Source organism: Mytilus californianus, unplaced genomic scaffold (genome assembly GCF_021869535.1).
Source record: "Mytilus californianus isolate M0D057914Y unplaced genomic scaffold, xbMytCali1.0.p SCAF_1, whole genome shotgun sequence".
Taxonomy (NCBI): Eukaryota; Metazoa; Mollusca; class Bivalvia; order Mytilida; family Mytilidae; genus Mytilus; species Mytilus californianus.
In genome coordinates, this window is record NW_026262581.1 from 113,725,273 (window position 1) to 113,997,185 (window position 271,913).

The window sequence follows — 271,913 nt, forward strand, 5'->3', positions numbered from 1 at the left end:
TTTTTCTCATGGAGCTATATTATTCACCTACTACTAGTGGTTCCCCTTGAACTGACCTAATCACTAACTAATACATGTAAACTAAGCAAAAGTTCGAAAGTCAATAGACCATGACTTAGGGGGCGGGGCAGAACAATCTCTATGGAAATGAGATGTGCCAATGATAATATAACTGCATACCAAATATCATTCACCCACCACTAGTGGTTCCCAATAAGCTGACCTAATCATAAACTAATACATTATTGTCACTGCCACCGATGCCTGAAACAGCATATACCTATGTCTCGCTTTTTGACTCCGTCAAGGCGAGACAAAAACGTTATGTGAATTGCAGTCAATTAAAATGAAGTAGAAAAGAAAATTTAATTTCAAACAGATAAATGGTAACCAATTAACAAACCAATTTTGAAGGCATAACTGACCTCTAACAGACATTATCAAGTACAACTCAGACTCTGTCAAAAACAGTTCAGAATATGTACATGAAATTAACACTGAAATAAATTTTGAAGATCAGTGTCTGATGAAGTGGTAGTAAACTTCAGATTGTCAAGTACATTTTAGATTTGGTCAAGTACAGACTTTAAAATGGGTGAAAATATTAGAACATGCTTTTAGTATTATTTAGGCTTACAAAGCCTACTCTTTTTCATAGTAAGTAAATGAGGTTTGTTAACGTGTGATCTACTGCAATCAATGTCCAGACTTTCTGCATTATACATATGACACCCTACGGCCACCCTTAATAAATTTATTTGTTTGATGTTGCCTTCCCATGCCTTATATCATAGGGTCCGGAAGGTAGGTAGGGATTCTTTTTTTTTTTGGCAATAACATAAGTAACATGTTTATATTTTTCAATTATGGGTTGTTTGCCTGTGAGAGAGCTTTCACATGTTTATTTTATCTTTGTATTATAAATTGTTACTTGGATGGAGAGTTGTCTCATTGGCACTCATACCACATCTTCCTATATCTATTTACTGCAGGGTTTGTTGCTCGTGCTGTGTGGATGCAGTAGAATGTGTCCCCGTGCTTGTGGTGTATGCCCTTATATTTTTCAATTATGGGTTGTTTGCCTGTGAGGGAGCTTTCACATGTTTATTTTATCTTTGTATTATAAATTGTTACTTGGATGGAGAGTTGTCTCATTGGCACTCATACCACAGCTTCCTATATCTATTTGGACAAGAAAACGACATTAGAGCAGGAAAAAAACTTTAAACAAAAAATCTGAAACTATTTGTGTTATAAAATTTTTCTGGGTAGGCTGCTTGAAATTTGGGTAGGTAGTCATCATCCAACAATCTAAATTTCATTTGTGGCCTAAAGACGAGGACACCTTTTTCATTCAGTCACATTGGGGTAGGCTAAGAACTTTGTGGGTTGAGCACCTGTAAATGTTACCTGAAAGATTTTATGTGAAACCTTGTCTTTATAAATAAATTTGTTAACAAATTGAAACATTCATAATTGTTTTACAGTCTTGCTTTGTGTTTTACATCTTTATCAAAGCAACATGTTAATACTTTCATAGATATTCAACTGGAAAGTTCAAACCTCTTTAGATGAAAGGATAAACCTTGTGCAAAAAATTAAGCACAATCCTGTCTTCTTTTACTCTCTTAAATCGTTCTTTTGGTTAAATCTTTTTTCACTTCCGATATTTTTTCTGGGAGATCATCACTTTGGGTAAATTATAATGAACCAGGTTCATGATTATGTACCATAGACCATAGATTTGACAGTTGAGTAAGGATCTGGTTCCATATGATCTTTTAAAGTATTGAAACATTCTTCAGCTAGCTTCTTTTGTTGTTTACAGCCTGATAAAACCATTTCTCCATATAAATAGACACCCATAGCCTTAAACAAAGTATCACTCCAATAAAATATTATCTCATAATTTAATGTATTAAAATTTGTGGACAATAGCTCACACTGGTCATGTAAGTAAGCTAAAAATTTACCAATCAGAATAAAATGTTTGTTGCTATTGGCTGCATTTTTCATCAGATTATAACAAGATATATAATTATTAGAGGATCTTTCATGCCTCATTCCTGCTAATTTTTCTTAAGAATAGACTTGTATTTTCAATGAATATGTTGATTTGGTATATCATTTGCTATCCACTTATCCAACTTTTTTAACTGATTTAATAACCTTTAAATAGATCAGTTCTAAAAAAAATGAAAACAACACATTATAAATTTCATGCGTCTGAAGCACTTTCCTGGATTCTCCTTCATCAGGAACGCTCATAGCTGAATATTTGAAAGCCAAGGATGTATAAGAACCGAAACAGTTGAAGAGCTATATTACCAAAAAGGTCCTAAAAAAATAGCCAAATCCATCTAAGGTTAACTTTTACTTTTAACATGTTCCAGCTTCAAAGAATAAGAAGATGAAGATTTAATTTTACAAAAGATTCATCAAGAATCTACAAAGCAACTATCCTCCATTAATGTTATCTGATAAGCATGAAATGAAGATTCTTTGTAATCTAAAAGAGGAAAAAATTTCAAAAGATTTACCAATCAGATCATGATTTGCTACTGATCAGGAGGAAATGTGGAGTTTTCATACCAGAACCAATATGACCCTTTATGCATATTTTGGCTAAAAGTGGCTCTACAAAATTGTGACAAATAAACAAATGGCATAATGGTGACAATAGCTCCAACTGGTCATGCAAGCTAAACATCAGAATAAAATGTTTGTCTCTATTGGCTGCATTTGTCATCAGATTACAGTTTCTTTAATAGAGTTCCCTTTCGTAATGCAAAATCAAAAGTTATTGTAGCTTCAGTAACAAAAGAATATAAAAGCAAGGGGGAAATATACTAACCTGATGATTTAGGAGAAATTCTCTCAGATCTTGATAAAATTTTTGTACTTTGTGTTTTATGACCAACTCACACCATCTATGTTGTACCTGTAAAAAACAAAATTAACCTTCGTAAAATATGATTGCCTCTCAACCTTAGCTTTTGTACAGTTAAATGACTAATAAACTCAAAATTTCTAATAAAATTTTGTCTCTGGAATAATCTTCAATCAGGTCTGAGACCAAATGTTTGAGAATCCAAGTATATAATACATTTAAGAACATCAAAATAAAAAAAGTAGCCAAAACCATCTCCGGTCACCTTGTGGAAATTACCTGTGTCCCTCTTATCATGGATGATTTCTTTACAAATATAAATTGTAGTTAAAGGAATAACATCATATACACCAAATGAAACACTACTTGAAAGAAATTTACATCAATATCTTCAGATATTTACATAACAAATTCTCTTCAAATAATCTGATTTTACCATAAACACCCACAAAGTGTATGCCATATTTTACAAGAGAGGTCCCTGTACTTTAGGATTTGGGTTTATTCAAGGTTACATTAAGGTAAGGCTTTGTTCTAAGATATGGTGAGATTTTAGGATAAGGGCTAGTGTTTGGGTTAGGATTGGGTAAGGATTGATTTAGTATAACTCTAAATTTGATAAGGGACTTTCTGTTTTGAATTTTCCTTGGAGTTTGCTATTTTTGTTATTTTACTTTTTTCTATAAAAATAAGGACCCCTAAGATAAAATAAGCCTAAAAGTTATCCAACTGTACATACTCTCACTACAGGTAGATTGATCAATTCATTCATGAGGGTGCACTGGTTTGTTTCATATTCATAAAAAATACATTAATTTATAAGAGTTGATCTGTTTTTATATGATATAATTTAAATAAAGTGGCTAATTAATTTACACTATGTTTAGCCACACCATAGTTTTAGAGCTTTACATATAGGTCAGACACTTACTTATTGCATAAAACATTATGTTCTGCTTTTTCTATAACATTTACCTACATTCTGTGACATGATGACTAGATTTGTCTGTCAAATCAGTATTTTTTTCCTAAGGTTGGTCAGTAAACAGCAGAAATTTTGTTTCCTCAGATTTATATTTATACATATGCATTTTTTTTACATAAAATGACCTGGATCTACAGTTGATCACTTCATTAAATTGGACAAAATTTAGTTCAATTAGAGAAGAGAGACGATGATAGAGACTTATACCTAAATTGCATATACATTTCAGTCAATTCAAATAACTTCATTCGTTAGGTAAGTCCCTATGTTTGGTTGACATAGTGTAAAAAATAACATAAGGACAGAGAAATAAGCTGCCAGCATGTACAACTATTGGCATTTTGATTGTACATAAAAATAGTAAGCGAGGTTCAACCTTCAAATCACTAACCCTAGTGCATGCATATATGAAGTCTCACACTTCACATGATTTGGTAGTTGCCTGGCAAAAATTAATTCCATATAGATTTCCACTTTTTAGATTAAATGACAAAAACAATATGACATTTGGCCCTCCTACCACAGGCTTAAACTTACATCTGCATTCTGTGACATCATATGATATCTGGTCCGAATGTTAACCAGTTGATTGGCTGGAATTTTCTCATCCTCCAGCAATATCTCAAGAAATAACACCAACTGTAAGGGAGCTAACTGAAAAAGCCAAGAAATTTTATATAAGCTATAGTAAAACTATTCTTAACAAGAGGCTCAAGAGAGCAGTGATCTGGAAGGATTTTTTCTCTATGGGCCCAGGGCCCCCCAAAAATAAATTCAATGAGCCATTTTTAGAATTAATGGGCCATGTTGTCAAATGAGTGGGCCATTCGTTTACAATAAAAAAAATAAATAAAAAAAGTGTATATTTCACTGTACTTACAAGTATGATTCTAATTAATATCATGGATATTGTTCCTGTGATTTTGTAATTTCAATTTCAATGAATATACAATAACTTCTTCCAAACCGGGCAATATTTACGATAACCTTTATTTACAATGTTAAAACTTGTACTGTTCCCTTGTTCATGTTCATGGTTTTTTTTACATTAAATTTGGGTCTTCGTCGATACCATACTTATTCCAGACGTTCCGTATTAGAGGACGTTTCTGACATTTCCTCTGCACTTGTATTATTATTACTTCATCACGATGACAAGAATAACAGTAGAGAGCAACGTTAATTGATAAGACACAACAACAATTCGCTGAAGGCATGTTTACAAAATGTCAAAACGAGCCAAAGACCAAAAAAATTGATAAGGACAGTTAAGCCCCTTTTATGGAGACAAATACTATGCTATTCATAAAAAGGCTTTTGGATTTTTCAATCGAAATAATAGCAAGCTTACTTAAAAGATTATAATTAGGTACTAGCCAATTTTCACAAATTTAAAGTTGTTTATAAAAAAATTATATCATGAATGATGGTTAATTACGTTTTTTGGGTTATCAGTCATACCGCATGTTGCTAATATTACCATAGGAAAACACCCGAGACGTCCCAAAAATATATAGGTGCTCCTATCATTGGAGTAAACACTACACAGTTGTGTACTCACACATGGCGGCACGAAATACGATCGGAAATCCATTAGACGATATCTCAACGTTTCAAAACGAAGTGAAAAATATCATGCGCCACGCGGGCGCTTACATTTGTCACTCTATGCGCCATTTCTGGTCGATAAGCGCAATTGGCGCAAGGCGCACGTCCTTCCCGATCACTGAGAGAGCCTGATATCGCACACCTGTAATTTCAGTTTCAGGCATTTGACTTATTTGTAGATCTTACTTTGCTGAACAATTTTGTCATTTACACTTTCTCTCTTTCTATAATAATATTAAAGATAATACATAACCCAAAACTGTAAAATTTCCTAAAAATTAACTATTTCTGGACAGTAACCCAACAATAAGTTGTCCTATTGGTCTGAAGATTACTTGACAGGTAGATCTAAACCTGTTTAACACTTTCACCTATGTCAGTTTTGCTCTTACTGCTTTAGTTTTTTGAGATGAAAGCCAAAAACTTCATTTGACCCCTATGTTCTATTTTTAGAAACTGCCGCCATGTTTTTGAATGGATCAAATCCCCGAATACAATCCATAAACTACATACCCTAAGGAACATTCAATTAAAGTTTTTAAGTACTTGGCCAAGTAGTTTCAGAGAAGAAGATTTTTGAAAAAGTAATTAGACTCACAAAAAATGTAAAAAAAAATACGTTATAAGGGCAATAACTCCTCAAGGGGTCAATTGACTATTTTGATCATATTGACTTATTTGTAGATCTTACTTAGCTGAACATTTATTGCCATTTATACTTTCTCTCTGTCTATTATAATATTAAAGAAAATAACCAAAAACAGTAAAATTTAATAAAAATAAACTATTTCCAACAGTAACCCAACAATGGGTTGTCGAACTTGTCTTAAAATTTCATAACAGATAGATCATGACCCATTTATCACTTCAACTACCTTTCACTTTTGCTCTAACTGCTGTAGTTTTTGAGATATAAGCCAAAAACTGCTTTTGTCCACTATGTTCTATTTTTAACAATGGCGGCCATGTTTGTAGATCAAAACTTCAGATACAATTTTTAAACTAGATACCCTAAGGAACATTCAGTTAGAGTTTGGAAGTATATTTGGCCCAGTAGTTTCAGAGAAGAAGATTTTTGATAAATAGACTTGCACGAAAAAATGTAAAAAATAAACGTTTCAAGGGCAATAACTCCTTCAGGAGACAAATTGACTATTTTGATCATTAGACTTATTTGTAGATCCTACGTATACTTAGCTGAACATTTTTGCCATTTACACTTTCACTCTATCTATTATAATATTAAAGATCATAACCAAAAACAGTAAAATTTCATAAAAATGAACTATTTCGGACAGCAACCCTACAATGGGTGGTCCAATTGATCTGAAAATTTCATAGCAGATAGATCTTGACTTATTCATCAAATTAACTCCTGTCACTTTTGCTCTAACTGCTATAGTTTTTGAGATAAAAGCCAACAAGAGTGCACACGCTGAAATGTCTCGCCTACTATACTGACCATTGATTTTATGTTGATAGTCCTACATATAAAGTTTTACTGCAAGTATCACATTAACATTTATGATCCAAGAAAATGAGGTCAAGGTCAGATGAACCAAGCCAGAAATACATGTACACCTTTAATACAATCGTTCCATACACAGAATATAGATGACCTATTGCTTATAGTATACAAGAAACAGACCAAACCATGGAAATTCTATACTGACCAATGAACCATGAAAATGAGGTCAAGGTCAGATGAACCCTGCCAGACAGACATGTACACCTTAAAATCATTCCATGCATCAAATATAGTTGACCTATTGCTTAAAGTATCTAAGAAACAAAGTTAACCAGGAAAACTGAACATTGACCAATCAACCATGAAAATGAGGTGAAGGTCAGATGATACCTGCCAGACAGACATATACACCTTACAATCATTCCATACACCAAAAATAGTTGACCTATTGGTTAAAGTTTAAGAAAAACAGACCAAAACACAAAAACTTAACATAAGCAATGAACCATGAAAATGAGGTCAAGGTCAAATAAAACCTGCCAGACTGACATGTACATCGTAAAATACTTCCATACGCCAAATATAGTTGACCTTTTGCATACAGTATTAGAAAAACAGACCAAAACACAAAAACTAAACTAAGACCACTGAACCATGAAAATGAGGTCAAGGTCAGATAACACCTGCCAGTTGGACATGTACACCTTACAATCATTACATACACCAAATATAGTAGACCTATTGCTTATAGTATCTGAGATATGGACTTGACCACGAAAACTTAACCTTGTTCACTGATCCATGAAATGAGGTCGAGGTCAAGTGAAAACTGTCTGACAGGCATGAGGACCTTGCAAGGTACGCACATACCAAATATAGTTATCCTATTACTCATAATAAGAGAGAAATTAACATTACAAAAAAATCTTAACTTTTTTTTCAAGTAGTCACTGAACCATGAAAATGAGGTCAAGGACAATGGACATATGACAGACGTAAACTTCATATCATAAGGCATCTATATACAATGTTTGAAGCATCCAGGTCTTCTACCTTCTGAAATATTAAGCTTTTAAGAAGTTAGTTAACGCCTCTGCCGCTGCCATTGGATCACTATCCCTATGTTGAGCTTTCTGCGACAAAAGTCGCAGGCTCCACAAAAACTGCATTTGACCCCTATGTTCTATTTTTAGCCATGGCGACCATGTTTGTTAATGGATCAAAACTTCGGATAAAATTAATAAACCAGTTACCCTAAGGAACATTCAGTTAAAGTTTAGAAGTATTAGGCCCAGTAGTTTCAGAGGAGAAGATTTTTAAATGTTAGCAAACATGATGAACAAATTGTGTAAAATTGTCTTTAAAGGGCAATAACTCCTTCAGGGGTCAATTGACAATTTTGGTCATATTAACTTTTTTGTAGATCTTACTTTGCTGAACATTTTTGCTGTTTACAGTTTATCTTTATCTTCAATAATATTCACGATAATAACCAAAAACTGCAAAATTTAGTGGTAATTTTAAGGAAATTTTGCAGTTTTTGGTTTTTATCTTGAATATTATTGAAGATAAAGATGGGTTGTTTGGATTGTCTGAAAATTGCAGGGCTGATAGATCTTGACCTATTAAACATTTTTACCCCTGTCAGATTTGCTCTAAATGCTTTAGTTTTTGAGATATAAGCCAAAAACTGCATTTGGCCCCTATGTTCTATTTTTAGCCATTGCGGCCATGTTTGTTGATGGATCAAAACTTTGGATACAATTTATGAACTAGATACCCTAAGGAACATTCAATTAAAGTTTGATGGTATTTGGCCCAGTCGTTTCAGAGGAGAAGATTTTTTAAATAGTTTACGACGACAACGACAACAACAGACGACGGCCGATGACAGACGTCAAGTGATGGCATAAGCTCATATGGGGCCCTTCGGGCCTGGTGAGCTAAAAATGACAAAAGTGATTATGGCCTAATTCTCCTAGTAAGTTTTTCACTCAAAATCAATATGCCTATTATTTGGGTTTAAAGTTTTATATATAAATCAATTGCATTTATAAGCTTCTGATTCATTAAAAAAAATATGTTCAAATCTGGATGATTTTCCAATAATCCTGACTGCCTAGATAGTCTTGTGTTTGCATTGAGAAGGGTGTTATTCGGTTGATCCCCAGCAGAATCAAACCAAATACTTCACAAATGGTATTTGTTGCCATGTGTTCAGCAAGGCAATTCAAGGAGAAGGAGAAAAGACTGGTCAGCTCATAGTCAGAATAACAGTTTCAAGTATGGTGACATGTCTTCCTGCAGAAAGTATCTATATTAGCTAGCATGTTTAAAAAAATCTGACTAAGTAGGTGCGTTTTGCACAAATAAGGTGAAATCTATGCAACATGTTATCATTTTGATTATATATGTATCATCATTTTTCTGTGAAATCATAACTCTTTTTGTTGAAAATCATGCGCTGCTAGGAAGTTTCAATGGACATGAATGGTCTTTGTGAAGGTTAAACTTATTCTTGAATAACTTACATCTTCTAATTTAGGTTTCATGTTTAGTTTCCTCTTCCTCTTTCTACTGCCTTCTGTTGGATAGGACATTCTTAATAAAGAAACCTGTCATAAAAAAAAAATGATGATGACATTTTATACTTTTTTGCTATTCTCCACATTTTATGTAATCCATCAGTATGACTTGTGCGCAATAATATGATCATTCATAATCTGGTTTACCCTTTTGTTAGATATAATTAAGAAAAAAAACCAAATATTTCTTCTACAGCAGTTGTTGGTTATGTCAATGAATTGTTACTAGGTAGAAAATGCTTTTTTTTTCTGATTTAACTAAAGTATCCCCTGTTTTGTTTGAAAATAGTTGTTTTGGGATATATAGATCAAAAAATATTTTGAAGAAAATTTCATGTAAAATTCTTGAGATAGATGTTTTTCCCCTCTAAAAAACTGAAACATCATATTTCATTAAATTTCATCCACCAAAAAAAGAAACTGATGACTACTGGAATAACTATTTTATCTTATAATATGCATACAAAAGACTGATATGTTATCGAAATTTTTCATTGAAAATGCATAATAATTTTTGGAAAATAATTTTATCAAAATTTCTGTTCAAACTATTCAAAAACATTAAACACATATACCTTGAACTCAAGTGGGAGACAACTATTTTCACAAAATGTTTAATATTTACTATAACAGAAAATTGTATATCCCTTCTTTTCATTAATATAAACATAAGTATACAAAACGTTACCAATACCTGTTTCTTTACTTGTTGTAGTTGAACATTTCCTTCACTAAGTCCATAAACTTTCAATGCCTGTTAAAAGAAAGGACAACCAAATTCCAGTTGGTATCGATTGGCTAACATTTGTCTTATTGTAAATGCATTTCACATTATAATGGTTGGTTTTTTATCAGAATTTTATGGTGGGCAGATGCGGCCATTTCACCTTTTCGCGTTTTCTCCTTTCACTTTCACGCGAAATCGAGAAATCGAGGAAATCAGGAAATCGAGAAATAGAGAAATAGAGAAATCAGGAAATCGAGAAATCAAGAAATCAAGAAAGTGAAAAAGAGAAGACGTGAAAGCGAAAATGGGAAATAGATTTCTCGATTTCCCGATTTCTGGATTTCTCAATTTCCAGATTTCTCGATTTCTCGATTTCCCGATTTCTCGATTTCCCGATTTCTCGATTTCGCTTTCTCGCTTATTCGATTTCCAGATTTCACGATTTCTCGATTTTGTGTTTGCAAAGTGAAAGGAGAAAACGCAATAACGCGAAAAGGCGAAATGGCCGCATCCGGCCACCATAGAATTTGGTAATTATTTAATATTTTGATTAGGATAGAATAACAGCACTTATGGAGAATCCAAAATCCATAGAAAGTCACCAGACCTTTTGGGCCAACTGACAAAGACACATGATGACTGGCAATAATTGATAATGAGACATGCCAATATATAAACAACAGACATTAAAGTATTGGCAAAATATCACTCAGCATAGCATAAAAGTGAGCATCCAACTGTACATCTAGTTAATTTGGTTGGCCAAAAAAAAATATTTGCAAATTTAAAGACAAAACAAAGAATTGAATACATCATCATACAGATGTACAACTTCAAACATCTAATTTTTTTTGAAGAAGCATATTAGAACTCCACTAAAAATATAAATCTAAATTTCTTCACAAATCAAATAATATTAGATTTTGCCATGGAAGCTAACTATTACAAAATTAGTTTCTTAAGGGTGATATCAACTGGATGTTACTGCAAACCAACCACATTATCTTCTATTTTGTTAAGGAGCAAGAAAACAAGATCAGGTGCTTCCATATATAAGAAATAAATAATACAGGTTATATACCTCTGGCATACCAGGTTTATCTAACCAGTCTGCCAATACCTTCTCTTCTGTTAAACCATTATCTCTGAAATAAATAGACAAAAAAACCTGAAGAAGTACCGAGACTACAAGTATATTTAAAGTGCAACAAAAACTTTTTGAAAAGCTATGAAATTGTCCCTCTTTTTCAAAAATGTCTTGGTTATCAATGTCATTTAGCTGATGTCTAGTTGAGGAATAATAACCCCCCTCCCCTTTAACCCCCCAATATGAAACTAAGGAGATGTGGTATGGTTGCCAATGAGACAACTATCCACCAAAATTCAAATTAATCACTGTTTGATTTAGTAATTTGTATCTTCCAGTGGTACTTTTTGGCCTGAAATGTGCCACTCATTAATAAACACAATCTAAGCTAAACTAATAGATGAATAGATACTTGTGAAAACCTGTTTATACTCACCTTAATTCTGGCAGAACATTAAAAATGAATGAGATCACATCCTGTAAAATATCATTAGTTGTGTAAGTGCTTAATTCAATATATCATGCAAAGAACAAGTACTCTTTTATCATAGGATTATTTAGAATTATGCTGTTCTATAGTAAAAAATTAAATACCAATAAGCTTTATTTTTCATTTATAAAATAACAACTTTTAAACACTAAATATGTATTAAATTCATGGAAAACTAAAAATATTTAAGCACATCATAGAAAATATTCACTTCTTTCTCTTCCCATATTTACATGTACAACCCAGCTACAAGAGTTATTGTTCTTTGGTGGGTTTTTTTCTGGCCTGCCTTGAATACAGCGTTTATGATTTATATAATATAGAAATATTTAAAGGTACAACATGATTGTTTCACTGTATTATCAAATCATAGTGAAAATCTGTGTAAATGGAATGCCATGTTGCCCATTAAGTGCCCCTACTTGGAATAATGAATATTCCTCCTTTTCTCTTATTAAATATCTGAAATAGTCCCAATCATGTTTCACTATTGGTCTTAAAACCTGGCAATACATTTTTTGTTTGCCTATATTTTGGCATTGCACAAGGTTAAGCTTTTAATGTCCTTAAATTAAATCCATTGGAGGTGTACTGATTGATAATTTGGCTGGAAGAAATTGGTCTATTTATTAGTTAAAATTGGTCTGTAAACTAGCTTTCAATAACTGCCAAGTACTCGTAGATCACCACTTTTAAGTCTTTTGTATTTGTCTTTTGTTTTTGTGGTAAGTACCAATCTGACCAACCTGTCAAGCCCTTTCTAACTGATCTTTACAGTTTGTTCTTATGTCATTTTGTTATACCAATGTCTTTGGTCAGGGGAGGGCTGAGTGCTCACAAAAATGTTTAAAATGTTTTTGTCTTTAATGGACTAAAATACATACGCTGAAAATGTTTTTGAATTTGTTAAGTTTTATCATTTCCTAAGTGCTCCTAGCACTAGTTATCACACAGTTATATATATAAGTACCTGACAGGACAGTTGTCATCAAACGCATATACTTATCTAGATTCACTCCAATTATATTTGAATAGCACCAGCCATCCAATGTTCTACATCATTAATTGTAAATGTGTTCACATTTTTAAATGTATGCATGAACATAAAGAGAAAAAAAATATGCATTGACGTTTTGGTATTAAAGCAAACATGTAGAATAAATTGCTTAGCCGACCGCAGCTGGACAGACTGGGTCCAACCCTGAACAGTTGGGGAAAAAATGGACACAAAAAAAATTCTTTCCCTCAAGATATGGTCATAATCTTAGTTAAAATTTCCAATGGAGTTTGCAACCATAATGACCCATTTAAATACATCATAAAAGTCTTAAAATAGAAAATGACATACATAATCATGGCTAAAATTAATATTCCTTAATAGTAACTTCTAATAATAAATTGACAGCTAATCATCTCAAGACAATACAACATTTCTTTATACATAATTTAAAAGCAGTGTAAGGGAGGTAATCAAAACGTTGTGTTTGGATTACCACCCTTACACTGCTTTTAAATTGTCTTAAGTAATTGTCCATTAACCAGGAAACCCGTTTTTTCCCCTTTTTTGCCCCTAATTCCTAAATAGTTTGAGCCATAACCCCCCAAAGCAAATCCTAACCATTCCTTTGTGGTATGGAAACTTGTGGTATAATTTCAGAGAGATCCATACACCGTTCCACAAGTAATTATCTGGAAACTAGAAAAATGCTTATTTGGGCCCCTTTTTGGCCCCTAATTCCTAAATTATTTGGACCATAACCCCCAAAATCAATCCCAACCTTCCTTTTGTGGTTATAAACCTTGTGTTTAAATTTCATAGATTTCTATTTAATTATACTAAAGTTATTGTCTGGAAACCAACTGTCTTCGGACAATGCTGACAACACTGACGACGACGTGATACCAATATACGACTGCAAAATTTTTGCGGTCGTATAAAAATAATTGGTCCATGGGTTTTTAATTTATGATTTCTGACTTTAAAGGAAACAAATCAACAGAAAAAGTTCATTTTATTGGATGTTAAAATTGAGGATTAGATTAACCATAGCAGATTTAAAAGGGACTTGCATTGGAGGATAATGGATGGGATGACATGCTTGGTCTGAATATCATCTACAAGGAAGATGAAAATGTGCCAAAGTACAAAAATCCAGAAATACAAGTTATTTCTCTACATATCATAAATTAATTAACCTGAACTTCTGGAAATTTGTTTTCTCCTAACTTTGATGATACAAGTTCTTTATAAAAGGTGATGATGTAGAAATGTAACATTCTTAGAAACTTGTCTAGTCCAACAAAAGATTCTCTCTTACCTTTGATGATACAAGTTCTTTATAAAAGGTGATGACGTAGAAATGTAACATTCTTAGAAACTTGTCTAGTCCAACAAAGGACTCTCTCTTACCTTTGATGATACAAGTTCTTTATAAAAGGTGATGACGTAGAAATGTAACATTCTTAGAAACTTGTCTAGTCCAACAAAGGACTCTCTCTTACCTTTGATGATACAAGTTCTTTATAAAAGGTGATGACGTAGAAATGTAACATTCTTAGAAACTTGTCTAGTCCAACAAAGGACTCTCTCTTACCTTTGATGATACAAGTTCTTTATAAAAGGTGATGACGTAGAAATGTAACATTCTTAGAAACTTGTCTAGTCCAACAAAGGATTCTCTCTTACCTTTGATGATACAAGTTCCTTATAAAAGGTGATGATGTAGAAATGTAACATTCTTAGAAACTTGTCTAGTCCAACAAAGGATTCTCTCTTACCTTTGATAATACAAGTTCTTTATAAAAGGTGATGACGTAGAAATGTAACATTCTTAGAAACTTGTCTAGTCCAACAAAGGATTCTCTCTTACCTTTGATGATACAAGTTCTTTATAAAAGGTAATGACGTAAGAATGTAACATTCTTAGAAACTTGTCTAGTCCAACAAAGGATTCTCTCTTACCTTTGATGATACAAGTTCTTTATAAAAGGTGATGATGTAGGAATGTAACATTCTTAGAAACTTGTCTATTCCAACAAAGGATTCTCTCTTACCTTTGATGATACAAGTTCTTTATAAAAGGTGATGATGTAGAAATGTAACATTCTTAGAAACTTGTCTATTCCAACAAAGGATTCTCTCTTACCTTTGATGATACAAGTTCTTTATAAAAGGTGATGATGTAGAAATGTAACATTCTTAGAAACTTGTCTAGTCCAACAAAGGATTCTCTCTTACCTTTGATGACACAAGTTCTTTATAAAAGGTGATGACGTAGGAATGTAACATTCTTAGAAACTTGTCTAGTCCAACAAAGGATTCTCTCTTACCTTTGATGATACAAGTTCTTTATAAAAGGTGATGACATAGGAATGTAACATTCTTAGAAACTTGTCTAGTCCAACAAAGGATTCTCTCTTACCTTTGATGATACAAGTTCTTTATAAAAGGTGATGATGTAGAAATGTAACATTCTTAGAAACTTATCTAGTCCAACAAAGGATTCTCTCTTACCTTTGATGATACAAGTTCTTTATAAAAGGTGATGATGTAGAAATGTAACATTCTTAGAAACTTATCTAGTCCAACAAAGGATTCTCTCTTACCTTTGATGACACAAGTTCTTTATAAAAGGTGATGACGTAAGAATGTAACATTCTTAGAAACTTGTCTAGTTCAACAAAGGATTCTCTCTTACCTTTGATGACACAAGTTCTTTATAAAAGGTGATGACGTAAGAATGTAACATTCTTAGAAACTTGTCTATTCCAACAAAGGATTCTCTCTTACCTTTGATGATACAAGTTCTTTATAAAAGGTGATGACGTAAGAATGTAACATTCTTAGAAACTTGTCTAGTCCAACAAAGGATTCTCTCTTACCTTTGATGATACAAGTTCTTTATAAAAGGTGATGACGTAAGAATGTAACAATCTTAGAAACTTGTCTAGTCCAACAAAGGATTCTCTCTTACCTTTGATAATACAAGTTCTTTATAAAAGGTGATGACATAGAAATGTAACACTCTTAGAAACTTGTCTAGTCCAACAAAGGATTCTCTCTTACCTTTGAAGATACAAGTTCTTTATAAAAGGTGATGACATAGAAATGTAACACTCTTAGAAACTTGTCTAGTCCAACAAAGGATTCTCTCTTACCTTTGAAGATACAAGTTCTTTATAAAAGGTGATGACATAGAAATGTAACACTCTTAGAAACTTGTCTAGTCCAACAAAGGATTCTCTCTTACCTTTGAAGATAGAAGTTCTTTATAAAAGGTGATGATGTAGAAATGTAACATTCTTAGAAACTTGTCTAGTCCAACAAAGGATTCTCTCTTACCTTTGATGATACAAGTTCTTTATAAAAGGTGATGATGTAGAAATGTAACATTCTTAGAAACTTGTCTAGTCCAACAAAGGATTCTCTCTTACCTTTGAAGATACAAGTTCTTTATAAAAGGTGATGACGTAGGAATGTAACACTCTTAGAAACTTGTCTAGTCCAACAAAGGATTCTCTCTTACCTTTGATAATACAAGTTCTTTATAAAAGGTGATGACATAGGAATGTAACATTCTTAGAAACTTGTCTAGTCCAACAAAGGATTCTCTCTTACCTTTGATGATACAAGTTCTTTATAAAAGGTGATGATGTAGAAATGTAACATTCGTAGAAACTTGTCTATTCCAACAAAGGATTCTCTCTTACCTTTGATGATACAAGTTCTTTATAAAAGGTGATGATGTAGAAATGTAACATTCTTAGAAACTTGTCTAGTTCAACAAAGGATTCTCTCTTACCTTTGATGATACAAGTTCTTTATAAAAGGTGATGACGTAGGAATGTAACACTCTTAGAAACTTGTCTAGTCCAACAAAGGATTCTCTCTTACCTTTGATGATACAAGTTCTTTATAAAAGGTGATGACGTAGGAATGTAACACCCTTAGAAACTTGTCTAGTCCAACAAAGGATTCTCTCTTACCTTTGATAATACAAGTTCTTTATAAAAGGTGATGACATAGGAATGTAACATTCTTAGAAACTTGTCTAGTCCAACAAAGGATTCTCTCTTACCTTTGATGATACAAGTTCTTTATAAAAGGTGATGATGTAGAAATGTAACATTCTTAGAAACTTGTCTAGTCCAACAAAGGATTCTCTCTTACCTTTGATGATACAAGTTCTTTATAAAAGGTGATGACGTAGGAATGTAACACTCTTAGAAACTTGTCTAGTCCAACAAAGGACTCTCTCTTACCTTTGATGATACAAGTTCTTTATAAAAGGTGATGACGTAAGAATGTAACACTCTTAGAAACTTGTCTAGTCCAACAAAGGATTCTCTCTTACCTTTGATGATACAAGTTCTTTATAAAAGGTGATGATGTAGGAATGTAACACTCTTAGAAACTTGTCTAGTCCAACAAAGGATTCTCTCTTACCTTTGATAATACAAGTTCTTTATAAAAGGTGATGACATAGGAATGTAACATTCTTAGAAACTTGTCTAGTCCAACAAAGGATTCTCTCTTACCTTTGATGATACAAGTTCTTTATAAAAGGTGATGACATAGGAATGTAACATTCTTAGAAACTTGTCTAGTCCAACAAAGGATTCTCTCTTACCTTTGATGATACAAGTTCTTTATAAAAGGTGATGACATAGGAATGTAACATTCTTAGAAACTTGTCTAGTCCAACAAAGGATTCTCTCTTACCTTTGATGATACAAGTTCTTTATAAAAGGTGATGACATAGGAATGTAACATTCTTAGAAACTTGTCTAGTCCAACAAAGGATTCTCTCTTACCTTTGAAGATACAAGTTCTTTATAAAAGGTGATGACATAGGAATGTAACATTCTTAGAAACTTGTCTAGTCCAACAAAGGATTCTCTCTTACCTTTGATAATACAAGTTCTTTATAAAAGGTGATGACATAGGAATGTAACATTCTTAGAAACTTGTCTAGTCCAACAAACGATTCTCTCTTACCTTTGATGATACAAGTTCTTTATAAAAGGTGATGATGTAGAAATGTAACATTCTTAGAAACTTATCTAGTTCAACAAACGATTCTCTCTTACCTTTGATGATACAAGTTCTTTATAAAAGGTGATGATGTAGAAATGTAACATTCTTAGAAACTTGTCTAGTCCAACAAAGGATTCTCTCTTACCTTTGATGATACAAGTTCTTTATAAAAGGTGATGACGTAGGAATGTAACATTCTTAGAAACTTGTCTAGTCCAACAAAGGATTCTCTCTTACCTTTGATGATACAAGTTCTTTATAAAAGGTGATGATGTAGAAATGTAACATTCTTAGAAACTTGTCTATTCCAACAAAGGATTCTCTCTTACCTTTGATGATACAAGTTCTTTATAAAAGGTGATGACATAGAAATGTAACACTCTTAGAAACTTGTCTAGTCCAACAAAGGATTCTCTCTTACCTTTGAAGATACAAGTTCTTTATAAAAGGTGATGATGTAGAAATGTAACATTCTTAGAAACTTGTCTAGTCCAACAAAGGATTCTCTCTGACCTTTGATGATACAAGTTCTTTATAAAAGGTGATGATGTAGAAATGTAACATTCTTAGAAACTTGTCTAGTCCAACAAAGGATTCTCTCTTACCTTTGATGATACAAGTTCTTTATAAAAGGTGATGACGTAGGAATGTAACACTCTTAGAAACTTGTCTAGTCCAACAAAGGATTCTCTCTTACCTTTGATGATACAAGTTCTTTATAAAAGGTGATGACGTAGGAATGTAACATTCTTAGAAACTTGTCTAGTCCAACAAAGGATTCTCTCTTACCTTTGATGATACAAGTTCTTTATAAAAGGTGATGACATGGAATATAACATTCTTAGAAACCTGTCTAGTCCAACAAAGGATTCTCTCTTACCTTTGATGACACAAGTTCTTTATAAAAGGTGATGATGTAGAAATGTAACATTCTTAGAAACTTGTCTAGTCCAACAAAGGACTCTCTCTTACCTTTGATAATACAAGTTCTTTATAAAAGGTGATGACGTAGGAATGTAACATTCTTAGAAACTTGTCTAGTCCAACAAAGGATTCTCTCTTACCTTTGATAATACAAGTTCTTTATAAAAGGTGATGACGTAGGAATGTAACATTCTTAGAAACTTGTCTAGTCCAACAAAGGATTCTCTCTTACCTTTGATAATACAAGTTCTTTATAAAAGGTGATGACGTAGGAATGTAACATTCTTAGAAACTTGTCTAGTCCAACAAAGGATTCTCTCTTACCTTTGATAATACAAGTTCTTTATAAAAGGTGATGACATTGGAATGTAACATTCTTAGAAACTTGTCTAGTCCAACAAACGATTCTCTCTTACCTTTGAAGATACAAGTTCTTTATAAAAGGTGATGATGTAGAAATGTAACATTCTTAGAAACTTGTCTAGTCCAACAAAGGATTCTCTCTTACCTTTGATGATACAAGTTCTTTATAAAAGGATTTGATGACGGAATGTAACATTCTTAGAAACTTGTCTAGTCCAACAAAGGATTCTCTCTTACCTTTGATAATACAAGTTCTTTATAAAAGGTGATGACATAGGAATGTAACATTCTAAGAAACTTGTCTAGTCCAACAAAGGATTCTCTCTTACCTTTGATGATACAAGTTCTTTATAAAAGGTGATGATGTAGAAATGTAACATTCTTAGAAACTTGTCTAGTCCAACAAACGATTCTCTCTTACCTTTGATAATACAAGTTCTTTATAAAAGGTGATGACATAGGAATGTAACATTCTTAGAAACTTGTCTAGTCCAACAAAGGATTCTCTCTTACCTTTGATAATACAAGTTCTTTATAAAAGGTGATGACATAGAAATGTAACATTCTTAGAAACTTGTCTAGTCCAACAAAGGATTCTCTCTTACCTTTGATGATACAAATTCTTTATAAAAGGTGATGACGTAGAAATGTAACATTCTTAGAAACTTGTCTAGTCCAACAAAGGATTCTCTCTTACCTTTGATAATACAAGTTCTTTATAAAAGGTGATGACATAGGAATGTAACATTCTTAGACACTTGTCTAGTCCAACAAACGATTCTCTCTTACCTTTGATGATACAAGTTCTTTATAAAAGGTGATGATGTAGAAATGTAACATTCTTAGAAACTTGTCTAGTCCAACAAACGATTCTCTCTTACCTTTGATAATACAAGTTCTTTATAAAAGGTGATGACATAGGAATGTAACATTCTAAGAAACTTGTCTAGTCCAACAAAGGATTCTCTCTTACCTTTGATGATACAAGTTCTTTATAAAAGGTGATGATGTAGAAATGTAACACTCTTAGAAACTTGTCTAGTCCAACAAAGGATTCTCTCTTACCTTCGACGATACAAGTTCTTTATAAAAGGTGATAACATAGGAATGTAACATTCTTAGAAACTTGTCTAGTCCAACAAAGGATTCTCTCTTACCTTTGATGATACAAGTTCTTTATAAAAGGTGATGACATAGGAATGTAACATTCTTAGAAACTTGTCTAGTCCAACAAAGGATTCTCTCTTACCTTTGATGATACAAGTTCTTTATAAAAGGTGATGATGTAGAAATGTAACACTCTTAGAAACTTGTCTAGTTCAACAAAGGATTCTCTCTTACCTTCGACGATAGAAGTTCTTTATAAAAGGTGATGACGTAGAAATGTAACATTCTTAGAAACTTGTCTAGTCCAACAAAGGATTCTCTCTTACCTTTGATAATACAAGTTCTTTATAAAAGGTGATGACATAGGAATGTAACATTCTTAGAAACTTGTCTAGTCCAACAAAGGAGTCTCTCTTACCTTTGATGATACAAGTTCTTTATAAAAGGTGATGATGTAGAAATGTAACATTCTTAGAAACTTGTCTAGTCCAACAAAGGATTCTCTCTTACCTTTGATGATACAAGTTCTTTATAAAAGGTGATGACATAGAAATGTAACATTCTTAGAAACTTATCTAGTCCAACAAAGGATTCCCTCTTACCTTTGATGATACAAGTTCTTTATAAAAGGTGATGACGTAGAAATGTAACATTCTTAGAAACTTGTCTAGTTCAACAAAGGATTCTCTCTTACCTTTGATGATACAAGTTCTTTATAAAAGGTGATGACGTAGAAATGTAACATTCTTAGAAACTTGTCTAGTTCAACAAAGGATTCTCTCTTACCTTTGATGATACAAGTTCTTTATAAAAGGTGATGACGTAGGAATGTAACATTCTTAGAAACTTATCTAGTCCAACACAGGATTCTCTCTTACCTTTGATAATACAAGTTCTTTATAAAAGGTGATGACGTAGAAATGTAACATTCTTAGAAACTTGTCTAGTTCAACAAAGGATTCTCTCTTACCTTTGATGATACAAGTTCTTTATAAAAGGTGATGATGTAGAAATGTAACATTCTTAGAACCTTGTCTATTCCAACAAAGGATTCTCTCTTACCTTTGATAATACAAGTTCTTTATAAAAGGTGATGATGTAGAAATATAACATTCTTAGAAACTTATCTAGTCCAACAAAGGATTCTCTCTTACCTTTGATAATACAAGTTCTTTATAAAAGGTGATGATGTAGAAATGTAACATTCTTAGAAACTTGTCTAGTCCAACAAAGGATTCTCTCTTACCTTTGATGATACAAGTTCTTTATAAAAGGTGATGACGTAGAAATGTAACATTCTTAGAAACTTGTCTATTCCAACAAAGGATTCTCTCTTACCTTTGATGATACAAGTTCTTTATAAAAGGTAATGACGTAAGAATGTAACATTCTTAGAAACTTGTCTAGTCCAACAAAGGATTCTCTCTTACCTTTGATGATACAAGTTCCTTATAAAAGGTGATGATGTAGAAATGTAACATTCTTAGAAACTTGTCTAGTCCAACAAAGGACTCTCTCTTACCTTTGATGATACAAGTTCTTTATAAAAGGTGATGACGTAGAAATGTAACATTCTTAGAAACTTGTCTATTCCAACAAAGGATTCTCTCTTACCTTTGATGATACAAGTTCTTTATAAAAGGTAATGACGTAAGAATGTAACATTCTTAGAAACTTGTCTAGTCCAACAAAGGATTCTAGATAACACAACAGGAAGTATCCCTGAAATAAAAATATATTGGTGCAAACAAATTTCTCTAAAACCAATTGGTAGTGACTAGTCTGACAGGAATAAAAGTTTTACTGTTCCTGAAAATAATTTGCAATTACCGGTAGAAGGATTGTATTCTATTATTTGTAATTCTCGATATTTTCTTGAATTTTGCTTTGATCTTTTCTTGTGATAATTTTTCATATCACGCTAATCCAGAGATATGGGTTTTTCTCAGTCAATTAGAAAAAGATTATATGGTGTCATGAGCCTACATCATTGACAATGCCTAGAAAAAACAGCGATAAACAGATTATCAATGGTCTTTCAAACTAGATGATGTTTTCGGCTACATCTCATCTCAGGGCTGTCGATCTTCGATGAGATTATAGCTAAGAAACATCCTCATGTTTGAAAAATAAAGATATTGTAGTTAAAATAAATATCCTAGCCACTGTCACGTTTGGAACATTATAACATACTTTTATGAACCTCACCCTTTGGTGTTCTGATAAGTAATCCAACTTAATTAATTGTAATTCCATAAAATAGTTATATAAAATACTTAAAAGCATGTTAAATCCTCTTCAGTTTGTTTATAGAACATAATGTTTCCCTCACCATTTTTATGTAAACCAAGATCTTGCCCCTCCACTCTTGTTTATGTTTATTTAAATTTCTTTTTTATTTTTTGTAAAAATATTTCTTGCTCTATCATCCTACTAACTGTATATCCTATGATCCAATACTGAAACGGCTGTTTCTGTATTGACCTTGGAATATATTCAATGTAAGCCGTATTGACACAGCGACTTGAAGAGTGGAAGGTCAACACCTATACTAATGCCAATACAAACCGTCAGTTCATGACACCTTTATTAAATGATTTTAAGTCTCCAAGTAACGAGTAAATTTACCACTATGCATGTGAGGAAATAATAAATGAACTCATCTTTTCCCAGACACATTGCATTTTCATGAATATTAATGGGATTTCTGATTTCCAGTCTAAGTACTTAATCTATGCTAGCATAAGACAATTCATTCTACCAACCAGAAATAGTGAATATCCCATATTAGCCCATGGGCAAATTAGACTTTTGTTCTGCATTGGTCCATGGTTCGCAAAGCTGTATAAAATCATCAGGGCAACACCATCAGTATTGCACATGCTGATTTATCCATGTTTTGGCTGATTTGATCATATCATCTAATAAGGATACATATGAGTCAAATGTGTGAAGTATATTTGCTAAAGGTGTGATCTTGGAGTTATTTCAATAATGTAGATTTACAGACATTTTTGGGATATTTTTATTAATGCAAAAAGTGTGACAGCTTCAAGTTTGTAATGTATTAAAAACTCACATTCATAATTTCATGAGTGATTTTCAGTTATAAACTTTTGGAATTGCATCATTTAGATTATGCATTTTTGCCAGAGGTCAAGGATTCGTAATAGTAAATGTAAACATTAATTTCTAGATTTACAGTATATATATCATACAGTTGCCATTAAAGTTCATCAGTATGAAGATAGGAATTATCAAATTTCTTGGGTTCTCAATCTACAAGTCTTTGTATGTTTGTGTTTTTACCTTTAAATAATGAACCTGTAGAAATCTTTTGTCTGGATTCATCCCATCTTTAACAAAATTGATGGTTGCTCCAGTATTATCTTTGTTAGGTCTGAAAATGAAACAGTTTTTTATTCATATATATATATATATAACCATATGGACATCCTTTGTAAAATGTTTTCTTTTGACATCTAATCACTTGATTATTGACAAGTGACAGTAACACCACTATAAATTAGATTTTCACCCAGAATTGCTACTTAGTGTTTGAAATTATAAAAAATATGCTAAAACAAACAACAGTTAGCCATTTTGGTACACTGTGTTACTTGATAAGTTTATTCTGGTGTAGAATGATCACCATGGATAGCAGTATCGTACTGAAAGAAATGAAAAGCTATCTCCAAAACAAAAGAATATTTTCAATATGAATGAATAGGCAGTTACTATGGCTGACCTTAGTTTCCCTTTTCTGGTGGTGCTGGAAATACTATCTACATGAAAATCGTATTGCATACATTCAAATCAATTATATTTGTGGACTGAGAAAAAATGAATTTTTTTGGGACACTTGATTACATGGTTTAAACTAGACAAAGTGATGTCCCCACACTCCATTCTGAAGTAACTGTATTATAACAAAGTCAATATAGAACTTTCTTTGAGATATTATTGTGTCTGGGAGACACAAATGATGCCCCCACAGATGCAGAGTGTTATCTTAAAATACACAAAATTGAGCATGGGAGCATATAGGTCTATGGTTCACTGTAGGAGGAGTTACCCGGAAACACTATGAACCTCTTATGCAAGTATATACTACAAAAATGTAAACTATCTCCCAAAAGAGCAAATATTAATAAAAATCAAATCCCACCTTCAATATATGTACAAACAGCCAGCAAAGTGAAAACTTCCTAGCATTCAAACTGTAGGAGGAGTTATTCGGAAACGCTATGCACCTCTTATGCAAGTATATACTCCAAAAATGACAAAGTTCAACTATCTCCCAAAAGAGCAAATATCCATAAAAATCAAAACCCTGCCCACATGCCCACCTTCAATATATGTACAAACAGCCAGCAAAGTGAAAACTTCCTAGCATTCAAACTGTAGGAGGAGTTATCTTGAATAACTGTATACCCATAATGGGATGGATGGACGGACAGGGGTAAAACAATATGCCCCCAACTTTAATTGCGGAGGCATAAAAATCTGCACACAAGTCAAATGAAATTTGTATTTTGTAAATTCCTGCTTAACCTCAACCCATGAAATCCCCATTAATTAGAACTCTATGAATCATGAATTCAAAGTGTAATTGGATTTTGCTAGAGACTTACATTAAAATGTAGATGATTTTGCTTATTTTTGTTGTGTATACCCACCTTAATGTTTGGAGGTCTGCACTGGTAGTTAGAAGTTCATTCTGTAATGTTTTATACTTCAGATACATTCTTAACTGTTTCTCTGCCATGGCTTCAGATGCATCACATATACCCTTTTCCTATGAAGATAATACATACTTTGATTATCACTTATTTCTTCACAGATTTCAGGCCAAACTTAAATAATACAAATACTCTTCAATTTGATTCTACTTTTAATAAGTGTAGACATTTTCTTTTATATCTATCCACATGAACTGTTTTTTTTTAGTTTAAATTTAGCCTTAGATTTTATTTGTTGCAATTAATTTTTGCTTCTGTTAGAAACTGTTACAGGCAATTTGACTACCGTATACAAAATAAATACCATCTTTGAAATTTTTTTGCATACTAATAATGCCTTGTCTTATGCATTATATCAAGTATTCTTATAATTTTGAAAATGAGGTGAAAGTATAATAGAACCTATCAGAGGCACATGCACCTCTGAATACCACATAACAAAATAGCAAAATTTTAAGTGATGATTGTAAAATTTCTTTTGATACAGAACTAAGTTAAACATGATCACAAGAAAAATGAATAAGGTCTAGGCCATATGATATATACCTGATACATATATTTTCTTCACGTCAAATTCAGAACTATATACTTTTAACTGTCAAGAATAGTTACTGTGCATAAAATGAGATCATTAACATTTAACACGACCCCTGGAATATGAACAGAACATGATGTCAAGACCATATAACACATCTTGAATCGTCAAGTTATCCTTGGTACTTGTGACAAATTCACATTTTGTGATTTATTTACAACTCAAATCATTTTCAAGGAGAGGACATTGAAAGGTGTAGAGCCAGTAAACCCAATAATCAGCTCTGTAAAGGTGTATTTTTTAAACTTAATTGTTTGAGGAAATCTATTGTGTATGTATTGCCAAATAAATCATTTTTGAAAGTATAACAAGAGAAATTGTATAGCTACTTCATCATATCTATAAACACATTAGCCTGAAATAAAAACGGATTTTATTTTCATTCATTTTTCTGAAATTTGTCACCTTTTGATTCGAGCGTCACTGATGAGTCTTTTGTAGACGAAATGCGCGTCTGGCGCAAATACAAAATTTCAATCCTGGTATCTATGATGAGTTTATTTACAACCACTGAGTCAACTTTTAGGAATTTTTGGTCCTCAATGCTATTCAACTTCGTACTTTATTTGGCCTTTTTAACTTTTTTTGATTCGAGCGTCACTGATGAGTCTTTTGTAGACGAAACGTGAGTCTGGCACAAATACAAAATTTCAATCCTGGTATCTATGATGAGTTTATTTCAACCTTTTTTTCTTGATTTCATATGTGGTACCACCCCTCGCCCATTGAAATTTGGTGGAAAAATAAAGAGTTTGGTTTTTAAAAAATATTTCAGCAATAATATTTGTGGGCACAGGATGGCGCCACTGTTTATTTTTCAGAAAACTGTCATAGATTTTGAAAATTTAGGAAAAAATCAGGTTTTAGCAAAATTCACCTATATTTATGACATTACAAATACATCACTAATGACACAATTGCAGAAAACCTTTTTCAGCTGAAACAGTAAGACATTTTATCATATGTTTTCATCAAGTTCTACCAACATTGTTGCAGTTAAAAATTTTCAGATTTTTAGGGCCAAATTATGAGTTAGTGAACCAACTTCTTTCTGCCAAAAATGGTCAGGGAAAAATTAAACCTGATGAAAAAATTAAGTGTTTTTGTTGCCAAGATTTTTTTCTTGTATACTGACTCCAATTGTTCTTTCAGCTACAAGACACATTGATCCATCTACAAGAAATATAAATTGGTCCATCTATGAAGAAAGTAGTATCTGCATAATAAAAAAAAAGTACACCAACCAAGGTCATTTGGATTGGTAGAGTTATCTTTATAGAATGTTAGAGGTAACTTATGGACTAATTTATAACAAAACAATTAACAGTAGCAAATATAACAGGCATGAACAAACAACATCCCCTGAACTACAGGCTTCTGACTTGGGACAGGCACATAAATAATATGGAGGGGTTAAACATGTTGGTGAGCGCTAAACCCTTCCCTAACCCGGGACAGTGGTGTAACAGCACAGCATAAGAACAAACTGTAAAAGTCAGTAGCAATTGGCTTCACTCAAAAGATTGTTATGAGGCATAAAAAACAACCAACAATAAAACAATAGAAAAAAAGTCCCAAAATAAGAGTACTAGCAGTTACTGAAAGCTAGTTCCAAGCTTATTACAACTTATAAATAAAATAATATATAATGCACTTTTATGTTTACTTTCTTACTGATGATCATTACCTGTTTAACATTAAGATGGAGGATATCCTCTACATAGGTACAGAATCCTTCAGTCAACCATTCTTCAGTCCAATCCTTAGGACCTATAACTAGTCCAAACCAAGAATGGCAGATCTCATGTGCTATTCTGACAAACATGGAACAGTCTCCTGCCAACAATGACTGGGCTATGTATATTACACAGGGACTACAGACAGAACAAAAGCATAAGTAAAGATCAGTAAGCAAAAATAAGTAAGCAAAAGGAATGCACCATATAAACCTTTCCATAATTATCATTTTATCAGAAATAAGTTCAATAACACTGAAAATAGTTTAACATATAATGCATATATTAGCAAAAGAAAAATTAATGGAAATGTATTCCTTTATGATTTTTTCCATTTCAAGATGAAATTTAAAGGTCCCATCAAATAAGCACCACAGAGAACAATAGCTATTGTATTTATACAAAAGGACAGTTGAACTTTCAAAAATCTTAAATGCCTTGACACAGAGGAACTGATTCTGTGGAAAGGTTTCATTTCATTTGCAATAATATGTTAAGTACCTCACCTTGCCATTCCAAGGCTGTCAAAGCATGGTGGGACTATCAACACATCAAGTCTTGGAAATGGGTATGGTCCTAATATGTTATTAACTTCTCCTAAACAGACAGGGATATAATCTCGTAGTTCTGTAATTGACTGGCACAGTATTGATTTTGGACCTACTACTCTACAAGGTTTCCTATACAACTCTCCTTTTTTATACCTAAAATAGAATTATACCAGCTGCATAAAATCTAATTAATGTTTAAAAGTAGCAGGCAAATTTTAACTAGAGGCTCTCAAGAGCCTGTGTCGCTCACCTGTATTTACTGATGCTTTGGAATTCATGTAAAATAAGGTTAAAATCATAATTAATAGTATTAGATATTAGATATTATAATGATATCTAAGATAATAACAAAAAACTGCAAAATTTTTGTAAAATTACTAACTCAGGGGCAGCAACCCAACAACGGGTTGTCGGATTCGTCTGAAAATTTCAGGGCAGATAAATCTAAATCTGATGAACATTTTTGCCACCTGTCAGATTTGCTCTAAATGCTTTAGTTTCAGAGATATAAACCAAAAACTGCATTTTACCCCTATGTTCTATTTTTAACCAAGTCAGCCATGATGGTTGGAAGGCAGGGTCATCGGACAAAATATTTAAACTAGATGCCCTAATAATGATTATGGCCAAGTATGGTTAAATTTGTCTCAGTAGTTTCAGAGAAGAAGATTTTTGTAAAAGACTACAAAAATTAACAAAAAATTGTTAAAAATTGACTATTAAGGGCAATAACTCCTAAAGGGGTCGACGGACAATTTTGGTCATGACAACTTATTTGTAGATATTACTTTGCTGAACATTATTGCTGTTTACAGTTTATCTCTATCTATAATAATATTCAAGATAATAACCAAAAACTGCAAAATTTCCTTAAAATTACCAATTCAGGGGCAGCAGCCCAACAACGGGTCGTCAGATTTGTCTGAAAATTTCAGGGCAGATAGATCTTGACCTGATAATCAGTTTTACCCTCGTCAGATTTACTCTAAATGCTTTGGTTTTAGAGATATAAGCCAAAATCTACATTTTACCCCTATGTCCTATTTTTAGCCATGGCGGCAATCTTGGTTGGTTGGCGGGGTCATCGGACACATTTTTTAAACTAGATACCCTAATGATGATTGTGGCCAAGTTTGGTTAAATTTGGACCAGTGGTTTCAGAGGAGAAGATTTTTGTAAAAAGCTAACGACGACGACGATGACGACGGACGCCAGGTGATGAGAAAAGCTCACTTGGCCCTTCGGGCCAGGTGAGCTAAAAAGTAGATGGTCAAGAAAAAGGCTGTTAAGCTTTCTAGGATCTTCAAAGGAAAACACTAAATCATATCATCTTTACAATGCAGATCAGATTTATAGTTTTATCATGATGATTTGATTGATTTTTGATTTTTGGTGTTGTAACGCCAATTTTAAGCACCGCTTTTGGGCTATTTCATGGCAGCCCGTTTTTATTGGTGGAGGAAGCCAGAGTGCCCGGAGAAAACCACCGACCTTCGATAGGAAAACTGACAATCCTTGTCAATTAAGATTGAAGTCGAGTGCACCCGCACGAGCGGGGTTCCAACTCACAACCTCAGTGTTGACTGGCTAGTGATTACAGTAGTAACTACTTAGACTACTCGGCCACCGAGGCCCCCCTAGTTTTATCATGACAATCTTGAAATGTTTTTGTTTAAAAAATATTAGTTTTGAAAGCATGAAAAATTATTATAAATGTACAAATAAATGTATTTAAAAATCAAAATATGAAAGAAATGTCACACTGATCTTTAAAATTTTGTTTGTGCCTTTTTTCTTTAAGGTGCAAATGAGTCTCAGTTGTCTACTATATGCTAATGGTTCATATGAGGTAGAGTTCTCTCAATATAATTCTCTTGCTGTTGATCATGAACTTCTATTGTTTGACTATGCAGGCATTATGATAATAATAAATTTTTACGGTTTGGGCCTGAGATGGGGCAGTTTAATATTTTGCTGTGTTCATTAATTTAGTTTCATGGCCTTGTACAATGCATTTAATTGTACAATCTAATATTTGCATAGAGTTAATTTTGCAGTCTAATGTCTAATAGCCAAAAATTTCCAGATGAATTACAGTAAGGTATCTAATTTTTCTTACCTCAAAGGTATAGTCACAAAACCCCAGTATCCAATGGCTAATGATAAAGTGGAACTTGGCATTTCCATTCTACTGTTAAAATATTCTTTCTTCCATCCTATCAACAGATTAAAAAAAGTCCTAAAAGGCTTCAATCTGAATCTAATTTTACTTAGAAAAGAGGTGGTTGGTCAAGAAAATTTTACCAAAAGACCACTCAAAGCATATTCAACTGTTATGATCCTACTGTAATTAAAGAGTACCGGTAAGTTTGATAAGGCAAAACTATGGCCCCTATATACATGTATAGCTAAATTTTCATTTTTTTAAACCAGAAGCATATACATATAGAATAATGGCATTTTTGTTTTTGATACTGACTTTATCAGCAAAAATATCATGCGAGCCCGTTAGGTCGAGCTGATTTTCGAGCTGATGAAGTCAGTATCAAATAATAAAATTCCATTATTCTTTTTATTGGCAATTTGTCTTAACTGTATGTTATTTTGGTTGAGAATATGAAGTAAAATTAAATAGTTAGTAAAACTACTTTTACGTATACAAAACGTTGAGATAGTTATTTGGTTGTATGAATGAAATTGCCTGCATTTCATTGATAAATTGATGTGGATGGACCTGAGCATGTGACGTTGCTGCACTGATACACGATGTCATTGCCTAATATTTTCGAGTATCAAGTCCTGTCCATGATCTTAAAAATATTAGGCAGTAAGATCAAAGGGAAAATGTACAAATTACTGATAAAATAACATAATAAGTGGAAAAAATATCTTTATTAAAATTAGGTTTGTCATAATAAATAAACTATCTAACTTGAATACTAAGTTAAACCATAAGATCTTTGTTTCCTAGGTTAATGTGGTTAAAAGTTATAAACTTCATTATGCATCATTTTAAGCTAAGTTGTGGTTTGAAAGAATTTTATTTAATTTGTTTTATTATTGTCAGTTGTCCTAGATGAGGGGGCGGACAGGGGGAACCTTTCTCCTTTCTCTCGCCCCTTTTCTCCTTTCTCCCACCCCCTTTCTCCTGTCTCCCGACCTCAAACATGAAAAACTAATGTATAGAAATCTCGTTTTAATAAAAATTGATCAAATTTGTTGCTTTTTTTGGTAGCTAGTCCCTGTCTTGTCCTTTTACAAGATAGAGGTGTTGTTTCTTCTGCTTGAAGAACCTCAAAATTATTTTCACTGACTGTTAAGCTGTCTGTTTGCATTGAATTTGCAACTGAGTTTGATGCACGCCGTTTCATGATGATTTATTTTTAAAGTTGAAATCCAAATGCTGCTAAATAAGAAAAAATATCTGTTATTGTGTTATTGGACTGTTTAGAAGAAATTCGATATAATTTCAGAAGAATACCTCATGAGGATACATGTAGGCCTACGTATACATGACCATAACCGAAACACCTCGTTTAGTAGAAGAAACACAGACCAGATCTGGATTTCTATTCTAAAAATACACACACACCATGAAAAATGCACCATTTCATAAAACGGTGAGTCAAAACGATTCATAAATGATTAACAAAGGTGTCTTTTTGGGGAGGGACACATTGCTGACATGACTCCATGAGCGTCGGAAAAAGTCAGAGGGTATTTACGATCTTTAAAAGAGATTTTATAACAAGTACATATACAAGTATGTATGTTAAATAAAAGTGTTGTAAATGGAGATATGGGAGATTCAATAAGACTGCAACTGGCCAATTAACGACACACAAAAGCCAAAGACATCTAGATAACACAGGAAAAATGCAGGATGGACGAGAATTTTTATACTGCTAATTTGTAGATTTAGAAAAGATAATTTGGTCCCTTGAATTTGAAAGTTAATAAGTATATTTACTATAGTAAGTATAAAATCTATCAAATGATAACATCACATGTTCACAAGATTAGTCATATTAATTATAATACAAACATATGTCAATCTCGTAAGGTACAAATTTGTTAGTCTTTAAACAACTCGTATTTCAGGAGAAAACTCAAACCATTATGAAATAAGGAGATGTAGTGCTTATGAGACATCTTTCTATCAAAGACAAAATTATGTTATGTCACAAAATGCCTTATAAAATAGACCATCATCAGATACGCTTAATATATATTTTGGTCCCGGAAGCATACTGTTTTACCCGTGTCCGTATGACCGCCCGTCCCGGACTTGGTATATAACTGAGGGTTTATTCAGTTTATTTCTTATTGCTAAGTTTTTAAGATTCAACTTTAAATTATGTACCAGGTGTTAGTATATATACCAAAAGTGTGCATATTGTCAGGATTTTTGTTTGTTTTTTGTTTTAAATGTCAGGTTGCTTAATTTGGCATTTTGATAATATATAAATGCACGCAGAATACATAGCCCTGCTTACTCCCTCTACGAGTACATGTACAATTTCAAGCTTGAACTTTTATATTGCGCCGAGTGTTTTACTTATAAACTGAGAGGGTGCATATATATTCTCAGGATTTTTTATAGATAATTTTTCATGAATGACAGAATATTGAACTTTGTCTTTTCAAGTGAAATTTTGAATACAATTCAAAAGGTGTCTTTATATATTATCAAAATGTAAAAAATGAGCAAACTCATTAAAAAAAATCACACGTTTACACCATACAGTATACTTGATTAAGAATATGTATTTCATCAAGATATTGTTTGTATCTATCATTTTTACAACTAACAGAATGTTTAACCTTTTTTGATGGTTGCATTAAATGTGTCTTTTAAACACAACTATTTCTAATTGTATTGAATCGTCCTAAACATGCATGAAATATTTGACACACGGAAGTTGCGGTGGCATCACCCTTGTCTTATTTGGCTAGTAGGGTTAAGTTGAAGATTTGAATTTCTTTATAAGCTAATTATGCACCCAGTTAGGACCAAATGTAAAAGGGGAAATGAAAACAAAATAACAAACACCATTCATATCCTGTTACATATTTTCATACCTCTCCGTAAAAATAACGTTATTTGATATGCAGAAGCATCATCCCTTTTCTGTCAAATTATTTGCATATCGGTCAACTTTGACGCAATTTTTCTAAAAAACAGGGATGGTAACATGTTTGTTTCTATAAATGCACGGATTCAGAATACAATCATTGATATTCTGTTAGTTTTCAGTCTTTCTCCGTATATAAGAGATCGTAATGATTGAATAAGTGACGACGCTTGGGATATTTATGAGGTCGTTTTCATTAAGCCTACTATGACATTTATTAACACTTTCTTCAAGCTTTGTATTATCTAATTTAATAAAATAATCAATTTCCGACTCACTTTTATTATTTTTTTATAAACATTTTTGTCTCCCTTATCTACCCCTTTTCTCCCTTCTCCGGCCCTTTTTCTCCTTTCTCCGGCCCTTTTTCTCCTTTCTACCGCCCCCTCTCTCCTTTCTCCCACCCCTTCTCTCCCTGTCTTCCTTTATCCTGTCCGCCCCTTCCTAGATATGCACTGATAAATTCACATATTAAATTCTGAATTAACTATCCTAAACCACATGTGGTGTAAACATTGTAACATACCATCCTCATCACTTTTGGAAACCATTTCATTATAATCACCACCCATTACAATTGTTAGATCTTTCTGAACCTCAATTTCAGCTTGCCAGGTAGCCATGGCTGCAGGTGAATCCTGGGAGGGGAAAAAGGACCTGTTGTTGATCCAGTGTCCATGTGTAAATACGCACCATCTATAAATATGCCAGATTAAATAATACATTTGTTATCTGTCCAAGTCTAAAAAAAAAGAAAAAAAAAAAAACAAAATCAGATTACTACTCTCTAGTGCCTAGCAGATTTTGTCTTTTCACACTAGAGTCCAAAGTCTGAGCTACACAGATTGTAGTGCTAGCTGTGTCAATATTGCCAAAGTAAGAAACCTTGTCATTGTTTGTCTTCCTTAATTTTTTTTTAAATATGTTTTGTCCTTTTGGTGTTTTGTATTTTTGGGTGGCTGACTCATTAACCTATACCTCCCATTCCCTCTATCATGTTTTTTCATTGCATATAACGTTATAAAGGGACATAACTCAAGTATGGTAAAAGTGATGCTAACCAAATTCGTATTTGATCTGAATTTCGTGGTAATAAGCATTGTGTATAATTTTCATAACATTTGGTTGAGGCAAACTGAAGTTTGGGAACGGAAATGAAAAATTCAGCAATTTTTCCATTTGTAAAGGGGCATAACTCTAGAACGGTAAAAGCGACGCCACCCAAATTCAAACTTGATCTGTGTTTTGTGGTAATAAGCATTGTGTATAAGTTTCATAACATTTGGTTGAGGCAAACTAAAGTTAGAGAACAGAAACCAATTTTGGGACTACTGCGGGGGCATAAAAAAGTCTTCAGATGCAGCAGTAAAATGATCTTTACCTTTCCTCCAGTCCACACTGTGTCCTACTATCTTACAAAAATGTATATCTTCTTATCCTGAATATGCATTAAAAATAAGCCATTGAAGATGAGACATTTATAAGCAACACTCAATTAATCTTTTATGTACATGTATCCTCAAACAGCATGAACAGTATACCGGGGGTAGATGTTCATATTCAGTTTGTCATATTGAAAGGTGGTTTACATGTATATGTTATTTAAACAGGTATTACATTTTCATACAAAACTTTTAAAAATGTCTAAAAATTAAACAAAACTCTGTATTTCATGTACATAATTTATATAGAATTAATGAACATTGTACATCATTGTACATGTAATTAACAATAAATCTTGCATGCGTTATGACAAGACATAAAGAGAAATAAACTATAAATCAGTTTCATTATCATGATTATCACAAAATCAGAAATTTGGAATTCTATCATTTCAATGATTTTCAGGCATACATATATGAGGGTCTGAATTGTGTTTACAAAATAGAGAATTCTATGTAAACACAGTAAAAAATAGAGAAAAATGGACCATAAAATAAAGAAAATAGAAAAATGAGTCACTAAATTAAATGGTAACAAGAATGTGTCCATAGTACACGGATGCCCGCCCCACTCGCACTATCATTTTCTATGTTCAGTGGACCGTGAAATTGGGGTCAAAACTCTAATTTGGCATTAAAATTAGAAAGATCATTTCATAGGGAACATGTGTACTAAGTTTCAATTTGATTGGACTTCAACTTCATCAAAACCTACCTTGACCAAAAACTTTAACCTGAAGCGGGACAGATGGATGAACGGACCAATGAACGAACGGATGCACAGACCGAAAAACATAATGCCCCTCTACTATCGTAGGTGGGGCATAAAAAAATTAATGATTTAAGAAAAATTGCCATAAAAATTAAAAAAATACATAAATGAATACCCCACCATCCAGACCCTTACATCAGCTGTTTGCACAGTTATGTTCTTTTATTCATCAATGACTTACTTTTCATCCTGGTCAAGAGTCCATTTCAATGACTGTCCAGTTGGCTTTGTCCTATAATGAATTCTAATGACACCAGGAAAATGGCTCTCGGTTTTCACACCCTCCTTCCACACTGATACTGAATGTTTTCCATACTCCCACTTCAATTTACCCAGGGTTCTAACTACCAATGTTAGATTTTCATACAGACTTTTATTATGATTATTCTCAACTAAATCCTTAAACATGTACAGAGGCATATCTAATTCTTCCACATAGTCTACTTCTATATCACAACAGTCTAAAATCATTTTAAAATCATTTGGAGAATTTTCCAAAGTGTCAGCCAATGAGATGCCTGTATCAGCATAATCAGTAACATTTACAGAATTTATTGATTGCATATTAGAAGTTTTGTTGCAGGATGCAGAACTGTGCTTAGCATTCAGCAATGAAGACTGTTGTGCACAAATCATGTCTGCACAATTATATGAATGATCTGATAAGGACTTACTAACTTGATCTGGTACCATAGTAGTTTCACTAAAAACATCAATATAGTTGTGCTCGGATTCTATTCTTTGAATATTAAATTTGTTTTTCTTCTCCTGACTTGCTCTAATTTTTGAACATTTAGAGTTAGCTGTTACCTTCTGGTTGAAAGTTCTATTTTTAGTACACTCTCTACATCTAGCTTGATCACAACATCTAAATAATGTCACATGACCGATCATTTCTCTTGTCTCCATCAGGCATTTTAATTGTAGAATGTAATGAGAAATGTGGATATCTTTTACATTTGACATCAGAGGAAGATCTTTCTCATTATCCATTTCCTCTCTTATGTTAACAATGTAAATCTTATCAACTGACTCATCAGCTGAACTTGGTATGCTCATATCAATACTGGCTGATTCAGCTGCCACACTTATGCTATTTTCACTCTTATTAACTGATCCATCTTTGTTGCTTTCATTAGCTGATGCATCTTCCATACTGTAATTTCTTTTATCAACTACCAGTAACTATTTTTTCAACAACTCGTATCAACGGATTAATCTATTTGTCAGAGTGGTTCATTCACTTGTTAGAGATAGAGGTCCCATCTCACCGTGCCTTTCTCTAATTCTGTTAAATTCAATAAGGGATATAAGTGTGACTTGTATAGGTAGCTCTTAACTGAAGTACAATAATCAACCAAACCACTGTTCTCCTCTTTTATGCAACTGCACATCTGTAATTAAAATATTTTAGAAAAACACATTTCATAGAGAAAAACTAAACATTCAGAGAGATGCTTTAACTCTTTTTAGCAAAACAAAAAACCAAAAACCCTGATTTAGTTAGATGAACTATCATATCATTCATGTCATTGGATGTATATGGGAGTAATTTTTATAATTTTTGACTCTAAGACAAATGCTTCAGACAAATAATTTACTGAAGTACAAACAACCAGAAAATCAATATTACCTTATGATTTCAGAGCGGTTTATAAATAGCAATAACAATTCAGTCAAATGTGCCAGAAAAAACTCTTTTGTTTATCTATTTTATCTTCTTATCCAAATTTTAATCCTTATATTGCACAAAGGTAATAATAAAATTTTGTTCCGATAATGGCCTAGGTAATGTATTTTAAAAAAAATTGAGAAAAACTAAACATTCAGAGTGATGCTTTAACTCTTAAATAGCAAAACAGAAAAGACGAAACATTCAGAGTGATGCTTTAACTCTTTCATAGCAAAACAGAAAAGACGAAACATTCAGAGTGATGCTTTAACTTTTTCATAGCAAAACAGAAAAAACCAGACACCAGTGACCAAAGGATGTGGATACAAGCAACTATAGGTAACTGTATGGCCTTCAACAATGAGCAAGACCCATACCCTATGATAAGCTATAAAATGCCACAGCATGACATCAAAAATATGAAACAATTCAAATAAGAAAAACAACTGAAACCAAACCAAACACATTGGCATCATATCACTCCTTATTTTATAAAACTATTCTACTACTTATTAGAACATGATAAAGAGAATAACATTGCAATAGTGCAATATATGGAACATTTGGAAAATACAACTTTTGTTCCTTAACTTTTATATGGTAACATATGGAAAATGTGATGATCAAATTTGAGAGAAGAAAGTGAATTGCATTTATAACTACCTGTGGCTGCGGTTTATAGATATCCTTTAAAATATAAGATTTATCAAAATTCATGATCGTTTTATTTGATCAAAGATGGTCCTCAGTAAAGGTTGTGCCAAACCTTGTTAATATTGATAGTTATTTGAAGCAAATGTTATTAATTTTAATTGAAAGCAGTAGCATTTATTGGTAGTCTTGGCCAATAATCTTTACAATCAAATGGTTGGTCGTATTGAATAAGCATGAAATACTTGCCACTGGATGTTGAGCAAGCACTAGTCAATCATTCATTAAATGGTTGGAACAGCAAGGTGGATAAATACTTGTGTAACCGCACTGTAAATATACATAGCTCTTTTTGTTCATGCTGCAATAAAAAAAGACTAAGATAACCAAAGAATTAAGGTTCATCATAACAAATGGACAAATATGGCCGTTTTTTCACCTCAAAAACTACTCAATGTACAGACTTACCTGTGCAGTTTGGAAAGTTTTAAGGCCTGGCATCCACTAGATATATAAAAGTTAAATCTATTTTGCATATCAGAAAGATAAAATCTTTTTTTGAATATGATGGGCATTTTTTTTCCTTCCTGCAGAAGGTGTAAAAATAAACAAACACCTGAATTGCATTTGATAATGTCCACTCAGTTACTACCTTTAACTCACCTATAGATGTGTAGATATCTATTGTCCATGCCAATCAAGGACAATCAATACAATACAAATCAGTTGTTACCTGAGATGGAGCATCTCAAAGTTATATCCCAACTTAGTTTATTTTTACACTTTCAGCAGGAACGGAAAAAAATGCCCACCATAATCCAAAAAAGATTTTATATTTCTGATATGCTAAATAAATTTAACTTTTATACATCTAGTGGATGCCAGGCCTTAAAACTTTCCAAACTGCACATGTAAGCCTGTACACAGAGTAGTTTTTGAGGTGAAAATACGGCCATATTTGTCCATTTGTTATGATGAACCTTAAAGATAGACTGATAGTGATAGACAAAGACGGGATTGAGTTGTTGATGTGATTTCGAAAAAAAAGATGAGCAATAGACCCGAAACATTCACCAAAATTTTAGAAACAGAACTAAAACCAATTATGATAACACAAAAAAAATGATGGAAATATGTTACAACAGAAAAGAGCCTCCAGAAAAATTAAATTTTGACTTACACAGGAAGTCTTCAAGATGTTATAAATAAAACCGTATTCGGAATGGATTCGTTTTGAAAAACGTAATTCGCCCGTTACTTCAGAACTAAATACCACATACAGACTTGTAAATAAACTGTATATACTTGTATGATATTCAGGATGGTGGAGGGTTTTAATATTGACTACAATCTTATATACACTCTACTAGAGGTTGTCATGAAGGACGAAAAACGATTCAGCGGTAAGGTAAGGTGGATCGAATTTAAATAAACGCGGACGATGTGACATTTCGTGAATTCCCAGATACACTCACATTCGGTATTGTACTTATTGTGCAATATATGTCTCTTGTATCACTTACGAATAAAAAAAAAATATTTTGTTTTGTAAATGTTTGTTTCAGACAAATTTCTCTGTGTTGTGTTTTCCGCTCCGTTTGGCCTCTTAATTAGAACGATGAAAACGCACTATATGATAATTCTTCTATAATCAACACACACACAAAAAAAAACTATACTGACTCCAGACCTCTCTGGTTGTAATTATTTGTCAAATACCTTAAAATCATTATAATGTATGTTTTTATTAGATATATAATAAATTATTCAGTATATGATAACAAGGAAGACTGGGCTGTGCATACGTATCAAAAAATTGGGTCACTGACACTTGACATTGTACATGATTACAAGTCTTTTATAGATCATGCATGATAAATGTTTTTTGTTTTTTGTTTTTTGTTTTTTCATCACTATAATCAACAAAATCAATATTGAAGATGGCACTGAAGCCTGTAGGGAAGTCTGGAACTCTCGCAGCACCATACACCCACCAACTGAATATTTAGTCCAGCTTCTTACTTTGGTATTGAAATTCAGTAATTTCACATTCAATGGTGAACATATAAGAGGCAACAGTAGTTTACAGAAGTTCAAATTTTGTGAATTTATTTTTTAAAATACTAGTAACGGAACGAAACGCAACGACACATGTTGTGTCGACATTAGTGTCTCCTGCTGTGCATGCAACACCTGCCACACGAGTTCCCGTTACGTCAAAATGTCACAATACGAAATAGGACAATCGATAAATTATTAGATCAAATATGGAATTTTGAATCTTAAAATAATGTCTAAACACAGACACATCGTATTCGCGATGGTGACCGTCAAGGTTGAGTAGTGTCAATATCAGTCGTTCTTTCTTTAACTCTGGAATATCATTTCATCATTTCAAGACCTTTTCACTTTTCAGTATGAAGAAAAAACCCTGTATACACACCAATATTAACTCTCCTGTCAACGTTACATATAGAATATTTTTAAATTATATAACATAAAGAAGGACAATTTATAGTTTCGTATAGTGTAAGGGAAATTAAGACTATGAAATGTCTGCAGTAATTATATGGAAAATCCATATTAGTAAAACCCCTGTGATATGTTTAGACTGGGAGATAAGTCGAATGTAAACATTGACGACGAATACTTTGTTATCTTTTCGTGTTGTGTTCAGAAGAACACATATCTTTTAACAAACAAGATTTTGCTGTTAGAAATACAAACGAACAAATCAGCAAGGTAAGACATTTAGTGCTTATATATTTTGTTTCAATCAATCGATATCAGATAAAAAAAAATATTTTAAAATCAAATCTTACCGAACTTGTATCGTCAATTCCTTTTGTTTATTTAAACCTTCATATACGGGTCATATTATTAAAATGGTCCTTTCTTACCTTCATGTCTTATTAAGACATTTTGAGGAATTAAGGCCTAGTATTTAAAAAAAAGATATATAATATAAATAAATATATTCAATCGATCAAAGAACAAAATTTGTCGTATTTGCTGCTATAAGTAATTGAAATTGAATTGTGACATACTCTCGAAACATCGAAATTGGAAGACTGACGGGGAAAATTACTCAACAATTTTAAATTCTCTTGAAAGAGACTGACTCTCCGGCCTTTCTAAGGTCAAAACTGCATTTAAAGAGGAAGGACAGTAGTTACTCGGTCGTTTCCAATTCAAGTTACATAATTTAAAAGCTTTTATAAAAAATACATTTTTAATGATATCGTTTTTATACGAGATTTATTGTCCTTTTATACAGCTAAAACAAAATATTGGAATAACTTTGTAGTGCAGTGCTTATATAAGGTATCAGGTGTAAATGCACTAGAAAAAGGACTGCTATCTCATCGTACTGACGATGAAGGTCAGTTCATATACATGTATACCTATACTGAAATGTTAAATATACCTTTGGTCTATTTTCAAATGTAGGAATGTAAGTCTAGTGGATTTTTTTTTAATAAAATTTGTCAACATCAACCTATATTATAATAGACTGTAAAAGGTGTATCCATATTACAAAATGGAAAAAAGAAAAGAAAAACAAAAACAAAGATAAAATTGTCACAGTAGTTATGATAGAGTTGGGTTTCTCACTTTTGTTATGGTTCTATATAAAACATAAGAAGATGTAGTATGATTTGCCATTGAGACAACTACCCATCAGATAAAAAGACGAGAATGTAAACAATTCGTTATCAAAAAGGATGTAAACGACGATGAAGGTCAGTTCATTATATATTACATGTATACTGAAAAGTTAAACATACTTTAGTGTATTTGTAAATGGTCGCGTGGGATTTTATAATTGAATTTGTCAACATCAAACTTTTAGCATTATGAAATACCAGAGCGAAATGTGTACTCATATTATCAAATGGAAAAAAATAAAGAAAAGAAAAAAAAAACCCCACTGACACACTCAAATCAAAGATGAAATTGTAAGACAAGACAGTATGTTATAACAGTGTTAGTGTTCACAACTGACAATTGGCATACATTCTTAAATAATCAGTGTAATGTACAACCTCTTTTTGTAGTAAGATTTTCTGTGAAAAGAACCTGTATAGTCAAGTAACACGCTTTTTGATAAATAAAAGAATTTGTTTGTTCGAACTTTGGATCGGAAAAATTCTACAAATATTGTTCCGTGTAAAAAAATTATGGCATTATGTAATGAAGGTCCCATGTTGTTTTGGTGGGGTTCATATCGATCAATTTTTAGTTTTTTTGTGTAATAATTTGTGTAGTATTTGGTGGTTTATTATTTGCCTTTCTTTATTTTCATTTTTTCTTCGGTCTTGTCTTTTTTTCTTTGGCTAATGGTTTTGATTGCAGTTGTATTGTATCTTCCACTTATCCAATTTACATACAGAAATAAGAAATAAGACAAAGTTGAAAACATACGAAAAAATGACAAGTTGGCAATGGCAATGATGTATGTTAATAAATCCTCGGAGGTCTATTATTTTTCCACATAAACGTTTGTTTTGACCATCAATAAAACTGACCATTTGACAATAAAAAGTACAACGAATTTTTCAAACATTGCATTTACAGTGATTTTTATACACATTTCTTTAGACACTAGTGTATATGTTTCAGCAAACTAATAAGAATGATTAAAATTGGCATTTGATTCACCAAGCTGATTAAGCTAAAAATAAAGATAATACACAGTGTAGAGCTTGATTTACCTTCGTCAATGTCTCTACATAGTAATGCTTAAAATGTTCTTTTAATATCTTAAAAAATTATTATAAATATAGAAATGGTTAAGATTTTCTTTTATAATCTTGAACATGAATTTTCTGCTTTCAGAAATCCAAAGAACTCATGGACCATATAAAACAGTGTCTGGTCCAACAGATGTCAAATGGATGATTTTATTCTATTTGTTATTATTGTAGCGATAGGTTTACATATTTTTCTGACATTTCTTATTATTGGGTACATATGTTATAAAGATTGTACATGTACCTTTCCTAAATGTAGAAAAACTACAAGAGAAGATGAAATTGAAAGTACTTCTGAAAGTGATGACACAGACCATGAGATGCACCTATCAGAATCATCAGTACAAAGTTCTACGCAGAGAGAAGCACCCCGTGTCAATGTTTATTTTACTAACAGATGGGTGTCATCTCTAGCCAATAGGATTCAGAACTATGTTCGCAGACACAGTACTGAGGACCCAGAAAGGACACCAACCATAATAGTTACTGGAATTGTTGACCCAGAGGACGATGATGACGATGCTTTACCTTCCTACAACGAGGCTTTATCTCTCGAAATTCATTCAACAAAACCTGTTGATTTTCCACCGTCTTATGAAGAAATCTTTTTAAAACTTCAGCAAACCAAACTTTAAAATACGAAGTAATATGATGAACAAACTGCTGTTAAAATATTCTTATGTTTGTTTGTTTGCTTTCAGCAAGATTATCGTTTTATTTTTGTTTAATTTTAATGTGTAATTTGATTAAGATCTGACTGTAACAATACACATACGATCAATTTATTTCAAATCTGCTTAAAAGAAGCAGTTAAGCATATATATTAAAATAATAGCAAAAACGCTTTAATATGTTTTCTCTGAAAAATCCAAAATCAAGCAGTCTTCATAGATTTTGCCGTCTTTCCTTATTAAATGAAAACAAAATTAGAAGGCCTGAAGATATGTGTATTTAACCACGATTCAAATATATCATTAGTAATGACTGAAAGACAAATGTCTTGTGACGATCTGATGCATTTTGTTTGTATGATACATTTACGGTGCAAAAAGTGTCCTTTCCATACATTTCGTTATTTAACATTTGTTACTACAAAACCAGTATGCCTACAATTAGAATTTTTAAAAGCTACTTCGTGTGTTCAACAAATTACAATAGTAAATGGAATTTATACACAATGACATATTTTTTTTATCATAAAAATGCTCAGGTATTGATTCAATATTTTAGCACATCTGCCAGTACAGTGAAAAGTGAAACTACAGTTTTAATCTAACTATGAAGAAAATTCTGTCTTGATAATATTTCTAATAAGTGACATTTGCATCGACACTGGACGCTGCTAGCATTGATTCATTGTTTACCTCGCCATTGTCTTATTTCTGGTGCAATTTTGTTAGTTTCCTATGTAGACTTATTTCTGTATAAATATTCATCATGAAACGTATTTTTTTTTTTATTTACATTCATTTATTTTCCTTCCAATGATAATGGGTTTATTTTTGTATTTGTTACCATTAATGGCATAACACATTATTGATGAAGAAAGCATGTCTTTTGGTTTTTATTGTCGTTGAATTGCAGTCTCATTGACGTATACCCCATATCTTTTTTTATTCATATAAAAAATACTCGAGAATAAAAAATGTAGAACACTGTTTACAACCAAAAGGACAATATACAATCGAGATGACCCAGGAAGGACAACGATTGACATCACAGACCACAAAGACAAATCTGTATCAATTAAAGAATAAATAACATTGAGAACCAAACATATTGCAATACATTCTACAATAATGACGAATCGAAATTGAAATTCGACAACTTTGTTCTAAAATTATACATATAATTATTTAAAGCATGTTTGATTTGTAAATTTGATGTTTTCTTTTCCCGCAAACATTTCTTGTACCTTTTCTGCAAGTAGAAGTACACCCAACAACAGTCACACCCATCCTGTTGCATTAGTCATGTTAAAAACTAAAAATAAGGCATAATACAGTAGTGGACAGATATATGTATTTTATCTTACCCTTAGACAATATCGAATTTATAATCATCAATACATGTTTATTCTCTAATCCTTATTCATGAATGTGAAAGTTTGAAACTAAATCAGTATGTAAGGATACAGGATAGACAGGACCATTATAAAAAGATATGGCACCGACAAAAGACAACTTGAAAGAGATCCGGAAGGGTAGTTGCTCTATAGTGGCACACTTCGGTTTGCACATGACAAGTAAAAATCGGGTTAATAGATATAAGAAGATGTGGTATGAGTGCCAATGAGACAACTCTCCATCCAAGTCACAATTTGTAAAAGTAAACCATTATAGGTCAAAGTACGGTCTTCAACACGGAGCCTTGGCTCACACCGAACAGCAAGCTATAAAGGGCCCCAACAATGACTAGTGTAAAACCCTTCAAACAGGAAAACCAACGGTCTAATCTATATAAAAACGAGAAACGAGAAACACATATGAACCACATCAACAAACGACAACTACTGAACATCAGGTTCCTGACGTAGGACAGGTGCAAACAAATGCAGCGGGTTTAAACGTTTTAATAGGCACCAACCTTCACCCTAACCTGAAACAATAGTGTAACATCACAACATAGAAAGACACAATATAAAATATCAATTGAAATGGCTTGACTCAATCAAAAGACATATTAAGTCTATTACCTTGTTTGTTGTGAAACACGCCTAAACACTACTTTTTACGGTTTTGGAGCGTAACGAAGTTGTGTTCATTTCTAAGTTTATGGTAGAAATGTATGTTTATTTGATTATGACTAAGCTGTAAAAAAAAACCCGTAAATTGTTCCGCCTTCGATTGCTGTATTCAATATATAAGTGCTACAATGTATGTTGATTGTAAAAAAAGGCCATTATAATGAAATTACAAATTTTTGTTTTAATTTACTTTTTTCTTCAGATGCTTTTTTTTTACCTTGAATATAAGCATCTGTCCAAGTTTCATAACAATCCATGAAGGTTTACAAATTTATCATGTTAAAAGCACTAATTCCAGACAGTCTGTAAATGTTAATTGCAAAAATCCAGCTATAAGTAAAATACTGTAAAACGAAACTAGAGGCTCTAAAGAGCATGTGTCGCTAACCTGCATCTTAAACTATGGTAACTTTTTAGTAAAAATCAACATTAAATGGGAACAACTCCATGAAGAGTTAACTGACAATTTCAGTCATGTTGACATATTTGTAAATCTTATCCTGCTGACAATTTTTCCTTTCTAAAGTTTCAATCAATCAATTATAGTTTTCAAGATTATAGGCAAAAAATGCATAAAAAACGTAAAAAATTATCATTAAAGGGTAATAACTCCAATGACAAGTCGACTAAAGACTTTGGCCATTTGTCTTATTTGTAGATCTTGTCTTGCTGATCAATTGTGCTATTTAGAGTTTCTATATATCTATCACAGTTTTCAAGATATTATGCAAACAACGCAAAAAAATAGTAAAAATCGTCATTGAAAGGCAGTAACTCCAATAAGGGGATCGTCTGACAATTTTGGTCTTGTTGGCTGTTTTGTAGATTATGTCTTGCTGATCATTTGTGTTATTTAAAGTTTCTTTCTATATCTATCACAGTTTTCCAGAAATTAGGCAAAAACGCAAAATTTGGTAAAATCGTCATTAAAGGGCAATAACTGAAACAAAGAGTCGTCTGACGATTTTTGGACTTGTTGACTGATTTGTAGATTTTGTCTTTCTGATCATTTTTGCTATTTAATGCTTCTGTCTATCTTTTATAATTTTCGAGGTAATAGGGGAAAACAACTAAAAATGGTAAAATTTGTCATTTAAGGGCAATAACTCCTATAAGAAATCGTCTGACAGTTTTGATCTATATGGACAATAGTTAGAGCTCATTATTTTGAACATTTTTGTCCAATGTCAGAATTTCTCTATTAATAGCAGTTTTCAAAATAATAGGCAAAACTTGCATTTTACCCCATGTTCTATTTTTAGCCATGCCCGCCTTCTTGGTTGGCAAGCGGGGTCATTGGACACATTTTTTAAAACTAATACCCAAACGATGGTTGTGTCCAAGTTTGGTTAAATTTGGCCCAGTGGTTTCAGAGGAGTAGATTTTTGTAAAAGTTAACGGACGACGACGCCGACGACGACGAACGATGGACGCCAAGTGATGAGAAAAGCTCATTTGGCTTTTGGCCAGGTAAGCTAAAAAAGGAGTACATGAAAAAAATCAGATATTACCTCTTTATCGTACAAAAGCTTCTGACAAAGTTTTCACAAAAGGTTGACAAATTGGTTGATGTATAATTACATTACATGTATGTTTCATTATAATACGTTATTTTGATTGGCTAACAGCAATCTCGCGTCATTGTGAAATTAACCTTCATTTCAAAATGAAATGTAACATTCATGATGACACGAGCTTCCACAATAAATAAAAGGTAAATAAAAGAAAAACTTGATAGAAATCGTGTTTTCATGATCCTAGCAAAAAAATGTAATTATAAGTATTGAATGCTTCTTTTAGTAATTTTATAGGGTTGTAAAAGCGTTGACCGTGCGCACATTTTTAGAATGAAGCGCTTCCGCGCTTCATACAAAATGTACTTCGGTCAACGCTTTTACACCCCAATAAATTTACAAAAAGAAGCATTCAATTCTAAAATGACGGCCTTAAACACCAGACTGTATCTTTAATGTTAACTGCAATAAAAGCTAAGTCGTTTATCAGTAAAATACGGAAAACAATGAAATTAAATATTTTCACATTTTTGATCTGGATATTTCCTTTTGGTCATAAAAAAGCCTCTGTCCTAATTTCATAAAATGTCATGAAGGTTTGACAACATTATTGATGTCTAAAAAACTTAACCACATACTGAACCTAAATGTTGACGCCGCCGACGACGACAACGGAATGGAGGATCACTATGTCTCGCTTCCGCGACATATATATCGCAGGCTCGACAAACCCGAATTCGGTGACAATATGATTATGAGTACATCATTAAAGTGATTCTCCGGATGATTATTCAAGCTGATTTATCAGTGAAATAAATTATTTTTTTGTGGATTTTCAGTAAGTGTTTAACATGCTCAGCATTCTATATGTGCCTGTCCTAGTAAGGCAGGAGCCTGGTGTTAGTGGTTGTCGTTAGTTCATGTCTGTCATATTTGTTTTTCGTAAATAGTTTTGTTATGAAAGAGAGCAGCGAAAGATACCAGAGGGACATTCAAACTCATAAGTTGAAAATAAATGGCTAAAAAAGAAAAAGACCAACAGACAAACAATAGTACACAAAACACAACATAGAAAACTAAAGACTGAGCAACACGAACCCCACCAAAAACTGGAGGTGATCTCAGGTGCTCCGGAAGGGTAAGTAGATCCAGCTCCACATGTGGCACCCGTCATGTTAGTACAAACCCGGTAATAAGTCTTATTCGAAAGTCACAATAAAGTTCGGGAAAAGGGGACGGAATTGTAGTTACGAAATTAGGAACATATCCGCTATCATCTGTGAAACGGATATTCCATAACGGTCAACCAACTTCACCACTTGGAACTCTTGGTTTAATAGCTTCCTTGTGAGTAGCAACCCTCTATCAAGGAATTGTTTCTTATTTTTCATGTCGGGACCTTTTATAGCCGATCATACGGTATGGGTTTTTCTCATTGTTGAAGACCGTACGTTTGCCTATAATTGCTTACATCCATTTCAATAAAACTTTGGTGGATAGTTGTCTCATTGGCAATCATATTATATCTCCTTATTTTTATATCAAGTTGTATACAAAATTTTACAAAATTCTATTACAGTGCCTATTGATTGTTCATTGACCTATGCATGCACCTGTATTATTTTTGGTTTTTATTCCATAGTCAGGAAACATTTCAGTTGTCTTAGCCATGTCTTCAGGTTTTTTTTTATCATATAGGGGCTTTTGGTATCTGATCGTTTATCTAAATTTATTTTTTAGACCCAAGGGCGGCGATAGAAAGGTTGGGAAATTATATTAACTCTGATAATATAATAAATGACCAAGACCGTTTATTGTATCTATATATGCCTCTCGACGCTACCATTTTATTAACATTGCCTCCATACACCATTTTATTCATAATCTTATAACATAACTTTTTATGCTCCTAACCATGAAACATATTTCAGAATCCTGTTGAAGACATTTTTTACACTTGTAAAATTTTTATTTCTTGTTTACATGGGTACATATTACGCAAGAAAACACATAAGTGCGAGTTCGGATGAACATTTCAGGATAAAGAAAAAATATACTTTGGGTCAAACGGCCAATTCGGTAAACCTTAATTATTTAATTGTACCAGCATTGTCAAGTTATGGTACAAAGTTCAATGTACTACTGGTAAAGAAGAATCTCATTAACACACATTCAAAACGTTCTGCAGTATTGGGACTTTAAGATTTTGAAGCGATAAAAGGTATAGAAAAATAAAACCGACTTAAAGACAACGTTTTCTTTAAAAGATTACGACAAATATGGGTCAAATATGTTCCAATTGTCGTAACCGTAATCCCGTCATCTTCTCTTTAAATTTGACATACCAGATTACGTGTTTACCGGGTTTGTACTTACATGAGCACCACGACGGGTGCCACATATGAAGCAGCAAATGATCACCTTCCAATTTTGAACGATCATTCCTATATATCCTGTGGTATTGACACTCACATTTTCAAGTGGTTGATTGTAAAAATTTAAATTAATTTAAAGACAACATTTTCTGAAAAAAGTCTTCATTGAACGACTTCATAAAACAGTTTGAACTACAAGAGCTATTGAAATCATTTAAAAATCTAATAATTGTTGCTGTAAAAATGTATTTAAAACTGTTAAATAAAATTAATGTTTCTTAAACACTGAACTACGGTAAACCATGTTATATCTTTCAGTTCATATTATAGAAGAATGAATTTTACTCCTTATTGAATTTCATTATCCGAATTACTCATTTCAGGATCGTAAATACGTCGCCTTTGGTCATCTGAGGGATTGTTTTCTGTTTTTGGCAGAAACTCAATTTTCACTGATGTGACAATATCACCGGTGTATGGATCAACATAAGTACCAATCATTTCCGTCCCTGCTATTTCAAAATCAATATACCCATAGACTTCTTTTGGCCATTCACCCTCAACTGGGGGTACTTGAAAAACGCAATGTTTTCTGCATCCTTGGTCAGTCACATATTTTGGATCACTCTTGTCAGATATGTAGACAGAGACTGACAATGGTTGTTTTCGTAGATGCTGTATCTCGGGATCAAAGAACGTCGTACTTACAGGTATCCTTTCTGTATGGCCTACATTGACTACAGTGTCTATTTTGTATGCGATCCTAAAAACATCTTCACAACATAATTTTCCATCGTGTATAACCTTCTTCTCTTGTGGCATGCCTCGTTGGAACGGTACTAAAATAGAGATACCGTAAGTGAAATTGCACACACGTGAAGATACAATTTTAGGTATGTGACCATAAATAACAGCACCTGTGAGAACTGACAAACTGCCTTCATGAGGCACAAATACATCTTTATCTGGAAAAGCTTGTTTCACTGCATTAAACAATAGTTCACAGTCAGCGAACCCTCCAACTAACATGATAGCTCTGACACCATGACATCTTTTATGTTGAAGGACTTCATTTATGTCTTTGACAAGTTTTGATAGTGAATGTTTGAAAAATTCAAGAAAAATTTTGACATCAATAAACAGTTTATCTCTTTTTACGTGGACTCCTCTTGCATATTGCGAATTGCTTGCAATATCTTCAAAGCTACTTTGACAATTTTCCTCGCTTATTTCCAACAATGTTGCTGCAATTCTGCTACAGACCTTGGTATCATTAGGTTTAAATGTCTTTTTCTTTTCTTCAAATGATCTCATCATATCCATATAATCAATTGGATGATTCTTCTTGAAAGCTATTATACACGGGCCAGAGAATAAACGGACCAACATCGACCTATACGCCATATTCACTGAATTTCCACCGTAATCCCCACCGCGTACTTTGTGGATGATGTTCAAACAATCATCAGGTAATATTTCCTGGGCAGAAATATCAACTGTTCCACCTAAAGATTGAAATGATTTAAAAATCAATTATGTGGCCTTATCGAGAAAATAAAATAAAATAAAATAGAGGCACTCCCAAAAAATGTATTTGAATCAATGTCCGTAAACATCAACTTAATATATCTAATATATTCCAAGCAAGTAGTAAATATTTACCAGTCATTTCTCTTGATTAATTAAGCATCAAACCTTTCTTTATATTTCATATAAACCCTCGGCATATGATTATCACATCATAGATGCTATTATCTAATAGTTATAAAAAAATGTCGATAAAACAGATGTTTGAATACTTCCTTTGAGTCTGTAGTCGTTTGGTAACAGTAGTAAAACACTATACTCTTTATACATCAGATTTGGATTGCACTATCTTATGTTATAGCTGATCAAATTGAATATTACACTACCAAGAATTTATAACATGTAAAAAAAAGTATAACAAAATACCGAACCCCATGTCAAATAAAAAAGGGGAAGTCCATAAAAACTGACAAAATCAAACAATATCAACCAACAGAACGACTGGAAAACAACTGCCATGTAACCTTATCTAAACAATTTAAATCACATAATCTCTCCAAAACATCCGATTTTTGAGTGATCCTTTACCCCCCCCCCCCCTAACTAAACTTACTTTAAAGACCATGTATCTATATATGTTGAATTGGTTTTTTTTGGGTCAACTCAAATATAATTTATATAAATAACACATAGATGAGAGGGTGATAGAGCAGATTGTTACCCCGAGAAAACATTGTCAACCGAGGCGAAGACAAGGTTGAAAAAGTTTTTTCGAGGGGTAACAATCTTGTCTATCACCCTATAAGGTATGTGTTATTTAATTTATTATACTGGCCGTTCTGTCATTACTGTATTTTCAAATTGTAAATTGAAAGTTACTAACTATGATGAAAAAGGTCTGAGGTTGAAACACTTTTAGCACTGTCTTAAATCATTGATGCAAATTAAAATCACTGTCCTATAAATTATCGATTTTTGATTGGTCTGCACGAGAGGGTGACATTCAAATAATTGTCTCCCGCTGAGCCATAGGATAGAGTAAATTGTCTCACTCGTATAAACCAATCAAAATCTGGTATTTTAACGTGAAGTATAATAAGATAAATTACCTCCAGCATCAACAACCAAAATCTTTGTTCCAGGCTGGAAGGTTTTAAGGATGATTGAGTGGTGCTTATTCTCAGTCTTATCCACCCGAAGAAATCGAGCACAGACAGAAGCTGCCTCTGGTTCAAACACAAGTGTAAACTGGTTTCCATGAATACCTGCCTAATTTGAGAAATCTGAACAATTAATCTCCTATAATAATGTCCTGCAAGCATATTTTATACCCTAAGTAGACTTCTGTAAATGTTAAAAATAATTGCTTTTTATGCCCTGTGTAATATTCGTATAATGGTGCATATAGAAGAAGACTTCAGAAGTTATTAAAACTTGTGTCTGATCTTTTTTGACCAATGATCAGAATAATCATAAACTAATGTAAAAAGTAAAATAACAAAAATAACAAAAATACCGAATAGCAATCATAGGAAATACATTTATTCTAAAACCAGTTGTTGGCATGATACGGGTTATGTTCTTATGTCATATATTTTATGATGATATGATACTAAACCCCTAACGGGAGGGATTGTGCTTGATTTTCATATGATGAAGATATAATCTTTCAATCAATTTAGTTGAGGTCTGGAGCTGGCATGTCAGTAACTCTAGTAGTCCTTTGTTAATTTATGTAAATTATTGTCATTTTGCTTTGTTTCTTCTGTTACCTATTCTAACATCGGACTCGGACTTCTTTTAAACTGAATTATATTGTGCGTATTGCTGTGTGTTTGTTTATTCCACATTGGCTAGTGGTATAGGAGGAGGGTTGAGATCTCATAAAACATGTTTAACCCCGCCGCATTTTTGCGCCTGTCCCAAGTCGGGAACCTCTGGCCTTTGTTAGTCTTTTATGTTTTTTTTAATTTTGGTTGATTTATTTGTTTCGGAGTTTAGTGTGACGTCAATTTTTGCTGAACTAGTATACATTATTGTTTAGGGGCCATCTGAAGCCCGCCTCAGGGTGCGGGATTTTCTCGCTGTGTTGAAGACCCATTGGTGGCATTGGGCTGTTTTCTGCTCTTTGGTCGGGTTGTTGTCTCTTTGACGCATTCCCCGTTTGAATTCTCAATTTCAACATTGTGTTATAATCTTAGTTACTATAAAACAAACAACTATGCCAAGAAAGAAAAAAAAATATCATATAGACACTCTATAGACATAGCATATAAGCAAAAATGAAAAACAAGAATAAAATAAGGTGTCATTGTTTATGCTATACGTTTATTAATAACTTAATTTGTAGCTTATGTTAAAGACTAACTACCAAAGTTCATAATATTTTTTTATTTTTTATCTTTCAGTGGTTGGTTGTTCATCTTTGGGATAAATTTTAACCTAGGGTTAAATATAAAAAATCAAACCCTATTTAGATTTTTATCTGTTGTTCATCCTGTGGTTAAATATAACCTTTTACAATCCTTGGTTTAATGTTTCATAACTTATCCAGCTCTCGGCCTCAATCCAAAATGTTACCAAAGGAATACATAAAGGCAACAGTAGTATACCGCTGTTCGAAACTCATAAATCGAGAGAGATAAAAACAAATCCGGGTTACAAACTAAAACTGAGGGAAACGCATCAAATATAAGAGGAGAACAACGACACAACAAAAACACAACATTAAAAATGTAACACACACAGAAACGAACTATAATATAACAATGGCCATTTTCCTGACTTGGTACAGGACATTTTAAGAAAAAAATGGTGGGTTGAACCTGGTTTTGTGGCATGCCAAACCTCCCGCTTTAATGGCAACGTCAAACACAACACCAAAACGACAACATCACATGACAGGACCACAATACAAATAAATGGGAGAACATATAGGACAAAGAAACACACGAATAATAGCTAACAAAAGGTATTAGGCTTAAAATTCAATACGCCAGACGTGCGTCTCGTCCACACAAGACCATCCAGTGACGCTCAGATGAAAAAAGCTTGAAAGCCAAAACAAGTACAAAGCCGAAGAGCACCGAGGACCAAAACTTCCAAAAAGTTGCGCCTAACACGGCCAGGGTTTTCTGCCTGGGACAAGAACATCCTTATTATTTAGAATAATTTATAATTTTGCAAACAGTAAATTTTATAAAATGACTATATAATAGATATACATGATAAAACCAAAGTGGGGACTAACTACAGAATAAAAACGGATACATTACATAAAACAACTTAATCCAGCATATAAAAATACACAGCCGGGTTAGCCAAAGCATCAACGCACAAAGTGACGTCACATTAGAAATTCTAAAAAAAACACACAAAGTGACGTCACATTTGAATTTGTAAAAATATTTCCCCAAAATAAGATAGAATTATGATTGATTCAAGATTAGATTTGTAATACTGACATTACATTTATCAATAACAATGAAAATTACAATACTTATTGATATCAAATTGTGGTAGTAATTAGATAATTAATTGTATTATCTAGCTATGTCTGTGTTTCTTCTGAATCAAACTGTAAACCAAATATATCGTATAAATTTCGTTGAACCAAACTAAAATCTAATAAATGAAGGGGGAGAATACATTTATTTCAAATATCTAATCCCGATTCATAAATGGTGTTAAAAAGACGGGAAAGGGAATTAGGAAATAGGTACTTGTCTCTGAAAAATATGATCTATATACATTAATATAACACAAAGTACTCAGCTCGCGAAATGATACTCGGTCGCAAACTTGCATTATAATTTCAATTCCGCGGTTGTCTATCTAAAATCGTATAGACACATTCAGTGAATTTCAGATGGGGACTCCCGCAAAGCCCTTGCCAAATATAAAAATTACTGACTGTATATATACCATATTAGGTCACCGATTGCCTGTGTAATAAATATATATTGCATTTGTAGCTGACTATCAATTAACATTTATTAATATTCAACCTGTCTTGGTTATGCACATAATTATACCTCTGTAGCAGACTCTCGCATGAACTGTTTACAAGAGTCCGTCCATATCGCAGGCACAGTTATAACCCACTTAATTTTGTCTTCCTGAATTCCTATCTGCCTGTCATCAATCGTCTTCCTGAAATGCTCTTTTAAATACTTGATGCAAGACGAAAATAAAAGTTTAGCTGATATTTCCTTGCCGCCTTTCTCTTTGATAAGGAAATCCATTCTTACATCCTACAATTAATTTATTAGAATTCAACAGATTTCCCAAACTTTTTCAAATATATTAATTTATAAGTTGATAGTAATAAGTTGCTTAAATTAGATGTTTAAAGTCACATGAAACTTCAAATTAAAAAAAAATGAACATGTTTAATATACTTGAAGTTTTAATATAAAACAAGTGTACATGGATTTTTTTTGTAAAAGAAAATCCTTTATCTTATCAAATTCGTCAGAAATATACTGCTATTGAATTATTGGCTTCCCGTACTTTAATACTTTAATTAGCCGATACCTTTCTCATATGCAGTGACCTTAACCATGAAACCTCTCGCTCGTTAGAACTTGGACAGCCACACAGAGCAAGTGCGAGGGAAAACTGCGATTGAAAAAAAATAAACATTCGTACACTGGAATGTAAAACGTTTTTATTGATTCTGAAAAGAACAATTTGATACACCAAATCATTTAACAACTGTAACTGTTCGGGTTCACTACATTATACCTTTATTTTTTTCGCGTTTCGGAGATAGCGGGAAAACGTTATCTAAAAGGAACGTTTTAAATAACGATATATTTTTGGCGGTTTGTCTGTAGTTGTGCACGTGGTTACATGAACCAATCATTTGTGATGCGTCAATAAGTAGTCTAATTTTAAAGAGGTGAAAGCGGGTTTATAATATATTATCTATATTTTCATGATTTGATTTATTGAATAAATATTGTTTAAACCAAAGCGGGTTTTTACTTTCTTTCTGTTTCAAAATACATCTAGCCGCAGACGTTCAACACTAAACTTCAATATTATATCATTTGATATTTGTTTTGGTGAGGTTTGGCATCAATATCCCTAGACGTGCATTGTACTTGCCCTGTAACAAAGGTTTCCATATCAATATCATAGCATGTTTACAAAGGCCCATATGTGACTTTGCGATGAATAACAACAACAAAAGCGGAGTTTAATTTCATTTTTTTTGCGCTTAGTGATTTTGTGTCCTATATACAACATGTCCTTTATTTTTCTTAACGTTTGCTATTTACACGTTTACGAGTATTTGATGTCATTTAATATGTTTTAAACTAGGAAGTAAGGGAGATATGGTGGATATGTCAGCATGACAACTGCACGACAAAAATAATCAAAAGACAACTAGAGGGCAACATAAAGTCTTCAACAAAAGACAACTGTCCAATTCTATTTATATAACAAAGTATTAACAATGCTGATTTAATCATCTAATTTATTGTAACAACTTTAATAGCATTAATAATATTGAAAGATATAAAAATGTTGGACACCAAAATTCCTTGAGAAAACAAATCATGTAACCCATTCCATTCAAATGTTTAAACTAGTTTTAAAGAGCTCATAGGGGTTTTAATGGACAATCATGGACACTTTGTTAATACGTGAAATGAATGCACAGGTACAGTGTATAATAAAAGACAAAATGTCTTCTTTACTATACTTCGACAGGACGAAAATAAAGTCGACTGCAGAAGCTAATGAATTTTTTTTTTAAATCAGAGCAAGCATGCAAATTGAAGATTATGGTATATACATTACATATATGACATAATTAGATGAACAAAATTATAAACATGTGATTCCGAGACAAAATAGAAAAAAGACATTTCTCAACTAAATTCCACGTATTTCTAAGTGACAGTAACAGTAAACTAGTAGTAGCCCACAATGCATTGCAGTTCATTGTGTGGATTTGTCAGTTTCTCAGGTGAATGTTTACATTTTTTATTTAGGAAATTACTATGCAATTGTTCAGTGACAAAATCATTCTAGTGGTCTCTACCTTTGTAACGGCAAAGTTTTATTAACAAATGGAAAGCATGGGAAATAGAAAAAAAAATGAACATCGCTCTATCAACGCACTGTTCCACTATTGGCTCACGTCATTAGGATAATATCTAAATTTTGTTCTTTCATGGTCACGTGTTGGGTCTCCTTACGACAAATATGTTGTTGTCCCAGCAGACAAAACCTTAAACAATGGTGTATTGACACACAAAAACGTCTGACTGAAGAACTTAGCACTCATAGTAAAACTGGGAATCCAACATATAACCCCCCACCATTCACGAATGAGGAGGTGTCGGATAATCACAAATCCGTCCTTCTATCCTTTTGGTATTAATATTAAAATGGACGGTAGAAATCTCACATCATTATACTTGATACCTAAACTTAACAAAACTTTTTCCAAAATTTTTATCAAGAACGATATATAGCCGAATCGTCTAGATATTCGACTAAACAAATTTCTTAAGTTCGTACAACCACTCTTCCTACAGTAAAAGATGGCTGTGAGAAATATTGTGATGAGGTATACACAAGCAGTGTCAATCAGATGTGGGTTCTGTACACTTTTAAGATCTAATTCTAAACCTTCAATTACAATCTTTACAATTTTGCAGTTATATCAACAACTTTCATTTTTCTACGCTTTATACTACTATTCCCCGTGCTCAATTGAAAGATCGACTACACAGTCTCATTAAACAGAAGCGTTTTCTACAAAAATGAGAAATGTATATAGATACACATTTCGCGTTTAAAGTAACGAAAAATCTTACTTTGTGAAAAACCCAATGATCCCCACAACAAATACACCGTAGATTATGTTGGACATATTCGCTGAATTTGGTGGATTAGTATTTCCGCAGACAGTGGGTATTCCAATGTGTATTAATTGAGCACTATTAATGATGGCTTGGTTATGTACTCATATGAATAGAACCTTATCAAAGACGAAAAAGCATCTTGCAAAGTTCTTTAATTCTATTTTAAGATAAATCAATGATGAGGTTCTTTCACTTAATAACCCAAATTTCAATAAATGTTATCCAAGTGAACTTGAAATTAAGGGATACTACCGAAAGTAGAAGGTCTGCTTCATATCTATATTTGCCTTGATATTGACACAGATGGACAACCTAAAACTAGAATCTATGACAAATGTTATGATTTCATCTTTTAATTTTCAACTTCGATTTTCACAGCAATAAAATACCCACTGTCCCTCGTATGGCGTATACATATCTCAGTTAATACATTACTCTCGTCGTGTTCACACTATTCAGACTCATTAACAGGGTATGCTCCTTACACAAAAACTGCCCTAACATGAGGATGAACGACTAAAATCGACATTACATAAGTTTCAAGGTCATCATCATGAATTGGTTGATCGATACAATATATCGGTGCCTCAACTCACTAGCGACATGTTTTTGTGGTCTTAGACTTTTCGATACCAGTAAAGTCGACTGATTTGTATTTTGTTTCCGATTGTGTCCTATTCCCGATTGTGACATTTTGACTGAGTGTGAATTCGCATGGCTGGTGATGCATGTATAGCAGGGGATGCACCCGGTCTCTCTCCTTTTGGAGTTTTTGTTTGATACTTTGATTTTTCATCCTTTTCGTTTGACGATATTTTAACAACGGTAAACTACTGTCACCTTAATTTGAATAAACAAACAAAATAGAAAAAACACGAGAGAATCACATGGGCTCAAAATGGAAAGACCGGCTGCGTCGACAGTGTAAACATCTCCTGCAATGTTACTATTTTACATGTGATTCAAGGAATAAAGACAAAAAAATATTGATTCAAACCAATTACACCAACGTGTGTTTATGTTTGTAACATGTATTCTTATTCAAATTGATGGATGCAGGAATTATTTAAAAAAAGACTCAGGTTCCAACTCCCTCAGGCAAAAAGTAAAATGACAAAAATACCAAACTTCAAGGAAAATTCAAAACGGAAAGTCGTTTATCAAATGGCAAAATCAAAAGCTCAAACACATCAAAAGAATGGAAATAACTGTCATTTGTACAGGCATTTCCTAACTTTGTTTGATAGCTAGCTAAACTTCTCACTTGTATGACATTCGCATAGAATTCCATTATATTGACAAAAATGTGTGAGCAAAAACAAACAGATATAATAGGTAAAAATATCAAAAATTGGGGTACAGCAGTCAACATTGTGTTATAATCTTAATCACTGTAAAACAAATAACTATTTCAACAAGGAAAAACATGATCTTTGATTAATTTTTCTGTTATTTTTAGGTCCCTTTTGTTCATATATCTCCAAACGTTTCAAGGAATTTATACATCCTTGGCGTTTAAATATTTAGGTTTGAGAGTTTCTGTTGGAGGTAAATCCAGAAAAGCACCTCGTCTGCACGACATTTATAAAGTTTTTCCTTTCTTGAATTATAATTGTGTTTTTGTATTGTGTCATTTTTTCCGAGTAAATAATTTTCTTGTCCATTTTCCTAAGACCCACTAATGAGTTTTTTTTTCCTGTGGTTTGTCATTACATATAACAAATAGGAAATATTTTCACCAAGTTCTTGCATCTCCCATATCCTAGTGAACTTGAAATAAAGGGAACCTCGAAACTAGAAGGCCTTTTCGAAACTTTTTCGTGACATTGACACAAACTTCAAACTAGTATCTGTGACTAATATGATTTCATTTTTTGCAATTGTCAACTTCAATCTTCTCGATTTTGACATAACCGAAAGCAACTTATTATCGGGTTTGTAATTACATGATCAATCCAACGGGTGAAACATGTGGAGGATTGACTGATTACACTTCCGGAGCACCGGGATTCACCTCGTTTCCTAGTAGGGTTCGTGTTGCTCAGTCTTAAGTTTTTCTATGTGATGTTTTGTTATTGTTGTTTGTCCTTTCATCTTTATATTTGGCCATGCTACTGTCTTTTTTATTGAACTTGTGATTTTTGAATGCCCCATTGGGATCTTCTCTCCCTTTTTGTCCAATTTCTCAGAAGTAATGTTACTTATGTCTTAGCGTACGACAGTAGCATATCTCCATTCAAACCTTTCACGCGTGCATTGTCACATTACATGAATGTCCTTTTTAGATAAGGGTATATTCCTAACACAAAACCTGACCCAGCAGCGTAATAAGAAAGAACGACTAAAATTGACATTACACACAAGTTTTACAGTCACCATCACATATTGGTTGACTGATACGCTGGGTATGTGTCTCATATCACGAGAAACATGTTTTTGCTGTCTTAGATCTTAAGAAACCATAAAATTACCCGGATTATGATTTTACCGGTACTGTTTTATTACTTTTAGTGATATTTTGTAAGAGTGTATTTTCGTTTTCTGGTGATGTTGCTCCCGTTGACGCAAAATGGATTTTCGAGTTTTTGACGTCGGCATAAAAGAGAGGCGAGGGATACTAAAGGGAAATTCAAACTTACAAGTCGAAAATAAACTGACAACGGCTAAAAAGAAAACGACAAACAAACAACAGTACACAAAACACAACATAGAAATCTAAAGACTGAGCAACACAAACCCAACCAAAAACTGGGGATGATATCAGGTGTTATGGAAGGATAAGCAGATCCTGCTCCACATGTGGCACCCGTCGTGTTTCTCATGTTAGTACAAACCCGGTGATAAGTCTTATTCGGTAGGTCCCATTCAGGAAAAAGGGGACGGGATTGTAGTTTTGACAATTGGAACATATCGGTTGTCATCTCAGAAACGGATATTCTATAACGGTCAACCAACTCGTGATGGCGTCCGTAAAATTTACGAAGGGACGATTTCAACTTCACCACTTGGAACTCTTGGTTTAATAGCTTCCTTGTGAGCAGCAACCCTCTATCAAGGAAACCGTGATAGGAAATATAATAGCATAAAACATGTTACTATTTATTTTAGACAGGTATATAAAGATGCTGCGGGGATAAACTTCTGTTTTAGATCTCAATTTCATTTCTTCTCGATTGGTGAACTAACAAAATGTAGTTAAAAGAACGAAAAATTAAAATCAGTATAGGAAATATATCAAATCCCATTATGCTCGTAGAATCGATAGAAACTTCTCTGACTTGAAAATGTCCAATTTCTTGACAAATTCTCATTTATCGAAATTTATTACTGGTGTATATATGACATTTCCGAGCCCCCCCTGTGTCTTTTCGGTATCATCTTCGTTGTCTACATGCAAAGAGCTAAAATAATCGTCAAAAACAAAAATTGTCGAACTGGCTAACACCCCATGAAACCACCAGGCAGTTATCTCATTGTGATTTTGAAGTCGCACCCAGTAATGGTTTTGAATGTTATGTCAAGATTTCCCTTTATTATTTTTGTCAAATGGTCGAAGTTTGTTTTTTTTATAGTGAGTTGTATCAGTTGTAGAAAAAAGTATCTTTCACATAACATTTGAAATCAGTTGCCGTTTGTTGATCAAGTTGGTTGAAGTCAAATCAAAATATAAGATATTGTACTTTGGACCTCCAAATATTTTGTATTTTTTATAGTGACGTCGATAAATTCAAATATTGAACGGACAACAGTGTGTCAAGGATAAGGAGGTACATATATCCTAAAATTCAGAAAATGAGAGCAAATTATGCATATCTGACGAGTCAAGAGAATGAGTTTTACAGTTTGTTCTTATGTTGTGCTGTTACACTAGTGTCTCTGGCTTGTGGAGGGTTGAGCGCCCACATGCATTATATATGTGTCTGTCCCAAGTAAGAAGCCTGTAATTCAGTGGTTGTAGTTGGTTGCTGTCTGGAGGCCGCACGATGACCTATAAGTAAATCCGCTTCATTTTGGACTCTGTTAGATAGTTGTCTCATTGGCGACCAAACCACATATCCTTATTCATATTAAGCAATGCGATACTCAGAAGAAAATAATCTCTACTGCGATGAACTAAACACATGAAGTGATTTCGGTACTGCTTGAACAGATGTACTTATAACTGGTTGGGTTACATTCAGATCAGGACCTGTGAAATGTAATATGATGGCCCTAAATGCTTCTTTTAATCATTGTTCATGAAATATGAAATGATCAAAAAACTTTTTCTTAAAAGATTAACGGCAACTTAATAGTACCAAGAGTCAGAGATTTGACAGATGTGTAACTGCTATCTCTGGCCATGATCTGGATCTGTTTTGGATTAATGTTTTGTTTCTTAAATCCTTGGTTGAAAACATAATTCAAAATTCGATCAAATCTAAATTGGTACCGAGATATAAAATATCAACCACTTAATATAGATATTTTTACTTTCTATACAGTACAGACAAAATTACAATAGCAATGCTGAAATAACCGGGCTTATCATTTGTAAAACACATGAGTTTCAAACCTGTTGAGGTAACATAAACGGTACCAATTTTACTGCACCAGATACGCATTTCGACAATTAGAAATTACATAAATATTCTGTTTTTTGTTTTCTAATCAATTCACGCTCGCTTAAGTAATCAGCCATTATGACTATTCCATGCAGTGTACAAGATAAGAATAAGGATATAAGGTATGATTTCCAATGAGAAAACTATCCACCAGAGTTCAAATAAGAGGATATAAGAAATAATAGGTCACCGTACGGCCTTCAACAATGAGAAAAAACCCATACCGTATAGGAAAATTGCAAAGGTACCCAGCTGAACTTTATAGAGATGGGTAAGATATTTTCCACAGTCATTTTTTATACTTTTGCACCCAATTGTTCTCTATTCTTTATTTTACCCCCTCATTTTTATACGACTATTTTCAGATAAAATGCTGGTTTTGATATAAATAACTAACCTCTCCTTCTTCTACTGCGGTATACAATGCCATTTTAAACCGTTCTACATAGTACCAATTATTTTGGTCGCCAGAATTAAGGATTTCGTCCATTCTATCTTCAGCATCATACCCAAATGCCGAAAAGTTCTTGTCCGAGTCAAACAGTATTGCTGAAGGAGCTTTCAATGATGTCATTGAACCAGTGTTTGGCGACCATCTAGGCACATGTACATCACACGGGTTTGTTTTGAATTGATAATCCATGGAAAAGGCATATCCACATCCATCACTTCCAATATCTATGGCGACTACACACTGCGGGGCAGAGCCTATGTGTGCCATCTAAAATGTATTCACTTTTTATGTCTTGATAAAATTAAACGAACACTTGATTAGAAAAAAATGTCTTTAGTTTTGTATCACAATGGCCTGTTTTTTGTGTATTGTAATGTGCATTTAAATTTGACCCAACTGATAATTTAAAAACTGTTATTGCTACACTTACCACATGTATTTGTAAAACGAAAATGAAATTATATTGTGCATATACACAATTTTGTTGTTATAAACTGCGTAATCGGAACAATCAGGCAAATATTTCCCAAACCCAAATATTCTGTCAGTTTCAAAAGCACACTACAAAATCAATGAGTCGTGGTAAAGTTGGTAAAATTTTTTAATTACATTCAATCTTTTTTATATTTTCTCTTGAACTCAACCACACAGTACACAATGAATGATAGCAAGAATACTTATAGATGATTCATATTAAGGACTACGAAAACTCAAGATACTAGGTATGCGACAATCTGAAAGCAAACCAGCTTCCCATTTACACCTAAAAATTAAAGAATAGTAGCGAGCATAATATGTAAACAAAGTTTGAAATAAATTATGAATGATATACATTACTTGTATAATCAAATCTTAATATCTTGTTCGATGTACAAAATTTTGAAAAGACATATCACTCAATTGATAGTCAATTCAAAATTAGTCTATGTCCGCCCACGGCACATACACGTTATCATTGGGCGTTGCAAATTCATAAAGTTATATTTGTATTTATGTATGAAGCATATATATTCGGTAGGTACGAACATAAAACATCCGATGACTTAATTACTTTAGAGTTTTGTGGATTTGGTCTATGATCCTACTCCTAAAGTACCATTATATTATTACTAATACAAATGAATAAGCTGCTACTATTTCATTTAGAATTTCTGATGGCGACACAAACTTAACTTGTCATACCGTACTGTGTGAATTATTAATGACGTGAAGATATTTCTACACAGACCGAAAGGTTGCCAATTTTTGATAAATGACAAACAAGCAGGGCATAATTAATATGTCTGAACATAGTATTAAACTAATTATTTGTTTAAGAAGTTTTTACGATCTTTGGCCTTAGATATACCAATAAAGGGAGAAAGTGCAAAACTGGTTTAACGGTATGTGTTGGTACCATGTCATAAGCTGTTTGTTGTTGTCGGTCTATCTTTATAAGTCTATTTTTAAGGAATCGGTGTTGGTAGTTGTTGTGGCCTGTTGTGCTGTCCAATATATGTATGGTTCGTGGTTCATTCTGTTAATTTTTTTATGTATTACTTATATAGCTTTTGCCTGTTATTTATATGAATTCATCAAGCAAATTGATTTTTGCAGCAGTATCCATACAATTAGTTTTTAAAATCTTATAATCAAACGAAAGCTTAACATACCAAAGCTACTTGAAAAAATGAAGAAAAGAATGTAATATATTTATATATGGTTATAGAAAATGTCGGAGAAACCGATTCATGCAAGCGAGAAATGCAATGTGAATATTCAGAACGTGAGATTTTGAATTGAAAATGTTACATGTATGGTAAACAAAATGTCTGTAATATGGAATTATTAGCACAGTAATTATATTTTTTTTAAAGAATGCAAGATATCAAATCTTTCTACAACACAAGGTAATACAAATTAGTGTATCTTTATTGCTGCTGTTGTACATCAGTTAATTGTTAATTTTGATTCACTCCATGTTCATGAAGTTTCAAATCGTTTACAAAACAATGTTATATGCATACTAACGCAACTAATTTAAAAAAAATTCTTTTACCATAATCTAATGCAAAATATAATCAAAATAAATAAAGCCTATCTGAAGTCAATAGTTTCAAACAAAGAAAAAAATACACCAAATTAAAATATTATTAAGTTTAAATCAATGTTCAATTGTAAGGTTTGAGTTAGATGAACGATCTGTTGAAGGTTGTATTACACAATGAATTCACATTCGTGCATATCATTCTACAGTAAATACGTATTATGATAATACGTTTGTTTCATAGTCGAATGTTTTTTCTAGCTATCTCTACTGGGTAAATAAACATTAACAAATTCACCCCATCAGATTAATAATTAACATAAATTTACTACGAACTTCTACAGTGTGAGTAAAAGTAGCTAAAGTTATTATTCTTCTACTAGAATAGAATTTTACTTTAGTACTTTTACGGTTTTCATGAAGAGTTACTAGACCGTTACTAGGTGCTGCTCTCCCTGATAGACATTAACTATTTCACAAAAACAATCTACGTCATTTACATAGGATACGATTCACTGCTGCCTTTATGACTGATAGGATATGCAAAATACGTTATGAGTATCCTTCCAAAACGTCCCCTATCTCTCACAGTTTAGTTTTCAGTGCCATTTTAACACCTGGTATTTTGTTTAAATCTCGTACGCACGTCTGGCGTACCAAAGTAATAGCCTTGTTTGAGTTTTTACAACCACTGAGTTGATGCCCACTCTCTTAGATGTTTCGTCTTCATGTAATCACCAGCCATGAAGACTTCTTTTCTTAAGGGTGTGTCGTATCACATTCTCTGTGCCACACTCATGTACACAAAATAACCCTTAATATAACACTTTGACGGGTGTTCATAAGGACTTTTAACAGTGAAAAATTCTGATGCTGATTCTCCCGAGCAACATCTAATTTAATATCACATTCTCTGTGCCACACTCATGAACACAAAATAACCCTTAATATAACACTTTGAAGGGTGTTCGTAAGGACTTATTACAGTGAACACTTCTGATGCTACCAGTAAATACCCTCTTTTTCCAGTTTACGTTACAAAAACTACCATTTGAATTTGTCATTAATATGTTCCTGGCCTGGAAAATGACGTTTTGTAATTCATAGATTTCATTTTATTGCATTTCATATATAATACTTACACATCGCAATACAGTTTTCAACGAATTCTGTTGCTGTCTGTTTACGTTCCATATTTCCGAATATATTCTGGGTGTTTTCGTACCTTTCTCTTGAAATGTATTGGTATTATCATTAGAACCATAATTTAAAAAAAAAATGATTCACATAATTGAATATTAACAAAGAAAACATCCTTACCTTTCAACATATATATTAACTAAGGAATCACAAACTAAAGAACTATGGTTTTCTGTAAGAGCTAGGATTATCATAGAGTGGATAATATCGACAAACTGCCAGTACTAAATTGTTTAAAATATTTAGAAACACCATGATATACCTGAATAAACACTTGCAATACAAATTTGTATCGTCTCTTTAAAAAACAACATATTAGTTAAACAATGCAAGAAGACACCAGGAGCTTCGATCGAAAAATGACCGTTAAGGTGGTGATTAAAGTTAGAAACATAAGAAAATATAATTTTATTAAAGCATCGTTTACATTATTCCTACCGGTTTCACTCCTAACGGAAGATATTCATGGTAACCATCCATAGTACAAAATAACGATATATATGTTACAGGCATTATCTAAATTCAGGCATTTTGTAAAATACCTGAAAACTTTAGGCATTTTTAAAAATGCATATAAGATTTAGGCATTTTATATATTGACTACTTTTTTCAGGCATTTTACAAAATGCCTAGAAAAATTGAAAGGTTTTTCAAAAAATGCCTGAATTATTCTATAAAATGGAATGTTCACAAAAGCTAAGCCATAGAAGTATAGAACAACACAACAGTTTTATCTATGATAACTACTGAATTTTAGCGCTTCTATTTTATGCAATTTACTTGTCAAAAATTTTACAGAATTATTTGAAATTCCCACAAGTACTGAACTCGACAATTATTTGTTATTTTATAAAATATTTGGATGGCAGGTTCTGTTGCACATTTGTCCTGATTTCTTTTGGGCAAATACACCGTTTGATGGTAAATCTGGTCTTAGCACTACAACCTAATTTGGTGAAACCCAGACCATGACACTTTCAGCTCTGTCAAAACTTAATCGTTTGAAAAACATGGGGTTTCGCAAACACCACGCACATGACTATCTTCTTTTTGATGTGTTTCAAAAAGATTCAAAGTATTATTAGCGTGATTAGGTTGACTAACATCTTTTGGCTTATCAGAGCATTCACCAGGCTGAATAAGATATTCGCTTAGTGGGTGATGCATGAATAGCAGGAGACACTTACCCTTTTGACGCACATTGAGTTGTCTCTTCTTGATTTAAATTTTTTTTAACATCAGTAAACTACTATCGCCGTTATTCATCATATTGTAAAGAGCCAACAATGTCCTTGACTCAGTGACGATGAAGATACTCATATCTTTACTTCAAACCCAAACACGACCTTGCATGGTGCCACGTTTTCTAAACATTTTTAAAAGCACTCTTCCTGAAAGGAGACCTGTTGGAGGTAACATATGTCCCTATCCAACATACCTTCTTTTCAAGTGGCAGTAAACATACTTGTCCTTAATCCGATTAATCCATTGCAGAACTTACCTATTTGATGTACATGTATTATCAATTCATTCTCGTCCTAAATAAACATGAAATATATGCTACTGAACACAACCATACAGCAATCAGTAAGACAACATCCTTTTTTTCTTTGCTTCATTTTTCACACTTTTGTTTTGAATATGGATTTTCTAAAAATTCGTTTGTAAATCTTGTTTTATTGTAAGAACAGTTTTCTGTCATCATGGCAAGAAAATCATGAAATAACTATCGGAAATACAAAGTAAGTACAAACGTTACGTAGTTTCAATGAAAAGGAATTATTACAGACATACAAACTTTCCCGGCTTGAATTTGAAAAATAAACTTAATCTAATTTACTGTACCATTAGGTATTTCCTGTGCAAAATATTGTGATTTTGGTCATATTTCAATAATATTCTTTTTCTACAAATAACCTGAAACTGTACAGGCTATTTGTTGAATTTTGTTTCAAAATTCCAGTCATTTTACAAAATGACCGAGTATTTTTAGTCACTTTATATAATGCCTATCAAGGTTTTACAAAATGTCTAAATTCAGAAAATCCTGCAACATATATATAGTTTAACCATCCTCTTTGTGCATTCTTGCATATTGTAAAATTGTAAATGTAAAATTCATACATGTACCTAATGCATATTATCAAAATTAATCAATTGATTTCCAGTAGTTGATGTTGTAAAATATCATTTCTTTTTATGTCTGTATCCATTGTAATTATTGCATTTATTTTTAAAAATATTATATAAAAAAAAGTTGTCATTTCAATCAAAGGATTCCTATTCTATTTCCGTAAAACATCACATTTTCTGCATTCAAATGAAATTATTTCTAGACATACAGATATAGAAATACGGACTGTCAACCTTCTATGTCATTTGGTCTCTGTTGGAGACTTTTCTCATTAGCAATCATACCATATCTTATTAAGTTTATATTGTCAAACTGATACAACTAAGCCTTACAACACACATTAAAATATTTTTCAATGCCAGTTGTTTTCCATTCGTCCCTTTTGTTAATATAGTCGAGCGTTTGGTTTTGTCAGGGTTTATAGACTTCTCCCTTTATGAATTTACCTTGGAGTTCGTTAGTTTTGTTTAATATGTTTTTAGTATAATATAAAAAATAGAAGATATAAACTCATTGTAAGACTAAAGGATTCTTAATAACATAAAAAGGTATCAGTTTAAGGCAACTTCACTGCTGCGCCAGACACGAATTTCGACAATTGCTGTCCTTTCAGTGATGGTCGAGGCCAAAATAATATATTTTGAAACTTTAAAGAGCACGATTGGAAAACCACACGTTAAAAAATTATAACTGTATTTAGCAAGCAGACAATAACAGATATTTTTTTTACTTAATTTGAAAAGAAATGGTAGTGTTATTCTTCAGTATAGCGTCTTATACGTTCTTCGTTATCTTTCACAGATGACATCTGTCTCGTGTTACAATCAATAATCATGAGGACTTATATTAAAATGTATATGCATTCAAAACAACATTTAAAGATCATATTCAAATATTTAGTATTCAACATTAAAACAATGGGTACATTAATGTGTAATTATTGATTTAATCATACATTAATTGTTATAGCGTACAAGGAATTTTGAATATTTATATGGAACTGAAAAAATATAAAACCGAGCATAATAACGATATATCTACTGCAATGAATGAGCCTCCACAATGCGTGGTTGCCATAGATATAGGAAGTGCCAGCTGTGGATATGCATTTTCTGCGGACTACACTTTTTGTAACAATCCGTGTGATGTGGCAACTTACAGATGGTTTGCAGAATTTGGTAAATTTACATCTCAGAAAACCCCATCGGCCATTCTATTCGACTCACACCAACAGTTTGTTTCCTTTGGATACAATGCTCAGGAAAAATATATCACCATACTGGAATCCAATGATCACAACAATTGGTATTACATAGAAGGTTTCAAAATGGCGTTGTATTCTGCAGTTGAAGCCGAAGAAGTAAGTTTTTATTGAAGAAAATAGTGAAATGGAAAGATGAACAAAACTTAACACAATCACATCCAACAAGTTTTGTTTTTCACATATTCATTATGAAACATATACCTTACACATTGCTAAATAAATGAATTGCAGTAAATGACAGACCTTTAAATGTACGCGGCTTAACTGTGTAACTACTTACAGTTACACAAACATTATGTATCCCGCATTTAAGGTTATAATAGTAGAGGTTTTTTTTAAAAAGGAAGAACTGTTTTCATCAGAAACTACAGCTATAACTAACACTTTCTTAGTTTGATTCTGATTGAATAGTTATGTCTTTGAGGCATGATACATCGAGGTTGGAGGCTTTCAGAGAGAAACAGTACATTGGATTATATCCTTACCTGCTATATGGACAGATTCTTGTAGACAGTTCATGCGAGAATCGGCGATAATGGTCAGTAACATATTGCATTTGCTTATGCCATATTATGTACTACCACCGGTTATACCACTAAAGTAAAACTAGTACTTAAACTAAATGAAATAAACAACCTTTTCCCCAAATTGCTGTAATAATTACTGCGCTTGCTCTGTTTCAGTGTTCTAAATAAATCTGACACACACAAACACTGCGTTTCTTTGAAAACCAAATTATTCAATTATAAAAGTGAATCTCTCTGATTTGACTTTTCATTTAAATTACTAATTTGTCCCTGGGAGTAACACAACCATTTTGACTAAAATCTGTACAAGCAAATCAAAATTCTCGAATATAAATACAACCAAACAATATAAAAGGGGTAATATAAATATATACCTACGGATAGGTTTGTTTTCTTAATGCAATGAAAGAAAAGTACACATTTTTACATGGTTATCAGAAGTAACAGCAATCAAAAATGGCAATTGTGAATTTATAAGGGGTAAAGCTTACAAAAATGTAACTGGCAAATATAAATTTGATTTTGAAAATCTAATCATTTACAAACAATAATTGGTAAAACTGTTTGATGGGATATTACATTCGTACTACCACTGTCGAAAGAAAGCGATAACAGTTATCTTTCTTAATGCGTTATTGCCTTTTTTGTTATGCATTTGTAACAAAACTTGAAGTTTTGTCTGTAAATAGCTGATTTATACAAAAATATTGTATTAATACTTTTTTTTATCTGGAAAACATTATTACGATCATACAACATCTCTTTTGAAGTGACCGGATTCTTCTACCACATGTGCTTCTTTTTATTTTATACCTCAACTAGTGATTGTTTTGTGTATTTATCCAAATTATTTCAGAAAAGCCATTTTAAAATACTCCTGTGACAAAAAGTATTCAAAATTCCACCTTCTTGATTATTTAAATTGGTTTACCAACAAGGGTATTTTCATTTAGCTTTGACCCATATTTAGATTAAGACAACAGCAGGTAACCGATGTTTAAATCTCAAAAATAGTTTAAAGTAGATAAATCAAGGTAACGAACAAAAAACTGGGGGAATCGCATGAACTCTAAAAGAAGAGAGTACAGGGTAAGTATCTCCTGTCATGCATTTATCACCCGCCATATGTCAAAATGACACAATCAGGAATAGGACACAATCAGTTAAATTACAAGTTAAGACTAAAAACATGTCGCTAGTGAGTTGAGACATAGACACTTCGTGTCGGTCAACTGATTTGTAATGGTGACGGTAAAACTTATGTAATATCGATTTCAGAGAAAAAGATAAAGATACAGACTTCCTAGTTTCCATAGTACCCTTAATCTCAATTTCACTGTGATTCACTGAAATTTAATGTTATTGGATGATTGAACTTCATCAAAATATTTGAAAGTGAAATTTAACAATTTTGCAAAACGTAGAATAATAAAAAAATTCGATATTAATGCAAAATTGTAAAGATGTGGATTCTACTGGCACAAATTGATAAGTCTTTTTTGGCAAAAAGTATGACAATTGAAAATATATTAAATACATATTTTGGATATAAAAAGAATTAGAAATTAGAAAAAAAAAAGTTGAGGCATGTCTGTAATTTCTCAGGTGCGCAACTATTGTATTTAATTTTAATTTTTCTTGTTCACGATTTATAATTGTTATTTTCATTAATCCTGCGGCTAATATATGATTCGCTAAAAGGCCCGTTCGGGATCGAACACTTATATGTATTTTTTGGCGCATTTTGTTCAATTTAAATCATATTCAAATCGTTTAATCACATTTCTTTGATGTCAAACACTTATTAATCAAGAAAGTTCGGTTTTTAAATGTTTTGTGTAAGTCATAAAAATTTTAGAACTTCCTGTCATACTTTGATCAAATTAGATAAATAAAATGATAATCTGTTCTTACTATATTAATTATAGCATGGTTTATTATTACATTATAAAAAAAGCATAGTCAATATTACTGAAAGATAATTTAAAGCATTCCGCTTTATTTTGTTACTTTCTTGAGGTTTTAGATAAATTTCGCTTCGTACGAGTACAAACACAAAAAGCCCACTAGCAAGCACCAGAAATCGTAATGCCAAACCGACTCCACAAATATGTTTCAATCTAGAAGTCCACTTTCTTTCTCGTAAATTTCTACATAAGTGGCATTTGCATCGACACTGGCGCTGGTAGCATTGATTCATTGTTTACCTCGCCATTGTCTTATTTCTGGTGCAATTTTGTTAGTTTCCTATGTAGACTTATTTCTGTATAAATATTCATCATGAAACGTAATGCATTTATTTATTTTCCTTCCAATGATAATGGGTTTATTTTTGTATTTGTTACCATTAATGGCATAACACATTATTGATGAAGAAAGCATGTCTTTTGGTTTTTATTGTCGTTGAATTGCAGTCTCATTGACGGATACCCCATATCTTTTTTTATTCATATAAAAAATACTCGAGAATAAAAAATGTAGAACACTGTTGACAACCAAAAGGACAATATACAATCGAGAAGACCCAGGAAGGACAACGATTGACACCACAGTAGATCACAAAGACAACTCTGTATTGATTAAAGAATAAATAAAATTGAGAACCAAAGATATTGCAATACATTCTACCATAATTCTAAAACTGGAGAACTATTCTTGTGCATTTTTGATAAATGTTTTGTGTTGTTGTTGAAGACTCATTGGTTGCCATCGGCTGTTTTCTGCTCTTTGGTCGGGTTGTTGTCTCTTTGACACATTCCCCATTTCCATTCTCAATTTTATTTTAAAAATTCATGTGTATGCTCCTCGTCACATTGGTGTGATAATGACATAAGGAAATTGAAAACTCTACAACTTTGTTCTAAAATTATTAATATGATTATGTAAAGCAGGTCTGACTTGTTAAAATGATATAAAAAGAAATTTCTATATTTGACATTCTTTTTCAAAAAAAATCTGATATCTATTCTGCAAGTAAAAGTACACACACGTACTGCAAGAAATAACATAGGCGAACCGAGGTCTTTACTTTCTGATAGCACCTGTGCTAATTTTTCCGTTCATATAATTCAGTTAGCCCAATGAATACTTTCTAGGTCTTGTCAACCGTTAACTTATTATTTATTATTATTTTCTTGTGTAACTACAACTTGGTTTCCGTGCAATATCGTATTGCTGTCAGCCGCGATAATTACATTAAAAGACAGTGTGACGGCTGTCTGCTCGTTGGTTCGTCTGTTCCCCCGAATTTATTTTTATCAAAACACCAAACAGAAGCCTAAAGGTTGAAGACAAGGACACCGACAAAAACCGGGACGGATTCCGGAGGAATAAGCGTAATGTTTGCTCGAACAATCATACTTATCCTGTTGTGTAAGTCATGTTAAATTCTTTCGAGGAGTCACAACCAAAGATAAGGCGTTATGCCGTAGTGTCCACATGCATGCATTTTGTCTAAACCTAATACAATATCGAAATTATCATTATTCATGACTGAATATGAAAGTTTGAAATAAAATCAATATGTTAGGAAATAGGAAAGACAAGACCATTATACATAGAAAAAGCACTGTAATTGAAAACAAAAATATTCTAGAATCGCAAAATCTTAAGATAAAACCATAAAAGCAGTACGTTTAACTACTTAAAACAGTAGGTGTGGGCGCAGTTGACCCGGAAATAGTGGCACATGTGTTGCTCATCACTAGAAAAATTCCGGTGATAAGTCGCATATACCGAAGTCGAAGAAGGTTTTCGACTGATGGAATCTTGATTCATTTGTTAGTCTGTTTTTTTTTAAATCTCCAATAATAAATATGCTAAAAATTTGTAGAAAATTACGAAACTCATTTTCATTCTGATCGAATATATCTAGTGGATGGTATGGGTATTTTTAAAGTTATTTATACTAGGCCAAGACTTTAATAATATTGAACACATAAACAGAGAACAATTAAATTTAATTCTAAAGTTTCTTTATGTGCTAAAGTAGCCCATTTTTCTTCTCTCCGTCTTAAACACACAATCTTGTAGTTTTATTATACCCCCGCTTTAAAAAGTGGGGATATACTGTTTTACCTCTGTCTGTCCATCCGTCCATCCGTCAGTCCGTCAGTCCGTCAGTCCGTCCGTCTGTCCCATGAATATTTTTCGTCGCATCTTTCTCAGGAACTACATTACAAGGAATTCTGAAATTTGGTTTCAGGGTTTATATGAGTCAGCTATACCGTGTGATGCGTTTTCAGATTCATCACTCAACAACTTCCTGTTTACCTTATACTTTTAGCGGGCGGTGGTATCATTAATGAGCAGTAGCTCACAGATTCACTTGTTTTACCTATATAAATCCTTTCCCCCTTGTAGATAAGTTTATTAATGATCATAGAAAAATTCACAAAACTGTGGTTACTATACGTGTAAAGGTCAGTATATTCCTTAAAAAATAGATCTAAATATTAAGATTTAATTCACTTCAAAGTGTTTTTAATGCACTAGATGCGGATTTCGACAATTAATGTCTCTTAAGCGATCCTCGAGGCTAGAATATATCAAAGGTTCATCATAACACTTTAGAAAAATTGCCATGTTTCTGTTTCAATACGAGTGGAGTTGGAATACAGTTGGATCCAATCTTCTCAGTACAAATTGAAATTTCAATATCTGCTAATTCTGATTTATACTTATTATAAACAAGTACAAATCAGAATTCTATTATCTACTAGTAGAATTGTGATATTCAAATTTCCTGTCTTTTTGTACTAAGTTTCTAGTAGGTTCAATGATATTACTAAAACCTATAGGTTGTATGATTCTAGATTGTACTGGTTTTGCTTTGATTGCTTATTTCATTGATTTTACATAATAAGTTGGAAAACTAAATAAATGACAACATAAACAAGCAACTTTCAATATTTCATTCCAAAACAGTAAAATACGTAAACTTTGTTAAATTCGTGAGATATGGTTTATTAACACATAACAGTGCCTATGTTCCGTTTATGGCATTATGTTAAGCAAATAATTTTGGTATGACAACATGAATAACAAATGTGTTTACATTTTCCTTCAAAGTCGTAGACAGAAACCAATGTTATAATGTATTGTGTCTTTTTAAGAATATATCTTGTATGATACAGGAGCATCCCAATATAAATCCTGATATCCCAATTTCTACTATCAGATATTGGAATTCTCATTGGTACTGGATTTATAACAATATAATTCAGAAATCCAATTACTACAAGTAGATATTAGAATTCCAATTTGTAATTGGGAGATACTGGTTCATACTAAATTACAATTTGTATATTAGTATTTATGAATTTACCCAGACAAACCTGTAAATCTGGGAACGTTTTAAAGCCTGGCTAGACCTAGATATATAAATTTGTGTTTTAGAAAAGTTAAATCTTTCCTGGATTTTGAAGTGCATTTTTTATTTCTGCTGATGATGTTAAAATAAAGTCACCCGAATTTCGTTTGATATTGTTTACTCAGCAACAATGTTTAAATCAATACAATATAATACAAGTGTTACCTAAGAGGGAAAATATCAAAGATTTTACACTTAGTACAATAATGCATTTAAAATCCAGGAAAGTTTGAAAAGTTGAACACAAAATACATTTAATTGTATATGTCTGGGTCCTGCCAGGCTTAAAAACGTTTCAAATTTCACAGGTATGTTGTGAGTATACATAGCCGTTTTTGACAAGTGTTATGATATCACTAACATTAGCGACATCTCTAAATCACGTACATACGTCTAGGTTAGTCTATGGAAAGGTATATACTATGAAATTAAGAGCTCGGGGCAAGCCCCTCGCTCTAAATTTCATAGTATATACCTTTCCATACACTAACCGACACTTAGTACGTTCATTTTAGTCAAACTAAAACAAATCACTACCATTACCTTCAATTTTTATTATGATTTTATTTGTATCTAATAATTGTTAGATAATGCACATATGCCATCATTGTATATGTTACAATGTAGTTTCGCGTTTGAATTGAACAGCTTACACTTTGATGTTTTTGACAGTTGGCAGGTACACCCGTAAGTCGATGTTGATTATACTTTACGTTGCCCTTTATCAAACATGACGACTGTTCATTATTGTTAATTTTACCTTCGCCGGATTCTCTTTGAAGTGTTTCATATGTTTTATTCTTGTCTTATTAATGGAATGGCTAAATCTGTGATCATAACCGAACTAGATACAGTGATCAAGCATATATTTCTGTAAATGCTGTCATTAAAGTATACCTTTTGTGTTTTCTTCGCATGCTTTAAACAAACCATTGAAAGTTTGATCATGTTTAATTCTCATATATATCTGCACGAGAGATTAAAGAGGGTGTGGATGGGGGTTTACAAAAAAGAGAATAATGGGAAAAAAATATAAAGATAAATGGACCAAAAAATTAAGAATAGAGAACAACGAGGAGCTAAAATATAATGAATAGAGAATAATGGACAAAATTCTGTAAAGGCTATCATTAAAGTAAATCTTTTGTGTTTTCTTCGCATGTTTTAAACAAACCATTGAAAGTTTGATCATGTTTAATTCTCATATATCTGCACGAAAGATTAAAGAGGGTGTGGGTGGGGGTTTACAGAAAAGAGAATAATGAGCAAAAAATAAAAAGAGAAATGAATCAAAAAATTAAGAATAGAGAACAATGATGTGCTAAAATATAAAGAATTGAGAATAATGGACAAAAAGTATAAAGAATAGAGAAAACTGCCATAAAAAATTATAGAATACAGAAATGAAGAACCCCAATCCAGACCCTCATAAAAGGTTGCATCTTATAATAATGTTGGATATTTTAAACAGAGACTGGTCGGCTAGGGTCTGAATACTCTGTCTATATATTTTAACATGTCTTTCTGCGGACAATTACCGGCTAGCAAGATAGAGATCCTGTCATATTCGCACAATGCCTGGTGAATCTATCATGTATCATTAAAATATTTCTATTTTGTATTTGTATATTACATGTTATGTTTACATATAGATGTTTCCTATCTATTAATATATCACCAAAAATGGCATATTTTTTTTTTCGAACTTAAATTTTAATTAAGGTTTACATTTATAAAATTGAGAATGGAAACGGGGAATGTGTCAAAGAGACAACAACCCGACCAAAAGCAGAAAGCAGCCGAAGGCCACCAATGAGTCTTCAACACAGCGAGAAAATCCCGCACTCGGAGGCGGGCTTCAGCTGGCCCCTAAACAAAAAACGGTACTAGTTCAGCGAAAATGGACGTCACACTAAACTCCGAAACATATAAATGAACCAAAATTAAAAAAAACCATACAAGGCTTACAAAGTCCAGAGGCATCTGACTTGGGACAGGTGCAAAAATGCGGCGGGATTTTGTGAGATCTCACCCCCCCTCCCATACCTCACATCTAGACAATGTAGAATAAATAAACACACAGCAATTGGCACAGTAAATAAACTCGTCTACAAAAGATTCATCAGTGACGCTCGAATAAAAAAAGTTAAAAAGGCCAAATAAAGTACGAAGTCGAAGAGCATTGAGGACCAAAAATTCCTAAAAGTTTTGCCAAATACATCTAAGGTAATCTATTCCTGAGGTAGAAAAGCCTTAGTATTTCAAAAATTCAAAGTTTTGTAAACAGTTAATTTACAATTATGACCATATCAATGATAAAACTCAGTTCAAAAGTCCGAGTCCGATGTTAGAACAGGTAACAGAAAAAACTAAGCAAAATGACAATGATACATAAATTAACAAAGGACTACTAGCAGTTACTGACATGCCAGCTTCAGACCTCAATTAAACTGATTGAAAGATTATGTCTTCAGCATATGAAAATCAAGGGTTTAGTATCATACTATCATGAAATATACGAAAAGAACATAACCCGTATCATGCCAACACCTGGTTTTAAAATAAATGTGTTTATTTCCGATGCAAAGACCCTAAAAGTAAATCAATGTTAATTCCAAAAAATGCCATTTTAATGACCTGACAACAGTATCGTAACTATATCCCTTCTGAATAAGTCTGTTAAAAGGTTTGGTTAGCTTTTGAGGTGAATGACGACATTTTTTTGCTTTGAATAGAATATTACCATAAAAGATTGGATGTGAAATACCTGAACGTATATGTCTATTATAAAGTTGATGTAATACAAAACTAAAAACTATAGTTTTCGATCCATGATGTTACTCTATATACACACAGTTCTGACGTCATAGAAAAGGTACACCTAGGCATAAATACATTTTGGTCAGTTTTCATATAGCTTTTTGACCAACAAATATAGAGGACATGCAAGTGCTATCTAAATCATTTACAATGATTTTCTATATCGACAACTCCTTTCATCTAAATATTTCTGTGAAACTTGCATATGCTCAATATTTCCTACAATTAAGTCATTTTTTGAGAAAAAATACAACATTTATATTTAATAATACCGTATAATCTCCGTAAATATTCATAATTAAAAGATTTTACAGGCTTGCACAAACTTTTCAATTATCTTTGCGCCAAATCACCCGATTTTTTCGTATAACTTCAATTAACCTAAGTATTAAGAGCGGTCCTTCAAATAGTTCCTTCTGGCTGAATAAACTTACCAAATTCACAGGCCGTTAGTTTTCTCTTTTGAGTTGTTTCTTGTTTAAATTATCATGGGACATTCTATAGCTTAATATACGATATGGGCTTTTCTCATTGTAAAATGTTACAAAAGAGAGGCGAAAGATATAAAAGGGACATTCAAACTCATAAGTCGAAAATAAACTGACAACACCATGGCTAAAAAAGAAAAAAGACAAACAGACAAACAACAGCACTCAAAACACAACATAGAAAACTAAAAACTGAGCAACACGAACCCCTTCAAAAACTGGGGTTGATCTCAGGTGCTCCGGAAGGGTAAGCAGATCCTGCTCCACATGTGGCACCCGTCGTGTTACTCATGCAAGTACAAACCCGGTGATAAGTCTAATTCGGCAGGTCACATTTAGTCCTTTGGTCTTTGGTGGACAGTTATCTCATTGGCAATGTTACCATATCTAATTTTTCGTATATTAATTGATAGAAGTCACGATTATAATGATGATATTGACGTTTTTCGACCATTGCGTCTGTATTTTTTGGAACTAAAATCAATTCACTCATTTATAGTTTGAAGCATGATCAAATACGTTTTAATTCTACGGAACGAACTTCTTTACACATTTATTTTGAGCATTGTACAGGATATTGTTTTCTCTCCGTTCATGAAATCTTTTCCGTACTTTAGCCAACGATTGTACCATATGATTTCTTATCAGCAGGTTAAGATTCAAACAAAAAATTCGCTGAAACTGACATTATCAAGATGCTTAATTTCTTGGTTGACAACATATTTGTTACGCTTGGAGGACATCTTTGTCAAAAACAATTGACATTCCCATGGGAACCACTTATGCTCTTCTTTTTGGCGACTTGTCCCGTAATTGATATGAGGCTGACTCCATACAGGAGCTTCTTTAGAAGAATGAAAAGAAGTTAGCATTATCATTTAACTTCACATTCCGCTATATAGATGATGTCCTTTCACTAACTTTCAATAAATAATTCAAAGTTTGGAGACTATGTTGAACGGATATATCCCATTGAACTTGAAATAAAGGATACAAAATATACAGTTTAGTCAGCCTCATACCTTGACTTAATCTATTATTTGCAAGCGTTGCAGGAATTTTGCTACATAGGAATGAAAAGCTCTCAATTTGGAAGCTGTTTTGTCGTAACGTTTTGTTTTCAGCCAACCCTCATTGTCAATTACTAGTGGTTGAAGTTGAAATCATCCCTTAGAAAACTTTACGGACACCATCACTAGTTGATTGATCTAAACGGGTTTTTGGGATGTATAAATACAACTCCACGTTCATGTTCTATATAGAGATTACTCTATGTATATATTACATTATACATATGTATTAACAGGTTAACTCCTAACTATCCTACTGCCTGTCGATACTTTTATTTTGGCATTGCACAAGTCATGTCTTCTTTGACTGTCCATGACGTTAAAACACTAAATTCCTGGGATGTGTTTTAGTTGATTTTAGCCTCTGATGCATGATTTTTTATAATTAATTGTTTTTGGCTTTTAACTAGCTTTCAGTAACTGCAAGTACTCTCTAATCGTACTTTCGTGTTAATTTGACCTGTTGATACAATTTGTAATGTATTTTTGTTATCTAATGTTTACTTATTCAGTGTTATATTCTAGTCTCACTATTTTTAATATATACCACCTTTGATAAGTGTTTAGTATGACGATAAATTTTCACTTTTGTTCTCGTACTAGGAACTACAAAATTATTTATTTTGTAAAAATTATTTCCGTACTCCATGTATACCTTACAACAAAATTATTTTTATTAACCTGTGTACGTTATTTTATTTGGCGGCATTTTGTTCAAGGTTATGGTTGTCTTTCTGATATTGTTTTACATCTAACCCCCTTGTTTTATTAATTTTGTATTTACATTGTGTCATAGATCAAATTTATTCGTTCAGTGTATGTTCACTTGTTTTTGTTAATATGTCTTTTGATTGAGTTAAGCCATTTCAATTGATATTTTATAGTGTGTTTTTCTATGTTGTGATGTTACACTATTGTTTCAGGTAGGATGAAGGTTGGCGCCTATTAAAACGTTTAAACCCGCTGCATTTGTTTGCACCTGTCCTAAGTCAGGAACCTGATGTTCAGTGGTTGTCGTTTGTTGATGTGGTTCATAAGTGTTTCTTTTTTCACGATTTTTATAAAGATTAGACCGTTGGTTTTCCTGTTTGAATGGTTTTACAATAGTAATTTTTGGGGCCCTTTATAGCTTGCTGTTCGGTGTGAGCCAAGGCTCCGTGTTGAAGGCCGTACTTTGACCTATAATGGTTTACTTTTACAAATTGTGACTTGGATGGAGAGTTGTCTCATTGGCACTCAAACCACATCTTCTTATATCTATTTACTGCGCGGTTTGTTGCTCGTGCTGTGTGGATGCAGTAGAATGTGTCCCCGTGCTTGTGGTGTATGCCCTTATATTTTACAATAATGGGTTGTTTGCCTCTGAGAGAGCTTTCACATGTTTATTATATCTTTGTTCTTTATTGTTAATTAAATATTATGGTGTTTAGATGTATAAATACTCATCCACGCTTGCTATTTTTATTATTGCCCCCTGCTATGGTTTTACTTAGATTTCTTACAATCTCTGTTTTTGCCCTGTGTTTGTTATATGTCTGTTTTGTATTACGTAAGTCTTTACGTCGGGCTTTTTATAACAGTTTTTGTAAGAGTTCTTTTACTGCTTTGCCTATTATTTCTTATTCCGTAAGTGTGATCCTTATTCTATGTTGCAACCTCCGGTCTTTTTTATTTTGCCTATACCCCTATTTAAATTATCATGATGGAAAGAAATTAAATAACAACCCAACTTCTAGGATATCCACGTGCTTAAACAAACGTATTTGTAATGCCTCTGCAGCCAGATTGTTAAAACAAAAACGCACTTGGACATCCACAAATTTTCCCGTGCAATGCCAAAAAATGACTTACCTGTTTTAGATTAACTTCACAAAATACTGTTAGGTCAACAGTGAACGGGAGAGCTTTTTCACTCTCCTTTTCCTGTGACATTATCTGAAAAACTCAAAACCTTATATATGTGGTAACTTGAACCCAGCCTAAGTGTGGTATTCAATATGTGGGACAGACGGGACGAGAATATTACAGAAGAAATCGAGAGCACCTTTACCGCTTTCGAAGACCTAAACAATTCAAAAGTTTGATATACCAACATTTAGATAAGCATAATCATAATCTAAAATTTATTAAATTCCAATCACTTGAAACCGTTCAGAAACAACCAGGACAATCACACAAGCAATTTGAAAAATCCCGTGAAGTTCGCGAACTATTTAGGATAAAAAGACTTCAAACAGCTTATCCTCTTGGTCTCAATGACAAAATATTGGGACAGGGGGAACATATCTAAAACTTCTATCGGTGGCATTAATATTGTCGATAAACGACTAAGAAATAATAGGTCTCATGGTAAACGCAAAAACCGTAATCAACGTATTAAACATCGTATAAATTATACACTTGCTGATCTGTTATCTATATTAAAAATTAATGGTAGACATCAAGTATTATGTAAACTGGGTCATATACCAATAAGTAAATTATATGCTATTTTTCAGGAGTGTGATAAAATTTCATTTTTTAGCCCATTGTATGAATACACCCGTATTATTACAGCCTTTTGTCATCACAGGCTGTTTCTTAGTATCGATAAACCTGAAAATCATAAACGGCATTTTCTTAAATTACTTAGTAAAATATATAAATAGAGGTATTGATTTTATTAACTTATCTAGTATATTCAATGACTCTACCATCCATAGTCAAATACCTCCATATTTTGATAATACAGAACCACCTATTATTTCGTATTCTTATAAAAAAAAACCTGCAGAAGTTTGATTTTTAATTATACGTCAGCTACAGCAGACGTCAATATAGAAAATAATGCTCCTTCCACATGAGACTGTGAAACATCTAGTTTTAGATATGTTCCCTATGGTCATGTCAGGAGACCTCAACATCGTCGAAGACCGTGAGGTCAAAACTTTTCTTAAGAAAGGACCTAAATATCGTTCTCCATCTATGATAGATTGGAAACAGTGTCGTCAGGTCATTAAAGACGCTTTGTCTGCCTACTGCAAAAATTTGTGTAAACGTGAAAAATCTGATAAAAAATCTCTAGACAATTATTTGAATAAAATTATGAATGAAGTTGATATTCGTATATCTCATTTTGAAAACAATTCTGAAATTAATAATAGGGTCCATGATATACCAATTTCTAGAATAAAAAATAGACTCCAAGTACTCGCAAAGCATTTGTGTTCGTACCGGCAGACAAAGCAGCCAATAATGTAGTGGTGGTGTGACGCATATACTACACGGAAGTTCTCCAAAACGAAATTATCAATTCGTCTACATTCAGGTCCGTACGCTCTACAGAGAGTCAAATTGTAAACAAGCATATCACTGCCACTAATCAGCTTAAAGCCTCTTCCGAACATTTGAAAGTCCCGACTTTGTACTTGTTACATAAATTACACAAACAACCATTTAAATTCCGTTTCATCTCCGCATCTAGTAAGTGTTCTACTACTAATCTGTCAGTGCTTCTAACTACCTCCCTTACTACTATCAAAGAACTTGTTATTAACTTTTGTAATAAAGCTTACGAAAATAATGGTATTAATTATTTTTGGAGTGTTAAAAATTCATTAGAGGTTTTAGATAAAATACGTGCTTTTGATGGGCCTTTTAATTCTGTTGACAGTTATGATTTTTCTACTCTACACTACACTTCCACACAATCTTATCAAGAAAAAGTTTTCATATTTAATTAAATAGTCTTTTGAAAAATCTCAAATATCGATTTTGTCATCAGCAAATTAAAACATAACTAAATTTGTATTCTTTTCAAACGGTTTTTGGGATGTATAAATACACATCCACGTTCATTTTCTATATAGAGATTACTCTATCTTTATATTACATTATACATATTTATTAACAGGTTAACTCCTAACTATCATACTGCCTGTCGATACTTTTGTTTTGGCATTGCACAAGTCATGTCTTCTTTGACTGTCCATGACGTTAAAACACTAAATCCCTGGGATGTGTTTTAGTTGATTTTAGTCTCTGATGCATGATTTTTTATTATCAATTGTTTATGGCTTTTAACTAGCTTTCAGTAACTGCGAGTACTCTCAAATCGTAATTTCGTGTTAAATTGACCTGTTGATACAATTTGTAATGTATTTTTGTTATTTGATATTTACTTATTCAGTGCATGTTATATCTAGCCTCAATATTTTTTTTTAATATATACCACCTTTGATAAGTGTTTAGTATGACGATAAATTTTCACTTTTGTTCTCGTACTAGGAACAACAAAATTATTTATTTTGTAAAAAATATTTCCGTACTCCATGTATACCTTACAACAAAATTATTTTTATTTACCTGTGAACGTTATTTTATTTTGCGGCATTTTGTTCAAGGTTATGGTTGTCTTTCTGATATTGTTTTACATCTAACCGCCTTGTTTTATTCATTTTGTATTTACATTGTGTCATAGATCAAATTTATTCGTTCAATGTATGTTCACTTGTTTTTGTTAATATGTCTTTTGATTGAGTTAAGCCATTTCAATTGATATTTTATAGTGTGTTTTTCTATGTTGTGATGTTACACTATTGTTTCAGGTAGGGTGAAGGTTGGCGCCTATTTAAACGTTTAAACTCGCTGCATTTGTTTGCACCTGTCCTAAGTCAGGAACCTGATGTTCAGTGGTTGTCGTTTGTTGATGTGGTTCATAAGTGTTTCTCGTTTCTCGTTTTTTATATAGATTAGACCGTTGGTTTTCCTGTTTGAATGGTTTTACACTAGTAATTTTTGGAGCCCTTCATAGCTTGCTGTTCGGTGTGAGCCAAGGCTCCGTGTTGAAGGCCATACTTTGACCTATAATGGTTTACTTTTACAAATTGTGACTTGGATGGAGAGTTGTCTAATTGGCACTCATACCACATCTTCATATATCTACTTAAGTTTATCTTCATAGAATCCAGGTATATCCTGAATTGTACATGTATCGTCTTTCTTTGTGTCAATTTTCAACCAATGTTAGTCAAGTAGTGAAACACGACCGTTCGGAAGTCAACAGCTACTTAAAATAACTCCTTATTTTCGTGAAATCTTAAGCAAGTAAAATATGGAGCGCACTTTCCCCAATTTTTAATTAAAACCATGGACAATTAGGTTCAAAATGGTTTAAATGTATATCTTTCACCAAAAGTTTCATTTCTGCAAATATGTTTGTTAGTTTAGGTGAACAATGACGTCAAAAGCACTATTTTTTGTCAGGGAAGGGCTACTTTTACATATGCTCTAAATTGGAGTGGGTGGATTGGTGATCTGACACCTAATAGATCAAGTTACAGTAATTTGTTCATGTCACAAATTTGTGCGAGATTTTGCATAAAACTGTGGCTTGTTAAAGTTCAAGGACTACGAATTAAAAAAAATCGATTATGTCATTTATCTTCTGAATTATTATTGAATTGATATTTAAAAACACGATTATTCGGTTTAATGCATGTACAATCAAGTAAAAGCTTTTCTAAAGTCCCTACCCATTCAAAACTTATCTAAAGATTTTTCTTCAAAAGTGATTCATTTTGCTATTTAATTTGCTGCTGAGAAATAGGATGTTGACAATTTAAAAGGTGAAACTATCACGTTTGTTATAGATTCTAGTTTGAAGTCGTCCATCACGGTAGTATACGTCACCTTAGGTTCACTGGAATGTATTAGATGCACGCTCTCTATTAAATAAATATGGGATATTGAGTAACAGGACACCATCAATCAATATATCTGAAGGTGACATTGAAGAACCTTTGCAAGATGCTTTGATGCTTTATCCTTTTGTCTCTGAGAAGGTTCTGTATGAATTCTGCCTGATATGAGTACCAAAAGATAAAAAACCAAACAAGTCGGTGGAAGGGATGAATAAAAAGTATCCATTGGAATACCGGCTGTCTGTTGAAATATTAATTCTATAAACTCAACAAAAGTGTTGTCGATAAAAAAAAAGGGTAGCATTTTTATGACGTCATCTTTGGGGTTTAGTTGTTGGAATCAGTGTGATTCTTCACAAAATAAGATTTTTGATGACGATGACCTAAACAATGTGAAATTGACAATAGCATGGGATAGAAACAAAATTCGACAAATAGAATAACAATCTTCACAACACTACATATTAAACAAAAGTCTGAGCAACACGACCCCCTTAAAAACCGGCGATGGTCTTAAGTGCTCCGGAAGGGTAAGCAGATCCTGTTCCGCGTGTGGCAGCATGGTTAGTACAAATTCGGTAATAAGGCTTATTTGGTAAAATCACACTCGATGAAAAGACGACAGGATCGTGACTAGGACAATAAGAACATATCCTGATATTCCACAAGTATCAACAAATTTACGATTGCGTCCGTAATACTTTCGAAAAGGAATCGTTCGTTTAATAGCTTCCTTGTAAGCAGCAACCCTCTATATAGGAAATTATGGTAGGAAACGCCATCTCTGGAATGGAATATCATATGAACTGAGAGATATATATTCCATCTTGAATGTTGCTACATGGAAATAGACAGCTGCAATCAACTCTATTGCCGTAAAATTTTGTTCTGACCCTAATTGTCAATTTTTAGGCAAAGATGAACTTCGATTAATTTTACTAATATTTTTAATATTCTTTTGGTCATATGGTTGTTAAAGTTTCTACGTATTTATACATCATAGTTTTAAATATTTATTTTTTTAAGTTTGAGCGTTCCCCTTGAAAATAACCCAGCAAGGCGCTTGTTATTTTCACTTTCTGAATGTAAGTCATAGATACGATGCAAACTTAACTGTTTCCATGGTATCTTTTATTTCAAGTTCGATGTGATAATATCGCCGGTGTCTTTATCTACAAAAGTTCCAATCATTTCCGTCCCAGCTATTTCAAAATAATTCGTCGAACATGAAGTTTACATTTAATCAGAGGAAAACGTCTATATAGAAAAACGTGAAGTTAAAGGATAATGCTAGGTTCTTTTCATTCTTTCTGAGAAGCACATGTATAAAGTTTGCCTCATATAAATGAAAGAAACAAGCCGACAAGAAAAGGAGAACAGTTGGTTCTTATAGGAATGTTGATTGTCTGACAATCTGTATGCTAAATCATACAAAAATCTGTGACAGCCTATTGACCCTTGACCTTAACATGCATTTGTTTTTGTTGTTTATTAACCACATGAATGTCCCTAGTCAGTTGTTTTACTTTTGTCCCTGAGAAACATTGTTATGTATTTTGTCAAATTATACAATAAGTAAGATTGCATGACAAACAGTAGTCGATGGAGAATTAACACACTTCAGTTTTCATACACTTTTTAAGAAAAGGAAAGCATATACTCGGGTCAAATAGCTAATTCGATAGCCATAAAAAAAACCTTTGCCAAGTTATGATATAAGGTAAGAACAATCTATTCAACTTACGTTATAAAATATTCTGCAGTTTATCAAATTCTTCATTACTTTGGGTCTTTCAGATTTGTAGGGGTTAAACTATATGATTTTTTCATTGTTTTAAAGACTTATTTTTCTGTAAAAAGTCTGGCTATTGACGTCATGAAATAGTTTTTACTACAAGTATTATTGAAATCATTTGAAAATGTTCAATAATTGCAGTCTAAAACTTTTATTCAAAACTATAAAATAAAAGGAATGTTCCTAAAACATTGTACTACGGTAAAGCAGGCGACATCTTTGTGTTCTTGTTATAGAAGAACGAATGTTATACTTTACTGGATATCATAATCCGAATGACCCATCTCCGGATCATAAATACGTCGCCTATGGTCATCTGAGGGGTTATTTTCTGTTTTTGGCAGAAATTCAATTTTCACCGATGTGATAATATCGCCGGTGTCTTTATCTACAAAAGTTCCAATCATTTCCGTCCCAGCTATTTCAAAATCGATATGTCCCTCGAGTACCTCTGGCCATTCACCCTTTACAGGGGGTATTTTAAAAACGCAATGTTTGATGCATCCTTGATCTGTCACATATTTTGGATTTTCCTTGTCAGATATGTAAACAGGGATTGTTAATGGTTCTTTACGTAAATGCTGAACCTCTGGAGTCAAGAACGTCTTACCCACATTTATCCTTTTTGTATCGCCTACATTTACTACAGTGTCTATTTTGTAGCTAATCATAAAAACGTCATTACACCATAATTGTCCGTCGTATCTAAACATCTTATGTTGTGGCATGCCAGGCTCAAATGGTATGTAAAGGGCAATACCGTAAGTAAAATTACACACACGTGAAGATACAATTTTAGGTATATGACCATAAATAACAGCCCCTGTGAGAACTGACAAACTGCCTTCGTGAGGCACAAACACATTTTTATCTGGAAAAGCTTGTTTTACTGCATTAAACAATAATTCACAGTCAGCATAGCCTCCAACTAACATGATAGCTCTGACATCTTGACATCTTTCATGTTGAAGGATTTCATTTATATCTTTTACAAGTTTTGATAGTGAATGTTTGAAAAATGCAAGAAAAATGTTAACATCAATAAACAGTTTATCTCTTTTTACATGGACTCCTCCTGTATATTGCGAATTGCTTGCAATATCTTCAAAGCTACTTTGGCAATTGTCCTCGCTAATTTCCAACAATGTTGCTGCAATTCTGCTACTAACCTTGGTATCACTAGGCTTAAAAGTTTTTTTCTTTCCTTCAAATGATCTCATCATATCCATATAATCAATTGGATGATTCTTTTTGAAAGCCAATATACACGGGCCAGAGAATAAACGGACCAACATCGACCTATACGCCATATTGACTGAATTTCCACCGTAATCCCCACCACGGACCTTGTGGATTATGTTCAAACAATTATCAGGTAATACCTCCTGGGCAGAAATATCAACTGTTCCACCTAAAAATGGAAATGATTAAGAAATGAAGTAATTGGCCTTATCCAGAAAACAAAATAAGAGATAAAAGAGCCAATACCCGTAAAATGGTATTTTGAATCAATGTCCGAATTTTAATGCAGCCAACCTCAACCTAAGATATTTAATATGTTCCAGGCAAGTAGTTTACAGTAAATATTTGCCAGTCATTTCTAGATTAATTAAGCATAAAAACTTTTTATAATATTAAAAAAAAAACGTCTACATAATATGATTATTACATCATAGTTGCTATTAAAGGTTCAAAAATGTTAGAAACCATAGATTTGAATACTTCCTTTGAGTGTCTAGTTATTTGGTAATCATTTTGGGAATTATATCTACCTTTTGATGGTAACAAATTCTGCTCTTTATATATATTATATTTGTCTCTGAACTATCGTAAGTTATTGCTGATCAAATTGAATATAGAACCACCAAGAATATATTAGTTGTAACACTTTCTAAATAAATTAAGTCACATCATCTCTCTAAAATATCCAGTTATTTAGTGATCCTTAAAGCCTACTCCAAACTTACTACATAACCATGTATATATATATATATATATATACAAGTCTAAATTGAAAACAACGTTCAAACCTATGATTGCGTTGGATAAAAACCGAAATTTTTATACGTGTGCATGCAAAACAAATTTCTTATTAGAGGGGTCTAAATACAGCACAAACAACATTTTCCAAAAGACCAAAAAGGTGAAAAAGTATATTTTAACAAAACGCATTTGACTAACAGGTCGAACAACAAATGTTCTTAAATCCTGCTGACTGCCATTGGCGATTGCCAAATAAACGGATCACAAGGTGTAATAAATGGATCTTAACTATAAATTTAATACCAAAAAGAAAGCAATAAACTTGCGGCGAAGATGGTATACCGCAAACAAAGGTGCAAAGATTTTTTGTACACCATATCCGGATTTCGACAATTAATGTCTCTTCAGTGATGTTAGGAATCGAAACGGTTGTTGGAAGGCCACATAATTTACCTCAATTTAGGATAGACTCTTATATATATATATATATATATATATCAATTCCATCTTCATGCCTAATATATCATGTACTGTGTTACAACTCTAGATTCTACTGACGAGGAAAGGTAACACTAAGGCCACCGAAAGCTGAATATTTTGTTCAGTCTAGGTGGCCGAGTGTTCTAGAGCGCATGAGTTCGAATCCCGGCGAGGGAAGAACAAAAATTTGATTAAACATTGTTGTGCTGATATTTAGAGTAATTATGAATATAATATGTGTTTTCAGCCGTGTATCACCTTCACTGGTGATCCAATGGATGGATCTGTCGTAGAGTTGTCACTTGTTTAGACGTGTCACTTGTTTAGAAGTACTTATATATGGTGAATAGGTATGGTTGGGTCAACTGAAATATAATACAATAAATTACCTCCAGCATCAACAACCAATATCTTAGTTCCCGGTTGGAAGGTTTTAAGGATGATCGTGTGTTGTTCATTCTCAGTCTTTTCCACCTGAAGAAATCGAGCACAGACAGAGGCTGCCTCGGGTTCAAACACAAGTGTACACTGGTCTCCTGGAATACCTGCCTATTTTGAAAAAAATTAAAACCTAATCTACTATTAGTATAAAAATGTCCTGTTAGCATATTTTATGATCTGGTGTATATTCTGAAAAAGTTTATTTTCTTTTTTTTCTTTTGCATATCCAGTGTAATATTGGTATCATTGTGCATATACAAGGAGACTTTAGAAATTGGTAAAAGGTTTTGTCTGATTCGATTTGTACCAATGATCAACTAAAATAATCATAAATCAATGTAAATTGAGTGATCATGGTGATATAGTTTATGTAATACGTTTACTTAGACCTTATATTGAAGACTAATTACCAAAGTTCATAATATTTTTATTTCTCTTTGTTGTTCATCTTTCAAATTGGGTTAAATTTTAACTTAGTGTTAAATGTAAAAAAAAAAATGAAACACGATTTTCAATCTAGCGTTAGTTTTTTTTTCTGTTGCTCATCCTTTGATTGAATTTAAACCTTTAAAATCGTTAAGTAAATGATTCATATTTAATCTAGCCCTCGATCCTAATTAAAATGTTAACCAAAGAATGCTGTTATATTAAAAAAAAGGTGTTAAAAAGATAGGAAAGGGAAAAAGTAGTCGAAAACCATCCGTTTTTCATTTTCTGTCACAATCAACAATCATAAACTGAATAGACTTTATATTTTACGGTCCAACCCTCTTTTTTTGTCTATGTTTACCTTCATTTATTCGTACCTTCTTGAGCTACAGGATCAACATCTTTTTGTACCTTGTTAATTTCTTTGTCTATTAAAACATTCTCCCGCTAATTTTTAGCACGTTTTTTGAGATTAGCATAGTTATGTCAATATTCAGCATAATTTGGATTCAACGATCAACGCTTCCTTTCAAAACAAAAGGTGTTTTATGTCACGTCCGCGTTGTAGATGTACATAGTTAATGAATTTAGACACTAAAATATGTTCGGTTTATACAAGTAATTATATTTATTATATACTTAGTAGTGAATACAGATAAATTGTATGTGTAATACAATCATTGGCAAGCGTGCTGTATCAGCCACCCGTGATGATATCGATATCAGCACGGTTGCAAAGGCTTTATCACACCTTTAATCTGTATGACGTCACGTCATCGATTGCAGTCACTGTTGCAAAGGCTTTATCAAACCCCTAATCTGTATGACGTCATGTCAAACCTATAATCTGTATGACGTCATTTCAAACCTCCTTATCTGTATGACGTCATGTCACATAAAAAAAATCTACGTGAGGTAAGACCGTATATGTATATAATAAAGTGTATATGATATGGCTTATTCAATATCACACACCGTATCAACCCTCAACCAATAATATGAGGCAGGCATTACCTGTGAAAGGGGACGAAGTCTATATAAATTATTTTTTTTTAATTTAAACATATTTTAAGTTCTAAATCTGTTAAAAAAGAAACGGAAATACCGTTACGTTTCCGATTTTGGTTCTGTTGTTAGGGATTTTAGTTGTGACGTTATTTTAGTTATGACGTCATATTCAATGTAAACAAAGAAACGCTATCATCAGGTAACGTTTTTTCATATCAAAGAATAATTACAAATGAAATTGTTATTGTGTTCCTTCCTATATTTTACTGGACTGATAAATATACATTTCACTCAAAATCTCATGACAAACGAGACCGGAAGAAGGAAGTAGATTTCTGTGCAAATGCGGGAATTAAAAAAAAGTTACAAAAAAAAAGTTAACGATTTTGAGTTCATTAGTACAATGAAAATTTCGGGAAATTTTCCAGATTTTTTTTTTTTTTTTTTTTTTTTTTATTGATTTTTCTACTGTATTAGGGGACTTCGTCCCCTTATAATCCCTCGAGCAGAGCTCTTGGGATTATATTGGTGTCTCGGGTTGATACGGATGTGATATTGAAAAAGCCATATGATATTCTCTATGTATCAAACCAGTTTTCTTAGGTTGTAAAGAAAGTGTGGATAATTAGAGAAGTATTAAGACTTGAATGCACATGCTACATCGATTTTTAAAGACCCAAATGATGTTAAGCACCTGCCCTACCTCCATGATAAATATGTTGTTATCCCTGCAGATAAAATCCAAAACAACATCGATTTTGTGTGCAAATCACATTACATAAACTGCTTGATAAAGGATTAAGGTATTGACAATTTACTTGGAGACTCGGAATATACTCCCACGGCACTTACCAAGGAGGAAATCCTGAATACAAACAACGTTTTATTGCTGGGTCGTCCAAGTGCTCTACGAAATCTCTTTCTAAATTATTAACATCAATTTTATCAATAATCAAAACCGGGCTTCAAAGTAATTGTGAAACTACCTACTCTATGGGCTGTGTGAATCCGAGATCTGTCGGAGTACATACAATCTAAATATATTTCCTCTAGCAATAGTATTATTACTTTCGACGTTTCTACCCTGTACACAAGTATTCCCCTTACCAAACTGAAAGACAAATTGAAAGAACTGGTCCTGTTTTGTTTAATAAATAATGACCAAAGTAGTTACAAGTATCTTGTTTTTGTGATGGATGTATCGTATATTGTAATAAAAGACTCGGATAATAAGCAAAATTCTCTGAAACTGCCAGATGCTTGGTTTCTTGATTGACAACAAACATATTTGTTAAGTTTGGAAGACGTGTTTTACAACAGACAATCCGCATTACCATGGGAACTAACTGTGTTCCTCTTCTTTCTTTCCGACTTGTTCTTTTATTCATATGAGGCAGAATTCATACAAGAGTTTCTTTGGAAGAATGAACATCAGCTAGCGTTATCTTGTAAATTTACGCTTCGCAATACTCACTAAATAATTTAAAGTGTGGTGACTATGTTGAACGCATCTATTCTATCGAAATTGAAATAATGGAATACATCAGGTACAGTTAAGTCTGCCTCATGCCGTGACTTAAATCTAGAAATATGACAATGAGGGTCAGTTGAGAACAAAACTTTACGACAAGAGAGATGATTTCAGCTTCCCAATTGTGAATTTTCCATTTCGAAGTAGCAACATTCCAGCAGCGCCTGCATATGGAGTTTATATCTCCAAGTTGATACGATATTTATAAGCATGCAATTCCTATGATGATTTCCTTGATAAAAGGTTGCTGTTCACTCTGAAGCTTTCAAACTAAGAGTTCCAAGTGGTGAAGTTGAAATCATCCATTCGAAAATTTTACGGACGCTATCATTTATTGGTTGACAGTTATGGCATATCTATTTCACAGATGACGACGGATATGTTCTAATTGTCGTAACCACAATCCCGTCCTTTTCTCCTCGAATTTGACCTATCGAATTAAACTAATCACTGGGTATGTACTCAAATGAGCAATACGACGGGTGACACATGGGGAACAGGATCTGCTTTTCCCTCCGGAGCACATGAGATCGCCATCGGTTTTTGGTGGGGTTCATGTAGCTTAGTCTTTAGTTTGTTTTCTATGCTGTGTTTTCTATATGTTACAGGCATTTTCTAAATTTAGGCATTTTGCAAAATGACTGAATTTTCAGGCGATTTATAAAATGCCTAACCTTGACAGGCATTATATAAAATGACTAAAAATACCTAGTCATTTTGTAAAATGACTGAAAGTTTGAAACAAAATTCAACAAATTGCCTGTTAAGTTTCAGGCAATTTGCAGAAAAAGGATATCATTGACAAAAAGTGGACAAAAACACAACATCTTGTAAAGAAAATAACTAATGGTTCGGTAGAATTAATGTATTCTTCAAAAACCAGCTGGAAAAGTTTGTATGTCATATAATATGTTCTTTTTAGTGAAACTACGTTAAGTATGTACGCACTCTGTATTTTAGATAGTAAATTTATGATTATTTTGTCAAAATGGCAGAAGGGCAATTTGTTCTTTTAATAGAACAAAATTTACAAACGAATCTTAAGAAAATCCATATTCAAAACAGTGAAGTGAAACATATGAAGCAGAGAAAAAGAAGTTTGTTTTAATTGACCGATTGGTTTGTTTGCTTTCAGTAGCAAATATTTCATGCATTTTTAAGACGAGAAATTTGGTTATAATTCATATGGGTTATTTCTGCAGTGGATTAACCTGGATAAAGGACAGGAATTTCGACTGCCGCTTGAAATGAAGGTGTTTTATATAGGGATAGAAAATTCCACCTGAAGAACGGTCAAAGAGTTCTTAACGTGCAGAGAGTGTTGCACTTTACACAATACACAATGGTTACTGCTGTACCCCTATTTTTGACATTTTTACCTATTGTGTCTGTTTGTTTTGTTCACGCATCGTTGTCAATATAATGGAATTTGATGCGACTGTCATACAAGTGATAGGTTAAGCTAGCTATAAAACCAGGTTCAATCCACCATTTTCTACATAAGAAAGTGCCTGTACCAAGTCAGGAATATGACAGTTGTTATCCATTCGTTTGGTGTGTTTGTTTTTTTGATTTTGCCATTTGATTGGGGACTTTCCTTTTTGAATTTTCCTCGGAGTTCAGTATTTTTGTGATTTTACTTTTTACTAACATGCGGCAATATATTTAATGTCCCCATTCAGAAAGAATGAGAATGTTTACATCCACATCCAAACAAATTCCCCTCTATAGCATGGGTTTCGCCATACAAGGCCGTATTTGGTTGTGATGCAAATATATGAGTATCTTCATCTTCACTGCCTCAAGGAAATTCACGGGTCTTTGCAATCTAATGAATTAATAAGACAGTAGTTAACTGTGGTTAAAATCTCGAAAATCGACCAAGAAGAGACAAATAACGGTGCATTGACAGGATAAGCGTCTCCTGCTATAGATGCATCACCCGTCATGGGCAGATCTGCTTCAGTCCGTTAAAAGCTATAAGCCAAAAGATGCATGTCAAACTAATCATGATAATGTTCTTTGAATCTTTTGGGAACATGACAAAAAAAGAAGATATTCATGTGTGACGTGTGTGCTTATTGCGAAACCCAATGTTATCGAACGGTAAGTGTTTTATTAGAAAAGGTAATGAAAGAGCTAAATGTGTCATGATCCAGGTTTCTCCATTTAGTCATTATGTAAAATGCATGAATCTTGCAGGCATTTTAGAAATTGCCTAAATTTAGAAAATGCCTGTAACATATACAGATGTTTGTCTTTGGGTCGTTTTTCGTTTTTTGCCATGACATTGTCAGAGCGTTTTCGACCTATGAGTTTGATTATCCCTTCGGTATCTTTTCGTTTGCACTTGGTAACATTACATATGTTAAAAGATTAAACTCTAGGCAAGAGTTATATTTAGTCCAAACATTAGCAATTGGGTCACGACTATCTCTCGAAAAAATAATGACCAAATTTGTACTGCTGGTGCAAATAGAAACATATATACTCCCTTCTATATATTTTAGAGAACTAAATTGGTCCAAAACGTGTATAGTCGAAACAGGGTTAGTACAAGAGTTATCGTTCTCATATTGCCCAATATAAGACGGCATCTGTTAAATATTCAAAGTAAGTAATAGATACTAATGTTTTTTTCCTCCAAGTATCAGAAAGCCGGTAGGCTATAAATATTTCACAGTCCATCGGTGACCTAATACTATATATTCACGTTCAGTGAATTTCAGAGGGGGACCCCATTACATTATGTATAAAATTTAAAATTTAATGACTGTGTATGTACCCTATTAGGTCACCGATGACCTGTGTAATAAATATATATTTCATTTGTAGGTGACTATCAATTAACATTTATTAATATTCAACCGGTCTTGTTTATACATATATAACCATACCTCAGTAGCAGACTCTCGCATAAACTGTTTACAAGAGTCATTCCATATCGCAGGTACAGTTATAATCCACTTTATCTTGTCTTCCCGAACTCCTATCTGCCTTTCATCAATTGTTTTCCTGAAATGCTCTTTTAAATACTTGATGCAAGATGAAAACAAAAGTTTAGCTGATATTTCTTTGCTACCCTTCTCTTGTATAAGAAAATCCATTCTAACATCCTACAATTAATATGAAGAATTCAACAGATTTTCCAAACCTATTCGGATATACATGTATTCACTCATAAAATGATGGTAGTTAGTTGCTATTGATGTTTAAGATGTCCACTAGTCGGAGTTAAAATTATTCTTCTTGTAAGGGTTTTTGGAGCAAACTGTAAGTAAGAATCATCTGATTCCGAATATACAATGCTAAAATAGACATTGTTTCCTCTTTATTGATATCAATTTCGATACATATAAGTGTGATCGAAATGAAATACACGTTTTAAGAAGGCCTTTAGCGGATATGTGGTAAATATATGATTGTCTACTATTTTACTCTCCGTTGTGCGCATGACCTTGCATATTGAATTTATAATTTCAATCAATAGAATCTTGTTGGCTGCTTTGTCGGTCGGTACGAACATAAAACAATTTCCGGGTACTTGATTATCATTTCTAGTCCCAGAAAAGAATGATTTTTTTTTCTCATTTTTTCAAAATGTGGTATGCGAATATCTGCAATATCCATACATTAATTAAAATAATCAAGTGATTTTTCACCCGATTTCTCCCGTTTACATTAAGACTTTGAATGAACCCCTCAAAAATGGGGCGGGGGGGGGGGGGGGGGGGGGATCTTTGGTGTTCTGAAATGGTAAACAGATCCTGGCACTCGTCATTAGGATTATATCTACATTTGATGTTTCACAGTCTCATGTTAACGGAGAATTATTGTCTATACCGGGGTCTGAAGTAACTCACGTAAAGCACTAAAGTCTGTACGAATATGAAGCAATAGGTAGTTCTTTGTTATTAAAATAAGGATATTTACGGGTTTGACGTTTAAGTCGTTAAACATATAAGATAAAGTCATAATATCAATTAGTTTGCTGATATATTTTATTTTGAAAAATGCATTCAAATTTATCAATACGAAGGAATTGCAGTGTTCTGAAAAGGTAAACAGATCCTGGCAGTCGTCATTAGGATTATACCTAAATTTTGATGTTTCACAGTCTCATGTTAACGGATAATTATTGTCTATACCGGGGTCTGAAGTAACTCACGTTAAGCACTGATTTTTTTCTCTGTACGAATACGAAGTAATAGGTAGTTCTATGTTATTAAAATAAGGATATTTACGGGTTTGACGGTTAAGTCGTTAAATATATAAGATAAAGTCATAATATCAATTAGTTAATATATTTTATTTTGAAAAATGCATTCAAATTTATCAATACCTACGGTAACAAAAAAAAAATGTAATGATACGCGTACACTCATAGAGATGACTGAAAAACGATATCATATCACGGTATTCTAAAATGTAATGTTATTTACTATTTTGTATTTCACCCAGTTTGCATATTCATTAATTCCTACCATTATTCTCGAATATAAATGTAAGAGATCATCAAGTGTAAAACTAGTAAGATATCGACTTTATTAATCAGGGTTGATACGTTTACTATGAGACTTATGATAACGTCTTTAGCAACATGATATCAGCAGCGGAATAATACGATGGGTTTCCCTATCAAATGATATTGTCATTTACGCAAATACGGTTAGTAGTCGTGTTAAGTACCCTTATAAAAACAACATGGCGTTGAGGAAAAATCTGAAACGTTTCAGATGAAGATTGATGATGAACGATTGAAATAAATGCAGAAAACACATTAAAAGCTAACAAGTTGTTTTTGTTGGCATTTGTTTTTGTATGGACCAATGGAAGTAGGTCTTTATGTTATATATTTAGATCCAACGCATAACTTGAACATTGTTTTCAATTTAGACTTGTTTATATTTCTTTCGTTTGGGCTTGTATTATATTTGCCTTCGGTTTATCCGTTCATCCTATTTTGACTCCTCAAAATTCAAGAGTCTATCCTAAATTGAGGTAAATTGTATGGCTTTCCAAATACCGTTTCGATTCCTAACATCACTGAAGAGACATTAATTGTCGAAATCCGGATATGGTGTACAAAAACCTTTGCACCTTTTGTTTGCGGTATACCATCTTTTCCGCAAGTTAATTGTTTTCTGTTTAGTATTAAATTTATAATTAAGATCCATTTATTACATCGGTGATCCGTTTATTTGGCAATCGCCAATGGCAGTCAGCAGGGTTTAAGAACATTTGTTGTTCGACCTGTTAGTCAAATGCGTTTTGTTAAAATATACTTTTTCACTTTTTTGGTCTTTTGGAAAATGTTGTGTGTGCTGTATTTAGACCCCTCTAACAATAAATTTGTTTTGCATGCACACGTATAAAAATTTCGGTTTTTATCCAACGCAATCATAGGTTTTAACGTTGTTTTCAATTTAGACTTGTAGATATATATATATATATATATTATAAATGTGTAATTCAGTTTCATATGTTTATACGGAATTGTACAAGTGATGTCCGGAAATGCCTTTTGTTTGCTCTCTCTCTGTTAGTGAATGTCTTTCATGTGAGACGTGTATGTATGAGCCAGTTTCCAAACCAAAAACTAAAGTTAAAAGACGAGGCCCATATCGTCACATGGTAGAGAGACCCTAAAAAGCTTTGAAGAAGACATTTACAAAAGTTTTGAGAAATACCTGTGCAGGTTTCAAGACACAATTAATTTTATTTCTGAAAATGTGACTCCCATGCATGTAGACACCGTACACAAGTTCTGGACACGTGGTTGTTATTCGTCAATGTGGTCAGGACAAATTTGATAAATTATGACAGCATTTTGACTAGTGACTTATACGAACAAATATTCATTTTATAACACAATTTTCCACACAAACATAGACATTTATTTTTACACTAATCGCCATTTATACATAAATGAGTCTTGTCCGTGTGGGTAAACAAGTGCGTAGTTTAGACCAGAGACTTCACCAAGCGCCTCTTTTGCGCACAATACCTGTTGTATTGTCTGATAGCAAGGCCAAATATTTATCTTACATTCTTGACTGGTCATCACATCCTGAAAATAAAATATTTTGGTGGTGAAAAAGTGGTGCGGACACTGAAACTCAGTTTACTTGGCTTAAAGAAAATTTAGTAACTAAAATTCATGAACTTTCCTCACGACATCTTACAAAATACATTTTTCTAGGTACTTGTGACCTGACAGAACAATCTGGAAAATTTATTCAGTTACGATCGGACAATAATGATCTTGTAAAACACATATGTGATACATACAAACAAATTTACAAGTTCCTCTCAGATTACCCGACAATCAAACCAGTTTTTCTGGAGCTATCCTACCATTCAATTTAATTGTGGATTTTATTTCAACAACACCCTGAACCGGAGCAATTTCGTGTGCAGGATAGATTATTAAAATGCCAGAATGCCGAGGTCAATAGATTTATTAGGGAAAAAAATATTTTGCTTCGTGCTCATTCACCAGATTTTGGTTTGGACTTGCTTAAAGTCAGAAAACATCATGGCCGTCCGTATGCATATTGAAATAACCTTGGTCTATATATAGACGGAATTCACCCACATCCATATATGGCACGTTTGTGATTGATTCGAATTTTACTTAGGATAATTGAAGATTGCAAAAATAAAGATTTATTTTAATATGCATTGCCTGTATTTATTTTCATGTATGTAGAAGAATGTAAGATTTATCTCATTCCTACTCGTGTACTTACAGTATTTAAGATTGTTCTCATTACTGATTTTTCGGTGTTGGATATATATATATATATATATAACATTGTATTTTTATTGAGTAAATGTCCTCATCAGACAACGATTCTGTATTATCAGACGACTTTCTACTGTTTAATCAAATAACAGACCACTTAGAACCAGATATCGGATATTTATTGCAACCTTCTCCAGAAAATTTTAATGATACATTTATTTTGCCAAATATACAGACACCAGCTACCCCTGCCTGGACACCATTTAATAAATTTCAAACATCAAATTTTACCAATTCTACTACGCCAAATACCATAGTTTTTTCAAGACTTGAAAGGGCCTCGGTGGCCGAGTGGTCTAAGTAGTCGAACTACTGTATCACTAGCCTGTCAACACAGGTTGTGAGTTCGAATCCCAATCGACTCCAATCTTAATTGGACTAGTTTTCCTACCAAAGGTCGGTGGTTCTCTCCGGGCACACCAGCTTCCTCCACCATTAAAAACTGACCGCCACGAAATAGCACAATATTGTTGAAAGTGGCGTTCAACATCAATCAATCAATCAATGTATCAAGACTTGAATACGAAATTCAATCTCTCATATCTGATTTAAAACATAATTCTGTTCACAAAATGGAAAAGTTAGCCAATTGTCGGTTGGGGATACCCACATGAAAATTTATTTCAGTTTTTGAGTGAGTTCGAGTCTTATGCCGTGTTGCATCATATATTACCGGAAGAGAATGCTGGAAAATTGCCGCTTTTCATTTGCACCTTTGTAGCCCAGTTCTGACTTGGTTTAATACTCTTCCAGCCGACAGTAAACAAGTATGGCAAATTTTTGAACAGGTTTACAAGAAGCAATATCTCGATGTTGATTTTCGAAGTCTAGCTATACTTCTTGAAGGTGAAATATTCGAAATATTGAAACTTGAAAAGGGCAATCAATTGACGATTTTATGCTCAACTACTCGAAAAAACAACAATTTTCCGCAGAAATGATCACGAAATACTGATTAAATTTATAAAGGGGTTGCCTGATCAACTCGCCTTTTTTGTTCGGGCAGGTCACCATAGTGATAGCGCAAGTTGCCTAGCAACTGCCAAAATGTGCGAAGCTTACGGCTACCGAAAGGATGATGCACCGCTTATAGCTGCTGCTACTAAAACTGACGATAACACACACGTTGCGGTGAAAGATTTAAACAATTTTAAAACTGATGTGGTTGGTGAATTACAAGGACAAATAAACAGTCTAACCCAAGCCGTGTCAAAACTTGCCACTGATTTTTCTCAGCAACTAGACTGTACTCGTGATGTAAAAGGAAATTGTCATTTTCCTCGTCCACGAAATCGAGATCGTCAGGTATCTCAATCTGACCGTGGATTGTGCCGTTAATGTCAAGCGCCTGGACACTTTGCACGTGCCTGCAATTTGAATGAACGGGGCTATATAGATTCTTCTTTTATTTGTCATTTTTATGGACAAACGGGCCATAAGAGTCCGCAGTATTCGGGAAACCGGAGGAACCCGGGGTTCACAGGGCAGGACCCCCCGGGGCGGCAACTAAAGGAAATATCTGTACACCAGTCTGCCCATGTTAACATTTCTAATAATACTGTGACTGATTCTGACCACGAACACAATAAATTTCATTACAATCATTATTCATCATCAACTGAATGTACAAGTGACGACGATTCGGCATTTGTTGGAAAATTTTTGTATATGCCTGTGCGAATTGCAAATCTGGAAATTTTAGCATTAATTGATACAGGTGGCTCAATGAATGTGATGTCTTTGCAATTTTTTAACTCGAATACCCGATTCAATGAAGTCCGAGTTTAGTGCTACACATGACAAAATTTCTTTAGCGAATAATCAAACAGTGCAAATTTATGGAACTGCTATGGTTAAGATTTCTGTGCCTTGGGGAAAGCACTGGATTCCTGTATATATTTTAGTCCAAACATCGCATCCTTTAATTTTAGGAACGCATTATTTATTTTCCAAGAATATCGTTCTTGACTTAGTGATTGTTGCATAAAATCCACAGTTCAAGGTTTTAACTCAACGTCCCGCTTCTATACCTCCGAATTCAGAAGAACTTATTTGGGGACAAGTTAATGGAAAAGTGCAATACGGAATGCAAGGTATATGTACTTCTAAAATATCTAAAGACCGAGGTGAATCGACAGAAACAAGTCCCGATTGAAATATTGAATTTTACTAATGAAACTGTACATTTGAATAATGGACAGATTTCAGCGGAGCTTGAACCATTTTCTTAGGATCATGTATGTATGCCTTTGAGTGAAAATAATGACACTCATTTGGTTCAAAGTATTCAATTGTCGACTGCACCGATGAATAAAGGTACTGAGATCGACTCTAAATTTATTTCTTACTAGTATTTTAAGATTCCCGAATACTTAACTGAAGTACAGAAAACGACTTTGATTGAATTTTTTCCATTCTCAAAGGATTATTGTTAACAGGGGAAAGCCCTGAATTATGCTTTACTAATGTTGTCCAACACCAAATGTGTTTGAAGCCCGACTTTAAACCGAAACACCAACGGTCATATCGTTTAACTCCTGAAAAGAAGGTATTTTAAGACATCATTTGGATGAACTTTTGCGACAAGAAGTAATTGCACCTGTAGACGAAACAGGAAATGTCCCTATTACAAGTCCGGTTGTACTTGTGTCGAAAAGAACGAACCAAAAAGGCAAAGGAAATACTTCATCGAAAGAGACTAGTTTGTCAAAGTTTTGTTTCTGCTGCGACTTGAGTATTTAAATTTCATGACTCAGTACTTTTCTTATTCAATTCCTGATTTACAAGATCTCACTGAATCGTCTTCAAATAGAACACCGAATTTTCTTACTTCAATAGACTTATCATCTGGGTTTTTCCAGTTACCGATCTCAAAAGAAAGTCAACGTTACACAGCCTTTAATATATGATTTGGTACTTTCAAATTCTTAAGATTACCGATGGGACTTTCCTGTTCATCTCCAGCATCTTTTCAACTTTTGATGGACAAAGTTCTTAAAGGATTGACTTTTAAATCATGTTTGTGCTATCTTGATGATATCCTTGTTGCGTCAGAAACATTCGATCAGCATATTGAAGATTTACGGAACGTTTTTCAAAGATTTACGAATGCAGGTTTAAGGACCCAAAAAGTGCACCTTTGCTCAGAACTCTTCTTTATACTTAGGTCATAAAATTTCAAATAAAGGAATTGTGCTGCAACCGGACCGTGTTCAAGCCATCGTTGATTACCCTATACCAAAAAGTGTTAAAGAGTTACGTCGCCTTGTTGGTTTATTTAATTGGTTTAGAAAATACATTAAAAATTTCAGTGCTGAAATGGAACCTCTAACTAGGATTTTAAAGGAGTATGAACGTTTAAGCTGGACCGATGAACAACAATGTGCATTTCAGAATGTTTTAAATTACTCCTGCTGAATTCTCCTATTCTGGCCTTTCCAGACTTCAATTTACCATTTAGACTTGCTGTAGACTCTTGTTGTAAGGGCATTGGTTACGTGCTACATCAGAAAATGAATAAAGTTGATGAAATTCGTGTTGTACGATTCGGATCTAAGGCTCTTAGTAAATAGTAGAAATCATATGGACCAACAAAACTAGAATTACTTGGCATGGTTACAGCCGTTCTAGAATGTTCATCATACCTACGAACAAAGCCGTTTGTTATAGAATGCGACCACCAAGCGCTGAAATCGCTGTTTAGCAACCAACTGAAAGGCGCCATTTATGAGCGATGGATTGCTATTTTACAGCAGTATAACTTTGAAATTCAGTACAAGCCTGCGAGGGAAATGGAAATTCCGGATGCTTTGTCGCGATGCATGCAAGAAACCAATAACGAACCGGAAAATACAGGACAAATTATTGTTCCAGGAGTTATACAATTGACCACTTTATTACGTGATTCCGATTCTAGTGACAGTAAAAATTTACAACTGAACAATATCTGTCTGCCTGCGCCAGTTCCGATGTACACCGTCGTTAATAGTCTTCCACGTAATAATGTAATGTTACAGACAAAATGACTATGATGCCGACACCGAAGACATTGATCAACATTATATACATGTATCAATGAAACGCAAACCGCGAAAGAAATAAAACTTAGTGAAAGAAACGGAACCTTTGTATATCCATAGTAAAGATAAACTGACCGATTGTGATTCAAAACATACTCAAATGTCGATTTCGGATCAGTTTAACCAGTCAGACAACGTTTATCAACAAATCACTCAAACGTCTAAATTACATAAATTGGATCAAATATTTGATCAAAGTACTGATAGTGCTACTTCTCAATGTGATGCACATTTTTAAATCAAAACACTGAAAATTCTCATATTTAAGATCCAGACAAAATATTTAATTAAAGCACTGCAAGTGATAATATACAGGATTCGGACAAAATATTTGAACAAAGTACTGACATTAATGATACGCAGGTTACTTATACTAGTTATAATGATATGAGTGAAAATGAAACCACGAACAATTATACTAAAAACGAGACTCTGTTACTGGTATTGATAGTGATTCAAATGTAAATATTTTGACATCGATTGACATTTTTCGGGAAAAGAGATTTAATGTCGATTCGATACATGAATTGCAGCGCAATAACGCAAACTGCAGACTGTTGATTCAGTATCTTGAAAGAAACGAACTACCAAAGCTGCAGAAAGAAGCGCACAGACTTCGTTTATTAATATCAAAGCAGGAAAAATACCACACTAAAGACAAAAACTGCAATTACGTCATTTCCTACGCCGTGTGCACCATTTGAAGTTTTGGAAATGGACCTTCAATATGGACCCGTCCCTGTGTCTCGCAGTGGCAATTTTTATATTTTTACTGCAATTGACTTATCTAGTAAATACTTTTTTGCAGAACCAATACCCAACACTGATCCGTTAACAGTCAGAAATGCTCTTTTTAAGTTGGTCAATGTGAAAAGTTAAACGTTATACGTACTGAAGTCGAGAAAAATTCTATTAATTCAAAAGTTAAAATGATAGACCGAGTTAATAAAGACGAAATACCAAATATTTCGTTTCACGAAAACGACTTTGTTTGCTGAAAGAGCCAACCGGATCAGGACAAAAACTTAAGAATAAATTTGCCGGTCCATATGTGATCTCTACAGTAAATAGTCATAAATAGTCATCATATGTATACTTTGAAGGACCAAAACACGAACAAAATATTATCAAAGCCAGTGCACATAAAGGTTGAAATCTGCTCATGTAAGAAAACCAAATCCTTCAAAATATTTTATGGACCCTGTTCTTACGAAACTCGACGATGTTGAAGTGCAAGATCATACATTTTTGGATGAGGATAGTACGCATGTTAAGGACACCAATTACGAAAATGTATCTGATAATATTTCCGACGCTGATAATACACGCAAATCAGATAATATTTTATTTGTTCAAAATAACAAAGCCATGTCTCGCCCAAAGCGAGCTAAGAAATTACCAGCTAGGTTCAAAGATCAGAATTTTATGAATTTTAGTGAAGTTGACGTGTCTAGCGAATCAACGTCTACAAGTCAGTTAAAAGTTAAAAGATTCCTAGCACAGAAAATTATAAACGGAAATAGACCCTATCTTGCTCATGTAGTTGGTGAACCAGCCCTACACGCTATTTGGCTTCAGGAAAATCAGCTTGGACCGAAAGCAAAGGCCAAATTGAATTGTCGACCTCCGCCACAAATTTAAACATTTTATTTTCTTTATTCAGTAGATTGTTTTATGTCAACATATAATCATGGAAATAGTGTCAAAACATCATCTTCATTAGATTAGCGTCCACTTTTTATACTTTTTTTCTGTGAGATTTTTCTCATGACTATTTTATAAAGTAGCTATGTACAACGTAAAATTCCTCTTGATTTGGAATTTCTACTCATAAATAAGGAATTCGTCATGATCTGTGTGATTGATATCATGATATTGTTAGTGCCGTCTGTATCTTATTCTTCAATTAGAAGCTCATAGTGTTCATGAAGATTTATTTGTGAGATTTATCTCATATTAAGATATTCGGCAAACTGAAATTTCTGTTATAGACAGTCTTAAATGTACATGTTATTGGCAGTGTCAGTAAATGAAGACCATAGAAAAAAAAAAACCAAAGACTCATATGGACATTTATGATGTGTTGCCTGAGTATATTTTGTATTATTATTCATTGATGTTTTTAGGATATCATTCCGGCATCATTTACATTTTGACTACTTAAATAATGTTATTGAAATATCATATTTTGTATTGATTATTGATAACATGGACAATTTTGTTTGATTAACATGTTTTAATTAGTCTAAGAGTTTAAAAGTAGTTAGCCTGATTTGTTTTTGAAAGGCAAATTTATTGAATATAGAACAGGTAGTTAGATTATTTACGTGGTAATATTAACGTTTTGTTTCTTCTCCATTTTGAATTTAAGATGTATGTATATCGTATTTGAATGTAATTTGTAACAAGGTATGTTCGAAAGTTGCAAGGATTAGTTAAAAAAATGAATCGTATTGTCAAGACTTTATAATGAAAACTACACTTTATTTTAAGAACTGAACATTGTTTTTCTATAGTGTTGATTGTTAATGAAATAAGTTTTATTACATTAAATACCTCACCTTCATAAATTTAGATATTAGTCCACTCGCTGCATTATTCAACCGGAAACCAGCCAGAAAAAAAGAAGCATACCCCTTTGACAACCTCTCCAACCTGACGCATGCGCGCCATAAACCTTCCTCATTTTTTCGGTTCCATGGTGTTTGCTGCACACTTTCTCTGAGAAGGAAAAAAGTTATTCAAAACCACGTTTTCTAAATAGAAAATTATTGTTATTAATTATTTTGTAATATTAATTTGTTTAATTCAGGTAATACATTGAATTTAATTTATCTGAATTATAGATGGTAGAACACTAATTTCGTCAACTCAAGAGGTGAGTGACACACACACATGTGGTTTGTTGTCCCCTTGGCGTTTGGTCACTCATTCTGATGAGTTTTGGAATAGAGGTATGGACTCTCAGTTTATCCCGGGTGTTTGTAGTGTGAGTCTGGAATAGGACTCAGACCCTGTTAGGACTTTGCCCTTCACTTCTGGTACTGGTCAGGTTATCTCGGTCTAGCAGGGTATCTCTTACCGTAACTAGGCCTCTTGAGATACCAATGTCTCCTGTTTCTTGCACAACAAGTATGCAGGAGACTTCCAGCTGGTATCAGGAGTGACCCTTTTTCAGGACTAGGTGGCTTATGAACTTTGCCTACCTTTCCATGCCTATGAGTATGCCCAACTTGCCTCCTTATCCTCAGCCCTTTGATCCGTATTCGTCTCAGTCAGGCTGGTCTGGTCAGGGGTTTCGTGGAAAGCCGTCTTCAGAATCATCCTCTTTTAAGAATGAGATGAAGACTCTTACCACTTCTATCCATCAGATACAAGCGTCTGCTAATGCCAATTTCATGGAATTTAATAACCGGCTTGTCCTTATGGAGTCTAGGGGTCTGTCTCGGGATCCTTCACAGGATCCTCCCAGACCTCCTAGACATCTGGTTGAAGATGATACTTTTTTTTGGCTCCCAGAAGCCAAAAAGATAACTTTCTTCTGCCTCTTCAGATTTTATGGCTTCCTCTGGTTTGGTCAAGCCAGATTTGAAAGGGTATAATTCTCTTCCAGAGTCGGGTCATTTCACAACAGCTTTGGCTTTGTTAACTCGTCTTTGGCTGAGAACCATGCTAACACTAGCAAAACTGGTGGTAGTTAGTTCTCTGGTTTCGAACCTGCCTCTAACCCAGGGAAATCTAGATCCAAGGACTTTGAGATTCATGGATCTTCCTTCGGTAATTAGTCTGCTCCAGTCTATGTTAAGGCTTTTTCTGTTTTACTGGGTTCGAAACCTTGGAGGGCATCAGACTTTCTCAGTCTTCATATGCCAAGTCGGAGAATAATCTGAGTTTTCTAGCTTATGTTCTTGAGACAGCTGAACACTTTTTGGAGGCAGCTGGGTCTTTTTTAAAGGACAAAGGGGAGGAATTTTCAGACTTGGAAGTCTATGCTTCTACAGGTAAACAAGAGTCTTGGAACTTCTTCTTTGCACCTTGGCCAATTTCACTCTTGCTAAGAGACAGGAGATTCTTGCGACATCGACTGTCTCTGAAGTTTTCCAGGATAGACTTCTATGTTCTCCTCTGTCTAAGGACAAGTTGTTCTCTGTTTCCTTGGATCAGCTACTCCTCCTGTTGTCAATGTGGATGTTAAGGTCACGGAAAACGATTTGTCAAGATCTCTCAGTCTAACAAATCTTCTTCCTCTCATCAACCCAAGGCTCCTTCTTCTTCCTCTTTTTCTTCACATTCTATGATGAGATCAGCTTTATCTCGTCCAAACCTTTCAGGTGGCATGAACGCCAAAATTGTAAAGGGTAAGAAGCAGGGTAAGGGATTGGAGCTTCAGTTTTTTGAACAGCCTCCTCTTTCTCCTGTTCCAATCAATCTGTCTCTGACAAAGGATTATCAAAAGAATCAGTTGTTGCAAGACGAAGTGAACATTCTAGTTCAGAAGGGTGTGTTGGTGGAGGTAAATCCTCCTTTTCATCTTGGGTTTTATTCCCGGCTTTTCTTGGTTCACAAGAAGAACGGGAAAATGAGACCGGTTCTAAACCTTTCTGTTCTGAATCAGTATCTGGTAGTCCCACATTTCAAAATGGAAACCAACAGGTCAATCAGGTCGACGCTTCTTTTAGGAATTTGCACGACCTCTCTAGATTTGATGGATGCTTATTTCACATACAGATTTCTCCCAAGTTTCGTTATTTCCTGAGACTGGTTTGGGCAGACAAAGTGTCCAGCTTCAAGGCTATGCCTTTTGGCTTTTTTACTGCTCCCCTTGTTCTTACCAGGATGTGTCAGATTGTAGTGTCTTATCTTCATACTCAGGCGGTATTCATTCATTCCTAACTAGACGATTCTCTAATCAAGAATCATTGCTGATCTCTTCTGAAGGAACACACCGATTTGGCTATCTAATTGCTCTTGAGACTGGGTTTATTGATTTCATGAGAAAAATCAGAGATAATTCCCAGTCAGTTTTTCATTTTCCTGTGCGAATATTTCGGACAGATATTGGTCTAGTTCTTCCTCCAGAAGAAAAGTTAATCAAGGTACATCAGTTAGTCAGTGCTCTGAAGTAGTTTTCAACTGTCCCAGCCCGTCAATTTCTTCAGCTGGTGGGTTTCTTGATTTCAATCATGGACGTCTTTCCACTAGGGCGTCTACACATTCATCCAATCCAGTGGTATCTGTCGGAGTTTTGGCACCCAATTACTTAGCCGTGGAAGGCACTTGTTCCAATTCTTCCTCGGTTGTTACCACCTCTGCAGTGGTCGCTTCAGGAGAAACATCTTCTGAAGGGAGTATCGTTGGATCCTCTAAACCCCTTTCTATCTCTGTTCACAGATGCGAGATTGATGGGTTGGGGAGCTTATCTAGAGGGCAGAACAGCTTCAGGTCTTTTGGTCAGGTGCTCAGTTTGAGGAACACATCAATCTCCTAGAGATGAGAGCTGTGTTCTTTCTCTACTTCCTTTTCAGGCTATGATTCAGGGTCATTCACTTCTGGCTGCCACAGACAACTCCACATTAGTAGCTTATTTTCAGAATCAAGGGAAACTCAATCCTTTTCTCTGTATCTTCTGAGCAAGGAAATTCTTCTTCAGTCTCGATATTATTCTGTCAGTGAGACATGTTCCAGGCAGTCAAAATCTTCTGGCGGATGCTCTATCTCATTCATGTGTTCCAGTTAACCCATTGCCGTGACGTCAGCCTATTCATTTACCGTGGATTCTTTTCTATAATCAAGACATCCTAAATTTGTCGCTGAAATGGACTCATCAAATCATATTCAATTGTTTCCTTTGTGTGCTTAATTTGCTAATTTACTGATTTCTGTTCACTAATGGAATTAATTTAAAAAACTTACCATTAACTTTTGTAATTTGTATATGCCTTCACTGGGAATCGAACCCCTCCTTGAAATTTGGTATGTGTGACTGACATCAACACATCGATGAAACCTCTCGGCTACCAATGGGATGCAATCTAGATGTCTAAGTTATATATATAAATGAACATATGATACACATCGGTACAAAGGACACACAGGGTTTGTACCTTTATATATACTTAATAGACAATCGTATAGTATAAGTTGGTAGCCGCGAGGTTAAGATCCATGAGTTAAAGAGTAGAGACTTCTCGGTTTAGGTTCGAATCCCTGTTTTCTCTTTGTTGTCCCTATTCTTTAGTATTTCCGTTTTTCTTATTTTGTATGTTATTGTTGATATTTTTGTAATAGAAGCGGTTTTTCCTGTTTATTTTTGAATTATTATTGGCCAATTCATGTACTTGAAAAAAAGTTTTTACATTCAATTTGTGCATTTTTGTTTTATATATATAGTATGATTTCATCTGTTTTACTACATATCTTTACAAAATGTTTATTCGCAAATACCTATGTGAGTAAATTGTGATGTGTCTAGAATTAGGTTTCTTGCTAGAAATATAGAAATATTGGTAATATGCTTATTATATATACTTAAAAATAAGTTCGAATATGTCTTTTTTTTTTGTAAATTACGGATAATATTCAGATGCATAATAATTTAAAGACAGACGTGTTATGTTATATTTGTATTTCTCTAACCAATTAATTGTGAACTTTAATGCATCGTTGAATATGATAACAGGGTTATTTATACGCACTTACAATACCTTCTTATTAAGAAAAGGCTTTAATTTTGAAAAGACATCAACACAATAGTTTAAGTTATAGATACAATGATAAGCTTTCATTCACGAAAAACAAACCATTCGACCTCCCGTTTCATGAATCAACGCTTATTCATTGTATCTATAATACTGAACACAGAATGGGCACTTCATCCATCAGTGTTTTTGACTCCAAATGGGGGATGTTATATATTTAGAGATATATATATATATATATATTATATATGTGTAATTCAGTTTCTCATGTTGATACGGAATTGTACAATTGAAGTCCGGAAACGCCTCTTTGTTAAAAAATTGAAAACAACACGTTTAATAATTTCATGCGCCCGAAGCGCTTTTCTGGATTTACCTTCATCAGGAACGCTCAAAGCCAAACATTTGAAATCCGAGGATGTATAAGTACCGAAACCGTTGAAGAGCTATATGACAAAAATACCTAAAATAAATAGCCAAATTCATCTAAAGTCAACTTTGCCTGAGGGAGTTGAAACTTAAGTTTCTTAAAAATTTAAAAATTTAAAAACGGACAATTTTAGAAAAGTTTGTTAAATCATGTCAGTACCGAAGTACTGACTACTGAGCTGATGATACCCTCAGAGACTGATAGTCCACCAGCAGAGGTATCGACCCAGTGATGTAAAAAATTGAAAACAACACGTTTAACTCTCTCTCTCTGTTAGTGAATGTCGTTCATGTAAGACGTGTATTTATGAGCTAGTTCCAAAACCAAAAACTAAAGTTAAAAGACGAGGCCTATATTGTCACATTTATATGGAAGACTTGATCACTTTGATAGGCCACTAGTCTAAATGCCACATTTTAAGATAGTCGATAAGATAAATTCGTTATACAGTCTGCTAGTGGCCTAATACGATATATATGGGGTCAGCCTAAATTCACTATGCGGTTCGAGCTTCGAGCTTCGCTCTCACCCCATATTGAATTTACTGACCCCATATATATCGTATTAGCTCACTAGCACACTGTGTAATATAAGTTATATAGTGTGGTAGTGACCTAATACGATATATATGGGTCAGTAAATTCCATATGGGATGAGAGCCTATCGTATTAGGTCACTAGCACACTGTGTAACGAATTTATCTTACCGACTATCTTAACATTATTGACCTATTGGTCTATACAAAAACAAATGCCAACTATAACAACTTATTAGCTTTTAATGTTTTTCTGCATTCATTTCAATCGTTCACCATCAATTTCTTTGTTTGTTGAAACGTTTCAGATTTTTCATCAACGCCGTATTGTTTTTATAAAGGCACGTAACACCACTACTAGCAGTGTATTAGAATAAGCCCCGCCTACTAACCCCATATGAAGTATACACGGTCTCCTCGCGGTAGCTTTTAACCAATGATATTCCTAGAAATGTATAGGAGGTAAGATAACTTATAATATTGGTAAGTATTTTATAACAAGAATGGCATTACAAATCACATTGATTTGATTTAAGTTTACAAAATATCTCATATATGTTTTAACCGATGTTTAAAAGTCGTTAACCCTATTTGAATAAACAAACAAACCAAAAGAGAAACCTATGGAACGCCACAGCTGTCTTATGGGGAACTCTGATATTACTTTATGTTGTTTTATTATTACTTGATGATAATATGTCTTTACTTAATATGGTTTTGACATTACGTAATGATGTTTTGATATAACTCAATATGGAATAGTCATTACTTAATGATATTTCGATATTACACGATATGGTTTCGTATTGACTTGATATAGTTTTGTCATTACTCAATATGGTTTTGTCATTACTCGATGTGGTTTCACCATTATTTAATGTGGTTGTGTCATTAGTCAAAGTGGTTTTAACATTACTTGATGTGAATGTGACTTAACGTTATGTAGTTGTTTCATTACATGATGTGGTTTTGTTATTTCGTAATGATGATTTGCCTATTCTTTATATGGTTTTAACATTACGCAATGATGTTTCAAAATTTGACGATTTTACACTACATGATGTGTTTGTTTCATTATTTGATGTGGTCCTGTCATTCTTTGATGTGGTTATCCCATTACTTGATGATGTAAAACCACGTGACCAATTCGGAAAAAAATATGTTCTATTTTTAAACAGATTTCAATATATCATTTGCTTAATGTGCTTTGGATGGGTATCGCTATCCATTGAGTTAAAGTTCAAATTAAAGTTCGAGTGGTTGTTCAGAGTTATTTGGTATGAAAAAGGGGAACGGCAGACAATGATAAGAAAAAAAGTATTAAAAAGTTTACAGTGTTTCGGACATAATTGGGATATCCCCAAACCACTTGGTCCTGTTGTTTTTATCCTAAGTTCTCAAACGGAAGCAGTATTTTTGTAATAAATTTGTAAAATATTCCACGGAACCATGTGTCTCGCCTGATATTGCTGCTGTAAGTGTAAAAGCGTCATGTTGATCGTCTGTACATTTATCTATACATTTATCGGTAAAAACAAAATTAAAAAAAGTTTTTCTGTAGATGCTTTTTCTTGAAATTGAGGAATAACTCCTATACAAGTTTTAAAACACTTCATGGAGGTTTACAAATTTATCATGTCAAAACAGTTTAATTCGGTTTTATTTAACTAAAACAAAACTGTATGGTTTTCAACAATGAGCAAAATCCATACCCTATAGTAAGCTATAAAAGGTCCCGAACTGAAAAATGTAAAAAACTAGAAACCTAACGATCTATAGATAGAAACATAGATACTTTATTCTCTAAAAAACTAAATACAAGTTTACAGAGAAACATACAATATAAATACAGGTACAATAGTCGAGGTAAACAAATACAGTATGATATTCTAAAAGTACAAAATTATGATGGCATACATGTTTAGTAACATGTATAATGAAAGGTTAAACTCAATAGAAATAAAAAAAATGGAGATGGAGACGCCGACGCCACTATCGACGACGAAATATAGGTTTGTTGTGTCTCACTGCCGCTACATTGATGCCGCAGGCTCGACACAAATCAAAAGACTTGAACTTTATTGTTAACAAATGAAACATTTCAAATCAACTCACACTAAAGTTACAGGAAAACGGGGGGAGGGGGCTCGGACTAAGCGAAAAAGCATCAATACTATAAAATAAGAATTTTCCGAATTTTTTTTAGCGTAAATGATCATTTGAACTTATACGAATATCAATCTTTTATTTGTAATCAATTGAATTCCCTGATCTACCTCGCACTTATTGAAAAATAAACTTTTTGGAATATCTGTTTCACATGTGACGACGGACATGTTCCAGTGGTCGTAACCATAATACCGTCATCTTATCCTTGAATGTAAACTACCAAATAAAACCAAATCACTGGGTTTGTACTTTCTCGAATAACACGACGGGTGCCTTTCTGGAGCATCCGAGATCACCCCGATGGATTTATATTACCAAGTCATACCGATCTATTGAATCAGCCAAATGAAACTGTTTTGTATGCCACCGCAACTGAAAGTTGGGGGGCATATTGTTTTACCCCTGTTCGTCCGTCCGTCCGTCTGTTCGTCCCATTATGGGTATATAGTTATTCCGCATAACTCCTCCTACAGTTTGAATCCTAGGAAGTTTTCTCTTTACTGTCTGTTTGTACATATAGTGAAGGTGTGCATGTGGTCAGGGTTTAATGTTTATTAATATTTGCTGTTTTGTGAGATAGTTGAACTTTGTAATTTTTTTGGAAATTTACTTGCATAAGAAGAGCGTTTCCAGATAACTCCTCCTACAGTTTGAATGCTAGGAAGTTTTCACTCTGCTGGCTGTTTGTACATATGTTGAAGGTGTGCATGTGGTCAGGGTTTTTATTATTATTATCTTTTGCTCTTTTGGGAGATAATTGAACTTTTTTTGTCATTTTTGGGGTATAAGCGGTTAAATGAGTTGAGTGCGGGGGCATCACTTTGTCTAGTTTACATTTTTTTCTCGTGTTGTGCTGTTACACAACTGTAACAGTCCGATGTAAGGTTAGGATTTAGCGCTCACATACATGTTAAACTCCGCCACGTGCACTTTCTTTATGTACCTGCCCCAAGTCAGGAGCATGAAGTTCAATTGTTGTCGTTGTATAAATGTGTGTCATTTATTTTTGTAAATCGTTTATTTATAAATAAGACCATTTGTTTTTTCGTTTGAATTTTTTCACATGGTGGATGGTGGCTTTTTGTAGCTGACTATACGGTGTGTTGAAGGATGTACGGTTGCCTATATATGATTTCTTACATCCACTGCATTTAAACTCTGGTGAATAGTTGTCCCATTGTCAATCACACCACATCTAGCTTTATTTCAACTTCTATGTTGCGTTTTGTATACTGTAACATTGTTTATCTTTTGTACGCATACCCCGAAGCCCTCTTTTCGGAAGCCCGAGCAAAAGTCCTTGTTCCGCGATAGAAAATTTAATTACGAACTCATATAAAATAGCTCGAATTTCAACTCATAATCTTAATTAATCTAAATGAGACTTAAATTCGAATCTTACTCAAACTCTACCATAAAAAAGTGACTCAAATTTAATGTTGTAACTAAAACTCTACCTTTAAATGTGACTCAAACTCGAAGTCCAACTCGAAACTCAATGCTAACTAAAACTTTAATTCTTATAATGACTTGAATTCGAAATCGAAGACTAACTCAAAGTTTAACTCAAACAGTAACCCGAACTCTAATTCGATGGGTGGCCACACTCATCCAAGGCAAATACAACATGGAAATCTATCTAAAAATAGAACAGGTATTTCCGAATTGGTCACGTGATTTTACCTCATCAAGTAATGGGATAACCACATCAAAGAATGACAGGACCACATCAAATAATGAAACAAACACATCATGTAGTGTAAAATTGTCAAATTTTGAAACATCATTACGTAATGTTAAAATCATATAAAGAATAGGCAAATCATCATTACAAAATAACAAAACCACATCATGTAATGAAACAACTACATAACGTTAAGTCACATTCACATCAAGTAATGTTAAAACCACATTGATTAATGACACAACCACATTAAATAATGGTGAAACCACATCGAGTAATGACAATACCATATTGAGTAATGACAAAACTATATCAAGTCAATACGAAACCATATCGTGTAATATCGAAATATCATTAAGTAATGACTATTCCATATTGAGTTATATCAAAACATCATTACGTAATGTCAAAACCATATTAAGTAAAGACAAAATATCATCAAGTAATAATAAAACAACATAAAGTAATATCAGTGTTCCACATAAGACAGCTGTGGCGTTCCATAGAAACCCGAGAAAATCACATGAGCTCTAACTGGACTGAGACCGGATGCAACGACGAGCTATGTGATTATTTTACCAGTTTACGTGTGATTCAAGGAATAAAGACAAAGTGTACCAAGTCAGGAATATGACAGTTGTAGTCCATTCGTTTGATGTCTTTTGTCATTTGATTTTGCCATGTAATAAGGGACTTTCCGATTGAATTTTCCTCGGAGTTCAGTATTTTTGTGATTTTACTTTTTATGATTTATAACATACAGTTTTATTCAAACTATCCTTTGATAAATTAAGAAATTGTAATAAAAAGAAAGTTTCCAACTCCCTCAGACAAAGTTGGCCTTAGATTAATTTTGCTATTCTTTTTGTGGTCCCGTTTGTTTTATATATTTCCAAACGTTTCTACGTATTTATACATCAATGGCTTTCAAACAAGAAAGCGAATCGGACGCAAGACGTTCATACAGTTTTATTTTCATCGAACTATAATTGTTTTGTCATATGGTTGTTGCGTTTTTCGGAGTAAATCTTTTTCCTGTCCATCTTCACCTGTGTGTTGTCATTTACATATAGCCTGACAGAAATAAGGGGTATAAGTAACAAGACATCAACCCAACAATGCATATTACCAACTAAAAGTTCGGGGTCAACAGAAAGTTATCACGATACACAATACATGTATGTCAAGTTCTACAAATGTTCAGAATAAATTTAACTGATCTATTAAAGATCTGAGATAAAAACCAAATTGTCAAATTTAAACAACCACCAAGATATTATACGAGACAACTACTGACTGAATAACGAAGCGAGTGCTTGCATCTCGCACATCATAGTGAACTTGATATAAAGGGAAACATTGAAACTAGAAGGCTTTCAAGCGTCTATGTTTGAGCATTTCTGTTGAAGGTAAATCTAGAAAAAGTGTGATTAAATTCCCTTCAATAACATAAATGGTACCAATTTTAATGCACTAGATGCGCATTTTGACAATTAATGTCTCTTCAGTGATGCTCGAGGCCAAAATATTTGAATAATAAAATCTAATACAAATGTCGAAGAGCGGATCAAAACCAAAAAGGACCTTAAGTATAGCCAAATCCGGACACGGACTCAAAGCTTTGCAAGAGGGTGATATATTCCTTAATTTAAAATTATTTCCAAAATTTTATAACAGCATTTTTTAACCAAACAATATCCGTATTTTCATACCAGTACCGAAGTACTGGCTACTTGGCTGGTGATACCCTCGCGGACTAACAGTCCACCAGCAGTGGTAGTAATAACATGAACGGTATTAATTTTAATGCACATTTCGACAGTTAATGTCCCTTCAGTGATGCTTTTGCGGGTGATTTTGATTCTGTCTACGCAAAATGAATGTACGAGATTTTGACGAGTAAAAAAAACTGTTGCCTATTCACCGTTTGTATTAGGTTTTCTTTCAAATATTTTGGCCTCGAGCATCTGGTGCAATAAAAATTGGTACCGTTTATGTTATTGCAATGGTCAACTTTTCGATTTTGACATTACCGAAGGCGACTTATTACCGAATTGTTACTTGCTTGTTCAACACAACGGATAAAAAATGTGGGACAGGAACTGTATTCCCTTCCGGAGCACCTTGGTTCTCCCCCGTTTTTTGGGTGGTTCATGTTACTCAGTCTTTAGTTTTCTATTTGATGTTTTGTTATTGTTGTTTGTCATTTGTTTGGTTTTATCTTGGCCATGGTATTGTTTGTTTTTAAATGAACTAATGATTTTTGAATGCCTCCTTATTATCTTCTCTCTCTTTTTTCAAGTTTCGTGAAGGTAATATAATTCCTGTCCCTTCGTATGAAGATATCATATCTCAGTTCAAACATTAAACGCGTGCGTGTTTGTATTATATGAAGGTTCTAAAACAGGGGTATGCTCCTAACGCAAAAACGACTGAAACGACACTACACCAGTTTTACAGTGAACCACACATATTGGTTGACCGGTATGCGGTGTTTTTGAGGCTGTGTTAAATATGACATTCCCGAGCCTCCTTTCAAGGGTCTTGATACTGCGTCCAGTGTTGGTGTTGGTATGAAACATTTTTGTCAAAATGACGTATGCTTTTTTTTAAGATAAAAACTAACCGTTGTATCATATCAGTCGTAGAAAAAAGTAGTCGTTCACAAAAAATTTGTAATCAGTTGTCGTTTGAAAACAGTTGGTTGAAATCGAATCGGTATATTAACCTGGATTATACAATATAGTTGTTGTATTTTGGACATCTAAATATTTTTTTCATTTTGCCTTCTAAGCATCTTTCATTTGAAAATAATCAAAATTTATTACAAGATCAACAACAGTTACTTCGATAAAACTAAATATTGTACAGACATCAGCGTGTCAAGGCTATGGAGGTAGACCTTATAGTATCATTAAAATTCAGAAAATTAGAGCAAATTGTGCCGATCTAATGAGCCAAGCAAATCAAGCTGACTTTTACAATCTTGTGCTGTGATTTTACAACTACTGTTCATGGTTAGGGGAAGGTTAAGCGTCCACAAACATGTTTAGCTCCGCCACATTCTATATGTGCCTGTCCCAATTCAAGAGCCTGTAACTCAATGGTTGTCTTTGGTTGCTGTCCGTCTTATTTGTTTTGTCATAAATCATGCCTTTTTGGTTTTTTCGTCTGAATTTTCTGATATTTCGTTATGTCCGGGCATTTTATAGCTGACTATACGGTATTGGTCTTGCTCATTGTTAGAGGCCGTATTGTGACCTTTACTTCCTCAAATCTGCTTCATGTGGACTATGTTACATAAGTTTTTCATTGGCAATCATACCTCATTTCCTTATGTTATATTAAGCAATTCAATACTCAGAAGAAAGCAATATCAATACTGCGGTGAACTAAATTAGATGTTCTTACAACTGCTTGTTTTCATTGAGATCAGGATCGATAGCTGTGATTTACTCGCAATTTTGATTCTGGTTGTTTGATACAAATATATTAGAATATAAACATCGACTGTTTTCCTGTTGAACCTGTGATATTACGAATTGCACTGTTGTATGAAATGTGACTGGTGCCAAATGCGTTTTTCAATCATTGTTGATGAATTATGATATGAACAAAACCTTTTTCTTGTAACCTCTTAAATTCTTAATAGTACCATTATTAGTACCAAAAGTCATGTGATTTCACAGATGTATAACTGTGATCTCTGCCCATGATGTCGATCTATTTGGGATTATTTTTTTTGTTTTTCAAATATGTGGTGGAAAACATATTCCTACCGTTTTATTCCAGAGTTGGATCAACATTAATACGAACTGACAACGGAATGTAAAATCTCAGCCACTGCATCTAGGTATTCTTTATTACTGAATAGTAAAAAGAAACTCACAATAGGAAGGCTGAAGTAAACGGGTTTATCATATGTAAAAAATTATCCTAGGTCTTTCCACTTTTCTGTGGAAAGACCTATTGTATTTGTTCTGATTATTATTAGGTCTTTCCACTTTTCTGTGGAAAGACCTATTGTATTTGTTCTGATTATTATTAGGTCTTTCCACTTTTCTGTGGAAAGACCTATTGTATTTGTTCTGATTATTAGGTCTTTCCACTTTTCTGTGGAAAGACCTATTGTATTTGTTCTGATTATTATTATTATACATATATATATATATATACATAGAAACCATATAGTTTTGAATGGTCATACATTAACCTATCATTTGAGACTAAAAGTGATATTTTATAAACCGGAAGTAGCAGATTATCTCCTTTATTACAGGCATAAGTATATACAAACTACATATTTTTGGAATCAGTGTGAATAAAGCTATCATATGAGACCGGAAGTTACATTTTCTAAATCGGAAGTAGCCAATAATTCCCCTTTTTACAGGCAAAAGTATATATAATCCATATATTTTTGGAATCAGTGTAAATACAGCTATCATATGAAACCGGAAGTGATATTTTCTAAACCGGAAATTGGCAATTATCTCCCTTATTTCAGGCAAAAGTCTATAGAAACCATATATTTATTGAATCAGTATGAAGAAACCTATGATTGGACGCCTATAGTAGCTTTGAGTAAATCAGAAGTAGCTTCATAGATATAAGAAGATGTGGTATGAGTGCCAATGAGACAACTCTCCATCCAAGTTAAAATTTATAAAAGTAAACCGTTATAGGTCACAGTACAGTCTTTAACACGGAGCCTTGGCTCACACCGAACAGTAAGCTATAAAGGGCCCCAAAAAATTACTAGTGTAAAACCATTCAAACAGGAATTGATCATGTCAATTATTTAGAAAATTGATGTGGAAAGACTTTCAATTGTTCTTTGAACAATTGGTTTTTAATTTTAATTTTTTTTCTTCTTCCGCCAAAGCCTTTTCTTGCGGTATAAAGTTGTTTCGCAAGATGTCGCTTAGATATTATATCGAACAGTTATTGCGCTTTTAAATCATGCCTTTTTGGTTTTTTCGTCTGAATTTTCTGATATTTCGTTATGTCCGGGCATTTTATAGCTGACTTTACGGTATTGGTCGGTTAGAGGCCGTATTGTGACCTTTAGTTCCTCAAATCTGCTTCATGTGGACTATGTTACATAAGTTTTTCATTGGCAATCATACCACATTCCCTTATATTATATTAAGCAATTTAATACTCAGAAGAAAACAATCTCAATACTGCGGTGAACTAAATTAGATGTTCTTATAACTGCTTGTTTTCATTGAGATCAGGATCGATAGCTGTGATTTACTCGCAATTTTGATTCTGGTTGTTTGATACAAATATATTAGAACATAAACATCGACTGTTTTCCTGTTGAACCTGTGATATTACGAATTGCTCGGTTGTATGAAATGTGACTGGTGCCAAATGCGTTTTTCAATCGTTGTTGATGAATTATGATATGAACAAAACCTTTTTCTTGTCACCTTTTAAATTCTTAATAGTACCATTATTAGTACCAAAAGTCATGTGATTTTTCAGATGTACAACTGTGATCTCTGCCCATGATGTTGATCTATTTGGGATTATTTTTTTTGTTTCTCAAATATGTGGTGGAAAATATATTCCTACCGTTTTATTCAAGAGTTGGATCAACATAAATACGAACTGACAACGGAATGTAACGACAAAATTCTTTTTCCTATTTGTTCGTTACATCTTCAGGAATATTTGGCTGATTTGGATCGAAGCGATTCGATGAAATCTTATAATGGTTATCTACATTTACCAAATAAATTTGTCGTTATGTTTTTGTAACTCATAAACCGTTAGCCGTATAAACCTAGTCTTTTTATTTGAGGTCCTTGGACCCTAACTAAGAAAATAAGGTCAAGGTCAAAGGTCAAGGTCATGTTCTCAATTTTGACATTTACTTGTTTTTGTATTTTTCTCTGACACTTTTTAAGAACATTAGGTCTGAAACAATCCAATGACATCTTATAGGAGTTATTGCCCCTGAAATGTTTTATTTTAGGGTAAATTGATTATTACTTCAAATTGGTACATGATAAATCCATAAGATCTTTGGAAAAATGTTGGATGACATATGACCTTGAAAAATGTCAACCGGAAGTGACCTTGAGTGAACCGGAAGTAGTCATTTTTGCACTTTTTATGGAAAAGTACCTAAAAACTATATTTATTTTAAATACGCATACAAAAACCTATCATTTGAGACCGGAAGTGTCCTTCAATAAACCGGAAGTACCTACTATCTCCCTTATTACAGGCAAAAGTATATAGAAACCATATATTTTTGGAATCAGTGTGAATAAAGCTATCATGTGAGACTGGAAGTGACATTTTTTTAATCGGAAGTTGACAAATTTTGCCCGAAGCGACACAAAGACTCCATATGAGAGTTATTTCCCCTTCTGTATTTGACATAAGGGATATAGAAATGTATAGCCTGAATGGTACATTGTAAGTGATAGAGACCTAAGGTATTTTGATTTGAGGTCCTTGGTTCACTAAAATGAAATTGATGTCAAGGTCAAAGGTCAAGGTCATATTCTAAATTTTGAATTGAAATGACAGGACCACATCAAATAATGAAACAAACACATCATGTAGTGTAAAATTGTCAAATTTTGAAACATCATTACGTAATGTTAAAATCATATAAAGAATAGGCAAATCATCATTACAAAATAACAAAACCACATCATGTAATGAAACAACTACATAACGTTAAGTCACATTCACATCAAGTAATGTTAAAACCACATTGATTAATGACACAACCACATTAAATAATGGTGAAACCACATCGAGTAATGACAATACCATATTGAGTAATGACAAAACTATATCAAGTCAATACGAAACCATATCGTGTAATATCGAAATATCATTAAGTAATGACTATTCCATATTGAGTTATATCAAAACATCATTACGTAATGTCAAAACCATATTAAGTAAAGACAAAATATCATCAAGTAATAATAAAACAACATAAAGTAATATCAGTGTTCCACATAAGACAGCTGTGGCGTTCCATAGAAACCCGAGAAAATCACATGAGCTCTAACTGGACTGAGACCGGATGCAACGACGAGCTATGTGATTATTTTACCAGTTTACGTGTGATTCAAGGAATAAAGACAAAGTGTACCAAGTCAGGAATATGACAGTTGTAGTCCATTCGTTTGATGTCTTTTGTCATTTGATTTTGCCATGTAATAAGAGACTTTCCGATTGAATTTTCCTCGGAGTTCAGTATTTTTGTGATTTTACTTTTTATGATTTATAACATACAGTCTTATTCAAACTATCCTTTGATAAATTAAGAAATTGTAATAAAAAGAAAGTTTCCAACTCCCTCAGACAAAGTTGGCCTTAGATTAATTTTGCTATTCTTTTTGTGGTCCCGTTTGTTTTATATATTTCCAAACGTTTCTACGTATTTATACATCAATGGCTTTCAAACAAGAAAGCGAATCGGACGCAAGACGTTCATACAGTTTTATTTTCATCGAACTATAATTGTTTTGTCATATGGTTGTTGCGTTTTTCGGAGTAAATCTTTTTCCTGTCCATCTTCACCTGTGTGTTGTCATTTACATATAGCCTGACAGAAATAAGGGGTATAAGTAACAAGACATCAACCCAACAATGCATATTACAAACTAAAAGTTCGGGGTCAACAGAAAGTTATCACGATACACAATACATGTATGTCAAGTTCTACAAATGTTCAGAATAAATTTAACTGATCTATTAAAGATCTGAGATAAAAATCAAATTGTCAAATTTAAACAACCACCAAGATATTATACGAGACAACTACTGACTGAATAACGAACATTTCAGCGAGTGCTTGCATCTCGCACATCATAGTGAATTTGATATAAAGGGAAACATTGAAACTAGAAGGCTTTCAAGCGTCTATGTTTGAGCGTTTCTGTTGAAGGTAAATCTAGAAAAAGTGTGATTAAATTCCCTTCAATAACATAAATGGTACCAATTTTAATGCACTAGATGCGCATTTTGACAATTAATGTCTCTTCAGTGATGCTCGAGGCCAAAATATTTGAATAATAAAATCTAATACAAATGTCGAAGAGCGGATCAAAACCAAAAAGGACCTTAAGTATAGCCAAATCCGGACACGGACTCAAAGCTTTGCAAGAGGGTGATATATTCCTTAATTTAAAATTATTTCCAAAATTTTATAACAGCATTTTTTAACCAAACAATATCCGTATTTTCATACCAGTACCGAAGTACTGGCTACTTGGCTGGTGATACCCTCGCGGACTAACAGTCCACCAGCAGTGGTAGTAATAACATGAACGGTATTAATTTTAATGCACATTTCGACAGTTAATGTCCCTTCAGTGATGCTTTTGCGGGTGATTTTGATTCTGTCTACGCAAAATGAATGTACGAGATTTTGACGATTAAAAAAAACTGTTGCCTATTCACCGTTTGTATTAGGTTTTCTTTCAAATATTTTGGCCTCGAGCATCTGGTGCAATAAAAATTGGTACCGTTTATGTTATTGCAATGGTCAACTTTTCGATTTTGACATTACCGAAGGCGACTTATTACCGAATTGTTACTTGCTTGTTCAACACAACGGGTAAAAAATGTGGGACAGGAACTGTATTCCCTTCCGGAGCACCTTGGTTCTCCCCCGTTTTTTGGGTGGTTCATGTTACTCAGTCTTTAGTTTTCTATTTGATGTTTTGTTATTGTTGTTTGTCTTTTGTTTGGTTTTATCTTGGCCATGGTATTGTTTGTTTTTAAATGAACTCATGATTTTTGAATGCCTCCTTATTATCTTCTCTCTCTTTTTTCAAGTTTCGTGAAGGTAATATAATTCCTGTCCCTTCGTATGAAGATATCATATCTCAGTTCAAACATTAAACGCGTGCGTGTTTGTATTATATGAAGGTTCTAAAACAGGGGTATGCTCCTAACGCAAAAACGACTGAAACGACACTACACCAGTTTTACAGTGAACCACACATATTGGTTGACCGGTATGCGGTGTTTTTGAGGCTGTGTTAAATATGACATTCCCGAGCCTCCTTTCAAGGGTCTTGATACTGCGTCCAGTGTTGGTGTTGGTATGAAACATTTTTGTCAAAATGACGTATGCTTTTTTTTAAGATAAAAACTAACCGTTGTATCATATCAGTCGTAGAAAAAAGTAGTCGTTCACAAAAAATTTGTAATCAGTTGTCGTTTGAAAACAGTTGGTTGAAATCGAATCGGTATATTAACCTGGATTATACAATATAGTTGTTGTATTTTGGACATCTAAATATTTTTTTCATTTTGCCTTCTAAGCATCTTTCATTTGAAAATAATCAAAATTTATTACAAGATCAACAACAGTTACTTCGATAAAACTAAATATTGTACAGACATCAGCGTGTCAAGGCTATGGAGGTAGACCTTATAGTATCATTAAAATTCAGAAAATTAGAGCAAATTGTGCCGATCTAATGAGCCAAGCAAATCAAGCTGACTTTTACAATCTTGTGCTGTGATTTTACAACTACTGTTCATGGTTAGGGGAAGGTTAAGCGTCCACAAACATGTTTAGCTCCGCCACATTCTATATGTGCCTGTCCCAATTCAAGAGCCTGTAACTCAATGGTTGTCTTTGGTTGCTGTCCGTCTTATTTGTTTTGTCATAAATCATGCCTTTTTGGTTTTTTCGTCTGAATTTTCTGATATTTCGTTATGTCCGGGCATTTTATAGCTGACTTTACGGTATTGGTCGGTTAGAGGCCGTATTGTGACCTTTAGTTCCTCAAATCTGCTTCATGTGGACTATGTTACATAAGTTTTTCATTGGCAATCATACCACATTTCCTTATATTATATTAAGCAATTTAATACTCAGAAGAAAACAATCTCAATACTGCGGTGAACTAAATTAGATGTTCTTATAACTGCTTGTTTTCATTGAGATCAGGATCGATAGCTGTGATTTACTCGCAATTTTGATTCTGGTCTTTGATACAAATATATTAGAACATAAACATCGACTGTTTTCCTGTTGAACCTGTGATATTACGAATTGCTCGGTTGTATGAAATGTGACTGGTGCCAAATGCGTTTTTCAATCGTTGTTGATGAATTATGATATGAACAAAACCTTTTTCTTGTCACCTTTTAAATTCTTAATAGTACCATTATTAGTACCAAAAGTCATGTGATTTCACAGATGTACAACTGTGATCTCTGCCCATGATGTTGATCTATTTGGGATTATTTTTTTTGTTTCTCAAATATGTGGTGGAAAATATATTCCTACCGTTTTATTCAAGAGTTGGATCAACATAAATACGAACTGACAACGGAATGTAACGACAAAATTCTTTTTCCTATTTGTTCGTTACATCTTCAGGAATATTTGGCTGATTTGGATCGAAGCGATTCGATGAAATCTTATAAGGGTTATCTACATTTACCAAATAAATTTGTCGTTATGTTTTTGTAACTCATAAACCGTTAGCCGTATAAACCTAGTCTTTTTATTTGAGGTCCTTGGACCCTAACTAAGAAAATAAGGTCAAGGTCAAAGGTCAAGGTCATGTTCTCAATTTTGACATTTACTTGTTTTTGTATTTTCTCTGACACTTTTTAAGAACATTAGGTCTGAAACAATCCAATGACATCTTATAGGAGTTATTGCCCCTTAAATGTTTTATTTTAGGGTAAATTGATTATTACTTCAAATTGGTACATGATAAATCCATAAGATCTTTGGAAAAATGTTGGATGACATATGACCTTGAAAAATGTCAACCGGAAGTGACCTTGAGTGAACCGGAAGTAGTCATTTTTGCACTTTTTATGGAAAAGTACCTAAAAACTATATTTATTTTAAATACGCATACAAAAACCTATCATTTGAGACCGGAAGTGTCCTTCAATAAACCGGAAGTACCTACTATCTCCCTTATTACAGGCAAAAGTATATAGAAACCATATATTTTTGGAATCAGTGTGAATAAAGCTATCATGTGAGACTGGAAGTGACATTTTTTTAATCGGAAGTTGACAAATTTTGCCCGAAGCGACACAAAGACTCCATATGAGAGTTATTTCCCCTTCTGTATTTGACATAAGGGATATAGAAATGTATAGCCTGAATGGTACATTGTAAGTGATAGAGACCTAAGGTATTTTGATTTGAGGTCCTTGGTTCACTAAAATGAAATTGATGTCAAGGTCAAAGGTCAAGGTCATATTCTAAATTTTGAATTATCCTTGTTTTATTATCTCCTCTGACACTTTTAAAGATATATAAAAAAGAACTAGTGCAAAATGTTTGCTTCATTGTGATGAAGATATGATACATTCGTTCTGAAACAATCCAATGACACAATATAGGAGTTATTGTCCCTGATTTGGTTAAATTTAAGGTAAATTGATTATAACTACAACTTGGGACATGATAAAGCCTTAGGGTCTTTTGAAAAATGTTGGGTGACATGTGACCTTGAAAAAATGTCAACCGGAAATGGCCTTGAGTTTACCAGAAGTAGCTATTTTTGCACTAATTTCATGGAAAAATACCAAGAAACCATATATTTTTTGAATAGGCATGCATAAACCTATCATTTGAGACCGGAAGTGACCTTCAATAAACTGGAAGTAGCAAATTATTTCCTAATTACAGGCATAAGTATATACAAACTATATATTTTTGGAATCAGTGTACATACAGCTATCAATGGAGACCGGAAGTGACATTTTCTTAACAGGAAGTCGGCAATTATCATCCTTATTTCAGGCAAAAGTATATAGAAACTATATATTTAATGAATCATTATGAAAAAACCTATGACTGGACGCCAAAAGTAACTTAAAGTAAACCAGAAGTAGCACCTTATCAATTATTTAAAAAATTGAAGTGGAAAGACCTTCAATTGTTCTCTGAACAATTGGTTTTAATTTTATATTATCTTTTTTTTGTTTTTGACTGAATTCACGTTTACTTAAGAAATCAGCCATTTGCATGACTATCAGATGCAAAGTGAGTACACATTAATTGTAGGGGAAACAGCAAATGCATCCAACTGAACTTTGTAGAGATTGGTTGATAGAAATTTGGATAACACAATTTTAGATATAATGTTGGTTTTGATATAAACAACTTACCTCTCCCTCTTCTACTGCGGTATACAATGCCATTTTAAACCGTTCTACATAGTACCAATTATTTTGGTCTCCAGAATTAAGGATTTCGTCCATTCTATCTTGAGCATCATACCCAAATGCAGAAAATGTCTTGTCCGAGTCAAACAGTATAGCAGAAGGAGCTTTCAATGATGTCATTGAACCAGTGCTTGGCGACCATCTAGGTACATGAACATCAGACGGGTTTGTCTTGAATTGATAATCCATGGAGAAAGCATATCCACATCCATCACTTCCTATATCTATGGCGACTACACACTGCGGGGCAGAGTTCATATGTGCCATCTGAAAAGAAAGTAATGTTTGATTTTTTCACTTTCTGATTCTTGATAACTAAACGAAGTCTTGGTGAACAAAATGTCTTTGTATTGTCACGTGAATCTAAACAAACTGAACATTTAAAAACTAATATAACTACACTTACCACAGGTATTTCTTAAACGAAAATGTAATTATAATATACATATACATAATTGTGTTGTAATAAACCGCGTAATCGGAACAATCAGGCAAGTATATTCCAATGCCAATTATTTTGTCAGTTTCAAAATCACACTACAAAATCAATGAGTCGTGGTAAAATTGATAGAACTTTTTAATTACATTTAAAGTTTTTACATTTTCTTTTGAACTCAACCACAAAGTACACAATGAATGATGGCAAGAATACTTATAATTTTTTCATAATAAGGACTACGAAAACTCAAGTGAATTTGAACAAAAAGAGATACTAGGTATACGTCAATGTTATAGCAAACTATTTACACATGTACACCTAAGAATTAACATATGTATAAAACATTTGAAATAAATTATAAATGAAATACATTACTTCTATAATCATCTTTTAATATCTTGTTCGATGTACAACATTTGGAAAAGATATATCAATTAGTTGAATTATTAAAGACAATTTAAAATAAGTCTATGCTCGCTCTTGGAATATACACGTTGTAATTGGGCGTTGCATATTCATAAAGCAACATTTATAATTGTGGACGAAGCATATATATTCAGTAGACACGAACAGAACACATCCGATGACTTATTTACTTTAAAGTATTGTGGATTTAACACAAGTCAATGATCCTCAACCTAAAGTACCACTGTATTAGTACTAAAACAAATGAATAATCAGCTACTATTTCATTTAGAATTGCTGGTGGTGACACAAACTTCACGTTTCCTATCTTATTGTATGATTTATTTATGACGTAAAGATATTTCTTGACAATAATCGATAACCACACAGATCGAAATGTTGCCAAATTTTTCATTCATCTTGGAGTTTATTATCGTCGGATTTAAAAAATTGAGTTTGAAATCATAAAAATATTCTTTATGATAACATTTCAATCGTATATTTTTTTTTCGTAAAAGATCAAACTTTTTAACGAATTCTATGGACAGCCATGATGATCGTTCTATGAATGTGTCATAGAAAGGTCACTTCAAATCTTGAAAGTACATGTACAGCCAAGCATGAAAACAAAAACTGTTTGAATCAAATGAAAACCAATTGGAGAGAGATCAGTGCATCTACTAGCATACCTATATAAATCATGAGACGAATGGAAACTCATATCCTTTAACATTAGGCAAGACTAGGTACATGCCAGTTATAAAGTCGGACAGACGATAACAGTGGAGTCATCTATCATGAATAATCAAAACACAAGACACTGTATCGATCAATAACCAGTGCATGACTTGAACCAGTGGATTGTAGGAGTACATTTTGTCAGTCCTGAGTTCGCAAGTATTCTTCTTTAAAAATGGAATCATATGTACATATATATGTCCCTATGTACATTGTATGGAAATGCCAAAGGATATGACAAAGGGTATATTACCTTAAAGGAATGGAGTGTATGATATGAGAACTAACATTATTGTGTTTGTTATAAATTCAAGTTGTGAATGACTCTTGTCAAATTCAGTTTTGGAATGAAGATTAAGATCTGATATCGATCGACCTTCCATTGTATATTGTATTTTAATTGTATTTTAATTTTTCAATGTGATAAATGACAAGCAAGCAGGGTACGGTTAATATGTCTAAATGTATAGTTAAAGTATTTTCTTACCTTAGGAGTTTTTTTACGACCTATGCCGTGTCTTGGATATGCAAACAAAGGGGGAAGTGCAAAAACTGGTTTAAAGGCACCACATTATGTGTGGTACCATGTCAAGTTAATTGGACCATGTGTTTTGTGTTGCTGTATGCCTATCTTTTAGGAGTTGGGTGGTGGTAGTAGGTGTGGTCTGTTGTGATGTCCAATATATGTGTGGTTCGTGGTTCTTTCTGTTAAAATTTTTATGTATTACTTTTATAGCTTCTGCCTGATATGAAAATGAATGCATAAAGTAAATTAATGTTTGTTGCAGTATCCATACAATTAGTTTTAAAAATCTTATAATTAACCGAAACTTCATATACCAAAACTACTAGAAAAATGAAGAAAAGAATATATAACATATATATATGGTTATAGACAATTTCAGAGAAACCGATTTAAGCAGGTGAGCAGAGTTACGTAAATATTCAGAATGTGATATTTTGAATTGACAATATTATGGTAAACATAATGTCTATAATATGGAATTATTTGCACAGTTATTATATATATATTTTTTTATAGAATGCAAGATACCAAAACTTGCTACAACAAAACATGGTAATACAATTTAGAATATCTTTATTGCTGCTGTTTTACATCAGTAAATTGTTAATTTTGATCCACTCCATATTCATGGAGTTTTAAAATCTTTTACAAAATAATGTTATATGCATACTACTGCAAATTAATTTTTTTAATTCTTTTAACACAATTTAATGCAAAATATAATAAAAAAGAACAAAAACCTATCAGAAGTCAATAGTTTCGAACAAAGAAAAAATCACACCAAATTAAAATATCATTAAGTTTAAATCAATGTTCAATTGTACAATTGAGTTAGATGAACGATATGTTGAAGGTTGTATTACACAATGAATTCACATTCATGCACTTCTTTCTACAGTAAATACTCATTATGATAATACATTTGTTTCATATCCGAATGTTGTATTCTAGCTTCCTTTACCGAGTAAATAAACAATAACAAATTCACCCCATCAAGCCAATAATTAACATAGATTTACTAAGAACTTCTTCAATGTGAGCAAAAGTAACTAAAGTTATCATACTTCTGATCTACTAAAATAGAATTTTACTTTAGCACTTTAACGGTTTTCATGACGAGTTACTAGACCATTACTTAAGTGCTGCTCTCCCTGATAGACATAACTATTTCACAAAAACAATCTACGCCATTTATATCGGATACGATTCATTGCTGGGTTTTGCCCCTGGTTAATAAGACTATTAAGATATGAGAAATACGTTATGCGATCCTTCCAAAACATCCAATATCTTTTAGCGCAATTTACACCTGTCTGGTCGTTTGTTTACAACTCGTACGCGCGTCTGGCGTACTTCAGTAATAGCCTGGTTTGAGTTTTTATAACCACTGAGTAGATGCCCACTCTCTTGGATGTTTCGTCCTGAGGTAATCACCAGCCAAGAAGTCTTCATTTCTGAAGGTTTTGCTGGTGAACAAAAATATGATCAACCGGATTTTCTCAAGCCGAACATCTAATTTAATATCACATTCTCTGTGCTACACTCAAGTACATAATATAACCCTTAATTTAACACTTTGAAGGGTGTTCGTAAGGACTTTTTGCGAGGATAACTTCTTATGCTACCAGTAAATACCCTCTTCTTCCAGTTAACGTTATAGAAACAACCATTTGAATTTGTCCTTGTTCTTAATATGTAAGAAATATTTCCTCTTGAACCTCAAATTACGCCAATCATTAGTATTATGATGAACTCATAATTCATTACAAAATGTATTTAAAAAAGTGCCGATTTTTTAGATATCATTTTGACCTGGAAAATGACGTTTTGAAATTCATAGATTTCTCTTTATTGCATTTCATATATAATATAAGGGGAATAGGAATACAGTTTTCAACAAATTCTTGGTCGAAAAAGAACGAAAGAACAAAAACCTCCAGATTTTTAAAGTTGTGCTGCTGTTTACAAGACGAATCTTTGGTCTAGTAGCTCCATACTTCCGGATAAATCCTTGGTGTTTTCTTACCTTTCCCTTGAAATGTATTGGTTTCATCATGAGAACTATAATTTTGAAATATGCTTCACATAACTGAAAATTAAATAAAGAAAACAGCCTTACCTTTCCACATATATATTTGCTAAGGAATCACAAATTAAAGGACCAAGGTTTTTTGTAAGAGTCAGGATTATCATAGTATGGTCCCAGGGATATTATCGACAATCTGCCAATATTTTAAGATTAATTGTTTAAAAATATTTAGAAACACTATGATACACCTGAATAAACATTTGCAATATAACGTTGTATCTTCTCTTTTTTTTTTTTAAACATATATGCTTAACAATGCAACTAAATACCGGGAGCTTCAATCGAAAAATTACCATTGAGGTAGCGCTTAAAAGTTAGAAACCGAAGTATATGTAGAAAATAAAAAAGAAAAAAATGCAATATATATGGTTGCATTAAAACATCGTTTACATTATTCCTACCGGTTTCACTCCTCACGGATGATATTCATGGTAAACATCCATAGTACACAATAACGATATATATATATAGTTTTAGTATCCTCTTTATGTATTCTTGCATATTGAGCTTAACTGTAAAAGTCGTACATGTACCTAATGCATATTACCAAAATTAATCCATTGCTTTCCAGTAGTTAATGTTGTAAAATATCATTTTATGTGTGTATCCTTTGTAATTATTGCATTTATGAAATATTGAAAAAAAAGTGCGGGAAAAAGTGACTTTTGAGACTACATTTTCATTTCATTTGAAAGGTTCCTTTTCTGAAAAAACGATATTAACTTTGAAGATATATATTTTCTAATTTATGTGTTTTTCGCTTCATTTCATTAAAACTACTTCACATATTCTGCATTCAAATGAAATTATTTCTAGACATACATATATGAAAATACGGACTGGCAACCTTCTACGTCATTTTGTCTCTGTTGGAGAGTTTTCTCATTGGCAATCATACCATATCTTATTAAGATAATATTGTCAAACTGATACAAATAAGCCTTAAAACACACATTAAAATAATTTTCATGACGGTTCCATTAGTTTGCCGTTTGTTGATATAATCGAGCGTTTGGTTTTGTCAGGTTTTATGGACTTCTCCCTTATGAATTTACCTTGGAGTTCGGTATTTTTGTTTAATATGTTTTTCGTATAATATAAAAATAGAAGATATAAACTCATTGTAAGGCTAAAAGATTCTTAATAACATAAAAGGTATCAGTTTAAGGCAACTTCACTGCTGCGCCAGACACGGATTTCGGCAAATGCTGTCCTTTCAGTGATGGTCGAGGCCAAAATAATATATTTGAAACTTCAAAGAGCACATTTGGGAAACCACACGTTTAAAAAATTATACCTTTATTTAGCATCCTTAAGCAAGCAGATAATAACAGTTGTCCATAAAACAATTTCTATAAAATAACGATTTTGTAGCACTATTGAAATAGTCGATTTGTGTTAGAAAGGAAAAAATATCTTAATTTTTGGAACCCGATGAATTTAAATATAATGAGTGATGTAATCCTAAACGAGGAGAAAAATGCTGTATTTAAACAAACCGTTGAAAACAAAAACCAAACTTACTGTATTAATTATGGTTTCATACAAAAACTCTTTTTACTCCAAAAGAAACACATTTTTGGTTTGAAAACTGCATAAATATCTACCTTGTCTGAAAAATTATTTAAGTATCCAGCAAGTGTAACGGATCAAGTTAATAAGATTCATATTTCTACAATGCATTATATAAATATGACAATATACAAAGAAAGAGATGTGGTATGATTGCCAATTAGTTTAACTATCCACAGAGTTCAAATGACTTGGATGAAGGCGATTATAGGTCACCATACACCCTTCAACAATGAGAAAAACCTATACCGTATAGTCAGCTTCAAAAGACCCGATATGAAAAATGTGAAACAATTCAAACGAGAAAACTAACAGCCTAATTTATATCAAAACAATATACGAAAAACATTTATGCCAAAAGTGAGTAACAACAACCACTGGCATACAGGCTCCTGCCTTGGGACAGGCATATATATAGCATGTGGCGGGTTTTAACTTGTTTGTGAGCGCTTAACCCTCTCCTGACCTGGCACAGTGAATGGACTTTACATTCAAGAAAATTTGAAAACACCTCCCAAGGTATACAACACGTATTCAACAAACAGGTGGGACTACCTACTTAGCTTCCTGTCACAGCGAGTACAGTGTGACCATGATTTCCAAATTATGTCACATCTTTTATTTCCTTTTTAAAAGTATTGGTAATCATGCTGCTAGCTGGATGTGCAAGTATTATTGTGTTGACGTTTTACGTCAAATGGTCTCAATAGGAACTGTGCAACATTTTGGGTGAGTCTGCTATCAATTTTTATGCATTATCTAAACCCCTTGTTCACGTTTACATGTTAATAACAATTCGTATCATACTTAAGTTTTGAAACTATACTATACCACAGATCTGACTGTTTAAAACCAATAACCCCTATCTTAAACACTAATGACAAGCACAACAATATATTATAGCAAAATAGTAGGTAAATATAACTCTTCTCATGTATCTTTTGACCATTATGGTCATGTTGACTTAATTGTAGATCTTGATTTTCCGATTAATTTTGCTGTTTAAAGAAATACTCATAAAAGATAGAAGGCTTTATATTTGATATGTCAGACACGCGTTTCGTCTACATAAGACTCAACAGTGGTGATCGAATCAAAACAGCTAGAAGGCCAAATCAATTACGAAGTTGAAGGGCTTAAAACTTAACATTCGAAAAAGTTATGACAAATACGGCTAGGGTAATCTGTTTTAGTTATTCTTTATCTAGAAAAAAGAAGATGTGGTATGATCGCCAATGAGACAACTCCATAAGAGACGACATGACACAGAAATTAACAGCTATAGGTCACCGTACGGCCTCCAACAATGAGCAAAGCCCATACCGCATAGTCAGCTATAAAAGGCCCCGAAATCACAAATGTAAAATAATTCAATTGAGAAAACTAACGGCCTAATTAATGTACCAAAAAAATGAACGAAAAACAAAAACAGCAAAAAACGCACAGTTTTCAAGATAATTGCCAAAAACAAAAAAAAGTGGACCAAAATCGTCATTTAAGGTAATAACTCCTATAAGGAGCCGATTCATGATTTCGGACCAATGGGAAGAAATTGTAGATCATGACAAGTTGATCGTTTTGAGGTGAAAGTTTTCTTTTCTATACCTGTTATGATTTTAGAGAAAACAGTCAGACCCATGATATCACCACTGTGTTCTGTTTTTAGTAACGGTGGCCAAGTTTGATCCGAAGGTTTCAATAATGTTTGTTAAAGGCTTATTACGACGCACGACGACAGATATCTAGTGATGGCATTAAATACCTCACATAAACTTACTGTGCAAGGTGAGATAATTTAATAAGTGTAATGATAAAGCTCTGTAATCAATTATCAATATTTGCCTTTGCAAAGCTTGGCGGCTTTTGATGTTATATTTACAGCCTTATTTCGTTTTGTAAAATATATTGTTGTATGTCTGAAATTACAGTTAACAATTTTCATTATTATACTTCATGAAAAAATGCCAGATTTTGATTGGTTAATACGAGGGTGACAATTTACTCTGTCCCATGGTAAATACTCTATTACCCTTCACAGAGACGCTTGCTCGATTGTGCGCTTTAATTAATACGGATGATTGTTATGTACAAGACGACATAGTTTATTACTTTGAATTTGAAATTTAATAGACAGTAACAACAGAACATTCAGTATAATAAATTAAATAACACAAATCTGAGAGGGTGATAGAGCAGATTGTTACCCCTCGAAAAGACATTGTCAACCTTGCCTTCGCCTCAGTTGACAATGTTTTCTCGGGGTAACAATCTGCTCTACCACCCTCTCAGCTATGTGTTATTTATATATTGCTCTTGTGAGTCTTTGGTCAAATAAAAGGATTCATTGCAGTGTAATGTATTGTATTCGCATTATTGAATTGTATTGCATTGAGTTATATTGTTATGTATTTAAGTATTTAAGTATTTTAATTCTATATTATTGTATTGTATTGTATTATAGTGTATTGTTTTTGCATTGTATTGTATTGTATCCTCTCAGTTAATAATTTAAAGTTTAGTAAAAAATACATTGAACGCATCTATCCCTTCGAACTTGAAATAGTGAATATAACAGATACAGTTTTAGGCTACCTCATATCTTGATCGTTATCCAGAAATTGACATTGAGTGTCGGTTTCGTTCTATACTTAACGACAAAACAGATGATTTGCCTTTCAAATTGTGAGTTTCAATTTCTAATATATGATAATATGATATATTGGTAAGTTTATCCTTCCGGATCATTTCTGTTAATGATGGTGTTTGTGTTGCCAAGTCTAATTTTAAGGTAGTGATTGTGGACTGTTGTTTGCCTTTGCGTCTTTTTTTGTTTTTACTGTTTATTTTCATACAACGACTTGCTGTAGAACTTGGACATTATATGTATTTGATACAATCAGACGATACTATTTGAATAATATTTTGTGAAATGTCATTACATCATGTACACATAATACGATTTGTTTTTTATTACTCAATTTGAAAAGAAATGGAAGTGTTATTTATCTCCACCAAACCACACAGAGATAGATTATAAATTAACATGAGGTGATATCACCAAGTAATCGAGAACAAAAACGTTATGTGTTTTCTTGCACAAAAATTCTGTGGCTCCTTAAAAAAAAGAAAATATTTATTCGTACGAGTTTATGTAGAGTAACCTACGATCAACTTCCATAGTCAGATTATTTTTGTTGGTAATAAGAACCCCGGACCTTTATAAAAATCATTTTAGTCCTCTGGGCTGCATGATTTTTATAAATTCATTCTATATACTGCTTGTTTGTTTTTATTGCTTGTTTGTATGTACTATATCATGTTTGTACTTACTTTATGAGTGCCCCATGTAAGATTAGTGAAAACTATAATTGAACGGTTACCCTCTTTAAATAAAATATTATTATAGCGTCTTATATGTATACTTCGTTCTCTTTCACAGATAACATCTGTGTCATGTTACAATCAACGACCATGAGGACTTATATTAAAATGTATATGTATTCAAAACAACGTTTAAAGATCACGTTAAAATATTAAATATTCAACATTCAAAACAATGGGTACATTAAAGTGTAATTACCGATTTAATCATACGTTGTTATAGCGTACAAGGAAGACATCCTAGTACATAAAATTGCATCAACGTGGGCATTTTCTCTGACTTTGAATATTTAAACGGAACTGAAAAAATAAAAACGAACATAATAACGATATATCTACTACAATGAATGAGCCTCCACAGTGCGTGGTTGCCATTGATATTGGAAGTGCCGGCTGTGGATATGCATTTTCTGCGGACTACACTTTTTGTAACAATCCGTGTGATGTGGCAACTTATAGATGGTTTGCAGAAGTTGGTAAATTTGCATCTCTGAAAACCCCAGCGGCCATTCTATTCGACTCACACCAACAGTTTGTTTCCTTTGGATACAATGCTCAGGAAAAATATATCACCATACTGGAATCCAATGATCAGAATAATTGGTATTACATAGAAGGTTACAAAATGGCGTTGTATTCTGCAGTTGAAGCCGGAGAGGTAAGATTTTATTGAAGAAAATAGTGAAATGAGTGATGAACAAAAACCTTGAAGGCAAATCAACACCCAACAAGTTTTGTTTTTAATATATTCCATATAAAAAATGAAAACAATACATTATTCGTCCGAAGCACTTTTCTGGATTAACCTTCTCAGGAACACTCAAAGACAAATATTTGAAAGCCAAGGATGTATAAAAACCGAAACAGTTGAAGAGCTATATGACCAAAAAGGACCTAAAAAAATTGCTAAATCCATCTAAGGTCACATACATGAATTACAGTACACTGACTCAACTTTCTCTCCGCGGTTACAAAGCTCGTTGTCGAAATCAACATTATTTTGAATCAGTAGTCCACAACTCCGACAATAAAGTACATGGCTCTTTGATGTTGATGTTGATACAGATACATATACAGATAACAACAATGTCCTAAAACTATGACATTGTCATTTTATAAATTACATTGTTTCAAGCATCACCGTTCGTCATCCTGACGTTATTTACGATAGAACAGTTGATAGGATACTAGCAGAAGTCCTACTTCTGATACTAGTGACAGTTTGACACGCCTTCATAAAATGATGAATTGTCATGCAGCGGCTATCGACGTACTCTTAATATGCTTATTGTAATATATTGTAATGTAGGACTTCCTTCGAAAAAAAACCAAAATTTCAAATAATTTCGTAAAGATATTACAAAGAATCAGTTCATTGTTTGTCCATCGATAAACGAAGAGGTCCCAGTAAAAGATGATAAAATTAGTCCATTACATAATGCGATATCGGATGCAATTATCTTTCTCTATATATGAACAAAATATGTAGATATATGTAAATGAGACAGTAGACCATCAATACAAATAAAAAAAGACTATTTAATAAATTACACAATTTTCTTTTAAAATGTAATCAAAGTTCCTAAAAAACGATCATAAATGAAAAAAATGACTGTTTCAATCTTAAATTCTCTATTGTTGAAAATAAAACAACGACTAGAAAAATGACCGCTAGTACAAAATAGCTTGCGCCGAAAAAAGACACAGTTAAAGGTTTTTCAGTTTCTTGGAAATCTTTTTTTCATTCTTTTCTCTCCACTTGAAAGTTCAAAAAATTTGTTCGCCCGGAGTTATGAAATTGTTCAAATCTTGAAATTTGATTAATTTTTAAAATTTTGTTCTATAGACGACAGAAAGAAATACGAGCAAGTGAAACCTTAGATTTTCTTTCTGAAGACAATTTCGATTAGAACGAATTACTTTATTTTGCAGTAAAACAACTTATCAAAAGACGGACCCATGTCCATTCTTCTTGGAATCGAATGAAAATATGTATGTTTAACAGGCTAACTTAATCAATAACATATGGCCCAAACAGCTCCCATAGCACATGCATTATTAGATGTCAAACAAAACGAACAAACTTCAATTTACATGTATCTTATTCCTCAAATCTGAATAATTATCGACTGGAAAAGAAGGAACATGGTGTATAAATAATTTATCCACAACACAAAATCCCTACATGCAATTGGCAATACCAAAGGAAAAGAAACCGTGCTTTTATTGCTGTTCTTCATCTGAAAGAGACACATTGAGGCCTGCTTAATTTGTATTTCCAACTTTCATACGCAAAAAGATGAGCCTCTGAAAGTCGATAGCTAAAATTGTAAATGAAGTTTTGGTTCTTGAAAACTCTGAAGTTTTTGACATTCTGAAATGGAAAATTTAATTTGCTTTTCGAATTACAAGAATGTATTCATTTATACTCTGGATAGAATTATTCTAAGTCTTAAGTAAACCTAAACTTTTAGATATAAATCAGAATTTACATAAAATTAAGCCTTATAAAAAACAAAATGTTAACATTATGCAATTCATTTTTGTTTTCTTCCATTTTCGATGATTCTAAAGCTCATGTATAAACGTATATATTAATTGTATATTGTGAAGTGTTTTAATTTTCAACAGGGAATACCACTTGTTGAAAGTCACAAATGATGGCCAAAATTATATCATGAAACAATTACCATATTTCATTTTACTTTCCGGGTCGGTGTACCATGAAATAATGTATTACAGTTTTCACAAAGAAGTAATTCGGGATAAGAAATGTCTAAATTGATAAGTTTTACATTGCATTTAAAAAATCCATTGCAAGAGTATTATATGATTAGAAATCATCTCAACCTGAGAACGAGTGGCTCATTTTCTTCTAGCAATGTTTATCTTTAAGTTTGTTAGATGTTGTACTTTCAATGGTATTTGTAAACGCAGAGTAAAATTTTAAATGTTTGGAATAAATATGTCAAATCATTCATCTTCAAAACAAAATTTCAGAAGATAACGGGAAATATCAGAGAATAATCATTATGATATGAATTGAAAAAAAAGAAAAAAAAGAAGAAAACCAACACATCTTTGATTAAAATTGAACTGATTAAAAGTCAAATTGACCTATAAAATTCTTTACACACAAAACAAGTACATCACTGAAACATCTCAAAATGTTCGAATAGAGCCCGTTTTTTAAACGCGTACTGGACATAATTTTTACATTTCTATTCAGACTTTCGACATTTTATCAACCGTTAGTGAACCATTTTTTAGGGTAATGAATCCGTTGTTTCATTAATTTTTCAATGTAAAATAAATTGAATAAATATTTTTGTTTTGTTTAGAAAATACAGTTACTTGTGTATGAAATAATTTTAATGAAAGCTTACTGAACACGCCCACTAATGTCCAATCAGCTTTTCTGTTGTACAAAGTTTGACGTGCGGTGATGCTTGAACAGTGTATATTACATTGTAATAGTTTTATGACATTGTCTTAGAACACCAAAAGACTACTTACTATACTATTGTGACTGTGTCATCTTGATTCAAAACTAAATTGATTTATTAAAAGTGCTTTGCAAGCGCTGAGAAAACATTGAGTGTAAATGACATACCTCTAAATGTACGCGGCTTAACTGACCTTAAAACGTACAATTACTCAAAAATTAAGTATCTTTATATTAAAATAATAATAGTAGAGGGTTTTGTTTAAAAAAGAAGAATTGTTTTTTTATCAGATACTACAGCTATAACCAACTTTCTTAGTTTGATTCTGATTGAATAGTTGTGTCTTTGATGCATGATATATCGTGGTTAGGAGAAATATTCAAAAATAAGTGGTCTTTTTAACATGTATTCGGTCATATTTTTTGCAGGATGTCAGAGATGACTTCAGTATAAAAGAGATGGGTGGTAAGGCAGTGTCAGCTAAAACGGTATTTTCCTCTACTATCAAATACTTCTATGGCCATTTTTTGAAAGAAGTGCAGGAACAAAATCATAGCTTTCAGAGAGAAAAAGTACATTGGATTATATCCGTACCTGCTATTTGGACAGATCCTTGTAAACAGTTCATGCGGGAATCGGCGATAATGGTCAGTAACATAATGTGTTTGCTTGTGCCATTTTATGTACTACGACGGGTTATACCACTGAAGCAAAACTAGTACTTGAACTAAATAAAACAAACAACCCTTTCCCCAAATTGCTGTAATAATTACTACGCTTGCACTGTTTCAGTGTTCTAAATAAATCTGACATACACAAATGCTGCGTTTTTTTGAAAACCATATTATTCAATTAAAAGTGAACCACTCTGATTTGACTTTTTATTACCATCAATAACTTGTCCCTTGAAGTAACCCGACCATTTGACTCAAATCTGTACAAGCAAATCAAATTTCTCGAATATAAATACAACTAAACAAGTTAAAGAGGGTAATAAAAATATATATCTCCGGGTAGGCTTGTTTTCTTAATGTAATGAAAGAAAAGTAGAAATTTTTACATGGTTATCAGAAGTAACAGCAATCCAAAAATGACAATTGTGATTTTATTAGAGGTGAAGCTTAACTGGTAAATACAAATTTGATTTTGAAAATCCAATCATTTACAAACACATAAGGTGTAACACCACTAATTCGGGCCCGGCAAGAAAGCACATATCAGAAAGTAATACATATTTAGTACAAAATAGTTCCTACGCATGGGTGTAACCTTCAAAATATGTAGAATATTTAGGTATTTTTGGTATCAAATGAAAGCTGAATGACTGGTGATAATTGTAGAACACCTTTAATTTGACTTATAGTTTTGAATAATAAAAAAATTACATAAAATTTAAAAAAGAGGGTACATTTTGCCTGTTTGTCAGATCTGAAATACCTGTTTTGGTACATCCGGAGTTCCGGGAACCAGTTCTTTATTGTATGCCATTAAAGATATGTTGATTTTTTCAGTACAAGGCACCATAAAGTGTTGCTTTGACATGCAATGATTGTCACTTTATTTGAACTTAAAACAAAAGAGCTGTGCCTGCTTGAAATTGAGGAATTTAACATAGAAAGCAATGGGGCCATGAATAAGTGGTGTACTTCCATAAATTGATAATTGGTAAAACCCTTTGATAGGAGGAGGAGGATATTACACACACTCGTATTACAACTGCCGAAAGAAAAAAGGATACGATAACAGTTATCTTTCTTAATCCGTTATTGCTTTTTTTGTTATGCATTTGTAACAAAACTTGAAGTTTTGTCTGTAAATAGCTGATTAATATAAGAATATCGTATTTTAACAATAAACTTTTTTTATCTGGTAACGATAAAATTTATGTATAATCGATTTCAGAGGAAAAAGATAAAGATATGAAACAGACTTTCTAGTTTCCGTAGTACCCTTTACCTCAATTTCACTGTGATATATGAGATGAAAGCATTCACTGAAATGTATGTTATTGAGTGCTTGAACATCATCAATTTATTTGAAAGTGAAATTAAACAAATCTGCAAAACGTAGAATAATCAAAAGTTTTAATATTACTGCAAAATTGTAAAGATGTGGATTCTATTGGAAAAAATTAAAAAGTCTTTGCTGGCAAAAAGAATTACAACTGAAAATATTTTAAATATATTTTTGATGTAAAAGGAATAAAAAATATAAAATGAAATAGTAACATGCCTGTCATTCATAATGTGCGCAACTATTGTACTTTTAGGGCATACGATACAGTTACAGGGGAGGTAATGACGTTACTAACGTAAACTGTTATTTCCAGCGACGTCAAACTGTGATATATCGGTAAAAGATGCATTTTCGACTGATTTTTATCATTCAGACTGATTTCACTTGAAAACGAGTTCATGGACCCGTCTTTTTAAAAATGACATTTGGCTTGATTATGTATGAAGAATATTTGTGCCAATGTTTATGAACAAATCACCGATGATTTTTTTTTAATTATATAAATATACAGCAAAAAATGACGTTCTTTGACTAAAATCATGAAAATATGATAAAAATGAATAATTTCCAAAGAATTGTTTCATAAATTTAAAGCAAACTTATGTAGAGAAGATATATCAGATGCTTTTACAAAAATCCGCTTGCGTTTATCTTTTAAAACAAAAAAGTTAGGTATGTCTTTCCAAAGGATAGAAATGTCAAAGAAACCGAAATTTCCAGGAAATGTCTAAAATTTCGACCATATTTATCTCTAAAAGTAGCATATAAAGGTATATTTTTTATTACATATTTGAATTGACTAGGTGAAAAATAGCTTGTATGAAAACTTTCGTCAAAAAATCACAGTGGGATCAAAACTGTATCGTATGCCCTTAATCTTAAGTGGCTTGTGCGCGATTTATAATTGTTATTTCCATTTATCAAGCAGCTAATATATGATTCGCAAAAAACAGAACACTCATATGTATTTTTTTTTTTGCATTTTGCATTTTGTTCAGTTCAAATCAAATTTAAATCGTTTCATCACATTTCTTGTATGTCGAACAATTATTAATCAAGAAAGTTCGGTTTTTAAATGTTTTGTGTCAGTCATTAAACTTAAAATTCCGGTCATACTTTAATCAAATTAAATAAATAAACTGATAATCAGTTCCTACTATTAATTATAGCATGGTTATTTTTGCACTATAAAATGCATAGTCAATATTACTATAAACGATAAATCAAAGCATTCCGCAATATTTTGTTACTTTCTTGAGGTTTTGGATAAATATGGCTTATTAAAGAGTACAATAAACACAAGACCAGCAAGGAAGATAAATCGTAATGCCCAACCAACTCAACAAATGAATATTCAATCTAGTGATCTTTCTCGTAAATTTCTACTTAGTTGGAAATGTTGTATTTGTTATTTGAATCAGTATGGTTCTAATCAAAAGAGGATTCTCCTCAGTAGGAACAAGAACAAAATAAAGGCAACTAATATATTCACTCCTTTTTAAACTCTGTCAGTAATTTTACTTGCCGTTGACAAGCAGTTATACCAATTTTCATGCTTTTATTATAACCCAAGTGTTATAAATCTTCTTTTCTTCATGTTTTAAGATTATATCGTTTTCCTTCTTTAAATCACCATTTTCTACATAAGAAAATGCCTGTTTCAAGTCAGAAATATGACAGTTGTTTTCCATTCGTTTGATGTGTTTGAGCTTTTGATTTTGCCATTTTGAATTTTCCTCGGAGTTCGGTATTTTTGTTATTTTACTTTTTGTTTTACTGTTTTACACAAATCTTTTCTGTTTTTGCGTATTTAGGCTGGTATACCGGGAAAACAATTTTCACTTGTCTATGAACCAGAAGCAGCTTCTATCTACGCTAGGTTTCTACAGATTGATAAAGTTGACGCTGGACAAAATAAAACTATTCTAAAGACATTCCAACCAGGAACCAAGTTACTTGTAGTAGATGCTGGTGGTATGTAAGCCCATCAATATTGAAAGTAAAAATTTGCTGTAAAAAGCGGTCATGATAGTTGTCATGACATTTAAACTGTATGTGCATACATCATCATCAAGGGATGAATAAAGAATGGGAAACTAAATGTCTTCCGTTGTCAACTAGAAAACAAACCATTCACTGCATATTTGCCTGCAAAACGTTCTGGACTCACGTATTTAGTAAATAAAAATAAAGATATAAATTTTCAACTATATCTTCGGGAAAAGTTGGAAAATCGAAAGAAAACAATCCGCTTTATCTATCCTTATTTTCACAGGATAGGCACGGTGATATCCATAAGTTTATCCGTGCAAATCCTCAAAATAACATTGGAATTCAAGAGATTTGTTTAAACTCTCCTAAATATCTTTCAACATGTGCACATCGTTTAGCTAATTAATAACATTATGGGACAGTGACACATTTCAGAGCACAAAGCATAAAAACCACTAGATTGAGACACTACAATTTTCACTATCTTTTTTATAAGAATATCTTTTTAAAAACTTAAAAGGCATAATCTAGTTTTTAAACTCTGTTGCATTCACATATGAATTTCATATGATCAAATTGAAATGATGTATCTTATATATGCCCGCTTTACGGAAAAACTAATAAACTAACAAAGTTTTACCCCTCACATAAACGACAGAAAATTCCAAACGTCAATTTGAAACTTGTGTTTGTTAATGTAGAATATAGTTTTATCATTTTAACCTTTATTTTCAATATAGAATAAAAGAACAGAGTTCATATGTCCCCCGTATGCACATATTTTATATTTCCAAGGGCCATAACTCTTTTTAAAAAAGTCGATCGTCCACCATTAAAGAACTTGTCCGCGATATTGCTGATATTAACCTATAGTATAAGTTTTATAAAAATCTGGCAAGATTTGTACCCGTGAGAGCGCTAACGAGACCATTTTCCAAAAATTTAATATTGCCAAGGGGCATAACTCTTTTAAAAGAAGTCGATCGGCCACCATTATAGAAATTGTCCGAGATATTGCTGATATTAACCTATTGTATAAGTTTTATAAAAATCTGGCAAGAATAGTACCTGTGAGAGCGCTAACAAGATCGAACGGACGGACGGACGGACGGACGCACGGTATTTCCATGTCCCCCGCAACGCATTACGCGGGGGACAATAATGTTCACACCAGCTTCGAGGGCGACATAGAATAGCGTACTGAAGTTATCTATTGGGCTTGGTAATCGCGATTGTCATTAGATAAGGAAAACAGTGATCTTACATGTGAGAAGATTAAATTAAGGCCCCCAAAGGGGTTGGCCCCAAAGTTAAGACAACCTTCAAGTAATTGTTTTATTTTTTGCCTTTGGACTGTAGAATGTCAAAATATACTTTGCTTTAAATAGAAATGTTCCAAAATACTCAGACAACATTTTTATGAGTTATATATTTTATTTATAAACTTAAACGTGTATTTACGCATTTTTGAATTTAACTTCACATGTTTATTGAAGCTGTTGAAATAAATTATCTGATTTATTTATCTGATTTATTTATCTAAAATGCAAATAAATTAAATCATACCTAAAATATTTATAAGTTTAAGATTAATCATCATTCAGCGTTAAAAATACACCCTTTGTAGGTTCATCACTATAACTCGCGCCGGTTGTAAAAATAACCAAATCGGTGACTACAAAACAAAGTGCGGGGACCAGACATAAATAAACTAGTGACTAAGCTGTTTAAGTTCGATTATATTTACAAATACGTGTGCTGCTATAAGTTGATAATTATGTTGTATTAAAATTTGTCTTTGACAATTCATAATTTTACTATAACAACTTTCCCAATGACAAAATTTTAATGTAACAATTATATTACATTTTCTACCGTGACGCAAAAAGCCTAGATATATTATTTTAAATATTACTTTATCAGTTGATATTGAAAAATACTTCTACATCATTATATCATGTTCATACGTGATACTGTTACATTATCAAAGACTTTTACTCCCCGACATAACGAACTGCGAAACAATTCAAACAAGAAAACCAACGGCCTGATTTAAGTTTGATGACAACAAACCTGCCACTACAAAGCGTGTTTCTCTTTGAAATAATAGCTACTTTTGATTGGTTGGTTAGTCCTATAATATTGTTGACTGGATGTAGACCAGTTCAGCTTAAAATGATACGGATATGAATTTTTCCATATGGTCGAATGGAAATCTGTGTGACATCATCGCTGTTATTAATTACAACTTAAAAGTAACAATAACTGAACGTTTGAATGAATACTCATTTAATCTATCTCAAAGACCCAAATGTTGCCTCTCTTATCTGCATTACAAATATGGTGTGGACCCAATATTAGACAAACACATAACAATATATTTTGTGTGTGTTAAATCAGAGATAGACTTGGAAACCCAACTATAAAGCCTTCTATGAATCTTCCAAACCCCGGAACGTTTCTATAAAACAGATAAGAATTGGGAAAACTTTGGATATTATACTGACAAAAACAGTTGATGTTCTAATGGAAACCAACTCAGCTCGTCTTCAAACGATTTTATTGAGACTGCATACCTGCGCTTGTAAAATAAACTTTAAATAAGCTACACCATAGATGTATGGGTTTATACATCTATGGCCACATCTATGGCCACTCTCATCCTTTAACTCCACTTTCTGCTTTATAACATTTCCTTATTAGAATTTCCTGAATAAAAGGTTGATACTGACAAGGAAGGGATTGAATGGTAAGGGTGACGTCATCTCTAAGAACGTTTTACGAATGCCATCATGATTTGTTAACCTGTCATAAAATTTGTGTAACTGATGACAACCTTTGCATTAACAATAGTCATAATTCATCATTTCAACGTTAAAAAAATTCCTTGAATGTGACTTATTACTAGCTTTTACTTTCACATGAGTAATATGACCGTAGCTCTCAGTGGAGGAGAAAGCAACTACGTAATTAACTCCGTTATGTAAAGAAAGATCGACAAATCCAGGGTCAAAAGACAAACAAGAGACAAGAAAACACTACATTGAAAAGTACAGTAATATTGACCAGCATGAACTTATTCAGACTACGGGATTTACCTTATATGCTCTGAATTGGTTAGCAGTTGTTTCTCCATACTTTCTCATCTTATTTTTTCTAGGTCTCCCAATAATAATATACGTAAAGAATGGTAACCTGCAGACTTAAGTTTCAGTGGAGGTGAATTCATGTCAGGATATCCAATCTTTTATAACGGATATTTTAATCATAATACACATTGTATGCACCCTTGAATTAAATAATTGATTAATTCAGTTGTATATGTTTTCTATTTTTATTATTTATTCATATTTGTTGTTGAAAAATACAATTAATTTCATAATCAAACAAACATACCAACTTGAACCTATACATTTTAAGGTGGAACAGTTGACATATCTGCGCAAGAGGTGCTGGATGAATATGGTCTGAAAATAATACACAAAGTCAGAGGTGGAGACTACGGCGGTAACTCGGTCAATATGGCGTACAGACAAATGTTATTTCGACTGTTCTCAGGCCCAAGTCTATTAAGATTTAAGAAAGAATATCCAATGGATTATATGGAAATGATGAGGTCTTTTGAGAGAACAAAAATCAGACCTACAAAACCCGACGATAAAACTGTTTCTACAATGATAGCAGCTCCACTGCTAGAAATCAGCGAGGAGGAAAGTGAATGCAATATTCATGAAATCATAAAAAGTTCACAATACGCTAATCAACTTCGCGTCAAGAGGGATAAACTTTTAATAAATCTTGCACTTTTTAAAGAATTTTTCGAACATTCACTAAATGAATTAGTGATTGACATGAAGGCGGTTCTTGAGCACAAACGATGTGCTGATGTATCGGCAGTGATGTTAGTTGGTGGTTATGCAGAATGTGAATTACTAAGAAATATCGTAACACAAACATTCCCGCAAAAAGAGGTTTTTGTACCGCATGAAGGTGGTCTATCGGTTCTTCGGGGAGCGGTTATTTACGGGCATACACCAAAAATCGTATCATCTCGTATCTGTAATTATACATATGGTATTGCAGTCAGTAAACCATTTAAAGCCGACGTCATGCCTATAGACAAATGTTATGAACATGATGGAGAACTCTGGTGTCGCGATATCTTTGAAATCAGTTATAAAATTGACACCGTTGTCAATATCGGCGATAAAAAACAAATAGAACTGAATGATACTTTTCTTTTACCTGAAGTCCAACATAGAAGGGAGGAGCCACTCAGAGTTGACATCGTTATATCAGACAAAGAGGATCCTAAATTTATAACAGATGAAGGTTGTAGGAAGCATGCAATGATAATTGTTCAGCCACCTAAAGGCCAGTGGCCACAGGAAGTCCATGGTTATGTCGAATTTGAAATAGCAGGAACAGAAATGATAGGATCTTACATTAATAGTGAAACCAATGATAGAACCTCGATAATAATTGAATTTCTTCCACGAAAAGAGCAGAGAGTTGGTAATGACAGTGAAAGACGACGCATATTTGATCCGGATCGAATTGACACGGACAACGAATAGAAAAGAATATGCTTATTTTTGCTTAAAATCTATATTTCCTAGTCTACATGTTAAATGTTGTAATAATATTTAAAACGTTGCATTAAAATACACACATTTTTTCAAGTCTAAAAAACTGTTTACCAATATGTTCACATCATTCTGTAATGAATGCAACCTAACATCATTGTAACCGATAACTTTAAAATATCCAATATTTATAAAACAGGCTCTGCAGAATAGATTTGATTTTGTTTTTAAGCAAAGTTAAAAGTGTGAATGTATATTTTTCGTGTCGGTTTGGTTTGCTGTCTCGTTGTTGTATATACCCCATCTCCTTTACTCATTAACATTGAGACTTTTGTTTTGTGATATGTTATAACCACGTATGCCACCTTCTGTTCTACCAATTATTTATACCACAAAAATATAGCAAGAAGTACAAAAACATATTAGACATGAGAGGCGAAAGATACCAATGGGATATTCAAACTCATAAATCAAAAACAAACTGAAAATGCCATGGCAAAAAAACGAAAATCGACGAAAAGACAAACAACAGTACACAAAACACAGTCAACATCGAAAACTAAAGACTGAGCAACACGAACCCCACCAAAAATCGGGGGTGATCTCAGCTGCTTCGGAAGGGTAAGCAGATCCTGCTCCACTGTTGCACCCGTCAAACAGCACTGCACATGGTTGTAACCAATAACAACCAATTCGTGGAATGATGAAAACGAGACCAAGAAAAATAAAAATAACATTGAATAATCATTAATTTTAGATAATAATATTATATGAAAAAAAATCAAATTTAGTGTATCGTTGATAAGACAACAATCCAAAACCACAATATACTAAACATACTTTGAGGGAAACATAGGTCTTCAACACTAAACAAGTATTAACAAAAGAGAAAAAACAATGAGTCATCATGAGCCATACTTTATATGTAACTGTTGTTTAATGTTTAGTGTCTTCAATAACAGTCAATACATTTTTTCGTCTTTTTCGTCTATATTTTCTAACTTGACAATGCTTCTTCTGTAATAATGGCAAGCGTGGATCAGTTTAAAGTTTGTGAGTGTTACAGTAAAATCAAATAAAATACGGTTGTATTCTTATAGATATAAGAAGATGTGGTATGAGTGCCAATGAGACAACTCTCCATCCAAGTCAAAATTTATAAAAGTAAACCATTATAGGTCAAAGTACGGTCTTCAACATGGAGCCTTGGCTCACAACGAACAGCAAGCTATAAAGGGCCCCAAAAATTACTAGTGTAAGACCATTCAAACAGGAAACCCAACGGTCTAATCTATATAAAAAAACGAGAAACGAGAAACACTTATGAACCACATCGACAAACGACAACTACTGAACATCAGATTCCTGACTTAGGACAGGTGAAAACAATTGCAGCGGGTTTAAACGTTTTAATGGTACCAAACATTCACCCTAATCTGAACCAATAGTGTAACATCACAACATAGAAAGACACACTATAAAATATCAATTGAAATGGCTTAACTCAATCAAAAGACATATTAACACCAGTTAACATACACTGAACAAATAAATTTGATCTATGATACAATATAAATACAAAATAAATAAACTAAGGGAAGAATAATTAAAGTAACATGTTATACCGCTGTGAAATGTTAAACAATATAAGAAAAACAATATGCTAGAACAAAAATATCAATCATTTGCAATTACTTTAAACACAAGTGAATGAAAATAATTTTGTTGTTAGGTATATGTGTACAGTTAGAATAGAGAAAGGAAATATTTTTACAAAATAAATAATTTTGATGTTCATAGTACGAAAAAGTGAAAATTTACAGTAATACCAAACACTTATCAAAGCTGGTATATATACCAGATATAACCCTGAATAACATTAAATAACAAAAAAGCGTTACAATTAGTATCAACAGGTCAAATAAACAAGAAAGTACGATTTGAGAGTACTCAAAGTTACTGACAGCAAGTTAAAAGCCAAAAACAATTAATAATAAAAAATCATGCATCAGAGACTAAAATCAACTAAAACACATCCCAGGGATTTAGTATTTTAACGTCATGGACAATCAAAGAAGACATGACTTGTGCAATGCCAAAAAAAAAATGTATCGACAGGCAGTAGGATAGTTAGAAATTAAAAGTTAGAAGTTAACCTCTTTATAGATCAAAATGAATGTGGGTCTGTCTTTATACATCCCGTTTGAAAAGAATACAAATTATGTCTAAACATGTGACATATCTTTCAATCTTCACGCTTAAAAACAACTGAAAAATCTATATACATGTCGTTTTTGTATTCCAAACAGTGTCAGGAGATACATTCTGGTCCATTGGCCTTTGGTGGATTGTTGTCTTATTGGCAATCATTTCACATCAACTAGTATTTATTTTTGAATTAGATACCGGTACATTTTACGAATACATCTTTTCGTTACACAAAAAACTGTATATAACATCACAAAAAGAATACATAGATTAAATGCTCGTCTAAAAAGTAAACAATATTCAAAATAAATAATGAATAGTTCAATACAATATTATGATATATAGATATAAGAAGATGTAGTATGAGTGCCAATGAGACAACTCTCCGTCCAAGTCACAATTTGTAAAAGTAAACCATTATAGGTCAAAGTAAGGCCTTCAACACAGAGTCAGAGCCTTGGCTCATACAGAACAGCAAGCTATAAAGGCCTCCCAAAATGACTAGTGTAAAACCATTCAAACAGGAAAACCAACGGTTTAATCTATATAAAATTACGAGAAACGAGAAGAACTTATAAACCACATCAACAAACGACAACCACTGAACATCAGATTCCTGACTTAGGACAGGTGCAAACAAATGCAGCGGGTTTAAACGTTTTAATAGGCGCCAACCTTCACTCTACCTGAAACAATAGTGTAACATCACAACATAGAAAGACACACTATAAAGTATCAATTGAAATGGCTAAACTCAATCAAAAGACATATTAACAAAAACAAGTGAACATACACTGAACGAATAAATTTGATCTATGACCATGATGACACAATGTAAATACAAAATAGTTTACATACTTACGATGTTTTTTTCTTATTGCAACTTTCAGATACACTCTAACAAGTAGTTGTTGAGCGGAAGGGGGTTGTGGTGATAGAGAACGTTTTGCTGATACTATTATTCTAATGGAGGCGTAAATAATAAAAAAAGTACGATATATATATAGAATGAATATTATCCAGAAAGTAAATACAACCCATGAAACTGAAAAAGGAAGACAAAATAAATTTGTTAAACGATTTTTGATAGTAACAAAAAGAGAGAGACAGAAGATACCAAAGCGAGAATCAAAAGTCATCAATTAATTTCATGGTAAATCAAGAAAAATACGAACAGACAAGCAACATTCTTCAAAACACTACACAGAAAACAAAAGACTGAGCAACTTTGAACATGTTTTTCTCTTGCCTTATCTTGACTTATGAGTTTAGAATGTGAAACCCTTACAGAGTACCTGATATCACTTCCGGTTTTTGGGGGTTTCCTGTTGCTCATACTAGTTTTTAAAGTAGTGTTTTGTAGTCTTGTTTATCTTTTCGTCGTTTTTCGTTGCTTTTGTTTGCCATGGTGTTGACAGTTTCTCATCGACTTTTGAGTTTTTAATGTCCCCTTCGTATCTTCCGCCTCTTTCTTAAACAACGAAGCATTATATCAGTAATAAACCTACACAAAATGTCTGACTTAATTCACAAAGGACAGTTCATCAACGATAGTGTCAAAAAACAATAGCCTTATTACTTTGTTAGTTTTGATGTATTTCTCAATCAGCAGTTGTAAAATATCATTATTATGACTGTTAGAATAAGACTCGTTCGTGTTGAGTTCTGTTAATAGTAAAGATTACGATATCGTTGTGTTAAACTATTTTAGCACCTGTTTGGTAAAGCGTGAAATAAAATTATATTGCAGATTATGTTACAGCACTAGGGAGATGATAGATAGTGTAATCTAATGTTTTATTATGGACATAGTACTATAAATCACAAGAAAAGTGCAGCTCATGCAACCTGAAATATTCATACTTGCATGGAATTATCATTTTCTACACTTCCCATGAATGACAGTGGCTAATAATTCGAAACACTATTCTTCCCATTTTTTTATTGTCTATATTTCATTTCATTGAGGGCCTATCCCAGAGTAATTAGTTAATGGATAAAAACAAATAATCGAGAAAGTAACAAACATGTGTGTCGACACGATAAGCCTTTCCAGTCAATCTACGTGTAGTGTACGAGATATAAAAGGTCTCGAATACCATGCATTTCGATAGAATGAAAACATTTAAATCAAAGGACATGAAGTTTTACTAATTTCCATTTTAACTGTAATGGAAATGTTTTACTCTTAAAAATAAGTAAATTTTATGTAAAGTCAGGTCATGTCGTAGAGTATCACTATGAAAATACATCCCTTAGGTACCCTCGAGACTAAAAGTTGGGGAGGACAAATATTTGAAAAGATAGGAAGCATCACACATATGTAGGCATACACCGAACGCAGTGTCTAAAAGGGCAATATTTACTTTTATTATTAGCTATATTAATCGGAAGTTCTTCTCAATAAATACATTTAACACATTTCATAAACTCGGGATTACCACATCAACAAAGTCTCTACTGTTATTGTTAAAAATGTCGATTAGTTGTCAAAATATTAAGTTTTCATTCTGAAGTTCTTCCAAGAAATAAGATTCTTAACAGTAAAGAAAAATATATACAATTAGAGATGTGTAGTAAGTTCCCATAGGAATTCCGATAAGTTGACGACCTAAAATTTGGGAGAGCGAAAAAAAAATTAAAACCCGTAACTATGTTTCCGCATGCATGTCCATGAACAATGATTATTATATCGTTTATACATAAAAAAATCTTTTATTAACACAACAGATGATTTATCAAAAACAAGTTCAATTATTTTTCCAAGTTTAGTTGCATAAGGTTGAAAATCATAAAATTCTGTCACAGAAATAATTGTATGATCGTATATTCACTTTAGTTTTTCTGCGACTTCACCGGAACTGTTTACACTCCGAAAATAATTGACGCCTATGTTTTTATAGAATTAATTGCAGTATTGAATAAAAAGATTTTTCATGGTAGAAAATGCACTGGTCAGAAGGATAAATAATTTAGTAGAAGTCTACCTACTAGAAACTAAGAAAAGTGGGTTTAATAAGGTATTTTGTGTGATTTCTTATTCTGTCGTGAGATCTACGTTGGCGTAGTTTATTTCCAGACAGATTTGGTTCAATGAATCATTTTTGTCTGTAAATCATAATTACGGGGTAGCGTACCTTGTTTTATTATTAAGTAATAAAAATTTTCATTGTTTGGAAATGGAGATTTTTATCACTCAAAGAAGCACACACCACAAAGGACTCTTCGGTGTTCGCTGAATTGTGATAAAATCTCATATGGTAACCCGAAATCGTACCAAATATGCAGTAGCTATAGTGTCTTAGCTTTGAAATGAGCAATAAAGCATATCCAAGTTTGCAATATGAACAAAAGAATTAAAAGGAATTATGTATTATACATCTGATATGAATTAGCATATCGATGCATATTAAATAACAGATTGTGTAATACATTGCTTTCATTGGCCACACTCTCTTGTTTTGGTTTTCTGCGTAATAACTTGAATTCTATTGAACTTATAGCATAGGCTGATATAGTACTCCCATTCATGTGTGAAAAAACTAGAGACTGGGAGCTTTTATTACTGTCAGACAGGTCTTCTAAAATATTCTCAAGATTGATCCAGGTTTTTTTTATATTATAAGGTAAAAAACAAACGAATAACGTTTTACTTTTTTTTACTATTTCTTGTGAAGACTTTTCAAAGAAGATTTCTATGGGAACCTTCTAACTACAACTTTCGCAACTATTGGGCCACGAACTGCAACAAAATTTACAGAAACAGCTGAGTGTACCTCTGAAGGATTCGTTTTTATGAATCTTTAGTTTTCTCTGTAGTGTTTTGTGAACGGATCTTTTTGTTTTTTTCTTTTGGCCATTTGTCTATATTCGGTATTTTGTATTTATGTTTCTGATTGCCTCTTTTGGATAAATTTTAATTCTATTTACCACCTGTATTTCAACATGGGGAATGTATCGCCCGAATTTCTTTTATTAGGTGTTGTGTACCTTAAATCGTTTTCAATTCAATGTAAAAAGGGTTTAAAACTGCGAAAAAAATGTGTTTTATTTATTATTTTGATGTTATAAAAGAGAGGCGGAAGATACCAAAGTGATATTCAAGCCCATAAATCCAAAATGAACTGACAATGCCATGGCAAAATCAATCAAAAGACAAACAACTGTTTACAAAACCCAATATAGAAAACTAAAAACCGAGCAACACGATCCCCATCAAAAACCGGGGAGGATGTCATGTTCTCCGGAAGGGTTATGCGATCCTGAACCCTGAAGCATTTTGAAATTAAATCGAAACACTGTTTTTATGACAGAGGATAGATAAGAATGTTGCCGATATACACAACACATACATTGAAAATTAAAAAGCACAAAGAACAACACTAAAAACTAAAGTAAGAGTAACACAAGTCCCTTTTAAACAAAACTAGGGGTGATCTCAGGTGCTCCGGAAGGGTATGCAGATCCTACTCTACAGATTATGTTCGTAATGAAAGTCTGTGGCTGAACAATTGAATTGTATATATTGTAATTGGTGTATATGTTATGCTCACAAGACTACAGCCAACGAAACAAATAAACAAGTTAATGTGTTTATGTGTTCTCCCACTCTTGTCACCTGTTTGATATTGAGTCTAAATTTTTGAATTTTAAATTGTCTTGAAATAGTGTTTTTATATTTCTTGTCAATATAAAAGCATGTTGATATAGCACACAGACATAGAAAACGGATCCGTTGATTTATTTCCTGCAGTCTCGACATAAATATGATTTAGTAGACGCGCAGAACTGAAGGTTATACCTTTGATTCTTTATAAAATTAATTAAAAGAATGGATATGAAACGAGTCAATACATTAATCATCTGTTTTGTGAAAACCAAATCTATCATATGTCAAATATAGCGACGAAAATAAATTGTGAAATTGACATTTTACTATTGGCGTTCTGTATGGATTTTGGAAGGATACAGATGTTATTAGGTGTTGTGTACTTTCTCCGAAATAGTGGTGGATAACATTTAACCAAAACGAAATATCGTGTTCTATGCCAGTTTGGCCTTTCTTGTTTGGTACAATAGATCACAGGCGCTTGGGTTTATGATACAGATTTTTTTTTTAAATTTTTTTGTTGTTGATTAAAATATTCAATTTTCTATATTTATACTACATATCTATCACTACTGCGCATGTCTCACCTAGTTTCGAGTGATTTTACCAACTTTGAGACAAACCCGCATTTTACTATCCACACTAAGAAACAAAAAGGCAACTAACTCGACGCCATCTTGCGTGCTATAAATAAATAATAAAACTGACCTACCTGGATTCCCCATCCAATTTTATGGAAAACATGCCTTTCTCGCAGTCCGATCGCAGACGTCGTTTCTATTTATCAAATTGGTACTGTTCGTAACATTTTTAGTCCATCTCAAGCATATAATAAAAAGATTTTCACTATTTTCACTAAATTCAAATTTACGTGCCCGGAAGTTTACTATTCAGGGGAAGTTACTTTTTCCCGAACTTTTCTTAAAAGGAAGTAATTTTCCCGGACTTTTTCGGAACAAATCTGCAAGTACACATGGAACTAATAAAGAGATACGATGATTTCCGAACTATTATAAAAAAGGCGCAACTTTTTCGTTGCTGAAAAAAGAAAAGATCTGTTTTAGAAATAATGGCAAGTCAACCAAAATAAGAAATTACGAAGGAAAACATAGTTTCATGGTAATTTATGAATATACAAATACTCACACAAAATTGTCTTATGAAAAGAATTAAAAAAATAATCCGTGGACCATTTGATCTCATAATTTTTTTATTTTATTTTTTTTTTTTGTGGGGGGGGGGGGGGGGGGGTTGCACTTACAATCTAATTAAAGGCTTGATCTTGTTCTTCGTCCATCATATCTGTTTGTTTACATTCAGTATTAGTTCGGAAATCATCGTATCCATTTATTTGTTTCATGTGTACTTGCAGAGATGTTCCGAAAAAGTCCGGGAAAATATTACTTTCCTTTACGAAAAGTTCTGGAAAAAGTAACTTCCCCTGAATATTAACAGTAAACTTCCGGGCACGTAAATTTGAATTTAGTGAAAATAGTGAAAATCTTTTTATTATATGCTTGAGATGGACTAAAAATGTTACGAACAGTACCGATTTGATAAATAGAAACGACGTCTGCGATCGGACTGCGAGAAAGGCATGTTTTCCATAAAATTCGATGGGGAATCCAGGTAGGTCAATTTTATTATTTATTTATAGCACGCAAGATGGCGTCGAGTTAGTTGCCTTTTTGTTTCTTAGTGTGGATAGTAAAATGGGGGTTTGTCTCAAAGTTGGTAAAATCACTCGAAACTAGGTGAGACATGCGCAGTAGTGATAGATATGTAGTATAAATATAGAAAATTGAATATTTTAATCAGCAAAATAAAAAAAAAAAAAATTCTGTATCATAAACCCAAGCGCCTGTGCAATAGATGTACATTTTGATATTCGCCCTTTGCTTCTATTAACGTTATGTGTTTAATATAAGTAAATGAATGTGTACACATTATAAGTTATATGGTTCGCTAATGACCCCTACGGATCCATAGAGGGTAAGTAAAACCCATAGGGGGTGAGGCCGAAGGCCGAATCTCCAATGGATTTTACTAACCCTCTATGGATCCGTAGGGGTCAGTAGCGAACCGTATAACGAATTTATCGCCCGCGGGACTTTTTCTGCCGCGTTTTGTAGAACAATTAAGAATGAAATACAACATCAATAGATGACGTTACCATTAACAGTACACGTGACGTCATGAACCCCTATGAAATTAACTAACCCCCTACGGATCCATAGGGGGTCACCACGTGACGGCGTTTAACCAATCTCAACGTCATAATTTACCCGTGATGCGATAAAATTTGATATTTGCGCATAATTAAATGTGAATATGATAATAAGTAAGCTTGCAATATTTTTAATCTTATATCAATTTCCATGACATTGAACTCGTACATGTATGAATAAGCCTAATGATTAATTGCTTTGTCTAGACCAACTAAAAGTGCCAAACCTAGTTTTGACTCAGTCCAAACTAAAAACGAAAGTCTCGACCAATGTTGTATATACGTTTTACCTCGCAGAATTTTTGCGCAACATCATGCTACTAAGTTAGCACATCTATAAATTTTCGTTATTCTTTGCTTTTGTCTTTCTATTTTTTTTACAGTAATTCAACCGGAAACTGGTTAAAGTTTCATGAGTTATCGCCATAATTCTAACAACAAAGCTTTAATAGATAAAGTATATCATATTACCTAGTCTAGTAAACAATGAAGAATGTAAACAATGAAGAATTGCATTCAAACTATTTGGTATAAAATGATTAAGATGGATACCATCTGCTATACAATCAATATGAATCCTACATGCCTCGTAAAATGACAATTGATAAGTTGCTAATTAATAAGTTGTCTTTGCTAAGTTGACATTAATGGTTTGAAATCGTGTTTTCCAATCATTTGTTTCATGTTGCAGTAGTTTCGACTTTGTTACATATTGCAATAGTTTGGAATGTTATTTCATACTGCAGTAGTTTCCAATAGGTAACCTACTGTAGTAGTTTTGATGTTATTACTTACTGCAATAGTAACTTATTCTGTTTGGTAGTACAGGAATTTAACTTGTCCGAAATTAGATTTTTATTGCAATACTTCCAATTGGATTATCTCTACAGATTTAATGGTAAATTTGGTACTAATAAACAATCGTAATCCCCGTACATGTAAAGGATTTGTTGAACATTACCTCTTTATGTCGTAATGAAAAAAAAAAACGAAGGATAACTAGAAACGCCAAAGCAGCAAAATTTGAACACCAAACATTACAATTAGGTACAATTGTGAAGGACAAACAACCATGACCATTATCTTATATATTGCTACAAACGCAAGTAAGAATGGGTTAACATGAAATAAAAACATACCATAAATACCGCCATATCACAACTAGCAACAAGATCGGCAAACTGGAATAACTAAATAACTGTAAGCTTTTAGGCATAAATCAAGCTCTATGCTTTCTCGCTTTTAATGATTTTTGTATTTCACAAGGCTCCATAACCAGAGCCTTTTCCGTTTTTTAGCTCCCGCAACTTTTTCGTGAATATTAGTATTAAGGGTTACATGAGGTAAGTTTTATTTAATAGCTAAGTGTTTCTGGTCGATATATTCTAAGTTTATTTGAAATTAGTGATGCTTTAGCCGAATATATACTTTGAGGGAGGTACGTTTGCAAATTTAGAAATAAAGCAATATCTTAGAGGTTCTTAAAAGCATTTATAATTTGTAGGTCGAAAAATAATCCAGTCATCCTTTTATTATGTACTATAATCTATTGCATCCTTTAACACAAATCATTTTGAACCCAGGCAATGGCTGTTTAAGTACACACATTAACAATTCCCTAAGTACAATTTAGAACTAATCTTATAGTGTTGTTTATGAATGTTTTAGTTTCATAGTTTATTAAAGAAAACCCAGCCGCAGAAGACTGCGTAACAGGAGCATATTATATACAATATTAATTACAACATAGTTCATAATACAAACAGTATACATTGTTGAATTATACATCTTCAGAAATAAGTCTTTTTTATTACAGTTTTAAATTAGAAAAGCATCTTTTCTACCTTTTGAACAAAACTTGACAGCTTAGACAGCACATTACTATTACAATATTTAAGCATGCCTAGTACTTTTTTTACATTTGGATATTTTAAATAATATGGAGGTATGAACTTCCTCCTTAAATCCTTAACTTAACAATTGGTACATTTACATATATAGTGGTATACATCCACAAGACCCGCTTGACAAAGTGGACAAATTCTCTCATTTCGCGGTACATTTCTCCATCTTCCTGTTTCGATGGGAAATTGTGTATTACATACCCTTAATTTACATATATTTACTCTATGACCCCGCTTTTATTTTAACAGATATGGTTCTAAGCAAAACTCTTCTTTAAAGTGTAAATAAAATCCCCGCTTGATGAGTTGTTTATATCAGAGAACCATTTTTTAATAAACTGGTCTTGGAGACGCTGCCTTACATTACATTTAATATAATTATAATCAACTTGCCCCGGATTATTATATAGTTCACAAAAGCCACAATCATTTAACACAGATTTTACATAGTTAAACCACTTGAAATTATAACCTTCATGCTTATGCATGTACCAAAGTAACTTATACAGTTTACCCGATAGTTTTTTATCATTTGTTGCTAGCTTGTGCCAAAAACATACCATTTTTAACTTGATCTGCAGTTCAAGCGGAAATCTTCCAAGTTCCCCACACACCATAAAATTTGGCGTAAATGATCGCACCCCCAAACTGCGCTTACAAAACTGTAATTTTTCAGTATTATTTTTATTTTCAAACCCCCATATTTCCGAGGAATAGGTCAAAATAGGAACCACCAATGCATCAAATAATTTTAACTGTAAATTAATCGGAAGTGAGATATTTTGTATCTTCTTGTAAAGAGCATAAAGTGCTTTTTGATCTTGGTCTACCAATTTTTTCCGAGCTTGAAAGAAATTTCCGTTGTAATTAAACAGCAGACCAAGATGAACATATGAATCTTTAATTTCAATAATTTCATTACGTAGTTTAAAAGTAACATTCTTATTAAACTTTCTCTTTGAAAAAATCATAATCTTTGTTTTTGATACATTAACAGTGATTTTCCACTCAAAACAATATTGCTCAAACACATCAAGAGCCTTTTGTAACCCTTCTGCCGACTCCGCAAAAATAATTGTGTCATCGGCGTACAGAAGAATAAATAACTTGATATGCAAATCAAGATTTTCTGTAATTTTTTCATTCATAAATTTTAGACCATCCACAGAGTGTTCATCCAGATATTCCTCCAAATCATTCAGGTATAAGGCAAAGAGAAAGGGTGACATTTTTTCTCCCTGTCTTACACCTACCTCACACGGGAAAAAATCTGTTTTTAGTTCTCCATTTTTAACACAATACTTTATATCTGTATACATGCTCAATATAACTTAAAACATTTTCCCACCAATGTTATACTTTAATAGTTTTTGCCATAGTCCCTCCCTCCACACTGTGTCAAAAGCTTTTCTAAAATCTACAAAAGCGCAAAATAATTTCTTTCCCGAACTCAAATGTAATGAAATTAATGCATGCATGACAAACATACTATGTGTCGGTTAGTGTATGGAAAGGTATATACTATGAAATTTAGAGCGAGGGGCTTGCCCCGAGCTCTTAATTTCATAGTATATACCTTTCCATACACTATCCAATTTAGCACATATTTACAACTTGAGTAATTCTGTAATTAGTCTATTGATATGTTTTGGCTGACTAAGTGTAGCTCATTTACGTAGTTTTGTAAATCTACTCACTGGTATCATTGTAAAATATTGAATCCAGAATGAAAAGATGGTAGCTGCTGGTGTAAGTATGTTTATTGACATAAAGCGGGTTTTTTTTATACATGTACTTCTTCACATGGTAAGATGACAAAATAAATTGACTAAAAGCAGGCAATAATTAAATTGCAATGGAAGCTTTACATTCTTGAAAACATTTTTTTCAATTTCACATAAAAACTAAAACTATAATAAATTTTACACATATAGATAGTTTGCAGTGGCGGATCCAAAAAGGGGGAGGGGGAGTTCAGGAGGGGGATGGAAAACGCCCTTTTTGTGATGATCAATGCTTTTGAATGAGAACATACAGTTGGACCCCCCCTCCCTTTATTTCGGGTTGGAACCCCTTTTAAAAATGACTGGATTTGCCCTGGTATGTACCCATAGGTAGTCTAGTGGATAGTTTTCATGCATGAAATATTTGTCACTGGACATTTAGCAACCAATAATCAATCAATTCATATCGAAATAGATCAAATTGCTTTAATTTCCCTTCACAAGGTTTCGTGGTTCACTCTTTTTTGTGTACAAAGTAATTGCATGGAAGATAAATGATTACAATTTTCAGATGGCGTTGTACTCTAATCAAGGTATAAAAAATCATATTTGTTACTCTTTATTTAAATGAAAGAAACTTTTAAACGTCAAAAACATTTTTAGATCCTAAGATTAAATAGTAGGATGTTAAAAAATCAATTTGAAAACTAATTACAAACTATTTAGTTTAATTTGGAACACAGCGTTTATTTCAAAATAGCCAGTAGCAATTTTTTTTTAATATCTTGATTACGATACAATGAAATCTTACCCTTGTGGTCATTCATGCGTAGTTACTTAGTACATGGAAAAAGTATGTACTATGAAAATTAGAAGGCAAATATAAGCAATTTGATTGGACGAGAAGTTGTAAGTATGTGCTAACTTGGACAGAATACCCCTTTCGAAAACCACCCTGGGCATCAGTTATAATCCCGATCTCGTCTGACAGAGCATTAAGTCTTGAATTAAGTATAGAGGTGAACACTTTTCCTAAATTCGATGTAAGACAAATAGCTCGGTAATTATCCAAATTATTTGGACCCCCCTAGTTTTTAAATAACGGCTTAATGATATCAGATGCAAATTTTAGTTATTGTTTGTTTTTTCTTTTTTGCCATGGCGTTGTCAGTTTCTCTTCCACTTATGAATTTCTATTGTCCCTTTGGTATCTTACGCTTCTAAAATTGATGGTTGGGGATATTTCTACAACAATAACTTAAACTGGCATCCGATAACATTCATAAAAAATACTATAACTATAAAAATAAGAAGATATGGTATTATTGACAATGAGACAACTCTTCAACAGAGACCAAAAAATAAAAAAAAAAACACTAAGATTAGTTCTAAGTTGTGCTTATGAAAAACAACAATCTACAAAACATAGAAGACTAAAGACTCAGCAACACGAACCACACCAAAAACCGGTAATGATCTACGGTGATCCGGAAGGGTATGCAAATCCTTTTCCACACGTGTTGCTTATGTAAGTTCAAATTCGTTCTGACATACAAAAGGATCTAGTTCAAGCCTTTTAAAACCTTTAGTAATTTCTTCTAGGTTACTTTTACTTTCACGCATATTTTGTCTTTTTCTAACTGTGAAGTTTGTTTTAACTATATTCTGTAAAAGATTTTCTGCACCATATATGTCCTACCTCTTAGATGTAAATATTTTTTTTAATAAAAAATCTTTGTTATTTCTAATAAAAAAAAGATACATATTTATCATTCGAGTTTGATGTGAATTAGTAATACCCATCAGTTGGATTAACGGTGGCTTCTTCCTGGTTTTATTTATCGTTATCTTTTATTTCGTTCAATTTTAGTAATTTGGTTTTCTTAATTTACATAATTTTCGTAAATATCAAGCCTTTTCCATTGATTCGTTTTTAGCTCACCTGACCCAAAGGGTCAAGTGAGCTTTTCTCATCCCTTGGCGTCTGTCGTCCGTCGTCCTTGCCCTTTAAAGTAAATTTTTCACAATTTTTCGTTAATTTTTGTAATCTTCTCCTATGAAACTACTCGACCAAATTAAACCAAACTTGACCTAAATCATCATTAGGGTATCTAGTTTAAAAAAAATGTATCCAATGATTCCGCCCACAAACTAAGATGGCCGCCATGGCTAAAAATAGAACATGGGGTTAAAATGCAGTTTTTGGCTTATATCTCTGAAACTAAAGCATTTAAAGCAAATCTGACATGGGGGTTAATTTGTAAAGGTCAAAATCTATCTGCCCTGAAATTTTCAGACGAATCAGACAACCCCTTGTTGGGTTGCTGTCCCTGAATTGGTAATTTTAAGGAAATTTTGCAGTTTTTGGTTCTTATTGAATATCATTATAGATTGAGATATACTGTAAACAGCAAAAATATCAAGGAAAGAAAGATCTACAAATAAGTCAACATGACCAAAATTGGCAATTGACATCTTTTGGAGTTATTGTCCTTTAAAGTCATTTTCTGCAATTTATTGGCAATTTTTGTAATTTTTTTCAAGAATCTTCTGCTTTTGAATTAACTGCTGGGCCAAATTAAACCAAACATGGCCTCAATCATTATAAAGGTATCCATTATGATTTTAACCGTATTCTAATGATTTCCAAAACAACAGTAGATACAGGTGAGCGATACATGCTCTTTAGAGCCTCTAGTTTGTTTTTCTGGTCTGTCAAAACTTTTATAATATTTTCTGTGCAATAAGGAGTTCATCTTCCAAGTTCAACGACCACGTTGAGGTTCTTAAAAAAATCGTCTCACATTGAACTCGCTAAACTGGAGTTATATTAACTGACTTGTTTCCAACGCTAGACTGAAAAAATGGACGAAGTAAAAAAAAATAAAACGTTTGGGGTTATCAAAACCAAAGGATCGAAGATCATTTTTGCCTGATGAAACTATCATCTTAGTTTTTAAATAAACACAATTACAAAATTTTCAAACTGAATGTTCCATCTACATCTATCATTTATTTTAAGCATGCTAATACAATTGCTTCTATATAGTATCCTTGGAGAAGTTCAAATGATGTACCGATCTAATGGTAGTAAACCGTGTAACTGTAGTCCTATTATATTTATTGATCTAAGGTATTTCTGGTCATATTTCACTTAATGACAAAACATGACTCATTATGTTGTATTTTTAGTATTAAACATTTCGTTGAAATTCAATAAATTAAATTTTCTCCTTTCCGTAACATTTCTCAATGACAGAAACTTTGAGAGGTTAATCTGTGTGACAACCTTCAGAATACGTCAGACTTCCATTTTATATTTTTTGTTTGAACTAAGCACATATTCTAAAACAGGCCTACAAAACAGAAAATGCAGAAAAAGTCCCCCATCCAAGTCCTTTGAGAAGAAATATATCGCCATCTTTTATAAGCCTTACATTTGTGTGCAAGTCCCTTGTCCATGCATTGTTAATTAAAAAAGGGAAACAACTGAGACATTTTCGTCTTGCGTTTTAGTGTCATTATAAGCAGCCGATAAATAGATATAAAGTGGGGAAAGGAGAAAAATCTATTGTGAAATTTTGGTTAAATAGGTTAGATGCTTTACTGTTTAAGTCTATAATTGGTATAAGTATGTCGAATCAATTACCATTTAGATAATATAAATTCCTTGTTGCATTATTAAAGAAAAAATTGAAATTGTCTCGTTTGTTATAGTTTTGTTATTCTCAACCAATAAAGTGATGTCCAAAAATGGACATTATTGGTAATTTTATTTTATTTTACGCCACTTTTCTTAATCTCTTCAAGAAAAAGTTAAAAAAATATCAAAATAATCTGTGGTATCAAGTATAAGGAAGACATAGTGACGTATATATAGTTTTGTAGAAATACTTCGTCAAATGCAATTTTCATAATAAGTAAATTTAGACTTGATATTGAATTTAAAAAAAAAAATAGCATTCAAACTGCATGATGGAACTTTAGCATCGTTGATGTAGCGTAAAGCGATATTGTGAACAACTCTTTGCGTAATAAAATATATGAAGTTGAAATAATTTATCGAAAGTAATTTTATAGGCTTTATTACTGTTGATAACGTTTTAAGAAAGATTGTGCGCCGTTTAGTCGATATTGTGCACATGCGAACATTGTTTTGACTTGCACACTTTCCCATATCTGACCTTTGTCCCATACATATCTGACATTTGAAAATCCTCGTGGAATGTCCTCTTTGCAGGGTGATTTGGATAAATAATGTATAATAAATTAACTAAAGTAATTTGGTCTGTTCATGTGTCACACTAACAGACAGACAAGCGGACATACAAACACACGGATTTAATATGAAAATGATCTGTGTTATGATTGCCAATGAGACATTTATCCAGCAAAGACTAAATGACGTAAATATTAGCAACTGCATTTCACCGTTCGGCCTTCAACAATGTGCAAAACCAATACCGTATATCTAGCTTTAAAAGGCCCCGATATGACAAGATATAAAACAGTTCAAACGAGAAAACCAACGACCTGATTTCTGTACAAACCAATAAACGAAGGACAGCAACCGACAATAAATACCGAATAATAGGCACATTCAATTTGTGGCGGGGTTAAACATAATTGCGAGCGCTCAAATTAACCTTGACACAGGACAGTTGTATAGCAGCACAACTACTTCAAAAAATACTAACACAAAAAGTAAAGACACGAAGCACAAAAAATACTAACACAGAGACTAAATAGATATAAGAAGATGTGGTATGAGTGCCAATTAGACACCTCCCCATCCAAGTCACAATTTGTAAAAGTAAACCATTATAGGTCAAAGTACGGCCTTCAAAACGGAGCCTTACAGCAAGCTATAAAGGGCCCCAACAATGACTAGTGTAAAACCATTCAAAAAGGAAAACCAACGGTCTAATCTATATAAAAAACGAGAAACTAGAAGAACTAAAGAACCACATCAACAAACGATAACCACTGAACATCAGATTCCTGACTTAGGACAGGTGCAAACAAATGCAGCGGGTTTAAACGTTTTAATAGGCGCCAACCTTCACCCTACCTGAAACAATAGTGTAACATCACAACATAGAAAGACACACTATAAAGTATCAATTGAAATGGCTTAACTCAATCAAAAGACATATAATTAACAAAAACAAGTGAACATACACTGAACGAATAAATTTGATCTATGACACAATGAAATACAAAATTAATAAAACAAGGGGGTTAGATGTAAAACAATATCAAAAAGACAACCATAACCTTGGACAAAATGCCGCCAAATAAAATAACGTACACAGGTAAATAAAAATAATTTTGTTGTAAGGTATACATGGAGTATGCAAAAACATTTTACATAAATAAATAATTTTGTTGTTACTAGTACGAGAAAAAAAGTGAAAATTTATCGTCATACTAAACACTTATCAAAGGTGGTATATATTAAAAATAGTATGACTAGATATAACACTGAATAAGTAAACATTAAATAACAAAAATACATTACAAATTGTATCAACAGGTCAAATTAAGACGAAAGTACGATTTGAGAGTACTCGCAGTTACTGAAAGCTAGTTAAAAGCCAAAAACAATTAATAATAAAAAAAAATCATGCATCAGAGACTAAAGTCAATAAAAGTATCGACAGGCAGTAGGATAGTTAGGAGTTAACCTGTTAATAAATATGTATAATTTAATATATAGATAGAGTAATCTCTATATAGAAAATGAACGTGGATGTGTATTTATACATCCCAAAAAACCGTTTGAAAAGAATACAAATTTAGTTATGTTTTTATTTGCTGATGACAAAATTGATATTCGTGCCAATGTAAACTATATTTAAAGATTTAATTACAACATAGGTTAGATAACCTTTACTAATAAGTTTGTATAAATGTTCGATGAGTAAGACTAAAGACACAAAGCACAAACAATACTAGAATCATGTGCAAGACAGTGTAGACGAGACCATTGATTGGCGCGCTAAAATATCCAATTGACTGGGTCAGATTAGGTGAACGTTCGTCTGTAACGCCCACAACTCACGACGTATTTATTATAAACATTTAAACTGTGGGGTTGTCAAAGGGTCTCAGTATATATACGAACTACAGTGCACAGTATATTATATACATATTTTATTTGCGATCATAAAATGTACGAAGTCGTCCATTACTATGTAAATTGCGTCGATTAAAAAAAAAGCTGAATATGTTACTGTTGCCAAGGGTTTTTCACAAGTATAGTAGTTAGCAGAAAAGTTCACCAAACTATACATTTTACCTATTCAAAAACGTAAATGCAAATTTCACAAGGCTTGCTTGATCCAAATAGCCTTTTTACTGTCTAATAACTTGCAAGTACGAAAAAGACAGGAAAGAAGTATATTTTGTCTATATGTTTTGTGTTTGCACACTTTTTAAAGTTGATCATGCATTCGTTCTAAAATAAAATTTTGACCAGATAAAAGTTAAAAGATGACATAATTGGACAACCGCAATTGTTAAATCGCTTTGACGTCCGATAAAAGATAATAATCACACACATCCATTGTAACTAAATCCTTTTTTGCTGAAAGAACCTGCGATATCATAAAAATTGATTATCAAAACATAACAAAACACAAGTAAAGAACGTTTAAGTATTCAATATAAATCAAAACACAAAGGTTATTCCTGATTAGTTTTTCGAATTATTTTATTTAGGCACTGAGACCCTTTGGCAACCCCACAGTTTAAATGTCTATATTAAATACGTGAGTTGTGGGCGTTACAGACGAACGTTCACCTAATCTGACCCAGTCAATGGGATATTTTAGAGCGCTAATCAATGGTCTCGTCTACACTGTTTTGCACATGATTCTAACACAAAGATTAAAGACTAAGGAAACAAAGACCAAACAATACTAACACAAAGACTAAAGACTAAGGACACAAAGCACAAAAAAAAACTAACACAAAGACTAAAGACCAAAGACACAAAGCACAAAGAATATACTAACACAAAGATTTAAGACTAAAGACACAAAGTACAAAAAATACTAACACAAAGATTAAAGACTAAAGACACAAAGCACAAAAAATAATAACACAAAGACTAGAGACCAAAGACACAAAGCACAAAAAATATTAACACAAAGATTAAAGACTAAAGACACAAAGCACAAAAATACTAACACAAAGACTAAAGACTAAGGACACAAAGCACAAAATACTAACATAAAGACTAAAGACCAAAGAAACAAAGCACAAAGAATATTAACACAAAGATTTAAGACCAAAGACACAAAGCACAAAAAATATTAACACAAAGACTAAAGACACAAAGCACAAAAAATATTAACACACAGACTAAAGACACAAAGCACAAAAAATACTACCACAAAATCCAAAGACTAAAGACACAAAGCACAAAAAATACTAACACAGACTAAAGACCAAAGACACAAAGCACAAAAAAATATTAACACAAAGATTAAAGACACAAAGCACAAAAAATATTAACACACAGACTAAAGACACAAAGCACAAAAAATACCACCACAAAATCCAAATACTAAAGACACAAAGCACAAAAAATACTAACACAGACTAAAGACCAAAGACACAAAGCAAAAAAAATATAAACACAAAAACTAAAGACACAAAGCAAAAAAATATTAACACACAGACTAAAGACACAAAGCACACAAAAATACTACCACAAAATCCAAAGACTGAAGACACAAAGCACAAAATAATACTAACACAGACTAAAGACCAAAGACACTAAGCACAAAAAACACTAACACAAAGACTACGTTCTCTTTATATAAATGTAAGTAACAAGGTCATTTTGGGAAATTAAGAATCAGACTGGTTTGATCAAGAATTTGGCCTAAAACAAGGATGTATTTTATCTCCTACATTATTTTCTATTCTAATGTCTGATCTTGTTTCATTGATTAAAGAAAAGAATCTCAGTATTATTGTAGCGACAGAAGTTATAAGTAGTCTAATCTTCGCAGACGATATTGTTTTACTAGGGAAAACCGAAGAAGAATTACAAACCCATTGAATGTTGCCAATGAATTTGTTTCAAAATGGAACCTAAAGTTTAATGCCAAAAAAACGGAAGTTCTAGTGGTAGGAAAAATACTTAACGCAAATAAAAACTGGTTTCTAGGGGATGTTTTAATTGATGAAGAAAACGAATATAAATTCTTGGGATTTTATTTCTCAAGAACGTTAAAATTTGATCATCATATATATCAAGAAATACCTAAAGGAAAACCTTGAAAAGAAACTATATAAGTATACTATTCGCGTCTTAGGAGAACACGGTGATTTTAATCGGTTTAATTTTGGCTGTGCTTTGTGGATTTCGGTTATACGTCCTTTCATTGCTCATGCTTGTGGCGTATGGTACCCCACGTCAAAATCCGGAAACGAAATGCTAGACAGCTGGCAGTACAAAGTCGCAAAAGTTATAATTAACTCTAAAAGGAACTTTCCAAAATGCTCTGTTTTATTGGAGTCAGGATGTGAATCTTTAACAAATTAGGGAGCTGCCATTTGATTTTTATGGGGAGCTAGGATGAAAAATTTTGTCCTGCATTTTTTTTTAGTTGTAATCTCTGTCCTGCCTTTTTATTTTTCACTCTATTTAGTTTATCCTGACTTTTTTTTACATAAATTGTCATCCTGCCTTTTTTTTTTTGTAAAGTGTCTCATCCTGCTTTTTTTTTTACTCAAAACTCCTGTCCTGCCTATTTTTTTCAAATTTCATCCTAGCCCCCCCCCCCCCTCCCTCCAAAAAAATCAAATGGTAGCTCCCTTATATGGACCGTCAAATGATCACATATTTTGCTAGGATATTCTTTACCTGGTACAAGATATTTTAAAATGATTTTTAACGAACTTAAATTATCAAAAAATGAATATTTCAATCATATTAACGGCATATTCCAGTCCACTGGACTAGACCATTAAATACATGGAAACGTTAATATAAAAACGTTTAATAAGTTTCTTAGTATAGAAGCTTGTAATAAGCTTAAGTCCGAAATCCTTGAAAAGCGAAGCCTTGATAATTACCGTTCATTTTACATTACACAAGCACGACAATCTTATTTAACAAAAGTAGATGATTTTTCGGCCGCTCGTCTGAAGTTTTTGGCTAGAACAAACTGTCTTCCATTGAATGCTGAGTTATTCTGCATGAAATTGAAAGACAGTGATGCATGTCAAACATGTTGTATTGAAGAATCTGTTTTGCATGTATTGTTGGAATGCCAGGCATATAATAATAATCGAGAATGTTTCTTTTCTGATTTGCACGATTTCCTTCTCAATGCAGGAACCTCAATCTCAGAGTAACCTCGCTTTAATAAATTCAATTAATCATCGGCGACATAGCTTTTTGTTCGGTGATGATATCTGAAAAAAGGTTGAAGAAATGGGCAAAAAATATCTGACCTCCGTCATTAAAGCTCGCAATGAGTTGTTGCATGTTAATGTCTAAATTGATTTATATGTATGAAAGTTTGAAAGTGTACCAGATTTATGTGATTATGTATTTTAAGAAAAAGTCTGAATATATGTGTAATCTTTTAATAATATTCAAGATATCGCAATGCACTTTTACGGTTTCTTTTATTCATTTTTATAAATGTTTATTGTCAAAGGTTGAATTTTAAAAGAAATACTTTTACGATTATATTGACATTTTTAATTGTATAGTGATGTGATCTGTTACGTACACTGTATATGTTGTATAGTTTGTATGACGCAAACACTAATACCCCGTTGGTGTTTGCCCCCTATGTAAAGGGGTTATTTCTCAATAAATAAATATATATATATATATAAAGACCAAAGACACAAAGCACAAATATACTAACACAAAAGACTAAAGACACAAAGCACAAAAAATACTAACACAAAGATTAAAGACACAAAGCACCGATCTCAGAGTACTCGCATTTTTCTGTAAGGTAGTAAAAGCCTATTACAACTAATTAATAAATAATGTTTCCCAGACTAAAATATCGATCAAAACCTATCCAACGTTTAGTGTAGATACATTATAAAAAGTCTGCGAAAAACATGGCCCAATGCAATACCAAAATATAAATATCAACAGGATATGTCAATGATTACATAATCAGTTTCGTTTTAATTTATTTATAACAAAATTAATGTTAGTACCGTTATAAACAATATTCAAATATCTGAATACACTGTTAGATTGATAAACTTTTAGAATAAGTTTATTTAAAGGATCGATAAGTTTACATGGATCGTTTCTGATTTAAGGGCTCTACCAGTCAATATTGTATCTTAATTACAATAAAATTAGATGTGGTATGTTTGCCAATGAGACAACTATCCACCAAAGTTCAAATGACATGGAAGTAAGCAATTATAAGTCACAGTAAGCTAGATGAGATTTTCTCCGTCACAATATCCTTTCCGAGTTGAAAGCTTGAATCTAAAGCATCGTTTACCACAATCTGGGTATAGACATAGGTATATCTATGATAAAAAAAAACTAAAGAGTATTACCAAATGCCACCTATAGACAATCAAGCACATTGCATTGGATGCTTATGAATGAAGAGAATATTTACTACGTATACTGTTTAATAGTTACCCTTAAGGATTGGTCGTTTCAAGGTTGATTAGGGTATTTCATGCCCATTATGTGGACTTTTCTTCTATTGTGAGCAGAAATGCAGAAAAAAATCAATTCAATGTTATCAAGCGTTAGAAGTTTCTTGTAAAAGTAATTTTTAATCATTGCATTGTGATGCTTTCGTTTGTTTTGTTTATAAGAATGCACTTCTTCTTGGTCATTCAGGTCAGGATACACTAGTTACAGATCCCTAAAGTATTGTCATAGATCGACACCCTTCAGTCAGGATTCTACTTCGTCAAAATTATCTCCCCATTACGCCACCCAATTTTTATAATCGTAAAAATGGAAGACATTGTAGTGATGACGCGCTGTCAATTTAGCTCTTGAAACCCGATCCGTTTATCCACATAGCATCATTACGATCCTTATGTACCAGTTGTATCTTAAAAGACAAATGTATCTACTTTCTATTGAGCATCACTTAATGTACTTTTATGCATTTGGTCAACTTAAAACTATTGTCTGATCGGTTGTCAGGGGGAATTAATTATTTTTGAAAGTTCAAAAATATTTAAAAAAATTAATTCTTATATTTCGTGGAGGGGCTGACTTAAAATTTTCAAAGGTTAGGGACTTATTACCCAAGATAACACACACACAAAATGAATTATTTTTTAAGTTTTGCATTTTTAAGATCCACTTGTAAAGTCTGTCATCAAGTACTTTTAGTAAAAATTTGTAATTCAAACACACCTACTCTGTTGTTGTTATGACTCATTAGAGTGATATTTCACTTGACCCATATATTTCATTTCTTAGTACTGTAAGTTTTTAATTTTTTTATGTCAACCTATAGCCTAAATATATAAAAATAATAAAATCTGAAACGAGATGATGTATCAAATATTTTTCCTTTTGTACGTTTTCAAGGCAGAGTAGTCAATTCAAACACGCCTGAACATAAAAATGTGTACTCGACTTTCTCTTTTCGGTGAACTTATTGCCCATTTTTTGGATTTTTTCCCAAAATACTGTCGCCGGGGTCAGAGATGCAAATTAATGCTTTAAAAAAATCAATCTATTATCTTTCTTTGGATTTTTTTCGGCGGAATTTATGCTTCTGCACAAAAAAGATCCACATGTATTTGCACCTACCCAATCGGCTGTTTTGTGAAAATTTAAAAGTTTACAAATATCTCGAAGCCAGGGGCGGATCCAGCCATTTTTAAAAGGGGGGGTTCCCAACCCAGGATAAAGGGAGGGGGTTCCAACTATATGTCCCCATTCAAATGCATTGATCGTCAAAAAAAGGGGGTTCCAACCCCTGGATCCGCCACTGGAAGCTCTATACCAAAATTTAATTAAGTAAAAACACATATATAAGATCATAAAATCTATTAAATTATGCACATTCATTAAACTTTTAAAGCCCATAGAAACAGATGTAAACAATTCAAATTTACCAACTTCGCCTTTTTTACCTTCTCTAACAAAGAGTTCCATTTCTTTTGTTTAATTTCTACTGGGTTTCCGCCTGCCTTATCAATTATACTCGCATGCTTGTTTCGTATGCCGTTTTACTATAATTTATGAGGGATTCCGCCTTGATTGACCGATTTATAACCAAATGAACGGTTGAGAACCATAAGATATAAAGTGTACTATTTATGGGGAAATATTGATCAGTAAATACAACATTGATGATTATTGAGGTTGATGATGAACAAATACAGCGTTGTTCGTTAGAGCTAAAGTGATGCATTTTGTGATAGAATTTTTTCACCACTTGATCATAAACTCCAAACAAAATACGTTATGATTTAATGTGTAATATTAGTACTAACTACTCAGCTGTATAGTAAAGCATTGTCGATGAGACATATACAATTATTTTAAATATTTAGTTCATTCTTGACAAATTTACATTCCGGAATCAAAAATAGTATTGTTTAATAAAAGGAACAAAATAAAATCAACGTGCTATCTGGTAGGGAAAAACTCGATTCCCTGGGTCCCTGTGAATCTGTATTCCCTTATCAGTTTATCAGCCGTATAATGTTATAGAAGAATGCTAAATTTCAAAGATAAAATTTCGAGTCATTTTGTGAACAGTTTGTCGTTAAATAGTGTTTGAACTTTTATCATCATAAAAATTAACAACACCAAACCGTATATTTTAGTTATTGAATTCAAGCAAAAACAAAAGCACCAATTTCTTATAATCTGCAATTAAAAAAGACCAGATTGGAAATAAAATCAAATTTGTTTTTGTTACTACTGAAAGGACCAACCAATATTAAAATGTAAGAATCTATGAAGGTGAATTTATATAGAAGTAGAAAGGAAAGTTATACAGTATAGGTATGACCAAGTACATTAAAGATCATTGTGAGTATAAATGATAAAAATCGTCGCTTTTTTTTTTGCTATTTCAAAATATGATAGGGGATATTCAATAATTCTGTTAAAGAGATAGCTTAAGAACGTGCTTTCTGCTTCGCTTTACAATCATGATAGACACGTGTTTTCTAGATTTCAAAATTGAATTGGCAATGAAAAGCAGTCGGAGCGTGAATTTCTGTTTAAAATTTTCTAGGGTTTTATGGCTTTCACTTACAAGCCAGTCATCACATATATATAATATGGTAATAAATATGTTAATCTCTCTTCCTGACATTATATTAACTATAAATAGTAATTCGTTTAACTGCTAGTTTGCAATTCCCAATGGTGTCATAATACTCCGTGAATCTCTTTTTATCTCCCATAAAATAACTAAAATAACACATTTCAAAGTGCCATATCAAAATTGAGTCTGACAATTTCCTTGTTTACTAAAAGAGTAAACAAAGATTATATTACAGGAGTGATTACAAAGTTAGTGGTGATAATGACTATCTGCACTGGATCTGCAGTGAACATTATATATATCATTGCTACAATGGAGCCAAATGTCCCCTGTCGACCGCTAAAAGTTGTAGAGAGATGAAAAACGATCAAATATATATACTTGTTTGTATTATGAATTATAGAGATTTGGAATATACGACACTATGATGAGACAGTAACAAAACAAAAAACATCATTAATTAAAGGGGAACATATAGTCTATAAATTGTTCAGCGTTTTTAAATTTGTGGGGAAAATAAACAGAAACTATCAAAGACCTTAGCTTTCATCAATACCACATTCTTCAAAAAAAAAAAAAAACAAAAAAAAAAAAAAAAAAACCATATGATGGTTTAAGACAGGTACCTGAATATATGGCTGTGTCAAAATATATCTCAACAAAGACACCAGACGTACAAAAGACTTGTCAGTTGCACTCGAATTAAAACATTTGCAAGATTAAACTAGTTTTTGTGAGATCTCATATAGAGAAATAAGTTATACAATCCAAGTTAAAGCCAACGAGGAAAACATCATTAAAATAGAACAGAATAAATTATGGGGACATCAAAGACTATTAGTCTAATAAAAACCACACAACACCAAGAAAAAGCGACAAACATCCCAATAACAGAACACAAAACACTGCCCAGAAACCTGAGATTGAGTTAAAACGAATGAAAATCGGGGTGAATGCAGGTGTTCCGCGTAATTTAGCAGTTCCTGATCAAATCATCAAATCATCAAATGTTAAGGCTAATAAAATATGTTAATGAGTCATATCCTGTGAAGTGACATCAACCGTTAATTAAAACTGTATGTTGTTGCTATGTTGGAAATGTATATGTACTGTTGAACACAGTACAGGCTATGTTGTTAAAATGTATTTACAGATTGAGTTTGATTGGTTGATTGATTGTTTGCTTTGCAAAACGTCCAGTGACAGATATTTCATTCGTATTTAGGAAGAGAACAATTTTTTAACAAATAATACATTATGTAGGTTGTGAAAAGTAGATCGACCGGGATGAAGGACGGAAAATTGGACTGCCATTTGAAAATGATAGGGGCAGAAATATTGCCTTCGGATCTCCAAAAGAGTCGTTGTAAGGAACCTTTGAAGTGTAGAGAGCATGGCTCTCTCACTACACGAGACATCGCGTAGTTAACGTTCCCATATCGACCGGACGTGTCTGCGTACTTATACGTCCCGCACAGCCAGAACTGACGCACCTGTATAGCAAGGGTTTTATTTATTGTAGGACAGGAGAAGTACAAGATGACCACATTTCTATAACTCAGGCAACCCTTACGGTAGCTAGAGTTTAAAGCAGAATTAAAGAATGATAAAATAATTTGCAAGTGTAAATTGCAGTTCTAGCATCGTTGATTAGAACTCAAGACTATACCAAATATAAATAAAATATATTTGATATTGTTTATCACTAATAAAGAGGTATACATGTAATACTGGTATCCAATTGTCATCAAAATTGTTATTAAAAGTATATAAATTGGTGCAAAGATACTGATAAAGATATACACGAATATAAGAAGATATCGTATTGAACGACAACTATTTTGTGACAACACACATATATATACTTTACAAAGGCAATATTGTGCAAACAGGTACCTGGTAAGCATTGGGACAAAAAATTGTAACTGGTTTTTATGCCCTTTATGGGCCCTGTAATTTGTTAAATAAACTATTCTATTCTATATTCTATTCTATTCTATAATCCATGGATGTGTATCAAGAATGAACACACATATAACTATTTTTTGAACTTCTGTATAATCTGAATGGATTTATTTTCTTTTGATTCCGGTAATACATATAATGTAAAACTCCCGTATATTTCGAATGTCAGGGATAATGGAAAGCAAAGCTTAACGTTTGTACGTTTGTAGTTTGTACGTTGGTAGTTTGTACGTTTGTAGTTTGTACGTTGGTAGTTTGTACGTTTGTAGTTTGTACGTTGGTAGTTTGTACGTTGGTAGTTTGTACGTTGGTAGTTTGTACGTTTGTGGTTTGTACGTTGGTAGTAGTTATTTAAAAGGGACAATGCATGTTTTTTGTTGGCATGATACGGGTTATTTTCTTCTCATATATTTTATGATGGTATGATACTAAATCCCTAACGGGAGGGATTGTGCTTGATTTTCATATGATGAAGACATAATCTTTCAATCAGTTTAATTGAGGTCTGGAGCTGGCATGTCAGTAACTGCTAGTAGTCCGTTATTAATTTATGTATCATTGTCATTTTGCTTAGTTTCTTTTGTTACCTATTCTGACATCGGACTCGGACTTCTTTTAAACTGAGTTTTACTGTGCGTGTTGCTGTGTGTTTGTTTATTCTACATTGGCTAGATGTATAGGGGGAGGGTTGAGATCTCACAAAACATGTTTAACCCCGTCGCATTTTTGCGCCTGTCCCAAGTCAGGAGCCTCTGGCCTTTGTTAGTCTTGTATGTTTTTTTAAATCTTAGTTCATTTATATGTTTCGGAGTTTAGTGTGACGTTCATTTTCTCTGAACTAGTACACATTTTTGTTTAGGTGCCAGCTGAAGCCCGCCTCCGGGTGTAAAGACCCATTAGTGGCCTTGGGCTGTTTTATGCTCTTTGGTCGGGTTGTTGTCTCTTTGACACATTCCCCATTTCCATTCTAAATTTTATTTCAATGTTTTCCCCAACTGCCCAACTATAATATAGAATGTAAATGCAACTTATTTTCTTATTTGTCGTAGGTGACTTTTTTTTAATTTTATGTTAATAACAACCCAGGAGTGTTTTTCTCTACTTTATTTTTTTGGTATGTTTTTATTGTTTTACTCTTTGTTGTTGATATTGATAATTCGAATAAGAATATTCTAAGATAAACATTAATGCAACAGCAACCGGTCAATGACATTCAAATTAAATATATAACATCTTCATTGTTTTATATATAAATACAGACCAAGCAATAAGCTTCAGCAAGCTGAATACAGCTCCAGGGAAATTTCTATAAAACTGATAAGTTGTGAAATATGAAAAAAAGATGTAAAAAATATATTTACATTGCATTGGAATATAAAGACAATGAACGAAACAACGTACAGTTTCTAAGAAGATATCCTGCGGTTAGTAGTGAAACATATATGATCATTGAAGTTAGAGATGTTACTGTCTTCGCGATCACGAAAACCTTTTCTCCAGGTATTTTAACTTCATTAGGTGGATCTATTTAAAAGTCGTCATCAGAGAAAAGAAATAAACTCAAAAAGATAAAGTCATCTTGTTTGTTATAATAAAAACAACATTGACCAGAGTATATCATACATGAAAGACGATAAAACAAACCCTTTAGGAATTATCCTTAGAATCTTAATTTCAATAGACTTATTGTTAGAGGTTAATGGCTGTACTGTTGATGTAATATCATCGAGTCTGTTATTTTGTTGGGATACTATTAATTAACTTTTTATAGTCAGCCACAAGATTGAAATGATTCACTATTTTTCTTGTACAAAATTTATTTGGGGATTTCACAAGATTGTGCATTGTTGCATTCTTTTTGTCATTGCTGTTTGATATTACTCTGAATTACAGTCGCTGATATTAGAGTGTAGGACGGGATTGTTTTTATCAGCATTAATATACAAATAAGAAATTGTGGTATGATTGCCAATGAAGCTTGCTTTTAGTAATTGTGAATATTAATAAGCACTTGTTTACTTATATCCGTGTTTTTGTCTATTATACCGTTATATAGCTAGACTTTGTTCATATTACCGCCTTTTGACTCTGGAGTATATAATTTTTCGAAAGGGTACCTACATTGTCATAGGACATTATGGTACTCGGTCAAGTAAGAGCAACTCAGTAAATGAAGTAAAATCAAGCTACAGTCGGTGCAATTTAAGACAAAAAATAACTGTTTTCCGATGATTTGTAGTGTTAAGAAAATATAAAACAGTTAATTTTTCATCTCAATTGCACCGATTGTAAGCTTGATTTTACTTATCTTAGTATCTCTACCTTTACCGATTACCAGAATGTCCTCCCACAGAGTATGAAACATGTCGAAAAATTGAATACTCCGGAGTCAAAAGTAGGTTGTATGAAAATAGTCTGGTGAATTAAGTCATTTTAATAGTTCGTTCTTCTGTGTACCTTTCGTTGTTCCACTGATAGAGACAAAAATTGAAGGTCAAAAACTAGTTTAACCCTGCCACATGTTTATGTACCTGTCCGAAATCAGAATCCTCATCAATTATGGTTGTCTGTAGTCGTAATATAATGTTTTAGCTCTTTAGAAAATTTCATGTTGATGACAGATCTTGAATGTCTCTACTAAAAATCAAAATTATAAAAATAAGCAGATATGGTATGATTGCTAACGAGACAACTATCCACCAGAGTTCAAATGTCTGTCTATTGTTGATGACCCTATGTGGACCTACAGATATCCTTAGATTTTGTCCTGTTGCTGAATGGCTGTCGCATTGGGTTTTACCCTACATCTCCTGTTATTCTTATTTACTTTGAATTAATGAAAAAGAAGTTCAACATAATAAATTTCTTTCGTATATTCCGGAAAGTCTTGATTTGTTTTGTGAAAAAAATTGTAGGTTATCTGATAAGATTAACGAAATTGTATTGAGTTGAGTCTATTTAAGTTTCATCGTAAATTTCTTTTCGTGTTAGTATAAACATTTGTATGCTATATGAAGGGCACAGTTCTCTCACTTAAAGGTATATTCACTGTATACCGCCATCTTGGATTGTAAAATAGTAGTACACAATCAGTTTAATTTTTTGCTTAAATTTGCAAATTATTGGACGAATTGGCAATTAATGTTTAAGACTGTTTATTTTTATCGAGAAAAATAAATAGTTTATTGCATGATTTATTTTGTTTTAAAAAAATACCAAATATTTGATCTTGTTCGAATCCATTTTTTAACGTAGCCATTTAAGGGGAGATAACTCTTATTGTTAAAAATTTATAAAGGGATGATAGAGAAATTTTTGTTTTTTTATTTGTAGCAAAACAAAAAGTTCTGTGACACCGTTTTTATTTTTATTTTCTTAAATCATTTTATTTTCTTAAAGCATTTTATAAAACCTATCTCCTCATATTTTATTTCAAAATTCTATCTCATAGATTTCTTTTCATTCACAAAATAATGTTTTTTCATGAATAATCTATGCAAAATTGCCCAATTTTGCGAACTTATAACTTGTAAAATAGCACGGTGACCCGTACTTTTTATTATATTTTTGAAAAAAAGCATGTTCAAATCTACATTTAGTATAAGAAAATTCTATCTGAGGAAACATATACCGAGGATCCACCTTAAAAATTCCAACAAGACTGTAAAAAAAGAAAAACGATCAAGCAGTAGTAGTGGAATATATCATTTTTAGATATGTTTGACAGTTTTATAATTGAAAATGGAAATGTCAAATGTCAGGAGTCTGTAATTCAATGGTTTACGTGGTTGTTTTCTGTCATATTTGTTTTTCATTTTTTTCATTTTTGTTTTGTTTGAATCGCTTTAAATGTGGTCTCTGAGGTGCCTTTAATAGCTGTATAGGTTTCCTCATTGTTGAAGGCCGCAATGTGACCTATAGTTGCTTACATCCACGCCATTTGGACTCTGGTGGATCGTTGTTTCATTGGCAAGCATACCACATCTCCTTATTTTTATATTCAACAGTTACACAAAATATATGCTTATGAAATATAAACTTCACGTTTACTCAGTGTATTAGGTATAAAAGAGACATCATAACTAGCAACTGAGTTACTGCCCCCTCCCCCCCCCAAACCTAAAAATTATATCAAATGAATTTCGGCAATTTATTTGTAAAATTTAGTACGTTTTATTGCTAATGTCACATATTGCTGTGTTTTGTTAAGTTTTTTAATATCATGTTTTCCTATATTTGTTTCCTAATGTTTCTAATTGTTTTTTTTTTAATATTTTCAATGACAATAAAGTAAGTTAAATAAAAGTGACACATTGAAGCTTGATTTTAAACATTTATAATTCATACCTCAAAATAAACCTCCTCCCCATATCAGCATATAATATATAGAGGAAGAATTAGATTGTGTTTAACTATCTGTTTAACAATCAATTCATTCATCAACTGCTCGAAAACATCAAAATTAATTAGACTTCTATAACACTAAATTTTCAGGTTAACAATCTGTCGGAAAGTATCATTCTTCCAGGAATAAAAGGTGCTTTCAAAGTATATATATGTATCAAATACTCCTCAATAATGAACAGTCTTTCTTGGGTATTTCATTTAGTTTGCCTATTTTTGCGGTTTTCTTGTATTTCACTATTTTTCTACAATATAACTGGCACATTATGTCATATCATTATCTAGGTTTAAATCAGTATTTCTGCAATGTAAATATATACACAGAAAGACAGTAAATATTAATGGAAAATAAACCAAGAAAACTAGAGGAATTATCACCATAGGTGCCATGCCGGTTAGTAAAAATCCAAAATCTATGGAAAAACATGGCTAAACACAAAATATGTAATACAAAATGATTCCGAAAGCATTTATGATATTAAAATTCCAACAGTCCTGTAATAAACAGTTCCGTTAAATATTGATATAACTTCCTCCTTTAACATCTCCGGTTATTGATATCATATCTGCTGCAATGCATTACTCCAACTTAATTTGTGTATTGTTATCAGAATGACATAACATATCAGAAAACCTTTTACATAGAAATTTCAATGTTTAATCCAATATAGAACTTGCCTTGATAATAACATTTAATTATTAGTGATAATCCATTGTTTTATCGTGACGGGAACCAGTTATGTATTCCCGATGGAATGCTCTGCATTATTATCAGATTTCAATTTCACTTTGCCTTAAACCATATTTCCATATAACTATAAACAAGCACCTAGCTGCTAGTGATGATGCTTTTTCTATTTGTTCATTAGCCTACTCTGATTTAAATGTCCATTATATATATTTATGAATAAAAAAAAGGTTTGAACATATTGTCATCGCAGAAAAATCAATCTGTTCTAATCGGAACAAATACTTGACTTTGATGTCTATTTAGGAAGGAAATATAATAAATTGATTCATCTGGAAACTAGTGATAGGCCAATCAGGCTTGATGGTATAAAATCCAACCACTAGCTTATTCACAATATACTTAACCGGACATGACAGGGGTCCTGGAGCTTTAATCAACATTTTATAAATTAGAACCGAATAAAGTATATTTCGTGTTATTAAGAAATTATTAAGAAACTATGGTTCCAAATAATTATGTTGGTCCTATAGCTACAATAGTTTCTAGGTATTTGTATATCCCTGGATTTCAAATGTCTTGATTTGAGTGTTCCTCATTTTTACTTGTTTATCTGTATATATTTCCATATCTACGGGCTTGTGCATAATAAAACTGACATAACACTTTAATATAATAGTTGAATAAATAAATAAATAAGTATAATCTACCTGTATTTACCTGAGTTTACCTGTTAAATGAATACGCGCAAATGTAATCAAAAGCTGCGCGCAAACGTAATGATTTTTGCGCGCAAATGTAAAGGTAATGCGCGCAAACGTAATGCACCACTACATCTTTATCAAACCTGCTGGTCGCCAACACTTTTATTTTCCTATCGCTTAATGTCTTATATGAGCTTTGCTTTTAAATATATTTATTCTGTCCTCTTTCTCACATCTTCTTCTACTACATGTACCTTATTTCTCTCACCTCCTTTTTTTGCTGACAAACTTTCAAAAATTTCTGATCAATTTGAATTTTTTATACTAATTCAAAAACAAAATTGCAGGCTTTATTAATCTTCATTACACTTTTAAGATCACCAGGCTCATTTTCTCATCACTTGTCGTTCGTCGTAGTCCGTTTACTTTTATTGAAATCTGGGCCAAATTTAATCAAATTTAGCCACAATAATCATTAGGGTATCTAGTTTTAAAAAAAATGTGTCCGATGACCCCGCCTGTTAAACAACATGGCCAACATGGCAAAAAATAGAACATATGAATAAAATGCTAGCTTTGTCTATTCTCTTGAAAACGGCTACAATAAGGGAAAATCTGATGGAGCAGAAATGTTTAGAATGATGAGATCTACCTTTTGTCTATTTACACCAAAACTGTCAGACGATATCTTATAAGAGTTATTTACCAATTTAGTTCATTTTTGCCTATCATCTCGAAAATTATAATAGATAGAGTGAAACCTTAAGGGAGCTACCATTTGATTTTTATGGAGGGGGGGGGGGGGGCTAGGATGAAATTTGAAAAAAATAGGCAGGACAGGAGTTTGGGGTAAAAAAAAAAAGGCAGGATGAAGAACTTGGCAAAAAAAAAAGGCAGGATGAAGAACTTGGCAAAAAAAAAAGGCAGGATAAACTAATAAAAAAAAGGCAGGACCGAATAGAGTGAAAAATAAAAAGACAGGACAGAGATTACAACTAAAAAAAATGCAAGACAAAATTTTTCATCCTAGCCCCCCCCCCCCCCCCCCCCCCCCATAAAAATCAAATGGTAGCTCCCTAAAGAGCCAAAACGATCATTCGAACAATTAAGATCTACAATAATTCAAATGATGGAAATCGTCAGACGACTCCTCATTGGAGTTATTGCCCTTTAATGACGACTTTTATCCTTTTTTTTGCGTTTTTGCCATATATCTGAAAATAAACCTACGTTAAACAGATAAATAGAAACTTGGATAAGCAAAAATGATCAACAAGGCAAGATCTACAAATAAGTCTACTTTTTAAAAAAAAATCGTTTGACAACCCTTAATGGAGTTATTACCCTAAAATGAATATTTAACGATTTTATCGTTTTTACTTAATATCAGAAAAAACTATAAAAGATAAAATTAAAAAACTTAAATAAGCAAAAAAGACCAGCAAGACCAATTCTACAAAGACATCTACTGATCGAAATCGTCAGTTTACCCTTTATTGGGGTTTTTGCTCTTTGATGACTATTTTTACTCATTTTTAGTGTTCTGCTTCTTATCTTAAAAGCTATTATAGATATAGGGCCATTTTATACAGCATAAATGATCAGCAAGACAAGAACAACAAACAGTCAAATTTTGCTGAAATAGTTAGACTTTTTATTGGAGTGATTGCTCTAAAAAGACAATTTGTTTACCCTTTTGTGTTTTTTGGGCAGAAACTAAAGAAAATAGAAAGACACTGTAGATCTAAACAAAAAAAATTATTAGCAATACAAGATCAACAAAAAGAGATTTTTGTCATGAATTATATTCTAGTCCACAATTTTGGAGAGTGTCCATTGTTGAAGATGCACATAGACCTTAGTGAGCGCCACCGGCTTTTTAGAGCCTCCAGTTATTTTTCCTAACGCCTCGCATACTCTATAAAGGCCGATTCATATACAGCATCTTTATCATCTGTATTTTAAGACTATTTCAGAAAAGAACAGTTTGTATTTCTACATTTTGTATAAAGTAATACATTTTATTTTATCTAATAGTATTCAAAATACCAAACTTAGAGTCTTTTGCAGATAAACTACTTAAACTTCAAGAAAATATAACTGGCTATGGTACATGCACTGTTCATGCTTGAAAGTTTTTTTATACTTCGAACACTGTTAGAAAGCACATTTTTATTAAGTAACATTTTCTTAGATCATACTCTGTATAATAAGGATTATGTTACTTGTAATGTGTAGATGAAACAATTAAAAAAAAAATCGAGAGTCACCTTGATCATGAAAAAGAAAACATGCGACAAATTGAAAATATACCAACCTGAATGCATTTAAAACGTTACAGAAATATGAGCTGTTATGCATGATATATGTACAATTAGTTTGAAAATTTCAAGATAGCTACCGTTACCATGGAAACTGCAAATTTGGGGTGACATTCGCTATCGCTTGCAATTGTTATTCTAGTTTTTGTTCGTTTTCTAATCATGAAATCGTGTCTGATTCATTTTTAAAGGATAATTGACATTATTGAAGGGGAGACACGTTGTTAAGTCATCTTAAAACGATTCTGTCTATATCTACGAAAAAGAAGCTTGTATATGCCTTTCATTAAATAGTGGTAAAATATAACCCAGACAACTGATATATTCCATGTATTGAATACTTGAGATGATTCATAGTTCATACACACGATTTGTTTACATGATATCTTTGTAGTATCATTGTTAAGTTTCATAATTATTCATTACATGACTCTCAAAACCTTACGAACACCAATCTACATACTCATTACTGTTGAAAACCCTACAACAGCTGCTCACAACACAAATAATTCAATTGCGCTGATAGAAAATACGTGTAACTGATAATAAAAGGTTTCTTTGTTCCTTGCTTACATTTAACAAATAACGTTCAGCAAAATAATGACACAAAATTATCGAGAGGAATAGGAACAAGCCTATTTTTAAACAAACAAACAAACACAAATTAAAAGAAACTTATTAAAGACTTATCAATAATTATTGTTGCCTATGTCGATTCTTCTAAAATATCAATATCATATAATTGTAATATTTTCATTGAAATTTGTCTACTGTTGAAGACCATGGGATTACATCTACATGAATTACGAGTTTTATGTGTACAGTAACTGTTGAAGACCGTGGGATTACATCTACATGGATTCCGAGTTTTATGTGTACAGTAACTGTTGAAGACCGTGGGATAACATCTACATGAATTCCGAGTTTTATGTGTACAGTAACTGTTGAAGACCGTGGGATTGCATCTACATGAATTCCGAGTTTTTTGTGTACAGTAACTGTTGAAGACCGTGGGATTACATCTACATGAATTCCGAGTTTTTTGTGTACAGTAACTGTTGAAGACAGTGGGATTACATCTACATGGATTCCGAGTTTTATGTGTACAGTAACTGTTGAAGACCGTGGGATTACATCTACATGGATTCCGAGTTTTATGTGTACAGTAACTGTTGAAGACCGTGGTATTACATCTACGTGGATTCCGAGTTTTATGTGTACAGTAACTGTTGAAGACCGTGGGATTACATCTACATGGATTCCGAGTTTTATGTGTACAGTAACTGTTAAAAACCGTGGGATTACATCTACATGGATTCCGAGTTTTATGTGTACAGTAACTGTTGAAAACCGTGGGATTACATCTACGTGGATTCCGAGTTTTTTGTGTACAGTAACTGTTGAAGACCGTGGGATTACATCTACATGAATTCCCAGTTTTATGTGTACAGTAACTGTTGAAGACCGTGGGATTACATCTACCTGAATTCCGAGTTTTTTGTGTACAGTAACTGTTGAAGACCGTGGGATTACATCTACATGTATTCCGAGTTTTATGTGTACAGTAACTGTTGAAGACCGTGGGATTACATCTACATGGATTCCGAGTTTTATGTGTACAGTAACTGTTGAAGACCGTGGGATTACATCTACATGGATTCCGAGTTTTATGTGTACAGTAACTGTTGAAGACCGTGGGATTGCATCTACATGGATTCCGAGTTTTTTGTGTACAGTAACTGTTGAAGACCGTGATATTACATCTACATGAATTCCGAGTTTTTTGTGCACAGTAACTGTTGAAGACCGTGGGATTACATCTACATGGATTCCGAGTTTTATGTGTACAGTAACTGTTGAAGACCGTGGGATTACATCTACGTGGATTCCGAGTTTTTTGTGTACAGTAACTGTTGAAGACCATGGGATTACATCTACGTGGATTCCGAGTTTTATGTGTACAGTAACTGTTGAAGACCGTGGGATTACATCTACATGGATTCCGAGTTTTATGTGTACAGTAACTGTTGAAAACCGTGGGATTACATCTACATGGATTCCGAGTTTTTTGTGTACAGTAACTGTTGAAGACCGTGGGATTACATCTACATGAATTCCGAGTTTTATGTGTACAGTAACTGTTGAAGACCATGGGATTACATCCACATGAATTCCGAGTTTTATGTGTACAGTAACTGTTGAAGACCGTGGGATTACATCTACATGGATTCCGAGTTTTTTGTGTCATTTGGTTGCTGTCCTATTTTTTCAACATTTCCAGTTATTCATATTGTATTCTGGTGACCTTCAAAACAAATCTGAAGTCAAAGACTCCTCTATGATTTAAAAAAAAATACCGCTATTATACAACAATCGAATAAACTCGTACGTTAAATAAAAATTGTTCCATATGTGTAGTAACAGTGTTTAAAATGTCTGTTGCAGCTTTCATACACTTCTTGTTTGCCCTGTAGTGGTAAAGCACAATTAGCCCTGCATAGGTACATTGGTTAATTTTATAAACGATTAATGATATCGTTACGTACAAGGCGATCTTTAATTCGCTATTCGTTAGAATACATTCGATTAATCTAAAATAACAAAATAACATGATGTATTACGATTTTTTCTTGCTAAAAAAAAACTTTCCCTGTTTTTTTCAAATCATTACTAAGTGTCCTATCTTCAGAAAAATATGTATTTTCATTACATTGCATTTCAGAGCAACAAAGTGTAGTTGAGTGTTAACATCATGCTAAAAAAGGCTACGATATCAAGCATGATGACATTATCTCACATTGTTGGGGGATTTTGACTACTTCGTTTTCATAACTGAAACACACTAATTTTCTACATCATGAAATGCCTGTACCAAGTTAGGAATATGACAGTTGTTTTCCATTCATTTAATGTTTTTTGGCTTTTGATTTTGCCATTTTATAAAGGACTTTCCGTTTTGAATTTCCCTTGGAGTTCGGTATTTTTGTTATTTGACTTTTTACAAAATTTTGATGGATTTTTGTTTGTTAAACGATTAGTGGCAAATATTTCATGCACGTTCAGATACAATAGGTATATCCTGCAATTGCGGTCGACCAGGATGAGGGGCGGAAAATTTGGAATGTCAGTGGAAAATAAGAGTATATTGGATATAGACAGAACTTTTAGCCTTGCAACAGTCCACCTACAAAGTCATCAAAGATTTGTTGAAATATATCTTTAAGTGTAGAAAGCGTGATATACTCTACATGAGGCATCGGATTTAACGCCCCCATCCTGACCGGACGTGGCTGCGAATTTATACATCCCGCACACGCAAACGAACGCTCCACTTAGGCAAGGGTTTTTACTGCTGGTCAGAAGAAGACAAAGGGGTGGCCATATTTTTATACCCCAGTCAACCCTTTTTGCTATCATAATTTTGTAGATTAATGATAAGAACAACTACAGGATAGTCCTATTTTATCATTGGAGGGGAATTAAAGATAAAGTAAAAAAGCCTGTAGTTATCACATACATGTAGCACACGATATCTTAGAATCTATTTTGTTCGATAAAAAATCCTTAGAATTATTTACAACTTATTTGTACTTAATAATGATCTGGAAGGTAATCCAATCTGAGTCTCTGAAACTGTTTGAAAGTACTATAGATTGATAAAAAAATGTGTTATTATATATGGAGACCATAGTAAAAGCCTTATACGTAATTGACCGACAAACCAAAAAAGAATGTTCTATGGGTTTTCCAACGTTATCTTCAAGGCTACGAATTTTAATGTCCACTGAGATTCGATTCTATATTTTAAATTAGTAACGGAATGGCTTACAAGCCGTAACACAGTTCAGTTTGAAAGATCGTAATGGCAAAGTTGTATCTCATTAGAATCGGGATTTGCAAGCAAAAGTTTTTCAAACGGAACATTTAGAACAAAACGATTAACATATTTAATTAAGAAAAAAATCATTTATTCTGCTATTGGATAGAATAAATTTACAATCAAGCCGATGTTGTAACCTTTACAGACCACAGTATTATTAACAATTTATACATATACTTTTCACTTACACATGCATACCTGTAAAATCAGGTGACAAGGTTTTAATTCAGATCTGCGTCATCTTATACGAAAAACTGCTAATTTCCTAAAGCTAGGAAACCGGATAATGGCTATGTTACTGTAAAATATCATCATTCAACTAAATTAAAACTTTCTGATGCTAGCTAATGATAGTCTTATAGGACTTCAAAATACGAATTCACTCCATTTATAGCTCATTTCCCAAATGTCAACTTCCAATTTCTCAGCAGTTACATTCCCTCTGTTTTCATCGTATGACGTTTACATATCTCAATCGTCATATTCACATCATACAGAGATCTTTAACAGGGGCTTTCTCGTGATGGAAAACAGTTCAAAAGGGGTCATGAGGCCCAAAACGACTGAAATTGGCACTACACAGGTTTTACTGTCACTATCAAGAATTGGTTGGCCGGTACGGTGTGCTTGTGTTTCAACTCACAATAGACGTGTTTTCTCGGGTGTCTTAGAACTTTAGATACCAGAATAGTCACGTGATCTGTTAAACCTATTGTGTCTCGACTCGGAAGAGACGTGTTATCTCGGGGTCTTATATCTTTAGATACCAGAATAGTCGCCTGATCTGTTAAACCTATTGTTCTATTCCCTATTTTATCATTTAGACTAGGTGTAGATTCGTACGAAGTTCATGCTATTCTGCCAGGTTTTGAGTTACATCTTGATGTTTATGTTCTAGATGGATTTTCGAGATTTTCACATCGATAAACAACTGTCACCTCTAATTAATAAGGTGTTTCGAGTCTACATGTGAAGAAATTTGATAAAATAATGCCTCATTTTTACTACAGATGTATTTTGGAATATAGAACAGAAAAAAAAACAGGTACGTTCATTGATATTAAAAGGGTTCTCACAGAAATAAGTATAAAATGATTCAGTAAGTTACATATATATATATAAATACTGACGAATGATGCCTAAATATTGACAGTAAGTGTGTTTAAAAGGTTTGTAGATCAAGTGATGAATTACCAGTACCAAACGTTTTCTTATGGAAAGGAAAAGATGTGGTGTATTTATTCATGACCCAAAACCAAGACACGCAATTGAAAATCCTAAAAGCATTTATTGCTGATCTGCATTTCAAAGTCACAATGTTTGTTCCTTCAACTTGCTAAACATCATGAACATGTTCAACAAAGCTAACACCGGACTGTTTTCAAAACTGTCGCAAGCACCAGTTTTTGTAGATTTTTTTGTTCTAGACAACGATTACGCTACAACTGTACATAGCTGCTCGGTGAAATTAACAAATTATAAAATATTTGGGCAAGGAAATCGAACAAATACTGTCATAAACTGTTCGACAATCTGAACAATAGAGAATAATTTAAACAACCATTGAAAACTTTCTAAAACTAAACAACATAGCCTTGATTAACCCTAAATATAAGCTCCCTTAATTGATGTCTCAAGAGAAAATATTTTAAAGTTTAATATGCAACCGCTGTTTTGTTTAATATTCAACCTTTAATTGTCATTTATTAATTTGAGAATAAAGGTGCAACAGCTGTTTATCGATTACATCTATTTTATTGGGTTTCAAATCTAGAACGAACAGAGATTGCAAATGATAAACTGACCAACAATCATGAACAAGGAACAGTCCGAATCTCAAACTTCAGATATCTAATCTCGAATTTTGAAAAACAAAAGGTTGATTTGGGCAATCTGTACTTTTAAATCAATTTTTCTTCATTGCTTTCATGAGTCATATTTTACTTTATTTACTAGAGCAAAACTGTAGATCCAATTCGACAATTTTGAATTTAAAACAGGACGTAAAAAATATGGGATAATAATTATCTTATATAACTATGTATAAATACTGTCGTTTCCCAGGACGACTGACTTCTTTTCAGGTTATAATCTGATAAGCTTTATGTCTTCATTAAAAGTCATATTAAAACTTGTATGATAAGGTGAAATCTCTCTAATAAGCCAACAAAGTCTACTATTTAAATTCAATAATATTGATTAATATCTGGTATTTCTGTGTTTAGCTTGATATTTTATTTCATGTGATTGAACAAAGAAAAGAAGACTTTGAAGTATGATTTACCAGTAGGTGATGGTTGTTACCTCTCATCAGTTTTTCCTCGTTAAGGAAAAGTACGTACAGAGATAATTTATTACATTCGTTTTAATTTCATTATACAGTACTAGTTCAAATCCATGAGATGAATGACTCATATAAGCATATTTGAATAAATTCCAAAGCTTTTTTCAAAGTATTATTGAATAAAATGAATATTTCCATTTTTATCTAAATAACAAAAAGACATCTAGAGGTCAACATACAGTCTTCAACAATACAATGTTGTTTCTAGAATATTCCAAACTCTAAATCGTTAGTTTTTGACTAGTTTATAAAAGTTGTGGACAAATTTAACAAAAACACAGATATGCCTTTAACATGAAAAAAAAACCGAAAATCTTAAAGATATGACATACAATAACTATTGACGAGGTTCCTGGATGGGTACATATACATGAAAATAAAATGTGATGACTGTTTTCCATAATCTAGAATCAACGTCATTATTGGATTGAAAATCGGGTACATTTTTATCTTCTATTCATAAGGTAACATTCCAAGTTTAATGAAAGAGAAGCAAAATATACCAAAGGGAGATTCTATTCTATTCGAACTCAAAAAACTATAAACTGACAACGCCGTAGCAAAAAACGAAAAAAAAAATCAAAAAGACAAACACCAGTATACAGAAGAAAACATACAAAAACTAAAGACTGAGTAACACGAACCCCACCAAAAACCGGGGGTGATCTCAGCTGCTCCGGAAGGGTAAACAAATCCTACTCCACTAGTGGCTCCCATCTTGTTGCTGATGTAAGTACTACAATCCTTAGTGAAAGGCCTAATTCGGTAGGTCACATTCGGAGAATTCGACATTTGAAACATATCCGTCGTCATCTTTGAAACAGATATTCCATAAAGGTCAACCAAATCGTGATGGCGTCCGTAAAATTTTCGAATGAATGATTTCAACTTCACCACGTGGAACTCTTGGTTGAATAGCTTCCTAGTGAGCAGCAACCCTCTATCCAGGAAGTCATGATAGGAAATGCAAGCTCTGGAATACCGTAACAACTGGGAGATATATTCCTCCATATGCTGACGCTGCTGGATTGTTGGTACATAGAAACGGAAAGTTCACAATTGGGAAGCTGAAATCATCCCTTTTGTCGTAACGTTTTGTTTTCAACCGACTCTCGTTGTCAATTTCTAGATGTAAGATGTCAAGATATGAGGCAGACTTAACTGCATCTGTTATAATCTTTATTTCAAGTTCGATGGGATAGATGCGTTCAACATCGTCACTAAACTTTGAATTATTATTTAGTTAGAAGACATCATTTATATAGCGGAAAGTGAAGTTAAAGGATAATGCTAGCTTCTTTTCATTCTTTCGAAGAAGCTCCTGTATGAATAAAGGAACAAGTCGGCAAGAAAATGAGCACAGTTGGCTCCCATGGGAATTCTGATTATTTTGTTAAAAACACGTCCTCCAAACGTAACAAGTATGTTGTCAATCAAGAAATCAAGCATCTTGATAATGTCAGTTTCAGAGATTTTTTATTTGAATAAGAGTGATTTTTTACAAAGTACGAATTATCCCTCCCTAAGACAAGATACTTGTATCTACGTTGTCCATTCATTTTTTTTTTAAAGTGCAGTCAAAAATCATACGTCGAATAAAGACAGACACAAACATGGTCAAAGATGAATAATGTTTTCTAACTACTACACAGAAAACTTTGTTGAAAGAATATTCCTTAATTGAAGCTAACATTTAATTTGCACCAATAATAACCGAACATTCTCTATATAAAATCCTCCACCTTTATGTTTTGGAGAATGTGTAAGCCTTAGGGAACAATAAAGACTTGAATACTTTGAGTTTAATTGGATAAATGCCAGTATATCCCGGGAAAGTGTCTAAGATATAAACGTCAAGAGATGAACTGGACAATACAAACTGCCTAAACTAAAACAATAACAGACATAAGAACAGTTAAAGAACGCTGGTCCATTGATATATAATTGGTTATTTCTGTTTTAATCTTATCAACATCAACTAATTATATACCTAGCATCTTAAATCGAAAACAAACACAAAAAAGTGTGTTGTTCGATAATAGACAGTGTATGATGTTTTATATTTTCAATCGAGAACAGCGAAAACTTGAAAACAACCGAAAAAAACTTGAAAACACCCGATAAAACTTGAAAACACCAAATAAATGGATAGAAATTAACTAAAAATATGCTCAAAATTTTTTTTAAGTGAGAAATAAGTTTATGATAATAATTCAGTGTGTTAAAGTCTATAAAAGTGGCGAAAGATACTTTCAAAAGTTAAGTTTTCATGTTAATGGACAAAAAAGCTAAATCGTCATCGAATAGTAAAAACTCCTTTGAGCAACCAACTGACGATTTCGGTCGATTGTGACATTTTTGCAGATCTTGCCTTGTTGATCATCTTTTCTGATTTAAGCTTTTCTCTCTCTATTATAGTTTTCGGGAAAACAATTACAAAAGATGATAACAATGGTCAATGAAGGCAAACAACCATACGCCACGCGTTAACTCCATGCAGCCTCCACTTGTAAATCAGATACAAAAATTATGGTACGTTTAAGAATACAACAAATAATACTTACAAGGAGTAAACTGTTGGTTTCGGTCATTTAAATTATTTGTACATCTTATTTGGGAGATCATTTAATCAGTTTAAGGTTTCTATTTATCTGCTATAGTTTTGTCCCAAAACGCAAAGAAAAAAGGGTTAGAGCAATAACAACTAACAGTAGTCGACTAATTTTCCCCATTAAAACATATCCCCGTCCCTAAAATTGGCATCACTATTTTTTTTTATAATCGATCCCATCCCAGAGTATTAATGATATTAAAGGGGCATTAGCTAAGAATTCGTTGCAAATATTTATAAAAGCGGATTAAAGAAATGATATTTCGCTATTAGTAGTCAGGTTGGATCAATTTCGTCAAAATAAGCTAAACAATATCACTGATCACTGGTGGTCAGCATGGTCATTCAATAAGAAGAAACATATCATTGAATAATGAAACGAGGGAAACACAATGAATAACCATTTCGTTGACTGATCCTGCCCACAAGAAATCATTTTTATACAGGTAAAACGATGATTTACATATATTTTAAACTTATAAAATGAAATCAAACAGACTTAGAAAAATCTCATTTCACGTGCTTGCTATCTATTTATATTTATATTCATGTTTATATCGGGTTATATGATCGTCAGCAGTCTTCGGAGGTCATCTTGATTGATAATATAAGATGACGTCTGGTCTAAAATACGCTCGAAATGCTGATACATTATAGCGAGCCCATGCATTGCTAATTGTTTCTTTTTGACTTGTAATTTGGATATGCGTTTTAGTATGTTATAAATCAAATATGGCTAATGCCCCTTTCACAAAATTCCACGAAAAGAAATTGATTAACAAGTGTAGAGACAAGACAATGAAGTGCTATCGGAACAAAAAGACATTTACAAACATTTCTTGAACTATTCACATCCTCATACAAACGAGTAAAAAAATACATACTTTAACCTCGACTATGTTGCAGTTTAAATAAAATGATCGAATGATTACTGAACGTCCAGTGGCATATATTACATGCACGGCAGTTCTTTTAACATTCTGACGCACTTCCTACAAGAGGCATGGAGTTTAACGTCTCCATTTCTACAAGACGTGGCTGCGTATTTCTACATCCCATACAGCCAAACGGTCACAAACACTTCAGCAAAGATTTACTGTCGGACGGGAGAAGTTCAGCAATTAGTATATTCAAGTTAACCATTGGGGTTTAAATTAAAGGAAACACGGGGTATACTTTAATTATACAGCAACCCAACGACGGAGAAAAACAAGACATCTATAGGTTAACATTCTTTTAACAACAGACAAATGCCTATACAAGATGTCAAGCTCTATATGTCGTCCTTCGTCTATAAAGTTAATCATTGTAATATTTCTATGCATATTTCCCGACTTAAAAAAAGTTATTTCTTAGAAAAAGATCATTTTTAAGGGGATATCTGATGAGGTTAGACATGTAAAGTGATCGAATGAAAGATGCTTCACATAATTTGTTTAAGCAATACATGTACATTGTTTTTCTATTTACGAATGATCAAGCTTGCCACGATATCTCGTCGATAAATGTTTGATTGCTTTTTCTGTACTTGTCTTATATTTCCGGTGGTTTGTAAGACAGTAAAAGTTATATGATATATCAAAAAATGACTTAAAAGTCCTCCGAACAAAAAGGAATGTTAAAATTCCGCTTTGTTCTGAGTTCTTTTAATGTCAATATTAACTTATCACTGAACTTTCATTATCACTTGCTACATGAGGGTAACTTATTTCCCAAACTTTTTTAGTTGATTTTTGCAACTTCTGGAGGAGCGAAGAAATGCACATAAAAATCCAGGAAAGCTTTTTATTTTCAAGAACATTAAATGCATTTAAATTTTTAAAAAATGTATCTAGGTATAGTAATGCCTTAAAACTTTTCCAGATGCGCAAATCTATATTTTAAAAGATTTAAGCGAAAGTCTTTTAAGATACTCTGGAAAAAGTTAATACCAGTTTAAAAACTTCGTTGTATTCTGATGTTATCACATTATGTACATTATACGATTACGAAAGTTTGATAATATTGAAAATCGGTAAATATTTGAACTCATTTTGAAAAAAAAGTAACATAACTTATTACATATTCCAGAAGACAAAGACATGGAAAAAAAATAGGGACATGAGATAGTATCAGGAGTGATGTTGCTTATATTGTTTGTCTATTGTGGAAAGATTCTATTGATGGGAATTGGTACATGTACTTTTGATTTTAATGTTTTCGAAATGTATATGCTAAAATACGTTCTCTTCTATACATTAGCAAGATAGAAATGTGTTTGTGTATGTGTGTTTGTCTGTTTGGTTTCGCTTTTCCGTAACCTTTTGTTTTACTTTGTAGTTCGATTTTCATTTATAGATCTTTTTAAATCTTGACGGAAATGATCAGTAATATTTTGAGAATTGAATATCTACGGAAGCCCATTTAGGACCTCCTAAAAATACATATTTGAATTCGAAATCACAAATTTAAATCGTTATCACGAATTGAAGAATTCGTTATAACAAATTAAATTCATGATAACGAATTTCCGGAATTAGTTATAACAGTTTTTGTAATTCGTAATAACGAATTTAATTCGTTATCACATTTTTTTTGTAATTCGAGATAACGGATTAAAATCGTAAAAACGAATTTTATAAATCGTGATAACGAATTGTTTAAATCGTTATAACGGATTAAATTCGTTATCACGAATTTGTAGAATTTGTTATCACATTTTTTTGGTAATTCGTGATAACGGATTAAAATCGTTATAATGAATTTCATCAATAGTTATAACGGGTTAAATTCGTTATCACAAATTCGTAGAAATAGTTATAACGAATTTAATCCGTTATCACAAATTATACAATTTGTTATAACGATTTTAAACCGTTATCACGAATTTAATTTACATTAATCTGTGGTAACGAATTCATTCAGTAATCACGAATTACAAAAAAAAACTGTGATAACAAATTACACAAATTCGTGAGAACGATTTTTATCCATAATAACGAATTATAAAGTTCGTTATCACGTTTTTAATCCGTTATCACGAATTACAAAAAAATGTGATAACGAATTTAATTCGTTATTACGAATAACAAAAACTGTTATAACTAATTCTATAAATTCGTGATAACGAATTTAATCTGCGATAACGAATTCTAGAATTCGTGATAATAATTTAAATTCGTGATATCGAATTCAAATCATATTTTCTGGAGGTCCTAAATGGACTTCCGTAAAATCTGTGATTTTCAATCTAATTAAAATATAGTTCTCTGATTTCGCTATACTTCATACGAGTTTAATCTGTAAAGACGAATTCTACAATTCGTGATAACGAATTTAATCTGTGAAAACGAACTACAATTCGTGATAACGAATTTAATCTGTGAAAACGAATTCTACAATTCGCGATTTTAATTCTTGATATCGAATTCAATTAATATTTTGGGAGGTCCTAAATGGGTTTCCGCAAATCTGTAATTTTACCGATTTCGCCCTCTTCCCTATTGTGACATCACTGGGAGACGCTTACCCTGTAGACGCACCCAGTATCGCTCATTTGAAATTCACAAGATTCCCTCAACTTTTGTTTGTTACCCTGATTTGTCTTCTTAATCGATTTATGAGATTTTGTCATCTGTAAACTACTGTTGCCTTAATAATATTCATTATATTTTACTGTATTCTTTATCAAGTCAATAACCCCTTAAAGGTATCAGCCAATTTTTAAGGCAATAACTCATAAAGGGTATCAGACACAACAGAATATAGAAAGTCAACCTTTCAATTTTGTTATAACGAATTAAACCTTAACTACGAATTAAAAAAAATTGGGATAACGAGTTTAATCCGTGATCATGAATTACAAAAATCTGCAATAACGAATTTTACACACACATACATGTACAATTCGTGATAACGATTTTTTAATGCATGATCATGATTAATAAATTCGTGATCGCGAATTTAGTAGGACCTAAATGGGCTGCTGTGGGATATCAAACAATTCTCCGTTTTAGAATAAAATAATATCGTATACGGAAGCAAAACACCGCCATATCTACATTTGAACACAAATAGCGTTAGGTTACAGATACCATTGGCCGACAGATCCGTAATATAAATATCTGCCTTTTAAGTCTTAATCTCTAAATGTTTAATAATGATTTCCTACGAAGTCATTAAAACTTTTGATCGATTAACATTAGTTGCAGATGGTAGAAAATTGTCATGTAAAGTGGAAAACAATGTTTATAGAACGATCTTTATTAGTTCAATTTTAAAGGTCCGCAGGTTGATAACTATTTAAATTAAAAACTATCTCATATTATAGAACATTTAATTTGTAGCTTTTTAATCATTAAACCTTTCTTTCGAAATTATTATGAAACTAAGGATCCAACTCTAGGGCAACGTAAACCTAAGATGTATTTGGCTATTATTTTTAGGATCTTTTTTATCATATAGTTCTATACAAGATTCGGGTCTTAAACGTCCTTGATTTTCAAATTTTCGGTTTTGAGCGTTCCGGATGAAGGTTAATCCAGAAAAGCGATTCGGACGCATAAAATTTATGAAGTGTTGTTTTACAGTGTTTTTAACTTGAAAAAAATTCTTCATGGCGGGAAGCAACCATAGAATTATCTGATTTTTATTCACATTTGAAGAAAAAAAATCTAGAAGAAAAAATATCTGTTGATCGTATTAATTATTCCGGTAAGAAGGCTTCAAAAGCAGTCTTTTCCCATCATACAATAAAAAAAACCCTTATAAATCTTTCTGATTTTGTATAAAGCCATGACTAATAGAACTATAATTTTGCAATGAAACTTAATTGTACTTAGTCTACAGAAATAGAAAAAAAGCTTGGTCGTTATGAGTGAAATTAAAACTTTTAGTCTGGGGAAACAAGGTTGTTAGATGAAATGTCATTGAACTAGCGAGTACTCTTGGATAGGTACTTTGTGTCTTCTGAATATGTTTATATATAAAAAAGAAGATGTGGTATGATTGCCAATGAGACAACTCTCAACAAGAGACCAAATGACACAGAAATTAAAAACTATAGGTCACCGTACGGCCTTCAACAATGAGCAAAGCCCATACCGCACAGTCAGCTAAAAAAGGCCCCGAAATGACAATGTAAAACAATTCAAAAGAGAAAACTAACGGCCTAATGTATGGTCAAAAAATGAACGAAAAACAAATATGTAACACATAAACAAACGACAACCACTAAATTACAGGCTCCTGACTTGGACAGGCTCATACAAACAGAATGTGGCGGTGTTAAACATGTTAACAGGATCCCAACCCTCCCCCTAACCTGGGACAGTGGTGTAACAGTACAACATAAGAACGAGCTATAATTGTTTGTTTGTTTGTTTGTTTGTTTATTTTGCTTCGTGTCGATCTTATCAGTCTTGCTCTTTCCAACTGATTTTTACAATTTGTTCTTATGTTGTGCTGTTACATCGGTATGTGCGTGTCCTGAGTCAAAAGCCTGCAATTGAATTGATGTCGTTGGTTGTCGTAGTCCTAATTGTTTTTCGTTTACCGTTTGAGCATAAATCAGGCCTTTGGTTATGCTTTTGAACTGTTTCAGATTTGTCATTACGGGACCTTTTATAGTTTACTTTCTGGTATGGGTTTTGCTCATTGTTGAATGCCGTACTGTCACCGTTAGTTGTTTACATCCTCGTCCTTTGGTCTCATTGACATTTATACCACATCTTATTTTTACATCTCTTTGGAAAACGTCAATACCAAAACCGTATGGTAACATGATTTGCTGAAACTAAGCGAAGATGATTTGTACTATAGCAACACATTTTGAACAAGAATTCGACCCAATGATTACAGACAGGAAATTTAGCAGGAAATGCCACTTTATGTTCATTATGTTTATTGAAAATCGTCATGAAAATTGCTTACATCCACTTCATTTGAACTTTGGTTGATAGTTGTCTTATTGGAAATCATACCACATCTCCTTATTTAGTCTAAGGACTATTTGACTTAAAAAAGTTAAATGTGTTTTCAAAATGTTTTGTGAGTTTTGCTGACGAAGGTTATATGAGAAGCAATATTTGTTCGGAAGACAATCGGTATCATACGTTTTATTACCACTGACTCGTTCCCTGCTGTAAATACGGATGTACTACTCACCAAGTAGTCAGTGCTTTGGTGATAGTATGATTGACATACTACATTTTGCTTGTAAATATCCCATTTATAAGTCATGCATTTTTTCTAAAAACTAATGTTTCCTCTTCTACAAACAAAGTTGACCTTAAACGGTATTGTCTTATTTGTTTTGGATCGTTTGGTTTTTATGCTCTCCAACGTTTAGGTCTCGAGCGTACATAGAACAGATGAATGGTTATTTCAGAAACACATTTGCGCACGAAAATCAGTTTCAAACGATTTATGGCTATCACTGGAGCGGTACCGCTTCTGATGACTTATCTGTACTTAAGGGTAAAATGCGACCAGTTGTAAGTGCTTCATAACTGACACGATTTAAATGGTGAATGTCGCTTAAAAGGAGGAGGAATGACAAGAGCAATTATCTGGTCCCCTGAAATTCCCCAAAAAAGTAAAATTCTTCAATCCTCCCAAATTACGTTAGTTCAGTTCTTCAAGCTAGACTGATTAAGATAAAACAAATATGAGGTACTCAAGTACTAAAACAAATATCAGAACTCAAGAAGTGAAAAGATATCAGATATCAGAACTTCCACATTGGTTCCTCAATGCTCTTAAACTTCGTACATTATTTGGCCTTTTTAACTTGTTTGATTCGAGCGTCACTGACGAGTCTTTTGTAGACGAAACACGCGTCTGGCGTATACAATTTCAATCCTGGTATCTATGATGAGTTTATTGTAATTCAAATAGGACTACCCTCAGACGTATTTTGGTCGAAGGCGAGACTTGTACCTGCAATAAATAGTTTTATTCAGATATCAATAGCATATAATTGTATGCAATGAAGCAATCTGCAATAAACTACTATTAATGAACACGTCAATAAGTTCCAGTTGCTACTTCAAAATACAGCATTAATGGGATTAACCGTGTAAAGTTTTCCAACAGTAAAATCACACAAGTAGGGACAAGAGAGTACTTAAACAAAATGTTTCATTTGATGCTATTATGAAATATTTGAAGGTTACATTTCCCATCTCCGTAAAGCCGTTTGTTGGTTTAATCAAAGAAATTTATGTGATGTCGTAATTTGTTAATGCTTTATTACGTTCAATTTATTGCTAGATATTTCGTCGATTGGAAGCGTATGGTATGAAGACTTCTATAAAACGCCGTAATTTCCAATCAAACTCACATAAAAGTTACATAAAGGCTTTATCATTTGATTAGCTAGTGTCCAGACAGGACTGGAAAGACTAATGACCACATAACCAAAACAAACAATATTAGAATTTGATTTCTATGCACATTTTTATGGACAGTATTCAGTCGTCCCCCTCATCTTCCCGAAGTATAATAGTTTTGTACAGAATCAATATAACATCTTTATACTGACTTGGATCTTTACATTTGACTTTTGACAAATGGCATAGTTATACGTTTGTGAAATCTTTATTCATTAGTCTGGTGAAGATGGTTTGATTATAAGCAATGATCGAATCCTCAATACAAACGTTTAACATAATTATTTTCCTGTCCCAATTCAACAGTCTTGATGTCTCTACACTTAATATATATAATTTGGGTTTGATGTCAGATTAGTTGTAACTTTTCACAATGTTTTCCTTAATCGGGACATTTCAATAAAATGTTATGATGTTGTCACTTGTCTTTCGTCCAAAACCTCATATTCTGTAGAATTGTGTTATTGTGTTGTAATATATATATCATTGCCTTATATTAAAAAAAAATATGAATTACTTCAACTACGTAAACGTTGAAACATACAATACGTGCTCGTACAACAGGAACTGTAAAACAGAGTATTTAAGATACACTATGCATACGTTGAAACATACAGTACATGCTCGTACAACAGGAAATGTAAAACAGAGTATTTAAGATACACTATGCATACGTTGAAACATACAATACATGCTCGTACAACAGGAAATGTAAAACAGAGTATCTAAGATACACTATGCACACGTTGAAACATACAATACATGCTCGTACAACAGGAAATGTAAAACAGAGTATTTAAGATACACTATGCACACGTTGAAACATACAATACATGCTCGTACAACAGGAACTGTAAAACAGAGTATTTAAGATACACAATACACATTATTTCCCTAGAAGAAAAGAATTTGAGAATTTAAATATAAGGAATTTGATATACCTTTTCACTAGACCTGGTTGGTCTACAACTTCAAAGTTATCACTGAAAAAAATGGCTGGTATTTTCTACCTTCATTTTGCATTGTTATAATCAAATGAAACTGATTCGTGCATCCTCTCCGGTGGATCCAAATTACCTACCAAAATAGAAACCAGGGAGCAAAATACATTAAAACAAAGCGATGAAAAGTTAGCGTGCCAGTGGTCCAACTTATTAAACGCATCTGTTTTTTCTTAAATCATGGAAATAATACGCCAGTTGTCTCTCCCTTTCAAATTCACACTTCGATTGAAGGAAGGAATAAATGGTGAACATTTCGTTCAATGATACAAATGCGATGGTACAAGTGAATGGAAAGGTTACAAGACGCAGTACACATCTTCTGTTGAGGCAAATGAATGGGATAAAGGGAGCACAGTGGGTTTCCAGTAGCTTGTAGAGGCTTAACAGCAGACTACAAAACAGCCGACTACAAAACTGACTATGATAGTTTAGCCAACATAAAGCACAAAAAGAAAAAAACGTTTGCCAACTGGACCAAATTGAGTTGAATAAAATGCAAGAATCCCAATCAGCTGATAAATTATCCTAACCTGGAACAGTTATATGACATCGCAACAGTAGAACTAACTGTAAAAATCAGTTGGAAAGGGTTTGACTCGGCAAGATGACACAAAGAAAAAATAAAAGACATAAAGTGCCTTTTTTGAGTTATTGACGACGGACGGTCAACGGTATACAATAATAATCCCGTAAACGGATGTATAAAAACCGAGGGAATCACATGCACCCGAAAAGGAGAGTTACCAGATGCGCCAGGATGAAACAAGGTAGTTGTATCCTACTATACATGCATCCCCCGCCATGGACTGGGAATCCAAAATCAGTCAAAATGTCAAATTAAGAAGGTAGTAGTTAATAGATGTTCAAATCTCGTAAATCGATTAGGAAGACACGACAAATCAAGGTCACAAAAAACAAACCCCAAGTGAATCGTATAAACTCCAAAATGAGCGTGACCGGATGCGACAGAATAAGACAGGGTTGGTGTATCCTGCTATGCATGCATCGCCGGCCTTGTATTGGGAATCTTAACTTGTTCAAAATGTCAAATTTAGTCGACAGTAAATTACCGATGTTCAAATCGGAAATAGGACGCAATCGGAAAAATAAGAATTAAACGACTATTCTGGTACCTAAAGATCTAAGACTGCGAAATCATGTCGGTAGTGATTTGAGATACAGAGATATCGTATCCGTCAAAACTTACGTAGGGTTGATTTCACTCTTTTTTCTTTATACCTCTGATGAAGAAGTTTTTTTTTGTATAAGGAGCACCCCTTGTTAATGAAGTCCGTAAAATGAGATTTGATTTGATTTTTTGTGTTTTAACGCCACTTTTAAGCACCGCTTTTGGGCTATTTCGTGGCGGCCAGTTTTTATTGGTGGAGGAAGCCGGAGTGCCCGGAGAAAACCACCGACCTTCGATAGGAAATCTGACAATCCTAGTCAATTAAGATTGGAGGCGAGTGCACCCGCACGAGCGGGGTTCGAACTCACAACCTCAGTGTTGCCGTAAAATGAGACGACAACAAACCAATAAAGTTAACCAAAATTGACACTTTGTCGTTGATTATGTATAGCTTTTACTTGTGATGGTGTTGTTCGCTGGTATCTTATAATCTATTACCTCGACCACTACAGTTTATTTTTAGATAGTATTTTTTGTGAAATATATCAAGTGAAATGTGCAGAGATTTAAAAAATCCAACAAACCAATATTTCAAAACATTTTCTTTTTAAGACTTTCTATGCCAACAATATAATTTTATTTCAATTGAAAAAAATGGATTTGCCTATTTGGATGTATGACACTTGTTCATGGTTGTGATAAATCGGAAAGCGAATTTAGTAAGCGTCAGTTTCTTTTCCTGTGGTAAAATAAACTAGAGATATGGAATTTTAATAGTGTTAGCACTTGGAAACATGGTATTTCAAACGGGTCTTCAAAAATACTTTTTAATGTTAATTGAATGTGCTTGAAACATATTTTGATAAACAGTTTTCATTTTTCTTGGCGTCCTCTGCTTTTGACACTATATAATTGATTTGTGTCCAGTACTTTTATATAAATGCATCACACTAATCCATGTAATGAGAATATGTTGTTTTATTGAAGAAATTAACCACTGTGATATTACTGTTCCACAGAGATATGGACCACAATGTCGATATCATCAGAACAATCTAATGTGCTTTTCTACAAACAATCATACAGCATTCATTGTAATAAGGGATTGAACATAACGAGTACTTTATTTCTTTATTTTGCTCATCAAACATTATTGTTTTAAATTGGTTTCCCGAACCTGTCATGGAATTTCATCATTTCCACCGAAGAATGCTTTGTTATTAAGACATAAATGAAAATTACAAGAAACGTTTCAAGACATTAGAGATGCAGATAAACTCGGTATATTTTTTCTGGAAAAGAAGACAGAAACTTAACAATTTTTCACGAAATAAGTATAGGTTCGACGTTTGAAGAAATATGAGAAATCTAAAAAAAAAAAAAAAAGCCTTTAGCATCCCAAATATAACCGATACCACCTCCATTATACAAAACATCTGCACGGCAGACCATTCCCTTAATTAGGAACATAACATGCTTGGCCATTTCAGGTGTCAATCTTGATCTATGAGTTGAATTTTAAAATGAGAATTGTTATATCCATTCGCCATTCATTTGATTTATTAGGATATATTTTTGGCGATGAAAAATCCTAATATAGCAGGAAATCCAATTTGTTTACCGATACGTATAAAAACAGTGGGTGTCGTTAAAGGAACCCGTCTTATATATGAACTATTTCTGTTAAATGTGACAAATAAATATACGTGTAGCACGTAGCGAAATCGACGAAGAGAATTATCTGGTTATTTTTTATGTGATTTCCCTTTCCTTTCCTTGGCTGATATATATATATATATATGGCTAATTATTCTACCATCAACTTTTCCCTATAATCAGGTCTTTCCACTTTTCCGTGGAAAGACCTATTGGTTTTCTTCTGATTATTATTTTTTTTCTTCCGCCTAATTTTTTTTCCTTCGCTGTTTTTTTGTTTGTTTCGCAAGATGTCGCTTAGACATATGGTATATGATATCGAACAGTTAATACGCTTTTGAAACTGACACCGCGAAACCAAAGGGGAGGAACACTGTTTTTCTTGTTATTACTTCTACGTCGCAACCGCATAAGAAACCGACTAATTTATTTTACCAAATTGCTCGTTATATCCTCAGGATGATTTGATTAATTTTGACCGAAGCTATCCGGAGATTCCATATGAGAGTTATTTCCCCTTATGCATTTGATATAAGTGATGTGCATTTGTAACTGAAAAACCATAACTTATAGAGACCTGAGGTCTTTTGATTTGAGGTCCTCGGTCCAAAAAAAAAGAAAATAAGGTCAAGGTCAAAGGTCAAGGTCATATTCTAAATTTTGATTTTGGCTTGTTATCACTTATTTTCAGAGATTGTATAAGATATCGACAAAATATTTTTACAGCATTGTTAGTTGCGACATGTCATAACACGTAAATTTTAGTTGAAAGGGTACGTAGACATTTAATGGGAGTTTTCGCCCCTTTTATATCTAATATTAGCTGTATGGTAATATAACTCATTAACAATATATAGTAGAGACCTAAAATGTTTTGATTTGAGGCCATTTAATATTTTTCACATCAAAATATATCGTTTCGGGTGGAAAGACCTTCAATTATTCTCTGACAATTTGTTTTTAATATTGTATTTACATCTCTTCTGAAAAAAAAAAATCCACATGCTTGTTATCTGATCAACTCTGAAACTACATGTCCAATTGACCTCAAAATTTGCAGTCAGCAGGGTATACATGTATTGCATCTTCATAGAACAACGTTGTGCAGCTACCTCCCAAGAATTTCCGTAGAGAAAAGAAATTGCAATGCCGTAAAAATCGCTTGCTAGCTCCGTAAATCTCCGTGAAATCCTACAATAAAATGTCTGCTCCTAGATTAAAATACAAATCTGTGTTACAAACTGGTGCTGAAAAATGTAAATTGTATGAAAATAATCGATAAACGTGTTTTAAAGTTACACAGGATCAATTAAATCCAAAGCATGCACTGCTCGTGAACTGTGATCAAAACATCAAATACCTACAATGACAAAAGAAATACATTGTGTGTATTCCGTCGCTATACATGTTGTCTGTCCAACGTCTCCACCTAAAAAGAAATAAAAATAAAAGTTTTCGTTATTATAAAACTTCGTCACGTGACGCCACAATCTGGCGCGAGACAAATACGCGCGCGGGACCTTAAATAGAATAAAAACTTTCCAACTAACTAAATACAGAAACTTAACCAACACACTAATATGAACCATTTAAAGAAAGAAAGAAACAAACAAACAAACAAAAAAACAAACACACACATATCAATCAATCATGTTTCAGAAGGGGAAAGACCGTTTACAATTGCTTTTTTAAAGCAAATGATTTATATTTGTCTAAATATTTGTTTTCAATTTCATCTAATATAAAATCACGGGAAGACGATTATGGTTCAGGATATTATTTACAGACATTACCATTGACTTATTGACAATGAATCATCTTACAACGCTAACGAATAGATAATTTGTAGCTTTCTAAAGACGATATAGAATAATCATACATACATTTATCTACAATTGTACTACCGAAATGACAAATTGATATATTTACATAATATAACGATGAACAAGTGAAAACCTAACAAGTCGTTTAACTGCTGAAACTTAATTGTCAAGAAAATGACCAATCATTAGTTTTCTGTGTAGTGTTATGTAGACTGTTATTTGTCTTTACTTCGTTTTTTGTTAGTTGTTTTTACGATGTTGTTGTATATTTTTCGTAAAGAATTTTGTTTTCCCCCTTTCTTGTCTTCTTTTGGCATTTTTTTTATTTCAATGCTCTTCAAATTCATATTTACTTGGCCTTTTAACTGTCTTGATTCGAGCGCTACGAGTCTTATATAAGTATAAAGCTTGGAATCTTTGTTGAGTTCTTCCTCTGTTTTTGTTGATATTTCTAACATTGAGCTATATTTCATCTTTGCATAGTTTATCTAAAGTAACTATAAATGACACGTTGTTAAGTTTAACTTTTTTCAGTTGCATATACATTTTGTATTTTTAACGCAATGTTTCACACATTATTTATGTTTTACAATCAACGAGATTGCTAACACATTTGAGATCATTTGAGACATTATCAGAAATAATGCTTTTGTATTATTTATATAAAAATTGATATCTTGATAACAAAACGTTAAAATGAATTGAGGAAACAAGTTACTGTATAAATATGTCATATTCTAACTTGGAAGGGACCTGACTGACGTACAGTGATTATATCAGGACTATCAATTTTGTTTAAATTACAGCTCCATCTATCATTGAATATTGCAATCATATATAAAGGGCATTTTCATTCAAAGAGAATAATGTTGTATAATATTTTGGAGTATTATTCGTTAGTGGAAAGACTTAGAAATAATTGACGATAGTTATTATAACTAGAACAAAAAAGTATTTATAAAAGTCTTCAGTTTCATACATGACATATGAACTTGACATTGAAGATACTATCCTCACTAGAGGATCTACTACTTTCTGGATCTCTTTTTTTAAATTGATTCAGATTAAATAAAATCAAACGAGGATCATTCCCAGCTGTTTCAACTTCAACGAAATCTGTTTCAAATTGACCAAACCCGGGCTTCAGATTTACTATAAACTATACGATCTAAGGACGATTTGAATTAGATGTGGACACTACAAATTTTGCCTATTTAGTATATCTCCCAGTGTTTACGCTAATACTACGTTTCCAATGACAAGCTTCTTGATAATGTGTTGTTGGTAACACAAAAAAAAACATTCCATCAACGGTTTCAAATGGTTAAGTTGAAGTCATCCTTCTGAACAGACGCAAACATGATTTGGTGGCCCGTGATGGAATATCTGTACCACCGATGATCATCGGTATGTTTTACTTGTAGTAGCCACAATCACCGATTGCGACTTATCACCCTGCTATTTGCATGTGCAAAACACCTTAATATTGACGTTGTAAAACGGAACTTTTTGAAATGGAATAAGAAATCGTACTAAAATACTGAAGGATTTCCGGAAAACTGAGGAATTGTACAAAAAGTGTTGCAGCAGATTTTTCACTGCGGTTTTGAAAACTTATTTCATTGATAAAACCGTGGGCATAAATTGCAAGGGTCATCAGTTATTACTTTTAATTATACTTTTTTTTATTAAAGAATATCCGGGTTATCTAGATTTTCGATTTAAAATCTTTCTGAAGTTCTTAATGCCAACTTTTTTACGGTAACACATGGCCTTCACAAATATTATAATGATGTATATTCAAGCATTCTTTAATTTCTAACGATCTATCCAAAATATTGTGGATTTAATTGTTACAAATTAATCAGTGGAGGATTCTTGCTTTCAAGAGAATGACGAATAATAAAACAAAAGATTGACTGTTGTTATATTTACTTGTTTATATATTGCTGCTAAACGCCACTTTCAGCTACCTTGGCTATATCATGGCAATCAGTGTTTATCGGTGGACAAAACCGAAGTGCATGAAGAGAACCACCGACCTTCGATGAAAACTGGCATTCCTTGTTAAGAAAGATCAGAGACCAAACATACCCAGGCGCAAGCGGGGTTCGAACTCACAACTTTTGAGTTGACAGGATTGTGATCGTCGTGGATGAACAACTTAGACGACTAGGCCACCGAGGCCTGACTATTAGTATGGCTACGGCAATCAACTTATCATACTTGTATTAACCGGAGAAAGCACTAGACACTATGATGCGAGATTTTGATGGCTGTCACTATGATACTGCATTTTGACAAAAAAATTTCAGAGGAAATTTTATTAAATCTTGCTCACATTAAATATTAAAGAGAAAATAATACCTTTTAATTGAAATTAAAACATTACATATATGCATAGATACACCGATCTGGAAACAACAGCAACTACTTTAGTAGTTGTGATATATCATTACAAAACAACAAAGTACTGAATTGTCTGAAAAAAGTACTGATAAGTACTGGATTGACTGCAAGCCAACAGTCTGATAATAAACTCATCATAGATACCATGCTTAAAAGTTTGTACACCATCGTCTACAAAAGACTCATCAGTGACGCTCGAATCAAAAATGTTAAAAAGGCCAAATAAAGTACGGGATTGCAGAGTATTGTGAACCCAAACACTCTTAAATGTTTTTTCTAAATACAGCTTAGATAATCTATTCCTTGGGTAAAAAAATTCAAAGTTATAACTAAGATAATTCATGTCAACACAGAAGTCTGAACGGCACTTAATTTACAAAAAGAAAAATAACTGAACATAACTTAACCTCTTAACAAGACTTGGCGTTTTTAGGTTCCGACTTTTCATATGTTGTTAAGATCAAAACGACCGTTCAAGACTAAATTACGTTTCCGAATGAACTACTGAACAATTTAAAAATACATAGACTGAATAGTGAATAGTCTGAACATAGACTGAACAGATCATGATTAACTGCAATCGAACTTCTTTATATTATTACATAATGATTTATTTTTCAGTCTTTTAGGAGCTGTTCAGATCAGAATTTGATCGCAGTGGATAAGTTTAAAAATTTACCAAAAGACTGAAATTATTTAACATATTTATTTTTCAGTCTTTTAAGAGCTGGTCAACTCAAAATTTGTTTCCTTAAAAAAACATGAAAAAATGGTGGTACTTATAATTTCCCTTTAAATAGTTTTTGTCACTAGAAATCAAGATAATATGCAAAATAATCTAGTAAAGTTTCAGTACAAGACCTTTTTGATAAGCAGAGTTTTGTTCCCCCTTTGAAATTGTGAATGATAGATAACACAAAGTGAAGTAAAACAATTTGTATATTTGACAAGGAGTATTTGTTCTATGATTGATTCAGCATTTGTTTTCAATTTCCCGATAACGTAAATCCAATAAATAACATGTAGTTCGTTAAACTTTATCTGTTTTCTGTTAACTCATACACAGCAACGGTTATATTTAATATTTTTATAGTTAATCTTAAATCATACATGGCATAAATCTGTTTCTCTTATGGTTGTGGCCTGTTATCTACTTCTTGCATGAAGAGAAGTATCTCGTATCACACTGCACGGAGTGTGATACGAAAAAGTGATACGAAAACTGCGTTAATTTGATTGGCTTATCCAGCATCATGTGACGATATTACAACATTTCCATTGGCTATTCATTAGGTCATTGATGACTTTAAAAGGTTAAGACGATGTACATTTCGTCCATGGCAACGGACATATGTGATTTTTCAATAATATACAAAACACTCGTTATTTAAGTTGAATAGCAATAATAAAAAAGGCTCGTTTATTATCATATTGAAATTAAATAACTCGAGTCAAGTTGATATCAAGCAATATCCAATTCTCACTTGTTCTGAAACCTATAATTACAAATAGTTTTTGTCCTGTACTTGATATATGTCTGTTCTGTTTAACCCACCCTAAACGTCGGGAACTTATTCAGTTGTTAATTAAAGAATCAAGTTTAAGGCAAAGCATAACTAACAACCAATTTATGTGGAAATAACGGCCACAGTTCACTTCGAATGACGAGATCTGACATGATAGCAGAATGCCGACGTAATTGATTTAATTGACAAGTCTGTGCACCTTTGGTGACAAAGGATGCTCAAGTTCATCAAGGTTAAATACTAAAGAGAACGAGGACCATGATCCCCAAATACGTCGACTCATATTCGCATCACCCACTGGTTGTCAGGGGAGTGAAGATTAACAATTTCTAGATCATAAAACAGTTAAGCTTGAACAGGTACCAATTCAGAACCGGTCACTCATGGTATACATGAGATTGTCTCAACAGAACTTCCTGCGGTATCATAACCCCTTAATCTTGCCACGTAAGTGGGTCTATAAACACTCATTTAAAAGCCCCCCTTAAAAATCCCCAAGAAATTCCATTCCCAATTATACTTCGGGGAAACAGCAAATTTTGTACGATGATAGGAAAGTTTCAATTCATCCTTGAATGTTGTTTAAGTATATATCATACCCTATATCGGATAAGTGAGTTCCGTCAAACCTATACAATAAAATTGAGAATGGAAATGGGGAATGTGTCAAAGAGACAACAACCCGACCATAGAGCAGACAACAGCCGAAGGCCACCAACGGGTCCTCAATGCAGCGAGAAAATCCCGCACCCGGAGGCGTCCTTCAGCTGGCCCCTAAATAAATATGTATACTAGTTCAGTGATAATGGACGTCATACTAAACTCCAAATTATACACAAGAAACTAAAATAAAAAATGATACAAGACTAACAAAGGCCAGAGGCTCCTGACTTGGGACAGGCGCAAAAATGCGGCGGGGTTAAACATGTTTTTTGAGATCTCAACCCTCCCCCTATACCTCTAGCCAATGTAGAAAAAACAAACGTACAACAGTACGCACAGTAAAACTCAGTTTAAGAGAAGTCAGAGTCCGATGTCAGAATAAGAAACAAAAGAAAATAAACAAAATGACAATAATACATAAATAACAACAGACTACTAGCAGTTACTGACATGCCAGATCCAGACCTCAATTAAACTGATTGAAAGATTATGTCTTCATCATATGAATATCAGGCACAATCCCTCCTGTTAGGGGGTTAGTATTATACCATCATAAAATATATGAGAAGAACATAACCCGTGTCATGTCAACAACTGGTTTTAGAATAAATATGTTTAATTCCGATGCAAAGACCCTATAAGTGAATCAATATTAAAGCCAAAATATGCAATCTTTAATGACCTGACAACAGTATCGTAACTATATCCCTTCTTAATAAGTCTGTTTATAGGTTTTGTTAGCTTTTGAGGTGAATACTGACATTTTTGTGCTTTGTAAAGAATATTACCATAAAAGATTGGATGTGAAATACCCGAACGTATATGATGTCTGCATGTTGAGTTATATTTACGAATGATGTCCTTATACCGATGATAAAATTTAGTAAATGTTTTGACTAGTTTATGATATCGAAAACCCTGGTGTAATAATTTTTCAGTAATACATAAATTTCTCTCGCTATAATCTGATACGGTGTAACATACACGAGCGAATCGTGCAAGTTGAGATATATAAACACCATAAGATGGTGACAAGGGAACGTCACCATCTAGAAATGGATAATTAACGATAGGAAATGAAAAATCATCTCTTTTATCATAAATTTTTGTATTAAGCTTCCCGTTAATGATATAGATATCAAGATCGAGGAAAGGACAGTGTTCATTTCTCGAGCTCGGATATTAGATGATGAATATTACAGTGTCCGACCTTCAACACATAATTGTTTATAGTAGAGTTTACTCGTTTTCGAGATCTTTCGATAGCTTGTCCATCTTTTGCACCATGTCAATACATTCGCATTAACATTTCGCTCCACACGATGCGAGTGTTAGGTAATAGTAGGTGCAGCCGCAGAATATCACTTTCAATATTTTGAATTAGTTCAATGATTTTAACTTTTGTCAGATCGTTGGAACCAAGTTGAATAACTATCATGACGGGAGGAGAAAAATTGTTAACTGCATGCGAGACTGTGGCATTAAGTTCATTCCACAACATACGCCTTTTTCCAAACCAGCGTATGGACGCCCCTCTGCTTTGAAGACCAATGTTTGGGCCCCATATTTTTCTGTGCCCAATATACAAATGAAGATCCAACGAACCAAATAGCTTTTGAACCAAGGTTATTGTTTGATGAACTCTGCAAACCGCTTGGATCAGGTTGTGAAGTCATTGGATCCGAAATTCCCCTTGAACTGTCAAGTATGTTTTCCTCGTTGCGTCGTGGACTTTCTTGAGATGTCTCTTCCAGGATCCTAAATGGCATGAATGGGGACTCCTGATCATTTGCGTCCGCCACGATGTTGATCACCGGTCCATGAGCCATTGACAAATAAGAAGCTGTCACTGTTCTAGAAACTGGTACATTGTCTACAGTTCTTTGCGTGTTCTGTGATCTTCGCACACCCATGTCTGATGAAGATGGAAGTGCTCCTTGTGTTGATGGCACCGGATCAAGTGGTCTCTGTTTGCCTTTTCTAAGTTTCTTGGCTGGACCTGGCTGATGTATAACCTTTCTTGGAGCATTACGAGGTCTCTTTGGTGGTTTCATATCTAAATAAAAGAATATGAAATGCGGATGTCGTAGATTTTTGACGATTGTCTTTTTGAAACTTTCACTAATCTTCAAGAGCGGCTAGTTTGATGTGGGGCTGAAGAGTCACGTGATGTTAATTAGCCAGAAACAAGATACGGATCCGAATGATGCAATAATTCTTTTATTGAAAATAAATAAATTAATCAAATCTCTTTCATTAAATTGGTTTATCTTATAAATGAGTACAATGCGACAGCTGCATTTCATTTTGATTACATCTAATAAAAGTATCCTGGATTTTAATTGGTTGTTTGCTAGGTTTTTTTATCATGTGCTTTTTTTATTCAGATGAATTTCATTCAATATTTCAGCATCGCCGGTGTATAAACACAATGGCGTCTCTGTCGTTGCATGTGCCGAAGCGTACAATTATGCTTCTTTTTACCTTTACGAAAACATTTGATAATTTTTGCGACTAGCCTTCGCTAACGTATTATTTTAAATAGCGACAAGAGCAATGATAAATGAATTTCGAATCATTACTTCACCATTTTTATTTATATTTCGGGCTACTTAGAAAATAAAAGCATGTTCAGAAGGGGTATTTGACAAAAAATATACTAATCGGCTCAGGAAATTTTAACTTCTATTGCTTGGTTTATTTTTTCCCAAATACCATTCCTGATCAATTATATCTGTTCAAAAGTCGTTTAAAAACATGCAGTCATTTCTAATTAAAACTAATCGTCTCAAGTTTACAGCAGTGAGACGAAGCTTCACTAATGCTTGAAACTTTATTTCATTTCTGGAGGATTCTCCCACTGAATATTGCAATTTGTTATCAAGTGAACTGTGCATTTAGTATAAACTCATAAATCATAAAAGATAAATTAAAATTAATGATTTTATAGTGTACTTACATCCATACGGATAATTTTATTGAAACATTATATAACTGATAAGGTTTTTAAATCTTTAAGGAAATAAATGCAAATGCATGAAAAACTAATTTCCTACAAATGCCTGTAGCAATTTAGATAAATCGACATCTGCAAAGAGAAGTTGTCCCTAATATGTCTGAAAGAGATATTATTGAGTCATGAATATAAAAACTAATTGAGCATCGAATCGAATAGTGTTGAAAATGCTATGCATGCTTTTTGACATTTCGGTTATGACAGGGCAAGTTAATGAATGTAAAGAAAACCAAAATGTTAAAAGCAAAAATTTTTTAAACTTTGATTGAAAGCATTGATTTCATGGAGTATAAATTGTTATCTGTATGGTGATCACTATAATATCAATTCAACGCCAAACAACATCCTGATGAGAATTGCCGATTTTGAAAAGCGTAATATATATTCTATTTTCTTCTTTTTCGCTTAATCGAAAATACTGTATATCTTCTTATTTTTGTTTTGCCAACACTTTCTAGGATATATGACATAATTTTGCAATTACCACAGAGATCAATCGTCTCCCTCAAGTATAAATAACATTGAAACCCTTTGTAACTTTGCAATTGTAAGAGACTTTAGCTGCCTATAACTCCTGTCCGTATACTTAACAATCGACATGACCTTTGAAAATTGCAGTTTGGCATATGACCCCGGTATAAATATAAATAAGATCTCCAATATCATAACGACGATTTTTCTGTTTAATATTAGAGATTAAGAAAAACATTATACATCATCGTTTTACATGTAACTAGTATAATCTATTTTTGGCGGGTATACGAATTATAATTATTGTAAATGCATTAAGGGTTCACCTTTTCAGCTAACATTCTTTTCAATAAATGAATGAAGTTATTGAGTACATGCGCAGAGATCAACATCAAGGTTGCATACATATGGATATAAATGAGGTCGAAGTAGATTCTCGCAAGTCAAATTTTATGATGTATCGGCGATGTTTTAGGGTTTATCTTGACGAAATTTAACATAACTAAATGCTTATAACCAATAACTATTTAATATTCCGTTTGTGTAAATGTTCGAAGCCAAGAAAAACATATTTTGATTATTTCAACTTAATCTTATTGCCAGTCCCTTTAATACTATAGTTTTAAGATTTGACTGCGAAACAGATATAATGACATAAATATATATATTTTACCCTGAAATGCATAATGAAAAAGTTTCCATTACAGGAATATAAATCATCATAATAATAGAAAAATTTTCGCATCATTTGTGAAGTCATTGAATTATAACAGTCAAAGTCACTAAAATATTTTCCTTCAATAATTATATTTGATGACTGACAATCCTAGTACTACAAATAGTGAATATGATAAAATGTCTCAAAGTGTCGTTAAACAACAACGAGCATAACATGTCAACTTCACACATCTCATGCAAAGATTGCTAAATAAAATGGAAGTTTCGTATTGTCTACTACACATAATGACAATCAATCTAATGAAAGCTTTTGAATATTGGTCTCCGAAAATTTCCATTCACAAGGCGCTAGTGTGCTTTAACATGCCAACAAAGACGAATAACAGCCTCTTTACTTATCAAATTAACTTGGTGGTATACAAGGACATCATTCGTAAATATAAATTAACATGCAGACATCTTATACGTTCAGGTATTTCACATCCAATCTTTTATGGTAATATTCTTTAAAAAGCTCAAAAATGTCGGCATTCACCTCAAAAGCTAACCAAACCTTTAAACAGACTTATTGGGAAGGGATATAGTTACGATACTGTTGTCAAGTCATTAAGGATTGCATATTTTGGTATTAATATTGATTCACTCATAGGGTCTTTGCATCGGAAATAAACATATTTATTCTAAAACCAGTTGTTGGCATGATACGGGTTATGTCCTTCTCATATATTTTATGATGGTATGATACTAAACCCCTAACGGGAGGGATTGTACTTGATTTTCATATGATGAAGACATAATCTTTCAATCAGTTTAATTGAGGTCTGGAGCTGGCATGTCAGTAACTGCTAGTAGTCCTTTGTTAATTTATGTATCATTGTCATTTTGCTTAGTTTCTTTTGTTACCTATTCTGACATCGGACTCGGACTTCTTTTAAACGGAGTTTTACTGTGCGTATTGCTGTGTGTTTCTTTATTCTACATTGGCTAGAGGTATTAGGGGAGGGTTTAGATCTCACAAAACATGTTTAACCCCGCCGCTTTTTTGCGCCTGTCCCAAGTCAGGAGCCTCTGGCCTTTGTTAGTCTTGTATGTTTATTTAATTTTAGTTCATTTATATGTTTTGGAGATTAGTATGACGTCCATTTTCACTGAACTAGTACACATTTTTATTTAGGGACCAGCTGAGGACCACCTCCGGGTGCGGGATTTTCTCGCTGCGTTGAAGACCCTTTGGTGGCCTTCGGCTGTTGTCTGCTCTATGGCCGGGTTGTTGTCTCTTTGACATATTCCCCATTTCCATTCTCAATTTTAGTATTGTCAACTATAAATAATGGCAAAATCTCCCAACAAGTACGAAAGCTTTCGGGCAAACGATCTGAAAGAAGTAGCATTTATATAGCGTTATTCTATAGGCCAAATGTGTTCCCTCATTCCCCGCAAAACCAGTCAAATTAAAATTGCGATGAAGTTTGGCAAGTCACACATAATGGCAAGCAATCTCTATAAAAGGTTAGCTTTCGCACATATGATTTCGGATTGAAAACGGTTCGAAAGGTATCATAATACTATGACCCTCACTCGCAGTTAGATACGCGAATCTTTACATTGTGCAAGACAAATTTAATACAATTGTTTGTAGAAAAAGTCTGTAAAACCGAAAATTTACATTTCATTACCTTAAAACAATTTTACTTTGATATCGAAAATAAATTTTAAAAACTAAAATTCATAAAACTCTAACACAAATACTTCGAAACCACAAATAATAATAAAAAAAGAAGCATACATTCAGAAAACATGCCTAGTTTAGTATTTGGTAACCTGCTCAACATGTCACTCTGGTTTGTAAAGGATAGGTATGTTGCACTAAGCATTAAATTTGGTAAACAAGGCAACAAGTGCCTCGGTTTGTAACAGTACCAGTATCAGTATGTTGCACTCATTAGTGAATCTGGTAAACAGTGCAAAATGTCCCTCGGCTTGTTAAGGGATAAGTATGTTGCACTCAGCAGTGAATCTGGTACAATGCAGATGATGTTTTTGTCTTCTTTAAAAGAATATGGTTGTGCAGACATTCACAATGCAGTAGATTTTCATTTTTTCAAGTCTTATCAAAATTAGTTCGTTTTCAGTTCAGTTGAAAATAAAAATAAGTTTGTTTTGCTAAGTCTTGTAATGTGTAATTGCTCTATTTTTTTTGCAAACATAGCACGTACGTATACGGAGTAAATTTATATTTTTCGATGATGATGATGATGATGATGATGATGATGATGATGATGATGATGATGATGATGATGATGATGACGATGATGATGACGATGATGATGATGACGATGACGATGACGATGACGATGACGATGATGATGATGATGATGATGATGATGATGATGATGATGATGCATATTCAGGACGAGAACATGTTTATGTAATATGAATATTAACCCTGCTTTGTACTAGACCGACACGCTGAGTCGGATTTTTAACGTGCTTGTTTACAAGGTAACATTCCGCAGGAAGACATGTCACCTTACCCGGTGTCATATGGTATTTTGAACCCCATGGAAAATTGACCCAGGGGTCAAAATACCGCTATGGTAAAATGAACCACCCATGGTAAATTGAACCCCCCTGTATGGAAAATTGATCCCCCATGGTAAATTGAACCCCCTGCTTTTTCATTTTAGATAGTTATTAGAACATTATACATTATTTTAAAGATTATTATAGATTTAAAATCAGACATACCAAAAGGGGAGGTAAATTTTCCATGGTAGGAAAAAAAAATACCATGGCTTGGTATAAGTGCTCTGAACATGCTGAAGTCTTTACTAACAAAATTTCATTCAAAATACTTATTGAAGCATTATGACTAGACCATGTATCTTGAATGCTTTGGTTATTTGAAATCCTAACATATAAAGGGAGTTAAATTTCCCATGGTAATAATTATGATGATATATGGTTGTGCAGACATTCACAATGCAGTAGATTTTCATTTTTTCAAGTCTTATCAAAATTAGTTCGTTTTCAGTTCAGTTGAAAATAAAAATAAGTTTGTTTTGCTAAGTCTTGTAATGTATTGAAAATTTTACTAAGCCATGGTATTTTGACCCCCCTGCCATGGTATATTGAACCCCTTACTATAGACCTCTAATTAAAAAAAATCTAGCTATTCTAACTCCTTTATATAGTTATAATAGTCCAATAAGTAGTTAGTATGTATTTAACATGTTGGAAGAGATGTTTTGTAAATTTTACTTAGCCATGGTATTTTACCCCCCCCCCCCCCTACCATGGTATACTGAACCCCTTACTTTAGACCTCTAATTTCAAAAATTCTAGCTATTCTAACTCCTTTACATAGTTATAATACTCCAATAAGTAGTTTGTATGTATTTAACATGCTGGAAAAGATGTTTTGAAAATTTTACTTAGCCGTGGTATTTTGTCCCCCATGCCATGGTATATTGAACCCCCTACTATAGACCTCTAATTAAAAAAAATCTAGCTATTCTAACTCCTTTACATAGTAATAATACTCCACTTAGTAGTGTGTATGTATTTAACAAGCTTGTTGGTTTGTGATGTTAGACATTTTGACGATTTTCATTCAAAGGATTGATAGATTAATACACATTTTACGATAGTTCGTCTGCGAAAGAAATGCTTAGTGGTGCTTTAATTCTAAAACGTTCAATTATCGCTGCCTCAATAACATTCCTGAATGTCGGTAAATTCAATTAGTCTATTTCGTGCCATTCGAAATTATATCTGAAATTAACTATTTTCATATTTGTCTGTCTGATTCCATATAAAAACTGCTAACCTCAAAACTAACTGTATAGCGATTTCTGATATTCATTGAGACAAAACAGCAAAGAGATAAACAAAAACAAAAAACAGTATGTAGATTTTCGATAATCGGAAGCTACTGTGTAACATAGCATCAATTGTTAAAAAGTATTGTTATTAATATGGAATTAAATTTCGATTGTCGATTTGGGAATTTTGTGTTGTTGGGAGATGTTTGAAAGTTTTTTTTTTTTGTGTATTCACAACTTTGTTAAAACTCGGTACGATTAAAAGGAGGGTTTCATCCCTAATTCACACAAATATAAAGGCCCAACTCGACGTCCCGAAAAGATCTGTTCTAGAGTTCAGATTATTTAAATTTTCAGGAATTAAGATTATACAAAAATATTTTACACAAATTTGTCTTTGGAAGCGGAAATATGATATAGGTTGCTAGCTGGTCTGGATTTTGATAGAAAAAAACTAATCAGATGCATAAAATACCTTATGTCATGGGTCATGCACGGACTGTCTTACTTTACAGGGATGCTTATGCGGCACATTAAAGATAAGATAAATTTTAACCCGACATTTACCCATTGTACATTTGAATGTACCACAGAACTTAAATTTACTTGAATACATTGACCTCTTATCTTGTCGACGTTGAAGCCCGTCAGACAACAGAAGAATCCTTGATGAAATTTGAAATTTAAACAACTCTTAATTTTCACTAGAACGAATATTGTAAAAATAAGACGCCAAGGTCTAAACTAGCTCTAGCTTAATAACGTGTTATAGTATTCTTTTACTTATCTTTATTAATATAACTTTTACTGTTAAGTCTGTTTTTTGAGATATCCATTTGACGTGACTCTGTATTTATGTATCCCGTCATACTTTGAACGACAAAATTATTTTATGTCTACCTGTGCGAATTTCAGACGCGCGATTTTACGCCAGTACTTAAAACCTTCCATCCTTTATGGGTGGATTTTACATAGATAAATAAAATCGTATAATATAAGCAAAATGAGGATGTTGTTGTGCCGATATGGTACAAATAAGTAAGGTGTGTGTGTAATAAACAGAATACCTTTAATATCTGTAAATATCTGTAAATCTGATGAATATATCAGTCAGCAGACAGCAATTGAATATATATAACATGTGGTGATTACAGTAAAACGGAAGTCGAAGGGAATCTCTCTATTACGTCACGCAACACAGGGAATACTACAGCATGCTGTAGAATGTGGACTGGTTCTTCCTATACAAACTAACGGCACCACATCCGCCCCATTCCTGTAGAACCAGACACATTCTCAAACTATAAAAGAAACTCAAAAACAAAACAAAATAAACGTTGTAAACACGTTGGTGTCAATTAGCTTGGTAACTTGAACGATCCTTGTGCAAGTCATAAAATAACGCAATAAATTGATGTATATATTTACACATATGAATGTCAACACCTTCTTGTTAGCAATTAAATATGTACAAAATCTAAGGATGTCCGGCGGAACCAACTAACAGATGCCAACTACGGTACCAAACATAATAGGTATTGTGTGGGATAATTTCAAATGTATATATGTATATATTTATTTTTGCATGTTCTTACTTAATAATATATGTGCATCATTTTCGCTAATTGTGCTTCTAATCATGTTATGTTTTGATTTCCTCTCATTCCAGGATGGAACAGGGGTCTCGTTCAGACCAGGATGTCTTGTCACTAAGTCCGCACAGCGAGTGGCATGAGACTAAATCAGATTGTACCGATCTTGACGTGGCGGACCTAATGGTACTCGACGAAGTTGGTCCGGATGACAGTGATGCAACTGCTGATGCTTCTCCTGGGGCCCTAGGCCCTGCTGAAGGATACAGCAATATGGCAACAGGTATGTTACCAATGAGTTCCTCCTATCATGATGAACCAGGAACAGGTGAGACAATTGAAGGCCAATCAGAAGACTGCACAGCCATAGTGCCATCTAAGAGTCGGTTGCGTAAGTGTCCTGTATGTGGACTGATGTCCAGGGAAAGTACGCGTAGCATTTGATGAAGATACATCTGCCATGGTTTTGGTCTGGCTCAACTGCATGCTGGGAATGTGGCCAGCGGGAAGTACAGGCGTCTTCCTTGGCTCTACGTCACACCGAGGAACATAGACTCGGATGTCTCTTTGACGAAGAGCATCTACACCTATGGTGCCAAATGGTAACCGCCTGTCTCCATCGAGTCAAGTCCTGGTTTGATTGTTACGATCATGATAGTCTCCTGCAATATGTCATTGACAGGAGGTTGTATGAAAATGTAAACAGTGGATTCAATGACCAGGAACAGCAACTCCTGGTGTACTACGCCCAGAACTATAGCCCTGATCGGCTATCTTACATCACCGCCAACCCTCCAAACCACGTCATTAGCCTTACAAATTGGGAGATCATGGCGAGTCTACTACGACGAGTGGGCCCAGCACAACAGCAATCCCTGATGACACCTGGAGGCTACCTTACATATGAGGGCAGTCTCATTTTAGACCCGGTACCATTCACCATCAGAGCCATTTTTATTCGTGGATAGCCATTTTCATTTGGATTTGGTGTTGAAGCGGCTTCATTTTAAAACATTTCTACATATGAGTTCTGAAATCTCCCCAGCAGAGAACAACAACTCTTTTTACTATGGGGTCGCAAACTATGTTTTTCCCAACCACTGGAATGACTGGGCTGTACAAGTTGGAGTCGCTCACTCTGTTTACGTATCCTTTGGGATTCACCCGCATATTGCTGCAAAGGGAGTCACGACAAAGCAACTATAAGATCTTGAGTACCTACTGGGAAGTTACAAATGTGTTGCTGTTGGTGAGATTGGACCTGATTTTACCACCCGCTGTGACTGTAGAAGATGCAATACACAAGAACAGTGCAAGAAGCGAATGAGGGAATGCCAAGAGCAGGCACTTATACAAATGTTGGAAATTGCACAGCGCCGACAAATGCCAGTCATACTGCATTGTCGCGATGGGGGAAGTGGAGAGGCAGCAGCCCGTGTGCTTACTATAATCCGCGGGGGCTTCGCCAACTTGAAGTACCACCGCCATTGTTTCGACGGAGGTGTTGAGGAGTTGAGACAGTGGCAACGCCTTCCAAATGTAGTATTTGGGATCACTGGCAAGTTTTTGAAAGATGCAAGAGCTACATACAACACAGATGCGATATCACGAATCTTGCCTCACCAGCTGGTACTTGAAACAGATGCTCCGTTTCTATCGACATGGTCCTGTTGTGCAGTAAACCATCCATGGAATCTTAAAGAGGTTGCGATAGCAGTAAGTGAGAGGCGTAATGTCCCACTAAACATTTTGAACTGGACAACCAATGACAACGCCCTAAAATTGTATGGTATGCCAAAGCCGAAACCAGAGTCAGCTATCTGGGGCCCTAGGCCCTGTTGATCTACCATACCTAGATGTGTGCTCAGAAGACGGAAAGGCCGAGGGCCTCGTCTCGTCATCTGTGCTGCTGAGTTTGGCATTTACAATGTCCCCACTGTAACCTTTATCCGAACTTAAAATTTCACCCAGGTCTAAATTTGGAGGTTCATCATTGCTATTAGCATCTAAAGCGGTAACTGTATCACACCGGGGCCCCTGTTCCAGTTCTTGTGTCAATGGAGTATGGGTATAGGACGGGTCACCTAATGACTGGGGTAAAAAAAGTGGGCTGATTTGAGTCGAACATGCCCTGAACATTAAAGTGAACACCATAGGGTATTGTATCATCAAGATAATCCCAGCTCTCATCCATTTCACTTTCAGCTTGGAATAACGCATGTCTAAGTCTTTTGATCCAAGTCGGGATATCCCTATCGTTGCAAAGTTTCAACTTGTCATGGTGCACTACTGAGTCTCCTTTTCATCCTCGGATAGTGTACAATGGGGGGTCTACTAAACACGACAAGAAATGGTCCACACCATGGTGATTTCAGCTTCTTGCTCTGCCCGACTTTTGTAGTTGAGTCTGCCTTGAACACCAAATCGCCTGGTTGATATTTATGTTCAACAACTCTGAGGTCATAATCCCGTTTTTGTCTTAGTTGCGAGGTGTGAAGACTGTGCCTTGCAAATTCGTGAATCTTTTGTATCCTACCGACTAAATGTTGTACCCAAACGTTAGGGTCATTCTGTTCTGACCGTATTGTGGTATGCCGAGGAGAAGATTAACAGGTTGGATATTCTCTCTGCCCAACATCATTTGATTCGGCGTAAATCCAGTTTGCCTATTCACCATTGAGTGCATTGCCATAGACAAGAAAGGCAAGTCTCTGTCCCAGTTACGACAATTTTTCTCAATAAAACATCTAATCATGGCCAATACAATGGTATTGTACCTCTCTACCTGGCCATTTGATAACGGATGATACGGGGTTGTTCTGGTTTTGGCAATTTCCAAGGCATCACATAGTGTTTTGAATAAGTCACTGTCGAAGTTTCGTCCTTGGTCAGTGTGGATTTCCAAGGGACACCCAAATGTCACCACGAAATGCACAATAAATTTCTCAGCGATCAACTTTGCAGTCTGTTCAGGTAACGCCGCCATCTCAACCCATTTTGTGAACTGATCCACCATCATCAAGACATAATTATTGCCGCTATTACTTGTATTAAAAGGTCCGAGAATATCAAGATGTACTCTCTCCATCGGATACCCGGCGTGGAACTGCCCAAGTGGTGCTCTAGGTTGCACATGCGCCTTTTTATTTAGACTACAGGTGGCGCAAGAACTAACATAATCGTCACAATCTTTGCGCATGTTATACCACAGGAGAGCCTGCTTTAACTTATCGAGCGTTTTTTTCTGACCCAAATGTCCTGATGTTTTAGTGTCATGACAATTTTTAAGCACCTCTCCTTTTAACTCTGATGGAACAACTAAGCAAAGGCCTTGGCGTGCTGGACAACCTATGAATCTGTAGTATAGAACATTGTTAAACATGACAAAGCAAGGTCTACACAACCAAAGCGACCTGGTTGCCCTACTTTGCAAACGTAGTTCAGCCTGTGTTGGCTCGACGTCTTCCTCCATCCATTTTAATATGGGAGCCAAATCAGGGTCTTCTTGCTGAAATATCTTGAACTGTTCAGATGGGTATTCAGGTGCCCAGTTGCTACATGGGTCGCCATCAGCATATGGTAAAGTATCGTCTAAATTTGGTGATGGATCTGAGTGACAATCCTCTGCCAGAGCCGGGGGCTCTTGGTCAGTGGACATGTCCTTGTCATTTTCAGCGATTACTGAAACAGTGCGTATTGATGCTATCACTGACTTAGTAGCCAATGGAATCACATCGTCTACGTCATTTCCGAATCTGCTCCACTGTTCGTGAGCTCGTAGGCAATATTTGCAACCATGACATGGCAGTGTTGTGGGATCAAGTCCGGCCCGATAGCAGTCACATTCAGGAACATCGTCTGGGATGCGACTAAGACCATCAGCGTTACAATGCTTCTTTCCTGGACGATGTATGATCTCCATGTCGAATGATGACAATTCTTCCAACCATCGCGCTAGTTGCCCTCCAATATGCTTGAAACGCATCAGCCATACCAAACTGTTATGATCAGTGCGTAAAATAAAACGTCTACCAAGCAAATAGTGACGGAAAAGTCGACAAAACTTAACAACGGCCAGTAACTCTTTCCGTGTTGTACAATAACGACGCTGAGGCTTCAAGAGGACATGGCTTGCAAAGCATATAACCCTTTCTTCGCCATTTTGTAATTGTGATAAAACTGCACCTATGGTGGTGTCAGATGCATCGGTATCTAATATAAATTTATCATTGGCATTAGGATATGTCAGGCAAGGTGCACTTATTAACGCCGTTTTTGACTGTTGGAACGCCTTTTCGTGACACTGTTGCCATTCAACTTCTCCTGTTTGGTGGGCAAGGTCGTATAGACATGCAGTCATTTCTGCATAGTTGTGCAGGTGATCCCGGTGGTAATTGACAAACCCTAGGTATGACATGAGTTCTTTTTTTGACTTGGGAGTTTGCCACTTTTTCACTGCTTCTATCTTAGATGGAGAAACAGAGATGCCATTAGCACTCACCAGTTTTCCTAAAAATTCAACTTCGGGCTGAAACAGTTGGCACTTCTTCGGTTTCAGCTTCAGGGTATACTGTCTAAATCTTTCAAACGCAGCCCTCAAATTAATGAGACCATCCTCGAAGTTGCGACCGAGAACCACGACATCATCAAGATAAACTAACACCTGTGTCCAAGTAAGTCCTCTTAAAACGAGTTGCATTGCTCGCTGAAATGTTGCTGGGGCGTTACAAAGGCCCATTCCCATTATGGTGTGCTCGAACAACCCATATCTTGTAATGAACGCTGTTTTCTTTCGGTCTTCTGGCTCAAGCTCAATCTGATAATAACCACTGGCAAGGTCCAATGTACAGAACGTGGTGGTGCCTTGAAGTGAGTCCAAGCAATCCTCAATAATAGGAATAGGAAAACAGTCTATTATTGTTCTGTCATTTAAAGCTCTGTAGTATATGCACCAGCGCACGGTTCCATCTTTCTTTATTACTAGCACTGGAGCGGAGGCCCATTCAGAAGATGATGGCTCAATGACACCTGCTTGTAACATCTTGTCAAGGTGTTACTGTTCGAGATCTTGGAATCCAAGAGGTGTTCTTCGCATCCGGTGTTTAACTGGAGCGTGGTCTTTTGTATCTATCTTATGCCTGACAGCTGTAAGGCAACCAAGATCTAGGTCGTGCTGTGCAAATACATCCTGGTATTCGATTAATAACTTCTTGAGTTTTAACTTATCTTCTTGACTAACCACATGCTTTATAGAACGTTCATACAGGTCTGTTAAATGTGATGGCAACGTAGACGATTCTTCTTGGCTTAAACCTGGTGCCGTGGGCACCTGGGTTTGTGTTTCTACGATACCACGACGGACATCTGGAGTTTGATTTTCATTTTCTTCCGAAGTCTCCTCCAGTATACTGTCAATCTCTTCCAAATGACCTATAGGTGTACCCTTTTTTACACGTGTGTAACGATTTCCATCATTTAAAATAGTCACAGGACAAGATTTACCTTTTCCGACAACATGCGAAACTAAAACTCCACTGGCAAGAGGGCATGGCTCCAAAATGAACTCTTGTTCAGATCCTCTGTGTGTATCAATGCTGAGGATCATTTTTGAATTCGGCGGGACTGTGATTGTATGCATTAATGCAGACTTGTTGAGTAGCACTATCATCAGATCCAGTAACAAATGATGCAGGTATAACTCTGTTGTTCACTGTCAGTGATGGAGTGCTGAGGTTTATGACTGCACCCAGCGTATCCAAGATATCTAGACCTAGAATGACATCGTCTGTAAGTGGTGTCTTGCACACGTCCCACCTTACTTCTAACCCATCTATATTCAGGAGTGTGTTCCTTATGATCTTGCCAATGACCAGTTGCTCCCCCAAACCACGTAGCGTCACTGTTTCGGGACATTCTATATCCTCGGGTATTAATTTCTCGTTGACGAGTGTAATCATAGCTGCTTTAACGACTCAGTTGTTGGAGTAGAGCTAGGATAAGCTCTGTCGCCAGGTGAAGGGGACCGTTGTTTAAAGTAGCCTGGATTTCTGGAGTTTGGTCGTGGTGATGGCGAACGTTGACGTTGAAGACTAAATGACCTCTGTTGAGGACTATATGACCTTTATTGAGGACTATATGAACTTTGTTGAGGACTATATGAACTTTGATTCGGAGGCGGTGTAGGTGATCGATACGCATTGTACTTAGGTGGTGTATATCTTTCAGGAGACCTACCGCGTGTATGTTGATCAGAAGAAAGCATCACCTCTGTCAATTTGGTCACAAGTTGAGTCAAGTTCCTTACTTCCTTTTCCAATGGACTATTAACAGTACTAGTACTTTCTTTGTCATGTGATTTACCAGCGCTATCAGCAAACGAGACCTGTCTGTGAGCAAAATTTGGACTTCTAGATCCATATATAGCCTTCTGATTTGCTATGGACGTTTTCATGATTTTCAACGCCTTATTGATGGACTCCGGGTTCCTTTCTATGACGTGACGGGCAGCCTCCTTGTCCTTACAACCTCTGAGGAATGCCTCTGTGCCAATTTGATTAATGACAGAATTGTCACATTTATCATACCCATCCATTGCAATAAAATGGACCCGTTCAGCAAACTCCTCCAATGTTTCACTGTCTTGCTGCCTCACATACTGCAACTGACGTCTTGCTGAGACAGGTTCGTCCTTTTTGCTGAAACGCTGTTTCAGTGCTTTCCTTAAAGCCTTATAGTCATCGTCGATGTTGACTTTTCTTGCATATTCTAAAGCCACATCAGCTAGACAGTCCAATAGTCGCAAACTTTCTTTCTATTTTCCCATTGTCTCCTTCCTGCTGTTCTTTCAAACTGATAGATAAAGGCTTCCCGAGTAAGAAAACCTCTTCCTGTGAAAACTTGCAATTTAGGAAGCTGAGGACTTCTACTCCTGTCTCTCGCCCCAGAGTTTTCCTGCCATCTGGAGTACTCCCTATCAAGAGAGGAGTCTGACGAAGAGCTGTGGCTTCTTTCCTTTTGCTTTTTTGTGCGTGATCTTGATGACCTGCTAGTGTCAATTTGCATTGGTGACGGGCCTGTCGATGAGACTGCTGTCATCACAGGGGTCATAAACGCAGGCGGGGGTTGTTGTACCATTGATCCTATATGAGGGTACAGAGCTGGTCTACTCTGTACTAAGGAAGCTGCATATGATTCGCTACTTGCAGCTGGTGCAACGTGTAATGGTGTACTAACATGGATACCTTGAGCTACATATGGCGTACCAATATAGGACGATGCAAAAGTAGCCGTTGCTGGAGTAGTATAATGTTGGGGTTTATATTCCGTGGATGCTCCTTCTATGCCTTTGAATGGATGCTGTGTTACCATACCTGAGGTTGTCCCGTGCAGTGCCGGGGGACCTGGCACGCTTCCCTTGTCACTCAGTAGTGGCAACGAACCTTGCATATGATAGATTTCCTGCTCACTACCAACACTTTCTAGCATGCCTTTGCCCTGAGGCTGTTGAAACAACACTGTGTTGTGCAGAGCCGAGGGCCCTAACACATTACCTTTGGCACTTGCTACTGCCTTGGATTTAGGCTGTGTAGTCTGATCAATTGACATAATTGGTGAGAGACCAAATGCTGGAGGCTTATTTTGCAGTAATGGAGTACTGGCAATATATGGACTAGTTTCAACTTTCTGTTTAACAGGAGTATCCATAGAGGGGAGCTTGACTTCCTTATTCCTCCTGTTAACCAAATTGCTTACACTTGATGCCATCTGCTGAAATGAACCTGGGTGTTCAAATGCGCTCTTAAATTGCACAGTACTTGCCTCGTCATTAGCAGCAGCCATTTTGTCAAGCCGTCTTCCCAAGGCATTAAACTTATCCAATGTTAATTCTTCTAAACGTGTACCGTTAACATCAATCTTCTTGTCAATTCTCTGTTCTGACTGTTGCACTTGTTGGGATATTGCCCCGATGTTTTCTGAACTAGTTTTCATTGCTTCTTTTTGTTCGGCTTGAATATTCAGCAAACCGTGGAAAATTTGTTCAATGCGATCCTCACTTTGTTTCACTCTGTTTTCAGTCTCAGCAGCTCTTATTGCATTTGCTTTTCTATCCGCCTGAAACTCTTGATATAGCTGCTCCAACGACATTTTGGTATTTTCAGTGTGTTCTGTTGGAGTATTATCAGCTATGTGTTCTTTTGTCAATATCTCATCATGCGTCAACTCCTCTGTTTCAATGTTTTCCTTCTGAGTCAGTTCATTGTCATCCCCAATTCCTGCCATGTTGTCTTTATTTCAAATTACAATATTCTTAAATATTTCAAATTACAATATACTGCAACTCAAAACAGTATGACAATATGCACTGAGTAATTACTCAAGGCAAATAAATCTCAAAATCACAACTTTTATGTGTGACTCAAGACATAAACAATGCAGCTTTTTAATAAAAGCTACTACTTTTACAATTGCAAAATGCAGGCAACAAAAAGGACAGAACTGGAACAGAGACTCAGCTAACACACTGTACTGTACGGTGTATAATATGTTGTTCATTAATATTTATGAGTGTATATACCTTCTTTAATATTAAATATCAGTCTAAATTCAGTATAAAATAATGTACGAAACTAATTTACTGAAATCAAGACTGTTTCCGGTTTGCGTCTGCGCAATGGAGTATTGCAGACAAATGACTTCCGTGAAGAAGGACCTAATGGCGATTAACCGGAAGTTCCTAACCTTATCTGATAAAAAATATCAAATATGAAGATTTCATACGTGCTAAACTGTAAAAATTTGATGCAATTAAATCTACAATCAATCTGAAGTAAATTTATGGTAATGCGCACGTAGTGAATTTACAAATCATGAAGCATCAAAAGTTTTTAAATCTGCAAAGGCGCCCTCGTGGAGTCCGCCTAACTTTCTAAAAAATAATAGTTCTTTGTCGACGACGCCAATGTTGTGCCGATATGGTACAAATAAGTAAGGTGTGTGTGTAATAAACAGAATACCTTTAATATCTGTAAATATCTGTAAATCTGATGAATATATCAGTCAGCAGACAGCAATAATATATATAACATGTGGTGATTACAGTAAAACGGAAGTCGAAGGGAATCTCTCTATTACGTCACGCAACACAGGGAATACTACAGCATACTGTAGAATGTGGACTGGTTCTTCCTATACAAACTAACGGCACCACATCGTTAAATTTGATGTATGCCTTTTTGTGCTTCTTCGTTACATTTGTTTGTTTTTATAGTGATTAAGATGATAACACAATGTTGACTGCTGTACCCCTATTTTTGACATTTTTACCTATTGTGTCTGTTTGTTTTGTTCACGCATCGTTGTCAATATAATGGAATTTGATGCGACTGTCATACAAGTGAGAGGTTTAGCTAGCTATAAAACCACGTTCAATCCACCATTTTCTACTTAAGGAAATGCCTCGGTACCAAGTCAGGAATATGACAGATGTTATCCATTCGTTTGATGTGTTTGAACTTTTGATTTTGCCATTTGATTGGGGACTTTCCTTTTTGAATTTTCCTCGGAGTTCAGTATTTTTGTGATTTTACTTTTTTTATAATGAAGAAAATGGAGGGTTTCATCCTGAATTTCAGGAGAAAAAAAAACAAAAGCTGAATACCGAAATACCGAATAAATAAAGCATGTTTTCCCGAATAAGTGTGAATCCCTAATTCACACAAATATAAAGGCCCAACTCGACGTCCCGAAAAGATCTGTTCTAGAGTTCAGATTATTTAAATTTTCAGGAATTCAGATTATACAAAAATATTTTACACAAATTTGTCTTTAGAAGCGGAAATATGATATAGGTTGCTAGCTGGTCTGGATTTTGATAGAAAATAACTAATCAGATGCATAAAATACCTTATGTCATGGGTCATGCACGGACTGTCTTACTTTACAGGGATGCTTATGCGGCACATTAAAGATAAGATAAATTTTAACCCGACATTTACACATTGTACATTTGAATGTACCACAGAACTTAAATTTACTTGAATACATTGACCTCTTATCTTGTCAACGTTGAAGTCCGTCAGACAACAGAAGAATCCTTGATGAAATTTGAAATTTAAACAACTCTTAATTTTCACTAGAACGAATATTGTAAAAATAAGACGCCATGGTCTAAACTAGCTCTAGCTTAATAACGTGTTATAGTATTCTTTTACTTATCTTTATTAATATTACTTTTACTGTTAAGTCTGTTTTTTGAGATATCCATTTGACGTGACTCTGTGCTTATGTATCCCGTCATACTTTGAACGACAAAATTATTTTATTTATCAATATTACTTTTACTGTTAAGTCTGTTTTTTGTGATATCCATTTTACGTGACTCTGTATTTATGTATCCCGTCATACTTTGAACGACAAAATTATTTTATGCCTACCTGTGCGAATTTCAGACGCGCGATTTTACGCCAGTACTTAAAACCTTCCATCCTTTATGGGTGGATTTTACATAGATAAATAAAATCGTATAATATAAGCAAAATGAGGATGTTAAATTTGATGTATGCCTTTTTGTGCTTCTTCGTTACATTTGTTTGTTTTTATAGTGATTAAGATGATAACACAATGTTGACTGCTGTACCCCTATTTTTGACATTTTTACCTATTGTGTCTGTTTGTTTTGTTCACGCATCGTTGTCAATATAATGGAATTTGATGCAACTGTCATACAAGTGAGAGGTTTAGCTAGCTATAAAACCACGTTCAATCCACCATTTTCTACTTAAGGAAATGCCTCGGTACCAAGTCAGGAATATGACAGATGTTATCCATTCGTTTGATGTGTTTGAACTTTTGATTTTGCCATTTGATTGGGGACTTTTCTTTTTGAATTTTCCTCGGAGTTCAGTATTTTTGTGATTTTACTTCTTTTATAATGAAGAAAATATAAAACGTCTTGAAGCAAGAAGGTCTCCTAGTGTACACGAAGTTTTGTTTGTGGACATATGTTGCTGGTGGATAAAGTCTTGCACCGACTGAAATCAATATAGGGTTTACAGAAAAAATGGCGATATAAGGGTGCGAGTTATGTATCATTCGAGTAAAAATATTATCTATGTAAAACACTTGCTGTCATTTCGACTTGAGTCAAACTCAATTATGCATATTTTATTGTTTTATAGATTTTGTTCAGTCCCCCCCCCCCTTTTCAACTGAAATTAATTATTCTTCTTAAAGAAATTTTGAATCAATAAAAATATTTAAAAAAATTAACTGTAAAAAAAACCACATTTTTTGCAGTGCTCTATTGTGTTTTAGGGTAATAATTTTCATGCCTGGCAAGGCAATTGTAACTTGCAACACATTCTATATATTCAACGATTCATTCCCTGGGTTGTCATATTTAAATGATTTGGAACAGCCCTGAAATAAAATAGATAATGAAGTGTCCATCTACCGAGTCCAGAAAACATAAAATATGCAAATTGATAGATAAACATTTGGTTCCTTTCCATATTCAAAACTTTTCGCATTATTTTAGAATTTTTATAGCTTTTCATAAAGCTTATTGAAATTTTTAAAACAAACATTTTATGATTTTGTATAAGTACAATATGAAATAAGGAGATGTGGTATGATTGCGAATGAGAATTTTCCACCAGGGACCAAATGACGCTCGAGAAATGACGTAGATGTTAAAGCAACTAAAAGTCATCGGCCTTCATTAATAAGCAAACCCCATACCGCAAGAAAGCCATAAAAAGCCCAGACATAACAAAATGTAAAACATTCCAAACGAGAAAACAAAAGCGTGAATTATGCACAAAACAACAAAAGAATAACAAATATGATGCATAGCAACGAACGACAATCACTAAATTACAATCTCCTGACTTTGGACAGGCAAATAAATATTGCGAGTCAAGCATATTCGTGTGCGTTGTAAATTACACCAAAGATTTTCCTTATTCAAAGAATATGTTCGAAAATACATAATTATTACCAATTCACCATGATGAAGAAGGTTTATAATGGAATGTCTTTCGGATTCAAATTAATCAAATTTGGTTAGCGATGCAAAATTTTACCTAAACATGTAAAATTTGCAGTTTTGTGACAAAATATGACTTTATGAGCAACAGATAGTAATTCAGATTGGGAAACAATATTCAAGAAAAATGATAAAGATTGTTTAATAATCAGTTTGCAGTAGGATTTTTCAACTTTTAGATAATTACCTTGCAAGTTAAAAAAAAAATACAGGGTAAATTGGCCACATCTTTTTGCATCGAAGAACATTCGGCGAAAATAATATTTCTTTTTATCAATCACATTTTTTTTCATAAAAGACATCGAGTGCTTTAGTAAAGATTGACATTTTAGACAAGTGTGTGAAATGCATTTCCTCTTTTACAACTGTATATAAACCGAAAATGTATCAATTTTTATCGACAAAGAGAGGCACGTTTTTCCGGACTTTTATGCAAAAGAGAACTTTCTATTTATACACAATATTTTCAAGCAAGTACAATTTTATATTTCATTCACACAACTCCTGATCACTCCTCTGTTTTCATATTTAAATGAAATCAATGCATGAATGGATCTCGTAAAATTTACGACTCCAGAATATCTTTCACAGTTGATAGATAAGTATTTGAAACAACGATACTAAATATATCATGCTGAAATATTCTTTCTTATGCACCGACTTTTTTTTTCCGTTTTTGGAAGAGGTTGCTTTTTTAAAAAATAAACTGTTTGACTAAATGTCTTGAAAAATGCATTGCTTGTTTTGAAAAAGAATGGAAAGAGTAGTTTATTTCTACTGAAAATTATTTTTAATTTAATAATGTTTTTAAAATTTTTTCAAATTGTCCCGTTTTTTCAAATAGAGGACGTTCAAAAGACGGGTTGTCTGTCAATTTAAGAAGGCAGGGCAAATGGTCATTGCTATCCAATGAATGGTCCACTGTACAAAGTGTTGAAGTGCGGTGATGCTCAAACACATCGAATGACATGGTCATAAATGAATGACAATGTTGTACAAACAACAAAAGGGGCTACTACATAATCAAGATTGTGTAATCCTAATTCAAAATAAAGTTGAAATTAACAAGTAGCTTTGCAACAACTGTCGTGATGATGGGTGTAAGAAAATTTATCTTCAAAGTGAAAACCTCATAAAAACATCATATTTGTCATAAACGATGTGTATTCATTGAATTATTTCTTTTCCAGGTTATAAAATGTTTTCAATAAAAGCAAAACAAATTCTTACAATTGTTTAATAGCTTCTCCAATTAAATGTTTTAAGACACTTTTCTCATTATTTAGGTTTTGGTGGACTTGTATTGCTTAGTCTTTAGCGGACTGTTGTTTTTCTCTCTGTCACTTTTTGTTTTTACGCCCGTCGAATGCGGGGCTATTATGGTATACCAATTTCCGTCAGACCAGCCGTCCGTCAACACTTTAGGGTACATTTAATTGGCTTCAACAAATTTTCATGTAATTTCAAGACAACATTAGTTTTGACGGGAGAAAGCTCCCTTTCTATTATCAAATATTTTAGCTTTATTATTTTAGAGTAACATGACTTGAGTGGTTACAGTACCAACGTAGGATTGACCGTTTTAATAAGAACAATATTTCACATATCTCAGACTAACTCCAGTATGCCTAGATTGATTTCTTCAAAACTTATAACTATTGTTGGGTTTGATAAAAGTAAGCCGCCTTTCGATTTGTAAATTTTCCGGTGTTTCCGTTCCAGTGTTACGGATCTTTAACTGTTAGAATTATGGAATTTTTTCACATATTGTGCACTTATTCCAGTATGCCTGGATTGATTTCCTTAAAACTTTAATATTATCACTGTGTATCATCGCCAACGGAAATTGGGTAGAGATAGTATAAATGAAAATGAAGAAGTTCAGATTTTCTTTCATTTCAACAATTTTTATCGATTTGTTGAGGTAAATCATGATTTTTTTCTCTTATCTATGCCGCTTTATTTCTTTATGCTAACAAGATCAAAACAAAGACAAGATTTTATGTTATACTAAAAAGTTGTGCTCCTAGTACCTGCCAATTTCAAGGTCGCCCCGCAGACCCGCTATTAAAAAGTGTTTCGCCCTTTTTCCTCGATAAAGATTAAAAATATGAAAGTATGACTTCATATCGTCTGAAAGTTTTCTTCAAAAAAATAATTTTCGAAAGTATACTGATCAAAAACATTTTTTTTTATTGTACGGCGGAGTACGTCGACTTGCAGAATAACTTGTTTTCTGTCCCACTGTCTGTATCACTCTGCTAAGCTCTTTTTTAAAATAACATTGCATATCACGGCTTTGTGACGTCAAATATGTTGACCCGGACTTAATAACTTTGACCCCGAAATATTACCGACGTCATAATGAATAAACTGACGTAAATGAGTTTGACTCGAACTCATCAAGTCATTTTCCGGTTTGTTGGTGGAACAAAGAAAACACTTGTTTCTATCATGCAAAATACACAAATACAACCCGATAAATTAATAATCTGGTTGTCTGCATATCTATATTGTAAAATATCAATATGCAGACAACCTGATAATCGGTTCGGTTCCTATTAGAAATAATACGAAGGGGAGATAACAGCTTTCCAATATTCGAAATACACGACGCAGCAAATATCATACAACGTATGGTCTCCAATAGGATCTAAAAGTACATGCATACATATGTAGCATCCGTACTCGAAATCACATGCAATGCTATACTTTTTCTAGAAATGTATTAAGCAAATAATTTCTCATCAAGAAAAATGTAGCCATTATATTGACGTCACGCTGTCAAAATAGTTGTTTAAACCATTCATATTGTTAACATTGCATCATTGTGATCAGTTAGGCGAATTTGTCTTTTATCACAATTGTAAAGATTTTTTATGTCAACCTTTGCAAAGTCCTTTTGAACACTTTAAAAAAATATTCTTTAAAGATATTTCCGGATAAGACAGACTAGACATCTTCGGAATTTTTAAACCGGAGGCATTTATAATAGATTACAAACAAAAAAATGAAATGTTTTGAACTTTACATTTTCAACATCCAAAAATAAAAGTCTAACGTTAAGGATGCGACTTCTCTTTTTGTAGTACATTTTCATGAATAGGCTTCTTTTCTTTGATATTGTACCAAATATAAAAAAAATTACAAGTACTGTGTAAAACGTGCACTTTTATGAAGAACACGAGGTAATTTTGTTTTTCAAATACACCTTATAAAAAACGAAGTTAAATAATGGTTATTCCCTGGTTTGTTAATACAAAGTGATACATGTACTTGCATTTCCCATAGTTTCTGACCAAATTTCATTTTCCATGACGGTTTGACAAAGTTATTGATGTCTAAAAAACTTTAACCACAGACTGAACATAAATGTTGACGCCGCCGACGCCGACGCCGACGACGGAATCTAAGATCACTGACCTATATCTCGCTTTCGCGACACAAATCTCGCAGCCTCGATAAAAATCGTATACGTCATTCCAGAGTTATAGGACTTTGACCACCATATGAATAATTTCAAGATGCACGATACGAGCGTATTATGTTTATTCGCAATGGTATTGTCGATTTTCTTCCATCGAATTATGATATTTTAAAGTTCTTTCGGTGTCTTCTGTCCCTTTTTTTAATTATAATTATAATGAGATAAATTTTCATTAAAAACTAAGCAACTAAACAAAATTTTTAAACAGAAATTAAAATTAAAGAGCAATTATAAAGACAAAATGAACCCAACAAAAAGTATTCAAGTGTTCCGTAATAGCAAACACTCCTGCTGCACTATACTAAGTGGTAATTGTCATTTGACCCATGAAAAAGAAGAAAACTGGTGATAAGGAATACTCAGTGATTTCATTAACGAGAGAAAGCGGTGATTTTTGGCTACGACATATTATACATATCCTTATGAAATAAGTCGATGTGGTATGATCCTTACTAATCTGTGACACAGATAATCCATAACGGTCTTGAAAACAAATCATGAAGACGTCTTTGAATCTTTCGAGGAGATGACTTAAACAATTAAGAACTCTTGTTTCAATAGCCTCAATGGAAACAACAACCGTCTTATAAGAAAATCCAGACATTTGACGCAATCCCTGAATCCCTAACAATTATTGCTTTTGGAGAAAGCCGCTACATATACATGGAATTTCACTGTGGAAAATTGAATAGATCCTTAGTATCATAGAATTAAGATTTCAACCGACGCTACTTAGTAATATCAGTTTTTTAGTTTCTAGAGCCAGATATCTTCTATTGTCATATATCGTTTAGGAAGAACATTCAAATGTTACACTTGAAATTTAGTAATTAAATGTGTATCATAATCTAAAAAGAAAAGAAAAAGAAAGCAATTGGCAACTACACATAACTTTAAAAAATGGTGGTAATTTGAGAATTAAAAGTTTGTTCATTTCAATTTGTTTCATTCTATATAAAGCTAAGACTATTGCGGAAGGACGTTGAATGGTTGTTACATTATTTTTTTTTTTTTTATTGTTTTTAAATTTATCAATTATTATATTTAATTGCCGTTTAGTGTGTTTTTAAAGGAAAACGGTTGTATTTATTCTGCCATAGGCGACAATACTAACATTTTCTAAATTTACCACTTTTTATAATAAAAACCTGGACAAAACAGTTATGTGTGGTACTTTATATATTATTCTGTTTTAAAAAATGAAGTCAAATAGTATCATGATCAACTTCTAACGGAGCTTGTTTATGTTATCCATGCCCACCGTCATTTTACACCAAATTTATAAAATTTTGGAAGTCTTTTCGAATAATTCTCTAGAAAATATTTCAATGGGTTTCAAAATTTATATTGTAAATATACACACTGCAGTTATTCAGATAAATAAAAACATATATTGTATCCTTACATCCAATCACAGCGCTCCTAAGTTGACTTCCTTCACCTGCCTTGGGTACACAAAAGGCCAACATAAAGCCGGGAAAATGTAATACTACTTGTTTCCCTATATCTGAAATCAAAACTGACAACAAGGATTGCAATGAGTATTATACAGGACAATCAAAATTAAGGTCTGTAATTATTTACTTTTAGAAACGACCATCTTAAACAAACGATCCGTTTTCTGGATGGCCGAAGGTTCTCTTTGTTGCAGGCTCATATATTTTTTTCAAAATATATATTGTTACTTTAAAAATAAAAGTGGAACAATTAAATAAGATTTTTTTTTAAATAGTCTGACATATTTCTTTTTGATGACTAGGTTTGTCATTCCCAATAAAAAAGGCAGAAGATAACAATGGAACAGTGAAAATTCATAAGTCGAAAAGAAACAGACAAAACAATTGCAAAAAATGACAAAAAGACCAACAACAATCTACAAAACTCTACATAGAAAACTAAAGACAGACAAGATGAAAGAAAAGGAGTGAAAAGAAGTGAACGCAAGATATTGAGCAAGTTACTTACAACAAACGCTTTCCCTCTCCTTATTTATACTTCAACAGAATATAATTTTCCTGATAAGAAAATATGACAGAAGAAAGACAAATACAATTGCTGTGTACTTGATTAAACATAAGTTGTCTTCCTTTTCTCATAAAAATAATTGAAAACATGAATAGTTCATACGACAAGGCAACTTGGGAATGTTTGATTCAGAAACAGAACAAATGAATTATTTTACGTTTAACTCTATCAGCAAAGTGGGTCGAGCTAGATGAAAGACAAAAACTGGGACAGCCGCTAGATGAAAGGCAGAAACTTTTACTGTCAGTTAAAAGTTGGTTTGTTGGGAAGGAACAGAAACTTTACTTGCAATAGACATCTCCGAACTCTTTAAATAGTAATTGAAAGGTAGTTTCGTGTGCAGAGGAAGGGATATAAAAAAAGGCGATTGAATTAAATGTTCCTATTCCAATTCAAGCCAGACGCTTCCATAAGCGAGCGTCTTACTTCTTAACAATAGGATTTACAAGGGCCAAACTTCTATACCTCAGCCAACCATTGTTGGAATAATTTACGTTGACAATCGACCAGATTGGAACCGGCTTTTACATGGTTAATGAGGATATTTATAATTGCTATAATTTTTTAGTAGAGGACTTCAAAATCATCTATTGATACTGAGCTCGACGGAGTAGTTATTCATAAAATTATATAGCTAGTTTTGTTAGTTGAAAGAAAAGGAATCAGAACATCGATAGATGTTCAGGAGGCTATTTAGAAAATCTGAAGTAAGAACATCATAGTATATACACGTCTGATGTTATTTGTAAGACAATACATTAACTAGTAGAACAATTTCGATCTGAAGCGGTCATTTTGATCTGAACAGCTCTTAAATTCCGTACTGTTCTGACACTGTTTGCAGTCAAGAAAAGGTCATGTTCAGATTTTTCAGTAGCTGTTATTTACATGTATACATCAACATTACACTAAGTTATCTGAAAAGCTAATGAACAGTAATGAATTGACTGCAAGCGAAGTGTCTGGACAGTACTGAATTTGACGCAGTGTATAAGTCTGCAAATTGACTGAAAGACTTAAAATGGCCCAATAATTTATTGTCTAAACTTTTCAGATGATGTTAAGTTCGGTTTCAAAAACGTTACTTGGTCAATGTCAACCTTTTATTTCAACGTAATTTGAAAGATATCTTAAGGAAAGAAAAACAGGTTTCACGATCTTCTCTAAGTATCATGGATTAGCAGTCGGTTAAATAGTGTTGTTTAAAAATCAGGAAGACATTTATTATTGAATTTGACTTTGAAGTTCGTAAGTAAGAGATGTTTTGTTTATGAATTTTGCAAAACTTCCGGTGTATTTTAAACTTTTAAAACATTTTTTTTTATTATTTCTTGTCAAATATGAGATAGGTAATAATGCATATTAAGCACTATTTTGGAATTTTAATATGGTAAATATATTTTAACCACATTCTCAGGTTATGTCAAAAAATAAACAAAAGAATGGTCATCTGTAAGAGACGAAGCACATGGTAGTTTTTTTTCACATGAAATAAAAAAACAATGAAATAAACATTGAACACTAGGTTTGGTTTAGCGAGTGGCCGTCACAAAAAAAAAAAGAACAAACAAACAGAAGGAGAGAGCCGTGTATGAAGTTAAGAAATAAGGAAAACAGAAAAGCCGTATTAATTTACATCTGAAATGAGTGTTTTGAAAACTGAGAGGTACAAATTTATAATCGTGTGTGAGACAAACAAAATCAACAATTTCAATAACTTAAAGCTGTCATTTGTTAGAAGGCTGTCCACTCTTAATAAAGGTTATAGACGTTTTAACTGGGACAATTACAATCATTTATTGGTAAAATTGTCCGGAAACGCATCTTTATTTTTGCTTATGTACTTTGTCTTTATGCCATGTTGTTTTTCTTTGTTGAAATATTTATTTGTTTTATAGTGATTAAGATTATAACACTATGTTGACTGCTGTACCCCAATTTTTTACATTTTTATCTATGATGTCATTTTGTTTTGCTCACACATTGTTGTCAATATAATGGAATTCTATGCGACTATGATCCAAGTGAGAGGTTTAACTAGCTATAAAAACCACGTTTAATCCACCATTTTCTACATAAGGAAATGTCTGTACCAAATCAGGAATATGACAGTTGCTTTCCATTCCTTTGATGTGTTTCAGTTTTGATTTTTGAATTTTCCTTGGAGTTCGGTATTTTTGTTATTTTACTCTATGTCTAGTGGAATTGAATATGCTGCACTTGGTCTTTCACCTAGATCTTTATTACTAGAAACAAAATGTTACAACATAGCCTCAACAATGTCAATGAAATGTTAAGGTTGTGAAACAGTAATATCTTACAAGTCCTAGATTCAATACTGACAACTGTAACAAATTTGATATACATGTCAGAGTGGTTGGGGTTGTATGGTGACAGGAAATGGAGCATCCCATCTTAATGAGATTCTTGGCACAATAAACTCATCTGGATTGAAACAGCAATCTTCTCACAGATAAAAATTGAAATTGGAGAAAAGTGGAAGTCTGTTATGGAAGAAGAAATTATGAATGCAGGAGAAAAAGAGTTTCATAAAGGTGTTCCTAGCATAACAGTGATTACAGCTTGTGGATGAAGTAAAAGGTCCAACAAACATACGTACAAAGCATCTGAGGGTGAGGCAATTATCATTGGAAAAAGGACAGTTAGATTTTTGTATACAGGGGTTGTTAACAAATATTGTTACACATTCAGTAAATTTTCAAACAATTCAGTATTGCTATGGAAAGTGATAACATTGTTGAAAGGTTCAAACAGGGAGAAGCAACACACGGCGTTATATATTTAGTTGCAGACGGAGACTCCTATGTATTTGCAAGAACACCAGAAGAAGTGGCTATTTAGGGTAAGTATGTTAAGAAGCTAGAATGTTAAACCATGACTGCAAATTTCTCCATTTAAACATATGAATACACAAGCAAGAAAAACGGATCAAATAACTGAAAATCAACTGAAACTTTAAATCAAAACTTTAAGATCTGAGTTTCATAATTGGTTGTCGTTTTTTACGCGAGATAGGATTTGAACTTTAAACAGTACAAATTGTTAGAAAGAACAAAAAATAAATAATAGTTATGTATATTTTTTATCAATTGTATTTAAAAAGGATAATATGTATAATGCAAGATTTCAAGGTGTGTAGCATACTAATTGAAAATAGATGCTAGTTTTTATTTAAAGAGTGATCGTCTTACAGGTAATGATACCACAAATATCGTAGATTTTGGGATGCATTATAAGGGAAAAATTTGATAGTGGTAAATTTTATAATTTATGTAATAGAGGATCTTGGCACGCCAAATGTTATGGTACTGCTGCCAGACAAAAGTTAGGTGCAGATTGGGCCCCATGTTTGGACTACAGGGAGATTTACAGCTTCAAAATTTTATTCTCGCCATGGTTAGAAAATACATAAAATAACACCATTACAAACTCAATCTTATATTCTTGTACGCGCGTACGTGTATACAATAAAACAAATCTATTCTATTTTTTAGAAATTTACCTGTGTAAATATGAACGTCACAAAAAACGTCACTTTTGTGGCGTGGATACATTCGTGTGACGCACAGTTTATAATTCGTTTGTGGTGTCCTGGTGTGCTGTCGTGGGTTCATGGGAGGTGTCCGTTGTTATTCTGTGGTTTACATGTTGTAATGTACTATTATATTATTTATTTATGTGTTTCTCTGTCCTGAGTGTTCTTGCATTTATTTTGAACTGTCACGTAATGTTGTAATTTTCGCGGTATTTTTTTAACATTGCCATATAAGCGGGAGGTTTGGCTAGCCATAAAACCAGGTTCAATCCACCATTTTTTCTTAAAATGTCCTGTACCAAGCCAGGAATATGGCAGATGTTATAAAATATTCCGTTTCTATGTATGTTGGCGTTTGTTTTGGTTCCAGTTCAGTGTTTCTGTTGTTCCATTGTTTTCCTCTTATAGTTGATGTGTTCCTCTCGGTTTTGGTTTGTGACCGGGATTTGTTTTTCGCTTAATCGATTTATGTTTATTGAACAGCGGTATACTACTGTTGCCTTTATTCATGCATGCAGCAAAAAAATGAAAACCTTCTGATTACAATATATTGATAAGTAACTTAGTTTAAAGTGTAACCATCAGTATTATTATCAGTGTCAAGGACTATCCAACATCGCTGCTCTGCATTGGCTAGACTTTGTTGTGCGCTCAAAAGATCCAAATCAACTTCATAGAGAAAGAATATTGCAAGGACAAAATATTATTGACCATTGTAATGATTCCTAAACTGACGATTTTTTTTTATTTATAACAAAGAATTACTTCTAGAATTACACTTGTTCAAACAAAATAGTGTGATTTACCTCTCCAAGGAAGAATTATCATTAATTTAAAAGTTTGTGTATTACATAAAATATTTCAATTTTTGTGGCTTAAATGGACACTTTGGGGAAATCAGCTGTTCGTAACAGTTCAATGTACTGCCCAAATAATTATGATTCAAAATCAGTGAAAACAAAAATGGAACATAATACACAAGATATGTTGGCTTTTATCTGTAATACATTACTTTATTTCTATTCTAACAGGCATCAATGCTTGTATTATTGTGTTTTTGCATTTGAAATTGCAAAATGATGTACAATGTATGTAACTATTTTTACATGAGGAAAAAGATGTATGGAAAGTTTAAAAATGAATTTTTAGTACATCATTGCATAATTTTAAAACTCTTATAATTTGACTATAAAAGCATTGATGGTGTTTGAAATAGAAATTAGTTGACATTATATCTACAAAGAAAGAAACAATCCTATGCTATCATTGGGATCATCATTATGTGTAATTTTTGCATTTTTTTCAATGACATTGGATCATAATCATGTGGACGGTATGTTATTTCAGTTTTGAACCCTGCTTTCCCCCAGTGAATATATATATTCACGTAACCAGTCTTAACAAGACTCAGTTCTCAAATTCTCCTTTCTTTATAATAACTAGTCATGGATGTAGGTTTTTGATTAAATTTTTAATTCCAAACCATTTCTCAATCCACAAATATATCCTCACAGACCTCAACTTATAGACTATATTTACAGTTAAAAAATGAACCCTATAACAGTTGTGGATCTGAACTTAAGAAAACAACAGACACACAATCCCACCCCTTTAACAAACAAATTATAGGGTGGTAGAGGAATAATTCATAATTCCCTTAATAGAAGGGCAATTGCTTCATTTAACAGAAATAAACCAAACATTAAGTCGTATTAATGACAAAGATGAATACACATTTTTTTATAGAAGTAATTAGTGTCAACATGAAGCAGCAAGTACAGATATCATTCAAAGTAAAGATAAGCGATCAGAACAAAAAGGTAATACTGATGATTCTTGGGATTTGGCATTCCATTGAAAAGTACAAGAACACTAGAGTGTCTAGAGTGTCAAAAACAAAAGGAAAATGGAAGGACACACATATCATCTATAACATAAAAACAAAGGATGGTACTATTACACTTAACCACATAAAAAGAACAACAAACCCAGCCAAAAAAAATAAACTTTTTCTGCGGAATAAGAGGTACCTCTCATTTGCAAGAGTTGTCTATCAATAGAACAGGTATCTTGCACTGAACAAATAGGACAAGAGCTACTTTGAAATTTGAACAGCCTGGTGACCCCAGTTCCACTTAAAAACATGTTTTATTATCATATGATATTAAAGTAATTTTATCTGGAGATGTGAAATATAAGTTTTGAGGACATTGTTTTAGCAGAAAAACAAATATTTGCCTTCATAAGTGTTTACAAGATTCTTTCTATAAAGAGGATATAACTCTGCAAATGGGAGATTAATCCTATAAACTGCACGTAGGGAATTCATATATTCTTTGTGGTACCTGGTTAAGGTACATTTTGATAAATTGAGAATGACATTTATGATAAATGGAGGTCTCCCGTCATATGTGGAACAAAAAATCCATAAACGTCGAAAAGTCTTACTAATATTTATATAAAGAACTTCCAATTGGTGCCCTGAATCTTTGTATTGTTTTTTTAAAGATATTTGAAATGACTTAGAATCCAGGTTGCCCTTAATTATTATTAATTTGTTTTTGCATCAAGTTTAAACAATTGTTTCCAGTAACTATGATCATCAGTCAACAGTTCAGTGCACTCTGTTAATACAATAAAATCTGAATAACCAGAAACCTCTGAAATCAATCATACCATGAAACCCTTTCACAGCTGTGTATATGCATAAAATGAACCTGTGTAAACTGAACAAGATTTTGATTCAAAAGAGACTTAGTTTACCTATACTTCACTGTTATAGAAAGAACACTGCAGCAAAACAGGTAAATACTTTTTTTACGACCAGTCACCTTTGGCTATATATGTAGATCTCGGAGGTGCAATGGGGACGTTGAAGTGCGATTGTTACGCTGACGTGCGATGGTCGGCTCCGAAATCGATGGTCCTTTCTCTGAAGTGCGATGATTTGGCATGACGTTTGAATATTGTGACGTTTTCAAATACAACGTAACTTTAAATTCAACATAGATTCGCAGACAGGAGGATAATATTTTGTAGATGAAGGTTTCATGCGAACAAAGGAAAAACAAGAATGTGTCCATAGTACACGGATGCCCCACTCGCACTATCATTTTCTATGTTCAGTGGACCGTGAAAGACCATATCAAAAGGAACATGTGTACTAAGTTTCAAGTTGATTGGACTTCAACTTCATCAAAAACTACCTTGACCAAAAACTTTAACCTGAAGCGGGACAGACGGACGGACGAACGAACGAACGAACGAACGGACGAACGAACGGACAGACGAACGAACGGACGCACAGACCGAAAAACATAATGTCCCTAGATCTATGCCATGACCAGAACAAGTTATATATGATAAAATGAGATGTACCCAGCTTAGTACTATAGACAGACACGCTGAACCCGTTTCTTTTATCGCACTTGCACACTCCATATAAAGACATGTCCTCCCACACGAATCCAGCATACTAGATCTGAGCCATCTAGTCTATTTTATTATTCCATACTGCTGCATGCTAAGCGAAGAATTAATCATTAGTTTGACCTGACCAGAAATCAAAGTCGAACTCTTAAATGCGAGGCTAGCACGCTAATCACTACATCACCACATTTAATAGGGTTCTTACTTCATACCATCGCATTTTAGCTAGTATACACCACCGCACTTCATCGTAACAGTTTGACCATTACACTTTAGCGTTGCTACCAATAAGTTAGCGTCACATTATCACCATCGCAATTCAGCGTTTTAACCAACGCAATTCAGCGTTACTACCACGGTTCAGAGTACCATCGCGCTTCAGAGTCCTACATATGAACAATATTTATTCAACACAGGCATCTTGTATAGTACAACACAGTTCAGAATCAAATGAGTCACTATGACCTACGTTTCATGATTCAGTGATTTATGATTTTGTTATCAGTAAATTAAAATCAAACTAAATATTTTTTATATACATATGCACATTTAGGACTCTTCAATCTGTCGATACCTGTATCTTCGCATTGTACAAGTCATATTTTTCTCTGTCTGCTTATGACGTCTTTTCAATAAATGTTGGATGTGTACTGATTGATATTTTAGTCTTAAATGCATGATTTTTTAATAGTTTTTATTGGCTTTGAACTAGCTGTTAGTTACTGCGAGTACTCTCAGATGTGTACTTAGTGTATTTTTTGTTGTTGGAATGTATAAATATCCTGCCACATCAGGTCTATGTTTGTGTCAGATGCTTTTCTGTTTTGTATCGATTTGATGAGTTAAGCCCTTTTCGACTGATTTTTATAGTTTGTTCTTATACATGTTGTACTGTTACAGTACTGTACCAGTTTATGGGGAGGGTTTGGCGCCAACAAACTAGTTTAACCCCGCCACTTTATGTATGTGCCTATTCTATGTCAGGGGCATGTAATTTAGTGGTTGTCGTCTGTTGCTGTATATTATATTTGTTTTTTGTTCATTGTTTTGTACATAAATCAGGCCGTTATTTTTCTCGTTTGAATTGTTTTTCATTTCGTGTCCTTTATAGCTGACTATGCAATATAGTTTTTTTTCATTGTTGAAGGCCGTACGGTGACCTTTAGTTGTAAACTTCTATATCATTTGGTCTATTTTGGAGAGTTATCTCATTGGCAATCATACCACATCTTCCTTTGTAATAAATCACCTTTGGTTTGAAGATATCTATTGTCCCTCCCTTGTCGATGTCACTACTAGAAAGTAGCACCAACGGTCGTTTCTAAGGGCTTGCTGTCCTTGCAGTCGGAAAGCAATCCCTTAGAAACGACCGTTGTTGCTACTTTCTAATGACAACAATGGGATTGATATTAAAGCCCGCCATTCTGAAATTGCGTTAATTTCGCGGAAAAATTAAACTGGCGGCAATTTGGAAAATTTTTTGTTTTCTGTTTCTTACTTGCCGTTGGAGTCAGAACTGATGTCTTTCTATCTTTTAAGCATGTGTCTCATTATTAAAGAAAATAATATCCAAATTGGCCGTCCTTTTACACATACATTAAAAAATATGCGAAATTGTCTCTTAGTTTTTTCTTCTGTTTTCACAGATAAACTAAGATAATATATAATCTACAGAGTTAATAAAAATTAATACGTATCTCAAAGTTAAAAAAATATTTCAAGTCTAACGTTCTGTCACCCCTTATGAAACCCCGTTTGTACTAAATTCCGAAAGAAAGACATATTTTGACAGTGTAGTTTTTTTTGTCTTACGTATCGATGTCAACATGCATTTGAACAGAATGTACACACATTTAGAGTTTGTTTGAAGAAGCAATGGCGAGTTCATCTGTGAATTTGACTGGGTTAATTATTCTCTTTAAGTGAAATGTTTGACGTTAACTAAAACAACAAGGTAAGGAAATTTTATACTGTTTGTGCACAACCTAGATTCAAGATGACTGTAAAAAATCATTCATTGTTAATATTTTAATTTTTTTTAGATGAAGGACTCCTGCAAAAGTAAATGCAAATATTACATTTACAACATAAAAATCCTTTGAACTAAAAGCAATTTTTATCAGACTTGCATTTTAATCACTCTTATTCAAAGCATTTTCATAATTACATGAAGTGTGACTAATTGGAATTAAAAAAAAAAAACCTTAGCAATAAAAAAAATGCACTGAAATAGGCCTAGCTATTTTTTTAAAATAGAAGAAGAAAAATATGAGATCGAATCTTTCTCGTTATAATGTATTCGCAAGTTCATGATTAACCATCTAAATTATTATACATTAGCGTAGGCTTTTTTTTTTTTAATTTGGAGAGTCCATTCAGTAAAACCTGTAGGCTGTATGGAATGTGACAAAATTAATTGCTATATTAAGTTTAATTATTACACATACACATATTTCAAACCAATTTCCTTTTATTCAAAATTATGAAGAATTTACATTGAGAATACTTTGATTATTATTTCTTTTAAATATACATAAAAAAAGGTATCAGTATAACAAGGGAATTCAACATTTTAACCCCGTCTAGATCCAGTATTTATGCATATTTTGGTGGGCCCTGGCCTTTATGAAGCAGAAATTTATTTCTGTGTTGGCATTATTCGGTTATAGCAGTTAAAACATATACCAAAATATTGAGTAACTCGTGGTATAATATATTATGGCCCAGAGTACTTGTAATTAAAGGCCTATTTCAGTCCTGGAGCTGTTTTAAAAAGGATAAATTTGTTTACCTTATTGTTTTACATATGTCTGTTGTATAAAATATATTTAGTAAAAAGATAATTAATTGATCAAAGTGTCAACAAAGGGACGTAACTCGTAAATTACTATGATTATCGGAACCACTTCGTCAGAAATTTCGACATATCGAAGTGGCTCATTTTCGTATAACAGATATTAAGTGGCACAAATTTGACACAGGACAGTTCATAAAAAGCCTCGTCACATATTTTAAACTCAGCATATGTTCCCAAGAAATTAAGAAAGAAATTTCAAATTATGTGTTGAAAAAAATTGACGCGACGGGTGACGACCTGGGTTTTGAAGGCTTCCTATTCTAATTCAGTACGTTTAATCAAAACAATTTGTATGTTAGAACTTCTAGGAAGTATACGCAGTTGGCATTTATAACGTACAGCATGCTTTGATTTCATTTAATATGACCTTTTAGAGGGAACAGACTCGTTTAGTTCAAGAAAAAATGACAAAAAAAAAATGCCAAAATATGGTAGTCACATGTCTTCCATTGTTGTCTTTAGAAATGTGGTCAAACCGAGGTCAGCTTTCCGACTGTTGTTATCAACGTCCTGAAAATGACACGAACGGCATATTTTTTCAATGATATCTGTTTTCACCTTAATCATAATTTTCGTAGATTCTGCCTCTTCAAGTGGTCGCTGTATTTTCTAGACAGTTTTCAATTTAAAATTTGAATTACATTTAAGTACTTCAATCTATTAAATTATAAAAGGAAGATTTATTTCATTTTCATGAAATTAGATGATAACAGTTCATGTCAACATTCTACTTCTTAGTTTATTTAAATATCAGTCGATGAAATACATCGAATTATTCTGTCGCTGATACGTATTTGGTTCAGTAATATTAAAAAAATATCTGTATAGAATTTGCTTCAAGGGAGTGAAGTGTACTTTAAAAAAAAAACCTAATTTCATGCATTTAACTTTTAATGCATACTGCTGTACTTTAACAACACGCTTGCTCAATATAATGAGATAATAAGACATTGGTTGAACGAATTGGAATAATTCACGACCTGTATAATAACTATATATTTCAAGGATAGTAGAGTAGTGATTACCAAAGTGCACTATCCGTTAGTTCAAAATTGTAACTGATATTAGATTTCCTATGAATGAACAAAATCATATTAACGGCTTTAAAAAAATATAATTGATATTGTGACAATGCTGTTCTTCTCCTCGAGGTTATCATAACATATTTTAATCAGTGATCATTATTGGCGTTAAATAAAACTCCCAAAAGAACAAATTGTAACAACATCTTTGCTGTTTATTAAGAAACGGAAGTCAGAAGGGTTGATTTTGTCTAGACAAATAGGAGTGCATTTGGACTGTTAAAATAACTCAATTCCACACGGCAATATTTATGAGTTTGTTTATTCAATGTATTAATTTTTTATATAAATTATGGATTAGTATATTGGTAACATGTGTTGGTACTCAAAGATAAATATGGAATCTTAATAATGAAACAATGTGCATTAAAAATGAAATAAGCAGTGATCTTACCTTACACTCAGATGTGTTTTAGTCCACTGCTTTGTCCTTTAAATGCATTAAAACATAAATAAATGACACAATATCGTTTCCATTAGTTTTATGTTTTAAGCTAAATGTTCATATTATAACATTCAAATTTTACATTACTAGAAAACAAAATATATGGGTCAAGTGAAATACCATTGTAAAAAGTGAAATAACAAAGGTCTCGAACTCGAAGGAAAATTCAAAACGGAAAGTCCTTTATCAAATGGCAAAATCAAAAGCTCAAACACATCAAACGAATGGAAAACAACTGTCATATTCCTGACTTGATACAGGCGATTCCTTATGTAGAAAATGGTGGATTAAGCCTGGTTTTATAGCTAATGGATGGTCTACTTATTTTATGATTCGTGTTGCTCAGTTATGAGTTTTGTGTGCAGTGTTTTGAACACTAGTGTTTGTCATTTCGTCGTTTTTCTTTTTCTTAATGGTATTGTTTGTTTTCTTCGACATAAGCTTTTGTATTGTCCCTTAGTATCATGTGTGTCTTTTGTTATACTCAATTTTAAATGACAGTCAATATCACTTATGAAGAAAATAAGTAAAGAACTGTCCTTCAAATATTCTGTAAAGATTATATTTACACTATTGCTATGAAATCATTTAGGAAAACTAGTAAAATTTTTATTTAGTTTCCTTTCTGTATTGTATCGTTCACATTATGGATATTGCACAAGAACCCATACAACAGTACACAAAACACAACATAGAAAACCGAAAACTGAGCAACACGAACCCAACCAAAACCTTGGGGTGATCTCAGGTGCTCCGGAAGGGTAAGCAGATCCTGCTTCACATGTGGCACCCGTCGTGTTGCTCATGTAAGTACAAACCCGGTGATAAGTCTAATTCGGTAGGACACATTCGAGGAAAAGGGGACGGGATTGTAGTTACGACAATTGGACCATGTGAAACAGATATTCCATAACGGTCAATCAACTCGTGATGGCGTCCATAAAATGTACGAAGGGATGATTTCAACTTGACCACTTGGAACTCTTGGTTTAATAGCTTCCTTGTGAGCAGCAACCCTCTATCAAGTAGATCGTTATAGGAAATACAAGCACAGGAATATCGTATCAACTGGGAGAGATATACTCCGTATGTAGGTAGGAAGGCAAGAATTCTTCAATAGCAGATTAACTCAAGTACAGTTAGCTCGATCTCATTAACTCTGAGCATTCTTAGTAGTTTTTGTTTAAATCAAGTAGGAACCAAACATCTGCTAAACGATTAATAACAGTTTGACATTCTATATCTATTTTAAAGTAAGTATTAATGATCTATATGCTATGAAAAGCTGTTATTTTCTGAAAATACTCATTTTTGAAAACTTTTTGTGTGACTGCTTACCATACCATTCCAGAATATATATGAAACAAGTACATTTTTTCTTATTTTGGGGATTTTGTTGAGGAAACACTATATATTAGAAAATATATTACAATGTTTTTTAATGAATCTACGCATACGATAAACACCGCATATGAGTGTAAAGTACAAAACAAGACCAAACTTGGATCACTAGGACAAGTCAGTAAGGATAATCTAAACATGTAAGCATACTTTTGTTCCGGGGGTATTTTTCCTGCATACTGATACTTCTTATCGCTATGTAATTCAATCCGGAAACAGTTACTGTTTGATTGATTGGTGTTTGTTTAACGTACAGTAGCAAACTATTCAATCATGTTAAGGACAAGAACAAATTAATTCGACCAGGATTAAAGGAGGAAAATGTGGACTGCAACTTGAAAATGAGGGTTTATTGGATTGCAACATAAAGTTATCCCTGCAACAGGCCACCTTAGGACCCCTTCAAAAGGTTGTTACAAGGGTTCTTAATGGTATTGTTTGTTTTCTTCGACATAAGCTTTTGTATTGTCCCTTAGTATCATGTGTGTCTTTTGTTATACTCAATTTTAAATGACAGTCAATATCACTTATGAAGAAAATAAGTAAAGAACTGTCCTTGAAATATTCTGTAAAGATTATATTTACACTATTGCTATGAAATCATTTAGGAAAACTAGTAAATTTTTTATTTAGTTTCCTTTCTGTATTGTATCGTTCACATTATGGGTATTGCACAAGAACCCATACAACAGTACACAAAACACAACATTGAAAACCGAAAACTGAGCAACACGAACCCAACCAAAACCTTGGGGTGATCTCAGGTGCTCCGGAAGGGTAAGCAGATCCTGCTTCACATGTGGCACCCGTCGTGTTGCTCATGTAAGTACAAACCCGGTGATAAGTCTAATTCGGTAGGACACATTCGAGGAAAAGGGGACGGGATTGTAGTTACGACAATTGGACCATGTGAAACAGATATTTCATAACGGTCAATCAACTCGTGATGGCGTCCATAAAATGTACGAAGGGATGATTTCAACTTGACCACTTGGAACTCTTGGTTTAATAGCTTCCTTGTGAGCAGCAACCCTCTATCAAGTAGATTGTTATAGGAAATACAAGTGTGATAGCCTCTTTATTTTGTGTAGATTTAATTGTAAAATAAAGATGTATAATTATGTAAATGTTAAATAAAACTACAAAACATATTGTCTTTTCTAAATTTTGATTACATTGAAACGTTTCCATACATTATTGACGTATTGTTGAATATTCATTATTATTTGGATTTCAAGTAATCTGATTGGTTGGTTTGAAGTTTTAGCGCTAAGTAGTGAGTTTCTTTGTTTGAGTTAGAAGGGCTAATGGATTCGAAATGGACAGACGTTTATGTCCAGTAGCCATTGAAATAGTTTGAGAATTTATATTGAACAGTCAGAATTGTATTAAATGAGAGACTTGACATTTTAACGTGAGTTTTCCCTATTTACTTCTTTATTAATAATTCTAATATATTTTCATAGATTGAATGATTTTTGGTATGAATGGTTATTTTTCTCTATGATCCCGAAAAGTATTATTGCTACATAGAATGCATATATTATACACTTATTTTATTATATAAATTACTGGTAGTCATTCGTTAGAGTTATATGTAAATCAGTTTAGAAAGTACACACATTCCGATCGATACTTTGAGGTGTATTCGATAAGACTTTGTTATGAGTAGATTTTAAATACTACCGTGTATTACTTGTGTAAATTATAGTCTGTACACGATAACTTTGTTGATTGATTATAAATAGAAAACATAAACAAAGTTGTACTAGATAGAGAACTACGTTTCTGTACATATTTAAAGTATTGTCCGAGATATGTTTTATTTTATACACAAGAACATTATTTATAATGTATGTTTAATAATTATTTCTATGTTTAAATACGGTTTCATCAAAATCCGTTATTTAACATTGTAATTTTGGTTTACAGAATTTGTAAGCTGTTGTATAGAAATTCACTGTATGATTTACCAGTATGAACGCTTGAAATGGTTTGTGCCATAACAGTAACTACCTTGCTCCACAAGTTGGTAAGGATTAGTAATATGTTATTAGAATTATAATGTATGTTGTTTAAATAGGTTGAATTAACTACGAAGTATGTTAAACACATAGTTTTGGTATAGAGTTATTTCCCTTGTTTTAGGATGCTTTTAATATTCGCTTAATATATCAATGTTGTTAATCTGAACATTTTAATATTACATGAAAAGACATTAATACTATGATTTGATGATTGAACATAATATTTGTTCTCATTATGTTCATAACTTAATTGTATTTTTGAAGTGCAATGTTTTGTATAATACCATTAAATGTAATGAAAGAATATTATACTTATGATGTGTATTACAATAATATTGATCTGTAAAATTCTTATAAATTTATCATTGTTATTACAGGGTGTTTTACGTTACTGATAAATAAATATCCTGAACCCTAGCAAAGCGACTTGAGTTTTATTTGAAGCCCAAAAGTCAGCTATTACATTTGGCGCCCACGATTGGTTTGATGGCACAGATCACCACTTTGGAGCAATCTGATGATTTTACCTAAGATGTCAATAGTTACCACGTGTTACCGGAAGCATGGTTTGTTGTGATCACATGAGATGCCCACCACGTGTTTATGTTTATCAACAAAAGACTACATGTGCCTGTTACCGGATGTTTATATTCTACACCGAAAGACAACACTACAGTTCATTATATATGTTCCGGAAGTTACTTTAAATAGCAATCGAACTTTTTGATTTCCAATTTTGGAAATAGGACTTAGTTATTTTGTGATTGTGATTTTGAAATTAATTTAATTTTGATATCATATTTATCAGAAATTAATACTTTGTGCATATATATTAGCAGTATAGAATTACATTGAAGGTAAATCATTTATATATTATTCCTGTATTCATTTTAATGTTTTATTTCTGATTTAAACATTACAAACATTTAGTTAAATTTAGTTTACACATACACTAGTATACATATACAGTACTTAGTATTTGTTGATAGCATACATTGATACTTTGATAGTCGATTACACGTACACATATTAGCATCACACTACAGTTGATACCTGATTTAACTTGCACATCCGTGCATACTTAGGTGCATCTGTACTTAGGTACATTCATACTGAGGTACATCCATACATGTTTACATTCATACTTAGATATTTGGTTGATACATACATGACTTAGTATCACTTAGTGTTATTACTTACCTAGTTGATTTAGTACAATACACAACTTATACTACGCACATAGAAGTTCATACTTGGAACTTAGTAGTTGTAGTTGTGCATTGATATAATAAATACACAGTTAGGATTTTCATTTTTATTTTTTGTATACAGAGATAGTATATGATATCTATGTTGGCTGACTCACAAGTAGCCACGAGGTTATGAAACACAGAACCATGTCATATTATTGAATAATATGTGGTAATACTTAGATTTTGACATTGAATATGAGACATTGTATATACATATTTTTTAAACATACTTGGATATTGTTATACCTTGAGTAAAACATATAGGTTTGATTGTTCATGTTCATATGAGTACATACTGGTGATTATTTTGTAAATTGTTTGTATACATACAAAGAATGTGATATAATATTGGTGTAATATTGAAATATAGTTAAAATTTGTCATTATTTTTAAGTGATATCTATATTATTATAATATCCCTTGACTGATTGAATATTTGAATAGAAGTGATTTATTTAATACTAATATACTTATACTGATTTTCCTTTGACATTATTTAGACCTTAGACTTATACATTGATAGTTTAGTATCGTCGAGTGAGATATTTGTAGTTTGATTAATAGTTCTGTAGTTACACTACACTTGGTCTTTATTGTTTGTAGTTACACTTTGATCATTTGAGATTTGAGGGACTATTGTTCATACTGTGTATTGTGTTAGATTGGTACAGTTTGGAAGTTAGTTTGTTCAATATGAATTGAGCATACTAGGATTGTACTTTGTTGAGACTTGAAGTATCTTAGAACTTGCAAACCTTTGATTTTTTTTGGAAACTGAACTTGACTTTAGTCAATAAATTGACTTATTGACATATTTTGTTGAGATATAGTACATACATTTAATTGATTGTGATTTATACATGTGATTATTGTGATTGTTTAAACATATATACATAGTTACACTTGCATATTTTGTGTTTATTGAGTTGAGTTTGCAAACTTAAAAGTTTTGTAATTCTCACATCCAAGTTTAGGTACATGAGGTAAGTGTATACTTTTAGATACCTTTCAATAAAATTTTCTTTTTCAGATTTCATTAATCATTATTTTCACATATTATATTTACATTTCTTATTGATATATTGATTAATTCCTTTGATTATTTTCATATAATTACTTTTGAATTTGAGGTTTTTACTTTAATTACTTGAATATAGTTTCAGATTTATTTAATTTAGTCATACTTGATTGATTTATTCTTTTCACTTTACACTGATTCTTATTATCGTTTGCATTTCACAGATTTATATCTGATTATTTAAATACTTTATTTGAATTCTAAAAAGTTCTGAATAGAACATTAAATTTATTACAGATTATTTCATTTTCATTCAGACTTTTGTTTGATATTTTTACTTTCACCTTTATTAAGACTATTATGTCGAGTTCTGATATTAAGCAGGAGTTGTTACGACTTGGACACGTCCTTGATAGATATGAAGAAGATCTCAACATGTTTAGCCAACAACCTAAAAAGAGACGAAGACGATCACGTAGAAAGAGAAAGCCGTATTGGTATGATCAAGAACAGGATATAGCACAGGAACAGGAATTACCACACGAGCCATACATACCTTTTGACAATAGGAAGAAGCCTGTCATATGCTACAGATGTGGAAATGAAGGTCACATAGCCATAGGATGCCGAGTTATACTAGATCACTCTCGCAAGGCATACAACTTTCAACAAATTGGTGCTGAAGACCGTACTTATGCTTCTTATCAACAACAGTCATCTAAAGAATCACCTGGTTTACTTGGAAGTCCTAATGAAGTGTCAGTCAAGATTAACGACATTACAGCATCTGCTTTACTTGATACTGGATCAACCGTTAGTACACTCAGCGAGACCTTTTACAACAAGTATCTTCAAGATCAGATTATTCAGCCATTGGACCAGATTCTCAAGATAGAATGTGCTGATGGACAAGACATGCCATACTTAGGATACATCACAGCTAGTATTGAGTTACCAGGAGCAGCAACAACTGGAAGTTCCCACCTTTGTTTATTTTTGGTTGTACCGGACAGCAATTACAACAGAGAGATTCCACTTCTGCTTGGTACTAACATCTTAAAGGAAGTCATGGAAGATGTCAAGTTACGTTTTGGCTCCAGGTTCCTTCAAGATGCCAACCTACACACCAACTGGTACCTTACCTTTCGATGTTTATTATTGAGAGAGAAGGAATTGCAGAAGAGGTCAAACAGATTGGGACTTGTGAAATCAGCTGAAGGAAAGACCATCAAGATTCTTCCAAACAGAGATGTAATTGTCCAAGGTTACACAGATCACGAGTTACCATACCATACAGTATGTGCCATGCTACAACCAACTGAGAAAGCAGCTATTCCAACTGACTTAGATGTGGCTCCTACATTGTTGTCCTACAGTTACAGAAACAACAGAACTATACCAGTCCATATAAGCAACGTCACCACCAGGACAGTTACTATTTCGCCGAATGCCATCTTATGCGAGATACAGCCAGTTTCAGTAGCTGATATAGAGATAGATACAGAGTTAGATGATGATCCTTTACACCAAGTTGCACTGCCTACGAACTTGTCAGATACGCAACTACAGCAAGGAAAAGATTTGATCCAACAGTTCAGAGATGTTTTTAGCAAGAGTGATATAGACATTGGCCACAGTACAGCAGTTCATCACCGCATTGATCTCATGGATGAAAGACCTTTCAAACAGCGACATCGCCGTATTCCTCCAGCTATGATCAACGAAGTACGTGACCATCTTCAACAGTTGTTAGCCGCTGGGATTATCCGCCGCTCTCACTCACCATGGTCTTCGAACGTTGTTTTATGTCGTAAGAAGGACGGAAAGCTGAGAATGTGCATAGATATCGCCAATTAAACCAGAATACATATAAAGACGCATACGCATTGCCGAGAAGCGAGGAAATACTTGATGCACTAGGAGGAAACAACTTTTACACGGTACTAGACATGAAGAGTGGATATCATCAGGTAGAGTTAGAAGAAACCCATAAACAACGGACAGCGTTCACCGTAGGACCCCTTGGATTTTACGAATTCAACAGACTGCCATTCGGACTCGTCAACAGTCCAGCCACTTACCAACGTTTGATGGAAGAAATCCTTGGAGACTTGCACCTGGACATCTGTTTCATCTATCTTGATGACCTAATTATCTTCTCTGATACCTACGAAGAACACCTTGATAGACTACAAAGAGTTCTACAAAGATTACGAGAGAGTGGACTCAAGCTTTCACCAAAGAAGTGCGCATTCTTCCAGGAAAAGGTAAAGTACATTGGTCATATAGTGTCTAGAGATGGTATACAACCCGACCCAGCGAAGATAGAGAAAGTTGTCAACTGGCCACGTCCAACATCTGCAGATGAGGTAAGACAGTTCCTGGGTTTCATTGGATACTACCGGAAGTTTATCAAAGACTTTTCGAAGATTGCCAGACCACTTACTGACCTTATGCCACCACCTAAGAAGACTAGAAAGCGCAAGACGAAACTACAACCAGCTAATACATCATGGTTATGGGGAAAATCACAGGAAGATGCATTTCAACAACTGAAGTCGAAGCTCACATGCCATCCGATACTTGGATTTCCATCGTACTCCAAGCCATTTGAACTCCACACAGATGCATCGATGCTTGGATTAGGTGCTGTTTTATATCAGGAACAGAACGAAAAGAAGACAGTCATCGCCTATGCCAGCCGAGGCTTGAGTAAATCTGAGAAGAATTACCCTGTCCACAAATTGGAGTTCTTAGCGTTAAAGTGGGCAGTGACAGAAAAGTTCCACGACTACTTATTTGGCAACACCTTCACTGTTGTTACTGACAACAATCCACTCACCTATGTCTTGACGTCAGCTAAACTTGATGCTACCGGACACAGATGGATCGCAGCTCTGTCATCTTACAATTTCAACATTGTATACAGACCAGGAAAGGCTAATGCAGATGCCGATGGATTATCTAGACTTCCAGGATTACCTAGATGTACCGAGAACATTCAATCAGAGTCGGTGAAGGCCATCTGTAACCTGCAACATGCTCAACCTCATTACCAGAGCTTATCAATTATTTCAGATGCATCTGTGGATCCTTCATTACCATCTCAGAAGTTAGTTGATGTTAAAGCCGAACAACGCAGAGACAGATTCATCAAAGACTGGATATACTGGATAAGTGAGCATCGTAAACCAGTTAAACAACAGCTGAGTTATTCACCACTCAACAACTGGTTCCTTAACAACTATGAGAAGCTGAAGATTATAGACGGAGTGCTGTACAGAGAGATAGAATCTGATGGTGAAACTTCAAGACAACTAGTTCTCCCAGAAAACTGCATATCCACAGTCCTCACATCTTTACATGATGATATGGGCCACCAGGGAAGAGACAAGACCTTATCATTGGTACGTGACCGCTTCATCTGGTATGGTATGAACAGAGACATTGAGAACTGGATTACCAACTGTGAAAGATGCATTCGTCGAAAACAGCTTCCACATGATAGAGCTCCACTTATCAGCATAGCAACAACACAACCTTTAGAACTGGTTTGCATGGATTACTTAACCCTTGAAAGATCGAAAGGTGGATATGACAACATTTTGGTAATAACAGACCACTTCACTAGATATGCTTTAGCAGTTCCTACAAAGAACCAGACCGCACGAACCACAGCAGAGGCGTTTTTCAACAACTTCATTGTACATTATGGATTGCCTAGACGTATTCATTCTGATCAAGGAGCGAACTTTGAGAGCAAGATCATCAAAGAACTCTGCAACATTACTGGAATGGAAAAGTCCCGAACAACACCTTACCATCCTATGGGTAACGGACTTACGGAAAGATTCAATCGAACTTTATTGAACATGCTTGGAACTCTACAGACTACGCAGAAGAAAGACTGGAAGTCCCACGTAGCTGGACTCGTACATGCGTACAACTGTACCAAACAGACGACCACTGGATTTCCTCCGTACTTCTTGATGTTCGGTAGACACCCACGTTTGCCTGTGGACATAGCATTTGGAATTGAGGATACTGGTACTAAGGAACCATCTACAAAGTATGCTGAAGCTATGAAGGAGCGTCTCAAGAAAGCATATGAACTTGCATCTCGTTCAGCAAAGACAGCACAAGGTCGACAGAAAGAGGGATACGATAAGAGAGCCCGTGGAGCCATTTTGCAACCCGAAGATCGTGTACTTGTTAAAGTAGTCGCCTTCGATGGGAAGCATAAGATAGCGGATAAATGGGAAGAGGACACGTACAGAATTGTTAGACAGCCTAACATGGACATACCTGTTTACGTGGTCCAGAAGGAAAATGGAGAAGGACGCAAAAGAACACTGCACAGAAACCTCCTTCTACCAATTGGACATCTGCCCGGTTTGGAAAAGGCTACAAAGCCTAAAAGAAACCCTGCACCAAGGAAACAACCTATAAAGACAGTCCTTGAGGAAAAGAAGACGAACTCCGACAGTACCAAAGAGGAAACTGATACAGAATCGGATGAGGAGTCAGAGCAGGGCTATATTATTTATATGCCGGAGGAAGACGCACAGAGCAACACCAACAGTGATGCTGTACCTGTGGTAGATGGGCAGCAAGAGACCGTCAACTTGGCTGGTGACGATCAGACTCTAGTTGATGGTAGTCAAGAGAATGGTTTTGGACAAGACGTTATCCCTCCAGTACAGTTAAACACTGGTGAACCACCTCTTGGGGCTGATGTGACAACAGGTCAAGAAGCGACTGACCAGATTGACAGAGGGGATACTTCTGACAAACAGGATGAGCAGGATGGCAGTACGCTCCCAGACACATCAGGTGATACCGAGGCAGATACAGAAGATAACACAACGGCTCCAGATAACACACCGCAACAACCAGCAAGGCTCAGACGACGCAGAATACTACCTACACCACCAAAAGAATTACCATCAAGAACCAGAATTAGAAAACCACCAGCATATTTGAAAGACTATATCACCAAACAAGCTATTGGGCAAACATCTTGGATACAGAAAGTAGAATGGTTAAAAAGACAACTGAAAGAAGGAATGTTTAGAGGAATGGAGAATGACATCACACGTACCATCATTGAGATTGTGAAAGAAACATCATAGTGAAATACCAGTTTTGCATGCCGATGACGTCGTTTCTTCGTCAGAGGGAGGAGGAGTTGAATGACGTGGAAATAATTTTTCCAACACAGGGGAGAATGTGATAGCCTCTTTATTTTGTGTAGATTTAATTGTAAAATAAAGATGTATAATTATGTAAATGTTAAATAAAACTACAAAACATATTGTCTTTTCTAAATTTTGATTACATTGAAACGTTTCCATACATTATTGACGTATTGTTGAATATTCATTATTATTTGGATTTCAAGTAATCTGATTGGTTGGTTTGAAGTTTTAGCGCTAAGTAGTGAGTTTCTTTGTTTGAGTTAGAAGGACTAATGGATTCGAAATGGACAGACGTTTATGTCCAGTAGCCATTGAAATAGTTTGAGAATTTATATTGAACAGTCAGAATTGTATTAAATGAGAGACTTGACATTTTAACGTGAGTTTTCCCTATTTACTTCTTTATTAATAATTCTAATATATTTTCATAGATTGAATGATTTTTGGTATGAATGGTTATTTTTCTCTATGATCCCGAAAAGTATTATTGCTACATAGAATGCATATATTATACACTTATTTTATTATATAAATTACTGGTAGTCATTCGTTAGAGTTATATGTAAATCAGTTTAGAAAGTACACACATTCCGATCGATACTTTGAGGTGTATTCGATAAGACTTTGTTATGAGTAGATTTTAAATACTACCGTGTATTACTTGTGTAAATTATAGTCTGTACACGATAACTTTGTTGATTGATTATAAATAGAAAACATAAACAAAGTTGTACTAGATAGAGAACTACGTTTCTGTACATATTTAAAGTATTGTCCGAGATATGTTTTATTTTATACACAAGAACATTATTTATAATGTATGTTTAATAATTATTTCTATGTTTAAATACGGTTTCATCAAAATCCGTTATTTAACATTGTAATTTTGGTTTACAGAATTTGTAAGCTGTTGTATAGAAATTCACTGTATGATTTACCAGTATGAACGCTTGAAATGGTTTGTGCCATAACAGTAACTACCTTGCTCCACAAGTTGGTAAGGATTAGTAATATGTTATTAGAATTATAATGTATGTTGTTTAAATAGGTTGAATTAACTACGAAGTATGTTAAACACATAGTTTTGGTATAGAGTTATTTCCCTTGTTTTAGGATGCTTTTAATATTCGCTTAATATATCAACGTTGTTAATCTGAACATTTTAATATTACATGAAAAGACATTAATACTATGATTTGATGATTGAACATAATATTTGTTCTCATTATGTTCATAACTTAATTGTATTTTTGAAGTGCAATGTTTTGTATAATACCATTAAATGTAATGAAAGAATATTATACTTATGATGTGTATTACAATAATATTGTTCTGTAAAATTCTTATAAATTTATCATTGTTATCATTGTTTAATTTGTGCAATTCCTGATGACTGGAAGCAGACCGTGCATAGTGAATTGCATCATAGGAATGCAAAAAGAACAATAGACATTTCTGTTATTATAAATCATGTACCATTTGAGTTACCATTGTGTACTGTTAAAAAGCTGTATAATTGTTTATTAGATGATATTTGTAAAGATCCCTGTGGTATTGAAATGTGGAAAACACTGTTCAATATTGATGATAATGACTTTAGTAAAATCTGGTGTAATGTAAATTTATTCTGGAAACATGCAAAGTTTATTGAGCTAGATTACAAAATACTTCATAATTGTATATTTACCAAAAGTAAATTCAAAAGAATTGGATGGTCTGATGATGATTTATGTGATGTTTGTGGTAATGAAATTGAAGATCTAGTACATATGTTTATAAACTGTGATGAACTTTTAGAATTTCATAACTATTTGTCTGAATTGTTTGTGAAATTATTTGGAAATTGTGATTCTGACAGAATAAGTGGTGTACAGAGTGAACATTTGCTACTATTTGGGTTAAGTTGGAAAATGAAAGGTGTTAATGACAGTTTTGTTAACTTTCTGCTTTCAACTGCAAGATATTGTATATTTAGAAGAAGGAATATTATTATGAATGGCAAAACAAATGTTAATTTAGTTCAATTTTTCAAGTACACACTGAAACATTACGTCATATATTTTTATGTGTATATGTGTCAAAAACATAAAATACATTCTTTATTTGAAAAGAAATTTTTGCTTGATAATCCTCTGGTTAAAGAAGTAGATGATGATATAATATTTAAATTGTAGTAATTTGAATATAAAAACTGATTGTGTCATGTAGACATTTATACAGAAGCTTGAAATTGAATGTTATAGACATTTTGAATTGATATTGACACTTGTGATATTGTTTTATGTATTTTAATGTGTATAATATGATGTCTTATTTTAATAAAGATAAAAAAAAAAATTGTTATTACAGGGTGTTTTACGTTACTGATAAATAAATATCCTGAACCCTAGCAAAGCGACTTGAGTTTTATTTGAAGCCCAAAAGTCAGCTATTACACAAGCACAGGAATATCGTATCAACTGGGAGAGATATACTCCGTATGTAGGTAGGAAGGCAAGAATTCTTCAATAGCAGATTAACTCAAGTACAGTTAGCTCGATCTCATTAACTGTGAGCATTCTTAGTAGTTTTTGTTTAAATCAAGTAGGAACCAAACATCTGCTAAACGATTAATAACAGTTTGACATTCTATATCTATTTTAAAGTAAGTATTAATGATCTATATGCTATGAAAAGCTGTTATTTTCTGAAAATACTCATTTTTGAAAACTTTTTGTGTGACTGCTTACCATACCATTCCAGAATATATATGAAACAAGTACATTTTTTCTAATTTTGGGGATTTTGTTGAGGAAACACTATATATTAGAAAATATATTACAATGTTTTTTGTCGAGCCTTCGACTTTTGTCGAAAAAGCGAGACATAGCGATCCTACATTCCGTCGGCGTCGTCGTCGTCGTCGTCGTCGTTGTCGTCGGCGGCGTCCACAAATATTCACTCTGTGGTTAAAGTTTTTGAAATTTTAATAACTTTCTTAAACTATCCTGGATTTCTACCAAACTTGGACAGAAGCTTGTTTATGATCATAAGATAATATTCAAAAGTAAATTTTGTAAAAAAAAAAATCCATTTTTTCCGTATTTTACTTATAAATGGACTTAGTTTTTCTGCCAGGAAACATTACATTCACTCTGTGGTTAAAGTTTTTGAAATTTTAATAACTTTCTTAAACTATCCTGGATTTCTACCAAACTTGGAAAGAAGCTTGTTTATGATCATAAGATAGTATCCAGAAGTAAATTTTGTAAAAAAAAAATTCCATTTTTTCCGTATTTTACTTATAAATGGACTTAGTTTTTCTGCCAGTTAACATTACATTCACTCTGTGGTTAAAGTTTTTAAAATTTTAACAACTTTCTTAAACTATCCTGGATTTGTACCAAACTTGGACAGAAGCTTGTTTATGATTAAAAGCTAGTATCCAGAAGTAAATTTTGTAAAAAAAAAATTCCATTTTTTCCGTATTTTACTTATAAATGGACTTAGTTTTTCTGCCAGTTAACATTACATTCACTCTGTGGTTAAAGTTTTTTAAATTTTAACAACTTTCTTAAACTATCCTGGATTTGTACCAAACTTAGACAGAAGCTTGTTTATGATTAAAAGCTAGTATCTAGAAGGAAATTTTGTTCCATTTTTTTCGTATTTTACTTATAAATGGACTTAGTTTTTCTTCCAGTTAACATTACATGCAGTCTGCAGTTTTAAGTTTTTAAAACATTATTATTAGATTCATAAACTATCCTGGATTTTTACCAAACTTGGACAGAAGCTACTTACAATCAAAAGATAGTATAGAGAGGAATATTTTTATTAATTTTTTTCCTCATTTTTGCTGAGCCTGTGATTAACAGCAAAAAGTAGGCGAGACACTGGGTTCCGCGGAACCCTTACGAATTTTTAATGAATCTACGCATACGATAAACACCGCATATGAGTGTAAAGTACAAAACAAGACCAAACTTGGATCACTAGGACAAGTCAGTAAGGATAATCTATACATGTAAGCATACTTTTGTTCCGGGGGTATTTTTCCTGCATACTGATACTTCTTATCGCTATGTAATTCAATCCGGAAACAGTTACTGTTTGATTGATTGGTGTTTGTTTAACGTACAGTAGCAAACTATTCAATCATGTTAAGGACAAGAACAAATTAATTCGACCAGGATTAAAGGAGGAAAATGTGGACTGCAACTTGAAAATGAGGGTTTATTGGATTGCAACATAAAGTTATCCCTGCAACAGGCCACCTTAGGACCCCTTCAAAAGGTTGTTACAAGGGTTCTTAATGGTATTGTTTGTTTTCTTCGACATAAGCTTTTGTATTGTTCCTTAGTATCATGTGTGTCTTTTGTTATACTCAATTTTAAATGACAGTCAATATCACTTATGAAGAAAATAAGTAAAGAACTGTCCTTGAAATATTCTGTAAAGATTATATTTACACTATTGCTATGAAATCATTTAGGAAAACTAGTAAATTTTTTATTTAGTTTCCTTTCTGTATTGTATCGTTCACATTATGGGTATTGCACAAGAACCCATACAACAGTACACAAAACACAACATAGAAAACCGAAAACTGAGCAACACGAACCCAACCAAAACCTTGGGGTGATCTCAGGTGCTCCGGAAGGGTAAGCAGATCCTGCTTCACATGTGGCACCCGTCGTGTTGCTCATGTAAGTACAAACCCTATGATAAGTCTAATTCGGTAGGACACATTCGAGGAAAAGGGGACGGTATTGTAGTTACGACAATTGGACCATGTGAAACAGATATTCCATAACGGTCAATCAACTCGTGATGGCGTCCATAAAATGTACGAAGGGATGATTTCAACTTGACCACTTGGAACTCTTGGTTTAATAGCTTCCTTGTGAGCAGCAACCCTCTATCAAGTAGATCGTTATAGGAAATACAAGCACAGGAATATCGTATCAACTGGGAGAGATATACTCCGTATGTAGGTAGGAAGGCAAGAATTCTTCAATAGCAGATTAACTCAAGTACAGTTAGCTCGATCTCATTAACTCTGAGCATTCTTAGTAGTTTTTGTTTAAATCAAGTAGGAACCAAACATCTGCTAAACGATTAATAACAGTTTGACATTCTATATCTATTTTAAAGTAAGTATTAATGATCTATATGCTATGAAAAGCTGTGATTTTCTGAAAATACTCATTTTTGAAAACTTTTTGTGTGACTGCTTACCATACCATTCCAGAATATATATGAAACAAGTACATTTTTTCTAATTTTGGGGATTTTGTTGAGGAATCACTATATATAAGAAAATATATTAGAAATTTTTTTTAATGAATCTACGCATACGATAAACACCGCATATGAGTTTAAAGTACAAAACAAGACAAACTTGGAACACTAGGACAAGTCAGTAAGGATAATCTATACATGTAAGCGTACTATTGTTCCGGGGGTATTTTTCCTGCATACTGATACTAATTATCGCTATATATGTAATTCAATCCGTAAACAGTTACTGTTTGTTTGATTGATTGGTGTTTGTTTAACGTTCAGTGGCAAATTATTCAATCATGTTAAGGACGAGAACAAATTAACATAAATACAATATGTAGTTCTTGTAATATTGGTCGACCTGGATAACAGGAGGGAAATGTGGACTGCAACTTGAAAATGAGGATATATTGGATTGCAACATAAAGTTATCCCAGCCACAGGCCACCTTAGGACCCCTTCAAAAGGTTGTTACAAGGGTTCTTAATGTGTAGAGAGCACACCCAGACGAACGTCCCACTTTGGCAAGGGTTTTATTGCTGGTCGAGGGAAGACCAAGAGTGAACATACATCTATTTCCCAGTCACCCTTGGGGTTCTTAAAAGAGTGTAATAGAGACCCGATTGATTTTTATTGAGTTACTTAAATGTTACGATTATTTACGTTTTTTCCTGTTCCCTTGGTAAACCACAATCCAGTCCTCTTTTCCCCGAACAAAAAAAGGAAAAAAAAAAGAAAACCTAATTTATTATACAGTATTATCATTTCTATTTCATTAATCCTCCCCCTCCACCCCCTAGTCTAGCCCATGTTTTCATAGATTCGCCTCAAGAGTAACCATCTTCATAATTTTTGACTATTCAAAACTGTTTCATGTATAAATTTCTTAGGAAAGGAAAACATATCATAGGATAAAATCTGCATGGGAGTTATATACACTAGCATAATTGTTCCCGTAAAATAAATACACTGGCGGAATAAATCCACTGATTTCAACAACATTTGTTTTGTTGAAATGGTTTCAAGATCATAAAAAACATAGCAAATAAGTCTTATTTTTCACTGAATTGAAATTTAATACTAGCAGTAATAAGTTTTTTTTTTATAATCCATGTCTCATTGATGTATGCTCACATCACCGTTTGTTCATATAAACAATGGAAACGTAAAGAAGACAGCCAAGTGGGTTTTTTTCTCACAAAAACCGCAACCAAGAAAATAAATCAAACTGTCTGTAAATTTGTTTACAGAAACAAGCCTGACAGTCAAGTTGAGCTGAAATAGATGGGCAACACAAAAAATGTCACAATATCACGTGCTTAAAAGGCTTGACTTGTTGTGTTATTTTCACACTTCAGCAAATTAAGACACGTCTCTCTGTCAACACCACCTGTATCAATAGAAATATTAGTCCTAATGATGAATAAATTTGTCGGTACTGAAAGGTTTCTAATAATTAATGATTGGCATTAGTGATGTTCTCTGGAAATCCCTTGCCATTCTATATTATTGAAGATGTCCATGTTAAATAAATCGTTTCCCAATACATTTTTTTGTTTAATTTACAGTACAATAAAATGGTTTCTGAACCAAGATGACGGTGGTTAATTCTTAGTTTAAACAAACGAAATCAAGTTTTTGTATCTAGCCCTTTGAAATTCTATCTTTTCGTAGAGGGGATTAATGACTTTAAAGACATCGTTTTTTTTTTAATATTTCACTTATTCTACATAAAAGACAATGGCAGAAAGAAACAGATTTACAAAAAAAGCATTATGGCGTCCTTCGTTTGCCATTGCTGCATCAGAGAGGACCACTTACACAGATGAGGACAGACTAAATGGAGTAAACCCCATTTTTATATCAGATTCCGATGTCACAGGTAAGCAAAATGCTGAATTTGTCTTCTATACAAGGTTTTTAAAAATTACTTTTTAACTTCTAAAGAGGTTTACAAAGCTTTTGAGCAAAATAGAAATCAGTACAGTTCAAGCACTAAACTCTACTTAACAGTACAATAGATAACAAAAACGCAAAATATTAATCAATATTTTACTGTATCAAAGAATGCTTGCAGTAAAAGAAAGCCAGTTTAAAGTACTTAATCGCTAATTAGAAATCATGCTTTCCTACATTCTAATATCAGTTGATGTATTTCATTGATTTCATACAGCGACGTCATTAACAGTACAGGAACACACAATTTTTAGCGTTGTCAAAAATAAACTTTACCGAAAAAACAAGAGTTTTTAGTATTTCTTTACACTAGTAAATGGTGTTTATCCCAAAAAATACCAAAAACAATGATTGGACAACAGCTTAAATAAGATCTTTATAGATAAGCCAAAGAGAAATATTTGAAAGAAAAATTCCCTTTTCTAAAACAGTCATACAAGTGAGAGGTTTTATTTATCTAGCTATAAAACCAGGTTTAACCCACCATTTACTACATAAGGAAATGCTTGTACCAAGTCAGGAATATGACGTTTGATGTGTTTAAGCTTTTTATTTTGCCATTTGATAAGGGACTTTCCGTTTTGAATTTTTCTTGGAGTTTGGCATTTTTGTTATTTTACTTTTCCTTATTTTGTTATTTTTATGAATAATATTACCGTAAAACTTCGATTCATGTAGGGAGAATCATACTCATCATACACTATACATCTCTGTATTTGTGGTAAAATTTTGTAGAAGTTTTTTCCAATCAATGATATCAATATCCCTGCTGTAAAAGGTTTAAGTAACAAAAATATTTAGATAATTAAAAACGTCAATGAACACTCATGCATATCAAACCAACTAAGAAAAGTACAAGATAAGAAGAAGCTAACTTAACATCACCATCACCATCAAAGATCGGGAATTAACCAATAGGAAAAACAACGTCGTCTCATTGGTCATTAATAATGCTTGACTTAAGTAAGAATTAGTTTCGGTGGATTCATTTAGAAAATCTTGAAGGTTTACAGAGAAAATCCGCAGATACTGGATAAAACGATTGATTTTCCTGACATTATACGAACAAAAAACGAAAACAACACTTTATAATTTTTCCGAAGCGTTTTTCTGGATTTGCCTTCATCAGGAACGCTCAAAATCGAAAATTTGAAAACTAAGGATGAATAAGAACCGAAACAGTTGAAGAGCTATATGACCAAAAAGGACCTATATGACAAAAAAAGAACAACTGTAGTATAAAGGCCTATGCTTTTATTTGCAGTTACTTTGATTTGCCGTTTGGTTGACTGACATCTCTCTACATGTTCTTTACTTACATTTTCCTACACGTATCTTTAAAGGAAAACGTCATGAATTGTCTCCATTACAACTTTCCAGAAATTGGTACAAATATGCGAAAAAAGGCGTTTGAGTTGTCACTTTAATTATGTTTTACTGTGACTTGACTATAGGTTTTGCTGTTTACCTTTACCTATAGTTGAACCAGATTGTAAAATTGACAATACAATTGGGACATTTAAATTGACCAGTTTGTATTGTTAGAGTTTAGTCTATCATGATGATACCTGTACTGTTTTTTTATTCACCTAACCCAATCTTACAGCATGCTTTTTTCCTGAAGTTTTTCTTCACCTAGGGTTATTCTATTATAAAATTGATAGGGAAGGAAATTGGTTTTCATTGTTTTAAATCCCCAATTTGGATGATTTATCTAATTATGACCCAAAAAATTTAAATCAGTAAAATATTTTCTTAACTGCATGTTAACATGTATGAAAATTAAAACTGTTTTTACATAATAAATAAATCTTTAGTATAATAATAAGTTTTTACCCTTATACATAGTATTGTCCAGCTGTCAGTGAATCCAGAAGTAGCTATTCAGTCGTTTTCAGTTTCAGTTTTCAGATGGATATTTCTTCATATATCCATTCAATATGGACATGGATATAGTAAAATTAAGTGATGTAGTGAAAAAAGAATATTCCAAAAAATTGTAAAGTGAGGATTATTATTTTGAATGTGATATTGGAAATTTCTAGATCTAATATAAAGACTCGGCACCTGTTTAATTGGGATATATATCACGGGAAATTAAACAGAATACTAGTGATATAGTGGAAAATTTTTATCGAAAACATGTTTGAAGTATCGTATATGTTATACTCCATGTGGTTGTAGTGTTGGTACCTTGCTACAAATAAATAAAAAGATTGGATATAAAATTGTTTACCTAATATTATTTCAAAGTTTTCATCTCCATAGACTTTCACTGTCAATATTAATGTGAAGGTCAAGCTGAAAATAAAAACAAGTTTTGGCGTTTTTGTAAAATACAATTGTTAAATAACCTAATGGCAGTTATTCAAGTGGTTTAAGTTATTCATTGGAAACAATGTTTTTTTCTCTAGTGTAAATTAAACGACTTAAGATATTCTTGCATGTCAGTCTCAATTGTTGTTAAAACCTAGTTAACAACTAACATATCAATTTTAAAAATAAGACGACTTTCATTGAAAGTGACCATTTGTGTGACAACAATTCGTTAAAACTGACTTTATTTTAGACAGAAGCTAACTGTTAAATGATTACATGTACCATTCATATTGCGTCGTATGATATCTTTGTTAGCTGAATAACATCCATAAAAAGACGTTGTATACTTGAAAGATAGATGCCATTTACTTCTCTCGTCGTAAAAGAAAATAGTATAAATGATAAGAAATTGAAAAACTATACAGGATTCCACCTGTGATTGTTTATAAGTGGGACTGTATTGTAAGGGGTCATGTATGTTTAAGAGAGCATTGCAGTACCTGGGATATCAAATATAACTCCATAATTTAACTGGCCGCCGTCTGCGTGCGAATTTAAGTTTTATTAATCATGCACACAATTTTTTTCCAGGTTTGGAGAAATCAAAGAAATCATATTTATATACCCCAATAACCAGTAAGATGTGCATTTGATAAAGTAACACACATTAATTTTCGTTTTCTTTCAGGCACATGTTTCTTATTTGCAAGAAAAGGCAGTCTGAGTAATGTGTAAGTAACATCGACAATTGTTAAAAACAATAAACTATGTAACTCAGATCAAAGAACTATAGTTACATAAAAGATATTTCTGGAGGACATTTTCTGGAGATATCTAGGCCATTGACCATTTTTGTTATTATTTGGGTAAATATTCCTGTTTTCCTATAACCGGACTCCTTAATACTGTAAATGAACCCGAACACAAAAAAAAAAGATGAGTTGTATTGAGGAAGATCATCTGCTTTGGAACTGTCACGAAAAGACGGCTATTGTTCTATTGAAATTTGCTATAAAAAAAACTTGTGAAATCATTTCAAAATTAACGAACGTATCTCCTTCGTGCATAGGTCTGCTTCCTTGTCTAGTTTATACTTTTGGTCAATTTTCTGTTATATCTGTGCTTCAACTTTTCTAATAGGTATTGGATTTTCAAAGGTTTTGGCCTCGATCATTATTGATAGACATTAATTGTATAAATGTACATCTGCGACTCTTTTAGAAACAAATTTAACGATTAAAATAGATCGTAAATTATACTGAAATGTTCAAGATTTTTTCTCGTGAGAATTTTTGTTACAAAAGTCGCAGCTGTAGTAAAATTGGTACATTAACCTTTAAATGTTACGAATGACGATAACTTGACCGTTATATACATTCTGTAGCTCAAATCTACTATTAATATATTTAACAGTTTTATTTAATTTCATCTGAATTATCGAATGTTCACGCATTTTGTTTGCATTGATAAACAAATTAAGGTCACAATAATTCCCGCCATAATGATCATTACAAGCAGCCGTCTGCCTATTACAATTTATACTTTTGTATTGTAGACATTCATTTTTTTGAATACCAGGGAAATTTGCCTTCCATTGTATGTTTAACCAAATCATTTTCGTCAGGTGTTCTTTGTAAGTTAACCAATTAAAACAAACTGTTGCTAATATTGATTTCCAGCAAACTTGGGATATTGTTTACTTACCATAGAACAGTAAACAGGAAATCTTTCAATTTGCCTTCATCATCATGCACACAGGATGTTTATAGAATTCTTCAGGTCCTGTTATAACAGACAACTGTACCACAATTACAAGCACGCTGTACATTTGACAACGCTAAAGATACTTTTAGTTTTCTTTTTAATTCATTATAAGAGTAGTTGTTTTATTAATAAGAATATCACTCATTTCAAAATCCCGGTGAAGGAATTGTGTATGAAGAAATGTTTTATTTATTAACATTGGCTATACCGATGTGCTTTAAATATCTTGGAATTTTTAAAAGTAAAAATAAATATGAAAATTTAGACTTCCGTCAAGTAAAATATTAATGTCATAAATCGAATCTT

The 271,913-nt window shown here is 33.3% G+C and overlaps 3 protein-coding genes across 9 annotated transcripts; 1 reads left to right on the top strand and 2 right to left on the bottom strand.

The window, feature by feature from the left end:
• Window positions 1-347: 347 nt before the first annotated feature.
• On the bottom strand, window positions 348-36,633 carry LOC127730906 (aminopeptidase O-like). 2 transcript variants are annotated; one of them, XM_052239524.1, is made up of 15 exons: window positions 35,426-36,633; window positions 33,557-33,726; window positions 30,015-30,111; window positions 27,851-28,048; window positions 27,296-27,482; window positions 24,951-25,069; window positions 23,581-23,671; window positions 21,886-21,993; window positions 11,787-11,827; window positions 11,345-11,408; window positions 10,231-10,290; window positions 9,483-9,566; window positions 4,413-4,529; window positions 2,855-2,941; window positions 348-1,869 (listed from the first exon to the last, which is right to left on the bottom strand). In XM_052239524.1, the coding sequence occupies exons 1-15, from the start codon at window positions 36,397-36,399 to the stop codon at window positions 1,723-1,725; spliced, it is 2,544 nt and encodes an 847-aa protein (XP_052095484.1). In that variant the 5' UTR covers window positions 36,400-36,633; the 3' UTR covers window positions 348-1,722. The 2 variants fall into 2 exon arrangements, with proteins under 2 accessions (XP_052095484.1, XP_052095493.1); XM_052239533.1 differs by lacking the exon at window positions 10,231-10,290.
• Window positions 36,634-48,859: 12,226 nt separating this feature from the next.
• Window positions 48,860-127,962, bottom strand: LOC127730920 (heat shock 70 kDa protein 12A-like). 3 transcript variants are annotated; one of them, XM_052239550.1, is made up of 5 exons: window positions 65,772-65,864; window positions 62,369-62,692; window positions 54,518-54,736; window positions 51,593-51,752; window positions 48,862-50,461 (listed from the first exon to the last, which is right to left on the bottom strand). In XM_052239550.1, exons 2-5 carry the CDS (start codon window positions 62,690-62,692, stop codon window positions 49,305-49,307), a joined length of 1,860 nt encoding a protein of 619 aa, XP_052095510.1. In that variant the 5' UTR covers window positions 65,772-65,864; the 3' UTR covers window positions 48,862-49,304. The 3 variants fall into 3 exon arrangements, with proteins under 3 accessions (XP_052095518.1, XP_052095510.1, XP_052095503.1); XM_052239558.1 differs by lacking the exons at window positions 51,593-51,752; window positions 54,518-54,736; window positions 62,369-62,692; window positions 65,772-65,864 and adding exons at window positions 89,654-89,813; window positions 95,571-95,789; window positions 127,218-127,962 and having other exon boundaries at window positions 48,860-50,461; XM_052239543.1 differs by lacking the exons at window positions 48,862-50,461; window positions 51,593-51,752; window positions 54,518-54,736; window positions 62,369-62,692; window positions 65,772-65,864 and adding exons at window positions 86,937-88,212; window positions 89,654-89,813; window positions 95,571-95,789; window positions 127,218-127,958.
• LOC127730936 (heat shock 70 kDa protein 12B-like) lies at window positions 68,786-148,676 on the top strand. 4 transcript variants are annotated; one of them, XR_007995394.1, is made up of 6 exons: window positions 68,786-69,145; window positions 134,664-134,828; window positions 136,483-137,082; window positions 140,299-140,517; window positions 143,701-143,860; window positions 147,039-147,286. XR_007995394.1 is itself a non-coding variant. In XM_052239566.1 (6 exons), exons 3-6 carry the CDS (start codon window positions 136,768-136,770, stop codon window positions 148,453-148,455), a joined length of 1,851 nt encoding a protein of 616 aa, XP_052095526.1. In that variant the 5' UTR covers window positions 68,792-69,145; window positions 134,664-134,828; window positions 136,483-136,767; the 3' UTR covers window positions 148,456-148,676. The 4 variants fall into 4 exon arrangements, 3 of the variants coding, with proteins under 3 accessions (XP_052095526.1, XP_052095544.1, XP_052095535.1); XM_052239566.1 differs by lacking the exon at window positions 147,039-147,286 and adding an exon at window positions 147,299-148,676 and having other exon boundaries at window positions 68,792-69,145; XM_052239584.1 differs by lacking the exons at window positions 68,786-69,145; window positions 147,039-147,286 and adding exons at window positions 133,706-133,772; window positions 147,299-148,676 and having other exon boundaries at window positions 134,710-134,828.
• The last annotated feature ends 123,237 nt before the right edge of the window (window positions 148,677-271,913 follow it).

Coding starts and splice junctions, on each gene's coding strand:
- LOC127730906 (XM_052239524.1), bottom strand. CDS start 36,399: ATGGAAGATGCATCAGCTAATGAAAGCAACAAAGATGGATCAGTTAAT. Junction 33,727..35,425: donor ACTCTTGACCAGGATGAAAA/GTAAGTCATTGA, acceptor GCATATTTATAG/ATGGTGCGTATTTACACATG. Junction 21,994..23,580: donor TACAGGTTCATTATTTAAAG/GTAAAAACACAA, acceptor TTTTTATTTCAG/GGATACTTCCTGTTGTGTTA.
- LOC127730920 (XM_052239558.1), bottom strand. CDS start 127,541: ATGGCACATATGAACTCTGCCCCGCAGTGTGTAGTCGCCATAGATATA. Junction 95,790..127,217: donor CCGCAGTAGAAGAGGGAGAG/GTAAGTTGTTTA, acceptor TATTAATTGTAG/GATGTTAGAATGGATTTTCT. Junction 89,814..95,570: donor TGCGAGAGTCTGCTACTGAG/GTATGGTTATAT, acceptor TTTTCAAAATAG/GCAGGTATTCCAGGAGACCA.
- LOC127730936 (XM_052239566.1), top strand. CDS start 136,768: ATGAATGAGCCTCCACAGTGCGTGGTTGCCATTGATATTGGAAGTGCC. Junction 140,518..143,700: donor TGCGGGAATCGGCGATAATG/GTCAGTAACATA, acceptor TTGCGTATTTAG/GCTGGTATACCGGGAAAACA. Junction 143,861..147,298: donor ACTTGTAGTAGATGCTGGTG/GTATGTAAGCCC, acceptor ATACATTTTAAG/GTGGAACAGTTGACATATCT.